The 209762-nt window shown below is 33.6% G+C and overlaps 29 protein-coding genes and 1 pseudogene across 52 annotated transcripts; 20 read left to right on the top strand and 10 right to left on the bottom strand.

The window, feature by feature from the left end:
- Positions 1 to 2671: 2671 nt before the first annotated feature.
- On the top strand, positions 2672 to 4663 carry LOC142530979 (AAA-ATPase At2g18193-like). The gene is made up of 2 exons (XM_075636937.1): positions 2672 to 3829; positions 3925 to 4663. The coding sequence occupies exons 1-2, from the start codon at positions 2813 to 2815 to the stop codon at positions 4462 to 4464; spliced, it is 1557 nt and encodes a 518-aa protein (XP_075493052.1). The 5' UTR covers positions 2672 to 2812; the 3' UTR covers positions 4465 to 4663.
- Positions 4664 to 13110: 8447 nt separating this feature from the next.
- Positions 13111 to 15045, top strand: LOC142530980 (AAA-ATPase At2g18193-like). Its single transcript, XM_075636939.1, has 2 exons — positions 13111 to 14188; positions 14278 to 15045. The coding sequence occupies exons 1-2, from the start codon at positions 13172 to 13174 to the stop codon at positions 14803 to 14805; spliced, it is 1545 nt and encodes a 514-aa protein (XP_075493054.1). The 5' UTR covers positions 13111 to 13171; the 3' UTR covers positions 14806 to 15045.
- A 190-nt stretch (positions 15046 to 15235) lies between these two features.
- On the bottom strand, positions 15236 to 17715 carry LOC142530976 (pentatricopeptide repeat-containing protein At5g44230). The gene has a single exon (XM_075636930.1). The coding sequence runs from the start codon at positions 17678 to 17680 to the stop codon at positions 15734 to 15736; it is 1947 nt and encodes a 648-aa protein (XP_075493045.1). The 5' UTR covers positions 17681 to 17715; the 3' UTR covers positions 15236 to 15733.
- Positions 17716 to 20954: 3239 nt separating this feature from the next.
- Positions 20955 to 25248, bottom strand: LOC142530982 (ribosomal RNA small subunit methyltransferase, mitochondrial-like). Of its 4 annotated transcripts, none has more exons than XM_075636941.1 (6): positions 24807 to 25248; positions 24458 to 24527; positions 23770 to 23827; positions 23107 to 23245; positions 21899 to 22885; positions 20955 to 21786 (listed from the first exon to the last, which is right to left on the bottom strand). In XM_075636941.1, the coding sequence occupies exons 5-6, from the start codon at positions 22373 to 22375 to the stop codon at positions 21070 to 21072; spliced, it is 1194 nt and encodes a 397-aa protein (XP_075493056.1). In that variant the 5' UTR covers positions 22376 to 22885; positions 23107 to 23245; positions 23770 to 23827; positions 24458 to 24527; positions 24807 to 25248; the 3' UTR covers positions 20955 to 21069. The 4 variants fall into 4 exon arrangements, with proteins under 4 accessions (XP_075493056.1, XP_075493057.1, XP_075493058.1 ...); XM_075636942.1 differs by having other exon boundaries at positions 23770 to 23824; XM_075636943.1 differs by lacking the exon at positions 24458 to 24527.
- On the bottom strand, positions 22718 to 24989 carry LOC142530697 (uncharacterized). Its single transcript, XM_075636513.1, has 5 exons — positions 24883 to 24989; positions 24807 to 24832; positions 23770 to 23827; positions 23107 to 23245; positions 22718 to 22885 (listed from the first exon to the last, which is right to left on the bottom strand). Exons 1-5 carry the CDS (start codon positions 24987 to 24989, stop codon positions 22718 to 22720), a joined length of 498 nt encoding a protein of 165 aa, XP_075492628.1.
- Positions 25249 to 28795: 3547 nt separating the features above from the next.
- Positions 28796 to 30751, top strand: LOC142530981 (putative ribosome biogenesis protein C306.07c). The gene has a single exon (XM_075636940.1). The coding sequence runs from the start codon at positions 29069 to 29071 to the stop codon at positions 30431 to 30433; it is 1365 nt and encodes a 454-aa protein (XP_075493055.1). The 5' UTR covers positions 28796 to 29068; the 3' UTR covers positions 30434 to 30751.
- A 7421-nt stretch (positions 30752 to 38172) lies between these two features.
- On the bottom strand, positions 38173 to 42156 carry LOC142530986 (uncharacterized). The gene is made up of 5 exons (XM_075636947.1): positions 41752 to 42156; positions 40574 to 40743; positions 39625 to 39694; positions 38713 to 38782; positions 38173 to 38507 (listed from the first exon to the last, which is right to left on the bottom strand). The coding sequence occupies exons 1-5, from the start codon at positions 42071 to 42073 to the stop codon at positions 38387 to 38389; spliced, it is 753 nt and encodes a 250-aa protein (XP_075493062.1). The 5' UTR covers positions 42074 to 42156; the 3' UTR covers positions 38173 to 38386.
- Positions 42157 to 42342: 186 nt separating this feature from the next.
- Positions 42343 to 50427, top strand: LOC142530696 (uncharacterized). The gene is made up of 2 exons (XM_075636512.1): positions 42343 to 44248; positions 48236 to 50427. The coding sequence occupies exons 1-2, from the start codon at positions 42442 to 42444 to the stop codon at positions 50089 to 50091; spliced, it is 3663 nt and encodes a 1220-aa protein (XP_075492627.1). The 5' UTR covers positions 42343 to 42441; the 3' UTR covers positions 50092 to 50427.
- A 2813-nt stretch (positions 50428 to 53240) lies between these two features.
- On the top strand, positions 53241 to 70759 carry LOC142530974 (kinesin-like protein KIN-7F). 5 transcript variants are annotated; one of them, XM_075636924.1, is made up of 13 exons: positions 65235 to 65718; positions 66139 to 66228; positions 66348 to 66448; positions 66538 to 66651; positions 66741 to 66822; positions 67090 to 67157; positions 67247 to 67312; positions 67416 to 67540; positions 68020 to 68353; positions 68464 to 68568; positions 68652 to 69707; positions 69913 to 70238; positions 70310 to 70759. In XM_075636924.1, the coding sequence occupies exons 1-13, from the start codon at positions 65511 to 65513 to the stop codon at positions 70626 to 70628; spliced, it is 2994 nt and encodes a 997-aa protein (XP_075493039.1). In that variant the 5' UTR covers positions 65235 to 65510; the 3' UTR covers positions 70629 to 70759. The 5 variants fall into 5 exon arrangements, with proteins under 5 accessions (XP_075493040.1, XP_075493041.1, XP_075493042.1 ...); XM_075636925.1 differs by lacking the exons at positions 65235 to 65718; positions 66139 to 66228; positions 66348 to 66448; positions 66538 to 66651; positions 66741 to 66822 and adding exons at positions 53241 to 53459; positions 53565 to 53714 and having other exon boundaries at positions 67258 to 67312; XM_075636926.1 differs by lacking the exons at positions 65235 to 65718; positions 66139 to 66228; positions 66348 to 66448; positions 66538 to 66651; positions 66741 to 66822 and adding exons at positions 53241 to 53459; positions 53565 to 53714.
- On the top strand, positions 55332 to 61150 carry LOC142531704 (uncharacterized). Its single transcript, XM_075637929.1, has 6 exons — positions 55332 to 55532; positions 55640 to 55668; positions 56603 to 57472; positions 57566 to 59338; positions 59430 to 60904; positions 61046 to 61150. The coding sequence occupies exons 1-5, from the start codon at positions 55462 to 55464 to the stop codon at positions 60884 to 60886; spliced, it is 4200 nt and encodes a 1399-aa protein (XP_075494044.1). The 5' UTR covers positions 55332 to 55461; the 3' UTR covers positions 60887 to 60904; positions 61046 to 61150.
- Positions 70760 to 71689: 930 nt separating the features above from the next.
- Positions 71690 to 77918, top strand: LOC142530984 (elongator complex protein 4). The gene is made up of 9 exons (XM_075636946.1): positions 71690 to 71847; positions 72945 to 73122; positions 73200 to 73426; positions 75177 to 75246; positions 75798 to 75957; positions 76549 to 76609; positions 76797 to 76956; positions 77044 to 77135; positions 77512 to 77918. Exons 2-9 carry the CDS (start codon positions 72984 to 72986, stop codon positions 77680 to 77682), a joined length of 1080 nt encoding a protein of 359 aa, XP_075493061.1. The 5' UTR covers positions 71690 to 71847; positions 72945 to 72983; the 3' UTR covers positions 77683 to 77918.
- An 891-nt stretch (positions 77919 to 78809) lies between these two features.
- On the bottom strand, positions 78810 to 82473 carry LOC142530989 (1-deoxy-D-xylulose-5-phosphate synthase 2, chloroplastic-like). The gene is made up of 10 exons (XM_075636951.1): positions 82266 to 82473; positions 81968 to 82135; positions 81653 to 81817; positions 81330 to 81480; positions 80969 to 81240; positions 80619 to 80892; positions 80208 to 80515; positions 79848 to 80127; positions 79211 to 79497; positions 78810 to 79114 (listed from the first exon to the last, which is right to left on the bottom strand). The coding sequence occupies exons 1-10, from the start codon at positions 82353 to 82355 to the stop codon at positions 78968 to 78970; spliced, it is 2142 nt and encodes a 713-aa protein (XP_075493066.1). The 5' UTR covers positions 82356 to 82473; the 3' UTR covers positions 78810 to 78967.
- An 8117-nt stretch (positions 82474 to 90590) lies between these two features.
- LOC142530695 (uncharacterized) lies at positions 90591 to 91947 on the top strand. The gene is made up of 2 exons (XM_075636511.1): positions 90591 to 91218; positions 91364 to 91947. The coding sequence occupies exons 1-2, from the start codon at positions 90747 to 90749 to the stop codon at positions 91945 to 91947; spliced, it is 1056 nt and encodes a 351-aa protein (XP_075492626.1). The 5' UTR covers positions 90591 to 90746.
- Positions 91948 to 93690: 1743 nt separating this feature from the next.
- On the top strand, positions 93691 to 95326 carry LOC142530694 (WAT1-related protein At1g68170-like). Its single transcript, XM_075636508.1, has 6 exons — positions 93691 to 93816; positions 93952 to 94041; positions 94404 to 94607; positions 94713 to 94853; positions 94942 to 95093; positions 95176 to 95326. The coding sequence occupies exons 1-6, from the start codon at positions 93691 to 93693 to the stop codon at positions 95324 to 95326; spliced, it is 864 nt and encodes a 287-aa protein (XP_075492623.1).
- Positions 95327 to 95400: 74 nt separating this feature from the next.
- On the bottom strand, positions 95401 to 96444 carry LOC142530987 (uncharacterized). The gene is made up of 2 exons (XM_075636948.1): positions 96010 to 96444; positions 95401 to 95869 (listed from the first exon to the last, which is right to left on the bottom strand). The coding sequence occupies exons 1-2, from the start codon at positions 96190 to 96192 to the stop codon at positions 95588 to 95590; spliced, it is 465 nt and encodes a 154-aa protein (XP_075493063.1). The 5' UTR covers positions 96193 to 96444; the 3' UTR covers positions 95401 to 95587.
- Positions 96445 to 98383: 1939 nt separating this feature from the next.
- LOC142530977 (SNW/SKI-interacting protein A-like) lies at positions 98384 to 104651 on the bottom strand. 6 transcript variants are annotated; one of them, XM_075636932.1, is made up of 3 exons: positions 101102 to 101324; positions 100685 to 100911; positions 98384 to 100447 (listed from the first exon to the last, which is right to left on the bottom strand). In XM_075636932.1, exon 3 carries the CDS (start codon positions 100399 to 100401, stop codon positions 98602 to 98604), a length of 1800 nt encoding a protein of 599 aa, XP_075493047.1. In that variant the 5' UTR covers positions 100402 to 100447; positions 100685 to 100911; positions 101102 to 101324; the 3' UTR covers positions 98384 to 98601. The 6 variants fall into 6 exon arrangements, with proteins under 6 accessions (XP_075493047.1, XP_075493048.1, XP_075493049.1 ...); XM_075636933.1 differs by having other exon boundaries at positions 100773 to 100911; XM_075636934.1 differs by having other exon boundaries at positions 100885 to 100911.
- Positions 101324 to 104722, top strand: LOC142530693 (uncharacterized; annotated as a pseudogene).
- Positions 104723 to 104947: 225 nt separating this feature from the next.
- LOC142530975 (pentatricopeptide repeat-containing protein At4g19191, mitochondrial-like) lies at positions 104948 to 107103 on the bottom strand. The gene is given in 2 exon segments (XM_075636929.1): positions 104948 to 105880; positions 105882 to 107103. Coding segments are annotated over 2 exon segments (1971 nt in total). The 5' UTR covers positions 107048 to 107103; the 3' UTR covers positions 104948 to 105075.
- Positions 107104 to 109434: 2331 nt separating this feature from the next.
- LOC142530926 (uncharacterized) lies at positions 109435 to 114697 on the bottom strand. The gene is made up of 3 exons (XM_075636861.1): positions 114314 to 114697; positions 112432 to 112512; positions 109435 to 110115 (listed from the first exon to the last, which is right to left on the bottom strand). The coding sequence occupies exons 1-3, from the start codon at positions 114470 to 114472 to the stop codon at positions 109717 to 109719; spliced, it is 639 nt and encodes a 212-aa protein (XP_075492976.1). The 5' UTR covers positions 114473 to 114697; the 3' UTR covers positions 109435 to 109716.
- Positions 114698 to 119121: 4424 nt separating this feature from the next.
- On the top strand, positions 119122 to 122398 carry LOC142531610 (UDP-rhamnose/UDP-galactose transporter 6-like). 3 transcript variants are annotated; one of them, XM_075637813.1, is made up of 7 exons: positions 119131 to 119406; positions 120149 to 120376; positions 120592 to 120776; positions 120863 to 121063; positions 121480 to 121641; positions 121745 to 122098; positions 122129 to 122398. In XM_075637813.1, exons 2-6 carry the CDS (start codon positions 120220 to 120222, stop codon positions 122069 to 122071), a joined length of 1032 nt encoding a protein of 343 aa, XP_075493928.1. In that variant the 5' UTR covers positions 119131 to 119406; positions 120149 to 120219; the 3' UTR covers positions 122072 to 122098; positions 122129 to 122398. The 3 variants fall into 3 exon arrangements, with proteins under 3 accessions (XP_075493927.1, XP_075493928.1, XP_075493925.1); XM_075637812.1 differs by having other exon boundaries at positions 119122 to 119317; positions 121745 to 122398; XM_075637810.1 differs by having other exon boundaries at positions 119132 to 119406; positions 121745 to 122398.
- Positions 122399 to 127352: 4954 nt separating this feature from the next.
- LOC142530886 (brassinosteroid LRR receptor kinase-like) lies at positions 127353 to 131422 on the top strand. The gene is given in 3 exon segments (XM_075636784.1): positions 127353 to 127648; positions 127721 to 129507; positions 129510 to 131422. Coding segments are annotated over 3 exon segments (3582 nt in total). The 5' UTR covers positions 127353 to 127559; the 3' UTR covers positions 131216 to 131422.
- Positions 131423 to 135973: 4551 nt separating this feature from the next.
- On the top strand, positions 135974 to 137901 carry LOC142531185 (uncharacterized). 2 transcript variants are annotated; one of them, XR_012816227.1, is made up of 4 exons: positions 135974 to 136188; positions 136717 to 136950; positions 137553 to 137688; positions 137766 to 137901. XR_012816227.1 is itself a non-coding variant. In XM_075637256.1 (3 exons), exons 1-3 carry the CDS (start codon positions 136168 to 136170, stop codon positions 137814 to 137816), a joined length of 306 nt encoding a protein of 101 aa, XP_075493371.1. In that variant the 5' UTR covers positions 135974 to 136167; the 3' UTR covers positions 137817 to 137901. The 2 variants fall into 2 exon arrangements, 1 of the variants encoding a protein (XP_075493371.1); XM_075637256.1 differs by lacking the exon at positions 137553 to 137688.
- A 2596-nt stretch (positions 137902 to 140497) lies between these two features.
- On the top strand, positions 140498 to 146297 carry LOC142531237 (shikimate kinase, chloroplastic-like). 3 transcript variants are annotated; one of them, XM_075637328.1, is made up of 11 exons: positions 140498 to 140605; positions 141121 to 141369; positions 142683 to 142741; positions 142964 to 143018; positions 143118 to 143190; positions 143810 to 143897; positions 144741 to 144823; positions 144909 to 145038; positions 145683 to 145761; positions 145925 to 145989; positions 146079 to 146297. In XM_075637328.1, the coding sequence occupies exons 2-11, from the start codon at positions 141156 to 141158 to the stop codon at positions 146127 to 146129; spliced, it is 897 nt and encodes a 298-aa protein (XP_075493443.1). In that variant the 5' UTR covers positions 140498 to 140605; positions 141121 to 141155; the 3' UTR covers positions 146130 to 146297. The 3 variants fall into 3 exon arrangements, with proteins under 3 accessions (XP_075493443.1, XP_075493445.1, XP_075493444.1); XM_075637329.1 differs by having other exon boundaries at positions 140512 to 140605; positions 141141 to 141369; XM_075637330.1 differs by lacking the exons at positions 142683 to 142741; positions 142964 to 143018.
- A 16756-nt stretch (positions 146298 to 163053) lies between these two features.
- LOC142531710 (uncharacterized) lies at positions 163054 to 167377 on the top strand. The gene is made up of 10 exons (XM_075637934.1): positions 163054 to 163273; positions 163614 to 163709; positions 163826 to 163900; positions 164246 to 164317; positions 165304 to 165380; positions 165613 to 165701; positions 166172 to 166301; positions 166561 to 166651; positions 166738 to 166803; positions 167146 to 167377. The coding sequence occupies exons 1-10, from the start codon at positions 163079 to 163081 to the stop codon at positions 167263 to 167265; spliced, it is 1011 nt and encodes a 336-aa protein (XP_075494049.1). The 5' UTR covers positions 163054 to 163078; the 3' UTR covers positions 167266 to 167377.
- An 861-nt stretch (positions 167378 to 168238) lies between these two features.
- LOC142531454 (OVARIAN TUMOR DOMAIN-containing deubiquitinating enzyme 5-like) lies at positions 168239 to 171647 on the top strand. Of its 7 annotated transcripts, none has more exons than XM_075637578.1 (3): positions 168239 to 168382; positions 169684 to 169791; positions 170608 to 171647. In XM_075637578.1, the coding sequence occupies exons 2-3, from the start codon at positions 169688 to 169690 to the stop codon at positions 171488 to 171490; spliced, it is 987 nt and encodes a 328-aa protein (XP_075493693.1). In that variant the 5' UTR covers positions 168239 to 168382; positions 169684 to 169687; the 3' UTR covers positions 171491 to 171647. The 7 variants fall into 7 exon arrangements, with proteins under 7 accessions (XP_075493693.1, XP_075493688.1, XP_075493694.1 ...); XM_075637573.1 differs by having other exon boundaries at positions 169679 to 169791; XM_075637579.1 differs by lacking the exon at positions 168239 to 168382 and adding an exon at positions 168422 to 168440 and having other exon boundaries at positions 169679 to 169791.
- Positions 171648 to 180424: 8777 nt separating this feature from the next.
- On the top strand, positions 180425 to 183454 carry LOC142530894 (uncharacterized). The gene is made up of 3 exons (XM_075636799.1): positions 180425 to 180659; positions 181011 to 181169; positions 182808 to 183454. Exons 2-3 carry the CDS (start codon positions 181035 to 181037, stop codon positions 183249 to 183251), a joined length of 579 nt encoding a protein of 192 aa, XP_075492914.1. The 5' UTR covers positions 180425 to 180659; positions 181011 to 181034; the 3' UTR covers positions 183252 to 183454.
- A 13232-nt stretch (positions 183455 to 196686) lies between these two features.
- LOC142530992 (heavy metal-associated isoprenylated plant protein 23-like) lies at positions 196687 to 197623 on the top strand. The gene is made up of 2 exons (XM_075636954.1): positions 196687 to 197158; positions 197236 to 197623. The coding sequence occupies exons 1-2, from the start codon at positions 196999 to 197001 to the stop codon at positions 197526 to 197528; spliced, it is 453 nt and encodes a 150-aa protein (XP_075493069.1). The 5' UTR covers positions 196687 to 196998; the 3' UTR covers positions 197529 to 197623.
- Positions 197624 to 199223: 1600 nt separating this feature from the next.
- LOC142530692 (agamous-like MADS-box protein AGL66) lies at positions 199224 to 200992 on the top strand. The gene is made up of 7 exons (XM_075636507.1): positions 199224 to 199488; positions 199601 to 199654; positions 199757 to 199775; positions 200014 to 200121; positions 200199 to 200252; positions 200365 to 200507; positions 200872 to 200992. The coding sequence occupies exons 1-7, from the start codon at positions 199304 to 199306 to the stop codon at positions 200876 to 200878; spliced, it is 570 nt and encodes a 189-aa protein (XP_075492622.1). The 5' UTR covers positions 199224 to 199303; the 3' UTR covers positions 200879 to 200992.
- Positions 200993 to 202578: 1586 nt separating this feature from the next.
- LOC142530959 (protein INCREASED RESISTANCE TO MYZUS PERSICAE 1-like) lies at positions 202579 to 203583 on the bottom strand. Its single transcript, XM_075636907.1, has 2 exons — positions 203218 to 203583; positions 202579 to 202885 (listed from the first exon to the last, which is right to left on the bottom strand). Exons 1-2 carry the CDS (start codon positions 203493 to 203495, stop codon positions 202720 to 202722), a joined length of 444 nt encoding a protein of 147 aa, XP_075493022.1. The 5' UTR covers positions 203496 to 203583; the 3' UTR covers positions 202579 to 202719.
- Positions 203584 to 206605: 3022 nt separating this feature from the next.
- LOC142531850 (major pollen allergen Lol p 11-like) lies at positions 206606 to 209434 on the top strand. Its single transcript, XM_075638116.1, has 2 exons — positions 206606 to 206904; positions 208885 to 209434. Exons 1-2 carry the CDS (start codon positions 206760 to 206762, stop codon positions 209214 to 209216), a joined length of 477 nt encoding a protein of 158 aa, XP_075494231.1. The 5' UTR covers positions 206606 to 206759; the 3' UTR covers positions 209217 to 209434.
- The last annotated feature ends 328 nt before the right edge of the window (positions 209435 to 209762 follow it).

The raw sequence follows: 209762 nt of genomic DNA, 5'->3' as shown, positions 1-209762 counted from the left end.
AGTGAGGACATAAGCACGCTGGAAAGACTCGTCTTGATACAGTGAAGACAGTCGTCGAATCTGGGACGTTACAAGTGGTATCAGAGCCGACCTCTCTTAGTACGGTGTGGTTCGGGGACGAACCAAGCGGAAGCTGGTGGGCATTTGAGGCCCGGGGCCGAAGAGGGCGGGGGGTGATCGCCGGTGCCATCAGTTGCATGGACAATGAGCGGCTCCTGGCAGGCTTCTAGGTGGAGGGAACATGAATGAACCGACCCACACGGGAATGAGAGGGATTCCGAGACTGTTCAATGTAATGGACTGTACAGTTGAAGAGGACTTAAAAGATTTGATTGGTACTACTCATATCACGAATGTGCATCTTCTTTTCGGTAGTTCATCACATAAGAACTCCAAAGTTAAGCGTGCTTGACTTGGGGCAATTTGGGATGGGTGACCTCCTGGGAAGTTTCCCAGGGTGCGTGTGAGTGAGGACATAAGCACGCTGGAAAGACTCGTCTTGATACAGTGAGGACAGTCGTCGAATCTGGGACGTTACAGATTCTTATTTTAATTAACACCCGTGTTCTCATAATGTCTTTTTAATGGGTGGTTTGTGACACTCTTTTGAGATGAATTATAGAAGTAACTATCTCGATTGTTTTCAAAACCACGGCCGCGACCACGACCACTTTCACGACCTCGATTTCGACCTCGATGAAAACCTTGTCTTTGACTTGGATTTTGGTTTTCACGTTTAAATTCATTTTACTTATAACATTTACTTCTGAAAATGCTGTTAATCTAGTGGGTCAGAACTGATGATTTTTCATTAACAGCTCGTTGTTTTTTTCCGCCACAAAAAGACATGCGATAAGTTCAGAATATCTCACAAATCCACACACTCTATATTGTTGTTGTAGAGTTATATTTGATGCGTGAAAAGTGAAAAATATTTTTTCAAGCATTTCCAATTCTGTAACCTCGTGTCCACAAAAATTTAGTTGCGAGATTATTCGATACATTGCCAAATTGTAATCACTGAATTTCTTAAAATTTTGGAATCTTAATGTATTTCATTCATCACGGGTGGTCGGAAGTATAACTTTCTTTATATGTTCAAATCTTATATTTAATCTTTTCCATAAAGTCATGAGATCTTTTTCTATGAGATATTCATATTTTAATCCTTCATCAAGATGTCAACGCAAAAAATATCATAGTTTTGGCTTTTTCTTGTGACAATGAGATACCATTTTCTTTAATGGTCTCATTTAGACTCAATGATTCATGATGCATTTCTACATCGAGAGTCCATGACATATAATTTTTTCCCGTAATGTCAAACGTAACGAATTCGAGCCAAATTTGACATTGTGGTACTAGAAAAATAACAATATAGTTAAGTTATAAATTTATTAATATGGCAATGCAAAGTACAGATAAATTATAAGTACAAGTATTCTTCAAAATAAAGAAAAAACGCGAAGTAGATATTCTCCGGTATACAAGATTAGTGAGTATAATAACTAAAATAATTGTACAAAATAACCTTGAAAGAATTATCTTTTTCTTCTTCGAAAAATTGATAAAGAAAAATTTAAGGAGAAAGAGTAAGTTTGGGGTGATTGAATGTGTTTGTGAAATCATATTTATAGGGTAAAAATTAGCCGTTTATGACCGTTTACAAAATCATAAAAAAATATATAAATATATATATATATATAAAATTTTATGGCAATAATATAATGTATATAATGTTAATAATGTTTAAATAATTATGTATATCACATCACATTATTATAATTAGGTGTTAGAGACTCCTTTTATATAATATTGTGACATTATACAAATATATATAAATAAATATATATATATAATTATTATATAACACAATAAAAATATATAAACAGTGAATAATCATATCACGTTATTATAATGAGGTGTCATTGACTCCTTTTATATAATAACATGATATTATTCAATTATACACACACAATAAATAAACAATAACATAATAAAAATATATAAACAGTGTAATAATATAATCATATCACGTTATTATAATGATATGTCATAAACTCTTTTTATATAATAACATGATATTATATATTAAATATATACACAATAAAAATAAATAAACAGTAAAATAAATACTCTTACTTTTGAATATTGTTACATTTTTCTTGTGTTTTGGAGTTTGGAAAAATATGGAGAATCTTCGAGTATCGTGCTGAAAATGAGTTAAAAATAAAAATTTACAGTAAAAAATAAAAATCTCAAGCTCACAAAATATATTAAACTACATACTTTATAAAATTTTTTCCACTCAATTGTGTTTTGTTCCACAAATTGAGAGACATATTTATAAAATTTCTTTGAAAATAATATAAAAATAAACACATAATTACATACATGATCGAATATTTTCCGCATTAACTTTCCACCATACCAAATTAGTCGTTCGAAAATGACATTTTGGAAAATTAAAGATTAGATAATATAAAAAGGACAAGTGTAGTAAGTGTAAACAATTGAGAATAATTTGTGACCCCACAGATTCGGACTCGGTATTTAGCGTGTCCCATTTTTCAGTCCGACAACATTGACTCCCACAACATAAATTAACTACATAATAGAAGAGAAACTTCGGTTCAACACCCGCGCATCTTCTTCTCCAGCTTGCTCCCTAAGTTTCCCTTCGATTCCCCGTATTTAAACACTCCCCCAACACCTTACACACCATCCCAAATCATAGTACCGATTCTTTCTTGATCAAATACCAGAATTTAAAGTTGTGGATTAATCTTCCTTTGGGGGTTGGGGAATAAAAATGTATTCTGTGGTGGACATGCAGTCAATGGCTACGAATATTTTCTCAGCCTACGCATCAGTTGCTGCATCGATGATGCTATTTCGATCGGTCGCCTATGATATTATTCCCGAGCCCGTAAAATCAGCCGTCTTTTCGGCACTCTCTCAGTTCTTCAGACTTTACTTTGGAAGATTTTTCAATCCACTTCCCGCCCAGATAACAATGGTGGTGGACGAACAATGTGGCTTCACTCGCAACCAAATCTATGACGCAGCTGAGGTCTATCTCCGCACAGTAGACAATCCCGACTCCGAGAGATTCAAAGTGAACAAAAGTCCCAAACAGAAGAGCATCAGTATTAGTATGGAGAAGAATCAGGAAGTTGTTGATCATTTCAAAGGTTTCAAACTCAAATGGCAGTTTGTTCTGATCGAACCCGAGAATCAGAAGAACCATTTCCAACCGGAGAAGAGATTTTTCGAGTTAACATTCGATAAGGCGCGCAAAGACGATGTACTCAAGGAGTATTTGCCTCACGTTATGGCTAAGGCGAAAGAAATCAAAGATAATGAGAGGGCGGTGAGGTTGTACACCACGGACTGTCCCTTTGATGGTGACGATGAGGACGGTGGCAATGGAGGTGGATATTGGGGCTGCATCAATTTGGATCATCCCGCCACCTTCGATAAATTGGCGATGGACCCATGTTTGAAAAAATCCATTATTGAAGATTTAGAAAGGTTTGTGAGGAGAAGAGATTATTACAAGAAAGTAGGCAAGGCCTGGAAGAGAGGCTATCTCCTGTATGGACCTCCCGGGACTGGAAAATCGAGCTTGATCGCCGCCATGGCCAACTATCTGAAGTTTGATGTGTATGATTTGGAACTCGCCAGTCTATATTCAAATTCAGAATTGAAGAGAATCTTGCTGTCCACGACAAACAGGTCTATTATCGTAGTCGAGGATATTGATTGCAGTGTGCAGATGCATGACAGGAGTGCCGAACCCGAGGGCAATGAGTCCTCTAACACAAAGGTTAGCAGAAAATTGTAAGCACATTATGACGCAAGTTATATAGACGAATTATTCTATGATGGATTTCTGATTAATATTGGTGTTTCATGAAACAGTTGACATTATCTGGAGTATTGAACTTCATAGATGGATTGTGGTCAACTTGTGGAGATGAAAGAATTATTATTTTCACAACGAATCATAAGGAGAAGCTGGATCCTGCCCTGTTGCGCCCCGGTCGAATGGATATGCACATTCATATGGGGTATTGCACACCTGAAGGATTTGATGTTTTGGCCTTGAACTACTTGGGAATCAATGATCAAACGAAGGCGCCATGTCAAGAGATTAAAAGCTTCATTCGGGAAGTAGAGATCAGCCCTGCTGAAATTGCAGAACACTTGATGAGAAGCGAGGATGTTGATCTTGCACTTCAGGGGGTTCTTGATTTGCTCAAGAAAAAGAAGGACGAAAAAACTTTGGTGGCTGTCGATGAAAAGAAATGTGATATTGGAGGAGCCAAAGAGATCATTGAAAGCGATGGAATCGAAACTCACAAGGACCAGAAGATGAAGTTTGCTAAAATATGGAAAAGTTTAACAAGAAGGCGATCGAGCAAATATAACAAGATGAAGCATAGTGAGCAAAGTTTGTAGGAATATGTGTAGATGATAAATCTGCGATGATGATGAAGAAAAATAATTACTATTGGTACTTCTTGGACATGGTTTATTCCATAGGAGCAAACATATTTCCCCTTGGATCAAACAATGTCTTCATATGTAAAAGGAGTGTTTCTGGTATTACAACGTATATTATATTTTATGTCAACAAAAGAACAACCAATTATATTTATATGTTCTTTGCACAAATTTTCACTGGTTAATTGTCCCAACGTCTGCTTGTAAGGAAAACGTCGATGTAAAGAATCATTTTTGCTGTTGGACAGTCATATACATTTAGAAAGAACTGATTGATAAGCAGGGAATATTATGTAAGAAAATGTGACACATATCAGAAGAAAGAACAGACGTGTAGGAAATGGCGATGGTTATTGCCTACAACTTTTGACAAACGTGCTCAACTTTAGAAACTGAGATGCGTACACGTCTCTTCTTCTGAATCTCGGCTCTCGATACACTCATCGATGGTATGAGAAACGCCTATAAATAGAGCGATTGAGGTCCCTAAGCACACACCTCATAAGAAAAATTTACACCATTTATTGAGAGGGTGGAGTGCTTAGAAAGCATCAACCGAGAAGAAAATCAGAGAAATCAAAATTTTCAATGGCCGGAGGTAACACTCGATTTAAGCTTCCGCATATTGTTTTTTTATGTTCATGTATACGTAAAAACATGATTTTGAGAAAAATCTCTAACATTTAGTATCAGAGCCGTGATACATCTGTCTTGAAAATTTGTTTTCATTTTATGAAGTTTTTGCATAAGAAACTTGAAAATTAAAACATACACAACAATAATAGAACACTTACCTGAGAATTGTGTTCTCGGTTGCACCTTATACTTCTTCCTTGAAATCTTAAAAAAATTGGAGATTTTGTTTTCTGAAATTTTCGGAGGAAATGAACAAATAATACTGGAGAAATTGTAAGAGAATGGTTTGAAGTTGAAAGTGCATGCAATTCATTCTAATTCAATGAATGTGCAATAACGTGTACACATTTAGTCTACACATTTAATATATGGCCTACACATTAAAATGAATGAATAACGTGTATGTTTGGAGCCTACACATGCAATTGATTGAATTGCAATTCAATTTTCTTCAGATAAATTATTGTGCCAGTAATGCATTAATTTTATTTATTTATTTTTTTTTAAAAAAACGTAACAATTATTATTATTATTATTATTATTGTTTTTATTATTATTATTATTATTGAAAAACAATAATAATAATAATAATAATAATAATAATAATAATAAATTTGATAATAATAATGTATTTAATGTGTCATTTAGTTATATGTATAATTCGGTATACATATAGCATTTGATTAAATAATTTATACACATTGAAATATTACAAGTTCGACGTAATTTCTAATAAATGTTTAGAATATTTTTGCATGTTAGATATAATGTCAAATATTATGGATAAGTGTTTGATGTGTACATGCAAATTTAATATTTTGTTTGCATTTATACCAATATTCACATTATGTTCATATTAAATTATATTAAGCTTTTTTTATAATTTGAAATGAACATATCAAGTAAGATGTGAATATAATAAAATATTTCAGATATTCACAAATGAACAAATAATCCTCACTTTATTACTACTCTGATAAAAGAGAAAAACTGATGAAGAGCCCACATTTTCACGTAAATGTGATCCTCACTTTATCACTACTCTGATTGAAGAGAAAAACTGATGGGGAATGCATTTGTTCACATTAAGTAAAAATGTGAATATAAAGTTATTTAATGAAATTTTTTTGGCTTATAAAGATTCACATAAATGTGGATAATTAAAGTGAATAATAATTATAAGGTGACATGAGAAAACTTGATCTGAGGAGTTCTTCATAGATCGGTTTAAACTGTTTTGACTAGCCACTGGTCTCCCTGAGGAACGTTGCTCTGACTAGGAGTTAGGTATTTAAAGGGCCTTAGCACTACCTATCTTTCCTGGGAGCACTCTTGGAAAATGTGGATTATGTTACTAAATAATTATTATATAAAGTATTAAAGTAAAGTCAAAATTTTGTCCAGTGAACCGTATAATTTTAAATAATTGAGGAATAGCCACATCATCCTTAATTATGAAAAATTATGCATTAAGTGGATTTGGATCACATAATGGACATCAATTGTAATTAATTATATAAACATAATAAATTTTACCCCACATGGATTTTTATTATATTTATATAACTAATTAGGTCAAAATATCAAATTATATTTTTCTTAATTTACCCACAGGAGTTAAGGAAAATACATTTTGATAGTTTTATCATAAAGTTACAGAAAAATCTTATTGAATTAAAATTTTAGCTCATAGGCAAATTTTATGTCACTAGATTTTTAAAACATGAATTACATTGGTAAAACATGATATTTCTCAAAATTTTAAGCATATGATATTTTGTGCAGTTATGCAACCTGCGAGTTTTTCTGATATGAAATGTGACATTCCCGAACTAAAGAGCTTTAACTATAAAATATGGAAAGAAAGAATTCTTCTTCGATTAGGGTGTATGAATATTGATTATGCTATACGGAAAGACGAGCCATCTGCTATTACTGAAAACAGCATTCCAGATGATGTTGATCTTTATGAAAAATGGGAGCGATCTAATCGACTCTGCGTAATGTTCATAAAGACCAAAATCTCTGCTGGTATGCGTGGTTCTGTCGATCATCATAATAATATCAAAGAATTACTGAAGGCTATTGATGAACAGTTTCAGTCTTCAGATAAGGCACTTGCAAGCACCCCAATTATGGAATTTTCTTCATTAAGACTCACCATTATGAGAGGTGTGCGAGAGCACATAATGAAAATGCGGGACATAGCGGCTCGGCTCAAGACACTTGAAGTGGAAATGTCTTAGACTTTTCTTGTGCACTACATTTTATGCACTCTTCCACAGCAATATGGACCCTTCAAAATTTCCTACAATATACATAAGGATAAATGGTCGATTAATGAATTAATGACCATGTGTGTTCAAGAGGAAGGAAGGTTGTTGATGGAAACGAGTGATAATGTATTTATGACTACACAAGAAAAGTATAAGAAGCAAGCCAAAGTCAAGGGAAAAGGGAAAGGAATAATTCCACCCCAACCTGACATCAAGAAAGAATCCAAGTATTTTTTCTGTAAAAAGACGGGACACATTAAGAAGGATTGCAATAAATTTAAGGACTGACTTGAAAAGAAAGGTATTCCTACTTCATTTATTTGTTATGAATTTAATATGGTTGATATGATTTATAACACATGGTGGATTGATTCTGGTTCTACAATCCATGTTACAAATACCTTGCAGGGTATGCAAAACCTAAGGAAGCCAATAAAAAATGAACGGAGCATCTATTCAGGAAACAAGATGTCTTCGCATGTGGAGACTATTGGGACTTGCTGCCTAGTGTTGAATAGTGATTATATTTTAAAATTGAAAAAGACTTTTTATGTTCCTAGTTTTTCTAGGAATTTAATTTCAGTTTCAAAACTTGTACCCTTTGGTTATTCATTTCAGTTTTTGGATGAACCAATAAATTTGTTTTATAAATCAAATCTTATTGAAAATGGTACAATGGTTGATGGTCTTTTCTCTATTTCTTTACAAAATAATAACACCACTATGCATGTTCAAGGAGGTATTAAAAGATGTGTTATAAATGAAGATTCCTCTATACTATGGCATCGGAGATTGAGACACATCTCCATAGAGAGAATTAAAAAATTAGTAAATGATGGAGTACTCAGTACTTTAGATTTTACTGATTTGGAGACTTGTGTGGACTGCATAAAGGAAAAGCAGATCAATAAGTCTAAAAAAAGTACCAAGAGGAGTACATAAATATTAGAAATCATACATTCAGATATTTGTTGTCCAGATATGGACATGCAAAGTCCGAAATACTTCATCTCTTTCATTGATGATTACTCACAATACATGTATATCTACATGCTTCATAACAAAAAAGAAGCACTAGAAGCCTTTAAGGTTTTTAAGGCTGAAGTGGAGAAGCAATGTGGAAAACATATTAAGATTGTGAGAACAGATAGAGGTGGAGAATATTACGGTAGATACACTGAGAATGGACAGGCACCTGGTCCGTTTGTGAAGTTTCTCCAGGAACATGGGATTGTTGCCCAATATACTATGCCTGGTTCTCCGGACCAAAATGGCGTAGCTAAGAGGAGAAACCGAACATTATTGAACATGGTGAGGAGCATGTTTAGTAGCTCTAAACTTCCTAAATCCTTGTGGACTGAAGCTCTTAAGATAGCTGTGTATATATTAAACCGAGTTCCAACTAAGGCTGTCCAAAAGACGCCATTTGAGTTATTTAAAGGTTGGAAACCGAGTTTGCAACATATACGCGTTTGGGGTTGTCCTTCGAAATAAGAGTTTACAACCCACATGAAAATAAATTGGACCCAAGAACTATAAGTGGATATTTCATTGGGTATGCCGAAAAATCCAAAGGGTACAGATTCTATTGTCAATCTCACAACACTAGAATATTGGAATCAAGAAATGCAAAATTTCTTGAAAATGACTTGATTAGTGGGAGTGATCATGACATAATTTTTGAGGATGATCACATTAATGCACAACCCTCTTATTCAAATGACAGATTGATGGTTATTCACACCCCTCAAAACCAAATGGGTGTTAGGCAACTGATTACTGAAGTTCCACAAATCGCTGATGAAAATCCAGTAGATCAAGTTGTTAATGAAGAACAACAAGAAAATGTTGATCAATCAAACAACCTTAGGAGATCTACTAGAATAAGAAGATCAACAATATCTAGTGATTATGTTGTGTATTTACAAGAATCAGACTTTAACATCGGAGCCGAAAATGATCCCGAAACGTTTTCACAAGCCATGAGTTGTAATGAGTCAAAATTATGGTTTAATTCTATGAAAGAAGAGATGAATTTTATGGCAGTTAATGGAGTCTGGGATCTTGTTCAGTTGTCTGATGATGTAAAAGCCATTGGATGTAAATGGGTTTTCAAAACAAAGAAAGACTAATTAGGCAACATTGAAAGGTATAAAGTAAGACTCGTAGCTAAATGATTCACTCAGCAGGAAGGAATCAACTACAAGGAGACTTTTTCTCCTGTATCTAAGAAAGATTCTCTTCGTATCATTCTAGCATTAGTTGCACATTTTGACTTAGATTTGCAACAAATGGATGTGAAAACAACGTTTCTCAATTGAGAACTAGAGAAAGATGTTTATATGAAACAACCTGAAGGATTCTTCTCTAGCAATGGTGAGCAATTCGTTTGTAAGCTTAAGAAATCTATATATGGATTGAAACAAGCTTCCCGTCAATGATATATAAAATTTCATGATGTTATCTCATTATTCGGATTTGTTGAGAACCCCATAGATCAATGTATATACCAGAAGGTCAGTGGGAGCAAGATTTGTTTCCTTATTCTATATGTGGATGATATATTACTTGCAACCAATGATAAGGGTTTATTATATGAGGTAAAACAATTTCTCTCGAAAAACTTTGATATGAAGGATATGGGTGATGCATCTTATGTCATTGTCATTAAGATACAAAAAGACCGAATTAGAGGTATTCTAGGTCTGTCTCAAGAAACCTATATCAACAAGGTTTTAGAGAGATATCGGATGAAAGATTGTTCACCAAGTATAGCTCCCGTTGTGAAAGGCGATAAATTCAATTTAAGCTAATGCCCAAAGAATGATCTAGAGCGGGAACAAATGAAAAACATTCCTTATGCTTCTGCTGTCGGAAGCTTGATGTATGCTCAGGTTTGCACTAGACCTGACATTGCATTTGTTGTTGGGATGTTGGGAAGATATCAGAGTAATCCAAGTTTAGATCATTGGAAAGCTGCAAAGAAAGTCATGAGGTACATTCAAGGGACCAAAGATTATATGCTTATGTTCAAACGAATTGAGAATTTGGAAGTAATTGGCTACTCTGATTCAGACTACACTGGCTGATTGATTCAAGAAAATCCACTTCAGGATATATTTTCATGCTAGCTGGTGGAGCTGTTTCTTGGAAAAGTGCAAAGCAGACATTGACTGCTAGTTTCACTATGGAAGCTGAGTTTGTAGCTTGTTTTGAGGCAACCTCACATGGTGTATGGTTGAAGAGTTTCATTTCAGGGCTTAGAATTATGGATTCTATGTCTAGGCCATTAAGAATATATTGTGATAATTCAGCTGCTGTTTTTATGGCTAAAAATGACAAAAGTGGTGGTCGAAGCAAGCACATCGACATTAAGTATTTAGCCATACGAGAACGTGTTAAAGATAAGAAGTTACTTATTGAGCACATTAGCACTGAATTGATGATTGCAGATCCTTTAACTAAAGGCATGCCACCATTGAAATTTAAGGATCATACAGAAAAAAATGGGACTTGGCTCCTTTATGTAATTTTGTTGTAAGAACAAATTAATGAAACTATGATGTGATATTTTCTCATATTTTTTGTGCACACATTCATTGATTCGAGAAATATCAATAAAGTTGGACCTCGAATAAACATAAGGTTTATTCATTAAGTTATACAAATTTGATATACATAATGCATTGTAATACATGGAAGATAATACTCGCTTTTAGAGGACATATCGCCATGATTCATGTGTTTTGTTTTTTCCTATGGTAAATGAGATATATGTGTCAAGTGGGAGAATGTAAGAAAATGTGACACATATCAGAAGAAAGAACAGACGTGTAGGAAATGCGACGGCTATTGCCTACAACTTTTGACAAACGTGCTCAACTTTAGAAACTGAGATGCGTACACGTCTCTTCTTCTGAATCTCGGCTCTCAATACACTCATTGATGATATGAGAAACGCCTATAAATAGAGCGATTGAGGTCCTTAAGCACACACCTCATAAGAAAAATTTACAACATCTATTGAGAGGGTGGAGTGCTTAGAAGGCATCAATCGAGAAGAAAATCAGATAAATCAAAATTTTCAATGGCCAGAGGTAACACTCGATTTAAGCTTCCGCATATTGTTTTTTCATGTTCATGTATACATAAAAACATAAGCAGGGTATTATAGACGATTCATCAAAGATTTTTCCAGTATTGCGAAGCCGATTACCCAGTTAACGCATTTGAGAAAAATCTCTAACATATTACTCATCCTTTTCCAACCAAAACTAAACTTGTCATCCCTTTCAACTTCTCACCCACGAGAATGAAATATCGATCGATCTCTTCCCGCATTATGCAACCACATGATCTCTTCTCCACTTTTATTCACACAATGCTTCCAAACTCTAGCTAGGCATAGGATTACTATCGGCGCTGGAATCGGATTAATTAGACCTCCAAACTCTCTCTCTGTTTTAATTTTGTTCTAGTCGGGTATCGTTTATTTTATGAATTCAGTGTCATGGGAGACTACTGTATTCATGTGACTATTGCTTTGATTAATCTTGAAGGGCTATGTATTGTAAATTAAATTGTTGATGCATTTCTCCCATGTCAATCCTTAAGCAGAGTGAAAAGCAACCAAAGCTTCGATGCATTAATATTCTCATCGACAATCAGTTCAACTTCTCGTAGTGACAAAGTATTGAAACTCAATCTTGACTAATGGCAATTTATTTTTCATATTTATTCGGTTGTATGACATTCTGTGTTGGTGCATGTCCTTAATCATAAATAATATTTGTTCCCCGAATAATGCGACACTACTGAAAACGTGTTTTCTCAATATAGTTCTAGACAACATGAAGGTACCGTTTGATTCGCTATATTATTTATCTATATTTTTATCCAATCTAATATCATGTTTGGAGCTCCTTATTATTTATCCATCTACCAATCATTTATCTTATATCAATCAAATCATCAATCATTTATCTCACATAAATCAAATCATTGAATTGAAATTACAATATTACTCTTAATAAATAATATTATAAATATTTTATTAATATTTTCAAAAAGACTAAACAGTAATATCACATTATCTCAGATTTAAACAAATTAATCAATCTAATCAAAAATTATATTAACTATCATTTTTATTTATTTTATTATTAAAAAATATTACGTATCCCTATATTATTTATCTCATACTAACCAAATGGTACCAAAATAGACAAATTATTTTAAAATAATTTGCGAAAGCGCTTTCGGACTTGTATTTTGCGTGTCCAATTTTTTCGATTATTATATATTATACATGTAATATCTCTCGTCGTAAGATATAGTAAGATGTTAATTTTTAAACCATTAATATATATATTTATCAATTTTTATAAAATATAATAAAATAACAAATAAGATTTTTTCGGTCAAATAACATTGACTACCACAACCTGAATTTATAAAATAGGGAAACGTCGTCGGCACAACACAAGGACAAAAAAGCGTGGCGTTCAAGCAGAGCTCAAATCTCCTACAGCCAACATTCGTTTCTAAATTTACGCCCGCGTTAATTTCACCGTCCACCTTCAGCGGACTTGAACACCAGCTACACACGATTACGACCCTCGTTCATCTTCTCCAGCTTGCTCCCTAAGTTTCCCTTCAATTCCCCCATCTATTTAAACACTCTTCCAGTCCCAACAGCCCATCCCAAATCACATTCCCAGTTGTTTTCGGGTTGAGATTGAGATATAAAAATGTATTCTGCGGTCGAAATGCAATCAATGGCTACAAATATTTTCTCAGCCTACGCATCAATCGCAGCATCGATGATGCTATTTCGATCAGTAGCCTATGATATGATTCCCGATACCGTAAAATCATCCGTCTTTTCGGCGCTGTCCCATTTCTTCAAACATTATTTGGGAAGATTTTTCAATCCACTTCCCACCAAGATAACAATGGTGGTGGACGAACAATGTGGCATCACTCGCAACCAAATCTATGACGCAGCTGAGGTCTATCTCCGCACAGTAGACAATCCCGATTCCGAGAGATTCAAAGTGAACAAAAGTACCAAACAGAAGAGCATCAGTATTAGTATGGAGAAGAATCAGGAAGTCGTTGATCATTTCAAAGGTTTTAAACTCAAATGGCAGTTTGTTCTGATCGAACCCGAGAATCAGAAGAACCATTTCCAACCGGAGAAGAGATTTTTCGAGTTGACATTCGACAAGTCGCGTAAAGATGATGTACTCAATGAGTACTTGCCTCATATTATGGCCAAGGCAAAAGAAATAAAAGATAACGAGAGGGCCGTGAGGTTGTACACCAGGGACTGTCCCTTTAATGGCGAGGATGACGACAGTGGCAATGGAGGTGGGTATTGGGGCTGCATCAATTTGGATCATCCCGCCACCTTCGATAAATTGGCAATGGACCCGTGTTTGAAAAAATCCGTCATTGAAGATTTAGACAGGTTTGTGAGGAGAAGAGATTATTACAAGAAAGTAGGCAAGGCGTGGAAGAGAGGCTATCTCCTGTATGGCCCTCCCGGGACTGGAAAATCGAGCTTGATTGCTGCCATTGCCAACTATCTGAAATTTGATGTGTATGATTTGGAACTTGCCAGTCTATATTCAAATTCAGAATTGAGGAGAATCTTGCTGTCCACCACAAACAGATCGATTATCGTAATCGAGGATATTGATTGCAGTGTGCAAATGCATGAAAGGGGTGCCGAACCCGAGGGCGATGAGTCTTCTAACACAAAGGTTAGCAGAAATTAACACATTATGAAGTAAGTTATACATGAATGATGCTTTGATGGATTTCTGATTAATATTGGTGTTCGATTAAACAGTTGACATTATCTGGAGTATTGAACTTCATAGATGGATTGTGGTCAACTTGTGGGGATGAAAGAATTGTTATTTTCACAACGAATCATAAGGAGAAGCTGGATCCTGCCCTGTTGCGCCCCGGTCGAATGGATATGCACATTCATATGGGGTATTGCACACCTGAAGGATTTGATGTTTTGGCTTTGAACTACTTGGGAATCAATGATCAAAGGAAGGCGCCATGTCAAGAGATTAAAAGCTTCATTGGGGAAGTAGATATCAGCCCCGCTGAAATTGCAGAACACTTGATGAGAAGCGAAGATGTTGATCTTGCACTTCACGGTGTTCTTGCTTTGCTCAAGAAAATGAAGGACGAAAACACTTTGACGCTTGTCGATCAAAAGAAATGCGATATTGGAGAAGCCAAAGTGATTATTGAAAGTGATGGAATCAAAATAGACAAGGAACGGAAGGTGAAGTTTGCTGAAGGCTTGAAAAGAGTAACGAGAAGGCGATCGAGCAGATGTAATAAGATCAAGCAAGGGTGATATAGTGAGGGAAGTAGGAATGTGTGCAGATGATAAATCTGTGAGGATAATGAAGAAGAAAAATTACTGTTAGTGTACCTCTTGGACATGATTTAGTCCACAGGCGCATAAACATTTGCCCTTGGATCAAACAATGTCTTCATATGTACGAGTGTTTCCGGTGAGACATCGTATATTATATTGTATTTTATTTCAACAAAAGAAGAAAAAATTATAATTATATGTTCGTTGCACGGATTTTCCCTAATTAATTGTCCCAGCGTCTGCTTGTGAGGAAAATGTGGATGTACAAGAATCCTTTTGGTCAGTGGATAGTTCAAGCAGTAAAATAATACAATGTACATTTGTAGCCGTAGTGTGAATTTTTTTTAAAAAAAATTGGGGTAAAAACGGAAAATAAATGTATTCGAATTGTTAGTTTACACAAAAATTCAAAAGAAGTGCCCTGCAATACAAAAAAATTGGGGTAAAAACGGAAAATAAATGTATTCGAATTGTTAGTTTACACAAAATTTCAAAAGAAGTGCCCTGCAATACCAATGTTTTGCAAATGGAACGCGCTCTCAATTTTCTGATTTCACCAAATTAAGGCAGATGCCAAACTCCGCTCTTTTCAAAGCAAGAATCCATGAATTCTCCCAACCACAATTCATTTTTCTACTTAAGTAGTATACGAAAAAGAAAAGGAGGATGCCAAAACTACACCGTGCAATGATATAACCTCCAAGCTTTATAGCATTCCCCTTCATCCTACCTGAAGTTAATTTGCTTTCGAAATTTGATGAACATCGAATTCTTGAGCAGAATCTGCTGCCTATACTCTGAAACCTGGTTCCAAATTATCATTAAATACAAATGTATCTTTTAATCCAAGCTTTCTTAAATATCACGATCCTAATAGAAGCCTGAAAAGGAATCTCCACTTCAACTACCAAAAGTTAGAACACGAACATTTCCCGCCACGGAAGTGATGGAATCTCATGTTATCCCTCACTATAATCTCCCTCCCTGTGATTTGGGATGCACCACACATGAACGAGTGGCAGTCTTCACATATTCTTAGATTTTTCACGATTCTAATGGCAGAGCCATCGTCTATGGTGATTAACCCATATGCAAAAGCCACCTTTTCACAGTGATGCATCAGAATTTTCTTTTTCTCATCCTCACCCAGATCATAAAGCACCGCACTCAAGTTTGGTACATATCCAATCAATTTTAGTCTATTAACGATGTCCTCCAGTGCTGCGATAATCTCTTTAGACCTGGGATGGGTCATTTCACCAGCGTAGAATTCATGGATGACGCCTTTTTCCCCTTCAACCCAGCTAAATGCAGGATACTTTTTAAATCCTTTTTTTCTTATTAGTTTCCTCACCTCTAAGACATCATTCCACCTTTCAGATTTTGCATAAACCTGAGCAAGCAATATGTAGTTACCAATATTGTCCGGTTCCATCTTAAACAGATGTCGTGCAGAAACTTCGGCAATGTGAGGATTTGCATACATCCTACAACCTCCAAGAAGAGCACCCCAGATACCAGCACTAGGCTCCATTTTCATGCTTCCAATAAGCTCAAGTGCTTCATCAAGTCGCCCCGTCCTGCTGAAAAGATCCACCATACAATTATAATGGTCCACAGATGGTTTTACACCATAAGATTTCTCCATCATTTCAAAGTAACTACGACCTTCCTCTACCAATCCCGCATGGCTACATGCAGCTAGAACCCCGATAAAAGTCACGGCGTTAGGCTTAACATCGGTTTTCACCATCTCCTTGAACAACTCCATCGCAGAATTTGCACGCCCATGACTTGCAAGACCGACAATCATCGAGCTGTATGAATAAACATTCAAATTGTTCATACTCTTGAAAACCGCATATGCATCATCAACACACCCGCACTTTGAGTACATATCGATCAATGCCGAACCCAATTGCACATTGTTAGAGGGGTCAAAGCCAGACCTCTCAGCCACTTCCCTGATCCAATTACCATACTTCATCATGCCTAACTGTGCACAAGCGTTGATAACACCTATCAATGTCACCTCATCAGTCTCCACGCCTGCATTCTGCATTCTTTCAAAATATTCCACTGCTTCCCTCGGTTTACCATTCTGTACAAGACCAGTGACCATGGCAGTCCATGCCACCATATCTTTCACGGGCAACCCACGAAATAACTCACTAGCTGAATGTATATCTCCGTTCTTTGCATAAGCAACGATTAGGGAAGTCCAAGAGATCAAATCCCTCTCAGGCATTTCATCGAATATCTTCCTCCCATAATCCAACAAGCCACATTTGAGGTACATATCGATTAAACCATTTCCAACTAACAAATCCAACTCAAAACCGCCTAACTTAACGCTCTCCCCGTGAAGCTGTCGACCAAAATGTGAATTAGTTTCACTCCCACATGCCTTCAACAAGGCACTGAACGTGAATGACACGGGCTTGATCCCATCCCTCCTCATGGTATTATAAACCAAAACCGATTCTTTAAACAACCCATCAACCGTAAATCCCCGGATCAAAGCCGTGTAAAGAAAAGCATTTGGGAATCTCACCTGGGAGAACACAGAAACTCCATACGATAGCACAGGCTCATTCACTTTCGAGAGCATGCGGATGAGCTTTGCGATAATGTAAGAGCTCTGGTGGAGGCCTTTGCGTATTGTGTAGGCGTGGTTCTGCTTGATTTGCCCGAGGCTTGTCGAATTGTCGAGAGTAGCAATGAGTTGAGATTCCAACAGTTTGATTTCTTGAAGCTGCGAAAAGGGGATGAACGGGAGATGATCTTCCTGAAAAATGGCGGCTCTGATCAAGGGCGGAAGTAGCTTCCGAGGGGGTGAAACAGAAACCATTACACATCGTAAACTGAAATAGGGATCGGAAACATTTCCTTGCTTACTTATAATTATCCCTAAATTATTGATTAATTAGTAATTGAAATGATCGTCAGACGTAAACAATTATATAAATTCAAAAATTTTAATTCAGGTTTTTAAATATTTAAAATATAATTTAAACTAATTTTTTAAAAAATAACTAAAAATTATATATATTAGAAATAAAATATAATAGAATCACACTTTGCTCCTTCGAAATAAGAGATAAATACCATTTTCTTCGTGTAAGAACTCGTCAATTCTACTCCATTTCTCTAAATCTGATTACACTTTGTTCAAACAAGTTCATTGTAGGAATTATTAAAAATTAAACTTACCGAACATTATATATAACAGATAAAACATTAGATGCATCTCATTTTTTAAAAAAAAAAATCAACAACAAATTGTTTTAATAATTTATTGTGCTTGAGATGTATTTTCAAAAAAAAAAACATGAATATAATTTTTTTAATGATTTATTGTATTTTGTTTATACATAATGTTTCATGCCTTTAGTTCTTATATATTATTAATTTCTACAAAATGAGTTTGTTTAAGTAAAATATAACCATAATTTAGAGCATTAAGTAGAACAAATGATTTCGTGGAATTACCGACCCCCAACTCCTAAAAGCTGAAATATGAGACAGACACTCCTTTTAATTTTTATTACAGATTTCTTAAATTATATTTTTAAATTATTGAAAAAATATATAAAATTCAAAATTTTTTTAAATACTATTATTAATTATAAAATAATGAATAATCAATTAAATTATATTTTTAATAAAAAATAAACTCAGAGTAATAATATTAAGGATACAATAATAGTAGATAATGTGAAATAAATTAATAGTGATGAAATAAAAATAATGGTATTAAAAAAAATAAAAATAATAGATGATATTTTATTTTTTATTCAAATTATATCTATTCAACTTGATATTTTTGATGTCTTCTTTAATTAAAAACAACGTCATCAATTTTATCTGTAGATGATTGATTGATATTGCATCTTGTTAAAGAAATTGAAGTAGTAGAAAAATAAAGTTTACGTGGGTAACATCTATATTTTATGAATAGATATCTTGTGAAGCGGTCTCACAAATCTTTATCTACGAAACGAATCAATCCTACCGATATTAACAATAAAAAATAATACTCTTAGCATAAAAAGTAATATTTTTTATGGATGATCCAAATAAGATATTCGTCTCACAAAATACAACCTTCTGAGGTCCTATCACACGAATGTGTGGGCCCCATGACCATTGAAGAGTCCAGATCCAGTAGGTGAAATACATCCGTTGGATCATAGACTTTCTGCATAGAAATGGTTGTCTAGCCGAGGCTGCGAAATTAACATGCAATGTTTATTTCTCAACCAGCTTAGGAGCTTATCCGCCCAATTACGACGTAGAGCTGGTAAGATAAATTTATGAAAAATATAATTGAAAGTCTACCATAAAAGCTTCACTACGTGAATTATTATTAGTTGTAAAAAACACATAACTCATAATTGTGTGAATATTTAATACGGAATATAAATATTGTCTTTTACTTGAACGTCAAACGTGAGTTTTGCAACGTCCAAACCTTCACAAACTAAAAATCATTCCACACACATACCCTAAAGCGTGGCCATCGAAGCAATATGTGTTGTAAAAAATCGTCCATACTTTTTAAAAATTTACTTTTTTCATGTGTTAGAAAATATCTTATGTCGCGAAACAAATAGCTTTCGATGACCATCCTTTTATGTTATGTGTATGAAATGAAACAAGAAGATTTTGTTTTGACGTAGAAAAAAGTACATTTTTAAAAAGTATGGACGATCTTTTACAACACATGTTGCTTCGATGACCATGTTTTAGGTTCTGTGTGTGAAATTATTCTAAGTTCTCGAAGGTTTATATGCTGCAAACTCACGTATGAAATTCAAATAAAAGAAAATGCCGTAAGATTGTATTTATATTAGGTATTTGAACATTATACATAAGAAGAATTGTAGAATAGAAGATAAATTTATTATTTAAAAATTGTTTTGTATGTTACAACTTGAAGGAATCTTGTGTGTTATGTTTTTGTGTTGTTTCACAAATGAGGCAAGTCCCCTATTTATAGATGGAGTGTCACTCTTTGAAGCATTCTAGAATATTATGCTTGAACACATTTTAGAATATTCTAAAAATATGCATCACTTTTAACAATCAATCATCCAATTTTCTTAATATTTTGATCACATGATTCTATAATTGAACATGTTTTCTCAGTATCAGTTCGAAAGTCTAGTTCGAGATGTGCCAAAAAACTAATGCATATATCGGAAAAAGCGAATGCCGTCTATATCCTTGTTTCCGAGATGGTGAGACAGAAACCAATATGGTAATGATCTAACACAGTTTCTTATCTTCTCGCTTTGCTGACATGAAGTGTCCCTTAATTATTAAATTAGTGACTAATGCAAATATGTTTTATTTTACCCCTGCTATTATTTATATTTTAATTTTTTTTTTGTTATGCCAAGATCAATAAAAAATTACACTACTGGAATGTATCAATGAATTTTGATGAACTTCAATCAAGGAATGAAAGCAAAAGTTACATTCAATATAAGTTTTGTCTATGCACCTATTATATTCTGATTGTGAAAGCAAAAATATTTTTATACAAGAATTGAATATACTAAAACTGAAGGAAAAAATAATTGTCATCGTTATATTTTTAAGGTAAATTTTTTTCAGTCCGGTATGTTTGATTTTTTACTGTTTTAGCCTACTATATAATCAAATTGTAGTATTAGTCTTTTATTTTTTTTGGTAATTTTGGTCCGATTTTGATCGAAAAATAATTAGTATGTTTATTTTTTTTTTTGGAGTTTGATGATTTGATGCTGAAGTTGCCCATGTGGCAAAAAAATTGGAGATCTTTCAAGCTGGAATGGAGAAATGTCGATTCGAGGAAGAGTATGCTCTAATCTTTGAACAGTAAAGATCCTCAGTTTTTATATCACAAAGTCAAGCTCAGTTGCTAAATCATCAAATTTCACGATCAGGGTTTTCTGGTCAAAATTGGACCAAAATTACAAAGAAATAAACATACAAAATTAAGACTGCAATTTCATTATATAGTGACTAAAATTGTAAGAGCATATACATAACGACTTGAAAAAACAATTTTTTTTTCCATTTTTAAAGATATTTTCAAGTTTAAATTTTTTATTTTTAAAATTAATTTCATACACCAATACACAAAAGCATGGGCAGCATAAAAGTCATTTTGAACATAGTAACGTAGAGTTGCCAAATCACAGCAGATCATCATCAGATGCAAGAAATTCATCATTACATAGCAACCTGGAGTTACCGCAGATCATCATCAGAAGCAAGAAAGGTCGAATCACACGAACCATTTTGCTTCCCTTGATCATGAAAATATATCCCAGCTCCATTCAAAAGAGACAGCAATCTCAGAAATTCATCATTACATAGTTTTGAAGGCCTCTTGTCCAAAAACTCACCTGATTCTAAAATACTAATGATTCTCTCTCTAAACAAGCTCAAGCTGGTGCTCGTGCTCGAACTCAAATCTGAGTCCCCTTCATTATGCATCCTGTTAAGCCCTTCAGCCCTCGATAAATTCATCAGCTCCATCAACTTCTTCTTTTGCTTAAAAATGGCACCTAAAGTTTTGTTTTTCTTGCCAAAACAAGTTCTTGTAAATGCCCACCATTCATTGAGGTCCACATTTGGAATCTCAATCTTTGGATAGATTTTGACGACAGAAGAATCAACTTTTGGGCATGGAACAAAGTCCCTTTTGCTCACATTCATTACAAATTCTACATCAGCCAGTAACTTCATGTTCACAGCTAATCTGTTGAACTCCGAGTCGCCATTATTTGCTAACAGTCTCTTAGCAAACTCTTTCTGAAGAAGCAGCGTTGCACTTCTAAATGGATTAGTGTTCGACCCCAAGACTAATTTAGCCAACAAAGGCGAAGATATGCCGTATGGAATATTAGCCACAACGAGATTGAATTCTGGAAACTCTGTCTTCAAAGCATCGCCACAGATTAGCTGTCACACAACGCAAGCGAAATCAGCAAACAACGATAAATGATATACCATAAGACAAACAATCAAACACTTGATGCGCATGTTGATAACAAAGCTAACTCCCTCAACTCACATTCAGGCGATCTTGGAGCCCAGACTGAGCAGCGCGTTCGCCAACAATTTCTACCATACGCTTGTCGATTTCGATGGCTACAACTTTTTTGGCCACCTGAAGGAGCTTGAGTGTGAGATTTCCCGTACCGGGACCGATTTCCAAAACGGTGTCTTCTGGGTTTATGTTGGATGTTGCGACAATGGCGTCAAGAACTCGGGAGTTGGTGAGAAGATGCTGCCCCCTGCTCTTGAGCAGTTGTACATGCCTGGTATCCCTTTCTCCTCCATCTTTCTTGGGTTTGATCTTTAGATAAGTGGATTTGGCCCTAAGCCATTGCCTGAATAAATGAAATCTCGAGTTGCTGATGAAAAATTTGGAGACCAACATTCGAAAAGGGAGGAACGTGTAATTGTATTGAGTGAAATTTTGGAATAATGCTAAATGAAATTTCAAATTCTCAATCTGGTTAGAATTTGATAAGAGGATTCTATTCATAAGACATTCAAGTAGTGAAGTGGATATAAATAAAAATCAAATTTTTACATCTGAGCTATGCATAAATATTGAATTTGTGCTTCTTCTCTTCTCCTTCTTGATTGCTAAGGAAGTTCTCATTATGATCACAAAAAATTTCTTTAAAATTCTTCGGATTCGAAATCAAATCCGAGCATTCATGTAATACATTTACAAATCCAGTCCAATCGTAACAAATTATTTTTCACCAAACCTCACAAATAATGGTGCTTCGTTACATAAGCCGGATAACCTTGCGGAACATGAACATTACACTGCCCAATCTATGGAGAGCAACATGTACTATTCATACATTTCTGCCCATCAACTTGTCTTCACTCGACATAGTTTCACAGTAACCTTTTCCATGAGAAAGAGGTGAAATGGTAAACTACGTGAATCATCTAGTGTCGGGTTGCATTCTCCATTAGCAATGGCAACACTCAGAGCCTTCCAAATGGGAACTAACATCTTGACGGGAGGATATAATCCCTAGAATCCAAGATCAAGAAGTAAAAAACTTTGAATAGAAACTAGACTGTTCACTTTGAACCAAACAAAAGAATGGTAGAAATTATTCGCTATACAACCAACATTTAAATGGGAAAAACTGTAGGATCACTTCAAGGAACGATCATCATAGTACCACATGGGTCATCAGCACTGCATAATTATTTCTCGATAAAAAATCTTTACGTAAAAAATCAACTTACCTTGAGCACGGGTAAAAGTTCTTCCTCTCCACGTACAATCAGAGACAAACTCCAGTAACAAGAGAACGGTGTGATACATTCAACCAGTACAGGTTTCAAAATCTTGCTGATTGGAACAAAGTGGCGAACTGTTCTCCCGCTGATTTGAATAAAGTAAAATACGAAAGTGTTTAGGATTGATAGTGTATAGAAACATCCCAATTCCTTCATGACACCCACAGGTGTTAAAAGAAGCACATTGTGGCTTTGCGGTAAATTTAATCTATTGTGATAATTTATATTGTGATTTATAGAAATTTGAGAAAAACTTGGAAAAGCTACCTGATCCTGGCATAAAAACGAAAAAAATAATCAAAATTATAATCTACCAGAGAATATATTAACTTCAGATCTCTCAAAAGATAGAAGTGACACAAATACTAGCTATCATATTTTTTTAGGGTAGATAGTACCAGAAAAAGAATCACTCTCTCAACATGCCTTCAAAAAGAAGACAACAGCAACAATCAACACAAATCCATCTATTTGGGATACATATTACACTGAGGATTTCCTCATCTCCTTTCCAAAGAGAAGGGAAAAGAAAAACTTATAGATATTAAGAAATGGCCATGCTCATGGCAAAAGAAGCAAATTTATACTTCTAGGATAATGAAGGAATACCTTCCGAACATAGTTTCAAGCTGAACTCCAAAAGCTGCCAAGATTATAACAGACTCTGCTGCATGGAAATTTTAAACCAGACTTCAAAAAAATGAAACTAGTCCAGATGAAAAGACATGAGAAAAACAGGAGAAAAGGATGAAAATTGAAGCCGATATTTGGAAGCATTCTTTTCAAAAAAAAATTGATTTTCCCAAAGTAAAGCCAAGCTTACTTCATATTTTCTACCACAATCTCCCCAACTATACATTCTTTCAATTCTATATCCCTCAGTATAATAATTACTTTGTATCCAACTTTCATCTCTTTCCAAAATCATTCCACTGTCATAGTATTCCACACACGATTAAAATAACTAAATTAAAAACGATGCAACATCATTTCCCCAACAAATTCTATAAGAACCGACATCTACAGAAAAAACGTTATTTTATTCAAGAACCAAATATATCTTACATTCTCCAAACAATTACCAAAATACATCTTCTTGAAACATTTTCCGGAACACTAAAAAACACTACAATTATAAGTATGATTATCAAGCTAATAATAATGAATTATGAGTCTGATGATCAAGAACCAGCAAGGACCACTTGAACATCCAGCATTCATCACTGGATTTACAAAAAAAGCACAAGAACAAAATTCTGTTGCTCATTAATAAGAATTTCACAACACAGTTCACCACCTTTCTTGATTTCTCTTCAGAGAAAACCAGCAAAGATGAAACTCCAAAAAGTAACAGCAACTAGAGTGCCCTGTGTAAAATAGTTGAAAGGCACTTAAATAACCAGGATGGCAAGTCGTTGGAAAGATGTAAAATTATTATATTGAATCAAAAACCAAATTTTCGAATATCCGAGCTAATGTAACTTCATGGGAAAATAAACAGCTAGCCATCATTCCAAATGCTTGGGATTCCAAGTTACAGCACAGATTTTTCCAAGCTAAAGGAATATTAATGAAGGTTCCATCCAACCACAAGGAACCAAAACTAGCATTTACAACCAGACACATATTAACAGTAAAAAAAATACCTGCGGATGACGGAGAAAAAGAAATCCTGGAATGGCAAAAAGTAGAGCATGTGTGTATAAATGAGACATCCTGCACCACGTATTGGAAACAAGAATATGGTGAACATCGATAGTTTCAGGTGGGCTTCCGTTCACGTCATGTACATATGCGTATCTTCCTCTTCTAATGGTAGATTGCCCCATCTCACTTCCAATATACTATACTATCTCAAATTCCCAGTGTCGCTGCTCTCACTTCGGAAACGCACGCTTAAAATCATCAAAGTCCAAATAAACGTTTTCCACATAGAAATCGAAAATTGAAGTGAGAATCTGACAATTTCTAGGAACAAAACATGAGCCGTTCCCTAATTTTGCAGTAAAAAAGTCTGCCCGGTGACTGGTTGGATGTCCTAGGCTCAAAGCTTAACCCAACGTGGATATCCTTATTCAGTCAGTCGATCATATTTTTAAAAATATTATTTTATTTCGTAGGATATGAAATATAAATTAGAAAATGTAAAACCTTGAGTTTTTTTGTTTTGTGTTTTTTTTTTAATTTCACTTTTTAGATTTGGTCAACTTCAATTTTTTTGGGAAAAAATGAATAATTTAATTATTATGGAATTATGGGGAGAAAATCATGTGTAGTTTGATTTGGTTATTTGATATTTCAATTATTTTGAAAATTCGTGTTTTCATCTAGTTGTCAAAAATTTCAATTGATTCGTAAAATAAATATGTTTAATTTTAAATTTTCACAAAAACTTGTGTGAGACCGTGATTGTCTTACCTTCAATTTTGTGAGATGGGTTTTTAATCCGTCTCGATTCATGAAAATTTATTATATTTTATGATAATAGTATTACTTATCATTTTAAATATGGATCGGATCTATTGGTCTCACAAAAAATCTAATCTTATATATGTGATAGTTTTCATCATAATTGGGTGGGGTTTATGGTTTTTGGTACGAAGTACTTGTTTCTAAAGGGTTTTCAGCTATTTAAAAGAGAGAATTTGGAAGCGAATACAATCCTGGAGGAATAAGCCGTTATCAAAAGCTGGCAGGGAGATTCTCATTAAGGCAGTGGCTCAGGCTATACCATCACATTGTATGAATGTTTTTCTACTGCCAGTATCTATAGCAGAAGAAATCTAGCGTCAGGCTATACCATCATATTGTATGAATGTTTTTCTACTGCCAGTATCTATAGCAGAAGAAATCCAGCGTATGTTAAATTCATTCTGGTGGGGTTCGAAGAAAGACAATCAACGATGTATCCATTGGCTTTCTTGGGACATGTTGAGCGTTAGGAAGGAAGAAAGAGGTCTAGGATTCAGAGATCGCTACGGTTTCAATTTGGCAATGTTAGGGAGACAAGGTTGGTCATTTATTTCCAACCCAGATACGCTCGCAAGTAGAATCTTCAAAGCTAAATGCTTCCCTCGAGGGGACTTTCTCACAGCCCAATTGGGCCATAATCCAAGCTTCGTGTGGAAAAGTATCTGGAGCTCTCAATCATTGTTACAAATTGGATGCCGGTGGAAGATCGGAGATGGAACAAAGATAAATATCTGGAGTGATCCTTGGCTACGAGAAACAAACAATTTTCGGGTTCAAACCTCGATGATTTCTGGAATGGAATCACTAAGGGTGGCTGATTTGATGATTACAGGGCGCAAGCAATGGGATATTGAACTACTAAATGAGTTGTTTAATGCAAGAGATAAATGCGAGATACTGAAAATACCTCTACATGAGGCTTCAATGGCAGATATCAGAATATGGCACTACAACAAAAATGGGAGATATACCGTAAAATCGGGGTATTGGGTAGTTTCTGAGATTATGTCGTCCAATATTGCTTTCAGGACCTCGAGGGATTGGAAAAATGTCTGGAACTTACAGATCCCACCAAAAGTCAAAACCTTCTTATGGCGAGCAATTAGAGATTGCCTACCAGTAAGAGCAACCCTCCAACGCAAAGGAATTTCAGTCCCCCTCACATGTGTACACTGTAATGATCATATTGAAAACACATGGCATGCGTTTCTACTATGCCCTCTTGCTCAGGAATGCTGGAACGAGTCCCATCTTTCCCATATTATAAATTCATGTGCAGCAAAGGTGGACAGCTTTGCAGAAATGATATTCTTGATGATGACTACCTTAACAAATATGGAAGTCGGGAAGTCTGTTATGATTATGTGGGGATTATGGAAACAAAGAAATGAGAAACTTTGGAACAATAAGCATTGCACATCATCACAGCTGGTTCGTGAAGCTCTGCAGACACTGTATAACTGGCTACAAGCAAAAGAAAGAGGACCCATATTCAAGCCGATCATGCAAAGGATTGACCCAATTTGTAAAAGATGGCACAAACCTCCCCCTCATTTCCTGAAATGCAACACGGACGCAGCCATCTTCATGAACAATAATGCATTCGGCCTTAGCAGTGTCTTGCGAGACGAAAATGGAGAATTTATGGCTTGTCGAGTGCAACACGACCTTGAAAATCCAATGGTGAAAGAATGTGAAGTCCTTGCCCTAATCAATGCCATAACCTGGATAAAAGAGATGAACTTGACAAACATGATTTTTGAACTTGATGCAAAGAATGTTGTGGATGCTATCAACTCCCCCGCCGAAGACGCTACCGAGTTTGGATCTCTTGTGAACCAATGCAAGCTGCTACTGAATCAAGGAACCGCACTCTCGGTTCAATTCGCATATAGACAAGCAAATGGTGTAGCCGATGCGTTAGCAAAAGCTGCTCAAAGTTATGCTAGTCCGTCGATTTTCTTTGATAGTCCGCCAGATTTGATTGAACATTTAGATGATTATTGTAATTCTTTGCATGATTAATGAAATTTCCTTTCAAAAAAATATATATATATGTTGAGAGTAATTTTTTCAGGGAGGAAGAAGCAAGTAAATTTACTTAAAATTCCTTTTAAAAAAGTAGAACCCAAAAACCACTAAAATTTGTTCCTTTTTTTTTTTAAATCTAAATTCGTACATGCTTGAAAGTTGGAACTTAATTCGCTAGCCGGCTTGTATTTTGTGACGAGTAGGTGTTTTGTGAGACGGTCCCTACGAATCTTTATCTATGAGACGAGTCAACCATACCGATATTCACAATAAAAATTAATAATATTAACATAAAAAATAATATTGTTTCATGGATGATCCAAATAAGAGATCCGTCTCACAAAATATAAACCATGACACCGTCACTCACAAGTTTTTGTATTTTGTGACACCCGAATATATTGTTTTTCATAAATACAAACCAAATTAATTGGAGAAATGGTAGACAAGGGATTTTTTTTAAAAAAATGGAACAAAATGTATAACTTTTAAAAAATCATTGATACGTAAAGAATTTTGTTCCTCTTTGTTGATAATGGGTTGAGTCACCGAGACTTTTAGTAAACATAAAGTCATTCCTGATTAATAATAATAATTAGTATTCCGTGATGATAGTATATTAAATTTGACATAAAAATTAATTTTTTTTTATATATTTGATAATTTTTGAAATTTATTAAAATAATTTAAATTTTTAGATAAATTAGAAATACGTGTTTCAATATTTTTGAAAACCCAAATAGAAAATAACGTCCCTTTTTCTTTGGGAGACGGCACACGCCTTAGTTCGAGTTCTATCTTCTCACACGTACAAATAAAATTAAACGACTTTGACTAGAAAAAATTGTTCAAAGAACAAACACATATATCTTGACTTGAAGAAATTAAAACAAAACAAAAAAAAAATAATTCAGTCATTTAAAATCTATACCATATGATAAAACCTAAAAATAACAAATATTTTATTATCGAAACTTTTTAGGGAAGATGAACAAACGTTTTTTATTTATTAATTAATAATAATTTTCTTACTATTCACAACAAACCGACTTATAAGATGATCAAATTGAAAAATATGTAAAGTAAGAGCAAAAACGTAATATTTCCATTAAAATCTCTATGATATGATAAATTTTTTTTAAAAAAAAATCTAAATTGAAATCGCATAAAAATTTTATCTTTGTTGATTGAAATCCCACGAGATCCTGCAAAATCTCAAGTTCCCAAAATGACGCAGTAAATACATCTTGAAAGCATGAAATTTATATTGGTAAAAAATTTAAAGCTCAAAATTAATATATCTTCCAATTATATTTGATGTAGTTAAACTTTGCAAGGAAGCAGCAGTCTATAAGCGCAGAAGGGATGGTGAAGTTTTCAACCAAGTTCGTTGAAGAAGTATTGAATGATATTCTCTTCTTCTAAACAATTTAAATATTATTTTAGTATTTGTCAAATGGCTTCCGTCGCTCAACAACCAGCCGGGGATGCATCTAGAGTTAACAAGTCAACGATTGAGAGGGCTGTTAGCGCTCTTTTGAAGTACAAGTCCAAACAATCTTCCAGCCAAAAGCTGCAGCTTTTCCCCCATGACGACTACGTCTACCTGAACCTCACCCTCAATAAAATTCCGTCAAAATCGCGTACCAAACCGTTTCGAATATCGCTTCCTCACCCCTTCTTGGACCTTTCATCGCAGATTTGCTTGATCATAGACGACAGGGCTCAATCACTGACTCCTATTTCTGAAGACATTAAGAAACTTGTGAAATCACAGAACATTCCCATCTCGAAAGTTCTTAAGATTTCCAAACTGAAGACAAATTACAAGCCTTTTGAAGCAAAAAGGAAGCTCTGTGATAGCTACGACTTATTCTTGGTGGACAAAAGGATTGTTCACTTGCTGCCCAAGTTGATAGGTAAGGATTTTTTCAAGAAAAAGAAGCTGCCTTTGGGGGTGGATTTGAGCAAGAAAAATTTGAAGTTTCAAGTGGAGAGTGCTTTGGGAAGTGCGTTACTGTACATGAGGACCGGGACATGTTGTGTGGTGAAGGTCGGAAAAGTGTCGATGGAAAAGGATGAAGTTGTGGATAATGTGTTTGATGCGATTGTGGGGGCTATTGAGAAGGTGCCAAAGAAGTGGAATGGTGTGAGGAGTCTGCACCTGAAGTTCTATGACTCTGTGGCGCTGCCGATTTATCAAGCTTTGCCAGACCTCAAGTTGAAAATAGAGGGTGCGAAAAATGAGAAGGGAGCCGGGCTAGTGAAATTGAGTGATAATGCCGCCGAGTCTAAGGAAATGATTGGGATCAAGGATGGTAATAGTGGGAAGAAGAAGAAGAAGACTGGGAGAATTCATGAGCTTCAATATATGGATGTTGGCGATGTTATGGAGAGGGCTGATGATAAAGATGATATGGAGCCAGTGGGGAGTGAGGATAATGATGAATTTGCGGGACAGAAGAAGGAAGGAATTTTGATGAACGAAAGTGATGCCGATGGTAATGAAGAGACAAATGTTATTGAGGATGATGATATAACAATTCGAGAAAATATGGGGAATAAAAGGAACAAGAGGGAAACTTTGAAGAGAGGAGTTTTGGATGAGTTGAATGGGAAAATGTGGTCGAAGAAAAAGGCTAAAGCAGAGAAGGTGGAGGGTAGGAAGTCAAAGGAAGATAGGTTAACAGGTTTAGAGAAGTCCGGTGGAAATAAGGGAAAGAAAAATATGGAGCATTATGGAAAACAAGTGGAAGGATTGCAAAGGTGAAGGATGTGAAACCAAAGAAAGGTGCCTCAGCAGAATGATCAAGTTAGATGCAGAATTTGCTTTGGCTTTTATGCTGAATGGTTAAGGATCTACTGCTGAAGAATTTGGAGTCTCTTTTGAACTTTGTTTATGCTGGGTCATATATTTTTGCCACGAAGCTGGCACTAATATTTTGTTTGTTCTCTTCAAGTGTTGTTTTATTATTAGAATTATGCTATCATGTCATCTTGAGCTTTTAGTCTGATAAAAACCAAACTTTATACAATGTAGACAGTGGGAGTTTGATTTTTGAATTTAGTTTCTGGTTTTGGCTGGGTATGTATTGGATTTTTATGCCCTTGTTAACTTTTACTAATATATATGCTTCCATTCTTTTGCATAATCGATAACACTTGTACAGGGAGAATAGAAAACAGTTTGGGCCATAAAATTCAGATTGAAGTAATTTTACTATCTCCAGTTCTCCGCCATAATCTAGAGTTACTTTTTTAATTTAATGTGTTGTTTGTGTATAGAAGAACTTGCAGTGGGTTGCTTGATAAAGTGTTCAAACTGTTAGTATGTTTTCCTTTTACTTGTTATTCATATTAAGTGCTAAATTAACTATCATGTGAGTTCTTAATAGATTACGTTTCACACAATCAAATGGTTGTCAATAATGTGAGTAAATTAAGGCAGACAGAAGAATGGGTTTCTGTTGTGGTTCTCAAATCCAGGTTGGAACCGGTGACTATAGCTATGGACTTGATTTTTGTTTTTTTAGAGGATTGATACAATTATACTCCGTGGAGAATGCTTGCAAGCGAGACCAAAGAGCTTCAGGCAGATAAGTAGTCTTTCATAACTTGTTTGTAGGCCCTAGTAAAATGTTATTTCAGTCTTTCGGATCAAACCTTAACGCACAACTCATATTCTAGAAAGGCCCTTCTTACTGGGTGTCTCTCTCCACAAAGGCGTTTCTTTCTGTATGAAAAATAAGATAAGAGGGCAATAAATGAAATAGAATGAATTCTCTCTAGTGACGGTGCAATGCCAGGTGAGAAGAACATTTTGTAAAGGGGGATCTTGCTTGGTTGAGTAAGTTTCCTTTCTTATATTGAAAACACATTTCATTTATAGATTCCTCTTATCATCTTTAATGAATATGATCTTGCTGAGGATGAATGTATTGGGACTTCAAACTTCTTTCTTGTGATGAAAACTCAAAACTGGATAAAATCGAAAAGGGACGAAATGCTGTGGTACAGCGATACTGTTGCATGTATATGTTCTTACCCTGATTTTGCTTGTAAAATTTGCAGTGAACAATATTATGTGTTCTATTTTGCTTGTAAAATTTGCAGAACATGAAAATACCCATTGTTTTGTGATGTAGTGTATGTGTTTATTATTCTTGCAAAGTGAAGTAAAGGTTCGTATAAAGCTTCGAGCTTCAAGTTTCGATCATTAAGCAATGGGTTTCCTCCTCCAATTTCTTTGTCAAAAAGTAAGCAACGGGTTTCCTCTACCACGGTTCCACGCCATCCAAATCGAACTGCCCAGCTTAATTACCTCTCTCGACATTTTAGCCCATCTCAGATTCTTGTTCACGATCGTACTCACTCGTCTGAACCCCGAACATATAGAAATGAATTGATGAGGCACTGTGAGCAAAGTTAATTCTTTTAGGCTTCCGTATAAATGTGTAAAATTTTATTTATTAAAAAATAGTTGAATGGGCGGTTGGGAAGAATGGAAACATTCGCAACAGACCAACCAATCTATTAAAATAGAATCTGCCCTTTTCTCGTGTTGATGTTAGTTGATTTGAATTAAGATTAAGAAGCACTATCATTCTATCTAATAGATTGAATCAATAAACAACCAGAACTAATAAATAGGGAGTGAGACAAAAATAAAAAGCAATGCAAATTCAATTCAATGTCTTTGTGACTGTTAAAAGAGTGGAAGATGTAACATTGTGATGAATCTTTTTTAAAAAAATAGAAAAAATCGTGCATTTTTCTGTAATATTTTCAAGTACACTTGAAGAATAATTGTCTTATTTTCATGCAGGAAGCATGATAAGAGTTAAAATACATAAATAAATAAATGACTGCTAGAATAGCCCTTCGAGACAGGAGCAATAGTTGACACTAGACATACTTGAATGTGGCATATATCAAATTGTGTACATTGCTCCTTTATTTTTTATTCCCAAATTGATTTCTCATATTTGAATGTGGCAAATATCAAATTGTGTACATTCATCTAATTTGTTTTATTTTAATTGATCCAGTTGTTTTGTTAGCTTGAAAATAGAAGATTACAAGTAACTGTCACATGAAGAGGTGGAAGGAGACTACAACAATGAAGAAGCTGAAAATGTTGAGGTACAAAATGAAAAATCTTTTGTCCATGTTTTGGAGAGTAAATTGGAAGTGGAGCAGGTTGTGAACAGCGTTGAAGATGCTTATTTGTTGTATTGTCAATATGTGAATGCTAAGGGATTTAGTGTGAGGAAGGGTGATCAACGATATTTTTCTCATACCAATGAACTTCAATCAAATCATGTGAATGTTTGAAAGATGAGAAATGTTCTAGTAAAAAGATTCCAATTTATCAAAAACCGGTAATTAGAACACAATGTAAAGCCAAATTGAAGATTACAAGAGAAAAATGGTGTGAATGGCGGGTGAGTAGATTTTTTGAAGTGCATAACCATGATATGTTTGCAGCTGATCAAACTCACTTGCTAAGATCGGCACGCAATATATCACATGCAAAAAAGTCTACTCTAGATTCTATGGTAAATGCTGGAATATCTGTTTCTAATGTTGTCTCTTTTATGGAAAATGAAACATGTGGGCCACAGAATTTAGGTTTTATTAGAAAGGATGCATATGACCATATGAGTCGGTTGAGAAAACATACCAAAGTTGAGAATGAAGATGCCAATGCACTTATTCAATATTTTATAAATAAGACGAATAAGGAGAATTATTTTTACTGGAATGTTCAATTGGATGATGATGATAGGTTGATGAACTTTTCTTTAGGGACTATAGATGCGAGGTTGATCGTGAATATTTTGGTGATGTCATGTCGATTGATACAACATATAGAACAAATAAGTATAATTTAATATGTGATACATATTAAAATTTGAATTCTAGAATTGATCAGGATAAGGACGATATGGTCAACAGGGATGAATGGTACTTCGTTGAATCAGAAGAAGCTGAGCCAGAAGGAGAAAAGGGAGAGGCAAAAGGAGAGAAAGATTAAGATGAGGAGGAGGAAGCGGAGGACATGAAAGAAGAAGACGAAGAAGAAAAGGAAGAATATTGATTGAAAGTACACATAGTGAAACCAAAATGGGCTCCTCAAGCATGGATGGAAACCATCACAGTGTATGTTTCATCTTCCTTTCAACTTTTTAGTCTTGTATGTGATTGAATTATTCTTGTTCTCTTAAACGGATAATCTTCTATTTCTTGAATTTCAAATATGACTCTTATGGACTCCGGTCTTTCATGATTGAGTTGGCTCAAAAGTGGGATGTTTCGAGCACATATCTATATGTTTTTTTTTAACGTGACAGGTATTCCCCACCTTAACAGCTCGAACAAAATCATTAAACATACATAGATATATATATATAGCAGCAAAAATGATGGATTTCTTGACAAGAACTAGTAGCTTGTGTGTGAATTTTTGTCCCAACTGCACGTTCTTGCTTGTTATATATATAGTTAATACTAGAAAAGTGCACGTGCGTTGCACGTGAACAACTAAACTGCTGAAAATATATGAATGAAATTTTGATAATATTTAAATGAATTAAAATAAGGATAGTAGTATTTATCAATTGAAACAAATCAAATTACAAAAAATAAAAATCATGATCATAGACGGTATATGAATCAGAAAAGTTATCTTATCCACATAACACATTTTTCAATATGCTTCTTGGTTGATTTTGATAACTCAACAACTCTTGTCGTAATTTTTATAATATGCGTATAATTATTTTGGTATACTCAACAAGTATATGATAATCTTTAACACTTATTATGTTATTTAGAATTCCTCATCGGAGATTTGACATGCTTGTAGTTTGTTTCTCTATCACGACATTTTTTCAGTTTTCTACATTATTTTTATCCGGTAGTCTTATATTTCGACTATTTATTTATTTATTTTTTGAATGATTTTTCAGTTTATGACAATCATCAACTGTAATTCCTAAGAAAAAATTCTTTTAGTCGTTATAGATTTTCACTTGTGAGTAAAAGTATGTATAACCTATATATCCTTCAACAACATAATCAATGAATGATGTTATAATTTCTTCAAACATCGTGATATTTGTAATATCAATTTTATATATTTAATATCAATATTATTAGCATATAGCTATAAGGTTAATAAATTAGCTGTTTATATATAGCTATTAGGATAATATATCTACTCAAATTAATATATTAGAACTGTTTCCTCGTTTAATTTGACACAATTCATGGAAAGTCATCTCGTTAGTTATTTTTTTAGAAGCTTTGGAACAATGATTGCGTTTCTCATATCATGAGGATAATATAGTTTCAATTTCATTTGTTGTGTCTAGAACATAATATTATATTATTCATTGAAACAAAACAAATGTTCTTCTATCGAGTTTACATTTTGTTTATAATATTTTATATGTTGTGGAACGACATACAAAATTAATTATTGTATTTTAAAAATTTTAAGAAGAGACATGAATAACATAATTAAGATGCAAATGAGATAATAGATATCATTCAAATATATATAAAAGTATTTGTTTTATTCAATATCTCATATAATAATACAACTTTTAGATTTCATGAGCATTTTATGATAGTCAAAATTAATTTGATGAAATGTTGTAGAATTATATTTGTATTTCACTATTTGGTTAAGTGAATGTATTTGGCGAGGAGTTTTCAATACTACCATTTTATATCTTATGAATTAGCTGATTAGTCACTTTGACTAAAAAAAGATAAAAACAACCTCTTAGCCACATCGGAATATATCGAGACTGATATTGGATGAAATAAAATGCAATTAGCTCAATGCCTCAATTTACTAAAAATTTACAAAATTGATCTATTATGTCCACAAAACTTTAGAATTATTCTCATACCATTATAAATATAATGAGAATTGTGTACACTTTGTTTTTCATGTGTTTCTTTTTCTGGATGAAGAATTTTTTCTTTTTGAAAACGCTTTTATTTTCTTAGAAATATTGACATTTTATATGACATTCATACAACATAATCAACACAAATCACATATAACAATAAAACATGTTAACTCTAGGGTAAAAAACTCATCTCATTGTAAGAACACTAAATGATCAAATTAATCATATTATTTAATAATATTTATTTAGCAGCATATATAAAAAATTGACCAAATGGCTTAAAAACAATGTTTCAAATCAGTTACATACAAACATTTCTCTCAATCACGTATCTCAGTTGACACATAAAGAGTCTGAAAATATCTCTATTCTAAATGGGAGAAATAATTTTTATATGAACTTAATATTTATTAATTAATAATTTATTTTTATTCAATCCGTCTCATATTCCTTCGTCTTCCATTATTATCTATCATTAACATGGTAGAGATTTTCATAAATTTGACTGCACTGTATAAATTTAAGAAATTAAAATTAAATTAAAATAATAATTATTTTAATTGAGTTAAGTACACTATTAATGATAATTTTAAACTAATATAAAAAAGACTTAAATAACATCATGAATATGACGAATATTGTAAAACTAAAAATTGATAAAATAGTAAGCTCACAATTGAATGTCATATATTTAATAGATATTATTATTAATAGATAATATATTATTTAAAGATATTTTTTAGAATCATATATCGAAATTGATTAAATACTTAATCATTTGTATTTGTATTGAAATAACTTACATACAACTTTTTCTCTCAATCATGTATCTACGTTGATACATAAGTAGTCTAAAAATATATCTATTTTAAATGAGAAAAAAATGTTTTATATGATCTTAATTTTATTAATAATTTAATTTTATTCAACCTCACTCATCTACATTCGTCTTACCATTATTACCTTAATATTCGGAATATTAACAAATTTTTAATCTATAACATTATTATAGTAATTTTCTATGAATTTGATGTCAATGAATAATTAAAGTTTATTATAGTAATTTTTTATGAATTTGATGTCAATGTATAAAACTAATGTAGAAATTAATTTAAAGAACGAACATGACAATTTATAAAACAAATAAAATGGTAAAATAGTAAGTTTACAAATGAAAATCATATATTTATAAAAGTAAAATAGATGTAATATTATTAATTTTTTAAATATGTAAATTAAATTAAATTTAAAAGTAAAATTAAATTAATAATTATATTTAAATTAAATTAAATTTAAAAGTAAAATCAAGTTAATAATTATATTGATTGAATTAAGTAGACTATTAATGATCATATTAAATTAACATAGAAAATTACTTAAAGAAACTCATAAACATAACAAATTGTAAATAAATTAAAGGATAATATAGTAAGTTCACAATTCAAACTCATATATTTATAATAGTATAAGAATAAGATATATAACCTACGCATGCCATCGTTTGGTCCGAGACTAAGATATATATATATATATATATTGCTGCCGAAGGAAACTGATAATTAAAAATGTATGATGCGCACAATATTTCTACTATATCCTAAGAATCGCGCGGGAGAAGTATTGTAATAATTTACTTAGCTTAACCAGTGTGAAATTAAATATTTGAAATGTATAATTCCTAGAAATAGATAGACCCAAATTAACTTATTTATGAAAAAAATTAAAAAGAAAAATCAATTTATGCAACTTACCAGAAATATAGTTGAGATACCATTCACGCTAATAATTAATTAATTAATCATCCCATGCGTATTAGGTATTTGATTTTTTTCCCTTTTCTTGAAGCAATTGAAAGTAAATCTTGTGGAGGAATTAATACATAGATAGCTCCACAACGACATCATCGTAGTGTCCAGGCGTGCTTTAGAGTTCCGAGATTCCGGTTCTGGTCTGATTCATGATCCACCGTTGCCGGAATTGGTAAGAACCGGTCCAAAACCGGTTAGCTTGGAACAAATATGATCCACTACCCGAACCGGCAGTGGATAGACCGGTTCCGAGCCAGTTCTGAGCTATTTTTTTAATCTTGTGGTTGTTTTCATTTTTTTTTTTTTTAAAAAAATAACCAGTTCTGATTCAATAAGTGAAAAACCGACCTGATCCATTCAATAATGGATTTGGAGGGCAATTCCAATTTCATGTTTAATGGGCCAGTTCCGATCCAATTCCAGGTCGAACTGGTCAGTTAAGCATGCCAACTAGTGTCAATTATCTACATAACACATCCATATACGGCAATAGTTTATTATACTAAAATATATAAATTAAATTTATAATTTATCAAGCAAAATTTAATTATGAAAATTTAAAATTACAGTGGATATATTATTTTTGTTGAGTTTTATATTTTTATACATCCAAATGTAGCATGCATTTTTCTCAATGTCGGGTTCGAGGTCAATTTTTTAACAAGAACCAAGGCAATGGTGCAATTTGTTTAGATTTTTTTTTTTTTTTTTTACCGGGACAAGGATATCCTTCTTTTATATTTACCAAAGCAGCAATGAATATTTGAGAATATGGCTGACAAAAATTTAAGCGATTTAATAAAAATGGAACATACAATAACATAATGTTGTCTGCCTCACTGGAAATTCTCAATTTGAAAGAGGACCCAAAAGAAACTTAAAATGGAGAGGAAAACAGAATGCTGACATCAATTATACAATATATTGATCAAGGTTAATTTCCTGCTCCATAATAATTTATTTTTCTTTTGTAAAGCTATGACCAGTGTGTTACTTTGGTCGTCTTCGGTAGGGATAAAATATGTCGTCGAGACTTTGCTTTATTTGGTTCCCCACTTTGCGAGCGTTCTTGACCACACCATTTGCAACAAGGTTCGCGTTCCGAGTAAATCTACATATACAAACAACAGAACATGCTTGTATCGCATTTGATGTATGTTCAATTGCAAATGTCACTTCGTTTTTAAACTTGACTAGAAGGCATCAAAGATAAACATTCGGGCAGGGGAATAAGAAAGCCAAAATGTAAGACCATGTACTTGGCCTAAATCTAGTATGCGCACTAGGATGCCAAAACGGGAAATTAAAAGACATACCTGTTCAAGAAATCATCCCCAGTTGAATGAGCTGGTTTATGAGATGGACGTTGTGGCAAACCATTACCATCTGCGGCAAATGACACCAAATTACTTCGGAATTTACTCGAGGTGACAAATAGCACAAACCAATCAAAATTAACTTAAGAAAAGCCATTGATTTCAACAGCACACTATCCCCTTTTTTCAAGTGCAATTCGAAAAGATGTAAACTTACATCTTAAAGCAGACACAAACATAAATATCCACTATTCCTCTATGCGAACCTTGAAATATATTTAGTTACAAAGTTCATGAATCCACATAGAATTATAAGAGAATTTCTCTCCGTCCAACAGCACCCAGCTATTACCATTTTGATTTGTAATGGGCAGAAAGCAAGCGAATATGTTATATGTACTAGCATAAAAAGGTTAATACTAATTTATTATTGGTATTTGAAACTGTAAAATTGCTACGATTCCAAGCATATAAGCTACATGGTTAATTTCTTATTTGTAGTTTTGAGCAAATATTTACAGATGTCAGTTTATGATGGTTAGCAACACACCAAAAGATGCAAGTTCAGGGAAAAGCTAAGTTCAATCAGTGTTGAATTCCCTGAACTTGAGAATAAGAATACAATTTCTTCTTGCCTCACTTTATTGGCAAAATTTGTTTCTATTTGTAGATAAACCTAAATCACTTTCTAGCTTGTTCATGTCAAAGTATGACGACACCACTTTCCCCATTTAATGTCAAGCTGGGATATTTACAGGTGGAATTGGAACTCCTGGCATATAAAAGTCACCGCACCTTAAATAAATTAGCAAAGAGGATAATGCTCATACTCTAACTATTAAGGCCTGTATATTGGGTGCAAAGTTCGTAAAAAAACATTTCAGTAAAAGCAAGCATATAGAGGTCAATCACCTTCTTTAGCATGAGCATGAGTAGGAGCAGATGCAGTCTCAGCCGTATTAACTCTTCGATCAACTAAAACCTGGAAACAAGGCTAATTATGTCAGCAAGATTACTATCATACGCCATGGCCGAAGTAGTGAATCTAGTCATAATGAGTCAAAATATTACTATCATATACCCTCGCCAATCAATGCCATTCATTAACAGACATAATTAATGGATAAACCTTTCCCGTGGTTGGATGTTACGTACATGTATATGATAGAGATTGCCACATAATGAATTTTATAATATCTAAATTATCACTGAATTGCTCCAATTTGGTAATCCCAACAAATATGATAAGTGACTCAAAAAAAAAAAAAACAACCGAAAAATGCCTTTCCACAAACCATTGCAAGTAAAAATATGAAACTTCCCAGCCTGGGAAATCTCCATCCACTAAAAGCCCAAATACAAAAATAAAAAAATTAAACGTCGGTGAAAAATCATACACAGCTCGTATCTTTTTCGCTTCTAAGAATTTCCTGAACAATAAACAAATATGTCAACCTTTGGCTCTCAATTTCACATCAAACTAATTGAATTTTCTTCATTCCCACAACCACTATATTGAGTCCACACAGCCAAAAACATATGAACTTTACACTTTATCGACCCAAGAGATCTTATCAAATTTCTCGACCGTTTTATATCATAAACCTGCTCAGCTATGAGTACCATAATTTGTTTCAGGTTGCTAAAATCAATTTGTTACCGTTAAACAACAGGTTCCAAATGTCAATGCAATGAAAAACATAGTATAAAACAAATTATTGAACAAGTAAAATGTTCCACACGACTCAGAAAATTTAATCAAACACCAAACTACACAAACAAATAGTTAAAATGATCTTGTCAATCCAAACCACAAATTCAAAAAGATACACATAAATTAAGGACAAAGTGAGATGCTGACCTCAAGACCAACACAGACCGGTAATTCTGCTCGAATCCCCTGACCGTTGGAGGCTTGTTCTTTCTGGTCCACATAAAGAGAATAACCAACACAACCGTATCTAAAATCTGTGATGCTCCTACCCTCTTCGGAAGCTTCCATCTCAGATTGTCCAACCATATATCGGGGCACTGGTCATCAATACAAAATCACCATCATCTCGAAACATTGAGCTAAAGGGTGCTTTTCCCCTACTTATCTAAACATGCAATTGAAAGAACACGGAAAATAGATGAGACATCACTCATCAGGTTCACAAGGTTAAAACATACAAGCAGCAAAATGGGATGTGCAGTACAGTTGAAACGCATTTAGTAATTTACTGAATTGCATTTCTTATGACATATTATTTTCTGCCCGTAAAGAATACAGCCCAATTGCTGTAAACCATATGCCAAGTCAAACCGATGATTAAAGAAAATAAAAAAAATAAAAAAAAAGCATAAACAAGCGAGTGAAACGGGTAAAAAAGCAAGAAAATATGTAGTGGAACACCAAAACCAAGGAAGGGCATTCAGTTGCCATGGTTATTAAACGTTTAAACCTTAAGGCAAAATGTATGTCCATTGATTTCTCTCCTATCACAAAAACTATGGTATCCTACTGCTGCAGGATATTAAGAAACTCGAGCATAGTCCAACTCACAATCATGCATCTACAACCATTTTCTGTGAATACAATTTGTGCAAGAGATAAAACATTTGCCCAGCCGAGGTCTGACACCTTTGGGAAAAGTGGATCACAATTACTAATTCAGCTTTATCAGTCAAATTAAACATATAAAATATCAAGAGTACATGAACCTATCTGTGACTAGCACCAAGGTCTCCGAACTTCATATGTTGCAGTAATCAACTATGATGAAAGTCTATCTCAAACTTACAATTATATTCCTTTCTAGATATAAAACATTAAAGGCGTGAAATATAAACAAGATAATCACAAAAATCAGAAAAGAAAGTTGTCGAAAGGAACACTGAAAGAACAACCACAAGACTAAATAAATAAGCACTAAAAATACAATATAGGGCCCAGGGGAAAAAAACAAATTTAGGGTGATTAACACAAACCCACAAACACGTGCTAATCCGAAATCACAGAAACACCTGAAATCGAATGAAATAATAATTAGGGCTCACCATTTGGAAGAGAACGGGTGAGACCCACACACAGAGGGTTGCGAGAATCGGCTTTCAAACGGGACGAATAATAAAGGCAGCCCTTGCAAGATTTGGCCCTGTTCCCGTTACTGGCGTTTGCCGAATCAGTATTCTTTGATGGCGGCGAGTCGCTGCTTCCATTTTGATTTTGTTCAATCTGATTGCTAACCGCAACAGAAGAATCAATTGAGTCACCCATCGATGATGCTCCCAATCGCATCTCTTCTGTGCTCGTGATTGTCTTCTCTCCTCCTCCTCCTCCTCCTCCGTTGATTCTCCTTTCCTCCACACCGCCCTCCATTTTTCCGCTCTAGTTTTTTCGCTTGCAAGTTCCTTCCTAGTCAAATTATTTATTTTATTGGCCCATCTCATCCACTTGTCTCATCGGAATCTATATATATATATATATTATATATATTGGATCAAATTTTTTTTTAAAAAAATTTATTTTATTTTTTCACTTAGAAATAATTATCAAATAAACATAAAATTTGTGTAGTTTATATTATCTAGGTAATTGGAGCTTTTAAATTTACTTTTGGTGAATTTTATATATTTATTCATCTTGAAAATTCAACATCTTTTTAGGGTTTATGTGTCAAAAACGAAATCGGATTTTAATTTGTAATTTCAACAATTTGGCTGAATGCGGAGTCCACACAGCCAGCAATGGTTCCCAGAAGTTCAGCTCGTGAAGTAGCTTCTACAGCTACTGCTATTATCTCCGTACCTTATGAAAATGGCAACCTTTCATCACTATTCACCAACCTTCCAAATTTCACCTCTTCAAAATCCAAAATCATACCCCAAAAACCACCTGAAAGATCTCTTGTAATTGTAAAAGACCCGAAAATCAACTTAAATGGTACGCTAACGAAATTCGATAACTTGCTCCGTATGCAGCCCCCGCCACCAATTTCATCATTCAACGGGCTATTGGGAAATGTTGCTAAAGGCAAGATGTATCAAGATTTGATTTGCATGTATAATCGAATGGTTGAAGCTAATTTATCACCTGATTTTATTGGGATGAATATTTTGCTTAATTGTTACTGTGAATTGAAAATGATTCCCCTTGGTTTTTCTGTTATGGGTGGACTTTTGAAAAAGGGTTATAATCCAAATATTGTTACTTTTACTTCATTGATTAAAGGGCTGTGTATGGGAGATAAGATTGGTGATGCAGTCGAGTTGTTGAAGAAAATTGTTCGAATGGGTTTTCATCCTAATGTTAAGACGTGGGGTACTTTAATGAATGGGCTATGTAAGAGTGGAAACACAGAGACTGCTCTAAGCTTGCATGAGGAACTTGGGAATGGAACAATGTTCAAGCCCAATGTGATTTATTATTGTTGTCTTATTGATGGCCTTTGTAAAGAGGGATTGGTGGAAAAAGGTAAAGCGTTATTTCTAGAAATGGAGGGACGAGGAATTTCAGGAGATGTGGTTGCATATTCCATGTTAATTCAAGGTTTCTGTAAGACGGGTGAGTGGGATCAGGCAAAGAGTTTGTTTATTGAGATGTTGGATCGAGGCATCTGTCCCAATGTTGTTACATTTAATGTGTTAATCGATGCACTTTGCAAAGAGGGGAAATCCGATGAAGCAAATGGGTTTTTAGACCTGATGATTCAAAGAGGTGAAATGCCTGATGTTATAACATTTAACACGTTGATGGATGGGTACTGTTTGGAAGGTAGAATGAATACCGCAAGAGAGTTGTTTGATTCTATGGCAGTAAAGGGCATTGAACAGGATGTTAGTACTTACAACGTGTTGATTAATGGCTATTGCAAGTGCCACAAACTGAATGAAGCTATGGGACTTTTCGACAAAATGCTTAGCAAGAATTACCAGCCAACCATAATTACTTTTAACACTCTGTTAACTGGACTTTTTCAGGAAGGTAAAGTTGTGGAGGCACATGAACTTTATTCTAAGCTGATAGAGTTTGATTTATCATCAGATTCTGCCACCTATTGTATATTATTAGATGGTTTTTGCAAGAATCATTGCCTTGGAGAGGCAGTACAGCTGTTCAGGAATCTTGAACAGTCTGGCTATAATCTTCATATTCGACATTGTAATTGTCTACTTGATGGATTGTGCAAAGCAAATAAGCTTGAGTCCGCTCTTGAGTTGTTTGAGAGATTCAGTCAATTGGGCATGAAGCCGGATTCTTTTACATATTCCATAATGATTCATGGGTTTTGTATGGATGGCCATCTGGAAAAAGCAAATAATTTGTTTCTGGAGATGGAAAAGAATGGTTGTGATCCGGACGTAACCTCCTTCAATACACTTATGCGAGGATTCTGTGAGAATAATGATGCAGCCACCGTGGTGAAGCTTCTCAAAAAAATGGCAAATAAGAATCTTTTACCAGATGAATACACTACATCTATAGTTGTGGACTTATTATCAAAGGAGAAAAATTATTCGGAATTTCTCAATTTGATTCCTCAATTTCCCAACTAACACTAGCATGCGAAGTGGAAGATGTAACGAAGCATGTGTATTGAATACAGGGGACACGCATATTAATTGGTGAATGGATAAAGTTAGGGCAGGACTGTTGGACCTTCTGCTGGTCTCTGATTTTGATATTTTGAATCAAGTTTCATCAATTGATTGAATGCCAATATTTGTTAGATATGAGAACTCTCTCTGCTATAAGATTTGCATTACATGTATATCAATCATGTTATTTTCTTCTATTCCAATTCAGAAATTTTATGCAACGATCTGATGAGAAAACACGCTTGGGTGCATGTAATCACATGTTGTCCAGGTGAAATAAATTGTAGCACTTTATTTTTTATCCTCTTCCACTGAACATAAGAGTACTTTTTTAATCATTCTAAGAAAAATGATGCAAGAGTGCATTCGTAAATGTAAGAAACCACAACAAGCCACAATGTACATGAAACTACGACTGAACATAATAGTTTCATGATTAATGCATAAATGACTTACACTGCTGAGCTTGACCTTGAATCGTCTTTTTTGAAGCCAGAAAAGGGTGAAATTGATCGACAGATGGATTTACTTGGGGAGAACTGATGGCTTTTTACAACATCATTAACTTCGTAATATATTTTTTTTACATCCCCAAATAATGAAATAAGAATATTTATGATTCTAAATCAAGTACTTATTAGCTTGAATAGGTAATTATGAGGCCAAATCAAGTACATATTGACTGAATTAGGTATTTTAAGTACCAATTTAGATATCATATTTTAACTTCACAGATGCCACCAAAAAAATCAACTCTAATAAATATGATATCAAATTAAGTATTCCTTTGTTATTTTGTGAATATGAACAAATATTGTGAATGAATAATAATGATTATATACATGAATAATCATAAGTATAATGAAAGAATACTGATAATTATAATGAATTATAATCAATCACTATTATGGATGAATATAATCAATAACTATTATGGATTAATACTAATAAGGATGATATCAAATCAAGTGTTCGCATGTTATTTAACGAATATCAACAAGTATTTTGAATGAATATTAATGATTATTATAATTGAATAATCATAAGTATGATGAATCACCAATAAGTATTATGGATGAATGATCACCAATAAATATTATGAATGATCTCAGTACTTAATTTGATGGCCTTTCATTGTTGGTCTTTCATGGAGCAATTGTCATAAATTCAATCATTGTTGGTCTTTCATGAAAAATACATTAGGATGAATTATTCATCTCATTAAATTTTTTTAAAAACATAGTTCCTTACTTATAATGAAATAAGTGTAAGTACTTACTTGTACCTATAAAATACCTATTTTGGAGTTCCAGATACTTAATTTGGATATTTGAATACTCCAAATGGTAAAAAAAATATTGGATCTTTGATGATTATCATAAATTCAATCATTGATGGTCTTTTCATTGAAAATGCATTAAGATGACTTATTAATGTCATCTATATTTTTTTAAAAAAAAAACATAGTTCCTCACTCATCATGAAAATAAGAAATAGTAATTATTTCGACCAAAAAATACATATGTTGGTGTTCCAGATACTTGGTTTGGCTATTTGAATATTTCAAAATTGTAAGAAAATACTGGATCTTCGAGCGATCACCACAAATTCAGTCATTGTTGGTCTTTTCATTGAAAATGCATTAAGATGACTTATTCACGTTATTTAATTTTTGAAAAAACACAATTTCGCACTCATCATGAAATAAGAAAAAATATTTATTTTGACCGATAATGTACCTATTTTGGGGTGTCAGATCTTTTATTTGGTTATTTGAATACTCCAAATATGTAAAAAAATATTGGAGTTTCAAGTAATACGGAGTGACTTTTGATGATGTTATTTGTAAAGTTAAAATGTGATACCTAAACTGATACAAAGAGTATCTAATTCGAGTCTACAAATATTTTATTTTATTCCCTAAATACTCATATCCACTTATTTGGGGATGTCAAAATATAGTTTGAAATTAATATTGAGTGGCATTTGATGATGACATTCACAAAGTAAAAATGTGATACCTAAATTAATACAAAAAAAATACATAATTCGAGTCCACAAGTACTTGATTTTACCATTTAAAGACTCAAATTCGATTATTTGATGATGTCAAAATATATAGTTTGAAGTTAGTATTGCGTGGCCTTTGATGATTAGATTCATGAATAAAAAATATGATACCTAAATTGATATAATTAGTACCTAATTTGATTCCACATATACTTGATTTTATCCTTCTAAGACTCGATTTTGATTATTTTGGGATGTCAAAAAATATATTTTCAAGTAATATTGTGTGACTTTTAATGATGTCATTATGTTAAAATGTGATACCTAAATTGATACAAATAATATCTAATTCGAGTCTACAAATACTTGATTTTACTCCATAAATAATCATATCTAATAATAAATAAATATTTATAAGTCTACTCGAAAATTATTGATAAGAATAACGAATAATTACCAATAACTATTATAGATGAATACTAATAAGTATAACATCAAATTAGGCATCTCCTTATTACTTTAATGAATATCAATAAGTATATGTGCTCTCGAATTTGAGTATTAAAAACAGGTATTTGTGGTATCAAATTAGGTACTTTTTTTACCAGTTTAAGTAGCGTATTTTTACTTCACGAATTACACCATCAAAATCCATTCAATATTAACTTCAAACCATATTTTTTTGACATTTATCAATATAAAAAATTGAGTATTGTAAAGTAAAAACATGTATATGTGGTATCAAATTAAGTACATTTTTTATCAACTTAGGTATCATATTTTTACTTCACAGATTGCACCATCAAAATCCAATCAATATTAACTTCAAACTATATTTTTGACATCCCCAAATAATCGAATTTGAGTATTGTAGGGTCAAAAAACAAGTATATGTGATTTCGATTTTGGTACTTTTTGTACCAATTTAGGTATAATATTTTTATTTCATGAATTACACTATCAAATGCCAATAAAATATCAACTTTAAAATATATTTTTCGGCGTTCTCAAATAATCGAATTTGAGTATTCTAGGGTCAAAAACAGGTATATGTGATAACGAATTAGGTACTTTTTGTACCAATTTAGGTATCATATTTTTACTTCACGAATTGTACCATAAAAACCGCTCAATATTAACTTCAAAATATGTTTTTGTAATCTCCAAATAAACGAATTTGAGTATTGTAGGATAAAAAACATGTATATTTGGTTTCAAATTAGACACTTTTATAACAATTTAGGTGTGATATTTTTACTTCACGAATTGATACATAAAAAACCATTCAATATTAATTTTAAACTATATTTTTTGACATTCGCAAATAATCGAATTGAGTATTGGAGGGTCGAAACATATAAATGTGGTATCGAATTAAGTACATTTTGTACCAATTTAGGTATCATATTTTTACTTCACAAATTGCACTGTTAAAAGCTACTCAATATTAACTTCAATTTATATTTTTTTAATCGTCAAATAACCTAATTTGAGTATTGTATGGTCAAAAACAGGTATATGTGGTAAAAAAAACTGGTATATTTTTAGGGGAAGAATCACGAATGTATGGCAAAAAACATGTATATTTGTTGGGGAAGATTTTTATTAATAAATATAGTTATATGTGGCTTGTAGTCAGGTAGCAAATCAAAAAGCATATACTGAATTTTAAGTGAAACATGTACAGAGGTATTTTAGTTGAATTTACCCTAGAAATAATTATTTTTTAAAATATATTTCAAATAAACATACAAAAAATATTTTTTTTATAAAAAATATTAACTAGTTTAGAATTTTTGTGTAGTTTATATTATCTATTTAATTGGAACTTTTAAATTTAATTCTGGTGAATTTTATATATTTATTCATCTTGAAAATGCAACATCTTTTTAGGGTTAAATGTGTCGAAAACGAAATCGGGTTTAATTCGTAATTTCAACGATTTGGCTGAATGCGGAGTCCACACAGCCAGCAATGGTTCCCAGAAGTTCAGCTCGTGAAGCAGCTTCTACAGCTACTGCTATTATCTCCGTACCTTATGAAAATGGCAACCTTTCATCACTATTCACCAACCTTCCAAATTTCACCTCTTCAAAATCCAAAACCATACCCCAAAAACCACCTGAAAGATCTCTTGTAATTGTAAAAGACCCGAAAATCAACATAAATGATACGCTAACGAAATTCGATAACATGCTCCGTATGCAGCCCCCGCCACCAATTTCATCATTCAACGGGCTATTGGGAAATGTTGCTAAAGGCAAGATGTATCGAGATTTGATTGGCATGTATAATCGAATGGTTGAAGCTAATTTATTACCTGATTTTATTGGGATGAATATTTTGCTTAATTGTTATTGTGAACTGAAAATGATTCCCCTTGGTTTTTCTGTTATGGGTGGACTTTTGAAAAGGGGTTATAATCCAGATATTGTTACTTTTACTTCATTGATTAAAGGGCTGTGTATGGGAGATAAGATTGGTGATGCAGTCGAGTTGTTGAAGAAAATTGTTCGAATGGGTTTTCATCCTAATGTTAAGACGTGGGGTACTTTAATGAATGGGCTATGTAAGAGTGGAAACACAGAGATTGCTCTAAGCTTGCATGAGGAACTTGGGAATGGAACAATGTTCAAGCCCAATGTGATTTATTATTGTTGTCTTATTGATGGCCTTTGTAAAGAGGGATTGGTGGAAAAAGGTAAAGCGTTATTTCTAGAAATGGAGGGACGAGGAATTTCAGGAGATGTGGTTGCATATTCCACGTTAATTCAAGGTTTCTGTAACACGGGTGAGTGGGATCAGGCAAAGAGTTTGTTTATTGAGATGTTGGATCGAGGCATCCGTCCCGATGTTGTTACATTTAATGTGTTGATCGATGCACTTTGCAAAGAGGGGAAATCCGATGAAGCAAATGGGTTTGTAGACCTGATGATTCAAAGAGGTGAAATGCCTGATGTTATAACATTTAACACGTTGATGGATGGGTACTGTTTGGAAGGTAGAATGAATACCGCAAGAGAGTTGTTTGATTCTATGGCAGTAAAGGGCATTGAACAGGATGTTAGTAGTTACAACGTGTTGATTAATGGCTATTGCAAGTGCCACAAACTGAATGAAGCTATGGGACTTTTCGACAAAATGCTTAGCAAGAATTACCAGCCAACCACAATTACTTTTAGCACTCTGTTAACTGGACTTTTTCAGGAAGGTAAAGTTGTGGAGGCACGGGAACTTTATTCTAAGCTGATAGAGTTTGATTTATCATCAGATTCTGCCACCTATTGTATATTATTAGATGGTTTTTGCAAGAATAATTGCCTTGGAGAGGCAGTACAGCTGTTCAGGAATCTTGAACAGTCTGGCTATAATCTTAATATTCGACATTGTAATTGTCTACTTGATGGATTGTGCAAAGCAAATAAGCTTGAGTCCGCTCTTGAGTTGTTTGAGAGATTCAGTCAATTGGGTATGAAGCCGGATTATTTTACATATTCCATAATGATTCATGGGTTTTGTATGGATGGCCATCTGGAAAAGGCAAATAATTTGTTTCTGGAGATGGAAAAGAATGGTTGTGATCCGGACGTAACCTCCTTCAATACACTTATGCGAGGATTCTGTGAGAATAATGATGCAGCCACCGTGGTGAAGCTTCTCAAAAAAATGGCAAATAAGAATCTTTTACCAGATGCATACACTACATCTATAGTTGTGGACTTATTATCAAAGGAGAAAAATTATTCGGAGTTTCTCAATTTGATTCCTCAATTTCCAAACAAACACTAGCATGCGAAGTGGAAGATGTAAAGAAGCATGTGTATTGAATTCAGGGGACACGCATATTAATTGGTGAATGGATAAAGTCAGGGAAGGACTGTTGGACCTGCTGCTGGTATCTGATTTTGAACTTTTGAATCAAGTTTCATCAATTGATTGAATGCCAATATTTGTTAGATATGAGAACTCTATCTGCTATCAGATTTGCATTACATGTATATCTATCATGTTATTTTCTTCTATTCCAATTCAGAAAATTATGCAACGATCTGATGAGAAAACACGCTTGGGTGCATGTAATCACATGTTGTCCAGGTGAAATAAATTGTAGCACTTTATTTTTTATTCTCTTCCTGGAATGTTCTTACGTAATGTTTGTTGAATATATAGCATAAGTCGTGTTTTGTTAATACTTGTTTTGTTAGTACGCTTCTTCATTTAGTGTACTGAGAGTAGCTGAGAACTTGTATAAATAAGCTCCATATCTGTACTGAACCTTCCTTGATTTTACTCCACTTCAATAACAAAGGACGGTAGTTCCTTCATCTTCAGTTAACTTTTACATGGTATCAGAGCGTCAAGATCTAGGGCATCGCTCTAAGATTTCTTCTTTTCTTTCAGAATCGAAGATTACTTCAGCTCAGATGTGCTGAATTCGGCAATTTGCTGGTTAATTTCGATATATTCACGGGACTTGCGATTTCTCGAGTGTTTTTTTTCATCTTTTTGTGCGTCATTCTCGGTTGCTCCTAATCCATGGCCAATTTCAACAACTTCAGTGATCCTCTTTCGATTCAGTCTTCAGATACTCCAGGAATGAACATCATCAATGAACAGCTGACTGGTGTTGAGAATTATCGAGTCTGGAGTCGTGCGATGTTGATTGCGTTGCGTGCGAAAAATAAGTTGGTGTTTATTGATGGAACTTGCCAACGTCCAGCTGCAGGAAATCTTACGCTTAATCAGTGGGAACGGTGTAATGCATTGGTGTTATCGTGGATCATGAATACGGTTTCTAAGGAGATATTTGGGGGAATTGTGTACTCTACGGATGCCTCAGCAGTTTGGAAGGATCTGAAAGAACAATTTGATAAAATCCATGGATCTCGAATTTTTTCCATCCACAGAGAGATCGGAGGATTGCGTCAAGGTAATCTATCCATTTCTACGTATTATTGTAAACTCAAACAACTCTGGGATGAGTATGCGTCCCATGATACAGCCACGCAAATCCACTCGCCCCACTCGGCCTCCTAGTTGGACCACTGATTATTCTTGCCCTTCCCTACCCAGAAATACCTCTGCTTCATGCGTCTATCCTATATCACGTCACTTACAATATTCAAATTTTTCTCCATCTTACCAACACTTTGTGGCAGCAATTTCTTCTATAACCGAGCCTCGATTTTATCACGAGGCAGTCGTTGATCCTAGATGGAGGGAAGCAATGAAATTAGAACTTACAGCATTGGAATCTAATCATACATGGACAGTGGTGGATTTGCCGGCAAATACTAAACCCGTTGGGTGTCGTTGGGTTTACAAAATTAAATATTTGCCGGATGGGAAGGTTGATCGTTTCAAAGCAAGATTAGTGGCGAAAGGCTACACTCAGCTTCCGGGGATAGATTTTCATGATACATTCTCACCCACGGCCAAAATTGTCACCATTCGTTGTTTATTGGCCTTGGCAGCCATTAATCGATGGAGTCTTCATCAAATGGATGTGGCCAATGCATTTCTCCAAGGAGATTTGGATGAGGAAATTTTTATGTGTGTGCCACCGGGATATAAGGTTCATGGTGCTAATAAAGTTTGTAAGTTACATAAATCTTTATATGGCCTCAAACAGGCGTCTCGCCAATGGAATCACAAATTTGCTAGTGTCATGGTTGATGCAGGATTTAAGCAGTCCCAATATGATCATTCTCTGTTTTTACAGCATGATTCTGATGGCATTACACTCTTAATTGTCTATGTGGATGATATTGTTATCACAGGTAGTAATGAAGTTGCCATTACTCATATCAAGCAATTTTTACACTCCAAGCTACAACTTCGCGATCTGGGAACTTTACGGTACTTCTTGGGACTTGAAATGTCTCGATCTAAGGAGGGCATTTATCTTAATCAAAGAAAATATGCTTTGGAACTTATTTCTGAAGCTGGTTTTTCGGGGGCAAAGCCGTTTGATACGCCGTTTGAACAACATAAACGGTTGACCAGCTTGGATTTGGATTTGATCATGAGCCAAGACACTTCAAATGATCCTGTTCTTTCTCATCCTGATTCTTATGCCCATTTAGTTGGCAAGCTGATTTATCTTACAATCACCAGACCTGACTTATCTTATGTTGTTCAACACTTAAGTCAGTTTATGCACTCCCCCAAGCAATCTCACATGGATGCTGCACTTCGAGTTGTGAAATATATCAAGAAATCGCCTGGCCTTGGCATTCTGCTTCCTGTCCACAGCGCCTTCATTCTTACTGCCCATTGTGATTCGGATTGGGCCGCATGTCCTATGACTCGACGGTCCCTTACAGGTTATTGCATCAAATTGGGAAGTTCATTGTTATCTTGGCGAACGAAAAAGCAAAGCACCGTGTCCCGGTCTTCTGCTGAAGCTGAATATAGGGCCATGGCTACAACCACATGTGAAGTTGTTTGGATCACTGGCCTGCTGTCAGACATGGGAGTGCGTTTACAAGGCCCTGCCGTCTTATATTGCGACAATAAAGCAGCCTTGCATATTGCGGCAAATCCTATGTATCATGAGCGTACCAAACACATCGAAATTGACTGTCATTTGGTGCGCGAAAAAATCAAGGCAGGCTTGATCAAGACGGCGCACGTTTCTACTTCTCACCAACTTGCGGATATATTCACCAAGGGGTTGAGCAAAGAGCAGCATAATTTTTTGTTGTCCAAGCTTGGTGTTCATGACCTATACCAAGCTTGAGGGGGGTGTGTTGAATATATAGCATAAGTCGTGTTTTGTTAATACTTGTTTTGTTAGTACGCTTCTTCATTTAGTGTACTGAGAGTAGCTGAGAACTTGTATAAATAAGCTCCATATCTGTACCGAACCTTCCTTGATTTTACTCCACTTCAATAACAAAGGACGGTAGTTCCTTCATCTTCAGTTAACTTTTACAATGTTCCTTTCTAAAGTACTTAGTCATTCACTGAATGAAAGATATCCTCAAGATTCCAATGCTGTTATTCTTTACGTGGCATGGATCTTTAGTTTATGTAATAAGGCACCGTGACATGATACATGATTGTGGAAAATGGGCATATATATTTCTTTGATAGTGGCAGCATATTTCATTTTTGATCTGCTGAGGAGCAAATTGCGAGCACTTCTATATGGGGTAAGCTCTACATGTTACTGAATTAAAATATGCCGTCCTTTTGTATATAGCAAATCAATATCGAATCCAACTTTAAATGTTGAAAATATTTACGCACATTTTTAGCAACTTAAAGTCCAGAAGGCATGCGCCTTGAGTCTTGGGGCTCAGGATGCTCAGCACCTGCATCGCAACTCACTGCCAAGGCTCTGCACGTCAATGAAGCTTGCATCTATACTCAAAGGGCCCAAAAGTCTGGAAGTGAAGACTTCATTGGTAAGCTACGTTTTCCTCTGGGTTTCTTCAACTTACCTTGGATGATCATTTTTCTGTAACATTCCCTGTTTCTTAGCAAGAAAAGGCTATTTTTTTAATATATTTCTGAAGTTTCAAGTGATTTATACACTTCCAGAAACATCGATAATATGGTGAGACGAACAGGTGGTTTCAGCTCGATATCGTCAAGAATTCCTGACTATTGCATGGGAACAGGTTCATCTTCGAAGTATTTTTCCCTTCCAATATTTTTCTATTGGAGCTATTATGGATTTCTGACCACATTCTCCATAGGGTCCTCATATCTCTTCCTTCTCCGAGCTCAGGTTATGAAAGAAAGAACTGAGAAGAAGGTATCAACAACAACTGGTTAGGGTTTAATTCCAATCGCATGTTCCGGATAATGTTGTATATGCCACTTTGAAATCACATTCAAAAAAATTAATAAGGAGTAAATCTTGCATAAAGTAAGACGAAAATAACGTGTCATGCTAGGTGTGACATTGAAAATCTTGTGTTAAAAGCTTTATTATGAGATAATGTTCGGATTCTTACATGTAATACTGCTTCTTTAAAGTATTATTATGAGCTCATTTTTTGAAGTTTTTGCCAAACATTTACATTCTACATGTTTTATTTTTAATAATTTATAAGTTTTTCTAAATTTTGTATATCAATTCACATGTCGATCACATCAAATTATTGTAACTATTGTCATGCATTTTTAAATTTTTTTGTTAAGTAATTTTTGTTTAAAAAAAATTAGAGATTTTAGAGATTATATTAAAATTTAAAATTGTATTGATTATTTTTTTAAATAAATTATAATTGTGTTCTATAATAATTTTTTGGATGAGAAATGATATAGTTATTTAAATTAGGGTAAAATTTCTAGTGAATTTTCGATAATATAGAGTTTTTTTTATATCTAATCTTAAATCAAATAAGATTATGTTTGATTTTTGAAATCATAAGATTACGTTTGATATTAAATTAAAAAGTACATGCATTTATATATGTATTGTTTGTTTGGTTTTAGAAAACCTTTACTAATACTAAATCAATACTCCTAAAAAAATCTGAAAACTCATATAAATTTATTGAATAAAGTGAGCCTTTCAGCCTATTATAAGCGAGTAAATTGAATTTCAAAGCTCAAACAACTCAAATCTTGCAAACATCATCTCCTTGATGTCATCATATATAAAATCGTCGGTGATAGCTACATTGAACATGACAGATTATTGGTGTAATAGACATGACAACCTCGTGTTCTAATTGGAATCGAATTCGAGCCGAGTTTATTGTGCTTAAGGCTCTAGCAGGGATGGGGTAGTTGAGTGGGTGGGATATCTATTTCTATCTTAAAAGTGTAGCCAATTGTGTTTTTCCAAACGTGCCCCGAGTGCTTTGCTTTCAGTATTGGGACACGTTAGTCATTTCAATAATTGTGTATTTCCAAACGTGCCCCTGGATGCTTGGCTTTCAGTATTTGGGACACGTTAGACATTTCAATCTAGATAGAATATTTAATTAGTTTTCTATCTTAAATTATTTCATGCATCGGTTACGTTGGTGTATTTGTGAATTTCTCTTAAATTATATTTATTCCTATCTTAAATTAGTTCATGCATCAGTTTCATTGGTCTATTTGTGACACTGTTCATTTGTATATTCCTTACGCAACATCATTCATCAGTTTGCTTTCTCTCAGTTGTCTCGCTATTGGCTTCTGGTTCCTCATTTCATGTTTCTGCATGTGTGTTCTTCCACCATGATGGGTAGAAAATCATCGTCCTTCTCTGCTTTGGGTTCCAGGTTTTCCTCCTATTGCTTTGGGCATGCATATTTTTGACTTTTAGTCTGTCCCCGTGTATGCCTGATCATTCTTTTACCCTTCTCCTTCTTGGTCTCTTGCTGTGCAGGGGTTTTGCCGAGGTTGCACAACCTTCTGGTTAGTCCTCTCCCTTACCAGTTCCTTCAAATTATCATTTATTTTCACTCCACAGACTTTCACGGGCGGTGTTATTACAAGTTGGCCACCATCATTGTTCATTTAGCTCTTCTTACTTTGTTGTTCTATATGATGGCATGTTACTTTGCCCTTTTCCTTCCTCTTTTCTATAGACTAATCAACTAATTACCGTCTTGCTCCCTCCTTGCTTTGTTGTTTTATATGTTTGCTCTTCTCTTTGTTATTTTGGACTATGAAAATGTGAAATCATGATTTTTTTAATCACATCACATTGAAAACCCATTGATGCTCAAGTGCAGGCTACACATCAACATATCAATTTTCTTAGAGTCATCAATTGATTAATTTCAAGAAATTTTTTCCGGGTATTGGTATTCAATGTCGTGACTCAAATGCTTTTACCGGGCATTGGTATTGGTATTCAATGCCATGGCTCAAATTCTTTCTTCATGGGTTGGTTATTCTCTCTCATTTTTTGGGTGTCGGTCATATGTAACATTAGTTTTCGTCATTTTGTTTTACAAATCATTTTGAGCTTTAAAAAGGTAAACAAAAAAACATTAGCTTTGCTTCTCTTACATATTTGTTCTCTATTATCAAATTGTTAATTTTTAAATAACTACGAAACATCAGTGTCACTTTGGTGTAGTCCAACACAATTCATATTGGATTATTCCCATAAAAAAGGAAAAAATCCCAAAAGGTGCACTAAAAGAAATTCAAGTATCCCATAAAATATAACAATACGTCTGTTTACTATAGATTTGTCAACAATATTTACTTTTATTAGGAAATTTTAAATTTGTCATCTTCATATTGTCTAAGTGTTTTTTCATTGGTTGATGTTTTCCTTTTTTTTTTTCCTCGTATTGGGTTTGTTTCATGCCATATTATTTCTCAAACGCCTCCGTAGTTGAACGAGGATTTGTTGATCTCCATGTTTTGCCTCCTCTTTCTTATTGCCGTTTCTGTGGAGCCAAAAAGTTTCAGTCCGAGCCTCCATCATTTTGTTGTGACAACGGTAAAGTTAGACTTGCCGAGTCGGTTATACCGACTGGATTAATGAATTTGTTCACGGATAATGAATCCCCGGCATCGATTGAATTTCGTAGCAAGGTTCGTGTCTATAATTGCATTTTTTCTTTCACATCCTTTGGTGTAAAGGTTGATAAAGAACTTGCTTCGTCCCGTCGTGGAGTCTACACATTCAGAGTTCTGGGACAAATATGTCATACTTTGCCACCTCTTGTGCCTAGAGAAGATGGTCCATGTTATTTTCAGCCATACTTTTGGGACAGTGATAATGAATTGTATAATAGGATGAATATTATGGGTGAAGCTGATCTTGAAAAAGGTACTATGCTATTGTTGATGGAAGTTTTGAAGAAAAACCCTTATGCGGAATTGTTGCGTAGAATAAATGGATTCTCTTCTATTGATGATATAAGGTTGCATATTTGTAAGAATGCTGTGTTGGATCAAAGACGCTATAATTCTCCTACAGTTGATCAGGTTGCTGCTATTTGGGTGGAAGAAAATGATCCAAATATATCGTATGATAGAGATATTGTTATTTATGGTCATGATGGACGAACTCATAAGATACAACATTACTTTGGTTGTTACGATCCATTGCAATATCCATTGCTTTTCCCTAATGGTGAAAATGGCTGGCACCAACATATTCCTAAGCTTAAGAACAGTGAAATTAATGCTCAGTCGGATAACGATGTTTTGATGCATGTGGATTTCTCTTCGTTGGATGATGTATTGAGTGGAGAAAGTTTTCATAAATTTATTTTCTCATTTACATGTTCGTTAGTATATTGTTATGTTCATGATCTCTGTTTTATGACTTTTGTTAATTTTGTTGCAGATTCTCGTAGGTCCAATGACAAAATGGTTTCTTGTCGTGAATATTATTGTTACAAGCTCCAAATTAGAGACAACTCTACGTCTGTTATTTTGTATGCTGGGCGACTATTGCAGCAGTTTGTTGTCGATATGTATATAAAACTTGAAACTACAAGGCTTGATTATTATCGGAGAAATCAAGCAGAGATGAGATCTGATTTATATCAAGGTATTGTTGATAGTGTTTTTAGAGGAGAAACTAGAGGTAGCGAAGTTGGGCAACGAATTGTTCTTCCAGGATTTTTTATTGGTGGTCCAAGAGACATGCATCGAAGATATCTTGATGCAATTGCATTGGTGAGAGTATTTGGAAAACCTGATTTATTTATTACAATGACTTGCAATCCAGATTGGCGTGAAATAACTGATAATTTGTTCAAAGGCCAACGTGCACAAGATCGCCCGGATTTAACTTCTAGAGTTTTTCGAGCCAAGTTGCTAGATTTGAAGGATCAGATAATTCGTAAGTCAATTTTTGGGCATGTATCAGCTTATGTGTACACAATTGAATTTCAGAAAAGGGGACTACCACATGTACACATGCTTGTGATACTGAAACATGACTACAAGATTAATTCCCCAGATATGTTTGATAATTTTGTTTCACCAAAACTTCCAAACAAAAACACTCATCCTTGTCTTTTTAAATTAGTTGTGAGACATATGATGCATGGCCCATGTGGGAATTTGAATAAAAAAAATTCTTGTATGGTTGAAGGGCGGTGTAAGAATCATTATCCTCGGCAATTTTGCGAAAAATCTGCTTTAGGGGAAAATGGTTATCCTATATACCGAAGAAGGGATGATGGTCAAATTGTGGATGTGCGGAAGGCTGGATTAAATTCACAATGGGTTGTTCCTTATAATCCTTATTTGTTGTACATGTATGATTGTCATCTTAATGTGGAGGTTTGTTCAGGTGTGACTGCTGTTAAGTATTTGTATAAATATATATACAAAGGTCATGATAGAGTAGCAGTTAATCTTGTCCCCCCTGACTTGAAATGTGTTGATGAGATTAAAAATTTCCAGGATGCCCGATGGGTGTCCGCACCAGAGGCAATGTGGAGGATTTTTGAGTTTGATTTGAATGAAATATCTCCAGCTGTGATCAATCTACCACTTCATTTACCTAACAAACATTGCGTGACGTTCTGGAGAAATCAAAATCTGCGAAGCTTTTTACATTTAGAGCAAACATCGAAGACAATGTTAACTGAATTCTTTTATATGTGTTCGATTGACGATAAAGCAAAAAATCTTCTATATTCTGAATTCCCCGAGCATTATGTTTGGGACAAGCAGAGAAAGTGTTGGCTCGAAAGAAAACACCGAAAATTAATTGGTCGGATAAACAATGCAAACCCTATTGAAGGTGAGAGATATTATTTGAGATTATTGCTTCTTCATGTTCGAGGACCTAGATCTTTCGATGATCTCTTGACACCCAATCGACATACTTGTTTTTCTTTCAAGGAAGCTGCTCAATTGAGGGGGTTGCTTGAATCTGATAAAGGTTATTTTGAATCTTTACGTGAGGCTGTTAGCTTCCAAATGCCAAATGCTTTGAGACGACTCTTTGCGACCATTTTGGTTTATTGTGAACCTTCAGATGTTCGAAAAATGTGGGATACATTTTATGATCATTTGTCTGAGGATTTCCGGCGACAAGATTACATTGAACATTCATATTTGTTGTCTGAAACGTTGTGTGCTCTCAACCTTATTTTGGAGAGTATGAGAAAAAAATATTGAAATCTATGATTTGCCAAGAATACCAATTAATACATGCAACTCTGGAAAGACTGTGCCAAGAGAAATATTAGATGAAATTTCTATTGCAGTGTCATCTGATGACTGTTTGGCGCAATCTCGTCTCAATGTGGGGCAACAAGAAGCATTCAACATAATTCTCGAATACGTAAATTCTGGAAAACAAGGATTGTTTTTTGTTCATGGCCCTGGTGGTGCTGGAAAAACATTTTTGTACAGGACTCTTCTTGCCAATGTTCGATCAAAAAAAATGATTGCTCTTGCAACAGCAACTTCGGGTGTTGCAGCTTCTATTTTGCCTGGTGGGCGAACGTCTCATTCACGATTCAAGATTCCAATTAAATTACACGAAAAAAGTGTTTGCATTATTTCAAAACAATGTGGTCTAGCTGAGTTACTACGACGAGCTATGTTGATTATATGGGATGAAGCTCCAATGGCTTCTCGTTTGGCTATTGAGGCTGTTGACCGAACTCTTCAGGATATTGTTGGTATTCGAGAGCCGTTTGGGGGTAAAGTTGTGGTTCTTGGAGGGGATTTAATGCAAGTCTTGCCTGTTATTCCAAAGGCTACTGTCCAAGAAACTATTAGTGGAAGCTTGATTAAGTCATATTTGTATCCACATATGCAACAACTAATATTGTCCGAAAATATGAGAGCTAAGGCGGATCCTGCGTTTGGAGATTACTTGCTTCGTATTGGTAGAGGAATGGAGCCAACTGATAGTGATGGTAATATTAAAATTCCTTCCGAGATGATTATTAGTGTTAACACAGATGATGTTGACTCCTCTGAACAAAAACTCATTGACGAGATTTTCCCGAATCTTGCGGAGAATTACCATTGGGCTTCTTATACAACGAGTCGGGCAATCCTTGCTTCAAAAAACTTATATGTGGATAAGCTAAATGAGAAAATCATTGCATCTTTCCCTGGAGAGCTTAAGACATATTTAAGTTTTGATGAAGCTGTTGATGATACTCACAATTCTTATCCAGCAGAGTTTTTAAATTCGTTGATACCGAATGGTATGCCGCCACACTGTTTAATTTTGAAAAAAAATTGTCCTGTTATGTTGTTGAGGAATCTTGATCCAGCTGATGGTTTATGTAACGGAACTCGCATGGTTTGCAAAGAATTTAAAGAAAACGTTATTCATGCCGAAATTTCAGTTGGCATACATGCTGGAAAGCAAGTTTTTATACCTCGAATTCCATTGTCTCCATCTGAAAATGAAGTATATCCATTCACTTTTAAAAGAAAGCAGTTCCCGATTCGCCTTTGTTTTGCAATGACAATTAACAAGGCTCAAGGACAAACCATTCCTGTTGTCGGTGTTTATCTACCGGAGCCGGTGTTCTCACATGGTCAGTTGTATGTTGCATTATCACGGGGAACATCAATGGCAAATACCAAAGTACTGATTAAAATGGATGGGATAAATAAATTTGGTGACATCAAGACAAGAAATGTCGTTCACCGTGAGGTGTTGCAACATTTTTCCTCGTGATTATTGCAAGATTAAAAGGTTAGCCATTCATTCTTTGCCATATTTATTAGTTTTATTCCCAAGTCAAATTACAATTTATGTTGCAGTTGTGTTTCTTTTCCGTCCTCAAGTTACTAGATATTACCTGGGTTATTTATTGTTTTTTTATTTTTTTTACAGGTATTTCCATACTTTTGATCTTTTCGACGTTATGCTGATGAGGTATTTTTGATTTTTTTGAAACAAACGAGGTGGTGTTTTTTAGTTGTAATAATTTTCTTCGACTTCTAATTGATACGACATATTTTCTTTTTTCTATTGGCTATTTTTTGGTGGCTTTTGTAATTTTGGTTTGTATATTTTCTTTCACCTGCTGCGATAATTCAGCTCTTCCTCTACTTCTTCGAATACAATAGAATTGAGGAATAATGTCATTTACAAAATTATACATCTAAATTCTTTCTTACAATATTTTTAACTACTTCATTTGATAATAAAATTAATATTATTTATATCTGCATCTCTGTTTTCATCCCATTATGAAAGTGAAGCATTAGAATCCTATATCATTGAAAGAATGCTAATGTCAATTTGACAATAAAATGACGCATCGAATAAAGAACTCAAGAATACTAAAATTAGGATTAAACAAGAAAATAATTCAAAGGATCCGTTACATTAGTTTGAAAATTAAATAAACTATGAGTAATTAATTATCAATACATCAATGAAAAATGTTGTATATATCATTATCTTATACTATTCCATTCAATGTCACGTGCGTTGCACGTGACCTTTACTAGTTATACAAATGGTTGGATGTGTTGAACTATTTTTAACCACAAACCTTTGATTCTTGATTCTTGCCCACAACTTTATACATAATTTTGGATTGAAGTTATTTTTTGTGTAAAATATTCGGATTTCATATTGAACTGAGAATTTTAATCGATTTCTTTAATTTTTATTAGTTAATTGTCAAACTTGGTAAACTAGAATATTTTTAATCCGATAGGGGCATTTTTTAATTTTTCTAACTAGTTATTTTTTGAATTTTCAAATCCTATCCGAATATTAGTTAACAACCATGCTTAATCGGAACAACTTTCCACTCTTTTTCATTTGTGCATATTTTAGTTACGAAATTATCTTTCACACACTAATTGAATAGTATTATTTTTTTACACAAAAAAAAAAAAAAAAAAACAACGAAGGGCATGCGCAAGCACACCACCCCTACTTTTTGAAGTTGGATGGTTTGTACCCATTGATATTGATACATTAAGTTTGAAACCCTAATTATAGTAAGTTTTTAAAGTTGTTAAGAATGGTTGGAACATCAACTCGTCAGTTTTTAATTATATTAAGCAGGTCGAGCGTGAGATGGCGCATTACACATCAGAGATATCTACGCTTGAAGACAGGCTATTATGAAATAAACGTAAGTTTTTTGTGAGACGGTCTCACAGATCTTTATTCGTGAGATGGGTCAATCATGTTTATATTTACAATAAAAAAATAATACTTATGACAAAAAATAATTCTTTTTCAAGAGTAAGTCAAATAAATTATTTATATCATAAAATTGATTTATGATATCATTTTAAGTTATTTTTTATGATGAAACAATTGTTCTACGCCACTGCTACCTTTAATTATGGGACACCTCGTCTTTGAGGCACATGGGATGTAGTTTATTAATATGTCCCACCCCTACCATTTATCAATAATTTCTCTTTAATTTTATAATTATTTATATGTGATCAGTCAAGAGATTTTAGTAAACAATTAAAGAAGATCAATAATTGGGATATTGATCCATTCAGAAAGAGTAATAACATTGACTCCTGTTTGATGAAATCTTTGCTGTAATATATGTGGATTGAGTATGTAATATTATTGTTGGATCTCGGTTTTCTACACGTCCAAACGCAGCGGAAGTTTTAAAATTTTTTATTTATTTTGACAATCAAAATATGTTTTGACGCTCGTATGATTTAAACATAAACATATATAGGGAGTTTAAAATCGTTTTACCTTTGGTGAATTAATCACTGGACACCAACCGATCTGGTATAACAGATCTGGCTCTTGTTGAATCCCTACGAACTTTCTTCAAGACTCTTTTCTTCAATCTTCGAATCAGGTCCACGACTAGAAGATTTATCTCTCTTCTAAATTGCACTAGAAATTTAGAAGATATTTTTCGTAGAGATAGAACACAAAATTGGTTCAAAAACTTTTGAGAGCAACAACAATTGCCGAGAATTTTCTTGCGAAAAATTCCTTGAAACTCACGAAGGAATCATGATGCAATAAAGAAATCTTAATCTTTCTTTAATCATCATTTACTTAATTAATCTAATTAAGTAAACTAAAAATATGGAGAAATAATTATTGTGATTCTCGAAAATCACCGTGACATTAGTGGAGGCTAGGTTTTCAGAATTTTATGAATATATTTTCTTGTTAACCCTAAGCCTAATATATATAATTAACATTAATGGACTTGATTTAATTAATTGGGCTAGTCCAACTAGTTTAATTAATTTAATCAAAGCCCATTAAAACTTTAATTATTTAATATGTTAGACTTGTACCCCTACAAGCCCATTAAACATATTATCCACCATATTTAATTTATTAATTAATCAACTCAACTTTTGAGCTTAATAAATTAAATATATTATAAATTCAACATTTGAATTTATTATTTAAATTATAAATTCAACTCCTTGAATTTTTATCACCTCCAAAATTTAATATTTAATAAACCCAACATTTGAGTTTAATAAATTAAATTCTCAAATTTTATAAATTCAACTCCTTGAATTTATTCTCTCAAAATTTAATTATCATAAATTCAACTCCTTGAATTTACTATATAATATAAATTCAACTTCTTGAATTTATTCTCTCAACGGGAACAAATGATCCAGTGCTTGTGTGACCCTCAATGGTTCAGGGATACAGTTAGCCGTGGGTTCACAACTCTTTGTGATTCAGAATAATATTTATTCTTATTCGGGCTTACCCCAGTTAGCCTCATTCTTTTCATCAACACCTTGATTAAGAATGTCAGAACTCATTTCTGATTGCACCCATCGGATCATGGTAAGAGCGTCTAGTAGCATCGCCTCATGATCCCCTAGGTATCACTGATAGTGCCTGCAAGAACCAGTCGATTATGATTAACGTACAGTACGGTCCCTTCATCTCATATATCCCGATCGAATCTGCAACCAATGGTTCATCGAGGGTTGCATAATAATTCGATAACTATGTGATAACTATAATAGTGGCATCGCGTGTACTATTTTGAGAACTTCTTCTCTAACGTACATCTCATACTCTGGCCAGAGATTCCATGCACTATTATTACATCAGATCACATAGGACATCCACACCCGTAGGTGAGCGGTGAATCCCCGACTACAATGCACTTGCTCCTATATGTGTCGCAACTGTACCCAACCTCGCCACCTGATGACTCTCCTGGAGCCGGTAAACGAGTCAAAGCACAACCCTAGCATATAGAGCCTCAGTGTTGTCCCGGGTCGTAAGGACTAATGGTGTACAATCATAACCACGGACTTATCCTCTCGATGAATGATAACCACTTGGAAAGTCCGATGGAGGGTTGTTCGGTATAATCATCATATGACTACCCATCTGCATGTTTGGACATCTCTATGCCCTTACTAAGAAACGCAGTACACAACATCACAGATGCTAGTCTCGAGCTCAAGCAGCCTTTATCCCTGTTTGAGGCGGCTGAATCAACTAGGAACGAATTTAGAATATGCAGTGTTTACAAATGAGTTTCAACATCGAATTACGATTCATTTGTATTAAAGCATAATCAAGTACTTTATCTATGATGTTTGTATGAGTATACAGATAAAGTATAACGAAACCATTAAAAGTTAAATTATATTAAAATAAAGATTGTTTATTTCACTTGAGTCAATAAATTCCCTGGTCAACCGTTGACTTGCAGGGCATCTACTCTAACAATTATAAAATTTAAAATTCTAATATGCTCAAAACTAGAAGGGTAACAAGAAAATTCCATGCAAATCACGATAATATAAGTTATCATCCTTTTCATCTTTATCAAAATCAATGACGAAACAAATCATATCCTGAAAAAGAATTTAAATACAGGAACCAACTTTGGTTTCAAATATAAATTTTCTATTTGAATTCACATTTCTCTGTTTTGCGTACAAAATCAAGAAGAGATTTTGCTACGAAAACAGAGATATTTTCATGCAATAGATTGATTCCGATATTATATGAAACTCATCGGCAAGAAGAGATTTTCTCAAGTTTTCAGGTTAGAATTTCAACCCATTATGAAATATTTGACAGACTGTAAATTAATATATATGGTCTACGGTCTTTAGAAATGGAAAATACAAAATCCCTCATCAATGCATGAGACAAAAGAGTGACCACAGAAATATATGATTGAAATAAGCATATTCCCACCGACTCCCCAAAAAAATTGCAGACTCTCTTGTCTGTTTGTTATGTTTTCCAGTTTTTGAAGGGTATTTGCTGATAGATATGATCCCTGCTGCAGTTTTGGTGCGAAGTTTGACCCTCTGATTGTATAGAATGCACGAGTTTTGAGGTGGGAATGGGGACAATGGAGAGTGGAGACGAGGGAATAAAAGGCAACGAGGAGAGAGTTTACGTTTCTGTGCGGTTAAGGCCTTTTAATGATAAAGAAATTCTGAGGAATGATGTTTCAGATTGGGAATGCATCAATGATAATACTGTTGTTTACAAGAATGCTAATCTTTCTGCGTCGGAGAGGTTAATATATCCTTCTGTATATATATTTGGTAAGAAATTCTTGGCTTGCTTTTTTTTTTGTTTGGTAATATGTTTTTCAATTTTAAAAGGGAAATTTCGGTCTTTAATATTGGATTTAAAATATATTTAAATGTATTTTTGTAGTTTTAGCAAAATCTAACATATAAATTCATGATGTTAATTAATTACTTTGAATTTCAAGATCAACAAACAATAGTGGTGGAGACATTTGAAATGCATTCAACTTGTGTAACTAATATGTAAATAAATTACGTATCTATTGTTTTATTGTTAGCGTTAAAACTATAATCTAAAAATGCGACCTAAATCTTGTCAAATCTGTGTGATCTTGGTCTTATATAGTTTAGGATCACGTGCATCATCAAATTTTGCATTTAGATTAGCTTCTCAGAATTGTTACTTATTCTTTCGTTTCCTCTTTTGTTCAGACAGAGTATTTAGGACTGATTCCGCCACCAGAGAGGTGTATGAACAAGGAGCCAAGGATGTTGCTTTATCAGTTCTCAGTGGAATGAACTGTGAGTAAAGTTTTGTTTTGTTTTTTCCAACTTGGAAGTTGAGTTTGTTTCTTTTTCTCTCTTTTGGGTGTTCATTTAAGGATTCTTTGCACCAAACTATGTCAAAAAATTGTCTGTAGCAAGTGTTTTTGCCTATGGACAAACAAGCAGCGGAAAGACTTTCACTATGACTGGAATTACGGAGTATGCGATAGAAGATGTATACAAGTATATACAAAAGGTTATCTTAAATGCTACATTATGATTTCCTGTGTTTGATCGCTGAGGTAATAACATACTTTGTAATTCTAATTGTTGAGTTGTTTTCAGCATCCAGAGCGAGAATTTGTTTTGAAGTTCTCTGCAATGGAGATTTATAATGAATCTGTTAGAGACCTCCTTAGTTTTGATAGCACTCCACTGAGACTTCTGGATGATCCAGAGGTAAGAATATCTTTTCTGCGAGTTGTAAATCTGAGAAAATGTTTTAAATTTATTGATTGGTACCTTATATCCATTTTTGTTTTTGATAGAGGGGAACAATAGTGGAGAAACTCACAGAAGAAACTTTGAGGGACTGGAATCATGTGATTCAGCTCCTTTCGGTGTGTGAAGGCAAGGAAACACATTTTTTCGCATGTCCGATGGTGCATGTGTTTTGTTAGAATCTGAGGGAGGGTTCCATTAATTTTATATTTGGTATTTTGGAGTTAGAAATAGTTAACATCAAGGATCGAAATCTATTATTATCAAACTATGGTAGCAACTAGTGTTTCAGTTATTACAAATCTAAAATCTTGGTACAAATCTTGATAAAGTCCGCCTATAATATAACATAGACAGTCCAGAATTATCAATTTTAGAGTTCTGTCATCTTTGCAGCTCAAAGACGAATTGGAGAGACATCCCTCAACGAAACAAGCTCCAGATCTCACCAGATTATTAAACTGGTAACGGAAATATTTCATCATATGCCAGGAAATGCTGCAGAAAGAACGATATTTATGAATATTCATTGATGATTAATGTGTTGTTTCAGACAGTTGATAGCATCTCAGGGGAGTTTTTAGGCAAGGACGATCCGAGCATTCTTACAGCCGCTGTGGTACTTGGTTATTTAAAGATATCATCCTACATGCTACATTTATGTGTTACTAGATGTGGTGTTTGTTTTTTTAATGTAAAATCAATATCTCGTCTTTGTGTAGAATTTTGTCGATCTGGCTGGAAGCGAGCGTGCATCCCATTCGTTATCAGCTGGCACAAGGTTGAAAGAAGGCTGCCACATCAATCGCAGTTTACTGACATTGGGAACTGTAATTCGGAAGCTGAGGTCAATTAGTTGTATTCAAGATTTTCCTTCAAAAACTCGTTTTTAAAACTTGTTTCTGGGTGAAACTGCACATATTGTTTTTTGGTCTTTTGTTGAACACCTCCTTGTTAACAATTGACTAAAGATCTTTAAGAATTTGATTCTTTAACTAAATTTTCATTTGAATGGATTGAAAATACAAAGCCAAAGCCAAAAACAGAGTATGTTCACTGATTAACTTTATCTGCAAAGATCTATAGTACTTTAAATGAAGCATTGATGGATTATTATTTGGAGATTAATAATTGCTCCCATTTTAGTTTTTCACTGGCGGTACAACAATCGAAATAAATCTGTGTTATAATGGTAGACGCTTGGTCATGTACAATCTTAATTGTATTGTACTTAAATAAGAAAGGTGTTGTGACAGTAGGAAAATTGAGATATTTTTGCAGTACAGTTTTGTGTTAGTCATTCATATTGCTTCATAATTAATGCAGCAAAGGCCGAAATGGGCATATTCCTTACCGAGATTCGAAGTTAACTCGAATACTTCAAACGTCTCTGGGAGGAAATGCTAGAACAGCCATCATCTGTACGATGAGCCCGGCACGAAGTCATGTTGAGCAATCAAGAAACACTCTTCTCTTTGCAAGCTGTGCAAAGGAAGTGAGAACCAATGCCCAAGTTAATATGGTCATGTCGGACAAAGCATTAGTAAAGCATTTGCAGAGTGAACAAGCAAGATTAGAGAGTCAACTCAGAAGTCCCCAATCTACGGCCCCAACAAATTATTTGGCATTGCTTAGTGAGAAAGATCTTCAACTTGTAAAGGTAATTAACTATACGAAAATGATGGTTGATAGTGATTTTTTTATCTCCCAGACTGTCAAGATTAGGCCTCGGTAGAACTTGAAGCTTTATTGAAGTTTTCTTTGACTCAGCTTGAGAAGGAGATTAAAGAACTTATTCTGCAAAGAGATATAGCTCAATCTCATGTGACAGATTTGTTACAAATGCTAGGAGATGATGAACAATCAGTGATACGGGTAAACGTTCATTGATTGATCTGTTACTTTCTTTTTGTACTGATTATTCGTATTTTTAGTCCTCTCTTGATTTTTTTCTCTAGGCAAGATTTGGGAATTACCCTCATTTGCGAGTTCAAAAATTACCAGAGGGTGAAATTCGACAACAGGAGAGTTCCATTTTGGCAGATCCTCACTCCTTGGATGTTGATAACAGAACATTTTCTGATGGACTCAGTAGGACCAGTTCGGAAGATCATTTTGCTAAAATTCCTTACTTTAACGAGAACTTCGAGAATAATAATGCTACTCCAAGAATCTTAATTAGCAGTTCAAACTTTAGTGAAGGTGATTCATACCATGGTTGGGAGGACATAGAGAAACGAAGTAATGGGACTTCAGAGGATCTTTGCAGGGAAGTTCATTGCATCGAGACAGAAAAATCAAGTGACATAGGGTCTGTGAAATCCAGTAACTTACAATCAGAAGAAAACAATGGATTCCCTGAAGTAATATTGTCTGTAAACGGAGACAGGGATGAATCAAAATCTCCATTCCCACCTTTGGCTAGAGATCGAGAAACTATGTCTTCTGCATTGAATGATGATAATGAATTGAAAGCAGATGAAGGATTTCGACCTATACCCTTGAAGAAGAAACAAGAAAACATTACTGCATCGTTGAATGATGTCCAAGAGTCAATACAACCAATGTTCAAGAAAGAGAGTGAAGTTGGGTCCATTCATTTTCTTGATATGGCGTCTCTTGAAATGCTATCTTTAACACATGAGCTAGCCACAGATTCATCGGTCTCTAGAGGCATGAAATTGACTAGAAGTAGAAGCTGCACAGCAAGTATTATTACCACTGGTTCAGCTTCACCTTGGTTCAAGATTGTGGACTACAATGAGAATATACAATCAATGGGATCCGAAAGAGAAAAGGAGAGTTTTGAAAGTAAAATACCTCCAATAAATTTTAATTCCAACATGAAAAAGTTGTCAACAAACTATTCTCAATGTTCACCAGAAAATACTTTTGATATTGAGATTGATGCCCCACATATTGAGTTTTCGACTGCTGAGGGTGCTATCTGCTGTTCTGCTGACATGAGTGGAAAGGCAGAGCTTCCAACTGAAAATGAGACTGTCACAAATCCAGTGAGTTAATATTTTTGTCTAACAAAAGTATATTCTGACTGATTGCATTCTTTCTTGAAGTGTGTTTTGTCGAGGATATGCAGGATTTATTTTATCTGCATATACATTATCACAAAAAAGAACTAGTTACATATACAAATTTTATGGAAACTTGGATTGGTTTCTTGTCATAACTCTTATGTTTCAGCATCTATATTTCATGCAGGCTAATGATGAGATTGAACCAAAGGTCAATCAGTCTTCAAAGAAGGATGTCAAGGACGTCGGTTTAGATCCAATCGAAGATGAATTCAAAGGTCTTTCAAGTTGGCCAACCGAATTCAAAAGGCTCCAAAGAGAAATAATCGAACTTTGGCATGACTGCAATGTCTCCCTTGTACACAGAACTTACATCTTCTTACTTTTTCAAGGTGACCCTTTAGACGCTATTTACATGGAGGTAGAGATGAGAAGAATGAAATTCTTGAAGGATAAATTCTCTCGGGGAGAAAAAACCATCGTGAATGATAGATGTTTGACACTTGCTTCAAGGTAAGATTTTCGAGCCAATATCAATTGTTCACTTAAGTTAGTTATTCTTTTAACTTTTTATGTAATATCAGCTCAAAGGACCTTAGTCAAGAGAGACGTAAGCTGAGCAAGCAGATGGAGAAAAAACTTTCAGAACAAGAAAGAGAGATGCTCTTCCTCAAATGGGGCATTGGCATCAATACCAAACTCAGAAAGCTACAGTTAGCTCATCATCTGTGGTGCAGTACCGACGATATGAATCACATATACGATAGTGCATTGCTTGTTGCGAGGCTGGTTGGTCTTATCGAATCGGGGCACAGTCCCAAGGAGATGTTTGGGCTTAATTTTACGCCCCGAAGATCAGAAAGAACGTATACTTTCAAACGCAGCTTGGTATCTCTCTTCTGATGTTAGACCAATATGTATGACTGGGTAGATTTTATTGGTTTCAGTTATAGGGAGCATCACATGTTTTCTGCAACTAGAAGGTTTGTTGCAATGTAAAGTTAGTGTTAAGAAAATTTTAGCGGCTTTCTTCAGCTGTGTTTATGTTGCTGTACATCCCTTTGGTGCTGTAATTGTAAGACTTGTTTCTATGTGAATAAATTATACTTTTATTGACCACTAATATTGCGATGAATCGGACTCATTTGATTACAAAAGTTCACAGAAATAAAAGAATCATAATTAATGTTAAAATTTTATGCAAATTCCTCACTGTATTATGAATTTTGAAACTTGGTTTTATTTATTTATTTATGTACTTTACTCATGGTCCAATCAAGAATCCATTAAATCCTGGTATGAATAAAAACTGTTTTGAAAATATTTTAAAAGCCAAAATTTATATTTTTTATTTTAAAAAAACATTTTTTTACATTTATCTAAACATAAAAAACACTTATGCTTTTTTTAGTAAAAACATTTTTAAAAACTAAACTTCTTTAAATGTTATTTTAGTTACAATTTTTTATCCAAACTCGCACGCCCCCTTTTCTTTCTTTCATTTTATTAAAATTATTTTTCAAAATCTTAATTAGATTTTTTTATATCATTTTTAAATTTTTACTAATTTATTTAATAAATGATGAAAATAATAATTATTTTATGATTTCTTAAGTATTTGAAATATGTATAAAAATTAAATTTTTTAGTTAATGTCTTAAATAAAAATAACATTTAAAAAATTATATTCTTTAATTATAAAATTATAATTGCATAAATTATGAAACTATTATTTAAATTAATTTTTTAATAAATAATTAGTTATTTCAATCGAATCAGTTAAATGAACTAATTAAGTATAAATTTTAATATATTGATATTTTACTAAATATGTCACCAAATATTTTGTAAAATCAATTAATGTTAGTAAATAAATTATAGAAAATATTACAAGAGAAGATGAAAATGGATGGATTTAAAATTCCCAAACAAATGAGACGTATTAATTTATAATTAGGAAAAAGAATTAATTAATTAGAAAAAGAAAAAGAGAGAAAATTAGAGAGCTCCTGCCGCTGTTTCTTCTCCTCAAGCATCCAGCCTCCAGGCGAAACTGCTAGGGGTGCCCTTTGAGCAGCAGTCTAATTCCTGCCTTGAAAATCCCTGTCGTCTCCTTAAATAGGTGATGGTGTCACTTTTCTCCCATACTTTTTAGTTTTACTCTCTCATCTAATGTTCGTTATCCTATGCTCTAGCCTTGATGTAAACAGACTTCTTCTGTTGACGGAAAAATTGGATACCTTCTTACTGTATTAGCTAGTAGAAACTTGAAAGATATTGGGTCGATGTCCTTTTGTTTTATGATTATGCGAGAGCTGTAGAATCACTTGAAATGGCATAAACCCACGAAGGCGTAATTACAAGTTATATATAATTTAATTAACGCAAACTGTCGTTATTTGGTTGTCATCTTATTTTCATTTTGTAGTTACGGTGAAAGAGACATCTTTTTGTTGTGTTTCTTGATTTCTTCATGATTTTTCAATTTTTTTTTTTGAATAAAATGGTATGAGATACATGTATCTTAATGAGCATCGAGATGGATTTTTGCGGTGTATGGAGATGTAAGATGTTTGTAAATTGTTTACTTGACAAATATTAATTACATTCTTGCATTAGATAAATTTAGTATTTGGTAAACTAAAGAATGCCGTGCTTTTTCCGGTCGGATCTTAATTTTCAATGACGGTGATGTCCACGGCATTGCGTAGACGCAAGATGCACTTTCATGAATATGTTAAATCATGCATCATTATGCTACTAAATCTGAATGGTGGAAGTTTTAATATGATAGAAATGTGCAGATGACACATTTTGGGTGTCAAAAGCCATTTTTGTACAATGCCCTGAGATCTATATATTAGGTTTGAATGTACCCTACTGGATTTTAGATCTATATGTTGGAATCTTAAGCTATCAAATTGTTGAACCTTACACCAAAATGATCTATCTTCATCTGCATGTTGTTTGATAATAGACACATGTGATTATCCTACTGTGAACCTAGCATATCGCATAACATTTGTTTGGCAAAATGTCCTAGTGATTTCAACTATTTTCTGAGTGTAGCTCCACTAAGTACGCATTAATAGTTATTTGAACTGGTTTTGCAGAATGATTTTAAGATGTCTGGTGTTTTTTTATTGTCTTCGTGAGTGCAGTCGATAAGGATGAGCTCTTTCTTAGGTTCTTTACCTGTGTTTGGTACTTTGGTTGTAGGTCCTGAGTGAATAATAGAAAACAGTTTTGTGTATATCTATGGCCGCTGACAAGTCTCGAAGTGGTAGTTTTTCGCGCAGTTTTTCGCCAGCATCCAGTATAATCTCACACATTCCTGGGTTTAAGCTCGGTCCCAATGGGACTACGTTTCTTTCGTCTGGCATTTCAGACTTGGACAGTAAGTTTCCATGAACTTGTACTTGTGGCATTTTTCGTTATTCTTTTGATACTATCACAACCTTCTGTTTTTTATAGAGATTTTGGGAGGTGGGTTTACAGTGGGAAGCCTTGTGATGGTTATGGAAGACACTGAGGCACCACATCATATGCTATTATTGAGAAATTTTATGTCTCAAGGGCTAGTTCATCACCAGCCTCTTATGTATGCTAGTCCCTCAAAAGATCCGAGAGGGTTTCTTGGCACTTTGCCTAGCCCGATGGCCCCCAGGGATGATAAGTCTCATGTCCATGTCACTGAACAGGTACGCATCCCGTTCATTTTCTAAACACTCTGTTCATTTTCTAAATGCTTAAATATGGATTCACACTAGAAATATGCTATCTTTGCGCAATGAACTCCTAATTTTATTTTTTACACATTCCGAACAGGTATCAGGATATTTTCTGCACATTGCACCTTTTTATCAATTTTCATGGATTTCAAATTCCAACTGCTCGTATGAGGAAGTTTCATCAATTTATTACTAAAGACATAGTAGATAATAAATTTGTGTCAAACTAGGAGAGTAGATGAATAAAGTGAAATTGCAAAACAAATTCAATCCCTTAAAAATTATAATAAAAATTGCTGAACCAAAAAAAGTCTGAGAATTTCAATTCAATTTGTGGCTTCAGAAACGAAACCATATATATATATATACTAGAAATGTACACGTGCGATGCACGTAGGTGACTAATAATGAAAAATATAATCACGAAAATTAGATAATGTTTAAAGTCTTTTGAATAACATCATGTTTATAAGTATTTATCAATCTAAATATATCAAAACACAATACATAAAAATACATCATGACAATAAATCATATATATTTACTTATTTATATGACATTTTTCAATCCGCGACATAATACAGCTCTCTTAAATGATAAATCAGCAAAAATATTTTTCATTCAAATATCATTCAAAACGGAAAAAACAATAAAAATAAAATTAACAGAATAGTGAATTTTACCAAAATCAAAACTAAAATTTACTTAAATAGAGTACACATAGACAAGTGGACAATGAATCACAAAAATTGACTAAGAAATGTAAATAAATAATTTTTTACATAAAGTTTAGAAAATAAAAAGAATGTGAATTAATGTCCAAATCTATCTAAGATGGACAATGAATCACAAAAAAACCTTTAAAAAGACATATTAATTTAATTTGTTAACTTAAATGAACAAGGAAATGTAAAAAAATAATTTTTTGGCATAAAATTTAAGAAATAAAGAGGAATGTGTATTAATGTCCAAATTCATTTAAGATGAACAATGAATTACAAAAAAAACCCTTAAGATAACCTAATAATTTAATTGGCCAACTTAAATGAACAAGGACATATAAGGAAATTCACAATTGAAAGTGTTATATTTATATGTATGTTAGATATATATATATATATATATTTATTTATTTACAGTAAAGTCTAACTGAGTCCATTTGCAAATATTCTATAATATTGTTGGAATTGTTTTCCTAAAATGAAGAAGAACACATAAAATCCAAAACGATGAAAAACTTTCCAGTTTAAGTGAAAATCAAATGCAATATACTGTTTGATTTGGTTTGACTACATTTATTTCTGTTCGGTTTCAATTTGAAAGAATGTTAACACCAAAATCAACTTCTGTGGAATATTATGCATCAAGATATTTTAAATGAAAATGTAAATACCAAAACCAACAACTTCTATGGAATATTATGCATCAAGATATTTTCGATGAAAATAACAAAATTAGGGATGAGTGAATTGACATACTCCTCTAAAAGGCGGCTACAGATTAAGATTTCAATTAAAGAATTGCAGTAAATTGGTACATGTATGGAGCATATCCTATTTTAAGGGTGAAACTGTGAGAAAGATAATTTAATAGTGTATTATCCAAAAGTGCCATGTTTTTGTCTTCAGATTGCCAAAAACCCCTGGAAGTTGGTGCACTTGCTTTGTTAACGTAGAGTTCGTGATTTTGATCTAAAGGTTTGTATGTTATCTGAACACAGGAAAGGGGGTTGAGAATTGCATGGCAATATAAGAAGTATTTTGGAGAACATACTTCAGAGCCTCAGAGAGGTAAAATAGAAAAATTGAATTTCATTTTTCGGCTGTGATTTTTTTTCTCCCTCAATTGCGTGACATTTTCTCTGTCATAGTGTGACAATCTTTGTCATTTTCATTATTAATTATTATTTAATATTTATTTTCTCTTATCTGATCTCTACATTTTGTTATGTGTTTATTATGGCCGTCAAATACTTGTGCTTTGATTAGCACATTCAAGATGTATTATGCAAAGATCACGTGGAAGTAAACCTAAGATTTTTGAAGCAAACAGAAGTGAATGAACTGCATTGAGATATTTTTTGTTGTAAAAGAGAGATATGGAAAGATCATTGCATTCTGAAATTTTATTGATTTATAGCTATAGGAAGAGTTGTCTAATGTACTGAATATAACCAATTAAAAAAGTATCTTAGAGAGATGGGTAGCAACTGGCAAGAGAGAGAGAGAAGACTGGTAAATCCTAATAAAGAAGCTGCTTCTTGTTTTGCCAACATAATATTTATAGGCAGCGAGCATAATTGTTCTTTTGCACCTAATAATGTCACGTGTCTTGTGTGCAGATGGAAAGTCTGAGTACTGCAGTGACTTTGATTTGCGGAAACCCTTAGAGAGACACTTCTTTACTGGGAAACGTGTTGATTGTGTTAGCCTTAATGATACTTCTGATCTTGCCGCATTCATCAAACATTGTTCCAGTTTCTTGTCTCGGATTCCTCAGAGGTAACATTTTGCATTACTGCTCTTATGCATCAAAATTCATATATGTTATTAATATTTAAAAATTAATGTGGTGCGTGACAAGAGTTCCATCGGCACGATAAAATGAATGTCATTTTTTTAGCTTGGTTCTACCAGAATAAACTGAAAACCTTCCTATTTTTATTTTTTATGGGTAATGGCATCAATGCCAAAACTATAATCTGTTGTCAAATGAGATTTATGACTTATAATTCCAACATCTTAACCTAATCGGTCCATTCTACAGTAACTTTGACATCTTGACAGCAAACTCTCATGGCCGGATTAACAGAACCATTTCTCTACTCTAGTGTAGAATCATAAGGCAAGTTAATCATGAAAGATTATACTTGTGTGGGATGAAATGCTGAGTTCATGGAGTTACTGAAATCCGATAATGCTATTTCTTCCACCTTTTATAATTATTATTATTGGAGTGATGAATTGAGGGAACATCAAAGACAACCAAAACTAGGGATTCCATTTATATATCATCTTCCTTGTTCTTATTTTTATACTCTGATTATCCATCATGAATTTTAAATCTGGTTTCATGTTTTCACTTGGAAACAGTATGGGAGGACGCGTTGCTATTCAATCATTGTGCTCTCCGCAATGTGACTTTTTTAGCAAGGTCGGTGTCTAGCTTGTTTCAAATTAGAAATTATATGTTCGAATCAAAGATGAGGCAGTCAACATTTTTATTATAACGCCTAGAGATTCACAGAATGTTCGATTATTTTCTAAATATTTAGTACATGTGCTTTATTTTCTTAAAACCCAAATTTTCATCTTTTAAGGATTCATCGCTTATCTTTTAGGAATGGGACATGCTTTCTTTTGTCAGATCTCTGAAAAATGTCGTACGGTTGTCAAATGCAGTAGCAGTTGTAACCTTTGCGCCCTCTCTCGTTTCATCAACCTTCTCAAAAAGGCTCCAGCATTTGGCTGACACATTAGTTTCAGTCAAGGCAATTCCAGGTGTGTGTCCTTGTTATCTTCTGTTCATGCAATAAAGATTTAGCCAAATCACACGTTAAAAGTGTGTCATATCTGCTGCTGCATCAGACGAGGACAAGGAACTGTCTAAACTTCTGACAGGGTATCAGGATATGGTTGGCCTTCTGAGCGTGCACAAAGTTGCACGTATTAATACTCAGGTATACATAGTTTGCTCTGACCTTTTGTTGCATTGTCCATTCATCCATTTTTATTCTTATTTTATATTAAATAAATATATTTCAATTTTATTTTCATTTAAAACATCTTTTAAATTATTATTTCTAATTTTTTATTACTTCAATTTATTTCTTCTTATTTTACGGATTTAGTTTACTTCATTCAAAATTTTATTATAAATTTTGAATGAAGGAACACAAAATAGGAAAAAAATAACACTTATGGCTTGAAAAAATATATATGGCCTATGCTTCCTGTTGCATTATGAAAAGGCAGCTGTCAAAATCTTGCCCGTGAAGTTTAGCTATAAATTGCAATCAAAGTGTCGCTTGTGTTGAATATATTATTTAAACACAGGTTCCTGCCATCCTAGAGGCGACCACGTTCTCCATGAAATTGCAGAAGCGAAGATCCTTGGTTTTAGAATGCCTAAACCAAGCTCCCGTAGACGGTTCAAGTGGTACTTCATATGCTTCATCTGGTAGCTGTTCTTCTGTATCTTCTAAGACAGGGCTCCTCGACTTTTAGTCAAAATGCACGAGGCTTATCTTATAATTGAGGAATCAACTTCTTGATCGAGCTCGCGAAAACGGCTTGCTTTGCTTCCATATCATCTGTTGTCAGTAAAAATACCATGTGGAAGAAAATAAACTGAGGCAGATTTTTAGAAAGTAATACAAATTGTTCACAATGCAGTAATTTTGAAACCAACAAATAGTTACTTTTAAATGAAGTACAAATGTGTACTTGTGGTGTTCATATCACTGTTCATGTTATATCTGAATTCTTGTTTTTTTTTTTTTAATATGATGGGTATGTGATCATACAGCAGACATCTCTTTGCATCCAAAAAAATTAAATTCAATAAATTCCATTTTGAACTTACAATTTCCACTCAAAAGACTCGTACAATCAAGTTATTTGTTAACACAAATGTGATTTAGCATACAAAAACAGCTTATATTCAGGGATTCACATTTGAAAAGAACAGAATTAAAATACTTTTGCCCGATTTGAATTAAATTAGATTGTATGTATCATGCAACATGAGGGTTCATTTCATCCTACATGTAGGGGCACTACTCCATGATAGAATCAAGGGTCCAAATTTAGCCACACATGCATGGGGTCCACTAATTATTTTAAAATCACATATGTGTGTGAATCTTGTCCATCCAAACCATGTGGGTGCAGTGCCCCCACATGTAGCATCGACCTAACCGTCACGTGTAGGGCAGACCGGCATGATGAAGAGGAGAATGATTTTTTTTTCTTCATAAAAACTAAGTCTATCTTGACATTAACCGATTGAAGATCTGAGTACAAAACAAATTTTTTCGGAAAAAAACAAAGAAAAACAAAACAATAATATTGGTTTGTGGGGGTGTTCACATAGTTTCTGCAACTTGAAGGCATTTGACGATTCAAGTGTCGTGTGTGTGTCTTCCTCAGCAACTGTTAGCCACGACACAAGAAGAAGTAACCTTTTGTAACATTTTTTTACTAGCAAATATTTGTGTATCATCAATAAAAATTTCCCATATGTATTAATTATGAAAGGTTAAAAGAAATTACAACTTATAAATTAAGAATGTAAGAAATTATGATAAGATTAACGTTGTTGCAGAAGAATTTTTCTTGAAAAAAAATTGGTGTGCCATTTGATACTTTGTATCTATATATGTAAGATCTTGCCTATGAAACAGCTTTATTAAGCAGATCTTTTCTAGTACGAGATTAGGACATGGCATTACACCCTTTCATTCTCCCCATATGTAAATATTAACAAAAAAGTGAAATGCTGCCTCGAGTCTCAGTGTAGTTTGAGAGCTTCGATAGGCCTTCCAAGAAGGGATAAAACCGTGCCACAAATATGTTTTGAAGAGAGACCAGCTTCTTCCATCTGATCCTGTGGTGCTCCATGATCAATGTATCTATCTGGAAGCACCATTGATCTTAACTGCAATTCGAAAAAATTAACTATATATATGTCAGAAACAGAAAGAAGGAAATAGTGAACGGGAACCGATGAAACTAAATATGTGACTTTTTGTACCTTAAGGGGTCCATCCAAGAAACCTTTTAAGCTCAGGAAATGAGATATGTGTGATCCGAACCCTCCGATCGAACCTTCCTCCACGGTTATTATAATTTCGTGTTCTTTTGCCAGTTTTTGTGTGAGATCAGTATCCAATGGCTTACAGAATCTTGCATCAGCAACTGTTGCTGATATGTTAATGGATTTAAGCATTTCTGCAGCTTCCAAACACTGCTGGACTATTGCTCCATATCCAAGAATCGCCACTTTGTTCCCTTCTCTTAGTATCCGCCCTTTCCCGATCTGTCAAATAACGTAAATAATGCATTCGTATGTTTGTATCATTGAGTGTAATTTGCTATACCAAAAAGTAAAAGTGACTCGAACATTTCAATCAGTGTCAAGATTGGTAAACATGTTACACACGACAATGGGTGCGGTGCAATTGTTATCGCATAGCGATGACTCTCAACAATTGCTTCAACTGCAACTAAAAAGACCCGGACATGTTATTTCTGACTTTAATCATGGTTATAGGATCGAGCATTTTTTTATTGCAACAGTACAGTTCAAATCTATTAAACAACATTAATCAAGAAACGGGGAAATTATTGCTTCCAACAAATTTGAAGTAGATTAGAATTTTGGCTCATCTCAAGTGGTATTCCTTTAAAATGAGGTGGGAGAATGGCTCCAACACCATTACCCCTCGGAAATCTGAAACAGCTCGGTCTGTCGTCTATTACTGCTGCTGTGGCTACCATGTGCATTAGCTCAGCCTCATCTGATGGAGCCATAACAACCATATTCGGCAGGCAAGCCATATAGGTCACATCAAACGCACCACAGTGAGTCGGCCCGTCTGCGCCAACTAACCCTGCTCGATCCATTGCAAACCGGACAGGTAACTTCTGAAGATCCACGTCATGTACCACCTTTATACATACATGTAGAACTGTTATGCTTTGATCTAAAACATGACAAAAAGTCATTTTCTTTATATTAGATTTCTTACCTGGTCGTATCCTCGTTGCAGGAAGGATGAATAGATAGCACAGAATGGCTTAAGACCCTCGGAAGCTAAACCTGCTGCGAATGTGATGGCGTGCTGTTCGGCGATGCCCACATCAAAACAACGGTCTGGAAACCGTTTCTGAAAATAATTTAGACCCGTTCCACCTCCCATTGCAGCATGGATAGCCACAATTTTGCTGTCTACTTCAGCTTCTTTTACAAGCGATTCTGCAAAATACTGAGTATATGGAAGTGTAGAAGAATTGGGCTTAATCTGCTTCCCTGTAGTTGGTTCAAACTTGACGACCCCTGAAAGATCAAGAAAAAGAAGAACCGCCATTTTTTTATTCTACACAAGATAAAATTTATATAATTTTTAGCAAGATTGTGTATAACAATACCATAATCTCACCATGCATTTTATCAGCTGCTGCCTCGGCTGGAGGATACCCTTTCCCTTTTTCTGTCACGACATGGATTAAAACCGGCCCTGGTGCGGGCAAGGCCTTGACTTTCTCAAATATACTGACTAGATCATCGATATTGTGCCCATCAACAGGACCGATGTAATACAAACCAAGCTCTTCAAAAAACGTGGAACCTGAAGCACCTAGCATCCCTCTTGCATATTCATCAACCTTGGCTGCAACTTCATGTGCTTGTGACCCAATTTGCTTTGTAATGCTCTATAATGACCAAAGACAGAACTTTACTAGTTTCCTAGAATTTATCAATGCTTGCACCTAAAGAAAATTGACTTACCTTTGCAGCTTCTCGAAGTTGTCTGAATTTAGGATTGGCCTGAAGCTTGCTCAACGTGCTACTGAGCGCACCAACTGGAGTGGCAGGGCCGTCTAATGTCGCAGTTGGTAAAGAAACTTGCTTATTATCGTTTAGTATAATAATAAGATTCGTATCCAGAAAGCCCGTATTGTTCATGGCCTCGTACGCTTGTCCAGCGGTCATTGCTCCATCTCCAATCACCGAAACCACATTGTTGTTCTTCCCTAATAAATCTCTCGCTACGGCCATACCTATTATCATCGCAAATTTTCATTATTTTATATATCAAGTCCACTTTTCAGGACATGTTTAGGACAAAGTACGCAGATATTGACAGTACCAAGTCCAGCAGAGATGCTGGTAGAGCTATGCCCTGCACCGAATGCATCATACACACTCTCGTCTCTTTTAGGAAATCCGGCCAGCCCAGAAGTCTTGCGAATCGTGTGCATTTTAGACCGCCTCCCGGTCAGAATCTTGTGGCCGTATGTCTGAAGTTACACTATCCATTTCAGAATCCACTCATATAGTACTCAAGAAACGGAAAGAATATTGTATCCATAAGCGTAAATAACAACGATTTCCTTCATTACTAAACATCTATATCTTGATTCTGTTCCTGAAGTGTTCATTGTGCACGGAACAAAAAAATTAAATCTTTACCTGATGGCCAACATCCCAAATGATTTTATCTTCGGGGCAATCGAAAACATGGTGCAGAGCCACAGTGAGTTCCACAACACCTAAGCTTGAACTTAAATGCCCTCCAGTCTTTGCTACACTGTACACAATCTCTGCTCTGACTTCTGCTGCTAATTGTTCGAGATCCTGAGAAAAAAACAAAACATAACGAAGATGAAATAAACATAACCTATGATCCCTTATCAGTTGTCACCCTTTTCAGAACAATTGTCAATCAATATCAGAAAAGATGAAGAAAAACACACAAATTCTGGATTTCTGTGTTGAATGATGCACCTTCGTGGAGAGATTCTTCATATGAATAGGATAGTTGATCGTATCGAGTAACGGTGTTGCCGGTTTTTCGCCTGAAAAATCTATCTTCCAACCCTCTTTTTCTGTCCTTATTACCCTCTTTCTTTCATACCCATCAGAAACACCACTGGTTGATGCTCTAACAGACAACTGCGCGCGTTTAAAAGCCATTTCAAGCAAAACCCAGTAATCACAAGATTCAAATAACCACAGACGATTCCAAGTAACAGTAACTCAAACCAAGAATAAGAAAACGAGAAAATTTTAACGCAGTGCTAACCTGTCTTCTTCCTCCACAGTTGAACTTTGGAACTGCAAAATATGGTGATGTGTGTTGGCTTATTCTAATGAAATTTCCACGGGCAGCCATTTCTGGAATGAGAACAATGGGTATTTTGTTGGATTGGAGAAGAAGATCAAAGTGAGTGAAGATGGATAGAGCGGTAAAAGTTGGCAACAGAGACCAAATTTATATAAATACCAATATAGAAGAGCTTCCATGAAATGAACGTATCTATATAAGCGAAGCGACAAGGTGGACTGGTTTAGCGTGCCCATTCCTATTTTTTGTATGCACGGGCAAAAAAGCACGTGCGACCGCACGGTTCGCACGTGAACCCATATTCTAAATAACTAAAAAATAAATTAATAGTAAAAATATTTTTAATCTTTGTATAACGTGATCAAATCCATGAAACAACATTTCGTTCGGAAAAAGATAGATCAAAACAAATTATAAGAATTTGAAATAATGATTTATCAGATTAAGTACTAAATTGAACTAAAATAACAATACAAATACAATGATGTGAAATGATTTGAATTGATTAAGCAATATAAGAGTGTAAATAAAATTATATGAATATATTTTAATTAATTAAATAATATAAGAGGGGAAGAAAACATTTTAGTATATGATGTTGATATTTATCTACTCATTATATCAATTAATTGATAAATATGTTACTAAAATGTAAAAATTACATCTTGAAAATCTAAAATAGTACTTGCTTATAATTTGGAATAATTAAGAACATATGACAACAATTTTTCATTTTAAGTTTTATTCTAAGAGTATTAATTTTTATTGTGAGTGTCGGTACGGTTGACTCGTCTCACATATAAAAATCGTGAGTCATTCTCACAAGAGACTTACTCTACACCAACATAACTTCCAATTTAGTTATGTTAACGTTATACTAATAATTATTTGTAGCAACATCTTGCTCTTACTCTTTTTGACTCATTTGTGTCATTTTTTAAAACAATTTTATAATAATTTTATCTATGTACCATTTGACTCTATTTTTTTTCAACATATAATAGATACCGTCGTTGATTTTTTTTTTAGAAAAATAAGCTGAAAAAGTATCAATTGTGATAAAATTTGTGAATAAGCTCAAATTTTTATTTTTTTTTTCAAATTAAGTGTTTGTTGATTTTTTTTATTTAATGTGTTCTTACCTTTTTGTCAATATAATTGTCATTATATACTTGTATGTAAATAACTCTACAAATACAAATAAAATGTCATGACATTATTGTTATGATTGAGTACTATTTGATAATACATAAATATGAGGAGACTTAAATAAAATAGAATCTATGAGAGTAATTAAAACAATTAATCATTCAATTTATTTTATTTATTATCAAAATTAGTGGGAAAAAACTTATGAAAAAATTGATTGATTTTCTACATATTTCTTTCTCATTTTAGCAATTGTACAACAATATTTTTCTAGCATCACATCATCCGATGTATGTGGATGAACGATTCATTTGTCCACACTTTTATAGGTACTTCTTATTCAAATTTATTAATTTTTTATTAATATTATTTAAATTCACAATTAAATTTAGATTTATAATATATTATATTTGTTCATGCATTTAGAAATTAATAGTTTGACAAAATAAATTTAAAATTTTGATTAAATATAATTTTATTTTCAATTCAAATTTTGTATTTAATTTAAAAGTAATAATGATTATTTTAATTTTTAATTTTTTCATTTGTCAATATTTAATTTAGAATTTATTTGAATGACTCTTCGTTCAAAGCACTCAGATACTTTATCATGAGTCCTTCATATATATAATTTTTTGAATTTTTTTTTAAATCTAATTATATTAAAATTTATTTTTAATAATTAATTGAATTCAAATGATAGTGAAATAGAACAATAAATAACATAATTAATTTTATTAGAATTTAAATGAAAGTCCAAGAAAGTTATTAAAATGGAAAAAATAATTGATATTAATATTAAGTAAATTTAATAGTATGTTTTTTTTAAAAAGTAGCTCAAACATTTAAAAACATGTACATGACTTATTTGCTACATATAAATTAAAATATGAATATAACTCAACTTTATTTACAACAATTAGAAAAATTTTCTATCATCCACATATTTATATGTATATAATATATAATTAAATAAATTTTTTTAATGAAATATGACTTGATTAAATATTATTAGAATGAAAGAAAGATAAGGGAAGAAAGTCAAAATCATAACCATAAAACGTGGTTAATTAGTATTAATTATTAATTAATAGACTAAATGTGAAACTACCACATATGTTACTTAATAATGAAAATAAGTAAGCATGTAAATGATAATTATGTCCTTTCTCAATTGAAAAAGAAGCTATTAACAGAAAATTTGAATTCGTTTTCATTATATATTTCTATTTTAAGGTTCTTTTTTTTCTTATTATCGTTTGAAAAATAAAATCATGTACACTACTGATGAATTCTATATATATTGGACATTAAAAAGTTACTAAATTTGAATTAGAATAAAATATAATTATTAAGTATAATAATATTTTCTAATTCAATTTATTATTATTAAAAGGCTATCAATACATTAGATTTATATTGTGCTTAACTTTTTCAAATTTTTCCACTTTTTTTGTTAATTAAAAACAATTAAAAAACTAATGAAAAAATTAATTGATTTTCTACATATTTTTTCTCATTTTATCAACTGTACAGCAATATTTTTCTAGTATCATATCATCCAATGTATGTGGATGAACGATTCTTCGTCCACACTTTTATATGTACTTCTGATTCAAATTTATTAACTTTTTTTATTAATATTATTTATATTCACAATTTAGGTTTATAAAATATTATATTTGTTCATGCATTTAAAAATTAATAGTTTGACAAAATAAATTTAAAATTTTGATTAAATATAATTTTATTTTCAATTCAATTCATTTTATTTAGTTTAAAAATAATACTGATTATTTTAAATTTTTTGTTTCTTCATTTATCAATATTAAATTTAGAACGAAAATTATTAAAACGAAAAAAATAATTGATATTAATATTAAGTAAATTTAATAGTATGTTTATTTAAAATTGGCTCAAACATTTAAGAACATGGAGAAGAAAGTCAAAAACACAAAATAATAACCATAGAATATGGTTAATTAGTATTAATTATTAATTAATGGAATAAATGTGAAATTACCACATATGCTACCTAATAATGAAAATAAGTAAACATGTGAAGGGTAATAATGTCCGTTCACAATGAGAAAACTTTTCTACTATCTACACTTTTATAGGGATATAGATACAAACTTTGGTGGCTATTTCTTTTACACAAAATCTCACGTGAAAACTTTTTGATGGAATAATTTTATGTGACGGGTTTCTTATCCAATTCAATTCATAAAAAAAATATTATATTTATGTTAAAATATTATTTTCATTTTAAATATGAACTGAGTTATCCGTTTCATGAAAATAGATAAGTGAGACCATTATTCCTCTAGAAAATCTAGGACCATTATAACGATCAATAATATTTGAATATGATAAAAGATATGCAACGATCATAAGTCATGATAAAAAGTCCCGGAGGCCAATTCATTCGAGACCCTGTAGGTCTGCAAATTCACTCCTTGAAATAAGTAAACAATTTGATAAGTTGTAGTTGTTACATAGGATAACAATGTAAAATCGTAATGGTAATAAGTTTACTGGATTCGGTATCACCACCTTAATTGAAAGACAAAGACCAAGCAATTGTTAATTTGGTTGGATTTAATTGGAGATTAGTGAATATGTTTGCATTTAAATTCCATGTTGCGACATGACGTGACGTGATTATATCATTTACAATCGTGGAATCAATAACTTAATTTCAAGATTAGATACTAAATGCTCTTTTTTTGTCATTTCAGTAAAGGAATCACCAAAATGTTTCGGTACTAATTTCTGATTGATGCCTTGTCCCAACTAATATATATTGTCAATTTGATAATAAATATTGGGGAGCACAATTTTATTTATTTATTTATATTTGGGGGACCAAATTTCTATTTTAAATGTGATGGTAATATATATGGATGACATAATTAATCATAGCTATAATGATATTAATAATTTAAGTCAAACTTGAGATGAAATAAATACGTGTGATCAATTAAGATCTAACTCGTCATATTTTGATATGCTATTAAATTTTTTTTGCTGAGATTTTTAAATTTTGTGCTCATAATTTTTTTATTATAATTATTATCCATCCACTTGTTTTTTTAGTATATGCATGCGCATGCATGAATCTGATGTGATTTAGACTCCAGAAAATTATGCATTTAGTGATGAAACTATAGCTATGAGTAGACTAAGTAACACTTCTGGTCTTTGTTCAAAAAACGTGTGCTGTTGATTTTGGACTTTTCAAAAAAAAAAAAATTATTTGAAAAACATATATTTTTGGATAACATAATTTTTTGAAAGCTAAAATTAATTATTTTTTTAATCTTGATTCAATACTTATATTTATTTTACGTGGGGGTTTTTTTTTTAATAATGTCGCAAAAAAAGTTAATACCGATAATATTTAAAAGTATTTATGTTTGATGTATAGGATATAGATGGAAGCGTAGAGTCGGCAAATTGTATTAGGAACACATCTTAGCGCATATATAGTGACCCATGTATTAAATTAGTAAGTATACTTTTTAAATGTTTTTATTTAATTGGCAATAATTTAATTATTTCTAATGTCTTTTCCTTCCACTATACAATTTCCAAGTAAATGAAATTATTGAGAAGCTAAAAGCCTAGAAATGTATTTTCGGACATTTTGTTGTATGTCATGTTATTGATATAATATTTAATTACAAATAGTAGTGAATGATGTATGAGAATGGATTTGATCATATGTTGTGCATAACATCATGTTGTATACAATAGAGTCGTTGTATCATGTAGACTTCACGTGATGCTCGTCTATATTTATATGATTTTATGGATCAAACATATTTCTTTGCTGATAATTCTTTTTTTAGATGTGATTGACAAAATTGTATCAATAAACTTCCCTCAAAATAGAGAAATTAGTGGACGTGCTGCGAAACTTATCATAGAAGATTTAGAGTGAAAACTATAGTTCTTATCTTTTTTTTTCTTTTATTTGTGTTTTGTTTTAAAACACATTTTTTGGCCATGGTCAGTTCTATGTCGATTTATCTAGAGTTACAAATCATGTGGGTCCAAAAATTTGATATGTGATAGTGACATCAACCAGAAAAATTCAACGACAAATGTTGTATTCAAGTAAGTTTTTAAAAAAATTTAGGATAATTTGTGTGTTTTCTAACTGTACCATGTATAATGCATTTAGCTAATTTGTATTTTAATTAATTATTTAAATGCTCATATTTATTGAATTTTAGCATCAGTTGTATAAAATAACATCATGTACATCGCACGAATGAAATATTAGTATTTAAAAAACGAAGTTTTTTCATATTTAGAAAATTCCCGCAAAAAAATTGCTATAAAAATAAATACTATTAGTATTAATATATTTACATATCACATTAAATATTTGCAAACACATAGAAAATAAATGTGTAATTAAATGTAAGTCTTTACAATTTTTTTAAAAAATTGATGTCTCTTAAAAATGTAAATTACATTTAAGTGTCTACATTGAATATATCATTTCATTTAATTTCGATAATAATTTTGAATTTTGTGTTACTTTTGTACGTTTAGTTCTCATTAATCTCTATCAAATTAAATAAAATAATTTTTTTATATAATATAATGATTTTCAACTTTTTAAAAGAGTGTCGTCGTGAATTTCGTTATTTTGAATGTCCATAAATTGCTATTATTATGTATCTTAATTAGAACTTAAAAATAAATATTTCTAATATGTTTTAACAAATAATTAAAATTTTAATCAAAATTTATTCATCTAATGAATTGCAAATTTTTTTTACTTTTTGAAAAATATATATTTATTGTTTAAAATTTTGATATGATATCTTTTTCTATTTTTTTTATAAATAATAATTTAATTCGGTCAAGATAAAAAAAAAAGTCAATTTAACATCATAAGATTGTTATACTGATATATCAAATGATATAATAATTTTAATTGTTAATTACATAAAAAAATAATAAGTGTCACTCGATAAAATATTAGTACAATTTAACAGTGGTGTTCTACATAGAACCAGATCCATTTCACACACATGATCTCTCTCAAATTACCTACTTCTTCACAAAGTAATATATGAAATAACAAGTTTGGAACATAAGCATCACTGTAGTGATTGCGATTGAAATACTTGGGCTTTGACTAAATCACTAGCACAAAATTCTTAAACTATTTCAATTGCTACAATTTATTTTTTTCAGTAAAAAAAAAATTTGTAGCAATTGATATCCTGATATTTTTTAATTAACTAAATAGGAAAAATTATGTTTTTAGCCTTATAATTTACATGTTTTTGTCAGTCAATTTACGGTCTTAGATCACTAGTTTGCGTTGTTTACGGTTTAATATTTTTCATCAGAGTGCTGACATCACGAAAAATAATGACTTGTCTAATGTCACGTCAACATTCTGGTAAAATAAGAGTAAAATTGAAAAAGTGCAAATTAATGAGCTAACACTAAAGTGAACGAAAACATGACCAAATCTAACATACATATAAATATACCACTTTCATTTGTGAATTTCCTTATATGTCCTTGTTCATTTATTTAATTTAAGTTAGCAAATAAATTAATAGGATTTTAAAAGGTTTTTTTGTAATTCATTGTCCATCTTAAATGAATTTGGACATTAATACACATTCCTCTTTCTTCCCTAACTTTTATGCCAAAAAATTATTTATTTAAATTTTCTTGTTAATTTAAGTTAGCAAATTAAATTAATAGGTTTTTTTAAAGAGTTTTTTGTAATTCATTGTCCATCTTAAATGGATTTGGACATTAATACACATTCCTATGGACATTAATACACATTCCTATGGACATTAATACACATTCCTATTTCTTTTTTAAATTTTATGCCAGAAAAATTATTTATTTACATTTCTTAGTAAATTTTTTAACAACTTTATTTTTAAATATGAACTAATAAAATCATATATTATATAGATATTGAAATATGATAAAAGATTTCTAACATCTAACATACATGTATGTCACTTTCAATTGTGTTTTCCCCTATGTACCCTTATATTTCTAGATTTTGCAATTTGGCTTCATGGAGGATTAATTTTTTCGCTGCTTACTACCATTTGATAGATATATGGGCCCATTTATTTCCTTCTCATTTATTTTATTCCTACGTTTCTTCCTTTCCTATTACTGCTTCACTATGGTCATTACTGTTGATGGGTTATTTCATCCACCTTCCAGTAAACTCACCGATTTTTATCGCTTGCAATTTGTTTATGTCGCTGTGATCCTCAATTTCTCTCTGTTATTTTGGTTTTACTTCTTCTACTTTTCATGGCGTAGGGTAGACGACCGGCTGCCATCTCGGGATTTGTCTCAGGGTATGTGTTTCGCTCTCTTCATTTCTCTCCTGCTTGCTTTGTTGATGCCCCTTTGCATCTTCGAGTTCTTGTATTTTCTATGTGTTCTCCTAACGTTATTTTCTCTCTTAGCTATGTGTGTTATCTTAAAGAGTTTCATGTAATCATTTTAATTTGGCAGCGGCGCTGCTCAATTTCGGTGTGTTGGTGGTGCCAGTTTATCTACTTCCAACGGTTAGCTGCTCTGTTATTTTCACCATGTTTATTTGCATCGATTGGATTGTTTTTCCCCCTTTGATCTGTTTATATTTTTTTATCGCATGTGCTGCTGTCGTTCAATGATATAATTCAATCATATAGCACATATTGTGTCCGTTCCACTGGCGTGTTCTCCTATTTGTAAGTAATATGTTGTTGTTTTCATCGTGCCTTTATTTTACTTGGATTTTTTTTCTCGGTTTTCCTATGTTCATTTTTTCGCACCTGAAATACGTGGGTTTTTTTTTTCCCAATTGCATTTCTTTTTAAAATTCAGACAATGAAGGAGATATTGCTGGTATCAGTGTTCCCAATGGTTCCTTCATGTCAATTTTGTGGCGCACATAGATTCTTTTGTGAAGCTCCATCTTCTTGTTGCGCATGTGGTAAGATTAGATTGACATCTCCTATTACTCAGATTGCATTGCTGGAATTATTCAAGGACCCATCGTCTCCCTTGGCTATTTTATTATGCCGTAAAGTACGATTGTACAACAATGTTTTTTCTTTCACTTCATTTGGGGTTAGGCTTGACAAAGAATTGGCTTCTCTTCAACGTGGGGTATACACATTTCGTGCGCCTGGCTAGATTTTCCATTCATCGCCACCACTTATACCTAATTCGGATGGTGCAAGGTATTTCCAACTTTATTTTTGGGACAACGATAATGAGTTGGAAAATAGGATGTCCGTTTTCCCGGACACTTATGTTGACAGAGAACTCATGGTTTTGCTGATGGACATAATGAAAGTAAGCCCTTATGCACAACTTCTAAAGAGGATAAATCAATATTCTTCAATCATAAACTTAAGATTGCATATTTCCAAAAATGTTCCCGTTAACCAGAGATGTTATGACAGCCCATCCGCTGATCAAGTTGCGGCTATTTGGGTCGAAGGCAATGATGATGCTAACATTCCACAGAACAGGGACATAGTTGCTTGTGGTCGTGATGGTCAAACCCATCAAATACAACATTATTATGGTTATTATGATTCCTTGCAATATCCGTTTTTTTTCCCGTATGGGGACAATGGGTGGCAGCAGAATATTCTGAAGGTAAAAAATGGGTATGCCCATGTTGACGTGGATGAGAGTGTGCTACCACTTGCCGATGTTAATTCCTTCGATCGTATTATTGCTGGTGAAAGTCGTGGTGCGTTTTTAATCTTTTACCTCATACTCAATTTTAGTAATTATTTCTTGCAATTTCCCCCAAACAAACAAGATAATGGTCGGCTGCATATATTTATATTTTTATCATGCAACTAATTTGTGTGTATTTTATTTGTTTCATGCAGTTGTTTGTGGAAAAAATGATAGGATGGTTTCTTGTAGGGAGTACTATTGTTACAGGTTGCAAATTCATGGCAGCAACACTTCGTTAATCTTGTATGGTGGTCGATTATTGCAACAATTTGTTGTTGATATGTACATTAAACTAGAAACAACGAGATTAGATTACTACAGAAGGCACCAAAGTGAGATAAAGTCGGAATTGTACCGGGGTGTGGTTGATAGTGTAGCCAATGGTGAATCACGTGGGAGTGAGATCGAGCAACGTGTTGTTTTACCAGCATCTTTCATAGGAGGTCAAAGAGATATGCGACGTCGATATCTTGATGCAATTGCATTGGTTCAGAAATTTGGAAAATCTGACTTGTTTATTACGATGACTTGCAATCCGGATTGGAAAGAGATTCGAGAAAATTTATTTGAAGGTCAGCTTGCTCGTGATCGTCCAGATTTGATCTCTCGAGTGTTTCGTGCAAAATTACTTGATCTTAAGGACCAGATTCTTAAAAAGTCTATATATTTGGCCCTGTTGTTGCTTATGTTTATGTTATCGAGTTCCAGAAACGAGGTCTACCTTATTGTCATATGATTATTATCCTGCAATGTAATTATAAGATTAACTCGCCTGAAAGGTTCGACTCTTAAGTTGTTGCTGAGCTTCTAGATAAAGATGTTTTTCCTCGATTGTTTGGTTTGGTCTCACGACATATGATGCATGGACCTTGTGGCACGTTAAATTTAAAATGCCCATTTATGGTTAATGGAAAATGCAAAAACCATTATCCTCGCCCTTTTTTAGAACATTCTGTTCAACGATCTGATGGTTACCCTATATATATACAGGAGGAGAAACGATGGTCGCTCTGTTGAGGTTCGGAATTGTACAATGAATTTTCAATGGGTTGTTCCTTATAATCCTTATCTACTCTATCGCTATGATTGTCATATCAACGTTGAAATTTGTTCTGGGCTAACGGCTGTAAAATATTTATACAAATATATTTACAAGGGCCATGACAAAATAAGTGTTCATTTATCACCACATAGTTCTAACTCATTTGTAGATGAAATACGAGCATTTCAGGATGCTCGCTGGGTGTCTGCTCCAGAATCAGTGTGGCGCATTTTTGAATTTGATCTAAATGAAATCACTCATGCAGTTATCAATTTGCATCTAAATTTACTGGACAAGCACATGATCACCTTCTCAAATTACCAGAACTTGGGCAATGTGTTGGCATCCGAATGTGTCTCCAAAACTATGTTGACTGAATGTTTTAAGATTTGTTCGCACATTGTGGAAGCAACAAAGTTATTATATTCTGAATTCCCAGTGCATTTTGTTTGGGATCGACCAACTAGAACTTGGAAACCAAGGAAACAAAGACAGGTTATCGGACGTGTTAACTCGGCAAATCCGGCAGAAGGTGAGAGGTATTATCATCGTTTATTACTTCTTCATGTTCGAGGCCCTAAGTCCTACTCTGATTTGCTCACTGTTCGTGGAATATTTTGTTTCACTTTCAAGGAAGCAGCACAACGTAGGGGGCTATTAGAAAGTGATAAGATTAATTTTGAGTGTTTAAATGAGGCAGCAAGTTTTCACATGCCTATTGCTTTGCGTAGGTTGTTTGCTAAGATCTTAGTACATTGTGTAATCATTTGTTTTGTTGTTTGCAACCTTAACTAAAAATTATTATCGTACTATATCTTATATAGACACGATGTCTTATTATTATATAGATTTATCTCTCTATTGCTTAGTTTGAAAACTTTTGTCAATGAATAGCTTACTCTATAATATTTATTGTACAATTATTGAAACATATATCTCCACGTGCATCGCACGTGCACCTACCTAGTATGAAAAACGTGCAAGTGATAAAACTACAAATGTTATTTATCCTTTTAACTATCATATTGGTTGTATCTTTCATGTTCAATGAATTAGAACAAGTAATAGTTTACGCTAACATATCTGGATATCACGATTACTAAAAATTCCATTGAAATCTTCTATGAATTCATAGGTTATATTTATTTCTGGAAAGAAAGATAATTGAATCTATACTAATATTGGTTCATCAAGAATTATAGCATTCAAAATATGATGATTATCACGCTAAAATGATCAGTAAATGATGCTAGTTCTTTGTAATAAAAATATCTCAATTGCCAATTTGTTGCTTCAAAGTTTATATAGTCAAACTTACCCTATCTCTTATTTGACACTTTCCTACACCTGGGACATTTTTACCTGCGTTGCGTATTTTTAAAAAATATCAAGGGATCCATAAAAACTCAAGCTTGAATGTTATAGGATTATGTTAAAATGGAGCAGATTTGTTGTTGTGCAGCAGCGCAAGAGCTAAAGCCAATAATGCTTATGATACTAAACCAAATAGCAAGTGGAGGTGTCAATCTGTTTTACAAACTTGCAGTAGCTGATGGGATGAAGGTTTAAATTTTGGTGGGTTATGGGTTGTTTTTCCCCTCGATTTTCTTGACTCCCATTGCTTTAGTCCTTGAAAGGTGAAATTTGGCCTGAATCACTTTCAGATGCTTGGTTCTACTTCTGTCTGTGTCTTTTTAGTTTCTGAAACCTTTTAGACCTTTGAATCAAATTTGTGTTTGTAGGAAGAGTAGGCCAAGGTTCTCAAAGATGATAGCTTTGCAAGCTTTTGTGAGTGGATTATTAGGGTAACAATGGCTACTTAACGAAATTTTTTACCTCAAACTCGGGGGGAAAAACATAACGGAATGAAAATCTTGTGCGCTTTTAACATGGTGTATAATTTCTTTTTAACCTGTTACTGAGGAACATTAAGAAGCAATATGAATGCAGAGAGCATAGGTTTTGACATCTGCAACATTTACAACAGCAATGTATAATATCATTCCAGCTCTTACATTCGTCTTGGCCGTCATTTTCAGGTACTTAAAACTAGTGAAAAAACTCTCCCTTTTCTTTTGAATTGAAGTTGAAACAAATATTGTTATAGTGCCCATATCTGTATATCGGTTGCCCTTTTTATGGGTTCACAGGTTGGAGAAGTTAGAAATACAAAAATCGGCAGGAAAAGCGAAGGTTTGGTATCCGCGCTAAGCATTGCTGGGGCTATGGTTCTAAGCTTTTACGAAGGAATAAATGTCACACTTTGGTCCACACATGTAGATTTGCTTCGGCTGCTAGTAATCAGCGGCAGCAGCAGAGTCCTTTGCTGGGCTCGTTACTGGCCGTATCCAGCTGTTTTTCTTACGCATCTTGGTACATGATTCAGGTAATCCTACATGAATAATACAGAAAATGTGAAATCTTGATCATATGCTGAAAGATAATTTCATCATGTACAGACTAAAATGAGCTATAACAACCCTTGCTATTCAAGCACGGTCTTAACGTGTTTCAGTGGAGCGATCCTGGCAGGCGTATATGCCTTGTGCACAGAATGGCAACTCGGCTGGAACATCAGGCTCGTCGCCTCTGCTTATATGGTATGAAATAATCGAACTTCTTTTATTAAAGCACGGCTTGGATCACGCTTTCTTACTGTGTCTTAGTAGCATCTGAACTTGGTGATAGGGAGTTATCGGCTCTGGCCTGGTGATAGCAGTAACAGTATGGGGAAGTCGGGTGAAAGGGCCTCTGTATGTCATTTCTTTTCTGCCAGTGGCTCTCATATTGGTCGCAATAATAGGATCCATTGCTCTGGGTGAAAAGCTGACACTAGGAAGGTCATTATCTTATCTGGGATCTTGCCATTTATTTTTCCTGTGTGCGCTTTCACAGAAAAATTATGATTTCCCTGTTCTTCAGCGAGCTAGGATCAGTAACGATTATCACCGGCTTATGCTTTGTGATGTGGGGAAAATGGAAGGAGACGAAAATGACTCGATCCTACTCGATAACAGCAAGAGAAGATACCTCAGAAAATGCATCATCTGCTGCTGCTGTTCAAGAAGTATAACTTGATACTTTACACTATTGAGCTAGTATAAGATAGATTTTAGAAGGAGCGCTGATTGTGTAGGCCTCCAAAAAGAAATGAATTTCATATCATATAACAAACATACTAACATTGTTATACATCAAAAGTAACGAAAGAAAATACAAGAAAAGAGCACTGAATACAAAAAACCAAGTCAAAAAACAACATTTGTCTCACGTTGTACATCAAAGAACCAATTCTCACCCATTTACCACCTTATAATCTTCAACAAGTCGTTTCTCACTCCTTCTCGATTTTCTTTGCATCTGGTTTTTTATCAGTTGCAGATTCCTCATTTCCCTCAAATTCTACTGCCTTCACAGGCTCTGCCACCGGCTTATCTTCGACTTTTTCGAATGTTTCGAGATTCGATATCTGAATTGGTTTCCCTTCTGTTTTCTCAGCTTCCTCTGCAGCTTCAAGAGATTTTAAGGTTTTATTTCCTCGGGGCTCTGCATCTTCTTGTTCTAATTCCACCGAAGCTTTGCAGTCATTCTTAACCAGGCCTTCGCCCCCTTCATTCTACGTATTTATTTGTTCAAACATCGTTACACATGTTTTAAAAAAAATGCAACAACTTTTCATTTAAATTTAACCCACAGATACTGAAATCCCAATTACGATATGTATAATAATTAATGACATGTAGACATGTACTTTACCTCCTGGATTAACATTTGACCCAGTGATTGGTGCTTGGCTTCATCATCCGCCACCAGCCCTTCATCCTTCTCCTCCACCTCTTCTCCCACGACGGCGGCGGTGTCCTCCTCCTTCGTAACAGACGGCGGCGGAGCATCGCAGGAGTTCTTCAAAACATTAAACCTGCTCGCACATGCTCCCATTATTTTTCTCTTCACAATGCAGCGTGTAGATGGAAATTAATCAATGGGATGGAGAAAGGAGTGGAGTTTGCATATATAGGACAGGATGGGAATCGACATTGGAGGTCCATCACGGGATCTGTTCCGACATTTATATCCTATATTTTCTAGGAAACTTAATGATATTTCAGTTGTCTGTTGATAAACTCTCTGCATTGGAACTTTGACCGACAATAGTTTTCAACGTTTCCCTTTCCATTGAGGTTTACAACCATTTAAGTTTTAAGGTATCTATCTCTAATGTTACAATTATTCACAAATGGTCATGCTCATCTCGCATCAAAATCTAAAATCGAGAACGAGATTTCAAGTTCAAAAATCAAAATCTAAAATCGAGAACGAGATTTCAAGTTCAAAACTCGATTATAACCAACAAACTATTGTTATTATCGAGTATTATTATTATTATTCTTCTATATAGGTAGTCTATCATATATAATGCATCCAAGATTTTATATAACCACTCGATCTATTTATTTTTTTGATCTTATTTATTATGGACATTAATACTAAGTTAATAGTCATGTTATTTATCCATATATATCTATATATTTTTTTGAAAACAAGATATTGGTAGTTATATGCTACATATTATAATTTTTATGTGGAAATTAATAATTCCAACACAAAAGATACATGTATGAGTTGGCCATGTTACGTATGGTATAATTGTTGGACCCATGATCCAAGTTTTATGGGAAATATTCAATGCAAAAATTGTATTCAGCACGAAATCTCACTTCACATTTATATATATATTTTTAAATTATAAGTATACAGTATATGTTGAAAAATAATCAATTAAGTTGTGGTGGGTAGGTAGTACATGTAATCCCTGCACATAGCAAAGTGGCTAAAATAGTTATGATTTTGTGTCGATGATTATACGGAGATATGAATGAATCGAGTCTCACAAATTCAAGTTTGAGTCATGAGAATAATAATAATAATAATATTTAAAATAGTATAGTTTTATACTATTGAAAATATATTCGACGTGTTACACATATTTAAGAACTTTTGAGACATAAATTTTATAATAATAGGTTTGTAGTGAGACGGTTTCACACATCTTTATAGTGAGATGGGTAGACGGATCAATCATGACTATATTTACAATAAAAATTAATATTTTTTGCATAAAAAATAATATTATTGTATGAGTGACCCAAATAGAATGTATGTCTCACAAAATTGATTCGTGAAACTGTTTTGCATGAGTTTTTGTGATTTTATAAAGTAGAAATTTGTGTATAATTATTTGGAATTTAATATAATCTAAAATCCTCTACTAAAATAACTTTGCTTAAATTCTGCCAATTTGTTTAAACTAAACAATAATCAAATCAATGTGAGCCGCAAGAAAATTCGGCCATGATAATCCGAATATCTATACAATTTCCAAACCAATCATATCTATGAACTGCATGCGCAATAGTAATGGTACTAGTGGAATCGAATAAAGAAGAGCAAAGTAAGATCCATTATGGACCCAATCTCGAGTTTGTTTTTCTTTCTAAATCCACCATCACATACACAGTCGATACTTTTTTGAGCCAATGATCCATATTATTATCTCACTTTATTATTTGACAGGTCTTATGTCACGTTGTTGGTGGACACAGAAATAGACACGGTGTATTAACAACAACAAATGGGGCTGAAGTGGTTTCAAATGGGCTGACACCACCTTACTTGGGCCACACCGGCAGAAAAGTTAAGTGACCCAACTTTTAGCTGTCCAACATTTCGAAGTATTTATTATTTCTTTTTTAAGTGATCTACCATCATCAATTTTGCAATCGTGCCGACCAGCTAAAAAAATACTAGCGTCATTTAAAAAAAATTAAAATCATTTTAGTTTTTTAGAAGCGAAAATTTTACAAAATATTATCCTCTCAAATAGAAATAGAGAACGAAATAACTAGAAAGATTGTTAAAATGACCTCCTTCTAGAAAGATCATGGCCATTTCTTAGATGCTTACTCCATCTCAACGGATAAGGAGAATATAATTCTAGGACACCGAAAACAGTGTCATAGAAATCTTCAGCCACGAGACACCATCGATAACGACCGAAGGCACACTAACCTAGTATAACCACTTGATAATCAAACTCAAACAAATTGAGACCTAAAAAACCAACCCAAAATAATAATAATAATAATACATTATAATCTACCCAAGATAATTTCAAGAGTCATAGAACAAGTGATTGATACAACCCACAAACGATTGCGGCTAGCTACTATGACGACGAAACAACGAGGTAGAATTAAAAATAAAGGTAAAATGAGCAAGTATGCCAGCTGATAACCAAAAAGCATACATTAGTGCCTACAAGTGTTCTCAACTGAAGCAACCTCCAGCTTAGCGACCCCTCTCAAAGTTGATTCGCGACCTACCTGACCCTTCAAAGCCATCTCGCATGGATCCAGCACTGGCCTTTAAGGTACCACCACTCCCAACTTTGTCCATCGCTTTCTTGCCAGTCTTGACCTCCGTCAAGAACTGATCCAAACCGAAGGGATCTTCCTCAGGCTGCTGCTCCTTGTCAAACTCAACAGGCCCATCCCTAGGCCCAGCCCTCTCAGAAGTACCTGCAAATGCCTTGTCAGGCTTGAAGCGCTCAGTTTTCATCAACTTATCTAGCTGCTCATCTTCGCCTCCATACATCTCATCATCTACATCTTTCTTCGGTTTGTATAGAGTACTCATAGTTGCTTGAGTAGTAAACAGGCCCTTGTCATAGATGTTGTAGGCGTCTTCTGTGGCAAAACCAGAATCCATTCCTTTCTCCTGGTTAAACAACCTCTGATCGTACATGACTTCACCTCCCCTTCCCCCAGTGGAGGCCATTCCAAGAGCAACTTTCTCGCTGATATCACGGTCTCTATCCCTCGTAATTTTGCTCTTCTTCCCCATAGCAGCATCTTTTGCCTCCAGCCTCCTCTCCCTCTCCCTCTCCCTCCGTCGCTCCTCGCGAATTTTCTCCCGATTCGATCTCTCCTCTCTCTCTTCCTTGGTTTCCTTTGGGGCATCTCTTACGCGCTCATAATCCATCCTTATATCTTCATCATTGATTGCACCCCTCTCAGAAGGCATTGGCACAGCAGCAGCTGGAGCAACACCAGTTCTCTCAGATCGTGCCTTTCGTGCCAACTCTCGCAGTTCCATTTCCTTCTTCTCCTTTTCTTTCATCATCATCTCCTTCTGAACCTTAGATCGCACAGCAACAGCCTCTCTTGCTTTCTGTTCGGCAACATACAAAGCCTCTGATAACTTGGCAAAATTATCATTAATCTGTACATCCTGAAGACCCCGCCCATCCGCAGCCAGACGCTTGTCCAGTGGTATGGTGTAACCCTTGGCATTTTTCCAATTAGAAATACAAGGTGGAATTTTCCAGTCCTGCTGGTCCTTCACAGTCACAGGACGAGGCGGAGAATGCATAACTGGCACTGGCGGAGAACCAGAAGCCTTTGGAACCCTCTTGTGCTTAAACTTGGGAGGCTCCAAAGGATCTACTGGCATCTCTACCATCCGAATGATTCTCTCCTTGGCCCCAGAGTTAAAAGCTGCAGACTGCTGCGACGGTTTGTACTTAATAAACTTACAATCCGAGGACTGAGTGGGAACATTTTTTGGCTGGGCAGCGCTCAACCTCACGTTAACAATCTTCTCAAGAGCAGCCTTGGTGTCTTGTGTAGTCTCATCTATCTCTTTCTGCTTCTCATCCACATCCATCTCGTCCACTTCCTCGTTATCCTTCACAACCATTGGAACCAAATCCGAATGCTGTGAATATACAATCTTCTTTGCATTCTCATTCTGCCTCACGATAGAATCGTATCTCAAGTTCCCACTCTCATCCACAGTGAGGGGTAAAGTCTTCCCGGAAGGCTTCTGACCAGTACTCCGGCCCATGCCAAGTGGGTATTGTGCATAGTGAATTTCAGGGAATGCCCCTCCATCGCCGAAGTCCTCAGGTTTTGAGGGCTTAAACCCAGCCCTTTTCAGGTACGGGGGCACTGGCTTGGCCTTGAAGGTCTCTACATTCTCAGCCTCAGATAAACTGTACCTACTTTTAAACCATGGATCATTGGTGTGATCATAATTTGTATTTACAGACGACTTTGCCTTTGGAAGAATGTCTTTCAATACAACCATTCTCGAAACTATATCAAAATAAGTAAAAATATACTATGCAAAGACCCTGCAAAAAACAAAAAGGTCCATAAAAAACCACAAGTGCATAGCATGTTAATCCGACAAACATTAGATAACTCTGAATCTATATTTCTATAAATAATCAAAGCAGTAACGTCATAATTGAATCATAATCTCAGGATTTGAGAACATTATGAATAAAAAAATTCCATTTTCAAGTGTTCTACGAACTGAATTATAAAAAAAATTCAGATTTGAAGACTAGTAATGCATAGAGGTTAACCAGATCGTTTTTTGTCTGAAATTTCATATTTGAAAACAGCTTATGACGTTTAGAAGTTACAACGCGGGTACAGTCGCATAAATATTACTGAACTTTTCCTCATATAAGATCCGAGCCTGAGCTCAATTTGAATTTAAGCAGTTAAAATATTTAGGCTCGATGTCTGCTGAAGCCTATCGAACTCGAATTTCGCAACCAACCTAAGGAGCTCCAGTATCATGTAAGAGCTGAAAAACAAAACCAAGCACCGAAAAGGAGATCAAACCAAAAGATAGGGAAAACAATATAAACTAGATCAGATACTACAAAACAAATAAAAAAAATCCATACAAAAATAGGAATTTAATGTAGCAACCAAGAGATGAAGTGTGAACTTGACAAGGGGTAAAGAGTGGGAAAATTGGATATGAAACTCACGTAGAGGCGGCTTAGGAGGAGAAACAGTCGGTAGGTGGTGGTAGCTACGGCGAGGAACGGTTGGTGGAGGATCTAATCTGTTGAATCGGAGCGTGAAAAGTGGGAAAATACGTCAAGAGGTCGAGGGTTTTGGCCAAGTGGAATTCGATGCAAAATTGACCTTCACGTGAATTCGATCCAAATTTTGTTCCCTCGCCTTGATTGGAATAGACCTTGTCAAACATGTCAAGCTGGACTGGGATGACCCATCCAAAAATTACTTCTAGCCCAGTCTGGACCAGCTTGTAAAAAACATAACTCAGCCCAGTATCAGGCCCAATTATATCAATATTATATTTTTACAAGATTGAAGCTTCTTTTGATTGCGTATGACAATTGGAGGCATTCATGAAGAAGCTTAACTGAAACGGGGTTAACTCCGTCAGTTGAAACATACGTCATTTCTTATTATCACGGTATAATAGACGTTGAATTGACTAAAAAAATTGTTCGAATCTATAAAAACTAAGGATGACAACATGTCCTACAAGAAAATTTGTGTTCGGACTCTAGCCCAAAATCTCATAGGTTCAATTCAAATTATCACACGGAAACTGTTTTGGTAGGGATAATTCGAGGCTTTGTTCACGTGGGGGTGATAGGCAAGTGTTTTACTGGGATGTGGCTACTGGTCGTGTTATTCGGAAATTTCGTGGCATTGATGGTGAGGTTAGTGCAAATTGGCTATTTCATCTTGTTATAACAATGATTTAGAGACTAATGTATTTAGTTGATGACATTATTTGAATATGGAATCCTGTTATTTTCAGGTACATGTTGTATTTTTAAGTCGTTCTCCCACGATGGTAGGTGAATGCTGTGAAATTTAACGAGTATTCATCAGTGGTAATGTCAGCTGGCTATGACCGTTCTGTGCGTGCTTGGGACTGCAAATCTCACAGCACCGAACCCTTTCAGGTCAGTTCTTTTATTTTCTCTTGCCAAAAAGTCATACATGGGTGATTCTTAGATAGAAAAGGCTGTAGGGGAGCTTCTAATAATATAATCTTTTCTTTGGCCTTGGCTACTGTATTGAAGATGAGGATCAGATAAATGGATGAAAATGAATTTTGGAATTCAGGCTAGAATTAGATCATATATATTCCCTTAAGTAACAAGAGCAGCGTGGGAGCTGAAAGTGCTGCTGATTGTGAGTCGGCAATCTTCATATTGGTTCAAAAACCACGTCAATGTCAGGAGACGCTTAGAAGAGTTAATCTTAAGCAATTATAAATCATGTCCTTGTAAACTATGACATTCTCCTGTAACCATCGTAATTGAATTGAAAAGAAGAGTTTTACTGGACCCCAAAATGTTGTGAAAATTGACATGAAAGGTTTCTAATGCCTTAATTCAGGCTAATCCACGTGGCTGTAAGTCTTGGCTGTATATGGACAACATACATAGGATTTGTTTTGTCAAGATACAAATGCTCAAATTGATGAGTTGCTGTATAGGGGATGACAAAATGGAAAACCAGTATATTAAAGAAAAGGTTTTGTGGCAGCTAGTGAAAATAAGATAAGAAATAGACATTTAAGGTGGTTTGGATATGTTTACCTTCGACCATTGGAGGCACCTGTGAGTAGTGACTGTTTATATCAATAGTCTTAAAGAAAAAATGATAGACTGGTTGAAATTAACTTCTTAAAAGGTTTTAAAGTGTTGATTTTAAGTAGTTTGAGCATAATTATTGAGATACATGTGCTTGACCCCGACTAGCCTGAGATTAAAGCTTGATAATCACCACTTGAAAACTAGAGAAACTTTACAGAATTGCTTTTATGGGCTATGTTGATTTTCTTTAAATTAAAATGGTGTCTTAGGCAACTATCTGATTATTTTTACTATTTGATGCTAAGAATATATCAAAGTTCTAAGCCAAAGTCCTTGAAATGGTTCTTCTCAATCTAGGCTCTTGGATTTACTTTTGGGGGGGGATGTAACTGATCATTTGGTATGAAATGTTTAAAACTTAAAAGCCCTTGACTCCTACCTTAATTTAGAATATATCACAGCGACAATATTCTATTTGATTGGACAGCATTGAGCATTATCCAAGTGAAATACCTTGTTCTACACACCAGATTCTGTGTTGTTTCATCTGTTGACCTTCCTTTCTTTCAAGGTGATTTGAATATAATGATGTTAAGGATATTGACATTTTACTCGTATATTTTTCAGATTATTGACACGTTTTCTGATAGTGTGATGTCCATTTGTCTAACAAAAACTGAGATAGTTGCCGGAAGTGTTGATGGAACTGTGCGAACATTTGATATTCGAATTGGTAGGTAGGTAGGTAGGTAGGTAGGTTGTCTTATAATGACATTAGTGGATTGCATTAGGTAACTTCTTTCTTCTCGTGAGTCGCAGAGACTCTGGTTTCTGAAATATTGATGGTCTAAGCAGGGAAATATCTGATGACCTGGGGCACCCCGTCAACTGTATTTCTCTCTCAACTGATTTCTTGATTCCTTCTTTGTGGCAGAGCAACTGGTGAAATTTTGCAAGAATACAGAGGCCATACCAGCAAGGTTAGTGCTGATGTATATTATTAAGACTAGCAAAGATACCTTTTTACCTTCTAAGATAGTTAAACACGCTGTTCATTGGTGACCGGGTGCATTGTTTCCACCTTTCTTCCAATGTTAGCTTGCCTATTAACTTTTATATATTTCTGCAGCCTCGTGATTACTTTCCCTTCTTCATTACGTCTGCAATTTCATAGCATTGATTTTTTCTCGCTGCAAATTTATAATTCTATTATTGTCTTCGTATCTATCAGTTTTTTAAGATGGACTGCTGCCTTACGAACACAGATGCCCATGTGACTGGTGGTTCAGAAGATGGTTTCATTTATTTTTGGGATCTTGTGGATGCATCTGTTGTGTCTAGTTTTCGAGCTCATTCGTCCGTGGTAAAGTTTATTTATCGTTTCTTTAATATATTTCCCCTGGTCCTTGAACTAAATATTTTATGGTTGTCAACATGTTAAATAGGCAACCTTTTTTGGGTAAGTTTTGGTGTTCAGATGCCAGATAGCTTTTGTGATTGAAATGGCTTCTTTAATGCTCTTTATGGCATCGTATGTTGAATGTGCATTATATATGTTATCAGGAGCATGGAGATTGTGTGTAGAATTCTTCTCAAGTTGCGGCATCCTTGAGGAAGATGCTAAAAGAAACACATTCTACCATGACGACATTTCCCATTTTATGAGGAGAGAGATGTATTCTCCTTGGTTTGTTGAGTGCTGTGGTCCTCGCCTAAGTTCTAATTATAGTTATGTGAAAGCTTTCATAAAACTCGTTCCTTTTCTTCATTTGCTGTCTCTGATTCTTTGGTGACAGGTGACGAGTGTAAGTTATCACCCGAAGGACAGTTGTATGATTTCTGCTTCGGTTGACGGATCCATCCGCGTCTGGAAAGCCTTGAAAAAAAAAAGAGAGAGATTTGGTATTTTCACTTCATGTTGTCTTATCCTTCTGGTTCCAAAGACGGTCGTCCCCTCAATTTGAAGCTGTTCAATGCTAATACCAAATCTCTGAGTGGACTGGCCTTAACTGTATACGCGTAAAACAGTCGCCAAGTATTAAACTTGGGTTGAGTCATGCCATCCAATTCTTCTCATTCTACGGGAGATGCTGATGTAAGATGGTAACAGCCCAGGTACTGAAAGGTCTCTATTCCTCTATGTTTCTTAGTGTGAACAAGCCGTTGAAAATTTTTACTCCTTGTCTTGAACTGCATACTTAAATCGTGTCTTTATTTACTTTCAAGGAAAGGTTATTCAGAGTTCGAATATTTATAAGGTCTTCTCTGTTCTTAATTCACCACGGCCAATGAAACTGTCTTTTAACATTTTCACCGCATAATGAATGAAATCCAAATGAAACCACATGGAATAGGCTGGTTAAAGTATAGTAACAATTTCACATCGGTTCCACAAGAACTCGAGAACTTGCGTAGATTGAATTTCGTTTGGAGAACAAATCCTTTTCATCTTTCAACTGCAAACATAAGCTATCCAATGCTTCAAATATTTGACACCTTTCAGAATGGTACCTATCTTCAACTGTAAATGAGTAGCACTTTCCATACATTTGTATCACACTCTGACCTGGAGATTTTATCACTTGCTTGCTCTTCATTTCTCTCCGCATAGCAGCAAACCCCTCCCATTCTTTTGTTGACGCATAAATATTAGCCATTTCAACATATGGAGCCGCAGCCTGTGGTTCAAGTTCAAAAAGATGACGTGCCGCATACTCTGCGATCCCCAAATTACAGTGAATCTTGCAGGCACAAAGCAAAGCTCCCCACACTCCTGCATCTGGTTTAGTGGGCATGTGTAGAATAAACTTCAATGCTTCTTCAAGCTTTCCTTGACGTCCAATGAGGTAAGCCATACACGCGTAGTGATCCAATACAGGACTCAATCCGTAAACTTTACTCATCTTCTCAAAGAATCCCCACCCTTCCTCCAAGAAACCGGCGTGAGTACAAGTCTGAAGAACAGCAAGAAATGTTGCGTCATTCGGCTCTAAACCCAACTTCAACATCTGATCCATAAGATACAACGATTCTTGAAACTTTCCATTTAGTCCGTATCCTGCAATCATAGTTGTCCAAGAAACAACTGTCTTCCCATCCATGGCATGAAAAATTTCCTCAGCATCTTGTATGCTACCACATTTTGCATACATATCCAACAATGCATTGCACACCATGACATTTCCTTTTAATCCCTTAGAAACCGCTGAATTCATCGATCCATTTTCCGATGTCCAGGGATCCAACTTTGGCACACACCGATATCAAATGGACAACAGTAACCAAGTCAGGTTCCTCACCTGCAACCTCCATAGCATGAAACAAGGATAAAGCTTCATCAAGATCACCTTGCTTTGAATACCCACCAATCATAGCAGTCCACGTCACAAGAGACTTCACCTTCATGTCGTCAAATATATATCTTGCGGAATCAATGTCTCCGCACTTGCAATGCATAGAAACCAGAGTATTAAGCAAGGTGACATCTTCATAACAACCTATCTTGACTCCATGAGCATGAATCAGCTTGCCATGACATAGAGACTCGGGCCGAGAAAAGGAAGAAAGCAAGTTAAGAATGGTACTCAAATCAGGCCTATGCCCAATACAAAGCATCTGTTTGTAAATCCCAACGGACTTCACGGAGTCCTCAACATAAGAACATCCTGCAATCATTGCATTCCATGAAACAGTAGTTAAAGAATCCAAATTGACTCCATGAAAGACCATTTCAGCAGAGCACAAATCCCCACATTTAGCATAGCCAGATATCCAAGTGTTGGCAACAGACACGTCATCTTCAAAACCAGATTTAATCCCGAAACAATGAACTGCACACAGCAGTTTCCGGTCCTTATTTCCGGATACCATTTGTGTCAACCCCATGATCGTAAGCGCGTCGGGGATTAAATCTTCAGTCCTCATCCGATTAAACAACGATGAAACGCTGTCGATGAAACCCACTTGCGCAAGACCCAAGATAATCGCATTCCAAGAAGCTACGTCTCTGTAAGACATTTCGTCAAACATATTATAAGCGCATTCCAAATCATTGCATTTCACGTACATATCAACCAAAGCCGTTTGTACATATACATTCACACTGTACGGCGTTTTCGCAACATGGGAATGGATGATCCGGGAGAATCCGAGGTCGCATAATTTCGCGCATGCTTTTGCGATGAACGGGAAAGTTAGGTTGTTTGGTTGTGCAGAAGATTGCTGCTTCATTTGGCGAAATAGGAGAAGAGCTCTCTGAGCATGGCCTTGATTCACTGCTTGTCTTATGTGGGAGTTCCACGCAGCAACTGTAAACCGCTGGAGAACTGGAAAAACCTGGGACGATAGCATGTCTCATTGTATTGGAGCCAGGTAGAGTTTATTGTGCAGCAACTCAGATCCAACATTTTCTTTATCATGTTTAATAATAATAATAATAATAATAATATTAGGTACTTTATCAAATAAAGTACCTAATATTATCTGATCACAAAAATGAGAAATATGGATTGAAATTAGTAATGAATTGGAGTTTTTGTTGATGCATTTTGGACCCAAACATGAGAACCAATTAGAAAGTCCAGCTTGTCAAGCCCAATCCAACAATACTTTTGACCATAATAATAGGTTACATATATGGCAAAAACTTATATGAGACAGTTTCACGGGTCGTATTTTGTGATACGGGTCTCTTATTTGGGTCATCCATGAAAAAATATTATGAGTATTACTTTTTATTGTAAATATCGGTAGGATTGACCCGTCTCACATATAAAGATTCGTGAGACCGTCTCACGAGAGACCTTCTCGTTATATATATATATATATATATATATATATATATAAAATTAGTAAATTCCATACCCAAAGAGGAGATAATTGTGTGATTTTCAATGGTGATTTCATTCGCTTCAACTAAAGTTTTATTGACCCGAAGTCGAGTATTTGATGAATATATTTTTTTGGGTTTTTAAAAAAAGGTAATCTATTTTTATTTTTATTTTGCTTTCCAAAACCGAATGGACCACAAAATTAATGGAGAAAATAACCCTATTTGCCTGCTTTAAAAACGGTGCATTGTAGTCCACTATAATTCTGTGCGCTGAAAGCCCATTGGACCCTTGTAGGCCCATAAATATTTGTGACTTGATCTTCATTGGACCCACAGCATATATCCACATTTAACACTAGTGGACTAATACCTACCTTGGTGGCTCACCCACTCACTTTCACATTCAAAATCATTATTATTATTATTATTAGTGCACCCAACCCGCACATTGGTGCTTGTGTAGAGGTTTTTTCTAATTAATTTGATTTATATTATAAAATTTATATCTTAATTGTAGTATTTAGTGAAGTGTTATATTGCAATTTGAGATGAGTAATAGTGAAAATAAATTACAATGACAATTTTGAGAAAAAAATTGGTATAAGGGAAATTTCAGACGAATATATCGGTGTTCTTGATGGTGGACTATTTTACCTTTATTTGACAATTTTTTTCATCTATAGTATAGATTATGTAGACTATGATAATACTAATGCTAATTGTAATTATAATTAGGAACAATAAATATTTTCAAGTTCTACAAGATATAGTTTGTAGCATCTGTTACGATATTGTGGAGTTCATCAGAGAATCTAATGATCGTCTTGTGTTAAAACATACGAAGCATGACACTCTTAATATAGTATAGACTCATATAAATTTATATATTTCTGAACATTATATCATATTTGATATCAAAGTTTCAAGTAGTTTATCATTACGAGCGAACAAATTATCCAAATGTCATTGTAGGTTGCTCAACTCGATATAAGACAGAGTAGCTTGATATCTGAATCATCATTTTCTTCATCACTCACACCCCATTATATCATGCAATTTCATACATTTAATACAAATTGCGATCTACATTAATTCCCATTACGGGGCAGCCGTATCTTGACAAAAAATCTTTAGTCTTCTAATCAAAGTCACACTCATGCCTCGTGCAATTCTGCCTTATGTGTAGTTAAATACATATGGTCCATATAGCATCTTCGTTGTATAAAATGCATTGAATTGTGCTTCTTGTTCTCGTAGAGCGAGCTAGCTTTTGAGCATGGAAAAGAATAAATCGTTTCCTTACTACTCGCCCTCATTCGTCTACGAAGATCATGTTAAATCGTATAGCTTCAACGGTCCGGTGGACAGTCCTGAGGTCAAGAGGAGGAGAAGAGTGGCAGAATACAACATGTATGGTGTAGAAGGTAAACTCAAATCATCGTTGAAGAGTAGTTTCAAGTGGATCAAGAATAAATTTACGGACAAGTACTATGATCATTGATGTATTTAAGCCCGATACCAAATGTAATGTTTTCGTCTGTTATTTCCATCGTTAATGCTCAAGTAGAATGAATTGGCTGCTAAAGATATATCATTATGTTCTTTAATTTGCTCTCATATTTTTATTTATGTTAGCAATTTCTCGAGTTCGTCTTATGTAGGGAATATAAGATGGGAGCATAAGTAACAAGCACGGCCTTAGATCGATGATGCCTCAGGATCTGACATAATTTTGAACAATTTCGGGCGGTGGCATATCCACCACATAATATTTACCAAATCGTCTTTTGCAATTAATATCTCAAGGACCACCGGTCCTACGGAACTTGAAGTGGATGCTGCAGCTTAGTCACATGTGCATGCATGTACCTGTTTAATAGGGAAAAAGAAAAAACAAAAACGAAACGAAACGAAACACACCATTATACATAAACATCAAGAATAACATATCGATCAAGCAAGATACAGAGTGAAGTTTCTTACATGGAGAATAATACTGACTAATGTGAAACAATAAACTTAATAGGATGACAAACCATTAATATTGATATTAAAAAGAAAAAGGAACACAAATACCAATTACATTCCACAATTCATTCAGGGCCAAAACCTGCAAGGCAATCTTTACTTTTTAAAGATTTGGACCAGTGATTCTCTCACCTGATAATGGAGATGGTATTTCGTCATTTCAGTAAGAAGAATCATGGCCAGGGCTATCAGCATGCATGTCCATTAAAGAGTCGTTGGAACTCTGGGGATGGGGATTTGGCTCTCTGGATTGGTTACAGCCGATTTCATTATTCCGTATAGCAGCATTATTCGCATTATGACCACCATGTGTAAAGTGATATTGCTGCAGATTCCTCCGAGCAGGACTAGATAGTGCATTTGAGAAGATACTGTTCTTGCTTTGGTCGGAGTTCCCTAAACGCATGCCTTGCCCAACTGTCGCAGCCGCAAATGCATTAGAAGATACAGGAAATCCATGGTGAGCTGCGTGAATTGCAGCAGATTGGGATGGTTGTTGGTTCTGCAATGTCAGCCTCGGGGATGGCGGAGGTTCCTCTGTCCCATAATCCAACTCGTTCTGAAAATTTATGAAATTCATAAAGAAAAAGACGAGGGGAGTTGAAAGTGCCAAGACACGAGATGAATAGACACTAAACAGATGTCTTTTGAATATGCTGGAAAAGTTAGTGCCACAAAATTCTTCCATGACCGCATCTCTAAAGAGGTCACTCGCACGGCAGAATCGTTGGCTAAGATACAAGTTGAAACTAGTGTATTCACACAAACTGTTCTCTCAAGCCAGGGTAACATTCTAATCGGTCAAGCTGATATCATTCGTAATGTCTCTGATCATGATTCGTCGATTCGCTCTGATACCAATTGTAGGACCGAGCGCTTGTCGTTTTACCAAAAGCTATAGCTAGTAGTAATGGTGCAACTCAAATCTTTTAAACCGCACAACAGCTCAAGCACCACGGTTCGATTGCTCTACCAAGCAAGGACAATTATTGAACCTAAGAATCTCTCACCCAATAATTGCACTCTTTGCAATCAATGGAAATCGAACTCGTGACATTGGCTCTGATACCAATTATAGGACCGAGCGCTTGCCGCTGTACCAAAAGCTATAGCTAGTAGTAATGGTGCAACTCAAATCTTTTAAACCGCACAGCAGCTCAAGCACCACGGTTCGATCGTCGTACCAAGTAAGGACAATTATTGCACCCAACATTGTTATTGTTTATTAAAAAAATTTATTAATTAAATATTTTGATATAATATATTAGTATTTGTATTTTAATTTCCTACCAAGTCATTATTTCCTTTTGTTAAAAACCACAAAACGCCCAAAAACGGCCGAAATCGTTCAAACCGCGCCCCCTCAAGTTTTACATAAAAAACAACTAACAAAAAATTATTAATTGAACCGCACATGACAATTCGGCCAAAAAAATGCCCAAACCGCACGATCACCCCTAACTGCTGGTGTTCGAACAAAAAATGTAAGGAGTACAAGAAATGGGAGAAGAACAAAATGGTTCGAGCAGGAAAGAAAAAGAACAAGAATATACAGTCACTACACTCAAAGATATCGAGTGAAGAAGTCACATACTGCCAAGAATGTATACAACCTGGGTTCCTCACATGGGTTTACTGGTATTGTTAGACAAAGTTCATCAATGTATCAAGTGAAACAAACAAGTATACATAAAGGTAATCTGCTTAGTTAAATCACAGCTTAAAAAAATCATAGGATCTGCATTACTACAGTTCGATCAGAACTCTTCCTTAATTCCCACGAAAACAATTCCCACAAACCCTCAGGAACTTTTTTTCCTAACAAGATTATAAAAATATTCAAAAACCTCTAGTGCCCCAGAGTAGGTCTTGTAAAGATCCAAACCCAAATAAGCCACAGACCTCACAACATCGAGAGAAATTGAACCAAGACGACTGAAAACCGGAGTAAACATAGAAAAACAAAAGCACCAATGCAGAACTCTCTTGTGGAATATCATTCATATCTCATACATGTTTTACATGTCAAACGTTATAGATGTTGATGAGTCATGCTAATTTTCATCATTAAGAATTTTGGTTTCACAAGATTTAACAAGTATGGGAAACTACAGCAGCTGGAACATCATCATCGACCATCAAGCGGACTATCTCATCACAAGTTTGGATATGTTTTACATGGAAAAAAACTTGATATAGAGCCAAAGGCATAGAGAACTCATTCAATATTGCATCCCACAGTAGTACGACTTGTTACAGGTTGACGGTGAGAGTAACTAACGATATATAGCTGAAATATTCTACAACTTCTACACTTAATCGTGGGAAGTTTTGAACAGTTGGCAAAAACTTAAAACAATAACAGCTAGTCTTTCTAGGTTTGACAAATCAAATATGAAAGTTGAAATTACAGATATTAACATCGACATCAGTGAAAGTGAAATCAGACTTCAAACTTTGCTTTAGGATGTGCTCCTAAATCCTGAGGAACAACCAAGTTTCTTCGATTAAAATGGTTTAGTTGGTGCAAAGATGGTCACAGTTAAAAATGGTTTCATGAAGGAAATAGCATGATATGAATAGCCCTCAGGCAGAACAAAGTCCTCAGGCATCTAATTGGAGCATAAATAAATAAACTTAAAACTGCAGGCAGTCTAGGAAAATGTTTCCCAGTCACATTATGTATCATATCAATGAACCAAAAAGGGAACAAATAGAGCAGTTGATGTCTCCTGCAGTTTTGATTAACACAAACAGAAACACACAATAACTTTTTATAACCCCCACCAAAAACCAACATATTAGATGCAAAGTACAAGAAAGCTGCAAAAAGAACTAAATTAATGGAGTAAACAAATTGAGAAAAGAAAAATACCTGCATATATGCAAGTATGTCACCAGTCATCACCCTCACCCCATCTTGTTGCTGTCTCAAAATCCAATCATAAAGTTTTCCCTACGGTCAAAAGAATATGATGAGTAGCAACAAGCCAACAATCATTTATGTAATGACCCGAATCTTTATTTTGAATGAAGTATTTATTAAGAGATAATTAAAGAGTTGTTAATTAATTATTATTAAGTAATTGATAGTTCGGGATCAAGCAGTTGGGATTTACCGAATTTAAAAGGGATAAATCAATCTACTTCAGATTACATTATATCAAGAAATCCAACTAGACAACTGAGATTCTGACACGTGGCAGATAAGATTGATTCAGATTTCTGAACTAGTCGGATGCAACATATAAATGGAAGCTGAATTTCTTTGTTTCCTACACCGCATTCTTCAGAGAGAGTTCTAGCCTTATACCTTAGGTTTTCTAGCCAGTTTCTAGGGCTGACGACGGACGCAGGTATAATCCTGAAGCCTTAAATAGTGATTTAAGGATCATTAAGGAGAACTTTGTAGCATGTTTGATAATTCAGGATCTGGTTTGATAGTGATTTCATTATGTTGGCATTGTCTAAGTTCAGAGCTTTCTGTCAGATTGTTTTAGTGAGGTACGTGATGTACTGACTGAGATATCCAAGCGTAGTATACACACTTATATGCTGCATATTTATCTGTTGCATGATACATGTTTTACTGCTTTAGCATATTATGCATGACATATCATGTTGAGCCTGATATCTTTTGAGATATACCTCGTTTGTTGGGGTCGCTCAGCCCTATTATGTATTGTGGACGATGGGGCATCGAGAGCTATAGTGTCCGACGGGACCCGCGGACTCTGATTACCTGGACATTGTAGGTCCACGTCTTGATGATGAGTGTGGGAGTCAAAACATGCCTAGAACAGATCAGAGACTACATACTCAGGCGCCTCTAGACTGAGCATAAGATTCTTGACTTGATCTTTAATATCCTAGCATATTGCATTTCGCAAGCATCATATCAGTTTGTATACTCGTACATTATCGTATTGGGCGATTGTCGCTCACGTCCTTGTTTTCATCTTGGTCACCCCATTCCACGGGGCAGGTCTTAGGTTGGACGGTTCGGACGGCCAAGGCAGTGGCTAGAGCAGTTGGATTTTCGGTGGTGATCTAGTGGAGGTTTTATGTGGTTTATCGTTTTCTCGTTCAGAATTATGTTTTCGTTATGGTTGTATTAATGTTTAAGACTGCCGTTATTTGTTCTGTTTTCGTTTGGGTTGTAAGATGATTAAGTATTTGGTTTCCACTGTTTAATTGTTGTTATTAAGTTTAATGTTGCATGTTTATTAGTATGTTTAGTAGTGGCTCGGGTAAAGGCGCTACAATTTATTTGTTTTAAAATCCCTAAATCTTTAAACAAACAGATTCGTCAGCTTCAAGGCATTCTTCCCATATTATGCTAACATACACGAAATACTTCAAAGTTTCATCGAAGGAATGCATTGAAATAGTCGTCTGAAGTTCAATCTTTTGAACATCAGGTGCATTAAAGTATTACATGATTAACCCTATCATTTGATCATTAAAAATTTACAATCTTTACAACCACAGGCATTCATCGTCATCATGAGCAAACGAAGACAAATTTAGGAAATTCAAAACATCAATAATCAATTTAATACGCAAGCTGTTGCTTACTTATCTCTACCCGTACCCAATCGAGAAAGACAAAGATAATGCTCAATTTACAAGTCCATTATCAAAAAAATAAAAAAAACTCAATCAACGAAAATCCCCTCCAGATAAACGGAAACCGATCAACAATCGATAGCTATCAAACTTTAAAAAATGAACAGAAGGGGCAAACATCAACATACCAACGCGTGACGTTCACCGGCCTGGAACGACAGTCTCTGTTGGTGCATAGCCTGGGTATAAAGCTGCGAAAGAAAGCTAGCGGAGCTACAAAAGGTGGAATACATGCTCCGATCCACTTCATCCAGCCTCGTCGCATCGGATTTCCTCTTCTTTGCCATTTGGAAATTAATAAATAATAAAAAACTGGGCAACCCTAATTATTCTCTTCCCCCCCTTGATTTAATTCTTGAGAGCTGGGGAAAAGCAAACGAGGATTTATCCAATGGGAGAGAACAAAACTGATATGGGAATAGAGGTGGATTGTTAGGGTTGCGCTTTTAGACTTCCACGTGGCATTACGGGTCGGAACATGTTTTGATCATCTACGGAACATGGCTACACAGTCAAGTTTCGGATTTCACCTTTCAACTATGGCAAAACAAGGTCACAAACTAGTTGAACCGATTTATAATTTTTTTGTCGATTAACTATTTTGTGAGACGATCTCACATCAATATTCTCACAATTAAAAGTAATATTTTTAATATAAAAAGTAATAATTTTTAACGGATGATCAAAATAAAAGATCGATCTCATAAAATACGACCCGCAAGATCGCCTCATACAAATTTTTGTTTTCTTTGGCTCGACTCAGATATACGATTCTTATATAAAACATTATTGGATAAAATTAAATTTAAAACTGAACAAATGACTCAAGACCTCTCTACTTAGAAGTTCACTCGAAGTCAAGACCATTATAAATCAATAAAATAAAGTAACGTTTATAACGAGATAAATCGATCTACCAAATAGTTAGAAAATAGAAAAGAAAGAACAAACCATTTGAGATTTGAATTTCATAGTTCCTTGTTCATACATTTTCAAAGCACATGTTGAGCATATATTCACGAACATAGCAAATTATGTTTTGCCAGATTATGTTTCACTCTCGCAACGATTTCATCATAAGAATATTATAGCAAATCTTATCCATAGATATTGGATCTAGTTTAATGGGCCAGTATGTTTTAGTTTATTTGACTCAAATCCATGTAAAATGGGAATACGTGTGATGCCTCCAAAGTTAGGCCTGGTCGGATCCGAGTATAGCTTGTCCTCCCCTCGACAATAGAAATATTGTCGAGAGTTCGAAGACCCAAGTTTCTCTGTAAAAGGAGATAGATAAATGAATGTAAATTTAAGTTATTTTCAGAGATTAAATCCATCCATTTCACAAATAAAATATTGTGTATTCTCGTATCAAATCTTTTATTTCTCGAGGAGATTGGATAGAAGAACATGCAATATAACTAATATTATTATTTTTTGCAGTTTGTACATTAACATCTGGTTTAATTTGATTGATAGTTAAAGTAATTTTTTTTAATTCGATCTTTAAGATAAACAATTTATTCTCCTATTATTATGAGATATAAATTTGTATAATACTGTTTTTCAATTATCTGATTAATATGTTTAACAATTATTTGTAACATATCATTATCAAATAATTTAGAAAATGCAGTAAAATTTATGACTTTATTATTCTTTTCTATAATAGAAGATTGCTGAGGAGGATAAACGGATCTTTGAATCTGTTCAGAAGAAAGTTTATAATTTCTTTCAAGAATAGAGATATAATCTATAATAAATGTTTTAAAAAACAAAGGAACAAAATGTATTAATTTATTTTGGTTTTTACAATATTTATAGAATTTTATAAAAATATATTCAAATTCTTTTTCAGAGAAACTTTGAAAATACCAATCCCTAAAAGATTCTCACTTGGGTTGATAAAATTCTGCATTGATCTTTGCTATAACACAAGATCATTTACTAAAATCAATTTTTTGTTTTATATCCATTAAATATTAAAATTCATTTCTGAAATTGTGTCAGTTTCTCTAATTTTTTGAAAATTACATTGATGAACAATATTATTTTGATTAATAATTAACTCTTCTAATATATCTTTTACAGAAAACTCTATATCGTCTCTTGTTTGAGAAGTAGAGGCTCTAGGAGTTTGTGGAATATCTACCATATAATCTAAAGATGAAATAAAAACTCGACTAGATCTAGATCTACCATAGATAGAAGATGATAATAATTTTCTTTGTTCATTATTGAATTATATTTGAACAGATCCTTCCTTAGTTTGTATAATTTGTTGTAAATACTTATTTATGATACGATTTCTAGGAACAACTTGTTCAATTATCCAGTTTTATGAAAATTCAATTTCTTCCCATTTTATAGATCTACGTGTTGTAATATTATATCTATTAAAATTAGTTTTTATAAGAATCGTTTCATTTAATTTTTTTATCTATTTTTTTACTCATAGGATTTAGTATAAATAATGATTTATAATAAATACGATAACATATACATATTACTTCTATTCAAGGAGTATAATTTTAACAATGTGTTTTAACATTTAATGTTAAAGAATCTAATATATTTATATTTGACAAAAATAATGATAAATTGAGATAAAAATCAAAATATATTGGACCATGAACCAGACTTGATTGAATTATTTTCATAAAATATTGTTTCCAATTTAAATTCATATTATCTCTTAAAGTTGCTATAATGCTTTCTAGTAAACCTTTTAAAGTTAAAAGTCTAAAAACTATTTGAATTAATACTATATGAATAAATTTATAATTTTTTCTATAAGATAAAATATATTTATTATTTAATAATCTAATAATCATTTCATCGTAATGAAGACGATGATTTTGTAGTTTTAACTACTTGTTTAAAATCAATTTTTTCAAAGGTTCCTAATTTATAAATCATTTTAAATTCTATTTTATGAATAATACATTTATTTAATAGATCTAAATTCTCTGATAAATCGTATTCTTCATTTAAACTGTTTTGAACAGTTTTCTTCATATCAAATATATTAATTGAATAAAACTGCTAAATCATATATCAAATTAATTTCATGGCTTTGATACCAATACTACTAATAATAATAATAATAATATGCAAATTTTGTAAATTTGCTTATATATGTTTACTTATTTGTAGTTTAGCTTATTTATATTGTCATATTTCCGTTTCGATTTTATATTTTAAATTTTTCGCAATTCTATTTTTTTAATAGAGAGAGTCGATATAACGTTACACAAGTTAGCGTCTTGTCAATACCATGTTATTGCTTCATCGGCACCACATTAGTATCACGTCAATATATACATATATAGACTAAGATTAAAATTTAACAAAAAAAATCAAAATTACGAAGAGACAAATTATATAAAATCAGAAATGCATTTTTTCACCGTTGAGAATTAATGGAACTCGGAACTTCACGATCACACACTCTGCTTTCCCCTTGTGTTTTTATGTCCCTCATAAATAATAAAGACTTTAAATTCAACTGAAAATTTATAGTAAAAATCAATACCATACCTTGAGTAGTTGTTAAGAAGAAGCAAATTAGCAATATCAAAAAGGGTTACAAGAAACAGGCTTGTAAAAGCCTGACTCATATTATATTATATTATATTATATTATATTAAGGAAAATAAAACTCGTAAATGACTAGCGAAATATTAAACAAAATAATATGTGCCAGATTTATCCAACACTTTTTTTTACCAGATTTAAACTTTTGATATACTTTAGTAAACAGATTTTGGTATGAAAAATTTAAAAACGGGTTTATTAATTTTTAGATTGAAAATAATTGTGAAACTTGTTAAAATATGAGAATATTTATGATGGCTTTTTTTTTTTCCGCAATTTTTCCAAATTTTGCCTAATATAAGATTATCCGCTCGTGCAAAAACATTCATATATGGTCCCATTTACAAGCACACAAATAGACATGAGAACTAACACGTAATTCGTTCTCCGGTCTACGTCTCTGCATCCTGGCACACCTGATTTTTCTTTTTTCGTATTATTATTTTTTGTACAATAATAAATAAATTTCGGCTTCAAAATATTGAATAAATAAGTTTGATATACTACCATTGCAAATGACTTGATGACTGGTCCAACTGCATAATCTTTTCTTTTTGATTACTTCCCATGTTCTTGACTCGTGGCACGACAACACCCGTACTATCGAAATGGTTCGCCAGAAAAATGAATCTTTCTTGACAGGAACAATGGACACCTAAAAGTGCAAAGTGAGTGTCTATTCTCCTTTGAGTCTATCTTCATATGCCTAGTTTTAGTTCATTTCACACCACTAATAGCAAAACATTATCTTTGAATTTGTATGAACTAAATGTTATGATATATTTGAAATTTATCGCAATAACTCAAAAAATAACAAAAAATATTTTAAAATCGATTTTTTTTTTTAAATGACAATATGCACAAGCCACAATTCATCTATACTATTTTCTATACTATTTTATTAAGTTTGAGACCCTTAAAAGTAACTAACTTTGGTGTCATGTTGTGTTTTAATAATTATTTATATTAATAAAATGTTAAAATTTTAATGTAAGTTATATTTAGTTCAGCGGATATAATAATTGTTTCTTAGGGTTTTTCAATTCTCAATGAGATTATTTTTTTTATTCTTTTATTTTTCGATTTATTTTTTAATTTACATGTCAAAATTACAATGTAGTCCCTTGCTATTACTTATAATTATATTTTGATCCTCGTTTTTTTATTCTTTTATTTTTCAATTTATTTTTTAATCTATATATCAAAATTAGTCAATCGCTATTTCTTATAATTATATTTTGATCCTTATTTAAATATAAATCAAATGAATTATAAAAAATATTATACACGCAGCGTGCGTCGACGTCGATGTACTAGTTAACATAAAAGATGGGAAGTCGCATCAAAGCAAGGTACTCTGACTTCCAAACGGCGACACGTTTTCGAAAACCGAAACTGGGAAGCAGCGCGTTTCATTGAGACTTGTCAACATTTGTTTTGTTTTGTGCCACACTCAAAGGTCACATTCCTCCAGATTTGTCCTCGAACAACACATAATCAATCCGTCAAATTCAGAGGCTTGCACTTGCAACAAAGTAATCGCTCTCTCTTTCCTCTCAATTCAGTCTCCTCTCGCACTTTTAGTTCCGGAGAGTACGACACTCGCGGCTAAGCTGCAGATCAAGTGATAACCGTTCTGAATTTGCCGTGTTGTTTTTTTTTTTTGCTGAATTTTAGAATCGATTGTGATTTCGCTGATTTGCTGTTTGATTTGGCTCTTGGATATTTGTTTCTGAAACTCGATGATTTTCAATGCGGCGATGTTTGAGTTGGTTGTTTGGTTTGTATGTTTATTTGAGAAAATTATTCCGTTCAGTTCAAGTGGCGGTAATTGGAGTGAGCTCGTGAAGATATTTCTTGATAGCAACTTCTGTTTTTTACTAACTTGAAGAGTCCTGTTGGATTCTTGCAGTAACAGTTATAGTTGTTACTTCTAGAGTTGAATTGGTCGTATTTGATGAAATATCTTTGGTGAGTGTGCTTGAATAAGGTGAAATTTTGAGTTTACCAATTGGATTGTTCCGGTCGCACGACAGATCTTGTTTTGAAAAAGAATTGATTGAACCGAATTGGTTTTCTTGATTATAAATCTCTGTACCCAGAGGGTGTGTCTGTGTGGCAATTGAATTGTTACTGCTCAAGATTATCAAGTTTGAACTTGACGAAGTGTACTCGTGTCTCGATATGTTTTTAACTTCATATCCTTCTTCAAAAATCAAGATGTATTTCACATTATACTTTCCATATCTGCTGGTCAATTTCATTTCACTTTATATTTAACATCTACTCATTTTCTTGGTTTATTCTTGACCTTCTGTTATTATTTGTCTCTTAAATTCCGATAACACCTTGAGGCTTGTTTGCAGTGACGGGCATGTAAAGTTTTGATATGAGCAAAAAGTATTCCCTTCCCTGGAGCTGACATATTTAGAAATATATGGACCTTTTGAAGGAGTTCAAGAAAATGTCTTCCGGAAGCAAGGATGACCGCAAAGTGGCTCTTGATGCATCTGCTTGGATGTTCAACATAGTTACTTCTGTTGGAATTATAATGGTCAATAAAGCTTTGATGGCTACATATGGTTTTACTTTTGGTATGTTAGTAATGCCTATCCATGGATAGATCCCCAATCGTCAGTTATGTTATTACTTTTGTTGATTAGTCTATCCTTTACCCACCCATCCAGAACTTATATCGCATTACATGTTATATTTAATATGACGTTAGGCAAGGATAAAACTTGCAGCCCACCACTAAAGCGTAATGATTGATATAGTTTCTAAGTATGATTAATTTTTTGTTTATCAGCTACAACTTTAACTGGCCTACATTTTGCTGCGACTACCTTGATGACTCTTTTACTTAAGAGGCTTGGCTGTATTGGGAGTTCTGCTCTTCCGGTGTCTGATCTCCTGAAATTTGTTGTATGTGCAAATTTCTCTATTGTTGGAATGAATGTGAGTTTGATGTGGAATTCAGTCGGATTCTATCAGGTTAGTACTGCAGTTCATTCAGAGTTTTCTGCCAATGCAAATGTCCTTGACTACTAAATGTTCTGCCCTAATTTTTTATGTGCCAGATCGCAAAACTCAGCATGATCCCTGTGTCATGTTTTCTTGAAGTTGTATTGGACAATGTGCACTACTCAAGGGACACCAAGCTTAGCATTTTAGTTGTTCTATTAGGTGTTTCCATATGCACTGTTACTGATGTTAGTGTGAATGCCAAGGGGTTTATTGCTGCATTTATTGCGGTTTGGAGCACTTCGTTGCAGCAGTATGTAAGTCTTCTCTCCATCTATGGCTCCATCAAATGATATTGATCACGAAACCTTGTGGCTCAATGCTATTGGGGCGATCTGCGAATTAATTGTGTTTTGAGTTCGGGAGGGCGGGCATAGACATAGTCAGTCCAAGGAGAAATTTTTAACTTTTATATTTCAGTCCGGGAGTGACTTTCTTGGTTTCAGTCCTACTGCTTATATCAAAACTGTAAGGATGGTTTGGGAGTAATCATTAAATACTAGTGTATTACGGGCTTGTTTATGTTAATCACTGCTTTTAAACATGAATTTTGAATCGTCTTTGATAGCTCATTGTAGGATATATTAGTTGCTTTACTGTTGGATTGACTTCTAGTCTTTCTGCAAATGACTGCGGTGCTGATTCGGTTCTCTCTTTTTTCATACATCTGCAGTATGTCCATTTTCTACAACGGAAGTATGAAATTGGTTCTTTCGATTTATTAGGGCATACTGCTCCACCTCAAGCAGCATCATTGCTTTTAGTAGGGCCCTTGATGGATTACTGGTTGACAAACCTTAGGATTGATGCCTATCACTATACCTTAACATCAACGGTAACTATTACAAGGAGAATATGATCAATGATTATGCTGGCAATAATGCCTATATTTTGTATGTAGCTTTTTTACCGAGTCCTTTGGGTTGATGTGTTTGCAGATGTTTATAACATTGTCCTGTGCCATAGCAATAGGAACCAATCTGAGCCAATTCATCTGCATAGGAAGATTCACAGCTGTGACATTTCAAGTGTTGGGCCATATGAAGACCATTCTCGTACTGATCTTAGGATTCGTTTTCTTTGGAAAAGAGGGACTTAATCTACATGTGGTTGTGGGGATGATGGTTGCTGTCGTGGGAATGATTTGGTATGGTCGTACTTCCTCTCAACCTGGAGGCAAAGAATGGAACCAATCTCCTCCTGTTGATACATTGGAAGAAGAAATCGGACTCGTAAAATCTAGTGGGATTGATGAGAAGATCTAGTGACAATCCCAAAAATAATGCCAGGTGGTGTTTAAGCTGTTGGGTGAAATCTCTTAGTACAAAAATGTTTGGGTGAAATCTCTTAGCACAAAAGTGTTTCATTTTACTTACAGCACCACAATATTGGTGTTTCATAAGACCATACAACAGTTGCAATCACCTCTAGAATTTGCCTATCGATATAGTTGCATAGATCATTTCAGCCATTTGGCAGGTAAAACTTTCGGTGCTTATGCTCTTATCAAAGCAGGCCTGGATCTCCCCCTCTTTGCGATTTTTTTTAGTTAATTTTAGCTTTCACATTATTTACTTTATCGACTACACATTTGCACCGTGCCTCACTGATCGACTGGATTTCTATTTTGGTAATATTTTTCCAATGAGTAATGAGGGGCACAAGGAGAGGGGTGATGGGCTGACTGCTAGGGTCCCCTTTTTCCCCTAAATTTATATGGACGCATTTATTTTTCCTTGGCTCCCAGACATCTTAGCTTCTGACTCCAATACTCTAGTTAATGTTTGCAAAAGAGTTGTGGTCCTCAGGTGAACAATGGAAGATGGATGAATGATGAGCCTAGCTCGTTCAACGACCGAGTCGGTTATTAATGCTGAACGCAATACAATTTCACGATGCCTGTTGCACATCTACAGGTTCCATAAATTGCAACTCATAATTATCTAGTTACAGCACGAGTTCGGCGTAAAATTGCTATTGAGCTTCCAAGTTGTTGCAGTTGTAGATTTTAGCTTCTTAATCTTTTAATCATGATGATACCTTGATCTTCCCTAGAAGGATATGATAAATATGATTTTCTGGTGGATGAACTTACCGTCCTAGAGATCTAGACGAGCCATCCAGAAAACAAATTTTAACTTCACAGTCAATCCGGCAAGTCACTTCAACTATTTATTTCAAAAGTATTCAGTGATATATCTTCATATTGAGTTATTATTATTTTTTTTTGGCAATTGCCTCCCATACATTTAGTCAAATATTTGACGCTTACCATCTTATTAAGTGCAAAAACTATAAAATGCAAGAAAATAAAGTATCAGCTACTTATATACGAGAGGTGAATACAAACAAGCCTTCAAAATTCCACTATTTTATAATTTCAAAACATTTTCACTTATTCAACCCAATTTTTAGCAGAAACACAACTTTGAAAACCAACATAAATCAGAAGTCCATTTATTATAATTCATGGCCAAAAATGTCATCTTAATGGAAGAATGGAAACCGGGAGTGCGACGTGAAAAATTGAGCTTTTTCTTGCTGGAATTTACGTAGAATATGTTTCATGAAGATTTCTCCATAGAACTTTAGGTGCCGATTCTAATGAGATTTATATAGATAGCAAATCCAGGTATTAATCTATCCCGTTCAGATTAATTATCTCATATAATTACTACTATTGAGCGTCGTTATTTCTGTTTTTTTCTTGAGATGTTTGGCTTCCCTTTTATTTGAGCAACGATAGATTGAATGGTTTCAGTAATTTTTGGACATTGCCCTTGGGCCTCGATCGCATCTTGGTACCAAATTGTTCTAACAATTTATTATTATCATCATCATTATTATTATTGAACTTTAAATGTTTATTATTTTAAAATGTTATAAAGTCCTTCACCCCAGTGAGATTATTACCAATATTTAGAGAGTGTTTGGAATATTATTTGTTTATTTTAAAAATAATTTTTCTAAAGATTATTTTGATGTGGATGATAAGCACAAGTAACAAGCATTTGAAAATAAAAATTTAAAGTTAATAAAAGTTAAAATTTGAATGTTTGGAGAAAAATTGTTTATATGCATAATTTTTAGTAAAATGACAATAATATCATTAATTTATATATCATTTATTTTTTTAATTATTACAATATTGGTACTCACATAATTGACAATGTATTATATAATTGTTATTATATTTTGAATATTTTGTATCAAAATTAATTTACTTTTTTATAACATGAATGTGTGAAATTTTAAATAAGATTTGAAAAACTACATGAAAAAAGTTGCATAAATGCACAAAAATATGTACAAAAATTCTTGAAATGCAAAATATTTTTTTTAAAATATTTTGTAATAAAATATGATTGGAATTTTATGAGTTTCATTAAAAACTTTTACAAACAGATATATAATAAATTTTAGCATTTTTCAAAACCTTCAAAAATATTTATAAAAATTAAAAGAAATTGTAGAATATGATAAGTTTTTTAATGATTAAATATCATATTATAAATTTAAACTATTAACAAAAAACAAAACCAAAAGAAACATGTCAATCATACGTCTAAATTTTGTTAAAAATTATAGAAGTTATAATAGAAACGGACGTTCACAAATATAACAAAATTCTTCCATCCAACTAAAATCTAAAAAATATTTTCTTGAAACTCCTCGGAACAATCCTCCAATCTTTGACCTACTTGATCGTATGATTTTTCCAAAAAAATAAGACTCTTGTGAGACGATATCACGAATCTTTATTTGTGAGACGAGTCAACCTTACCGATATTCACAATAAAAAATAATACTCTTAGCATAAAAAGTAATATTTTTTTATGGATGACTCAAATAAAATATTTGTCTCACAAAATACAATCTGTAAGATCGTCTCACACGAATTTTTGTCTTCCCAACAAACCTGAAAGCTGAGATTCGATTGTGCACCATGCGGTATAACATAAATGAACACGTATTCATAATTTTCTATTATATTCGAAAACATGACAATGGCAAGATAAGATTTTTTTCTATTGAAGAAATCATTCTATTCATTATATAATCCGCAAATCATACAAAGCTGAAATTTAATATCTTTTAAATTATTGGTCAAAAACTACATTATTTTGGTTGAACATCTCTTTCCATTAGTTGCGCGAATTAAAAAACAAAAGCTTTTAAAAACATTAGTGTAATGACTTGCTATAAAATTTAAAATTTTAATTAATCATTCTTTAATTATATTAAATTTAACTAAATATATTTATTTGAAATATAAATTTGTGCAGTGCTTGTAATCCTCTACAACCCTACTCCATATATTCACATTAAAGACATCAATAAATTGAGAATTTGGGACTTTAATATTGTAAAATGTAGATGAGCCAGATTGCAATAATAATGGTAAATACAGAAAAATGTTATTGGCATTAAATTATGTGCATGATCGAGTGAAGACAATCAAATAATCATTCAATGAAATCTTGACATTCATTAAAAGTAGATAGTGATCGTGCCATCCATGCATCTCCGTACTTTGATCCCTTTCCTACCACTAATTGGTTATTACTAAAGCCATTTGCTTATCTTTGTACTTTCTTCCATTTTCTAAGTAATAATAATGAAATGAAATTTCAGAAGAAATCATATAATAATATAAATTCCTGGATCAAGTTTTTGTCACCATGTTAAAAATATATATAATTATTATTCAAAACATAACTTTATTTCTGATATCGTAGAATGTACTTATTTGAGAACTCATGGGTCTCGTCTGCTGGGAATGTATATGTTCATCTGTTTGTACGATCTTATATCCCTTATAAACCAGTTTTACCTTTTCTTTATCAGCGACTTTGTTCCCAACAATGATAATGTTACTCGTTAAGATCGACATAACGAATCTTAACGAGTTGGATTAGGTGTGTGTCTATTTGTTGGTGCGATTTCATATCCCAACAGAAACAATATTACTTGTTAAGACTGACGTCACTCTTTTACGGTTTACCTAACCAACGAGATCAAGCAACGCAACGTTAGCAGCTTGACGAGAACTTCTCAAGAGATAACTCATCTTATTATATTACTTTAATTCATAACATTCCACAATAAGTACAAAAATGCTTATTGTGAAACTTGAACACATAACTTAAATCTCAAACCAATTGTTAGTATCAATAACTTACCACTAGATCAAAAACTATAGTTGTTAGTCAAGACGCAACTTTATTTTCTTATACTCGTAGCAGCACAAAGTGCACATATTTGGGTGATAATGGATCAGGCTGTTAGGCCCATGAGTTCGGGGAAGTGCATGTCTATATGCTTATATCTCATAAATATCGTCTTGCCATTTTCTTACTGTTGGTCATGTACCCAACAGAGACAATATTACCCGTTATGATCTGACGTCACTCTTTTACGATCTACATAGTCAACCAGATTAAGCGGCGGAACGTCAACAAATCGATGCAAGAAAATTTTACAAGAAATCACTTATTCCAGTACTACTCTAACTAATACATGCTTAACTCAACATAAATATTTACTTTTAAGCTGAGCTACAAAGTTTTTAGTCGATCAAAATTCTAATTTATTTCGAATGTAAGGAGTGATAGCAATCATTAAATAAACAGATTCTTAAATTTTCACTTAAAAAGGCAATTGTTGGTGTTACTCAACCCTGATTTTGCTTGTGTTTTATTAAATTTAATTAAAATCTCAAAGCTAATCTCATACTAAGTATGATTATTTTTATTCAAAAGTCATTATGATCTTTTGATAAATAAATGAAAACTCTTCTTGACACATTTAGCATCAATTTTTTATTTAATCCAAAATTACTATTTAAATGAAGAAAAAGATTTGTTCTCTTATAAGAATTTTTTTGTTATTTTATTAAAAAATAGTAACTAAATAACTTATTTATAAACATTCAACCTTTTTTACTTTTATCAAAACATCACACATTCCTCATTTTTCAGTTTTTTTTATAATCTCTAATCTAATCAATTTTACAAAAACAAAGTACCTCTTTTGTGAGACGGTCTCACGAATCTTTATATGTGAGATGGATCAACCCTACCGATATTCACAATAAAAAGTAATACTATTAGCATAAAAAGTAGTATTTTTTATGGATGATCTAAATAAGATATTCGACCCACGAAATTGACACAAGAGTTTTTGTATAAAAAAAAATATAATTTTTTGCAAACATTTGTTTTATCTCACTGGAGCTTGACTACGATGTACACCCTCAGCATAGAAGATACTTAAGGACATACATGTAATATCGTCGATAGATTTAATACAAATTTCATTAATTACGTTTTCATTTCGGAAATTTGATTACGGGTATGAGTAATATGAAATTTTAAAATAAGATATGAGATATCCTATATTTTGTGCAGAGATAAAAATTTGTCACATGGGCATGTGACGAAACAGCTGTGTTCACCCCGCATTCAACACCCCCTGCTGCCAACTCCTTCCCAAATAATTCAACAAGAACACACACACACACACACATATATATATATACGATTTTATATATGTATGTACAGTATATGTTTTAATTGTTTATAATTTATTTACTCCATCACTTCACTGCCAATCCCATTTAGCTTTGGATCGATCCCTCACTCTCCCTCTACTTCGTGTCTACAATATCTCCTCTCTAAAATGGAAGCAAAAGAGCCGCGGCTCCTCGAGAAGCACATGCAAACAATATAATTTCTACGTTAAATTTTGAACATGGAAGACCACGACCACCTCGTCAGCTCCAAATGTTCCTTCTTCATCTTTTTGCGTCATCACCAGAGTCTGCAGGAGAAAATCTTGATGTGTGTATTCTATTTCTTTATGTTTCTTCTCCCATCTTCGCTGGTTTTTTCAGCTTCAAATGAACTTTACAGGGACTCTCGCCAGCTAATTTCCTTCAAGAATTCACTCATTGACCCCACCCAACTTCAATCTTGGCAGCCCACCATTTCTCCCTGCAGTTTCATTGGTGTTTCTTGTAAAGATTCAAGGGTTTCATCCGTAGACCTTTCTAATTCTCACCTCAGTGCTGATTTCTCCTCGGTTGCGAGTTTTTTGTTAAGCCTTCAGAATTTGGAGTCCCTGGTTCTGAAGAATGCTGGTATTTACGGTTCAATCTCTTCTGTTTCGAGTTTTTCGTGTGGGAGCTTCTTGAGTTCGCTGGATCTAGCTGAGAATGCTATTTCCGGGAGTTTAACTGATATTTCAATTATTGGGACTTGCCGTGGATTGGTTTTTCTTAATCTTTCCAAGAATTCTTTGGAACCCCCTTTTGTGAAGGATGCTACTAAAAAAGACACTCCCTTTGCGGGGCTTTCCTCGTTACAAGTTCTTGATGTTTCTTACAATAATATTTCTGGGCAAAATGTGGTGCCTTGGCTTTTATCGAGTGGTTTTTCTGAGCTGCAGCGCCTGTCTTTGAAGGGTAACAAATTGGCAGGAGATTTACCTGTGTTGAACTCCAAGAATTTGGTCTATTTGGATCTTTCCACGAACAATCTTTCCACCTATTTCCCCTCATTTATTGACTGCTCCAACTTGCAACATCTGGACTTGTCTTCCAATAAATTCCATGGTGATGTTGAGAATTCGCTTTTAAAATGTGGGAAGCTGAGTTTTCTTAACCTCAGCAGTAACCACCTCACAGGCTCGGTTCCACAGCTGCCTATGGGGAGCATACAGTATCTGTATCTCGGGGAAAATGGTTTCCTGGGTACTTTTCCTCCGAGTTTATCCGATTTGTGCACAACCCTTGTGGAGTTGGATCTATCTTTTAATAATTTTACAGGTAACGTACCTGAGAGCCTTGGTGCCTGCTCTGCTACCTTGGAGCTTCTTGATATCTCCGGAAATGGTTTCTTTGGTGAGATACCCATTGACACGCTCTTGGAATTGAGCAATTTGAGGACTTTGAGGATGTCTTTCAATTACTTTACGGGACCTTTACCTGAGTCTTTTTCGAAGATGGTGAAATTGGAGACTTTAGATGTGAGTTCAAATAATATATCTGGCTTGATTCCTTCTGGGCTTTGCCAAGATCGTAGGACCAGTTTGAAATGGTTTTATTTGCAAAATAATCTGCTCACTGGCTCGATACCTCAGAGTTTAAGTAATTGCTCACAGCTGGTTTCTCTTGATCTTAGTTTAAACTATTTGAATGGAACCATCCCACCGAGCTTGGGGACGTTGTCGGATCTCAAAGACGTGATCTTGTGGTTGAATCAACTCAATGGTGAAATCCCACTAGATTTTATGTACTTGCAGAGTTTAGAGAACTTGATTCTTGATTTCAATGACTTGTCTGGATCCATACCAGACAGTCTTAGCAACTGTACTAGGTTGTATTGGATTTCGTTGTCTAATAATCAGTTGAGCGGGGAAATACCAGCTTCTTTGGGCCTTTTAGGCAATCTAGCGATTCTGAAACTTGGAAACAATTCGCTAAGTGGAAATATTCCAGCTGAGTTAGGGGATTGTCGCAGCTTGATTTGGTTGGACCTTAACACTAATTTCTTGAACGGGACGATCCCTCCAGAGTTGGCCAAACAATCTGGTAAAATTGCTGCAGGATTGCTCACAGGGAAGCAGTTTGCGTATATCAAGAATGACGGGAGCAAACAATGCCATGGAGCCGGGAATCTGCTCGAGTTTGGAGGCATTAGGCAGAACAGTTGAGCAGGATTTCGGCCAGATATCCCTGCAGTTACAACAGAGTTTATAGTGGCACCCTTCAGCCAAATTTCAATCGCAATGGCTCGATGATATTTCTTGACCTGTCTTACAATGAACTGGAGGGAAATATTCCGAAAGAGCTGGGTTCCATGTACTACTTGTTTGTACTTAACCTAGGACACAATGATCTTTCTGGTCCAATTCCTCAGGAGCTCTCCGGCTTAAAGACTGTTGCTATTCTTGACTTCTCCTACAATAGGCTGAATGGTTCCATTCCTCAGTCACTGAACAGCCTCCGCTTGGGTGAAATCGATCTGTCGAATAACAATCTATCTGGAATGATACCGGATTCAGCTCCATTCGACACATTCCCTGATTCCCGGTTTGCAAATAATTCAGGACTTTGTGGATACCCTCTTCCCCGTTGTGGGGCGGGATTGGGTTCAGGAACTGGCCAGCATGAAAAATCTCACCATAAGCGCGCGTCCATTGCAGGAAGTGTTGCAATAGGATTGTTATTTTCCCTCTTCTGCGTTCTTGGATTGACGCTTGCTGCTATAGAAGCGAAGAAGAGGACAAGGAAGCAGGAGGCAGCGACCGAGGCTTACGTGGAGAACCACTCAAACTCAGCCACAGCCAACAGCATGTGGAAAACCAGTGCTCGTGATGCATTAAGCATCACCCTCTCAACCTTCGAAAAGCCTCTCAAGAATCTCACTTTGGCGGATCTTCTTGAAGCCACAAATGGCTTCCATGATGACTGCCTTATAGGCTCAGGTGGATTTGGAGAAGTGTACCGAGCCCAGCTAAAGGATGGAACTATTGTGGCTATCAAGAAACTGATACATATCAGCGGCCAAGGTGATCGGGAATTCACTGCCGAAATGGAAACAATCGGAAAGATCAAGCACAGGAACCTTGTTTCCCTCCTTGGCTACTGCAAGGTTGGAGAAGAACGCCTCTTGGTCTACGAGTACATGAAATACGGAAGCCTAGAGGACGTTTTACACGACAGGAAAAAGATCGGGATCAAGCTAAATTGGGCTGCAAGGCGAAAACTCGTCATTGGATCAGCTAGGGGATTGGCTTTCCTCCATCACAGCTGCATTCCACACATCATTCATAGAGATATGAAATCAAGCAATGTCCTAGTCGATGAGAATTTTGAGGCCAGGGTGTCAGATTTCGGAATGGCAAGGCATGTGAGTGTAATGGATACTCACTTAAGCGTCAGCACGTTGGCTGGAACGCCAGGATATGTACCTCCCGAGTACTACCAAAGCTTTAGATGCTCGACCAAAGGGGATGTCTATAGCTACGGCGTGGTTCTACTCGAGCTGCTTACCGGTAGGAAACCGACGGATTCAGTCGACTTTGGGGACAACAATATTGTGGGATGGATGAAACAGCAGGCTAAAGTAAAAATACACGATGTTCTTGATCCCAGTTTGTTGAAAGAAGACCCGAGTTTAGAACTAGAACTTTTACAATACTTGAAAGTGGCGTGCTCATGCTTGGATGATAGGGCATGGAAACGTCCCACAATGATCCAAGTTATGGCTATGTTCAAGGAAATTCATGCCGGATCCAGCGTTGATTCATCATCGTTAGTTACAGTAGGAGATGGTACTTTTACTGAAGTTGAAGGTGTAGAAATGATCATACGAGAAGGAAATGCATTGAGTAAGCCATTGTGAAACCGGAACAAAGTTAGTGAGGATTCTTCGATGAATGTCAAGAAGCATGGGATGCACTTGAATTTGTACTTGAGAAAAATTCTTGCGCTTGCAAATAGTACTAGTTTCTTGAAAAGAGAAAAATCTTGTTATTATATTTAACTTTTGTAACACTTTATTGTACATATACATATTGAGTTTGAAATCTATTTTGTTAAAAACCTCAAATATAATTTAAGCAGCATAACTCATTCGTGTGATTATGACTATTCAGTTGAGTTTAGCAAGCATATATGCTATGTCAAAGAGATGGTGCATCCTTTTAGTTTTCAAGGTTTTTTTAGAAACTTGGCAAATATATATGAGTAGGTCTTTTGTGAGACGGTCTCACGAATCTTTATCTGTTAGACGGATCAATCCTACTAATAATCATAACAAAAAGTAATATGGTTAGCATAAAAAGTAATATTTTTTAATGGATGACCCAAATAAGAGATCTGTCTCACAAAATACGACACATGAGACCGTCTCATACAAGTTTATTTTCTTATATACATATATGTGTATTCTTCTTTCTTTCTACTCCAAAAACAAGAGTACATATACTTTACATAAATTTAATCCTACGACTCAATTCCGTTACACAATTAATAAAAATTGTCATGTCTTAGCTAGTTGGGCTCAAGTCCCTTTTTAGCTACTTGGCTGAAATTCTTTCTTATCATCTCATTTTTCTTCCATTAATTAATTCAAACTTTCTAATTTATATAAAATCTGTTAATTGTCAAAACAATGCCTCTAGCTCTACATGCATGCAAGTTAAATCAAAATGCTTTGGGATTTAATTATGTTTGTAGGCCACACCCCTTCATTATTCATGCTTTTGACAACTTTCATGTTCCACCCCCTTTTTGTTTTGTTCCTCCCTGTATCTATTCTAAATACTTGTGTTATCATGCAATTATTGCAAAGGAGATTGTAGTATATTATATTTTATTATTTGACCGAGGTTAGTTATTTATGTTATTGGATGATTGGATCTGCTTATTGTGATGTTAGAAAAACAATTTTGTGTTCTAAGGAAAGTTATATATATATATATATATATATATATATATATAGTGGCTGAGCCAGATTTTCATTTCTACCCGGGTTAGAATTTTTTAAACAATTGTTGAGCTAATATTGACAAATGGAGTTTCCGGCTACCGGAAAATAAGACAAAATATTATGTATAAAAAATATTAGAAAAAAACAAGCTACCCGGAGCAACACATGGCTCCGCCCGTGTGTGTCTATATATATATATAAACAAGTAAATATGTAATTGGAGACATAATTATGTTTAAATAAAGTTGTTAACTTGAATATTTTTAATTCTTCACACACACACACACACACATATAAAAAGTAAAATATAATCTAATAGATGTGATATTCATGAATCACTAAGTGGTCCTTAAGGTCTATTGGTTTATGTGGGCGTGTGCACGTGCACGTGTATTCGGCACCATGCTCAAAGCAAATTCGCTAAAAGTGGTCACATCTTACTTTAGAAGTGTGAAAAGTTTTTTTAAATAAAATTATAAAAGTATTGTCAAATATTTTTTTATATTTGTTTTAAATTTATATCACAAATAAATATAAAAATATGATTTTAGCATGATAATAATATTTATTCCTAATTTTTTCATCGTAAAACTTACTAATCATTTTGGATTCAAATAATCGAACTTATATATTTTTCTAATAAAATTTCAGTTTCCAAGATTGTCTTCAATATAATGAAACGGCTTGCATGCATTATTAGCTTATCGAATTTGGTGTGGTGCGAGCCCATTGTTGTTATGATATTTATATCATTTTCAAACAACTTAAATTCAAGAAGATTCCAGCTTGGTGAACAAAGAATGGCTAATTACTCTAAATTTTATAATTTTTTTAAAAAATATGTAATAAATTATATTTTAGATCCATAACTTCCGAACAGTAATGTACCAAATTAGATAAGGTGAGTTTTTCACATTTTTATGAATACTGACATATATCTTGATAATATAATATCTAACATTTGATAACATAAAAAAATACTCAAAATATAAATTAAATAATCCGTTACGAACACATGTGGCCCCGAGTTTTGCAAAAATTTCGACAAAATTTGGGGTTCGTGGATTAGATATATTTTAGAAGCATTATAGGTTTTGTCCCCTCCCATTTTAACGCAAGCCTCACAAAAATCTTTGACAGCCAATCTTCTTGTCTCCTTCCCTCTGCCACATATTCTCACCCCAGCAAAAGATTAGAGGCCACATCATATCGTGTGTGTCGCGTAGATATTTACATGCGATATTTCAAAGTTATTTTTAATTTTTTTCCCACTGTTTTTACCTCAAAAATAGCGGTTTTTTAAAAAAATTATATAATGTAATGAAGATGGGCCGTATGCTGGCTCAACTCAACTTATATTCATATATCACTATTGATCATGAGTCGTAGATCGATCTATCATAAGTCGTAGCCCATGACCATGCATCGATACTCATAGAATATCCTATTCTTAGAAGGTGGTTTCTTACGCCTCCCCACCAGTATTGGTGCATGAACATGAGCCAAGTCTTTTGTTGGGCTAGTCTACAACCCATGCTCGTTACAACTAGCTCAATACACTATAAGAATCTAGGTACTTAAACATGAGGTCCTGATTTAAGTGTTGGGGAGGCGAAAAAACCACTTTTCAGGATGAGATATTCTATGAATGACAATACATGAGCATGAACTACGACCTATACTGAAACAATCTATAACTCATGATCAATAATAATACATATATAAATATAAACTGAGTCTCATGTTAGACCAATTTACAGTCATGGGCGTTGCAATAACCAATCAAGAATTTAAAAAATTATAAGTACATCCATTTTTCCATTTTAAAGAAACGTCTATTTTGGTGGGTCCGGGTGGAGCCCCCATGTCTACAAATTTAACAAGTAATCCGAGTGACTTAGATTCATGCCACGTCTGCAAAAGATACGAAGTATACAAATAAGAAGGATAAGAAATCGTTGTGCCCCACTAGAAGGACAAGCGATTTAGGTCTCGAGCCATTTTTCCCCCGGAGACTTCAACTTTTGTTAAAATTAAGCTACCCCTATTATATCCACTATCATTATATCTAGGTAGCTTGTAACATTTACGCAGACATTTTACCGGGGCGAAATGCAAGAACCCCAAACATTAAGAGGGCGGTGGTGATTATACTCGACAGGGACACGTGTCACATATGCGAGGCCAATAAGCCGTGGTTCACGGGCAGCAGACATAAATCGGGCAGCGGGTGGGGCAGCTGAAATCATTGTAACTTTTGAGTTGGGCTAAGAAGCTGGAGCTGCCCACGTGAGATTGCCAGACGTGGGCCCTTATTTACTAAACCCGGCCCACTTTATCGATATGAAGGGACAGTCCTCCACTAACAAACACGACTTAAAGATAATGACACTGTTATTGCTCCTCCCTTCTCAATCAATATCAAATATAATCTTTATTTCTTACATTAATAGTCGTAGTTGAAATATTTATCCTCTTATTTTGTTCAGTTTTTTTTTTTTTTTTAAATGTGGGATGAAATGCATATAATAATTATTTACTGTTGTCTTTTTATAAAAAAAAACTTATGCTCGATATAAACAGTGTAACTGGAATATCTCGTTTTGATCGCTCTATCTGCACGGAGAGTAATTTTCTCCAATAATTTTTATATTAGAAAAAAACTTACTAATTTTTTTATGTAGGATTGAATGCATGCATTAGAATCATTAGTTGTTGAGAGGTAAATGAAACTGGCAGTGTACAAATAAAGGCACTGGGCCAATACCTGTATAGGTGGACAAACTACCGGGCCAAAACAGAACAATTTTAGGCCCATTTAAGTCCTTAGTTGATAGTCCATGAGGCCTGGTCCAATTGCCCATCAACGTGACACCCAATTAATTTCAAATGCTGACCAGCTTTATTTGACTATTTTTTGAGTGTGTAATGAAAAACATAATTAATTTATTTTCAAACATTTTCATAAATATATTAAATATTGTGTGCTGAGATTTGATTTCTGTATCTTCAAAAACTACTTAATAATACTTAGCAGAGTAAACGGACTTTGGGTATGTATGCACGCAATACATAAATACATATCCTATCCACACTGTGCCCATATATTATTAAATAAATAAATTATTTTATAATAACTTTATTATTATTATTTTAGCTCGTTATGAACTTATAATAACAATTTTTTACATACATACAATATGCACCCAAATTTATTCTTAAAAAATTTGCCCTTCCCACAATATAATCTTTAATATTAGCACAGAAACTCCTATGAGCTCCGTGAGTTAACTTGTTAGGGATTTTCGACTCGATTAACTCATGAAAAATATTATTTTTTTATGTCTAAAGTAATATTTTTTTACTTTGAAAGTATTATTTTTTTAGTCATGTTAGAAAAAAATATCAAGTATTATATGTTTATTTCAATTAAAATTATTAATTTTAATTTTTTATGTTAAAAATATTTTATTTTTCACTGTTAATATCAACAATATCGACATATTTCATAAATATAAATATATAAGATAAGACCAATTAAAAATGAGATATAAAAAATATATTACGCATTTTGTGAAGTTTTAACATAAAAAATAATAATTTTCATAAATAACTCAAAGAATATATTTTTGCCACAAAATTGATTGATGACAAAGTTTTTAAAGGCGAGACAGATGGACTAACAGGTTTGATCTGAAAATATTTTAAAACATGATGAGCATATTCCTCCGTGTTTCTTCTGTCTTTTCTTTCTTCGAGCACATGCATTTTGAAAGTTGAAACTGTGGATCCTGTTCATTTTCTTAAAAAAGAATAGAAAGTGCAGTCTTTTCAAGAAATTGAAAACATTTTGCTGTTATCAAATGGAGGACGACCGCAAGGAGGTAAAACTAAAAAGGGTCTTTATTTGTTTTGGAGGACTCTGTTTCTGTTAATGGATGATAATTCAAATCTCAGAAGGGTTCGACGCATTTTTCGAATATTTCGTGTCATTGCAACCTTCATGAAGGAAGCTCTAAATAAGTAGTTCAAGTTTTGTGCTTTGGCCCTGTGTCTTGGTGTGTGCACAGTTTAGCCTCAAGTTTTTGTTTTGGGATTATATTCGAACCACTGTTGTTATTGCTTTTTTTGTTGCTCAGGCAATATTCGAAAATCAATGGGATATTTGTACGTGCTTACTTTTCTTTCTCTGTGAAGAAAGAAAAATTCTTTAAACTTCTCTCATGTGAGAGGTGCCAACTTCATGGAAAAATCTCAACTTTATCATTCCTATGCTTTAATTGTGGTTTGTATGACAGAATCAAGATCTTACTGGAATTTCAGGAGAGCCTTTTTTGCTTGTAATTAGACCTACAAAGTTTACTCATTTGATTTTTAGGTGTCATTAGCTGAAAGTTCTCTATTTTCCACAGAAGAATTCACCATGGCTCTCTGTGCCACAATTTGGCGACTGGGATCAAAAGAGACAGTTACCTGACTACTCGATGGATTTCTCGAAAATCAGAGAAACGAGGAAACAGAACAAGAGGGGTCCATCAAGAGCCAGTCTTGGAAATGAGGAAAACCTCATTTCTTTAAACACAAGAGATTTGAACAAACCCCACGACGACGATCATCTCGATAATCATCAGAGTAATTCTCCAACAGTATGATCCTTTCCCCATCTTTAAGTATGATTACATTTTGCCGTGTCGAAAATGTGTATCTTTTGAGTTTAGAGACAAGTAGTTGCTACTTAGGAGCAGTCAATATCTAATCTAGTATTGATTTGCTAACTCTAGACAAGTTCTTTACAGACGCTGATAGAAGAACGTAAAAGAAGGTATATGATGGAATGACAGTAGATGATCTTAGAGATAATTGTTTTCCTTAGCGTTTATGTAAATAAGCCATTCAAGAATGGATCATATAGAGAGTTTGATTCGATTCTTGCGCAGGATGAATGCTCACTAGCATTAAAATGATGTCTAATAGATGAGAGTTTGATTCTTGCTCCCTATCAAATTTTAGGTCAACCAAACAGCGCTATAGAATTAAAACTTAGAATTGCTCGATGATTTATGTTCGTTAGGACTCAATCTATCAGCTATATAGAATGGCTTCTTACTCTTGGTGGAAACATGCTTTTGCTTTGGCTCAATTTGTTTAAAAGATAGCTATACTTTTGAATTGAGATGCTCTTGTTGTTGTCATGAAGCATTCAATTGTCATCATTTTAGTGTATGTGATCCTAGATCATGTACCACAGGGCACAAAATATTCAAATAACATGCAAGAGATGGGTGTGTGCTTGATGGAGAAAGCAACCTTGGGTACTTCCTAAAGTTGAAAAGTATCCTGTTACATCTGGACCACCTTAAAGCACATGTGGTTTCACATGGAATGTATGTTATCAGGAACATTTTTATATCCATGCCAACCTGATCCCATTCAATAAGATTTTGTATTATTTCTGCTGCAGGCAAGGAGTAACGTTTGCAGCTATTTCAAATGTTGTGTCTTCAAGGCCTGATAACGTCGATGAAATGCTTGCTGCACTTTCAATCTCTTGTGCCCTTTGATTACTATCGTTATTCTCAAGTATAAGGATTGTTTTTTTTTTTAAATTTGTTATTTATTATTTTTTTGGCAACAGATACTTGACATTAAAATAATTATAGTGTTTTATATAGTGCCACAAATATTATAAAAAACAAAACATTCACTAATTGATATCACCCTCCCCATCATTCGTAACCATAGAAAAATTTGTGTTACTTCAATTCAATTGTAAATGCCGTTCTAAGACGTATTTGGAGCGAATATAAAAGACAGTTTCCGCTCCACCACACGAGAGAAAGGACATCTTATCTTCTGATGAATAATTGCAGATATAAAGTGAGTCATCGGTTGTGATAAATCAGAGGACCCAGGATACACTTTTATGTGATAAGTCATGGGACGCGCGGTTCTGCACCAAACAATCACACGGACGCATTGGTTCGGATTAGAGGGTGTGCAAACTTTTGGACGCAGTAGTTGGGACCGGACGGGTGCAAACTTTGTTTTTTCCAAAATAAAAATTATTTTTCAAATAAATTTTGTCCAAAAGATTAATACGGTCAAAATACAGCATCAGGTCGGATCGGTTTAGGCCGGACAGCCCGTACACATGTGTTTCACCGAAACTCAACCCATGAGTGTCTCTCTCTTTCAAAAACTTCTGGTGTCCATTAGGATCCAAATCCTAACTCAAACTTGAAGCTAATAAGGAAAATCATTCTTGGCTTCATGTCTCAATGTGAGACTAACTCCCACTTTTTTGGGTTAAGTACTCACCACTGATCTAACAGTTTTTCAGACTCACTTCGCTAATAACACAAAAACCTATCAATTTCCTCATCACATCTCGTCGAACACAGTTTTACACAATTCTTTGGCCAATAAAATCAGCTAAAAACCAAGAAACGAACGAAAGCACTTCCTGAAGTTAAAAGAAGCAAACATATCGCATGAAAAAAACGATCAAAATCTTGATAATTTGCTTCTCAATAAATACAAGGACAATTTTTCAATCACCTCATCTTCGATGTCTCTAATCTTCTGCATGACAGTCTCCATTGTTTCCGCGACGATAGGAAACGAGGAGCTATGGACGACGACGTACAGGGTTCAGGCGGTGGGAATAAGCCTTCAGGTCGGAGCTAATACTTTGGTCTAGCCGGAGTTCGGGAAAGCACAATAAACCAGCCCAAATTCCACTCCTATTGGGCTACGCGGGGCTCCTAGGCCCAGTTGCTTATTGAGCTATTCTTAATGGGCCTACGCTCTGCTTTTTAACGCGAGTGCCTTTTAATTTCCCTCTTTAATAAATATTAAAAACATTCTAATTGTATATAAAATGTTTTCACAATTTAAATTGCCATGTAGTAGGAAAAATTTATTTAGTATGGATTAATATTTTGGGTCCTTCGATACATTTTATGAAAAATAATTTTGATGAAATATTGTTGACCATAGATGCCCAAGAAATTTGCTGATAGGGCTGTCACATGCAAATATATATATATGTATGTATTTTAAAAGTTGGTAATATATTATTATATATGAAACAGACTATAATAATAAAATATGTTTGTGGCACTGGCAAATTTGACAATTTGTCTGCGGCCACCTAACACATGAAATTGGTGAAAATATCACAACTATATATTATAATTATAAGATAAAAAATGTTCCAGTTGACAAGATTGGTGAAAACTCAACGTCAAAAGTTGTCATATTTAGAAAGAAGTCATTTAAATAATCATAAATCATTGAGTGTGTAATTTCGGTTATAATTACGAGTACATATTTTGTGAAATCGTTTTACAGAATTTTCGTGAGACTAGTCAAATCTATTCATATTCATAATAAAAATAATATTTTTTGACATGTAAAATAATTTTTTCATGAGTGATCGTCTCTGGAAATTATAATATATTTTAAATGACATTATTGTTGGATAAATTTGAAACGCATCTAATCTAAGATGAAGTACTACTATATGAATACAGCGAGATCGATTTGAAGTTTATGATTTCGATTTTTTTTAAAAAAAATAAATTTAAATTCAATTAAAATTTATGGATTTTGAACTCATCAATCTAAACGTGACATAATGTAATTTATGGTTGGTTAAATTGTACGGTTCTATTAAAAGCCATTAGGTCGACCTTTGACTTGCAATTTCTACTTGATTTAATTTTTTAAAAGAATAACATATAATTAAATAATAATAATGATGATAATAATAAAAAGTTTGGAGTTCAAAATTTTTTAATTTCATTTGTAAAAAATAAATTTCTGTAAATTTTTGGTGACGAAAAATTGAAATAAAAATATTGGTGCTACCAAACGCATGTGATAAATGATGGATGTTCATCACGTGATTGTCTTTTATTATTATATTATTACCAGAAGGCATCATGTTTTTGTCTTTATTTTTTTAATTCATTATTTTATTATTGCGTGAGGTATCAATAATTTTTAATATTATTTCTATTTTTTAAATATAAATGTCTGGCCTGCATAAATACTTTGAGTAGGTCTCTTTCGAAATCGTCTCACAAATTTTTATCTGTCATCAGTAAACAATAATATTTTCTCTCGAATCTGTATCATAAAATATATCATAAATACCACCGGTCAAATCATCCAGCACATATTTATACCAAATACCTTAGCCACCTACCACGAATTCCAAGTATAAAAACTATGAGCATGCTGACAACTCAATAGGAGGAAATTCGCCATCAGCCGCACCGTTTCTTCGAATTTCGGGTAAGTAAACGCTCTTCTGCATGCTTCAATTTCATGCTACATATATGCTGCCGTTTTTCCACCCGCGTGAATCTCTTGTTTGTGTATGTGCGCGGGGCTTGCGTACGAGCATCTTTTTCTTGTGACAGAGGAGAATTGTTGTAATGTTTTGACCTGATTCGAGGAAAATCGGGTTTTCTTTTGTCTTCTCGAGTCATCAAATTTTTTTTTTAATCTTCGGTTTTACTGTTTTTTTAATATGGGTTTATTGAACTGTTCTACTTTGGTTTTGTTTTTCAATGTTTGAAGGATGATTGTGAGTGTCTTTATATATTGATGAAAAAGGTGGTAACTTGACTGAAAAAGATGGGATCTTTGAATTTTTCTGGTGATTCTTTTTCCCGGGTATATGCCTAAAAAGTGAAAATTTGAATTAATCTCTGGACTGAAAGAAAAATTGGCTCAAACGTCGGTGGGGTTGAGGAGTTTTACGGTGAATGGTGATTCGTATTTTGAAAATTCCCTTTTGTTTGAAGCATAATCGTGTATTTTGAAGAAAGAGGAGAGATATATGGAGGCGAGAGTTTCCCAAAGCTTTCAATCTCCGGCATGGATAAGCTCTGAGAAGATTGCCAGAAAATCAAGTAGTTCTTTGCACTTTTTGTGGACCAACGGGGAGCGGAAGATGAATCGGCCCCCTGCTTCGAACAATTTGCAGACTAGAAAAGATAGAGCTCGTAGACCAGTGCTGTTGAAGGTTTTGTGCTCCTCTGGAAATTATCCAGGTTATTAGTAAATAGATGTGGTATCGTTTGGTTTTGAATTTGTATGGACCCACTGATATGACAAACTTGTTTTCTTTCCTGTAAAACATCAATATTGTATTTTTCAAATTTTGGTGCCGATTTCAAATGGATCCTTGTGGTTTTGTAAACCAGTTTACAGAAGATGGTTTGTAAAATCACAAATGATTGTTAAGTGATTTATTAAAATTGCTTGATTATGTTTTTATCAAACATTACGTGAATGGTTGACAGAGATTATGAGATGAATCACATTTCAGTGTTGTCGGTTTGAGCAAACAAGTACCAGATTTGCCATATCTGCGAACCAATTTTTGTCCACTATTTCCCCTCAAAAGATATAACTCGTCTTTCAAATTATTGAATGCATGTACCATTTTTGGGGGACAGTAACTCATTGTAGGGCTAGCGAAACAGTTTTTTCCCTTCATTTGTTTGCTATCAGTCTCTAGCGACACAATTTCTTCTTCAACCTCCAAGTTTGTAGTTTTCCAGTTTAAATCATGGAATATGCGATCTTGATTTACTGGTCAATATATATTTTTATATTTTATGAGAAAAAGGACACTGCCATGCGGTATAGACTATACAGCTATAATGTTAGTTTACTTAAAGCATATGAAATGCATCATAAGAATATCATGGGTGGTACAGACGATATAACTGTTAACATTAGTTTACTTTAAGCATTTGAAAAAAAAAATGCAAATATTGTGCAATGCAATGCTACCAGTATAGACTATATAACTATTAACATTATATTTCCATGAACGTGAACTGCATCATAACAATGTCATGGCTAATAAAAAATTCAAGACTGAGAACTTCATATAATTGATATTTGGGAATAATCAATATTTGCTTATGCATCGAACATTTCCCGAGTTTTTTTCCATCTACGCTATATAACTTTGAATATTCCATGCATGTAAACTGCATCACAAGAATATCATGGCAAGTTGAAAGTTCAAGACTGTGAACTTCATATAGTATATATTTTGGACTAATCAGTATTTGCTTATGCGTTTAAACTTTCCTGAGTTTTTTTTCCTTCCACGCTCAGTTCTTTCCTTCTCTTATGTCATTAATTCAGCTCATTGTCAATGCCGAGTAATTACGTAATTTTAGCTTCTTTTAAATTGTTCGTGTATCTATTTTCTCTCAGTATTAAATGTTTTCTGTCGAGGTGGTTGTTTGAATTTGCCATTGGTCACAAACAAAGAGAACAAGCTGATAGACTTGAGTTTCTAGCATTGTACGTGTCACTAAAATCATTGTATTTTTCTTTCGTCCAGCTTCAGTACTAGAGTCTGGAAGTCTTCGTTCATCGTTTGATGAATCTATGATTTTACAGGTAAGTTCATTAGGTTTTTCTTGTTTTATATTAATATCCTAAAAATTAGCTTACCGTACCTAGGTCTTTGGCATCTAAAATTATGATGTCCTAAAGGTGAAAAGCTTTTTAGAGTGCAAGAAGCTGCCTTTCTCCTTGGACAATAATAGAACAATTGGGCATGTTCTTGAGAATTTGAGTGATTGAAGTCTGCTTTTGACTTTATGTAAATGCATGTTGCAGAATATATCTGAAGGAATTGAACCATATCTGAATGGGCGTTGTATATATCTTGTTGGTAAATGTGCCGTCAGTTTTTCTGAATCCGTGTGAATTACTTTGGGTCGTTGCACTTTAACATTTTCTTTGTTTTTGGTATTTTTTAATTATTATACAGGAATGATGGGATCTGGGAAATCAACTGTGGGCAAGGTTTTGTCTGAAGGTCTTGGATATTCTTTTTGTGACTGGTTGGCACCAAAACTTCATTCTTCTTTCTGATAAACGAGGAGCCATTTAAAATTGAGAAAGAGCTATTTGAAAATGGATTTCTTGGATCCTTTGATTAGTAATTGAAAATTGCTGATTTCATCAAGTATGATTGAGACTTCACTGTTCTATCAACCATTAGCTATTTATAATTATACCCTCCTCTAAACTCATAGTTATTAGAGACATGCTAAGGTTTATGGATATTACAGAGCCTAAATACAGGGCGTAAGTTAAGGCACGCGCCTTATCAAACTGAGGTGCTGTAAAAGATAGTGTACTAGTATCTTGATACATATAGAAAATTTATTTATATACGAAGTCCAATAGGAAAGACATTTTAAAAACCTATCTATTAAATAATTAGTGAATAAAATGCTATTACTTTTCATTTTACTTTAGATCCACCGGATCTATATTGAAGTTGCATTTAGAAGGTGTCTCGACCCTTTACAATGCACCGAGGCTCGTGTTTCACGGCCGCAGTGTGTGCATCACTGAAGGGATGCGTCTTGAACTTGTTGCATGCCTTTTGGGTTTTAATAAATATGGCTAATTCTTGCAATACATATGATAATTTTTTACTTGTGAATGCTCCAGTGACAAGTTAATAGAGCAAGCTGCTGGTGGAAGCACAGTGGCTGAAATATTCAAGAAATATGGTGAGAGCTTCTTTAGAGATAGTGAGGTAAGAAAAAACTTCTTTCCTATTCAGTTGGCACCAGATAGCTAGAAATATCCCTCCTTTAAAATCATTTTCATGTTTTGACACCAAAGGAAAGACGGCGACCATTGAGTTTTTATCAGAGCCTTTTTTTGTTAGGCCTAAGCTTATTGGATGTTTATATGCCTGTTGGTATACAACTATCATTATGTTTCATGATGAGTTAGTTGAAAGTTGATTCATATTTATCCTCCCAGGGAGTTATTTGGATTAGTTATTGCTTGATTATCTGCTTTAACCACACAAAGGGTTTATGCTTGTAAGTACTAAAATATCTTGTGCTTCAATGATAGCGAGTACTAGGATACCATGGCTGGCCAAATTTCTCAAATAGCTACATTGTCATGCCGATTTCGCATGTCTACTGCAGCTTGAATGCTTTGAAAGAAACTTTAATATCTATCCAATACGGGATAGTGATACAAAACCAATTTCACCATTTGGCTTGCATTTACTAAGATTCCAAAACGAGTTAACCAATTTGGTCAAGAGAAATATTTCTTGTTATTTTGTTAGATTCTTTTAATGTGAAATCACCAACTATTAACGTGGTTGTATTTGCGTAATTTAATCGACATAATAGCATCATCATCATGCTCCATATTTTATTGAAGTTGAGTGGTTTTCCACCCAACTGGTTTTGCTTATCAAAAAATTGACAAGTTAATCCATCTATATCTCATGGGAGGAACCGTACTTAACTTCTTACCTAAAATATTCTCATTGCGCTCAGTTGTGGTAATTATTGGAGAATGTGACAATTTATCTGTCTCGACTACAATTCTTCTTCTTTTTTCTGTTCTTCAGACGGAGGCATTGCAGAAACTGTCTTCGATGCATCAATTAGTTGTTTCTACTGGTGGGGGTGCAGTGGTTCGACCAATCAATTGGTAATAAAGTTGAAGTTTGGATGGCTTTTTTAAGTGGTCGACTTGCTATTTCAACAGTGTTTAACCGGTCACTGTTAATACTTAGGAGATACATGCAAAAGGGCATCAGTGTTTGGCTAGACGTGCCTTTGGATGCCTTAGCACGTAGAATTACTGCTGTAGGTACCGATTCTCGACCCCTATTGAACCAAGAGTCTGGCGATCCTTATTCCATGGTATGTCGCTGTATTTTTAATAATATTGGAATTCTCCAAGAATGATTCTGGTTGTAAGAGGAATGTCAACCTAGAAAATTGTGCTGCAATTGTGAGTTGAGTTACGCTTGGGCGTGAATATTTATTCCGATTAAAATATGGGATGGGTTTGGGTTTCCATAGGTTCAGCTCATTGAAGGATGAACATTGGTGGCAGAGAAAAATTTATGCTGCCTTGGCTCATAAGTAGACATATTTAAAGATTTTCTTTCAAATAAGACTCGTGAAAGTGGTTTAAGTATACTAGCTCCGTCGAAGTCCAAGAAATATGTACATATGTGATGGATGAGCTTGCTGTTTGTCAATTATCGAAAAGTTGGAACTTATACCGAACTTTATTATTCTTTATAAATTTTATGTATTGACACCGAGATATTGGATTTATGGCTGCATATGTGTGAGCCATATTGGAATTAACTTGGGCCAAAGGTATTCATTTTAAAAAATTGGCTTAGTTTTAGCCGACTATCTTGGCGCACTTGTCTAATTGACTGGTTGTATATATACACATGATCCAGACGCTGTATAAAAAGTCATGCAAATTTTCATTCTTTGATATTTTATTGGGAGCTTCTGTTCTTTTCTTATTTGACGTGGTTATGTAGACTATGAAGCGATTATCTACCCTTTTCAAAGAGAGGGGTGAAGCATACGCCAATGCTGATGTCCGTGTCTGCCTAGAAAGTAAGATCGCAGTAGCTTGTTTCATTTTTGTTAAATTTTTACTCTTTTGCTCTTTATTTTTTTGTCCTCAATCGTGATCCCTCCCACCCCCCTGAATGCATGGTATAAATCCATTTGCCCACGTAACTTTTATTGATGGATCAATTTTAATCATTATATTTAGTTACTGCTGCAAAACTCGGATTAACTGACGTATGCAAGCTCACACCTAACGTAATTGCGATTGAGGTCTGTCTCTCCTTCTCCCACCCACTCCATTCTTTTTCAACGAAGTAGAGTTTCTCTTATCGACTAAACTGGATTTTACGCGTTAACAGTTGCTTTCACAAGTCGAAACCTTCTTGAAGAAAAGGGAAAATGGTATCTGATTCTTTCGTTCCTTCATAAATTGAAGAGGTCAACGCCGCATTTCGGTTTTCTCCAGTTCAAATTCATGGCAGTTGCAACGGTGGAGCTTCTTTTGATTGTGTTTTAAGGATGTTGTGCTATATAGTTACTGTACAGAATAACATGTTGGATGCTGCTGTGTTTCCTGTTGACTCTTGTCCAAAGAGAACACCGTTTTGTTTAGTATGAGTTAAGTGTCTCTATTGTGAGCACCCCTTGTAGAATATGTGGAAAAAATTGGATGTCAACTGTGTAACTTTAAATTTAGTTTTTATTTTGGCACGTATGTTCTTACGTATTTGGAATCATTTTAATTTTTATCTGAAACTGAAGTTTCACTCCAATGTATTGAGTCTGGGCAAAAAACTTGTGTGGAGATGGTCTCACGGGTCGTATTTTGTGAGACAGATCTCTTATTTGGGTCATCAATGAAAAGTATTACTTTTTATTGTGAATATCGGTCGGATTGACCCGTCTTACAGATAAAGATTCGTGAGACCGTCTTACAAGAGACCTTCTCTTGAATCTGACCATCAAACATTTTGTTTATTTATTTATCAAAAAATGCATTTTAAAAGGAGGAAACAAAAGGAAATAATCAGATTACATTTCGGCAAAATAAGAGTGAAATTATCATTTTAGACCAAAATCTATCTTGTAATAGGTGTCATTTTTAATCTCATTTCCTTTTCTTCATTTCAAAGACAGAAACTTGTGTGTAATCTCACTGTATAGACTCACTGTAAAACATAAAATCATGCATTCAATCTCCTTGTAAAACTCTATATAGCACAGAACTCAATAAAATATTTATTAGCTATTAAATTCTCCACTTTTCAAAAAAATAAGTTAAACAACCCCTATGTCATAAGTTGCAGTAACACACGCTTAAAATGCAATTTGCCATATATTTTTTACTTTTTATTAACCGATACAAATACCCTCAATTTTTTAAATATAATGTTTTTAATGTGTTTTTCATTTTCCAATGATTGATCATATTATTTTTTAATTGGATTTTTTTAAAAAAATATATAATATTATAAAGTAGAAAAGACCACTATTTAAAATAATAAATCTACCAACTTGCTAATAAACATGTTATTTTATTATTTTGTAAATTTTAAAAATACATAATAAAATAATAAATAATACTATTGATAATACTAAACTAAATAAAAATAGTAACATTCAAAAGAGTGATAAGAATTAATAGCATGAAATTTATTAATAATAGTAGTAACAATAACGTAAAAATATATTAAATAAATGATAATATTAATAAAATTTGCATAGTAAATAAATTATACATTACCAAATAATATTTGAATACATTATAATACACAGACACACACACATATATATATGAATATTATCGATTTACCTCCACATGATTTGATATTTAATTTAATTCCACGTATGTGAGTTATATTTTGGCTAGCAAGTTGGTGAATTTATTATCCCAAACAATAGTATTTTCCCACTTTATAATTTTTTTTTAAAATAATCTAATTAAAAGTTATATGTTAAATCATCAGACAAGAAAAAACACATCAACAAATATTATATTTAAATCATGCTTTTAGAACCCTCAATCCATATAACTAAAATGTTGTCCACATTGTTCCTCCTCTTCGCTCCTAGTCGATTTGGCCTCTTCACAGAGCAACAAAGGATACGAAGTTCACGTCCTTCCTAACAACAAATCCCCGTTGAAGATCCATTGTGCAGTCCAAAACCACTTATCTCGACACCCATACGCTCTATGCGACCAATTATTTTTGGAGTAGATCTCTTGTAAGTGTGAGACGGGTCGACCCTACCGATATTCACATTAAAAAGTAATACTCTTGACATACAAAATAATATTTTTTCATGGATGACCCAAATAAGATATATGTCTCACAAAATACGATCCTTAAGACCGTCTCACACGATTTTTAGCTTTATTTTTTATCTCACTTAAAAAAAAACATTTGAGATGATCTCACTTCAAAAAAAAAAAAGGCTTCGATTGCTCATTGCTTGGCGGTTGTTGAACCATAGTAGGATGAAGGGATTAGGGTTACCAATTGAAGTTGAATAGCCCCCCACATTTCCAGCTATGAAACTGTTGGTTAGGAAATAATCCAAATGACCAATTCTTCTTGCTTGTATTATAGCTTCAGCATTTTATTGGCGAATATAATTTAGGAATGTTGAATTGATTCCAGTCGAATACCATGTAAAAGTTAATCCTTTTGTTTCTGTTGCGTCGGTAAAATCTTTCTTTTGGCAGAGATCGAACACCCCAAGATTTTTCAAGACCCAGTCTTTGCCCCTAAGCTGAATTTGTAATATTGTGTTTGGGATGCGCTGCGAGTAATTTTATTACCGAAGTGACCAAAAGTTCTACGGTTCACCCCGTCTCAACTGGAGACTCCGATTAAAGATTACCGATCGGCTGAGACATGTAACTTATATGAGTCTATATCCGCCGTGACAGGAATTCAGCCTCTCGCTGCCAACTTCAAGAAATCTACCCGAAAGAATAATTATTTAAAAGAATTGTAAATAAAATTTAAGTTATTTGTCATTTCAAATTGTTAAAAACAAAATCTAATAATATGATTTAATAATAATGATGATAAATATGGGGTATTTTATTTTTTAATCTCGGTCAACTATTTTTTAAAGAAAATGACATCTTCAAGTATATTTCAAATACATCTGAGGAGGTCATTTTTTTAAAAAAGAGTTGACCGAGGTTATTTAACCAATATTCACCCGGATAAATATTGAATACAATAGTTATTATCTTATTAACAAATAGAAAAGAAGTAGTCTGATCATGAGGCTACAGACACATCTGAATTTACCTGTTTGGACATTAAATATATCAAGAAAAAACACGCAACTTGAGGCTATCGAAGGAAAAGACTACCCGGGACAGTATGATATTATCTCATGTAGTGTCTGTGATTGCTACTGATATATCATTGTGGCAAGTTTGCTAATCTATATTACACATAAACTTCTCTGATACCATGTCTCAACCACAACTTTTGAGATTATCTTCGACTCAAACTCATAAAAAATATCATTTTTTATGTTCAAAATATTATTTTCATTACAAAAAATATCATTTTTTGTTAGTTATATTATGAAGAAATATCTCGTAATGTATATTGATTTGAGTAATAAGTATTATTTTTTATATTAAAAATTTATTTTGTAGCATATACTGATTTACAGTAATTTTCAGTACTGCACTTATGGACTGAATAGAGTCGTCTGGCGTATATGGATTTAACAAGACAACACGAGTTTCTTAATGAAGCTTCGAGCCAACTTATATAAATGTCATAAATGCATTGCCGATACATCAATACACCCATTATTGCCTACATTACAGATGCTGCCAGTAAATTTACTTGCCATGCGATGGCCTGTTGACTAGGAAACTCACAAATTGTTTGAAACATTGATTTGTTCTCATCACTTTCTGCTCTTCTTCCCTTCTTCGACCACATGAAATTTCGAATAGCCCCGACCCTTGATGGGATAAGTTCGGTGGCGAAGATCCACCTCATATTTCGATGATCGCAACGTTTTTGTTTTTGTTTTTGTGTTTTTTTTTTAAGTTTCAGATTCCCATTGGCGTTAGGTTTCTTAATATTTTGTTATACAATCAGCACTGCATTGTAAATCTATAAAATTAAATTGAACCTTGTTTATATATATATATAGAGTTTTGATATGCTATACACCTATTGTGTACACATAAGTTGTACACTTATATGAACACCGATGATGTGTTACTCACCTATTGGATGCACAATTTGTCTATGTTTTATCACATCTAATAGGTGAGTGACACATCATCGATTTTGATATGCTGTACATCATATAAAAACGATTTTCATAATATGTGTGTAGTATTATTTGAATGGCTTTTTAGTACTGAGCAAATTATCGATTGCATTTAATGAATGTTTGGATCACATTATACTTAACAATAACGTGTATTTAAAGCAGATTTATTTTCATTAACAGTTCAACAAAGAAACTCAGCCCTCTGCCCATCTACCTATATTTAACTCAACTAGAAATTACGTACGTACGTTACACGTGGAAAACATTTGTTGAAGTAATTAAAATTTGAAATAAAATTAGTTAACTCAACAAAAGATAATGATAATAGTATTGTATATTTTGACAATTCGTGTTAATTAGCATATGTAACTAATTAGAAAAAAACATATTTTTTTAATTTTAAAAAAAGATTTGGACTACTAAAATTTTTCTCATATATTTTTTATCATATTGTTCTCTTTTGTTATTTATCATATTCTCTCAATAATACATATATTTTAGTACAATATTCAATTATTACAATCTTTTTTGACAATCAATGATCTGCAATTTTTTTATTTACAATGTTATTTGATTATTATTCTCTTTCATGTAAACCGACAACAATTTTAACAGGATGCTTTTACTTTCCTAGTTACCTTTAATTTATTAGACACTTATACTTGATAACATATAAACTACACATTATTATAATAATATATCATCACATAAAAAGTACTGATGGACTGATTTTATAAAATATTGATTAAATGTTGTCATTTATTTGTAATTTATAATAATAATATTTTTGACAATAAATCATCTTTTTACTGACTCTTATTATATTTATATTAATATTTCATATTAACTCATAAGTATAATTAGCACAATTAAATTATTAATGTCATATTAGTATTATCACAGAAAAATAATATATTTAATTTTTCTAATTGTTTAAATATCTTCACGGGATCATTTGTGTATCCTTATCTTGAGAAAAATTCATTGCATTTATAAAGTTTAAATAGTAAATATAACTTTATATTATACATTTAATTTGGAAAATGAATTCATTGTATAACAAACACTTCTTCCATTTCTATTTTTTGTGTAACCCAAAAGAGTTAGTATTTTTTCTCTTTTATCTTCTACAACTCACTGTAAAAAGTTATTAAAAAAAATATTTATATCTAAAAAAATATTTTTATTTACTGTTTTTCTTATCTATATATTTTGTTATATGTGAACATATATTCTACTTCATTGTCTTAATTGCCATATATATTTACTATATAATTTGTGTACATTGAAGTTGAATAAGTTCATTTTGTAGTTTTTTATTATCTGGACTTAGGTTGATATATTAATATGTGATATATATAGATATAAGAATTTTCAAATTCAATTTATTCATAATGATTTTTCATAACAAATGCCAACTCAAAATAATAAAAATTAGGATTCATAATTATTTTAAATATTATATAAAAATAATATGTGGAAATATTTTTTGACATTTTAGTTGCAAAATACAATGATAAATGCATGTAGGTGCACTATTTTATTGTGTCAATTATAACTTTCTTTAAATATCTTATTTCTCACTCAATGATCAAAATTTGTTTATTTCTTATTTGATTATCGATAAATCCAATATTTCATTTAAATGTTTTTGTTAATAATATTTACATGAGTTTTATTCTATATTTATCCAATTTGAAAGGGATCAATTATAATTCAATCTATAATAATATTTGAAAACTGTAGAATGCTTCAAAATTTAAAAATCGAGTAACATGTAAGGGACCAATTCAAAACTAAAAGTTGATGCAACATGTTTCTTCTAACTTTACAATCGAATAATGTAGGATCGAGCGTTCGTCGCTTTACCAAAAGCTATAACCGATACTAACGATACAAGTCAAATCTTTAAATCATACAACAGCTCAAGCGCCTATCCATCGTTGACAATTATTGTACCCAACAATCTATCTCCTAATAATTGCACCAATTGCAATAAATGAAAATCAAAGTCGGGATTTTGGCTCTGATATCAATTGTAGGCTCAAGCGTTTACTATTTTATCAAAACCTATGGATTATGGTAACGGTGCAAATCAAATCATTTAAATAGTACACCAGCTCAAGCGCAACATTTTAATTACTCTACCCAACATGATCAATTATTGTACCCAACAAATAAGTTTATGCAAATAACCTTTTACTAAATCATATGAATTTATAAGACATTTGAGTAAAATATATACTTGATATTCTACATAAGTAGTAGAGAAAAAAATCATTTTTCATCTATTTGAAAATTTATATTTTAAAATAAAAGAAAAATCAGAAAAAAATATATAGCATGTTGACAAAATCCCGAAACCAATAATGAAATAATTGTTTATACAATTTAATTAAAAATTCAAAGTACATCAGTTTCTGATTTTAAATAACGATCACATTATGATTACGTTACAATGATAAATAAATTATTATTTTTAGTTTATCATCATAGTCTTTACCACAATAAACACATTTTCGAATGTAGGATGTTAAATTTAATATTGACATTAGATAATTATAGTATTAATTCTAACATTCTTTTTTTATTCTTCTCAATATATTACTTTTTATATTTTCAAATATATTAATCTATTTATTTTTTGTATACAAAGTATAATAATTATTTGTTTAATTGATCAAATTTAATATTAGATATTTATAAAAAATTCTAATATATCTTTAAAGATCAATAGATGATGAAATTAAATTTGAAATCAAGAGAAAATGTAAGGACCGTGTATCGTATTATCGTAAATCCTGTGTGATTATCGATAATTCATGAATTTGATATGTGATTATGTATTTGATGTTTATCCTGACAATGGAAATTGAGAAAATAAGTATTGAATATGAATTGACGTTGTAAGAGCTCGAATGGATAAGCCGGACGTCAATACAATGCAAAATCAATATTTGGACAGAACTTGTGGCGCCCGAGCGGTAGAAAATGACCGCCCGAGCGCCAGTGTGGGAAAAATTGAGGCTCGGACAGAACACTCTGCGGTGTAAGTAGAACTCGGGGACAGAATGTCTCGCGCTCGGGCGCGAGAATTCTACGGCCCGAGCGCGAGATCGGTGGGGATAAGAATGAGATTTTTGCTTCATTCTTTCTTCATTGCTCGGCTGAGACTTCGAGAAAGAGAAAGAAAAACTAAATTCTTTCGTTCGAATCGACTTCGAAACACTGTCTAAACGCGAAACAAATTATATATTTGTGATCTTCGCGTCGAGGGCTTCTGACTGAAGTAAGTTTCTTCTAGTTTCAGCAGCTCTAAATATCAAAGTGCTGGAATAGCATGTATTTGAAGTTGAATTTCTGCTATGTAGTAGAATAACCGACAAAAAACTTGCATTCGAAGTCGGAATTGAATTATGATATGAATTTGATTTGATATGAATTTTTGAAGTTTCAAATGATATTTGAAACTCATATTAATGATTTTGGAGTATGTTATTGATTAGAATGAGTATGTTATTGATGTAGATAAAGTGTAATATCAATATCTTCAGGCTACATCAACTGGAAACGAAGAATTGAGGTATGTTGCGACCGGGTAACATACGACATGTATCTGTATTATATGATATATGTCGGATTGATTTGATTGATTGGAATGAGTTTATGTGTCTATATGCCTTATTTGTTGATTGATGTGGCATACATGACATTGAGATTGAGATTGAGATATCGATGTATAAAATAAATGTTTTGTTAACACACATCATTTTATGCATACATCGATACATGACATGCACGTTGAGCTATGATCCTTGGATACCTTGATATGATTTGATTGGATTCCAGGGTTTGTGAACACAATTGCTATGTCGGTATTATACGACCCGTAAAGCATAGACAATTGTGGCCCCATATGATTGGATATGAGATTTGGGATTTGATGGCGCTTTGCCGACGCTATCATACGAGTATCCCATATTGGCCGCTGTGCCAGCTCGAGCATTGATTTGATAGCGATTCGATTGGTTCTGACATGTGCTCAGTGGATGGGAATATTCCCTGATACCTCCACGACATACATGCATTGCATACCATATATCATTGTTTAGATATCTATGGTATATATGATTGGTTGTTCCATACGGAGCTTTGCTCATCCCCAAGGGGGGCTGTTGTTGTCTTTGTGTGTGGACAATGGCAGGTACTCCAGGATATCAGGAGACCGGAAAGGGTACTTCTGGAGGGAGCCACAGCTTGGGCTGAGGTTTTATGTTTTTGTCTTGTTCCCAGTATATATGTATATGTATCTATATATCCGGGGTATGTCCCGAGAATATGAGTTGTTTGTATATGAGTGGTTATGACTTGGTGTGGGCATGTTTATGATATGAGATTAAATACTATTTTTAGTATTCAAATAAAATGATTCAGGCTCATTGTAAAGAAATTTTAAATTCGTTTTCCCCTGTAATTAGTTAACCCTAATCAGATTGCATTGTAATAACGATTATGAGCTAAGGGCCCCACACAGAGTGGTACATCATTTTATTTGAATACTAAAAATAGTATTTCATCTCACGTCATAAACATGCCCACACGTAATCAAAATCAATCATATACAAACAACTCATATCCTCGGGACATGCCCCGGTATATAGATACATATACATATATACTGGGAACAAGACAAAAACATAAAGCCTCAGCCCAAGCTGTGGCTCCCTCCAGAAGTACCCTCGCCGGTCTCCTGATATCCTGGAGTACCTGCCATTGTCCACACACAAAGACAACAACAGCCCCCTTGGGGGTGAGCAAAGCTCCGTATGGAACAACCAATCATATATACCACAGATATCTAAACGATGATATATGGTATGCAATGCATGTATGTCCTGGAGGTATCAGGTCAAATGCCCATCCACTGAGCACATGTCAGAATCAATCGAATCGCTATCAAATCAATGCTCGAGCTGGCACACCGGCCAATATGGGATACTCGTATGATAGCGTCGGCAAAGCGTCATCAAATCCCAAATCTCATATCCAATCATATGGGGCCACAATTGTCTATGCTTTACGAGTCATATAATACCGGCATAGCGATTGTGTTCACAAATCCCGGAATCGAATCAAATCATATCAGGTATCCAAGGATCATAGCTCAACGTGCATGTCATGTATCGATGTATGCATAAAATGATGTGTGTTAACAAAACATTTATTTTATACATCGATATCTCAATGTCATGTATGCCACATCAATCAACAAATAAGGCATATAGACACATAATCTCATTCTAATCAATCAAATTCAATCCGACATATACCATATAATACAGATACCTGTCGTATGTTACCCGGTCGCAACATACCTCAATTCTTCGTTTCCAGTTGATGTAGCCTGAAGATATTGATATTACACTTTATCTACATCAATAACATACTTATTCCAATCAATAACATATTCCAAAGTCATTAATATGAGTTTCAAATATCATTTGAAACTTTCAAAAATTCATATCAAATCAAATTCATATCATAATTCAATTCCGACTTCGAATATAAGTTTCTTGTCGGTTATTCTACTACATATCAGAAATTCAACTTCAAATACATGCTATTCCAGCACTTTGATATTTAGAGCTGCTGGAACTAGAAGAAAATTACCTCAGTCAGAAGCCCTCGACGCGACGATCACAAATATATAATTTGTTTCGCGTTTAGACAGCGTTTTGAAGTCGATTCGGATAAAAGAAATCACTTTCTCTCGTATTCTCTCGAAGTTGTCGAAGGATAAATGAAGAAAACGAACAAAAGAACTTATTCTTATCCTCCACCGCTTCGGCGCTCGGGCGGTAGAATTCTCGCGCCCGAGCGCGAGAGGTTCTGCCCCCGAGTTTCAAATGCACCGCGCTCGGGCGGTCAAAAATTACCGCTCGGGCGCAGCATGTTCTGTCCAAATGCCACTTGCTCCGCGCTCGGGCGGTCACAAACTACCGCTCGGGCGCGAAGTGTTCTGCCCGAACACTCAAAATTTCTACCTTGGCGCTCGGGCGGTCATTTTCTACCGCCCGGGCGCCACTCGTTCTGTACAATTATTTATGTTTGTACTAAATTGGCGTCCGGCCTCTCCAATCGAGCTCTTACAACGTCAATTCATATTCAATATTCATTTTCTCAATTTCCTTGTCATAATATACATCAAATACATAATCACATATCAATTTCATGAATTATCTATAATCACACAGGATTTACGATAACACGATACACGGTCCTTACAGAAAAATTAAGAAAATGTAGAACACTACAGTGCATGAACTTTCGCTTTGTACAGTGACAAAACATAAGGTGAGACCAGGTGAGATACTTATATGTATGAGCCTCATTCAACTTAGCCCGTTATAATATTTTTATTAACCCATTTTTTCCTTCGTTTTTTCTTCACTAACTTTGCAGTATGACTCATTCAAGCATTATATTTTTATTTTTTTAGTACATAGTGGCCTTCACTCTCACCGACTTCAATATTTAGAAGTCGGTATTAGTAGTTTATACGTAATAGACAATTATTTAGTTTTTATTTTCTGTCTTTTGATTAATTGTGTAATTTTTTATTTTCTACCTAATTCATTTTTAAAATTTTTAGAATCATGATCAGAAGTGTCGCACACATACAATATAAAATTATTATATTTTAAAATGTTAATATTGACGTGTCGAATAAATATATTAAATCATTATTTAAGAACTTTTAGAAAAACAATATACATCATAATTCATATTTAAATATTAACATAAAAATAAATAATTGCGATGAATATCTTATGAAATAAATGATTTTAGTCCAAAAAGATTAAATATGATTATCGTAAATGAATTTTTCTTAATTAATTATAAAATTTTCAGCACATGCGCTGAATTAATTAGAATATTTTCAATATAGTATGTAGATAAATGTTTTTCCATATGAATTAGTGATTGAGTCCTTATGAATATTTAAAAAAAATGTGTCTTTAGTTATAGTAACGGTATATTATAATTTAAAATATTAAATGAAACAAATTATCAAGATAAAAAATTAATTAGGAAATTCAAGAATATATGGTTACGCAATTAGTTTAATTGACACGCTCTTTAGTTTGCTGATTTAATAGATGTTAAATCCACAATCACTGAGTTTGACAAGAATTCTTGTAGAATAAAATTCAATTATAATAAATTACTTGATTGTATATGTAATAAAATTTTGTATATTTCATATATGTTTGATTTATTTCATTTATAAGGTTGAAAATTTAAATATTATGATATAAGATTTGTTATGTATCTTAACATCGATAAATTCACAAAAAATTTATATATAAATTCTCGCTACCATATAATTCTGGTTTCGCCTCAGACTTTAGTGTATTCGTTTGCTTGAATTTATTGTTCCTCATTTTATCAAGACTTATAACATGTCAAACATGAAAGTGAATATTAATTTAAAGAGATGATAATATTTATATATTGTAATAAACAAATTTACCCCTCACGATACTGATAAAACTAGCTTAAAAATAATATGTTGACGAACATATTGTTAGGAATCCAAAAATACAACTCAAATGCATATTTTTGCACTCAATTTTGAGTGACCGCCAAAATGTCTCAACAACCCACAATTTTTGGACAATACATTAACATCACAATTTTAAAATCAAAATGATATTTTCCATTTTATATCAAGAATTCATGATTGAAAATCGATAATATTAGATATATAGATATTTAATATAAACTCGTGCGAGTTCATTTAGGCTCACCTTTAAATGAGTCGACAAAATTTCAACCCAACTCACTTAAAATTTTTGGCGGTTCAGGCCAACCGAGAGACCCGACCCAAATCGACGGCTCAAATCACAACGATCTTTTACCGTGTTTTATTTAAATAATTTGTAAATAAAAATCGCAAAAAAATTTCGGTTACAAAAAACTTTAATTTAAATACATATATTCTAACAAACAGTCACAAGTAAATAGATTTAAAAATTTAAAAATATTTTTGTAAAAAAATTATACCACAATAAATTTTTTGACCATATTTTATTAAAGTATTTTTTAATTATAAACCTTTGCAAAAAATACTTTTTTAAACGCAGAAGTTATAGTCCACGTCACAAAGACAAATTAACGAGAACAAGAAAAAAATAATAAGACACCAAATAAAATTCACAATTCGATAATGGGTTATTTCTAAACTTTAATTAATTTAATTTACATAATGAAAATCTAAATAAAAAATCTAAATCATTGGATTAAAAATAACATATTATAATGTGGATAGGCACAAAAAAACCAAATACTAATTTACATAATTTAAAAATAACATATTATAATGTGTGTAGACATAGAAAATTAAATACTAATAATCATACATATTTAAAATATGAATAAAGAGGAAAAAAGACATATTTAAAGTAAGAAATTAATGTAAAGCGAACAATTAATAAGAAGATAAATGAAAATTCACATATAAAGTCACATATTTATATTAATCACACATATTTAAAATAGGGAGCTTTTCTTAAATAAACTTCACACAATTACTATAATCAATTTTAGTCTTCAGTTAAATTAATTTACCAAAATAGTCTTTTTATCATATCAAATTACATAAATATCCTCAATCATTTAAACTCTATTCACCATCAATTTCTTTATCTCAAACTATTTATTTGATTTTCACAATTTCTCGAATAATCTTATGAATTACATGCATTTGAACATAGAGTGGTGATAATTTGAGATAATTTTGTCGAGTATTATTTTTATGCATTTTATTTTTTGAAGGTTTGTTGTGCATACTCATAAACTGTAAGCATGGAGTAAAGTAGAGACTTAATTGAGACCATCAGATTTTTTGTTTATGTTTGTATAAACTCACATTGATGTAATTATTACGTTTCATAACCATGGTGATTAGTGATTTTGTTTATATTATTTTAGACTGAGCAACAACCGTAATTAAAATATTATAACTTGGTGGTTTCGTATGCACTAATTCAAACTAACAATTCATAATTTTATTAAAATATGTTTATTGATATAAGTAAGTAGTACTAAAAAAATTAATATATTATAAATTAAATAAAACAGAACAAATGTTAAATCAACTCTTAAAGAGAAATAATAGATAATTAAATAAATGAATCACGAAAATGAATCATGTGTGTTCATAGAAAAATGGTATTTTAGGATTTTTTTAATTAAATAAGACATAATGCAAAATGTGTAATAAAGAAAGCCATATTTGAAATTATGACTTTGAAATAAATTAAAATAATCAATTTCCCTTAAAAATATGAATAAGGAGGGAAAAAAGAGACACATTTAAAGTAAGTAATTAATCTAAAGCAAGTAATTAACAATTAATAAGTAGATAAATGGAAATACACATATAAAGGCACATATTTATTAAAAAAAGACACATTTAAAGTAAAAATTTAATATAAAAAAGTAATTAATAAGGAGATAACAAAAAGACACATTTAAATTAAAAAATTAATGTAAAATAAATAATTAATAAAGAGATAAAAAAAATTCAGTGAATCGGCAAACAAATACACAGGGCTCAATCCTCAACAAAACAAAAAGACACACACTCAGTGTGTGTTCGTGTGATTGGTGAGAAACGATGAATGCGAAGAAGCTAGTGGGGAGCGTATGGAACCATCCGGCGGGGCCAAGAACCATCCATTTCTGGGCACCAACGTTCAAGTGGGCCATCAGCGCGACCAACATTCTCAACTTCTCGGTGCCACCGGACTCGATCTCGTACCCGCAGCAGGCGGCATTCGTCGTCGCGGGGTTCATCGGCGCCCGTTACTGCACGGTGATCACACCCAAGAATTGGAATCTTTTCAGCAATAATTTTGCCCTGGGTTGCACAGGTATTTATCAGCTGGCGAGAAAAGCCAAGCATGAAAAACTCCTGATCTGATTAATGTTCTGGATTACTACTAAAATCATGTTTCTGGTGGAGGAATCTTGGTTGTTATTTAATCCCCAACATGCACTCCCTAATTGGGGTTGATTTTGATTGTAATTGAAGGAGTTTCTTGAATAATTAATCTGCATGCAAGCACCTCATGTGTATGTGAACGAATTATTTAGCAATTTAATTCGTTTTACATGTACGAGAGGCGATATGTACAAGAAAAAGAGATAAAATGATTATGCGTTTGATTTTCCCATCATGGTTTACCTATTTAGGGTAATTTTAGTTTAAGATTTACATAGTTTATGTGATTTCAGTTCGAGTGTTCACTTAGTAAAGACAAAGACCGTGGTTGCGAGTTTCATGTCATTAAAAAAACACAAATGTCCTACATTTGTTGATTAAAATAAAGGCAAAAATTTGTGTAAAACGGTCTCACGAGTCGTATTTTGTGAGACAGATCTTTTATTTGGGTCATCCATGTAAAATTTATTAATTTTTATGCTAATAGTATTACTTTTTATTGTGAATATCGGTATGGTTGACTCGTCTCACAGATAAATATTCGTGATACCGTCTCACAAGAGACTTACTCTAAAATAAAATAATCGTTTAGCAAGGGTAGACTGAATGATCGCATGTAGGGGCTTAATTAGTTCAACAAGATGAGTAGAAAATTGGAAAAATAAATGAACAATAAAAAATTGTAACTTTGTTAATATTTTGTCCAAATTAAAGATATATTCACGAACCCTCCATACATCAATAAATTGTATACTAATTATGTTATATATAATTATATTTATTTAAATTACACGTTCGATCCGTGTCATTCTGGGTTTAATTGAGCAATTATTGATATCTACACAAACCATATTTGTACCTAAACCGGGATTCTCGGTTCATAAATTCTTGCCGTTGGATTTGGAGTAACTAGGAAACGCAAAATTTAATAACAGATTGAGCAGTTTTTACGATTTATTTGGTTTGCATTAGACTCGGTATAAAAAGAAAACGTCAAAGTCAATAGACTAGTCGATTATGTTCACGTGGACTCGGTTGATAAATTGTTAAATTTCTTCTGAAAAATTAAATTTGTGATCTTGTAATTGCTGTGAGAGATTTTTTTATGACTGCATTAATTGTTGTTAAATGATATATGATTGGAAAATTCAATTGTGTTTCTTCGCGGGCAGAAATGTTTTTTTTTAAAAAATATATTAATATTTTTAAACGACAAATTAGTTTTCATATGTATGATAATATTTTAAATATATTTTTATACAAATAATGTTCAAGAATAATTAATTATATTATTCCGATAGTATCATGTCAGACCAAAAGACTAGCTCTTTACTCTATCAGTTTTTTTTTTTACAGAATTATTTTGTTTGTTAATACCAAGTGATACGGTTAATCTATTATTAATGCATCCAATTAAATACAGGTTGGGGTCTTATGTTTGTAATTTTAATAATAATTCTATGAAAAAAAATTAATTGATGACGACTCCTAAGTTGTTGATTAAATGAATCCATGCGGAACCGTTCACTGTCCATGAAATGCTTTGTATAAAGAATAACTGAGTAAGTCTCTTGTGAGACGGTCTCATAAATTTTTATCTGTTAGACGGGTCAACCCTACCGATATTCACAATAAAAAGTAGTACTCTTAGCATAAAAAGTAATATTTTTTAATGGATGACTCAAATAAGATATTCGTCTAACAAAATACGACCCGTGAGACCGTCTCACACAAATTTTTATCTGTGAGACGGGTCAACCCTACCGATATTCACAATAAAAAGTAATACTCTTAGCATAAAAAGTAATAATTTTTCATGGATGATCCAAATAAGAGATTTGTCTTACAAAATATACCCGTAAGACCGTCTCACACAAATTTTCGCCATATCCAAAACACATAAAAAAGAAGTTATCTAGCGAATTAAAATATGAATGACATGCATGGCAAATTTCTGTTGATAGTAATAGTATAAACTGATTGGATAATGTAATTCACACTTTTTTGTGTGTTATTTATATACATTCCATTTGATAAATACAAATATTTTTACTTTCTTCGTATGAATAAGATTAGCCAAATTGATTGTATGAATAATAAATTATAAAGTTATTTAGAATGTGAATAAAATATAATTCGCTTTTCGTATATAAAAGCACCAACATATCTGGTAGGATTTTCAAAAAATTCTTCGATTTCTATTTTATTTGTATCTAACTATACCAAACGCTAGTATCTCAAATTTAGAATAAAATTTTGGATTCGATCGAACCCGTTCCCCAAGCGCGGGAAAAAAAATGAAAATCTTTTTAAATTTTTTGTACGTAACATTCTTAATTAATGAGTTGTAAGTTTTTCCGGGTGATGTGAACCTAGTGAAATGGATGAGCCGGGTAAGAGGCTCCACCGGATCAAATCAATAATAATTTAGTGTTTAGAAATTTGAATAAAGATAAGGGGCTTCGATAACACCTGCAGACAAAAAAAGAACTCGTGAATGGACGCCAGAGGAGTATCCGACGTAGCCACTCCGATGCTTAAGTCAGTAGGTTGAAGATGAACAGAAGCAATATATGTGAGTGCTTTTTAGTTCAAAAATTCAGAATCCGTAAATGAGATGCATATCTGCTATTTATAGTAGAAAATCACATCATTACCTAGTTTTCAGTGACACCTACTAAGTATGACAAGTCGTCCTGCCAATACTATAGCTTCTGATGATTTCTACAACACTCTAAATTCATGTTGCTCTGACAGATTAGACAGCCCGTATCAATCACACTCGAGTGCAGTGCAATTCTCGAGGTGGCCCGGGTTTCTAAGATACCCGAGTGCTTGTATGAAGTCACGTGCTCTCGATTGCCCAGAGAGAGAATCAATGCCTGGTCAGTGAGGATAGTATCCGACATATTGGATCTGATCTGGACTATCCAATTAATATCTCGGGTCACTCAGTGACCCCGATCCTTATGGGTATCACCGGGGAAAAAAAGGCAAAACTTTGAACTTAATCCCCAACGGAGAAGTGGACGACATTAAGCCAACGGTATTGTGCTTATCAAATAAATGTCTTTGCAAGGGAAACCAACCACCAACAGAATAGATATGTCAGTTTCTGTATCATCGCTCTTCTTCCCTCTGCATAAATCCTCGCCATCGAATTCTATTTTTCTGACAAGACCTACCAAATGCTGGGTCCAAGCTTCTTCATCAGCTGCTCCAGGGATCGATATCTCCAATCTTGAGTCCGCCATAGCCAAGGTTGGTGGGTGTTCATTGTCATTTTGCTACCTTTTAATTTGATTGCCTAAATGTTGATTACCTTTATCAAAATACGATAAATTTGTTAGGCACTTGATGCGATTAATATCATGATAATGCTGAATTAATGACGTTGAAGATGGATATATATCTAGTGGATTGTAACGGAAGGATTCAAGGGTTGGGGTTTTGAATTTTAGTGCTAGAAGAGTGCTGTTTGATTACTCTCAATTGCCTCCTAATACCCAGAATTAACGTTCACTTGCTCTTTCCTCGGAGAATATGATGGCAAGATGTATAAATAATTTCTAATTGTAATAGTCGTAATTGTTCGCTTCAGAAAGATAGTGATGAAGTTAAAAAGGAACTCGATCAGTTGACTGAAATTGGTTGGGCCAAAAGGTGGAGCTCTCAACCATATGTATCACGTCGTTCGGTCAGTCTCTGTACCAACTTGAAGTTCTGACCGCTAGTTAAGCATTCATTTCATGTAACTTACTGTCTGTCTGGATTTAACATAGTTTTTTTTTTATTTGAATTTCTATGTCACAGACATCCCTTCGGGAGTTGACATCTCTAGGAGTAAAGAATGCAGAGAACCTTGCTATTCCCAGTGTCAGAAATGATGTAAGTTTCAGAACCTTAATTCTTTTCCATTCCTTGAAGTTATTCAGATTATAGAAAGCTCTTTAACGTACAATGTTGGTTTTTTGTGTACCACTGTTCAATGTATCGAGTCAGAAATTTTGATGCAGAACCATTCCACTGGGTAAAGAACATTTAGTCTTTTGCCGGAACATGCATGGAAATAGATTGCAATTTGTCATTTGTATATGCTCATGCTTTTTTATTTTATAGTGATCAACAGGATCGAGAGTTCCTAGAATAGAGTTGGATGCCATGTGCAATTAATTTTTAGATTTTGAAAGGAATTTTGTACCCTTTCTGAGTTGATTTTCTTCAGTGACGCAGGCAGCTTTCCTCTTTACAGTGGTTGGAACCACTGGGTTTTTGGGTGTCATTGCTGGTCAGATTCTTCCTGGGGTATCATTCAAGTCCTTCCTATTTGAAATTATTTACTTCCGTTTACAGACTCATGATAACAATCAATAATAGAACTCTAATTTCATTTGAAGAAGTAGCTTTGTGTTGCATTTGAGGGACAGTAACAAATATACGACTTAGTTTCCTTATTCCTGTGAATCTGCTTGTTTTCTATGATTATTTTATGGACTATTAAAAGGGATCTCACAACGCCAATCTCAAGGATTTTAAGATCAACCATTGAGTAGCTACTGAAATCCTGTTCACAAAGTACCATTCTTTCTAACAACTCTACAAAGTCGAGGTTTTTCTGTTTCTCCATGAAATTTAGATTAATTAGGCGTGGAAACTTCCCAACACATTTTATGCTGAGACACTGAACAATCAACTAAACTGGAATCGAGACTTTCACTACTAAATTCTAAGATACACTTTCTTTAATTTGTCTTACTTTGTCATGATTCTTATTGGTTATCTCCCACATTTACTGTAAATTCAAAGTTCAAATAACCATATAAGATAAATATGTAGCAATAAATCGTCATTATTGTGTGAAAGCAGCACCGAAGGAAGAATCTCCAGGATACCTTCCATGATTCTAGTTTTCTGTTCTATGCACAACCAATCCGATTTAGGATCATGGTATTAAACACTGAGACATTGCATAAAAAATATAACAAATTTAGAAAGTTTTGGCAAACACGGTCTGTTTTGACTATTTTTCTGGGTTTCCAGATCTGGCTAGTGTACTGTGCTAAACTTTCTAAATTTATTATATATTTTTTATGCAATTTCTCAGTCGTTTAATACCATCATCCTAAATCAGATAGGTTGTAGGCTGTCGTTTAACTTCTCTTCTGCACCCCAAACATTCATTCAGTATCGGGCTCTTATTGGTAGTGATGCTGCTGCATGTCAAGTGACTTATTTGACCAAAACATATCAAGCCATTTGCATTCTTGGTTCACTATTTTCTGATTTTATAGGATTGGGGCTTTTTTGTGCCATACTTGATTGGCAGCATCTCTTTGGTTGTCCTTGCTATAGGGAGTATCTCCCCAGGGTATGTTTTATACTATTTGTTCTCACCTAATAAATTAGGGACAGAAGCTGAATTTACGATGAACTAATTTTATCCACTGGGATTTTGCAACAAGAGTAATGGGAAGGTCACAAAATTGTTGGACAACATATTTCAGCAGATTCCCACACTCACACTATGAAGGGGATGAGTGTCACACAAAACCTCTTAAATATGAACCATAAGTTGAATTGTTTAAACTATCTATCCGCAGGTTACTTCAGGCTGCTATTGGTGGCTTTTCTTCGTTTTTTCCTGATTACCAAGAGAGGATCACTAGACACGAAGCAGCTCACTTCTTAGGTATTATGTTCATGCGATTCATTAAGTCAAAAACAAGCTGATGGTGATATAGGAGTGCAATCAAGAAACTCCATAAACTTTTATCCTAGGTGGTAGAGATTTAATCTCACTCTAAACTTATTTTGACGAGACTTATATGATCAATTAAAGTTACTTCAACATGTACAATTTTCACTACACTGATTCTTTTGAATGTGTATATTCCTGACTGAAAGAGATCAATAAATATGTTTTGGTCAAATTTAAAATGTAACAAAATAATTTATCGTTTAATTTTTTGATATTTCATTTTTGTTTAATTTTTTGATATCGCTATCTATAATTAAAAGAATTACTCCCTAAGAATTGACTTACATGGATTTTGGCTTTCTCAGTCGTGGGCAATCTGTTCTAAAACACCGTCTTGTTGCTCGCCTCCTGACTAATTTTCTCCCAGCCTGCCTCTTGACATGACAGCTTTCTTATTGTAGTTGCCTACTTGCTTGGCCTCCCTATCCTTGGATATTCTTTGGACATTGGGAAAGAGCATGTAAATCTCATTGATGAAAGGCTAGAAAAGCTTATATATAGTGGTCAGCTTGATGCTAAGGAATTGGACAGGTATCAAGTTCAAAGCAGTTATTACAAACTTCCACAGGCTTGTGAGCATGATTTTGCGGGTGCATGTTTAATCTTGTTAAACTAATCGAAATGCTTGAGGATCATGTTTTTAAACACTTCATGTCTTAATGATACAAAATTTATGCGAGTTTTTCATTTTATAATACCTTGGTCTGGTACATGTCTTGTGGTTTTAAAATCTGGCTAAAATGTAAAAACAATCGAGAATCGATAAAATAATTACTGTTGTATGTCTTAGGCTCGCAGTTATAGCAATGGCTGGACTAGCAGCAGAAGGTCTACAGTACGATAAAGTTGTTGGTCAGTCAGCCGATCTTTTCACTCTTCAGGTCAGTTCGATCCACCAAAAAATTTCAACGTACTCATACTGTGCACTGGTTATCTAATTCTAGTTCACCGTATTCTATCCTTCCAGAGATTTATAAACAGGAGTAAGCCTCAGCTCAGCAAAGATCAGCAGCAAAACCTTACTCGATGGGCGGTAAGTTATTTAATTTTGCCAGTTTGTTCATTTCAAATTCTTCATTACACCCCGACGCTAGATTTTCATCTAAACCAATCCAACCCGTGCCATGTATTACCTACATTAACTCATGTCCTACCACATGATTCTAATAGAACGTGTGACAAACATCCAGTTCAAGTAGTCTCTCTCCTTTCCGTCTTCGCTCACCTATTGCTTTTTCTTTCATGACAATCAGTTGTATGTGGTATCATTCAAATCCATGATCTAAATCATAGAAACTAACTGATGGCCGACTGTTTGTCAACTTTGTGTTGATGGAAAACTTCATTAAATGACAATAATGGGATTATTTTGCAGGTATTATTTTCTGCTTCCCTAATTAAAAATAACAGAGTGCTGCATGAAGCTCTAATGTCAGCAATGTCAAAGAAGGCAACAGTCCTTGAATGCATTGAAGCAATTGAGAAAACTGAGTAGATTCATTATGTTTCGATAGAAAATAAACCTAAAAAAAAATAAAAATAGGAAGCATAAAATGCTTGATTTGATTATATTATTATTGTTGTTTATATATATATATATATATATATACACACACACAAACACATTTTTTAATTAAGCTGCATTCAGCGGTGCCTAATTTTGCATGCCCCCACATTACATTCCAGGAATTGTTGCTCATCCTGTGGCTGATGATTTTTTTTTTACCACAATGCAAAATGTAACTATTGAATTGTTAAAAATAAATAAAAACATATAAAAAAACTACTGAATTGTAAGTCAGCCACAAAAAAAAAAAAGTCACATTTTTGAATGAATGATTAAATGTTGATCCTTATGGTTACATTAAAAGTACACATCAAATAATAAAAACATATAACATTAATTCTTTTACTGACTTTACTTAAATATTTTAATTAGCTTTTAATATCTAAATGTTTTTTAATTTCAGAAAAAAAAATATGAAACAAGGATCTATACTAATATATGTATATCAACATTCGAAAAATCATTATTTCTTGCAAAAAATGACTATTACAGTAGCTTGAAATAAGTAGTCGACAAAATTTAGGTATAAGTTTTGTTACTCACAAATATTCTAATAATTATTTTAATTTATCATACGAGCGAAGGATAATTTGAGAAAAATAATCTAGATTCCCAACTATTGGGTTTTAGCATGAAAATTGTATAAAATGAGTTATAAGATGCAAACTTTTTGTAGGTTTTGTCGAGTGAATTTTTTTCTAAACGAGTTGTGAGGTAATTTTTGTGGACAAAAATTTGTGTGAGACGGTCTCACGGGTTGTATTTTGTGAGACAGATCTCTTATTTGGGTTATCAATGAAAAAGTATTATTTTTTATGCTAAAAGTATTATTTTTTATTATAAATATCGGTAAGATTGACCCGTCTTATAGATAAAGATTCGTGAGATCGTCTTACAAGAGACGTACGCATTTTTCTGAATAAGGAAATATAGAAAATTGAATAAAAAGGAAAAAAGAAATCAGGCGATTTCATAAGACCAAACCCTTTCCCCGTCCCCGTTCTACTTCTCTCTAAAAGCGGCTGACGTCTTGCTTATTAGTCAGGTTATACTTTGTCTTCGCCTCCCTTTCTCTTTGTAACACTTTGTCTGTGTGTATATGTGTGTGTATTTATCTGTGCATATCTGTATATATTGCAAGAATATAGTTGAAAACTTTACTATCTGGGTCTGTTTTTCATCTGTTGCTGTTTACATGGCCTTAACCACCTCGATATTCGGTTGCTATATGGCTTTTCTTTATCGGGTTTTAGTGGAAATTTTAATGTTGTACTCATCCGATGATGTGGGCTAAGCTCGACTTAATTCAGGAAAAAAGAAAAAGATTTGATCTTTTGTTGGTATCTGTTGAATTATCTTATTAATGCCGGTGCGGGTCTTATTTTGTAGTTCTTGAATTGGCAAACTTTACGGCCTTTGTTGTTCACTGAGTGGTAGTTTAAATTTCTGTTTTGTCACTGGTCCTTTTTAATTTTCGTTGTTCTGCATCGTCGATTTTGGCTTCTCATGTTGTCATATTGTTTACTTTGGTGCATTACTAAATGAAACGAGTTCTAATATGTTTTACTAAAATTGTCGTGTAAGTTCCATTCTGGTTACCAGAAAAGTGGTGCAATATTGTGTTTATGTTATGTAAACTGAAAAGCTCCTAAAACTTTTTCTGCCTAAGTTTCTCTGACATGTAACTCTCCTTCGTAATTTCTCAAGTGTAATTATGCGTCCAAACATCTCCATTTCTTAAAAGATCTTTTTCATGATCTTGTTTGAATGTGAGCTAAGGAGAAAAGATTGGAGATGTAGAAAATTAGTAAGCATGCCGAGTTGTAAAAGCATACGAAGAGTTCTATATTTGATTGCTGAAAATCGATGGGTGGACCTTTGTTGATGAGTTATATTTTGGTATGTTTCTTTGATTTTGTTTGTTATTCCGAGTGCCCTATGAAGTTAGTTAGATGCTAAATATTTAGTTCATGCGAAATGGATGGTTAGATCGCCGTAAATAATAATGAAATTTCATTTTTAAACGAAGGTAGGTTTTTTCTGTAAGATTGGATTGTATCCACCCGATACTAATCTAGACGAATATCTGGAGTTGATCTTGATACGTCTTTAACAAGTGATATTGATTATGTTGGAGATGTTGCATAACTTACAAACTCATTATACAGATCCAATCATACCCTTTTAACATCCAAGACCAATTTGTGTTCTTAAACTAATTTAATTCTTGGCATTTTATGTTCTTATTCTCTCTTTTTTATTACTCTCCTCTTTTGTGTTAGCCTTGAAATCTTGATCGATGTAAATTGCTCCCAATATTGATTGAACACCTGGATTTCAGGATAGATAAATGGCAGATACAACTACAGAGGAAGATACAATGTCCGAGGAGGTTTCAGAAAATGCAGTTCCAGAGAAGCAAGAAACTCGTGAAGAGATGCTTTCCAGACACAGGTGAATGTACACACAGTCACACACGCTCATGGATGCATCTTCATATTTAAATGGTTTTTTCTAACCTTGTTTCTTTTAAAGAACAAATAGTTCAGTGGTAATAAATGCGAGAATATCTACTTCCATAATCTCATTGGTTTTTTTAATTTGCAACAACCCAAGATTTAATCCCGTAGATATGATAAATATTTCGTGAATAAACTTAATGAATTAATTACCTCTCAATGATCTTGGATGATATTGATGTCATGAATAATAAATCTCATGTAATGGATCAACTCGTTGCCTTCATCCACACCCAATTTAAATTTGGATTTTCGAACCAATTTATCCAAATTACTTGTGTTTGATATTTGTTTCCTTGTTTTCTTCCTGTAACTCATGTTGCGTTTTTCTTGGACAATCCTTTGTTGAAGTATCATTAGATCGCCTTTCCACCAGTCACATAGTTTCAGACCTAAACAAACAAACAATAAGTGAGAAATGGAAAACATAGGAAAGAAAAAAGAAACAAAGACACTTTTTTGCTTTGGGAATGAAATTATTCTCCCCGAACCCTTTCTATAAATGGGTGAAATGAATTGATGTGGTTATTGGATTATTTCCATCAGAACTGGAGGCTAATTTGTTTGGTATCTGGTAGATTTGGTTGCAATATTTTCTTGCTCTAGTTGCTATTGCTGTCTATTAAATCTCTGAAGTTTTGAATTAGATGATTGTTACAATTGTTGACCCTCAAAGAGCTCTTTGATTATGTATTTTTTTTTTGGACACTGAAATTTGTTATGAACTCAAGTGGACTTTGTTGAATTGCAGAAAAGAGACCAATGATCTACAGAACAAAGAAATTGCATTAAAAAAGGCCTCGGCAAAAGGTAGCAAGGCCGAACAGAAAGCCAAGAAGAAGCAAGTTGATGAAGAGATATCTAGACTTTCAACAAAGCTTAAAGAAGCACAAGCTAAGGAATTGGCTTCGTTAGGCTACAATGGCAATACAGATAAACAAAAGGGAGATATCGACAATCTTGTGAACGCAATTGCCGGGGTTTTGGTCACGAATCAAGCCGAGCAGTCGCCAAAACCGAATAAGCACACAAAAAGACGTGAAAAAAGAGCCCAAGAGGAGGCAGCCAGGGAACGTAGAATTCAAGAAGAGCAGAGCCTGATTGTAAACGATCGAATTGTTGAAGACGATAAGTTAGAACGGAAACTCGAACCCCTTGGATTTACAGTCAATGAAATAAAAGCCGACGGCCATTGTCTCTACCGAGCTGTTGAGGACCAATTAGCCCTCTGTTCTGGAGGCTCCTCTCCTTGTACTTACCAAGAACTTCGGGAAATGGTGGCTAGTTATATGCGGAAAAATTCATCAGATTTTCTACCCTTTTTTCACTCCGAGAATGCTGCAGATGGAGAATCTGCAGATTCCATTATTGAGAGGTTTGAAAAATATTGCAGGGAGATCGAGTCTACTGCGGCATGGGGAGGACAACTAGAGCTCGGTGCTCTAACCCATTGTTTAAAGAAACATATCATGATATATTCAGGATCTTTTCCTGCCGTAGAAATGGGGAAGGAATACAAGCAAAGCAATGGAACCGGCTCATCGTCAAAGTCGAGTATTCTACTGTCCTTTCACAGGCATGCTTTTGGGCTTGGTGAGCACTATAATTCTGTTGTTCCCGCTACGACTCAATAGTTGCTATCTCACCATGCTTGAGTTGCAGCTAACTTACTGTTGTCCTGTTTCTTTAGCCATTCTTTTTCTTCTTATTGCAGACTTTTTTTCACAAACTACTATATTTACGTGGTCATGTATTTTATGCTAGAGAAGTAATACAAATTTATTTAACTCAGCATGACCGAATCACTAGGTGAAAATCATGGAGATAGTTCATTTTTCGTTGGTGGCAAACTATAACTAGTTTTGTAAGGGACAATGAGAGCTCGTTTTGTGACTATAACATATTACTACTGACAAGTAACTTTTTTCCTTGTCTAATCTGAAACCCGTCCTTCCGACTTTCTCGAAATGAAATTTATTCCTCTGGCCAATGACCCATTCCTGGTCAGGCCATACTGTCTGCTAACACCGGCATAGGATTTACTGGTTTATACGGCAAAGCAACACCTAGGTTACAGCTTCCTGTGTCCGTCCTGCCGTCGACGTTAACCATAATCAGCGAAAGAAGAGTAAATATAATAAAAAAATCTTTATTTAGTTATAATTTAAAATGGCTAACGATGTGTGTGCTCCCTTTTGTGTGATATATCCTTCATTTAATGTATAAAATTTATTCATAAAATGGAGCGTAACTAACAATATTTATGTTTTATGTAATTAAATTTATGTTACTTGAATAATAAATATTATTTAAAATAATAAATTATTCATTTATAAAATATTATTTAAAATAATAAATTATTCATTTATGGATTAATTAAAACATCTCTATATGTCGATTAAATGACGCCCGCTACGACCTGTGGCCTTATCGTTCGTGTATTTCCACGGCACCAATCAGAAGCATAAGGAATATTCGGTTAGCTACAGTACAAATTCTTCATCCCATTTGGGCTTAGCTCAAATCACTATCTTGACCCGATGGGCTTCTTTTTTGGGCTTAACTCAAGTCACTATCTTGACCTGATGGGCTTCTTTTTGGGCTTGTCATTCATGAATCCACCATCAAATTCTTTTATGTTCTAACCTCAAACGTACATGAAAATAATATAGTGGTTTCTTTCCCATTTCTTATTCACGGTAATAAACGATTAAATTTTAATTTTTTATTACATGTTGGGTCAAAGTTCTTAATCTTATTTTACAATACGTGATATAATACTAATTTAAAGTTATAATTAAATTCAAATTCTACCATATATATATATATAATATACTTATTTTATGTAAACTTTGAGGCTTTTAGTAGTACGACACCAATTTAATTTTATAAAAATATCGTTCTCAACTTAAAAAATAATATTTTTGTTTAATGAAAAATATCATAAAGACCTATTTTAATAAGTATATAATTTGTAACATAACTACCGTATTTCATCCACTTTGTTTATACAAAATACGTATATATCAATATATTTGCATAATTAGTTTTCTTAAAAAATGTTAAGATTGAACTTGAACCTAACTCAACCCCAAAAGCTAGCTCAGGGGAGGATTGTCCAAGACCATATATACCACTCTCAGATATTTTATACCACCGATGTGGGACAATTAACACACCCCTCACGCCCAGGAACGAACATTTGGAGCGTGGAGTTTACAAATGACCCAATTATGGGCAGAACGGGTGACCCAACTATGAGCAATACAACACATAACGGTAGAACCTGATTATCTAAGGAAGCTTATTGGGTCGGATCAATTCAGAACTGGTCAAGAATCAATCCGGGACCGATTATGAATCAGATTGGGTTGTTCGAAGATAGATCCAGGAGCATTTTAATCGTTGTATCAGCGTGCTTGCCGGGATTGTGGCCACAACAAATATGTTTTTGATCGTTGTGTTAGCCATTCAATACCACAAGTTGATGAAAGATTACGACACTGTGGAACAATTTCAATCAACTTCAAACTGGAGTTCTAGAGGCACATTGAAAAAATATATTATTCCTTAATTATTTTGCTATATTGATATTATAACTTACAATTTTGTCTTTCTAGATTATAAGTTTTGGTTAATTTATCTCTAGATATTAGAAATTTTGTTTTTAATTTGGTATTTATCTCTAAATATTTTGTACTTGGTTAAAAGAGTTTTATTCTTAATGTAACTCTTGTTTTCATATTTTGTAAGACTCTATTATGGAATTGTTTTTATGTCAAGCAAAGGATATAAATATAGAGAGCTTCACGGTCGCATGTGTGGTTGAAAGTAGTGGTTTTTCGTAGAGACGAAAATATGAGAGCTGAGCACCTTTTGATCAGATACAATTCGAGCTAGATCTTCCGGAGACATAGTGATAAGGTTAGGTCCCGTGGGAGGAGCACCACCTTGTCCCGAAGTATGTGCACCATCTCCAGGAGCCCGGGAATTGTCCTGGTTAGTTCTTCTGGTTGGAGTCAAATCAACGTCTTAACCTCAGATTTCCCACAGACGGCGCCAATGATGTGACCTCAATGAAATGGATGAGCTGGGTAAAGGAACTCCACCGGATCAAATCAATAATTTAGTGTTTAGGAATTTGAGTGAAGATAATGGCTTCGGTAACACCTGCAAACAAGAAAGGAACTCGTGAATGGACGTCGGAGAAGTATCCAGCGTAACCACTCCGATGCTTAAGTCAGCAGGTTAAAGATGTACACACGCGATATACGTGAAGGTATATGTAAGTGTTTGAGAGTTTAAAGAATTCAGAATCTGTAAATGACATTAATACCTGCTATTTATAGTAGAAAATGAGGTATGTACCTCGTTTCCAGTGCCACCTATTAAGTATGGCAAGTCGGCTGCCCATACTATAGCTTCTGATGACTTTTAGAACACTCCAAACCCATATTGCTCTGACAGATTAGACAACATGTATTAATCACACTCGAGTGTGGTGCAATTCTCGAGGTGGCCCGGGTGGTAAGGTGCCCGGGTGCTTGTATGAGAGCCCAGGCTATTGATTACCCGGGAAGAGAAGAAATGCCCGGTTAGTGAGGAAAGTACCTGGCATATTGGCTCTGATCTGGGCTATCCAATTACGAGAGTATCACCATTATTTCTTTTTAGTTTTTTTACTTCTTCCTCCTCCATGACAGGTAAAAGAATACAAAATAATACCTCAACGGCAATTGCGTATACGAAGAAACAAGACGGCTTCCTCCCCATTGCGAATGTAAGCCGGATCATGAAGAAATCCCTCCCTGCAAATGCCAAGATTTCCAAAGAAGTAAAGCACACTGTGCAAGAATGTGTCTCGGAATTCATTAATCTCGTTACGGGTAACCACTGATCAATCTTTTTGTATGAAATCTGATTATCTGTTGTATAATCATATAGTCTGATGATCTCTTGGTGCACCGATCGAATTTTTTTACAGGCGAAGCATCGGATAAATGTCAAAGGGAAAAGAGAAAGACCAAAAACGGTGACGATCTCTTGTGGGCTATGACAACACTTGGGATTTGAGAATTATGTTGGACCCTTGAAAGATTACCTCAACAAGTATAGGGAAACCGCTGAGGGGGAAAAGAGCAATGTGGCTACACAAGAAGATGCTTCTTCGCCTACTAATGGTCATGACGAAAAAATCGAAGATATTAGTGTTGTCCATAATAATTCGAATGTGTCCACGAGGTTTGCAGCCAGCCATGATGATCGTGATTTGTGGGAATTTAAAACATTTAGTAGTAATTATCTTGGCATTGGTTTACCAGATGATTCCAGAAGTCATCGTCGCGGGATTGATTATTGTGAACAGATGAATGTGGCGATGATAAGCAATGCAGACGAGTTTGAAAATGGAAAGAGCTATGCATTTGATGAGAATTCAAAGAGGGTCATGGCAAGTATTGGGGAGCATAGGTTTGAGTGGTAGATTTTTTAAATGTGAGAAATATATAAATCAATTAATATGAACTGTATGAGTATTTTAAATGTAAAATTTAAATTCATCTCAATTGTTTTGGAATCCCTACCTTTATATTTTTTATAATTAATTAATATAATTAAGAGATTATTTCCTAAAAATATAGCAATTTGAAATCCTTTCCTTTCAATATTTTTGTCGGTAATCCCAATACAAGTAAGGGAAGAGGCCAATATACGATTTCTATGATCTTGTGGGCTCCAATTACAATTTTACCTCAAATTCATTTATCCTCCGCTAAAAGGGCAAACTTTGCTCGGTCGTCGCGGCGAAGGTGTACCTCCAAATTCCATTACTGTTTAATCATTTACAGGTACCTTCATTTTTGCTGTTTCTGAATTTCTTCGGATGAGTTCTTGAATTTGGCGAAGTAAGCTGCTGCATTTTTGTCTATTAATCCTTCTATTGAAAAAATTTTGGGCTTTTTTTTTTATCCGGGTTTCTTAGGGTAAAATTCTGGATTTTGGTGATTCTAGGCAGTGGTTTCGAGACTTGTTCTGATTACTTGAACTTTCACAAAGCCTATAAATATGGAGTATATCTAATCTGTACAATTCATCTAGCACTCTTACTTTATAATCTGTGTTTTTATGTTCTGCGCTCTCAGTTCTGTTTCAGTTCATTTAAAATGTGATGACTTTCAGGTACTAATTCGGCTTAAAGTGGTTATTTGTGATTTGTTGCTTTTGATTTTTACCATTATATGTCGGCAAAAGGACGTTAATTTGAGTTTCAAAGCACCTTTGTTCCTGTTTTAAGAAAATTGTGATTAAATCACTCTGTACTGGTAACTCTGTCTGGTAAAATTTATTATAATTTTGTCTACTGAACCGGATTTTGGTAACCGAGGATCAACTACTGTTCTTGATGAATTGGGGTCAAGGTGTCCACCACTTGGAGTACTAGTCCTTGTCAACACCGTCTATGGTTTTCCTTAAGTTCTTCAAGGAAGTAGGAATGGGCACTTCCGCTGTATTCATAAACTACAGCTTTGAGGCTGATTCCTTACTGGTATTCTGGTCCTACGATCAGAATACTGACTACCAACTGAGGATTTTAGAAATGGCCTCGCTGCTTGTGTATTGGTTCTGCGAGAAATGCCTGCTCTAACACTAAGCTCATTTACCAATTTGTTTATTTAGTTTAATATTTTATTCCAGTTATGATTTGTAATCTTCATAACTTCGTTTAAACTATATCCAATAGTTTCAGTGTTTATATGGTCCTTGTATTTAGTGATTTTGCCAATGGGGGAAATTGTGTGATCAAGATATAGTCTTCCAACTTTCAATCTGGACAAACTGGAAAGTGGACACTTCTGCTTTTCTATGTTATACGTGTATTATTAGTAGCATTCAAAGGTATGCAAATGCACCTGAAATTAAGTAGCTATAAAGGTTAGGTTTTTTATCATACAAATCCAGAGGGTTGGTTCAAAGGTTTCGTCCTTGGGTGTTGTTTCCTGCTCTTTACACATTGATTGTTCCATATATGCCAGCTGAGATTGGATATTTTGGATTTTGGTGAATTCTTGGACGTTCAAACTGATTTTGATTTTTTCGTAATTTTGATTGTTCAGGTGGGCCAACAGGTATTGCGCATCTGTTGAGAGTTCCATCTTGATCTCTCTGTTTCATTTTCTTATCTAATTTACTGCTGGTTATATACTGCTTTCCATGTCCTCGAAATAAGAAATACTCAGCTTCTTTATACCGAGCTTAGAAATGTTTAGGATAGTCATGTCTGGCATCAATAACAATTCATTACCTGTTTAAATCTAAATACTCTAGCTCCTTGAAAGTTTAAAATAAATCCATAGATCATGTTCACCCTCCGCTGTCACTCACGTTTTTCTTCCTGTTTTCGCAATTTCCACTCGAACCCCACCAACCCACTTTCCCCATTGATTAATTTTTTATTCTCTTTCTCTTTGAACCGCACCTACTCGTCAACCCCACGCTCAAATTCAGAAAACCATGCTTTATTTAATTTTTTGACTGACTTTTTGAAGAGTCCCAAACAGAGAGCTCTTACCATTACTAGCCGCTTTTCACATGTCAAATCCTATAACAAACCTCAAGCGGCTATTGATTTTCTCAAAACTCATGGCTTTTCAGACACTCAAATCAGATCATTGCTTTATATTCATCCTAAGCTTCTTCTATTAGATGTTGAAAAGATTCTCAAACCAAAGTTCGTATATTTTCAAGAACTTGGCGTCCCTAGACCTCATCTCGCTATGTTCATTTCCAAGAACCCGATGCTTCTCAGTAGCAGTTTGAATAAAAGGCTGAAGCCTGTCATCGAGCTTATCAAAAAAGTTCTTGAGCTTAACCTACCGGAGAGCAGTAAATGTAATATTAATGATGACCTGGTTCGTATCCTTTCGAGGTACTCTTGGGTGATTGGGGCTGAATCAAAATTGTTATCTAGCGTCAAATATTTGGAAAGTTGTGGTATTGTCGGATCTCAATTGGTCGTCCTTTTGAAGAATGAGCCACGGCTCTTTTTTGGTGGTGAAAGCAAACTCAAATCACTTATTTCAAGAGTTACTGAACTGGGATTTGTTATGGGTTCAAGAATGTTGGTTCACGGTGTTCGTGCTTGTTATGGTAATCGCGCTGAGACTCTCCATAAGAAGTACGAAGTGTTTCAAAGCTTCAGTTTTTCCAAATTGGAATGTTCAAAAATGATTATCAAGTCACCCAATCTCTTCAAATCGTCAGAAACACGATTAAGATGTGGAATTGAGTTCTTCTTGAACACTCTTATGCTCAACAAATCCGTGATTGTTGGTTCGCCATGTATTTTGATGTATAGCATGGAGAAGAGAATATTACCTCGACATAGAGTTTTGCAAGTGGTGAAATCGAAGACGCTTGTAAAAAGATTACCTAGTGTTTCAACTATGTTATGCATGTCTGGTGAGAAGTTTATGGAGAGGTATATTTTGAGGTTCAAGGATGATGCTAAAGAATTGATGTTAGCTTTCAAGGGCCCCCTTTCCGAGCCTTCAAAAGTATAGAAACTGAATACAGCTTTTGTGGCTTTCAACCGCGTATACATTGAGCTGGTTGCCAATTTATTTCCCTTTCGTTGATAGTTTGTTTTGTGTGGGAGATGAGACGAATTTATTGACTATTTAACAGAACTTGCGGTTTTAGGAGCTTCAAATTGGTAATTTTTTGTATGCATTAGTTCATTATTCTTTATATTCACATAAACGTGCAATAAGTATGTGTTGAATCGAATTGCGGACTTTATGGGAAATAGACGTCTGTAATTCGTCTCTCTTTTAACAATACTCTTATCTAATATGTTGCGTAAAAGATATCGAATAATTTGTTATTCGCTCGTCCGTCGTTTGGTTTGTACGATGAGATAATGAAAAATAACATGGACCAAACTTCTTCCTAACTCAATAAGATTGTTGCTGACAGATTCAACAAACATCGATCTTCTTGTCCGACCGTGTGTACTCCCAAAATTATTTTTAGTATGCCCAGGAACGGAGATGGGGCGAATAGGTTTGATAGTATCTTTTTATTTATTATAAAACTTGAATTTGAATAATTAATTATTTAAGTAAATTAAAATAAATGTGTGCAATAAAAAAATGTGAGTTAAATAAACTGAAACTGATGTGGACTGAAATGCTCATTTTACATTTTTAACTTCTTTATTTATTATTAACTAACTAATATATATAACACATTTCAAACTCGCTAAAATTGGAGTCATTTCTGTGATCTTTTGGCTCCAATTGTATGTGTACCTGATATTGATTTCTCCTCCGCCAAAAAAGGAACTGCGTACATTTCAGTGAATCTTTGCTTGGTCGTCGTGACGAAGGTTTGCTACCAGATTCCACCGGGTACTTTTGTTTTTGTCTGCTTCGTTATAAATCTTTGGATGAGTTCTTGAGTTTGGCGCTTGAAATTTTTTTGGGCTTTTTTCTTTGGGTAAAATTCTGGATTTTGGTAATTCTAGGCAATGATTCTGATACTCGTTCTGATTACGTGAACCTTGTCACAAAAGCTGCAAACTACGTAAGCACTCTTACTTTATCCTCTCTCGGTCTCTCGGTTGGGTTGATGGGAGGGCATGTATTTGGAATCCACCGCAATTACAGTCGAAAAAGATTTCATTCCATCCAAGCAATTTGGTGCTTTTTCATTCTGCACTCTCAGTTCTGTTCAAAGTATGCAAATGCACCTGAAATTAAGATCCCTCCCGAAAGCATATTTAATACATAAGATAATCATAATCAAGTAGCTGAAAAAGTTGTCATCTTGTTTATTATACAGGTCCCGAGTTGGGTTAAAAGGTTTTATCTTTTGTTGACTGTTGTTGCTTCCTACTCTTTACACATGGTTTGTTCCATATATGACAGCAGATAGTTCAACGCATAACATTAATCAGGATTCGAGTCAGTCTTTGATATCATGTTAATATTGAAACTTGGGCATAACATTAATCAGGATTAGAACATGTCTTTGATATCATGTTAAGATTGAGACTTGATCATAACTCGATCCCAAAAACTAGCTCAATGGGAAGATCGCCCAAGTCAATAAATTCAACTCAAAAGAACTTAATCTAACTGATGTAAACTATTTAACGATTTGGAAATTTGTTAACAAAATCGGAGAGGGTATCATACATGTTTGAATAATGAAATCTTGCATCATTGGTATATAATTCTAATTAAACTTCAATATTTTTTTACGGCTACATTTGGATGGTAATTTGGATTTAAAAATTATAATTTATTTGAGAAAATATTTCTAGTTTCGATTATCATATATCATCTATATTTAACTTATCGAGTATATCTGAATTATATTTTACAATTAAATATATGCGTCCTATCAATTTAAATTTATAAGTCGTGTTAGTAAAAGAAAAAGAAAGTCCAAGTGAAAACTGATGAAATTAATACTTAATAAATAAAACAAACTTATGCACCTGTAACCCATACCTAATCAACGGGCAGCTTTTACTCCAGGATATTTTGCCCATCTCGCTTGTTTTTAACGCTGCCCGATTCTCCTCTGGGAAGATTACGGTCAGCTCACCCAGAATCACCACAACACCGAGCTTCTTTTCCTGCAGATACAATAATATAATTACATCTTCCCGTCTCTGTAGTTTTCTCTGCTTGATCGGACGGCCCAGAATGAAAGCTGGCTCTAATATCTGCTTCTCCGACTTTTAGCTCTCTAAACCCTTAGATCTCCTCAATCAAACCTCAGATCTGCGCACTCCGGGTAAGAATTCTCCATAAACCCTGAATTTAACTCATAATATTTAGTTTTTTGCTTTAATTTCAGCTCGATATACTCAGATCTTTGTATAATTTGTCATGATTTCTCAAAATTTCAACTGCGAAGGCGAAATCTCGTGTGAAATTATTTTACTCGATTTCAAGTTTTCGCAGTAATTTGACTGACGCGATATTTTTCTCGTTCCATGAAATCAACGAATCAGCTAAAATTATATCATTGGAAAGTGGTGCTCTGTCTTCTTCGCCGATTACCTATTTTTAATTATTATTATTATTATTATAGAGATATTTCTGGTTAGTAATCTTAGTAGATCTAACGGTCAGTATTTCGTAGGTGGGTTTTGTTGTGGTTTTAGTCATGGAGAAGATTAACTGCGGTACAGTGGCCGAGATAACTATGATTAAGCAGACCGTGCTAATGTGTGGTGAAGCGTGGTTGGTGGCTTTGCTGGTTTCTGCCCTGGTTAAATCTCAGCTTTTAGGCCTTAGTCAGGTACCAGATCTCACTTCACCTTTGTCTTATTTATTTATTTTATATATAAGAAATTATTTTTTTTATCGTGTTGAAGCAGCTAAATCAAAAGAAGAAATTTTTAATTTTTGTGCATATTTTGATTACCCTTTTATTTAAGCATAATCCGCAGTGAAATGGCTTTTCTATAAATTGTCCAAATATCTTGTTTATTTATTGTTTTTGGAGTTTTTGAGTCAAATCTGTTAGAAATGAGCACAATTTTTACTTCCCTTTTTTTTTTCTATACGGAGGATTTTCGAGATTTAGATCTTTTGATGGTATTATTTTCAAAATTTCATATCTATATTATTCTATAAATTCATTTTTTCCTATTTATTTTCTCCTCACATGAATTTTCTATAACACAAATGATTTTTTATCCAAGTGTTTAATTTTAAAATATCATGTAGGAATTTATAAGTTATTTTATAAAATATTTAACACGAACTTGACCAAAACATATTCTTCAATTATATTTAGTTATTCGAAATAGCCGGTTCAATTGACGGCAGAGGTGGTTACATTTATTTTTATTCGGTTTATTACTTTTTTCCGATGTACGATAGCTGGCCATTTCGAATATTCCAAACCAAGATCCTTATATACCAAACATTATAATATAATAAAGATTATTTTAAACTAAATGTATAATATAATTCTGATATTAGAATAATATGTTTTTCCTAGAAGAACTTTTTCCGTATGGGACACATCACCCGCTTTTTGGGGTTAATTAAATAACTAAAAATATCTTCAATGTTAGGCCCGAAGGACCCAACTGAAATTGGATTTGTTACTCAATTTTTTGTCAGTTATCTTTTGTAGGATGCAAACGAACTAAATCAAGCACGAGTCATCTATGAGAATATTTTTAGCTTCAATTCGGTGCGGATGAATAATTAGATGTATTCGAGCTCGACTCCAATTTATAATTTCAAACACAAATATGATAATAATCAAATCACTTTTAAAAATTTTGCTAGGAGGTTTGATTCTTTATACCTTGATCTTGATCTTGATCTTGAGCGTGATAACTTGTTCGATTCTATGGCATACTAACCTCGTGATTTAGTCGTTCGTTTGGCTTTGTTTAATTTCCTGTTTTTAACACAACTATATTTATCGTGAGTAGATCTCTTGTGAGATGGTGTTACGAATCTTTACATGTGAAACGGGTCAACCCTACCGATATTCACAATAAAAAGTAATATTATTAGCATAAAAAGTAATACTTTTCATGGATGAACCAAGTAAGATATCAGTTTCACAAAACTACGATCCGTGAGATCGTCTCACACAAGTTTTTGCCATTTATCGTAGAGCATGTAATATTTTATTTTATCGAATAAAGGAGCAAGAGGGACTCCCGTAAAGCATATCGAAAGTATTGTATTTCCATTCTAAAAAAAAGTATCACATTCATGACATGGTAACTTGTGTTTTTCATCTGCCATATTATGATACTTGTCTTTAAATATTAAGCCATGCTGCACAGGTAATCGTTATAAGACTATTGTATTTTTGAAAAATTGACTCGTAGTTGTAATATATATCTCCTGAGCAAAAGTTGATACTCTGATAACTTTTTGTTATTTGGGATTTTTTTCCAAATTTAAGGAATGCATGAAGCTATTGGAAAACCAACCTAAGCTGAGAGGAGATGGTGAAGGTGATGAGGTAGTCGATGCTGGGGACAAGGATACTGATGAAGACGAAGATGGTGAAGGTGAAGGTGAAGGTGATGATGACGACGATGAGGATGATGAAAGAATCCCTGACCCTAACGGCAACAAAAGTGGCCCCACAAAGGGTAACGGAGGAGGACCAACTAGCGGAGCTCAGGAAAATGGTGAAGATGAAGACGATGAACAGGAGGATGGAGGCGATCCCGATGAGGATGATGATGACGAGGCCGATGATGATGAGGATGAGGATGAAGATGCAGAAGACGGTGGTGATGAGGAAGGAGTCGTTGAGGAAGAAGATGACAAAGAGGATGAGGACGATGATGAAGACGAGGAGGAGGAAGACCTCCAACCACCTAAGAAGAGGAAGAAGTAAATTAACATATAACCACATTAATAATATAACCTAGACCAACTTTGTGCATTGGCGAGGTGAATTTAGGATTTATGTTTTTGTTTGAAATATGTCTCAAGCATGGTGTAGACTCTGGTGTATGAGAAGTGACTCCTAATATTCATTAGGGTTAAATTGCAATTGGAAACTAAATCTCGAGAGATATTTAATTTTCTTCAATATTACTTCCCAAGCCATTTGATAAAGTTTGATCGTATCACAAGAGATCTAGTCAACAAAAATACAAAAGTATCATAAAAAGAGTATTTAAAAAATTAATGGATCAATCAATGTAAAACTTACAATATTTTATGCAGTTGAATAGTGCTGATTGTTCTTGTACATGCTACATTATTTAAGTTTTGACATTTCGTTTTAGTTCACATTTATCATCCATCTGTCCCTTCTCCTTTTCAATAAAGATTTAGATGACAAGCGGCATATGGACCACAGTCCACAGATACAAAACATTAAATTAGGAGTGACTTTAAATTGGACTTTTAACACGTGTCACTAAATAAATTCTTGTGAACCGAGGAAGAAAGACCCAGAAAAGGGATATAATTTTATTTATTTCTTATATTATGAATCTTATTTTTAAAAATACTTTGATTTTCTAAAACCCCATATTATATAATTCTGACTTTGAAAATATTAAATACCGTGATATGACTAATTTCAGTCTCGATTTTAATTGCATGAACGTTTATTTATTTTTCAAAGAAATTAAAAGGTTGTTTTATTAAATTAGTTGAAAAAAATTAAAATTGACATAATTATTTTGCAATTAAATAAAAGTAATCACTGTAAATTATAAAGTCAGCATAATTAATAGTCAGAACTAATGGCTACTTTCCGGCCCGTGGTATTCGAGAGTACGCGACCAAAAAAAAAAAAAAAAAACATGCCTCGGTCGGTGGCTGGTGACAATATTTGAGTTTTACTATTAAAAAAAATTTCTCCTCCACATATGATGATGCACCTGGCAACCTTATCCATTAATTTCCCTGACCCGGTAGAAATATATATATATATATATATATCAAGAAATCATCGGAATGAAGCACCCAAAAGTATAAAAAGTACTAGCTCCATATTCGAGAAGAAGAAGAAATAATGGCAGATATAGCAATTTTGGTTGCAGAAGAGTATGAAAGGAGGGTAAAAATCTCGAGAAAAAGTGGGGAAGATATTGAGTTCTTGTCTTGTGTGGGAGTGTTGGGGAAGACGTTGAAAGGGTATTCGTATTCTTTAATTAGAGACAGTTATCACAAGGCGATCAAGGGTCACCAGAATTTATTCAAGATTTTGGCCATTGAAGAACCCAAATCGTCCATGAGCCTTGCTGTTACATATGGCTTCTTTTCCGCTTGATTAATAATGTTAATATTTGTATATAAGCTATGGTTTTTCTTGCATGTGAAATTTAAATTTATCTGATGTTGTACTTTGGGAGATCAAGAGTGAAAATATTAAACTAATATTTTATTTATTTATTCATCCGTTTTTACAAAATTTAATGAATTTTAAATGATATTATTATTATTATTAGTTAATTTGAAATTTATTTTAATTAATATAAAATATTATATAAATAGTAAAACGTGAATTTGAAGTTTATGATGTTACTTTTTAAATAATAAAAATATATTTAAAATATATGGATTTGAAATATGTCTCTTCAAATATAATTTGAGAAAATTCAGGAATCGTTTGTACCTTTTTCACGGATTATTTTATGGTATATTTAGAGTATTTCATTTCATATAATATGATCAAATGTTAATCTTTAGATAATAAATAAATATGTTAATTTTCATAAAAATATGAAAAACTCACATAATTTCATGTTAAATTGGATTTAGGTTACTAACACCCAAAAAATATTTTTTCAGAGTGATAGCATAAATTAACATCTTTCTTCACTCCCTTCTGAATTTTGGGAACGTCATTGAATTTCATGTTAAATTGGATTTAGGTTACTCACACCCAAAAATATTTTTTCGAGTGAGTCAGTCACATAAAATTTGTCTAGTATAATTTACCTGGTTGACATGGACTGCAGACTACTGCGTTTACCGTTTAGCATGTTTTATGCCGTGTGCACATATGGGTAACGGCTGTGATTTTCCTCTTAAATAAAAAAAAGAAAAAAAAATCTCGAGTAACATTTTTCACTATGAGTACGATTATACGGAAAATACAAACGCTACATAATCTTATTACCAAAAACAAGTAAGATGAACTAGCCTATTATTTTTATGGACAGAGTGTCCGAAGGAAGATGAAGTTTATTTCCAGACAAAACATATAAAAGAGAAATTGAATTGGAATGTATATATCTTCGGTTAGTTCATAATACTCAATTATACAGCAGGAGAAAGGAAAAGGTAACGGCCCAAACGAAAGGCCCAATTTAAAGTTATTGTTCGAGTGATTAAAGAAAAATTGTTCGGGGGTTACTTACATATTAAATATTGCTTTTAAAACTCATCAATCCTACTTACATTACCATTATCATTATAATTATTATTTATCTTGTATTATTTCTAAAATAATTTTTGAATTTAAAGTTATTGTTCGAGTGATTAAAGAAAAATTGTTCGGGGGTTACTTACATATTAAATATTGCTTTTAAAACTCATCAAATTCAAAAATTAGTTTAGAAATAATACAAGATAAATAATAATTATAATGATAATGGTAATGTAAGTAGGAAAACAAGACAAATAAATATTGTGCAATTAAATTTTGGGAAGGATGTGTTCTTCTCAAAAGTGCTAAACTCAGTCATTGAAACAGGTTGTCTGAAGCATGTTTGTTCATGGGAACTCCAACATAAAGATTGGGTTACAACCTTAGCCTTATTAAGACAACATGTCAGCATAACTCAAATTTTACTCTCATCTGGTCATTTCCATTTACATTTCAAACATTATTTCTCAGTTGAGTAGATATGTCAAAATGAATTAGTTAGGTCCGTCGGACTCCATCTTACATCATAAAATAGGTGGGTTGGGTTGACAATTTCTCGACTCACCAAAATCCACCCCGGTGAAGACCGCTGGATTGAGATAATTTAGTTTTAATGACATGAGGACCTACAACTACTATATTTCGATGTGTACCAGATAAACTCTTAGACTAACACAATAACCTACAAACTATATTAATCAGGTAAACAACACTCGATGTCGTTTGATAATAGATCTTATCCCAACCTCGTGAGTCCAATTGTCATCCCACCCCCCTTTTTAACACTGGATAAATGAGTTTCAATTATTTTGTCCTAATACACAGTGAGTACATAATCATTGAGCCAAAAGCTTTCTATCTGTAAATAACTAAACTTCAAGTAAAATTAGATTTTTGTGATCTTCAAAAGGGAGGTAGGTCACCATACCCAAACAAAGCCTACTTAAGATTTAATATTACGTCGCCCTGCAGATTATTGAATGATATGAAAGGTATTTCCACGTATACAATTTTATAAATCTAAGGATAAGTTATAACATATAGGTTGTCCCAATCTACGCAGGTCTTTACACAATAACGTTGTGAAATGGAATTTAGTCTATTCTAAAAAGGATGTAATTTAAAAATTATTTTAACATTTTGAGGAAAAAATCGCATTTTAACAGATATATTAATATGAGCATGTGACACACATGCAATGAGTTTTGATTCGATTTTAATACTTAATTACATATATTAATGACATCTTTTATTAATATATCTAAGATAGGCTCGAGCGTCAAATAATTTTTGGTCCGATAACACAATACCGGCGAATCGAGTAGTACTTGATTACCCACATCTTATCGAATCGGATAATATTTTTTTATTGGTAGCATCGTTGTGGGTATGTATATAAACGTATATGTGTATCGGAGAGTTGTTGAAAATGTGCGCAATCAATAAGTTTGGAGATGATCATTTCCGTTTGTGGAGACAAGAATATATCCCGTGTTTGCCTGTTTGTGTGTCACATCGTTCTTTATGACTCGTAAGTTGGAGTAGAATGGAGAATGTTAGGGTAAATTGCACTTATCATCCCTATGGAATATATATATATATATGTGTGTGTGTATATATATGTGTGTATATAAACCCCCCCAAATTAAAATTAAAGTATTTTAAAGCTCTATGTTTTTTTTTTTTAATTTAAAAAACACGTGATTTTGAAAGATCATTACTTTCATATAGAGAGTTATATGGTTTTTTATTTTATTTTTTTTAAAAAAAAATCTTTACAATGTTCTTACATGGTATTTTTGTCGAAATAGTTATTGGATTTTGATGATTTAAGATATGAATTATGGGACGGGAAGTTTTAATACAGTTTTGCCGTTTCTTTCTTTGTTTGAGGAGAATATATTCGTTTTTGGCTCATTCGGCACAAAATGTAACGTCTTCTTCTTCACAATGTTCCTTGTGGTGACAGATTGGCAGCTGTAAATACAAGACTACACGTGAAAAAGAAAAAAAATGGGCTTTTCAATCTTTTTGTAGCGAATTGTTTGACGGAATTTTAATTTAAAAAAAAAAAAAAGATGATACATACACACGCAATATAAACATATAGCATATATGATATTAGACATATAACCTCTCCATTTCAATTTTAACCCAATTAGATTGCTAATGTTGTTTCATAAATATATTAATATCAGATTGTTACGATCCTCACTACATATTCAGTAAAATCTCTCTAATATATTTTCGTTCTTTTGTGATACGTGTCAACCCTACTCATATTTATAATAAAAAATAATATTTTTCATGGATGACCAAAATAAAATATTAGTCACACAAAATTAACATGTGAGACTGTTAGTTGTCCCACATCGGTTGGATAAAATACCTGAGAGTTGTATATATGGTATTGGACAATCCTTCCCCCTTGAGCTAGCTTTTGGGGTTGAGTTAGGTCTAATTTCCAATCTTAACATGGTTTCAGAGCTAAGGTTCCACCATTATGTGTTGGACTGTCCATAATTGGGTCGCATGTTCTGCCCATAATTGGGTCATTTGTAAACTTCACGCTCCAGATGTTCATTTCTGGGCTTGAGGAGGTGTGTTAGTTGTCCCACATCAGTTGGATAAAATACCTGGGAGTTTTATATATGGTCTTGGACAATCCTCTTCTCTTGAGCTAGTTTTTGGGGTTTGAGTTAGGTCTGAGTTTCAATCTTAACAGAGACCGTCTCGTAAGATTTTTTGCGTTAGTAAGGACTTGGTTTTGTAAGGTATTAGGGTGTTGAATTATTGTTTTATCAATCATACATGTCAATTAGAGGCAACCCTTTTGCATATATTTCTGAAATAGTTGATGTAAATGAGGAGCTAACATGGGATTTAATCTGATAAGTGTTTTAAAAAGTATTCTAGATATGTTGATAAGAGAGAGACATATGAAATTAAATAATATAGGTATTGGTCTGAATGGAACATATTCTTATTTTTATCACCACATCTTCCCTCCACTAAACGACTCCATTTAACTATAGATTCTCAGCACATAATAATTTATTTATTTTTAAAAAATTTGTGCAAGGAAATACTATTATAATTTTTTATACATAAATAAGAGTAATAAAACGTTGAAATGCAAATGAATAGTATTCAATGAAGTTAAAAAAATTAAGACGAAGTCGGATTCATTTTATAGGACAAAAAAAGCACATGTAACTTGTGGCAATTTAAAGATCCCAAAATGCGCAAGTCTTTAACAAGTTGAGGAGGATGGGCTACTCACTTATCAAAAGTGTATTTGACAAGAATAGAATATATTTTCTATGATTTGATAAATATTTAACAGATTTTTTAAAAAAATTATATACTTTTGTGGACAAGTTGAGTTGGATCCACAGAGAAAGTGACTACACTATGGGCTCACAGAAAACAAGTGGAAATTCATACTGAGTTACTGAGGACAAACAAAGTTCCCATTGTGTTCAAATCATGGAAGGAAATTGACATTGGGATTGTATAATCAAGTTTCATATATTTAATAATAATAATTAATGAAATTTCATTGCAGGTCATTATGGTTTCTATCATATATTCGATATTTAGGGCTCTCGAACTCGAGTTCTTATCTCATATTGGAACTCGAGATGTCACGGAGAGCCAAGAGAGATCGGACTAATATTTTCATTATAACATGACACATATATCCCACAATCCACAACTATTAATAAAGTTCTACTACAATATGAGTATTCATGCATTATAGAATCATTATTTTATTCGATATATGTGGTCCGAGTACAAGGACTTATACGTGTTACTCGTGAGATAAGATGATGAATGATGTGTGTGTGTGTGTCTATATATATATATAACATGACGATTTATAACTTTAATCATTTATATAACTTGAGTCACTGCAAGCTTGATCTGATTGTATATATTGTAGATTAATCCGATGTTCCATTTGGATCTACAGAATTATTATTGGAGTGTTTTTTCAATTAAAGTAGCTAAAATTATGTATTTTAACTCTCGCCTACGTTAGACACATTCATTAACCATGACAAACAATTTCAAATATACCTAAAATAGATGTCATTTGAAATCCATTATCGAATGATTGAAAAATATTTGTGATGCTTCTAAATCGAATTCAAGGTTGAGAGAATTAAGTCCACTTACTCGATCATATATATATATACTCGATACAATTATGGATGTAATTGGCCACAACATGTAACATATGTCAGTTCAAAAGGTCCAATCATGCATAGCGAATATAACTTAGAGAAGGCCAGGCGAGCTCTGATAAGATAACACAAGGACGTGTAATAAAAATGATAATAATGTGAATTAATCATGTGAAAGTCGAGGTTGAATAAAATATTGTGATATATTATATGATGTTTATTATGATTTTAAAATTATTTTATATTTTTTAATATAATTACTACAATACCACCAACATATATTAAAAATTACAAAAGCATTAAGACCAAGTTAATACAATATTCTTAAATTACATAGATAACTAATTAAATATATACAAACTTTTTTTATATAAAATTAATAAATTTAGATAAATCAGATTGGTATGTTTGAAAAATATTATTTTAAAAATAAAATATAATTTATGAACTACTTATTTAGATAACATTATGAATTGCAAAATATTGAATATAAATAAACAAAATAATATTAAATAAAGATAATAATAAGTTAATATGAAATCTATTTCTTATTAAATAATAAGAAATAAATACTGAAACAATAATAATTATAAGAATGGTGATCATATTTCTATTTTAATAAATATGTAAAATAAAAATGAGAAAATAAATCTAATAAAAAATAATTGTTGTTACTATTCAACGAACTTTCTTAAAAAATAACATATTGTTTAAATATATATATATATGTATATATATCATATACATATATTGTTATATATGAGGGTATGATAAGAACAGACCATCATCTTGGAGATGAGTTAATTATCACAGGCCCCAGTGTGATGAAGCATCACAATAAATACATGTACAGTTGCGGGCCCTATGAGGGCCAACCGGATAATTAAACTTGGAGTCCTCCATCCTGCAAACCAAACACACCCTTACATTTCATTATTTATTTGATCTCAAATTACTGATTCCCCTACAACGATGAATGGAACTTGGAAAAGTTCAAGGTTAAAACGGCAGACATTAATAACAGATGAAACCTTCCGCAGATATCACCGCTGAAATCATTCGCATGCATGGCCCCCAACAAGAATATTAATCTGCTAGCTAGCTTGAACAGCAAAAAGGCAACAAACCCTGACTATAAATTCATTCAAATATCCCCGCCACAGCCAAACCATAACACATTTCAACTTTAATCACTCTAGCTTGTAACATCATTTCTAGAAGCATGTCTTCCATCGGAGCGAGCTACGGGCAAGTTCAACTTCAGAAGAAGCGGCAGAAGGACAAGTTGAAGCAGAAAATGGATGAGGAAGACCAGAAAGAATAGGAGAACCATGCAACAATGTGAATGGTGCAAGGATGGCTGTTGATGACGTTAATAAGAGTGGTAAAAACAAGAAAATTTACCCTGCTGAAGCTCCATGCATGCCGTCGACCACTGATAATGTCAATCAAAACTTGTAGAGCTCCATATATCTATGCTTCGAAAGATCCAATAATACAATAATGGGGTGGCATGCAAATTTATATCTTAATATATATAGAGATATGAAGGTGGAAATAATTAGTACGTACTTTGTTGATTTTCAATAAAGTTGTTGAGTTGCTAGCTTGCTTGCTTGTATTTAAGTTTTGTGTTGCAATGTCTCCTTAGTTATGATGATTAAGTTGTGAGGGTTTCAACTATTAGTTTTTACACAAATAATATCTTAAATTTTACACACATATATAGATTGATATAATGGGGGAGTCCAGAGCTAAGGGACAAAATTGTAGTTCAAAAAAATCAGTTGATGAAATTTATAAATATTGTATAAAATAATGTCAATTTGTAAATAAAAAAAAAAAAAGAAAAGAAAAGAGGGAAGAACATTGTCATAACCATTCGCAAAATTAATTCGCAACACGAACTTTTCATTTCTGATCAAATTATTGAATTGCGATCGCCATACTCTGGCATCTAGAGATTAAATTATTTCTTTATTTAAAAAAAAAACGAGGCTTTAGTTGCAAAATTAAATTTGCATTATTGAACCTCAATTCGATGTAATAATTCAAAAACAAAAGATGATATATTTGCTGAAAAATTAACTATTATTAAATTTGAAAATTAAAAGTAGAAGCGAAGCTTTGACTATATATATATATATATATATATATATATATATATATATATATATATAAGCTGATTTTTTGTCTAAAATAATAAGTTCTCACCAAAATAACAATTCAAAAAAAAAAAGAAAAGAAAAAATATATCATGATTCTCGAAATAAGTGTATTGCAAAAAATTATTGAAAACATTTAATCATATATAATTTTATTTATATTTTTTTATAAAGACTTCCTTATTTTCTTTTAAAAATTCAAATACGAATTTAAAGACATTTAAAAACATAAACTTCAATTATTGCATTGATCATATCAATTCCTTTATATGTTCAAATTTGAAGTTAATTCATTTTTATATCAATTTAAAAGTAATTTATGAACTATATGTTTTTTACTTTCTTTATTTAAATTGAAACTGAACTTAATTGAAAACATAAACTACTTTTAAATTTTTCATTGATTATATCAATTCATTTAATTTAAGATATGATTTTGTATTAGTATGACATATTTAGTTGTTATTATAAATTATATTAATAATTCATATTGATTTCAACAACACATTTAGGCAACCAATTTTCAATCAGAATAAAAATTAAAAAATGAGTGCAATGTTAAGTATCATTCGTGAAGTAATCATTCAAAAATACATTTGACACTTAAACTCTGATTAGTTTGTTAATATGATCTACCTGCATATGGAAACAACAGATATTTCAGTTTAAAATGTATTTTCCATTATCAAGAGGTCATTATTTTTTCATGTATTTTATTTTTTATTTATGGGTATTATTTATATTTTCTTTATTTTATAGATTTCACATATATATGGAATAATCAAGCGTCCGGTCATGGAAAGAGTGAAACACATTCTCAAATAATGTCATATATCTATATTTATATATATAAACAGAATTTTTGTCATATTTGAAAAGTTTCCGTCAAAAATAATATGCTATAAAAGAAATTTTTTTATCATTATTCATGTATTCACCTATTATATTAAATATTTGAAACAAATAGAAAATAAATACATAATTAAATGTGAATTGTTTTCAATTTATTTTGTAAAATTTTTATTAAAAATTTATGTCACTTGAAAATATAAACTGCAGTTTAGTATCTGCATTGATTTTTTCATTCTATTTAATTTAGATTTTGTTTTGAGTTATTTGTTACTTTAAATATTTAATTTTTACTACTATATATCATGCTAAATAAAATATAAAATTTTAAAATAATATTAGGTTTTTCAACTTTTTAAAAGTAAAATTTTAATACATTAACTGCTCAAACTGTTATTATTATTATTATGTATCTTAATAGAACTTTAATATATGTATTTAAATAGAAATTTAATATAAATATTTTTACCGTGTCCAAAAAATAATCAAATTTTTAATCAAAATTTAGTAATTTAATAAAAAACAAAAAAAATTGAATTTTTGATAAATATTTATCATTTAAAATTTTGATAAACAATATAATATATGATTTTTAAATATTTTGCTTTATTCTTTTTATTAATAAAAATTTCACTTTAACAAGATAAAAAATTCAATTTATTGACAAAATATTATTATCATCGTTTGAGTATTATCTCAAATGACATAAATATTTTAATATAATAACTTTTTTATAACAATATTTAAAATTTAAATATATTCATTATATCATATTAATAATTTTAAATAATTATTCAAACATTAATATTTACTAATTTTAATCATTATTTATATAAAATAACACATATTGAATCGTACGAATGAAATACTAGTTTGAATTAAAACGAAGGTGATGAAATTGGACCTTCACTCTTTAACTAATGTTTATAATCATTATTGCAGCCCATTTTAAAAACTTTACAGCCTGGGTTTTGGATTATATGCTCGGCCCATTTCTTATATGGGGATTCAAATTCAACCTAATTTTGTCATATTATCTTATATCGAGTTAATTTGATTTGTACATGTGATTTTGGATACTTTTGAAGAAGTACTAACTTTTGTAGTCAAGTTAAACTCAAGTCAATAATCTTAATATGTTTTTTTTTTTTAACTAGAATTATAGACAATGATGAAAATATGTATTTTTCAGATTTTTTTTTTATTTTTTATATTGTTAAATTTCTGTCTTAGTCCTCAAAATTTTTTTAGTTTTATTCATTTTGTCTATATGGCGTTAACGCGCTACTAAACTATATTCATGTCCATTTATCTAACTAAAAAAAGTAAATCAAATATTATTAATCTGACCTCCATAATCCAATACTTATCAACACTAACTACGTCTTCTCTTGCTCCTAATTAACATGTTAGATATTTTTACCGGTTAATTGTATTTATGACTCTTGTGAAATCCTGAGATAGTTAAAAACATCTACATCATAAAAAATGACATACTAGCTCCTCGTGTTTTCAAATTTTGAACACACGTATTCTCATGTTTCCTAATATTAAACACGTGCACCCTTATAAACCTAGCTATACATGCGGTCCGGCTACTTAATTAAAATAGTTCAACGACTCGAACAGAAGAATTCATGAGCTGAAATGTTACTTAAAAGCAATTTCTTGATCTTAAGGTCAAATGATTTTTTTTTTCCAACTAACTTGTTGATTACTTTTGGGTATTTGTTCACTAAGTTTTTAAAACTTGGTTTTAGTACACTAAATTGGTTATTCTGATCCAACTGCTGATATGACATTAGGCATGATATTAGACAAATCACAAGTTTATGATGTAACGTCAATAATTTCTGGTGTCAAATTCGAAAACTGATAAAAAAAAAAAACCGGATTTTTAATCTGATTTAGAGACCATGAAAGAGTAATGTACATATACTCTAATTAATTAAACCATAGTAATAGTTATGATCGGTGGGATAGTGGGAGGGGTTTTGGCCTATACATCCACAGTGAGTGAATGAGAAAAAAGTGAAATAAAGTCATTACAAGTTCAAGTAAAAAGAATGCATGGTAGCCTTTTGAGTTTTGGCACTATGCACCTCTCCATCTCCAAAAGCCATTTCTTTAGTATGTGGATAAAAGAGAGTCCTACTTTTGGACACTTTATTTCAATAATTCTTGCTCAACAGTAGAGGTTGGCAAATGAATTCATGCTAGCGAATGATTAAATGCTGAGTAGGCCGTACAGTTATATTTTTGACCCAATTTAGCGTATGACAAATAATATACATGAAATATGATATACATTAAATCTGTCATTATGTTCTGAATACCAAACATTCGATTCTTACGAATTACGATATCAAATTTTGAAACTCATAACCACAAAAATTAACCAATAGATCAAAACAACACGATAGATATGACGATACCTATTATAAACGCTACTAAGCTACAAACAATAAAAGACAAATCACTTACCTGAATTATGTCACACCTTAATAAAGTTATACTTCTCCTTCGCATATTTGAGTTGGTAGAGTAGTAGAGTGTTTGTCTAGTGATTCGGAGTTCGGTTCTTTCTAACAACTCTTTCTCGGACGAGCTTGTCAAAGAGGACTTGTCAAGTGTTTTTTACCTGCCTAACATGGTTTGTGGATTATTGTGTTAGTTCGGGAGTTAATCCAATGTGCATCAAAAAATAACGGATGTGCTTCCACGTCATAAAAAAGAAAGGCAGGCCTCTAAATTTTTCTACTTTTTGATTTGGTCATGTAAGTAGTTAAAATAATTTTATAAATTTTATTTCATCGGAGTGCTTTTTGTTTAGAAGATCGCTCCAGATCAATTAATTCGTTGCCTGACCACCATTAGTTTGATCGAGTTTTAAATATTTACTGCTCTTTATCTAAACTGATGCATGGAGGAGCGGAAGAGACCCAAACTTTAAGTAATTCTTTATTATGAGAAAATATTAAGAAATTTGATTTCCTATTTTTTTTATTAATTGTCAAAAAAATATTTCATAGCTATTGAGGGTGGTTTAAAGATCTCTCGAATGCACAACTTACCGATTCATCAAGTTACATCATGCTATCTTCTAGCAGTGCAAGCAGTCACAAGGACAGAAGAGAATCTCCGTTATGTCGGGTCCATAGCTACAGATATCAAAATTTTATCGGACTCTCAAAGTAACGTTGCTTTTAGTCATATTAGGTGATCGACAAATGCAGTTGCTCATTCGATTGCTGCTTTTACTATTTCATCCTCGTCTCACTTCGTGTGGAAGACTGATGATTTTTCTCTTTAGTTAATTCATCTTGTAACGAAAGACATCTTAACTTTTCATTAAATTACAAAATTTGACCGTCAAAAAAAAAAATACTCCCTCATCAGAAAAATGCTGATATAATAATATTAATTGTGTTTAAACATAATTGTATTCTGACCTACTTGTCTGTTCACTACCAAAATTCGTATTCAAGATGTATTAGGCTCATCAGGCTCGTCCAACACTTGCAATAAATGGATTGGATTGAGAATATCCACATGCCAAAATGTGGGTCGGCCCGAGCTAATGTCAAGTCACAGATAGACGTTCCTTGTTGGCTCGTTCGATAGTTCTGTCAATAATCTTCAGAACAATAATTGGATAATTGTAAATATTTTTTTAATATAAACCATGGTCACTCCACTCGTGAGTCCTTGCGATCTTGTCTATATAAGGAGGTGGTGGAGTAACAATACCTCTCGCATCTAATCTAAACAAACACCAAGTCTAGAAATTAAAGCAGCTTTGATGTTTCTTCAAATTATTTTTTTCCCTGTCCCTAGTTTCCATTTTCCCTCGAATTTGATTGTTAGAACCCGTTAACTCGAGGGAAATTTACTTGCAAATCCTCACTTGAAGAATCATTTTAAAATTCATATTGTTTACATTGTCCCGCTGATTTCAAAATTTTTAATCTTCAAGCTTGAAGATAATTTCTTTTGGCTTCAAACTTATTAAGCAACTAGTTTTTGTTTGTTGAGATCGACCAGCTTTTAATGGGTGTTGCAGGAACTTTGGAGTACATATCTGATATAATGAGCAGTGGACAAAAACACAAGAAGAAGAGAAAACAGTTGCAGACAATAAATCTCAAGGTCAGAATGGACTGTGATGGCTGCGAGCTTAAAGTCAAGAACGCAATGTCTTCTTTAACTGGTAATTAATTCTTACAAGGCAGTATTTTCAAATCTTATTCTGGTTTTAATTAAATGAGCAATTGAACTCGTGCACAGGAGTAAAAACTGTGGAGATAGACAGGAAACAACAAAAAGTAACAGTGACAGGATACATAGAGCAAAGCAAAGTGTTGAAGAAGGCAAAATCAACGGGGAAGAAGGCAGAGGTATGGCCGTATGTGCCTTACAATCTGGTGGCTCAGCCCTACGCCGCTCATGCTTATGACAAGAAAGCACCGCCTGGTTATGTCAGAAAAACAACAGAAGGCAATAACGTTGGCACTAGATTTGAGGACCCCTACGTTACAATGTTCAGTGATGACAACCCAAATGCATGCCATATTATGTAATAGTAATAATTATTATAATAATCTAATAATCGAGGGACAGAGATATATTTCTGTATTTTTCCCCCAAGATGTAACAAAAAAGATATGTTTCTGTATTTTTCGATCCTCACGACGGCATTTGGCCGAAGTTATGTATAATGTATTTTATCCATTTATGCTGCATCATCTTGAACACACATTTTTCTTATTTTTATATACAACGAAGGTTCCACACAGTATAAGTTATATAGCATAGAAAAGTCGGCGAAAATTATAGATTTTGTAGGAAACGGACAAAGGATTTCATGGGAGGTAAAGTTGGCAGATTGCAGATGTACTGTTTATGAATGATATAAATGTAGGATAAAATATGAACTCACTGCTATAAATCATTGTATTATCTATATATTTGATATCTTTAATGTTCGAACCAAGCCACTTTAGCAGCTAGGCCCATGGTCATTTTTTGAATCTTGGAGGCTTCAAAAAGCTCAAGGGAAAAAGAAAAGGGCACATGCAAAGTAAAGTCAGTCACTTTTCACTTTTAAGAAGAATATATTGACAAAGGAAAGAAGAGGAAGATAAAAGAAGCACAAGAAATTTATGTGGATGCCCACTAGTTTGGGTCACTGTCACACAGTGGAGACTTGAAGCTAAAATAGTAAAATCGATCAAAGATAGCATTTTTACTTTATGTTCTACGTATAAAAATAATGCATTATTGTTGTTAAGAAAATTATATTATTGGAAAGGGTGGTTGTCCCTAGCTTCGGCACTGTTGAGGCTGGAGCAAAGACTAGCTAGCTATCCTCATATTTATAAATTTTCTAAAAAAATATTTGATATCTCATAGATAGGCCCACTACTACTGACTCATCACTAGCTCAAATGGAAGATAAACTCATCAAGCGCTCAGTTATTCTCCTATAAATACCAGGTTTGAGTGTTCAGTTAATTCATTCACTATATTGTTTTTCAACAGCACCCTTAGCTGCTCTCCACTTATATCCTCAGTCTCTGACTTGAGCGTCGGAGTGGCTATGCAAGGACACCCTCCTAGCCCCCTTCTAACGGTCTTATTCGTGATTTCAGGCTCGGGACAATTTTGAAACATACGTCTGAACTAGTGACACTTGCTGGAATCGGACCCTAAATTTCTCGTGAGTATCAATATTAATAATAAAAATATTTTGATCACTCGGTATCTATAACTTCTTAAAGAAATTAATTTATTTTCAGGACAAGAATTTTTTTAACGGTAAATAATAATCCTCATCGAACATTCGGAATATAAAAATCTTGTTTACTCATTGAAAAAAATGGGATGTCCACAAGTGGATGTTCGAGTTTGTGAAATATGTCATCCGTTCGATTTTGTATTCTAATAATTTTTCGGACGTACTTTTCACATTTTATATAATCCATGTTACATCCTCGTAAAAAGAAAAGGGGGCTATACATATGTTATTGTTATATCTACGCACACGTGCATGGTCAAAATTTAAGGAGATTACTTGTTAAGATTAGAGTAAATTTCGTTAAATTATAATATTTAAATACCTATCCCTCCACTTTTCATGGTGAGAGCAAAATGTGTCCAACCATCTCCTCTCATTCCTCCCAACGTTTTAGTTTCTTTAAATACTAATTTAATGAAAAAATAAAAAAACTACCTTACAACAATTATAAATTTTCTTTCCATTTCCACACGCAAAACCTCTTAGTTTTCCCAATAACAGATTCATCCGATTTCTTAAACTAAAACTTCAAAATTCTAATTCCGAAATTCTAAAAAAATGGGTAGAAGTAAGCTTCCGATTAAGAAAATAGAGAACACCACAAATAGGCAAGTCACATTCTCTAAACGTAGATATGGTCTCATAAAGAAAGCTTATGAAATTTCTGTGTTATGTGACATTGATTTAGCTATCATCATGTTCTCGTCTTCCGGCCGTCTCAGCCATTTTTCCGGCAGGAAAAGGTATTTGAAATTATGTTCATATATTAAGCTCCATGCCCCAATTGGATATATTTATGATATATACATGAATTGTGCTAAAGTTTTACTATTTTTTTCTTAACTACTATTGTAGGATTGAGGATGTGATTTACCGGTATTTAAATCTCTCCGATCCGGATCGAGGAGGGTAATTTTCTTGAACTCGGATATATTTCGTCACAAATTTTTTAGCCTGAGTTTACTCAATTTATTATTTTGGTTTTGATAATCTGTTATTTCATAATTGCAGGACTATTCATAACAAAGAGGTATGTTAAACTTCACATAAATATGGTTATATAACTCGAACCGAAAGTCGTCGAACGAAACATGCAATACTACTGATTTCGAATTTTTCGTGAGATTAATCTTTATCTTATTTCAAGTGTTACATGGGAAGTATTTTGGGAGAAAAGATAGCAGCTGGAAAATGAGGATCATAATATTTGTTAATAAATATTTTTCATTTGATATTTATATAATTTTTTGTTCTTTCTATTTGGAAAAAAAAAAAGTATATTTCAACCAGAATCGGATAAGTTTGCATTAGTGGCTGAATTCCAATCATGCGAGGTGCGACTTGTGGAAGCTTTGCGCCGAGTGACGCAAAGAAAAGTAAGTCCAGAATTATTTCCTTCTATATTTTTAAGAATACCAAGCCCGACAATATTATAAAATCAATGTCATTTCAGAGGTTTCTACTAAGCAAGGTCGGGGAACAGTCAAGTTATCACGACACTATACTGGTAAAGTAATTCCAAGTAAATGGAAATAATTGGAAAACGATATAGTTATATATATATATATATATATATATATATGATTAAAATTAATTTATTTTCTTGGTGGAAAAAACAGGAAATAAATACAGTGGTTCAGTATATTACAGAAGCACAAACACGGGGTGGTTTCCTGGAGAACCATTTTCATGAACTAGGAAATGGGATATCCGAACTAAACAATAATAATGCTGGATCCGATGCATCTTCTGTTGATCTCAGGTGTCTTTCATTTAAACCACTTCCAAAATTAATAGATATTGAAAAAATTATAAATTTGGTCATTTAAACGACAATCTTCAGTGTCATGTCTATGTCAGGACTCCGATGAAAAACTAAAAGTGAAAACGAAGACCAATTAACTAAAACTTGAAAATATTTTGACCTAAAACTTAAACAATACAATTTGTAAGACTAAAGTTGTCATTTTCGAAAAAAAAATACTTTTTCAGGATTGTAATCTAATTTTCCAAATCAGATGCGATTATTTTGGGATTAAACTCTATTTATTCATTTTTTTAAAATATTTGTGTTTACTTTTTTATTTTAATTTTTGGTTGGGTATTGATGCATTTGTGCCCTGCAGGGTGTAATGACACTTCGAGATGGAGAAAATCATCACTTAGAGTGTGTTCAATTTATATATGTTGTAGGTAATCGAATTCAAAAAATTTCGAAAAGGCGGTCGACTTGTTGACCTGTGGTTTAATAATCTTTAATCCTCGATCAATTCTATTTGTTCATCGATTAAATAAATTGGTGAGTACATTTAATTTTGGTCCTAATGTTATCTTTTGCTGTTATTCTTGAATTACACCACAAATTTACAAAATAAAATTAAACAAATATCATAAAATAATATACTTTTGGAAAAATGACTAAAATTTTGAAAAATCAAAATAATAAAAATCCAAAAAAATAAACATATTAGGTCAAAATTGTATTTTTTTCCATTTATTATTATTTTTAAGAGTAGGTCTATTATGAGACGGTCTCACGAATCTTTATCTGGAGGAACGGGCCAACCCTACCAATATTCACAATAAAAAGTAATACTCTTAGCATAAAAAGTAATATTTTTTCATGGATGACCCAAATAAGAGATCCGTCTCACAAAATACGACTAATTCGATCATCTCACGTAAATTTTTGCATACTAATTATAAATAAATTTGACTCATATTTTACATATAAAAATAGACCATACATAACACAAAATGAATGCATGCGATAGCGAGGTTGACACCAATTTCTCTCCACTACACATATTTTCAAAAAGTCTACATCCTTGTGGTGCTTTTGAAGTGATGGGTCTCTCATTAAGATCCCACCCCAATTTCCTCCATGATATTTGGTCGAGTTATAATTATAATTATAATTAACTTTTTTAAAAAAAAGAAAAAAAGAAAAAGAAAATCAATATTGCGGTCCGAAATTGAAGAACCTGCTTTTGAGAAGAATCGAACTTTTTTTTTTCTTTTTTTGTGGGCTTATGTAATACTCTTCCATTGTAATGTTCAAATTAACGTTGTGATATTTGAACTAGTTTGAATTTATTTAATATGGGAATTATGTTTGATTTTCAAACTTGAATATGATGAGAGTATTATTTAATTGGATTTCACCTTTAATAAATGATTTAAATTATTTATTGTTAGTAAAATTAATTGGACTTCGTGAAGAGTCGTTTTCAATGGAGTTAAGCCATACGTTGGCAATTATATTTATTTATATTATAATTATAATATAAATAAATATTATAGTTCTTGGAGAAGACCGCAAACGTCGCTACCATCGACTTTGGAAAAGTTCAGTCACTGGAGCCGAGTGAGAGACGATATTATTTTTGTAACAATAATTATTTTATATTTTTTAAATAATAGTAATATATAATTTCAATTTTTTTTATTCTTTAATAAGTTGAAGAGTAGGTCTCTTATGAGATAATCTCACGATTAATTTTTATCTGTGAGACGGATAACCCTGCCGATATTAACAATAAAAAGTACTGTTATTTCATTGATGACAAAAATAAGATATTCGCCTCACAAAATACGACCTGTGAGATTGTTTCACACCATTTTTGTTTGAGTTGAAAATATACTTGGCGACTAAGTCTCTGAAAATATCAAAAATTAAAGTGTATATTTCGTCTCAGGGTTTGGGAACAAAAGTTTAAAAATAATACTACCACTTTTGAATTTTATTTGGAAAATATAAAGATTTTAATTAAAAATAATGATTAGATTGTGAGAAGCTAAAAAATATTTTTGGAAAAAAAATAATCCAATGATAAGACAATATCAGCAATTTATATTTTAGGTATATTAATAAGAACCAATTCACCAAAATATAAATACATTAACCCATCAAATATGTATGTTGACTTAGATCTGACACGCATATACATACATACGTGCATCAAATTACATAGTCAAGCTGCCACCGCAGTCTCGACCTTGTCGGAGGCCTCGGCGGCGGTAGCCACCACTTCATGGTGGTGGCCTCCGCCGATATTCTTCGCAGCACGCCTCTCTTTTCTTTCGTCTTGTTTTATTCGTTGCTGTCTACACTCTACGCTACAAAATGCCACATCACCCCTACAAAATTCAAGATCCACTCCAGTTTAGGATTCAATTTCCCTTATGCTTGTTTATGCAATCAATGAATTTGAAGATAAGAAATAAGGTAAATAACCATGAATACCCTCGCTGACAGGAGTTTCAACTTTCAAATGAACATCTCAGATATTCATCGAGGTGAATTCTTGTATAAAATCATACGTGATTCTTTTTAAATTTTCGTAATTTTGCTCAACTGATTTAATATTTCAAGTGATAAAACTAAAGTAAAACGATTGACATCTGTGTTTGCTGAAAATTGAATAAACCACGTTGATTATTTTGCTACTTTGATTGATAATTAAATTTACCTGTACATGTAGACGTCAATATCAGGAGCCAGACTCTGGTGGCAGAGGCCGCACCTCTTCAAGAAGTGAGCCATCTGGATTTGGGGATCTCCAGAACACTTCGCGTCGATTCTGGGATAAAACACGGCCGCAGAGCGACGCTCATACTCCATCACCGGAGAACGAAATCCCGGCTGAGGAAATACCGCAGCCTCATCCACGCTGGCCGTATCGACGCTTATCATAGACATACTCGTGGTCCGCCGGAAAGAAGGGTGGCGACCAGGCTCTCCCAACATCGTTCACACTTCACACCTAAGTCACCTACGATTATGAATCGCACACACTGTGAGGGGTGTGTGTGTGTGTGTGTTGGGGAGGAGAGGTATGGACTTGGGTATAAGGAGAGAGTGGGAGCGAATATGGGCCGTTGGATTCGATTTGAGTATTACCTGCTGTGATGTCAGGCATCACTTTCTAATTTAATCATTTTGTCTACTTTTTTCTTTTTAATATCATTGGTTCCTACTTTTGTTGAGTATATTACAATATTTTATAAATATTCAAAAAAAAAAATCATCGTATTTTTAAAATATCTAGTAAATTTACAGTACGGGAAAAAGTTCGATTTTATTTTTGAAATAAATTACCTTCTAAAAAATAGACTATCCAAATTTAAAATGAAGAGATAACGTGGTATTAGTTACGAAATTTATTAGATTATTAGTGAATATTAATTATGATTTATAATTTTAATTTTATATTATATCTTATTTTTTTCGAAAATGCTTGGACCGGGTACGGTGTATGTCATTTTATCAAAATTAATTTTTTTAAATGTAGATTTTTTTTTATTATAAACACGCCAAAAGTAATCAAGGAGAAATATATTTAAATTTTTATAAATTGTAAATAATAAATCTCTCAAATAAATTGGTGCGCAAACGTTTGACCACTCATTTTAATATATCGAAACTACATATTTTAATCCACGAAAAAAAAACATGTTTCATGTATATTTTATTTTATTGTCAGAAAATATTCGACAAGAATTAATTTCTTGGAAATTTTCTTTTAAATTTCTCAAGAAAATACCACTTATCTTAAACATTATTCACTCAGAAACTACAAGAAATTTCATTTGACAAAAAACAGTGTTTGAGACATTTTTTCTTTCGTTATAAATTTCATGTATCAAACCCTAAATTTGCATAAAAACATGTTAATTGTGAGAGAGATATAACGCCAGAATTGTGATCGTGATACCACCGTTTAAAATGGGTCCACTCGGACCGGACCACTTCTCACTCATCATTTTTTTTTTTTGGAGAAATATGTTGGTAAATCCTACTTATTTCCAATTTTTATATGGGTAAGTTGTTTATGAGGCGGTTTCACATATATATTTATTTGAGATAAATTGGCTTAATTCACATTTAGAATTAAAATTAAAATTTTTTATAAAAAAATTTATTATTTCATAAATCGGATCAAATTTGATATATGTATCATATAATTAACTATCAAACTGTCTCACATCAATATTTATGTTTTGATATGTAGAAAATGACCTATTTTTTAATAAAGATGAAGATACGGTCACCTCTTTAGAGCTGCTAAAGGCCTAACCAATCAATTTTAAATCACAACCATATTAATTGTTGACGTGAAAAAAAAAATGTATTTTGGGTAAAACATTTGAGTTGATGAATATAAATAAAAGAATTTATTTCATTTTTTTTTTCAATTTACCCCTCAATAACTCGACTAGCTAGTACCAAATCATATTTTTAAAATATTTTACAATAATTTAATATATATTACACTTATATCTTTGCAATTTATTGCATGCAAAAGTTACTTCTTCGAAATATTATTTTTTTAAAAGAGACTTTTTTTCCCTGGCTGATAACATTAAAGAACGGCCTGGTCCATCAATTATAGAAGTCTGGGCTCGATTTTGCTTTCGGGAAATATTGATCGATCCAATAATTGTAAGAGCCCCGGGAAGAACGCGTCTGTTAGTATATGTTGGGCAGCCCATACACTGAAGTCAGAAACAAGCCCAAGTTGTTTACATCTTTAGCATTTGTGGACTCACGTTTTTCTCTCTCGTATTATAAAGCATGTACAGAACATTCTAGTTCGATAGATGAATGAATTGATTTCTTCTCTCAAGAACGGTTATCCGTTTAACATGTTATCAGAGCTGGTGTGAGAATCATGATGGCGATCTTCACCGCCGATTCCCTGTCCATAGTTCAAGCTCACAGCTGATTTTGTGCTCAATCGGTTGAGGTCGATGAGTATTTCTTCTTCTCTGTGTAAATTCGAGTGATTTCTTACTCCGAGCAGTTGTGTCCATAGCGAACAACACTAATTTCAATGATCCATTGTTCTTGCACCCGTTGGATACTCCAGTTATGACTATTGTTAGTGAGTAATTAACAGGAGTAGAGAATTATAGTGTATGGAGTCACGCTATACTGATAGCGCTCCGAGCTAAGAATAAGATAGCACTCATTGATGGTACGTGTAAACGTCCAGCCATAGGGAATGTTACATTACATCAGTGGGAAAGATGTAATGCATTGGTGTTGTCTTGGATCATGAATTCGGTTTCAAAATTCCACCGATCCTTCTACGGTTTGGTCAGATTTGAAATATCAATTTGACAAAATAAATGGCTCAAGGATTTTTTCTCTTCACCGAGAGCTTGGAAGATTGACTCAAGGAAATAACACAATCTCGGTGTATTTTTGTAAATTGATTGTAAATTGAAACAGCTGTGGGATGAGTCTAGTTCTTTGGTGACCCTACCATCATGTGAATGTGATGCAGCACGAAAGTACGTTGAGCATGATCAGCAACGTTTATTGCAATTTTTGATGGGACTTAATGATAGTTATATGCATGTTCGAAGCCTAAATCTTGACGATGGTGCCTCTGCCAACTGTTGGTCAGGCTTTTTCATTGTTGTCTCAAGAAGAATCTCATCGATTGCTATCTTCAGTCGAGCAACCTGTTGCAATTTTCTGCTCGAGACAGGGACAGGGTGATGAGCGAAGGAAGGATGTGTTGACATGTGAACATTGTGGATGGAATGGTCATATCCCATTTCCAACCATATCAGTTACTCTCAGTTTTCTCCAGCCTATCAAAGTTTTCTCACATAAATTTCTTCTATAACCAAGCCACGTTCTTACACGAGGCAATCTCGGATCCTAGGTGGAAGCATGCAATGGATCTACTCATTGATCTCCCAAATGCTCGGAAGTATCAAGTGGAAATTCGAGAAGCATTCAGTTAGTTGAAAAGATCACAAAAATCTATATCACTTGTAAAAAAAAAATCTAGAGAATGAGGACCGACACAAATCAATGTGGTGAACAGAGTGAAATAATAAATAAAAATATTAACACCGGGATACGCGCTTTTGCTTTCTATCTCATCCATTGCATGTGACCAACGCCAGCCCACACCGCTTCATTCATTATATCACACTGCTCTGTGCCCATCCATACGAAATTCGTATTCCAGGAAGAAAATTTATCATTAAAAAAATGGCGAAGAACCTGCTCATTTGGTTTGCTCTGTGTGTTCTGCCCGCCGTTGTCACCGCAGGGGATCCTCTTCTTGTGAAGGGCTCTGTGTACTGTGATACATGCCGCTGCGGTTTTGAGACCGATGCTTCTAAGTATCTCGCTGGTAACTGCTTAAACATGCTTCTTTCTGTCTTTGGTTTTGTGTACACAAACTGAATTCCTAGATCTATGCTTGAAGCAAGCAAGCAAAACGTGTTGGATCTGGTACTGTTGATGTTGGATTTTGTAGAATGTGAAGGGTTTTTAGAATTCTAGAGAATTTTGTTTGACGTCGGTAGTTACTCCCCAAAATTTGCGATCTTTTTTTTTATTTTTCATTAGCCATCGGATGTGCCTGATGCATAAGTAACATGATACTGTGCGAAGTGCGTAACTTTGATTGCCATGAATCAGGGTTTGCAGGTGAATTGTAAGATGTGTGAAGGACCAGTTTGCTCGGCACCTGCTTCAAACAAAATATTCTCCAAGAATTGTAATATCTAGCGTTCTAAGAAAATATACACCGATGAATAAGATCGAGTTTGGTATAAAACCAAGCGGAAAACACTCGAAATAATCATTCGTTAAGAAACACTGATATATTTTGTATCTTGTGTGACTGAATGAATGGAAATTAGTAGGGATCAGTTCTGACTTATATTAGATTCATTATGGATAGAACTGAACTGATATCAGCTGAACTGATCAAATCAGTTAAGAACAAAAATACGCAGTTAAACAGAAAAGACACAAGATATATTTATGGATGTTCAGAGACTTCAACTGCTTCTACGTCATCCCTTCTACCTCCTCGGGTAGGTACCACTAGAAGACTTTGATTTATACAACTGCTTGTACAAACTCACCTAACTTAGGACTTGCCAACTGCCTAACTGAACTCCTAGTCTAGACTGAAGGCAGCACCTTCCAACCAACATTTGTTTAACGTCTGTGTGTCAAAGACTACATACACAAGTTTATTGTCTTTGTGCAAGACTGTATTTGAGTGGTGGTGTGTGTGCGTGTGAGAACTGATCACTGAAAACTACCCGAAAATGTTCTCACACACTGAGGGAAATATGATTCTAATCTAAGCTGATGACATGATAAAGTGTTCCCTCTGAGCTGATTACTTCTAGTAAGCTGATATGCGATATGCGTGCTCTTTTTGTGTATCTTCACACACCTGTTGTTTTTCTCATCCTCTCATTGTATTGCTGATGGTCTTGGTCTGTATTTATAGCAGCACGATGACCGTACACCAAGACTAATCACATGTGATCGTTGCAGCTTAAATGTGTTCCCTGGCATATGTGTCTTGACTTTTCTAACATGCCTTCAGGCAACTGATTGATTTTTAACTGATGTTCCTAACTGGTCATCTGAACTGATCTTCAGTTGGGTTGGTTAAATCAGTTGACTCGTCAGTTGAACTGATTTCACTCTATCAGTTAAACTGGTCAGCTGGGTTCTTCATCAGTTGAACTCTTCGTCAGCTCGTCGGACTTTGAAGATCTTTTGCTAAATCACCTATCAACTGGACAATCAGTTGAACCGTTCTTTAAGATATCAGTTGAGCTGATTCAGTTTGGTCGATCAGTTGATGTTTTCAGTTTGCATCTCGATAGCTTCAGTTTTGGCTCGTTTAACTGATCAGTTCGAAGTCTGATCAGTTCCAGCCTCCTGCGTACTTTAGGTAAATCATTAGAAACAAAATAACAAGTTTTCTTAACATCAAAATCAAGATGGCGAACATGAAATGTTCCAACAATGTGGTTGGATTTTACAAGTCCGAATGTTGCGTATGAGTTCCTTAGGTTATCAAAATGTATTGGTGACAAAATTTCCTTACACCAAGTTGGTTACTTCAAATCTCATGCTGAATAAATTTAAAAAAAATAGAAAAAGAAAATCTCATGCTGAATATATCATCGTAGATTCTGTTTTTTGCGTGACTTGCAGTTTAAAGATGACCCACAAATTTCTGAAATATGCTTGTACCTTCAATTTCATGTTTCTTCCTCTTAGATTTTGCTTACATTGTATTCTTTCCTTGCAATACGCTGGATACCATATAATGAATAAAGTGGCACGGACTTGGCAGGTGCTGTTGTTAGAATTGAGTGCAGGAGCAGGGCCAACTCCAAACTGACCTACCAGAAAGAGGGAGTCACAGATTCGTCTGGAAACTACAATGTGTTGGTAGAATCAGACCGTGGGGATGACTATTGTGACGCAGTGCTTGTGAAGAGTTCAGATCCTGAATGCAGTGAGCCAAACCAAGGACGTGATCGTGCACGTGTCATTCTTACGCGCAACAATGGCATCAGCTCCAACACCCGTTTCGCCAATCCTATGGGATTCCTTCAGCAAAAGGCCTTGGCTAGCTGCTCCAGGATTCTAAAAAAGTACCAGGAGGCTGAGGAGTTAATTTGAGCTTGAGTTAGATGCTTTTTATTGATTGCTTAATATATTGTGTTAGCACCTTGTTATTCCATTTGTTTAACTGCTTGTGGAAGGATTATGTCGTGTTCTTCGGCGGACCATATTCTATGGGAGAGTTCAAACGTAGTTGCTTTCTTGGGGGCTCCCATTCTTGGATTGTTTTAGTTGATAATTCATTGTGTTGCTAATACAAATTAATTTCTGCAGTCTCCCCCTCTGTTCCCTGTCAACGTACCAGACCACTCAAGCTTTCCATCTTGCATCCCTCAGTCCAATGCAACTCTCAATATTTTCGATTTATTTATCTTCTTGGATAACATGTAAATTTTGTTATTTGCGTGTGCTGGAGCGCCAGTTCTAATTAAATCCGATCATGCCATAGACGCGCATGACTTTGGGCGCAATGCTAGTTTTCTTTTGCTTTGACCGCAAATCTTGTATGTAATCTTATTATGTGGTCTTTAGATACAAGGTCTACCGACAAAAAGGAAAATCCCCTTGCTCCCAAACAATAGTAGTGGGGGAAGAAACAAGAAT

The sequence above is a fragment of the Primulina tabacum genome, chromosome 17 (assembly GCF_025594145.1).
Source record: "Primulina tabacum isolate GXHZ01 chromosome 17, ASM2559414v2, whole genome shotgun sequence".
NCBI classification, from domain to species: Eukaryota; Viridiplantae; Streptophyta; class Magnoliopsida; order Lamiales; family Gesneriaceae; genus Primulina; species Primulina tabacum.
This window is presented reverse-complemented; position numbering and strand designations above follow the sequence as displayed.

Bases quoted from the DNA above. Each gene is read 5' to 3' on its own strand.
- LOC142530979 (XM_075636937.1), top strand. From the start codon at position 2,813: ATGTATTCTGTGGTGGACATGCAGTCAATGGCTACGAATATTTTCTCA. The intron at 3,830-3,924 runs GTTAGCAGAAAA...TTCATGAAACAG, and splicing joins ATGAGTCCTCTAACACAAAG to TTGACATTATCTGGAGTATT.
- LOC142530980 (XM_075636939.1), top strand. From the start codon at position 13,172: ATGTATTCTGCGGTCGAAATGCAATCAATGGCTACAAATATTTTCTCA. The intron at 14,189-14,277 runs GTTAGCAGAAAT...TCGATTAAACAG, and splicing joins ATGAGTCTTCTAACACAAAG to TTGACATTATCTGGAGTATT.
- LOC142530976 (XM_075636930.1), bottom strand. From the start codon at position 17,680: ATGGTTTCTGTTTCACCCCCTCGGAAGCTACTTCCGCCCTTGATCAGA.
- LOC142530982 (XM_075636941.1), bottom strand. From the start codon at position 22,375: ATGAATAGAATCCTCTTATCAAATTCTAACCAGATTGAGAATTTGAAA. The intron at 21,787-21,898 runs GTGAGTTGAGGG...GTTGTGTGACAG, and splicing joins GGCTCCAAGATCGCCTGAAT to CTAATCTGTGGCGATGCTTT.
- LOC142530697 (XM_075636513.1), bottom strand. From the start codon at position 24,989: ATGGGGCAATCTACCATTAGAAGAGGAAGATACGCATATGTACATGAC. The intron at 23,828-24,806 runs GTATTTTTTTTA...ATTTCCATGCAG, and splicing joins TTTTTCTCCGTCATCCGCAG to CAGAGTCTGTTATAATCTTG. The intron at 22,886-23,106 runs GTAAGTTGATTT...CTTGGATTCTAG, and splicing joins AACTTTTACCCGTGCTCAAG to GGATTATATCCTCCCGTCAA.
- LOC142530981 (XM_075636940.1), top strand. From the start codon at position 29,069: ATGATATTCTCTTCTTCTAAACAATTTAAATATTATTTTAGTATTTGT.
- LOC142530986 (XM_075636947.1), bottom strand. From the start codon at position 42,073: ATGGAGGGCGGTGTGGAGGAAAGGAGAATCAACGGAGGAGGAGGAGGA. The intron at 38,783-39,624 runs GTGATTGACCTC...CATTTGCCGCAG, and splicing joins TCATGCTCATGCTAAAGAAG to ATGGTAATGGTTTGCCACAA. The intron at 38,508-38,712 runs GTATGTCTTTTA...TTGTATATGTAG, and splicing joins GGGGATGATTTCTTGAACAG to ATTTACTCGGAACGCGAACC.
- LOC142530696 (XM_075636512.1), top strand. From the start codon at position 42,442: ATGGTTCCCAGAAGTTCAGCTCGTGAAGTAGCTTCTACAGCTACTGCT. The intron at 44,249-48,235 runs AACACTAGCATG...TTTAATTCGTAA, and splicing joins GATTCCTCAATTTCCCAACT to TTTCAACGATTTGGCTGAAT.
- LOC142531704 (XM_075637929.1), top strand. From the start codon at position 55,462: ATGTTTCTGCATGTGTGTTCTTCCACCATGATGGGTAGAAAATCATCG. The intron at 55,533-55,639 runs GTTTTCCTCCTA...CTTGCTGTGCAG, and splicing joins TTCTCTGCTTTGGGTTCCAG to GGGTTTTGCCGAGGTTGCAC. The intron at 59,339-59,429 runs GTATGAGAAAAA...GAGAAATATTAG, and splicing joins TCTCAACCTTATTTTGGAGA to ATGAAATTTCTATTGCAGTG.
- LOC142530974 (XM_075636924.1), top strand. From the start codon at position 65,511: ATGGGGACAATGGAGAGTGGAGACGAGGGAATAAAAGGCAACGAGGAG. The intron at 66,229-66,347 runs GTGAGTAAAGTT...AATTGTCTGTAG, and splicing joins AGTTCTCAGTGGAATGAACT to CAAGTGTTTTTGCCTATGGA. The intron at 67,313-67,415 runs GTACTTGGTTAT...GTCTTTGTGTAG, and splicing joins GCATTCTTACAGCCGCTGTG to AATTTTGTCGATCTGGCTGG.
- LOC142530984 (XM_075636946.1), top strand. From the start codon at position 72,984: ATGGCCGCTGACAAGTCTCGAAGTGGTAGTTTTTCGCGCAGTTTTTCG. The intron at 75,958-76,548 runs GTAACATTTTGC...ACTTGGAAACAG, and splicing joins TTGTCTCGGATTCCTCAGAG to TATGGGAGGACGCGTTGCTA. The intron at 76,610-76,796 runs GTCGGTGTCTAG...CTTATCTTTTAG, and splicing joins AATGTGACTTTTTTAGCAAG to GAATGGGACATGCTTTCTTT.
- LOC142530989 (XM_075636951.1), bottom strand. From the start codon at position 82,355: ATGGCTGCCCGTGGAAATTTCATTAGAATAAGCCAACACACATCACCA. The intron at 80,128-80,207 runs GTAAGAAATCTA...GTATGTATAAAG, and splicing joins TGCAACGAGGATACGACCAG to GTGGTACATGACGTGGATCT. The intron at 79,498-79,847 runs AGATGAGCCAAA...ACGTTATTTGAC, and splicing joins TTTTAAAGGAATACCACTTG to AGATCGGGAAAGGGCGGATA.
- LOC142530695 (XM_075636511.1), top strand. From the start codon at position 90,747: ATGTCCGTTTTCCCGGACACTTATGTTGACAGAGAACTCATGGTTTTG. The intron at 91,219-91,363 runs GTGCGTTTTTAA...TGTTTCATGCAG, and splicing joins TATTGCTGGTGAAAGTCGTG to TTGTTTGTGGAAAAAATGAT.
- LOC142530694 (XM_075636508.1), top strand. From the start codon at position 93,691: ATGGAGCAGATTTGTTGTTGTGCAGCAGCGCAAGAGCTAAAGCCAATA. The intron at 94,608-94,712 runs GTTTTTCTTACG...CATCATGTACAG, and splicing joins GTTACTGGCCGTATCCAGCT to ACTAAAATGAGCTATAACAA. The intron at 95,094-95,175 runs GTCATTATCTTA...CCTGTTCTTCAG, and splicing joins GAAAAGCTGACACTAGGAAG to CGAGCTAGGATCAGTAACGA.
- LOC142530987 (XM_075636948.1), bottom strand. From the start codon at position 96,192: ATGGGAGCATGTGCGAGCAGGTTTAATGTTTTGAAGAACTCCTGCGAT. The intron at 95,870-96,009 runs GTAAAGTACATG...ATAAATACGTAG, and splicing joins GTCAAATGTTAATCCAGGAG to AATGAAGGGGGCGAAGGCCT.
- LOC142530977 (XM_075636936.1), bottom strand. From the start codon at position 100,401: ATGGTTGTATTGAAAGACATTCTTCCAAAGGCAAAGTCGTCTGTAAAT.
- LOC142530926 (XM_075636861.1), bottom strand. From the start codon at position 114,472: ATGGCAAAGAAGAGGAAATCCGATGCGACGAGGCTGGATGAAGTGGAT. The intron at 112,513-114,313 runs GTATGTTGATGT...TTTTGACCGTAG, and splicing joins CCGGTGAACGTCACGCGTTG to GGAAAACTTTATGATTGGAT. The intron at 110,116-112,431 runs GTATTTTTCTTT...ATAAATTTTCAG, and splicing joins ACATACTTGCATATATGCAG to AACGAGTTGGATTATGGGAC.
- LOC142531610 (XM_075637812.1), top strand. From the start codon at position 120,220: ATGGACCTTTTGAAGGAGTTCAAGAAAATGTCTTCCGGAAGCAAGGAT. The intron at 120,377-120,591 runs GTATGTTAGTAA...TTTGTTTATCAG, and splicing joins TACATATGGTTTTACTTTTG to CTACAACTTTAACTGGCCTA. The intron at 121,642-121,744 runs GTAACTATTACA...ATGTGTTTGCAG, and splicing joins ACTATACCTTAACATCAACG to ATGTTTATAACATTGTCCTG.
- LOC142531185 (XM_075637256.1), top strand. From the start codon at position 136,168: ATGGAGGACGACCGCAAGGAG. The intron at 136,189-136,716 runs GTAAAACTAAAA...TATTTTCCACAG, and splicing joins TGGAGGACGACCGCAAGGAG to AAGAATTCACCATGGCTCTC. The intron at 136,951-137,765 runs GTATGATCCTTT...TTTCTGCTGCAG, and splicing joins ATCAGAGTAATTCTCCAACA to GCAAGGAGTAACGTTTGCAG.
- LOC142531237 (XM_075637328.1), top strand. From the start codon at position 141,156: ATGGAGGCGAGAGTTTCCCAAAGCTTTCAATCTCCGGCATGGATAAGC. The intron at 143,019-143,117 runs GTAAATGTGCCG...ATTATTATACAG, and splicing joins GCGTTGTATATATCTTGTTG to GAATGATGGGATCTGGGAAA. The intron at 145,990-146,078 runs GTCTGTCTCTCC...ACGCGTTAACAG, and splicing joins CTAACGTAATTGCGATTGAG to TTGCTTTCACAAGTCGAAAC.
- LOC142531710 (XM_075637934.1), top strand. From the start codon at position 163,079: ATGTCTTTGCAAGGGAAACCAACCACCAACAGAATAGATATGTCAGTT. The intron at 163,274-163,613 runs GTTGGTGGGTGT...TGTTCGCTTCAG, and splicing joins TTGAGTCCGCCATAGCCAAG to AAAGATAGTGATGAAGTTAA. The intron at 163,710-163,825 runs GTCAGTCTCTGT...TCTATGTCACAG, and splicing joins CATATGTATCACGTCGTTCG to ACATCCCTTCGGGAGTTGAC.
- LOC142531454 (XM_075637578.1), top strand. From the start codon at position 169,688: ATGGCAGATACAACTACAGAGGAAGATACAATGTCCGAGGAGGTTTCA. The intron at 169,792-170,607 runs GTGAATGTACAC...GTTGAATTGCAG, and splicing joins GAGATGCTTTCCAGACACAG to AAAAGAGACCAATGATCTAC.
- LOC142530894 (XM_075636799.1), top strand. From the start codon at position 181,035: ATGGAGAAGATTAACTGCGGTACAGTGGCCGAGATAACTATGATTAAG. The intron at 181,170-182,807 runs GTACCAGATCTC...TCCAAATTTAAG, and splicing joins AGCTTTTAGGCCTTAGTCAG to GAATGCATGAAGCTATTGGA.
- LOC142530992 (XM_075636954.1), top strand. From the start codon at position 196,999: ATGGGTGTTGCAGGAACTTTGGAGTACATATCTGATATAATGAGCAGT. The intron at 197,159-197,235 runs GTAATTAATTCT...ACTCGTGCACAG, and splicing joins CGCAATGTCTTCTTTAACTG to GAGTAAAAACTGTGGAGATA.
- LOC142530692 (XM_075636507.1), top strand. From the start codon at position 199,304: ATGGGTAGAAGTAAGCTTCCGATTAAGAAAATAGAGAACACCACAAAT. The intron at 199,489-199,600 runs GTATTTGAAATT...CTACTATTGTAG, and splicing joins CATTTTTCCGGCAGGAAAAG to GATTGAGGATGTGATTTACC. The intron at 200,122-200,198 runs GTAAGTCCAGAA...ATGTCATTTCAG, and splicing joins GCCGAGTGACGCAAAGAAAA to AGGTTTCTACTAAGCAAGGT.
- LOC142530959 (XM_075636907.1), bottom strand. From the start codon at position 203,495: ATGTTGGGAGAGCCTGGTCGCCACCCTTCTTTCCGGCGGACCACGAGT. The intron at 202,886-203,217 runs GTAAATTTAATT...TGAATTTTGTAG, and splicing joins ATTGACGTCTACATGTACAG to GGGTGATGTGGCATTTTGTA.
- LOC142531850 (XM_075638116.1), top strand. From the start codon at position 206,760: ATGGCGAAGAACCTGCTCATTTGGTTTGCTCTGTGTGTTCTGCCCGCC. The intron at 206,905-208,884 runs GTAACTGCTTAA...CGGACTTGGCAG, and splicing joins TGCTTCTAAGTATCTCGCTG to GTGCTGTTGTTAGAATTGAG.